Here is a 288,358-nt window from a genome sequence, read left to right on the forward strand (position 1 = left end):
TAGATGACGGGATGGATGGAAGACGTGAGGCAGCTGGCAGATCAATACACAGATCCACAATCTGCATCCACGGAGCAGGCATGTTTAAAATCTCTTTTAGGGATTCCCCGCTCCCCCAGCCCACCCCCTATTCTATGTTACACGTATTTTTGCTTTGGAAGTGGCAAGGAAGTGGTGGTTTGGAGGGACATAAACAAAATAGCATTGTTGCATTAATTGTGTGTTACTTTTCATGTATTACTTTTGGCATTTACGGTTAATTATTTGTAGTCCATCAAAGAAGTTAACGATAGCTGCTACATGGCACTCGCATATAAACATTATGTCTCACTGACTGTACATATTCTATGCATTAATCCACCATAGACTGTATACAAAATGGCAAATCGTTTATGTACAGCCTATGATACCAATCCAAGTCGGTTACTGGTATATGTTTCACGATAGCCTGCATGCAAGGAAGTGTTCGTGTTAGCAAGAACTTTTCTTTTTCCTGTGACTTTTGAACGCACCTGCAGCACCCAGGGAAAGAGCTCCGTTGTCAAGACAACAAGTAAACTTAGGCTTGAGTAGGCAGACCATGGCGCACCTGTTAAAAATAAAACGTGAATTGAACAGTTTCAAAGGGAATACTACTATAGAAAACAGGTATGTGTTCATTATATATATATATATATATATATATATATATATATATATATATATGGGTACTTTTAATTCCTGTATGAGTTCTTGTCGACATTTCGCTAACGTCACCCAGTACTATCTGGGTAACCTCGAGTAGCATGCTATTGAGCTTTTGAATGTTATTTTTTTACATTTATTTATTCATTTATTTTTGTCCTGTTTAAGCTTTATAATGTAAGTTTAGCTGACCCTAAAGATGGCACTGAAACTCAGAAGCTCTCCAGTAGGCAACAGATAGGGACTAAGGCAAAGTGTAGTACGTGTAACTGGCAAAGAGTGTTTTTTTTTTTGTTTTTTTTGTTTGTTTTGTTTTTTTGGGGGGGGGGGGGGGGGGGGGGGTAGGGGGGGGGGGGTTAGGTTTAGGAAGGAAGTGTTGTCGCCTCCAAAGAAGTTTTAGCTAAACCAAAGGACAGTCACCTTTAGCCTCCAAATGTTTAAATATATTGTAGCGATTCTCTTAGTTAGAGAGCGGGTTGATGTTGTGGGATTTCGGACTGTTCGGGAGGTTCGTGAAGGCACGCATGGAGAGAGAGAAAGAACCGAGAGCTTGCCTGTGGTGTGTTGCTGTTCCGTGTTGTAGTTTTGTTGGCGTGGCTGTGGCCTACAGCAGCCGTTTTTCTGCTAATAAAGACGACCTTTGTTGGAACATCGCCGACGGTGGAAGGTGTGTTTACAACGTTACAAGATTTTAACTAGTTTGATAACTGGTGTTATATTTATTGACGCATAATATACATTTTTTTTTTAAATCATCATAAAAAGAGAACATGCATAAATTCTGTCATATATGGCAACCAATGCATTGCCTTTACTGTAAAAGATGATCATACTTACTGCCATGCATAGTAAACTCCAACAGCCCATTTTTAAGCCCGGAGAAGAAGCCCCCATCTGTCTGCGATAGTTTTTGAATAGTAGTATTACAATGAGACAACGGAGGTAGTGTACAGTATAACTGATATTCTTTTGTGTTTATGTACTTAAGACAAGCTGAGGAGAACAGGCAGAACGAGAATCAGGCCGCCATCCGGATCCAGAGCTGGTTCAGAGGCTGTAAGGTGCGGGTTACCTCAGGTATGGTGTGTGTATGTGTTATCCGCTTTGTATTTGTAAACCATAAAAAGAGACTTTTGGTATCCCTTCAAAAACAAAACAGCTATCCATATTTTATTTATCGATGTAAGGTGTGGTTCCTTTGGTGTTGTAGATCATTCAGACAGGCTCTAAGAGTTAATATCAAGGGAAACCCTGATATTAGCTCACTCCCATAATTATCCCACTTCCAGAGGTTTGCAAATGGCCTTGAGGAATAAATGTCACTTGCACTCTATGCTCCGTTCTCACACAGAGAAATAAATGTCTCTATCTCCCTGCTTATTCCCATACTGTGACCCTAGCACCATTCTGCAGGGTCAGCAGACAAACTTCCAGACAGTAGGTTATTCAGATTACTTTAGTTAATTGATCAATGCGTTAAGTGGATAATTAGCAACAGTTTTAGCTGCCTAAGTGCAACTCCGGGGTTGTGCTATCCCACTATAAGCATTGATTTTCTGGCATATAAATGGCCTTTTGGAAATTGATGGCCTCATTGGAGGCACAGAATCGCAGTGGACTTGCATTAGAGTATGTTTGAAGATGAATACAAATGTGTGCCGCTGACTAAAGCAGGTGAAAGGCTCATCGGACATGATCGAAAAGCCTGGAAGAGCATGGATAGTCTGTGTGTGTGTGTGTGTGTGTGTGTGTGTGTGTGTGTGTGTGTGTGTGTGTGTGTGTGTGTGTGTGTGTGTGTGTGTCTTTGCCAAGAGCTTATATTTGTAAGCATAATGTTTCCCTGACCTTTCAGTTTCAGCCCTTTCACAATCTCAAATTTGTATGTGGAAAATTGCTGTCTTTTTATTGTTTTCCCGAAAAACTGAGTTTATTTTAATAATAGTGATTTTAAGGAATTTAATTTATTTTAATTTTAGTATGTTTGCTATTTATTACTCATATATAATTACTCAGAATTATAGAAGCTCCATTTTTTTTCCTTTGTTAGGTTTGCTCTTTTGTGTGTGTGTGTGTGTGGGGGGGGGGGGGGGGGGGGGGGGGGGGGGGGGGTTGTTACAGAATTGGTTAATTTCTTTGATAAACAAACCCCGCTATCAACCAAAGAAATCTGCCGTTTAGTTCTTCTCTGGAGTTTCTGAATAACTTTTTCCAGGGTTTCCCTTCAACTACTAAAAAAAAATCCATCCATTCCTGTCCCCAATTTGATTTTATACAGCCATCTGCACAAGAAGGCAAAATTATACAGAAGATATGGCGGGGCTTCACAGCAAGGGCACGTGTCAGACAAATGGTGAAGGTAAGGCAGTGCCTGGAACGACTATCGATATATTGATTATGTTATGATAGCACACATTAGAATTCAATTGCTATATTCCTAAGTCGCTGCGTCTGACCTTAAGGAAATATACTTCACCCATACACATTAGAAAATTAGCACTTTGGAAAAATGATGCAATATGATAAGGAATTCCATCTATTTCACAATTCTTGGGATGCATATAGAAAGAAGGAAAGAGTTGTGTGTATATGGTGTATATGTGTGTGCTTTAGTAAAACAAGGCCCCATTTTCAGCATATTGCCTCCAACTGCTTCTTAATTGAACAGATTGTTGATACCGGATCCAATACCCAGCGCTCTCACGTATAATTTTCCCCTGGATTGAGTTTTGTAAACGTATCACAACAAGCTATTATCATGCCTGTAAATTGACTGTTTGCTAAAGCATAACTGCCAGCCGCCGTTTGGGAGGCGTTCAAGAAATGGAAGGGTGGTGGTGGAGGGGGGGGGGGGCGTTGAAATAACAATGAAGGATGTGTCACAACACACATATGGGCTAAAAAGAGGCTGTTTGGTCTCATTTGGAAACAGACAAGCGCTAATTTGAATCACTCAAAATTGCCAAAGTGTACTGTTTTTGAAATTAGCCCTGAGAGATTCTACACTTCACTCCTTTATCTCTCTCTGTCTGTCTTTTTCTCTCTTGCGGACCTATCATGTGTAATGTGATGTGCACAAAGCCTCTTCTCAAAACATCAAGCTGAATTTACAACCTCCTTTCAAGTCTTTGTCTTCCATCTACTTCCTCTTTTTCCTCTCTTCCTTGTCATTATTAAAAAAGACCTGTTGAGATACGAATCCCTTTTATGGCCCCCGCTTCAGTTTGCTCCTGAAATGTGCCCCAGTGGTTGGCTGGCACATTTGGAGTGCGACGGCTCGTTGAGTATGTTGCTGAATATTCTCTGGCCTTTTGTTAGTCTGTTCTGTGGCAGTGCTGTCATTGATTATGAATCCAGAGGAGAGCGTTTGGCCGTCATACATCTCCATTAGTGCGCTGCTTGACTACCATAGATTTTCTTGGCCCTTGTCTGCGTTGGTGTATTAAGAGAGTACCGTCCTCCCCTTGATAGAAAGTCCCACTAACCACTCTCTCTCTCCTTTTTTTCTCTCTTCCTCTCTCCCTGTCTTCTGCTTTCTCTCCATCCCCCTGACTTTTTTCTCGTTCCTCTTGTCTCTCTTGCTTTCCCGCTCTCCTTTTCTGTCCCCTTCCCTCCTCCCTCCACTCTACAGTGCCCTATCTATGCTGCCTCTGTGCAATGTATTATGTATAAAGAGCTCTTATCTTTGACGCCTGCTGCGGACAGATCAGAGGGCTGGGAGACAAGATGTAACACCATCGTTTCCTTTGTGTTCACAGGCGGCATATTTTATCATGAAGATGAATTTCTACGAGGAGATGGCGGTCAGGGTAAATATCACCACACTGTCTTGTTTTAGCAAATGGAGTGTCGTGGTGGGGGGACACTGTTGCTCTGTGCATATGTGAGGCCCTGTGAAAAGCAGCCCATAAGCATCATACGTCTAAGTTTCTTTAATCTTTGTTGGCCATTGTTTCTCACTTTTAAAATGCGGCATCACGTGGGTAAATCTGTATAGTTTATTATTATTAAAATACCCTATAAAAATGGCCAGATTGCTATATCAAATGACTTATCATATTTATGTGTCAAAACACTGTCAGCTTTTCATATATAACACATACAACCTTAAAAGCTTGTAACTCTGTTTTAGAAACATTTATTTCTTTCACTTTTCTTAAGTGCTCATGGCCCTCAAATGCTGTCTTTATTCCCTGCGCACATACTACTGTTCAACTCATAAATCATAGCCCTGTGCCTATGAGTGATGCTTTGGCACTTTTACACAAGGATATTGCCCAGAAATATTATATTTTAACGGTTCCATATAGTCTTCTCTTTTGGTGAAGGGTTTCATGCCTAAACCATTAAAGCATTTTATAGACCAACAAAAAAATTCACAAGTGTTTGTTGAAGAGGGTGTGTCGCTGTCCAGCTGGAAAGAGATGTTTATAATATTTTCATATTGGTGGAAAAGCCCAGGAATTGAGGGCTTTAAGTTTTACACATAATAGGAACCCAAACAAATAAAGCTGACCACCTTGCTTTTTCAATAAATGTCACATTATCGGATAGACATAGATCCAAGAGTAATGCTTGACCCAGCTGTTTAGGTCACAGGGTGAAAGTTCAGAGGTGATGTCACCATGTAGACCAAAGCAGAAGCTACTGAAAAAAGAGGCCTCTATTACCTATTAAAATAACCACAGTTTTCTATAGGAAACAATAGGAATTTTAATGGGAAATTATATGAAAATGACTGGTGGCTTAGTGGTTAACAGTGTGAGAAAGTACTGGGTTTAAACCCCACAAGGGCCAAATCAGGCTTTTCTGTACAGTGTATTCTCTGTGTCTGTCTGGGATTTTTCTAGGTGCTCCAGTTTTCTCCCACTGTCCTTGACCAAGGCTTTAGCCTCGGAAGTGAAATTGGTCCCTTGGTGCTGGACTGTGAACTGCCCACAGCGCCTAAAGAGACATCATGGGGCAAATGCAGAGACAAAAATTCTCCAAACAGATCGATTACATGTAACTTAAGACTTTAGAAAGTTCAAAATAAATTAAAGGATAATGAGAAAATACACCTAGGATCTGGACTTGCCCTTTTTATGATGGCACCTGTTGAAAGTTTTTTTACTTTCTATATCAGACATACAGATGTAGTACTTGGCCTGCAATATAAGATCTCAGTCTAATGTCTTCTGATGCATACTTTCTTCATTTGAATGATGTTTGATCAGGTAAATGAACTTGAAAAGAGATACAAAAAATGTATGAGTGAAAGACATTTGTACCTTTTTTGACAAAGCACGCTATAGATTGTATAAACGAAGGAAAAGAGATACACAAAGGAAAAGCAATCATCTCAGATTCCCCTTGTGACATTTTGTTTGAATCAATTTTGACTCTTATTTCTTTTTCTTTCCCCTCCTGTTGTCTTTATCTTGGTGTGGTAGCTAACAGAGGATAATGTATTAAGGCCGTAATAGAAACCAGTGTTTACATGCTGCACCTCGTATTTGTATTAGATTCAACAGCATCGATTTCACTAGTCAACAAAGGTCAGCAAGAACTTGGGAGGCGGCAATTACTTTATTTAAAATTATCTATTGACTGGCAGATCAATGCTAATTCTCATTTTGCTCTTTGTTGTTTTTCCCCATCCTCCACTCCTCTCTTTTCTCTTCTTCCCTCTTCTCATAGTGTGATTATTCTTTTACCTGCCATTGTTTTAATCTCCTAATTAGTCTGAAGGACATCTGCCCCTTTGCTTTAAAATGGTCAGCTTGTGTGTGTGGGTGTGTACTAACTAATCTGTAGCCTCGTCAATCAGTGTGGGCTGATACAGTTAAATACATGGGGCTGTGACAGTTGTCTGTGGCATGCTAGGTTGTCCCTCTTTGACTGTAAAAGGAGGGATTCTGTCATGAATTATCCATGGTCTAAAAGTTTCCTGTCATTTATGTTAATGCTGTCACTTGTGTTATCTTTTTATGAGTTAAAAAATAATGTATATTTTGAACAGCAAAAAGAATTTTAAAAGGCCTAGGGCTGTTTAACTTACTGCTGTACTTGCATAGACTTTGAAAAAGGACAAAGTAACATTTCAATAATTTCTGCATTGGACGTGTTTTGTTTTTGTCAACAATGAAGATAGGCCTACTCAAACATTTCCCCATATTACATTTAAGCTTCTGAAAACCTCTGTAATCCCTTACAGATCCAGCGGAGATGGAGAGGATTCTTTGTGAGGAAATTTATCCATAACTTCTATGCACGAAAAAACTATATGGAAGGACTTGCAGTGAAAAATGAACTAGTCAGGTGAGAAAAAAAATTATTCTCTTTATGAGGTCTTAAAAGAACATAAATTAATTCCTTTTAACTTTGACTTACCAGTTTGTTTTTGGTTTCATTTTCCTGAAACTCCCTTTGTGTTGTGTTGTTTTTGTTGTGTTTCTCATATGGCCAGTACAGCACTCATCTAGATATAATATAAGTGACATTCGGCACAGTACAATACGTTCCTCAGTAACAGGAAGCAAACAGCCGGTACCTCTTTTATTCCATAAAAATGTGCAAATTTAAAAGGCAAAATTGCTGACTGTACCACTTAACCTTTGTATTTTCTCTTACAACATAGTGTATCTTTGTCCATGGACTATAGCAGGACTAGGGAGTTAGGCACCCTATCAGTCAAAATGAATTGATTTGATTAATGTAAACATAGTTGTCTGAAAGGTGTGTTGTGTATCCGTAACCTAAACACATTACCGGAGTAACAGGAAAGGAAAAGTGAGGGATTGAAAGAGACTGAGAGACAAAGAGAAGAGAACGACGAGAGAGAGAGAGAGAGAGAGAGAGAGAGTTAGAGAGAGAGAGAGATAGAGATAGAGAGAGATAGAGAGAGAGAGAGAGAGAGAGAGAGAGAGAGAGAGAGATAGAGATATATAGAGAGAGAGAGAGAGAGAAGTCCTCTAAAGTGCTTGAGGCTAAGAGAGAGAAGTGAACGATGTGAAGAAATTAAAAATTAGCCTCTGATTTGAACCGCAGCTCGTGCATTAATAAAACATCCTGCGCTTCAGGGCTTACTGCTAGAGATACACCATCTTTTATTTTTGACAAAAAAAACCATCACGTTTAGCTAATAGTCACATTTTTAATGTTGCTAATATATTTTACAGGAAAATATCTTTAGGCTTCTGCTAAAATTAAATGTAAATTTGTTAAAGTGCTCCTTGGATCACTGACTTCCCCCCTCACTTCCCCAGCAGCGTTCTACCTTTCCTCAACGCACTTTGCCCTTTTTAGAAATACGAGGGACTAGGCTGTTAAAGTCCATCATTAAAGAGTTGCTGCTATAGTATAAAACACAAAAATGGACACACAAACACATTAAATATGTCAAGTATTCTGACACTTCTGACCAGTAACTGGCATTATTGTGCCTGTACTGGCTCCCGCCGCTTTGCACCTTTTTGCATATTGAAAACACTTAACCAAAAATGATAAGAGTAAAAATTTAGAAACAAGGAACTGTGAGGATAAAGTGAACAGCTATGGGATGCCATTTCATTTTACGCTTGTGGTCTTATGCTTTTGTTATCAACTGTGTAACAATCAGAGTCTTTTTTACACATACAAAAACACACACACACACACACACACACACACACACACACACACACACACACACACACACACACCACACACACACACACACACACACACACACACACACACACACACAGCCCCTCCTCCACAGTGGTTTGGGGTGTTGAGGTCACTTTCACTTCACTTAATCACATGTTTATTTAGTACTGCTGGGGTCACGATCAATTAACGTTGCACTGGCATTTATTTAAAATATCCTTTCCCTGTTAGCTGCTAAGCCCCCAGATTGCACACTGCCTGATCACTAACCCTGCAAAGGTCTGCTTTTTAATCCATCAGCATGCTCCCTCCCTCCATAAGTCTGTCTGTCTGTCTATCCAACCACTGCATAAATTATTAAAAGTCAGATGAATGGTCTCCATTTATTGAAGGCTGATAAGCTGTGCATGGTAATGATATAGGAGTATTGCATACACTGCCACTATCTCTGTCCTTTTTCACTCTGAGTCTCCATTGCACTTTCTTTCTCATGACAGATCTCCCCAGTTTAAAATCATCTGTATCATTTCATTAGGTATGACTAATCCACGCCACTTACACATCCTCTTTTAGCCACCACCCTCTCTCCGCCTCCCTTTCTTAATCTCTGCCTCTTGCCTCTCTCTTTCTCCTTCTCTTTCTCAATCTATTTTGTTCGATATCTTTCTTTCCTGCTCTCCTTGCCACAGGTTCACTATGCTTTAGTGTCCATCCTCATTCATCCTTTCTCTCCTTCTGCATAGCCTAATGAAGTCAGGACCCCAGTGCAGTCCCCACTCTGCCACAGTTTTCCTTGATACCCCAACAATTTATCACTTTGTCAGGGAGACACTTAAAGTTCCTGGGCTTTAATAAGGGCATGCTGTGGGACGATGGGGGCAATTAGGAAAGCGGAGCAAGCCCGCTTTGCATATTTACTAAATGTGCTGGTGTCATCGTTGCTGCCACTAACACGGCCTGTTGACTGCATGAATTATTCCTCTATCTGCAATAAACAGCTGGGTAATTATTACTGCCATAATCAGATAAATAATTCTCCCTGTGATGTTGCAACAACATGGCAAAATCTTTTAAGTTATCCTAAAGACTGTTAAAACGGAGGCTCAGAGAGAATTTATGGACTGTCAGTAGACTGAACAGCACTTTTGTTTTTTCACTTCTTTTCTTTTGGTGCTGTGCTGTCTCTCTTTCTCTGTCTACTTCTTCCTGTCTCTCTTTACTCCTGCCTTCTTCATGCCTCGCTCTCTTGTGTTCCTTTCAAGGACATTCATGAAAGGAGAGCTGCGTTGGAGAGAGTGTGGGTCTGCCCTGCGATCACTATGCGTCAGTCTTTCTTTTGCTGCTCTTCCCTTCTGATCCAGTTTGGGTGCAGAAAAGTTCGCTTTTCAGTCAGATTGGATTTATATGTTCGGTATGTGTGTGTCTGTTGAAGTTTAATGTGAGTGCACCGCGCCTTGTCTCTTTAGAAAATTACTTTTGAGAGCGAACAATGGAGAAAAAAATCTGTAACATGTTTGAAATTGTGAATGTGGATTAGGGATATTATCAAAGCGGGAATTAATTGTTTGCTTCAACACCTTTGGGTAGCACTGGTTTTACTACTTCAGTGAATTAGTTATTCAATCAGTCAGTCACTTAAATGGAAAGGCTATGCTACGAGGGTGTTGAAGGCTCAATACATTGAGCTGGCCAGTGTCTAAATTGACTCTCTGACTACCCTATCATTGCCAGCTATTGAATCATTCAATTGGAGCAATTAAAACAGCCAATCAGGTCAAGCCTCCATTAAATATTTAGAACCTGGCCAATTAGCTGCTCTGGTGCTGGCCTTGACGACCAAAGGTGTGGCATGCTGTCCCACAATACCTCACTCTCTGATGTTCCATTACTCCTTGATGCCCTGTTTTGAACTAGGCAGTAAATTATTGAGGAAGAAGTGAGAAATGTGGCTGTATTATATTGGACATTTAAATAAGTTAAAATTCCAGGGTGAAAATGTCGGTAAGGGTTTCAGTCATTTTAAAGTACCTCAGGTATGCTTGATTAACTTGTCCAGCAGTTCAGCAGCTATCAAAAGTATTCTCTAGCCACAGTGCTTGCGGAATACAACTTGACAGGGTAAGCATGTAATTTATGCCTAATCTTCATAATTTGTCCACGATGATAAGATAATTGTATAATGCGCAAAGTCCTGTATTATATAGCATATAACTATTCTATTGTCACAAACCGAAAGCTGGTATGATTATGTTTCCAATAAAGTTGGAATCTGTCTAAACTCTAAGTAAAAGAATATCATAATTTTTCAATTCTAAATATATCGAGTTAATATATATATAGAATTTAATTAAAAATAGTATCAAGATAGCATATCAGATGTTTCAGCATTAATGAATGAATGAAAGAAGTATTGTTACTTCATTTTAATATTATTATTTTAAAGTATAAGTATATATTTGAGTTTGGCGCCATCAGTGGATTTCATTGTTATTACAGGGTTGTGTTTACCCCCGTGTTGCGCCTCCAACAAGGGGTGCACTACAGTTTAATGTTACCGGGATTAACGTAGCAATATCTATCTGGTAATTGTGTGACACGAAGTAATGCGTAGGTGCAGCTCTGCGCAAACAGCTGGGGAGAGACAGAGGGAGAGATACCAGCATGAAAAGATGTTGGCTTTATGGGAGACTACCAAATCAAGGGTCACATTTAGCAGTTAATAATTTAGCCTACTGCAATTAGGTATCCACTGTAAAGGTAAAATGGTTTAACACTTACCTGCTTTTTTGTTTCCTTATTAGTTTTATTTTTAGCTTTTTTTTCTTTTTAGTGTAAAATATTTAATATGTGTAAAATATACCATAGACAACATAACATAATGTATTGTTAACATAAACAGTAGGATAATAAGCTAATGCCTGGTGGTTAGGCCTGGCTAGGGGTCAGTTTAGGCCCTGAAAATTTGCTGGTGTCGTTTTTAAACAACACTCTAAAGACCCGAGGAGACCGATTGCTGCGGTTTTAAAAGTGAAATGTTTTCCCATTCTTGCTTCATATAGTATTTCAGCTGATCAACATTTGAGGCCTATTTTGTTTGTATTGTTTTAATTTCATAAAATGTCAGTGGTTATCAGGGCTGGAATGGCAGGTCGTTTTGATTTAAGATGATTTTTATGAAACCACCGAGGACTTGGCTAAAAAAAGACATCTGGATGGGATTTTACTTCAAAATCTGTTCATGATTTCAGCATTCAGTAATGCTGGCTTTTGACTGTATGCTGAGCAGGAGCAAGATGGTCCCTTTCCACTTTAGCCTCCATACTTTAAAAAAAAGTTTAAATATGATTTTTTTTTTTTTCTACATAGGTAATTTTTTTTTTGCTTGTATTTGTGGATGCTGCAAAGAACAGTGTTCAGTGACAGCAGCTTGGAAGTGTCCCCGAACGTCCCTGAACCCTGTGCAATGTCAAGTTTTTGGAACAACTCTATAGAATTGTCACTGTTTGAGTGCTGTGCTGCATCTCTGTTTTTGTCTGTGTGTGTATTTTTTTGTTTTTGTTTTTAATATAAGCTGTTATGCTACTAATTGAAGTCATTAATTGTGAGATTTTCCACCAGGTGATAGCTTTATTTTGACAAAATGTGAATAAGAGAGCAGTCAAAAGTGTCTTCTAGTGGCACTGTACTGTAGTGGTTTATACTTTTGCAAAAGATTCCCAGTTCAATCCTAGGAAGAGACAGAAATCCCGTTGGGCTTATGTCACTAAGAGCATCTGGTGTAAAACGTCTGCCAAGTCAAACATGCGGCGCTACCTACTGTATTGTGGCGACCTCTTGCAAATAAGGGAACAGCCAAAAGTAGCTTTTTAAATATTCGCAGCCAGAATCGTGTCAGTGCACCTTCACATTAGTTCTTCCAATCTCTGGAACACAACTAAAGGGGTGAAATTCTATTCTTATATAGATTATGGGGCCATTGTCACCCTGGAAAAGAGCACTCCTAACAGGAGAGTAATGTTTTATTAAAGGCTCAGCATGATCAATGTTCAACCAAACTTTTGTGGCTTTGTGGTGACCCGTCCCTCTAAACTGTGTTGGTCAAACATCCAGGCTTTTCCTTTATTCTGTCACCCTTGAACTTATTTATATTTAACCTAATACAATAAATCTATAAATCTGTATTCTAGGTGTATAATTATTGGTAAAATTATTAATTACATTTTTCTATCTTTTCTGTTTCAACCATTGGCTCACAGTATATACTACATGCTTCTTAAATTTAAAAAACAAAAAACTTTTTCTTATTTATGTTATGTCTGTTGTGGCGAATCCTTAAAAGGCATAAGCTTAGGTTGATAGATCAGCCATAACAGAGAGAAGTTACAGAGTTAAAGTATTTCTTTCTTTCTTTTCACTTTTACTCAGTCACTTGCACATACATTTATAGACACACACACAGTCACACACATACAAGAGGGCATGTGCCGCTTGCCGAACAGGGCTAATGAGGGTTGTATGTTGTGGCGGCTGGTTGGGTCGACACAGATCGAGGTGCCTTCAGCCGTTACAAATCTGTTTGGCTTTTGTCCACTACAGAGCAATTAATAACACTGGGGCTGGGGGTAGGGAAGCAAAGGTCACTCATTGAGTCTGACCCACACACACACACACACACACACACACACACACACACACACACACACACACACACACACACACACACGTATAGACATATAGATACACATGTGAGCAAAGTGTACGTACATGTACTATGAAAACTGATACACACATATTTCTGATAAATGCATAAACTGGTACATTCCCACTTAAGCTGTTTCAGCCCAGACACATATAGACATTTGCGCAAAGGTCCTGATCCCCCAAAACATTAATAGTAGGTTTTTAAGGTGCTATTAAGACATGAGGAAATGGAACTGCATATGTATATATATATATATATATACACACACAAACATATGGTTTGTGAGCCATCAATAAACCAAAACTTTATATTTTACATTAATAAGTAATATCCCTGTTAGCTAGGTGGACAAATAGAGGCCAAGCAACCTCAATATTTACTCCGACACACGTACACTGTATTAAATTACTGTGTTTAATATTATAGAAACACACATATTTAGATTCGCTCTTCTTCTTTACACACCTGCAAGCACGGTGCTCTGCATTTTTCATTTATTTTGTAATTGAATCTGGTGCTGAAGAATGAATGCGAATGCAAAGGCAATGGGAACGTGTTGTGATTTCTTTTTAAATGTCAGTAGCCACAGAATGTGTTAACCTCAGATTACTGACACACTTTGAATATCCTGATTCTTCTGTGGAGGATTGTAATTGAAAACAGAGGTTGGATGGGGAAAGAAACAGTGGAGAAGGAAGTAAGGGAAAAAAGGAGGGGAAACAGATGTAGGATTCTTGATGAGCTATGGTTAAATCCTTATTGGTATAGCACTCTTGGAATTAGATTGGTTTTACTCCTAGCTTTGTGTGTGGGCTTTCATATTATCATGGCATGCGTATTTAGTAATTGTTTCCAATTCCCCTTTTAAGTTATCACCACTTTGTAACAACATTGCTGTGTGATTGTGGAATTAAATTGCTGTGTGTATGGGGTTTTAATGCATCCCATTTAGCCAGCTTCGCTTAACAGATGTCATAGACAGACCTGTCCTGGCTGCCGTGATGAAATATATCAATCATCCTCCCACTTACAGCCTCTCACACTCTTACTTTGCCTTTTTTCTTCTATGCAGTGTCATTCTGTTGTTTTCGTCCCAGAGCTTCTCTGTCTTTCCATGTATGCCTCAGTGTGATTAAGCAGTTTTTTCCTTCATCTAAAGGACACTTCAGGGAATTGTCAGCTTTACGACCGACAACTGTTTCCCAAATACATAATAACACATGCACAGATGCACTTGTATGAGGTTTATACCGTTTACAAGTTCTTGATTTATATGGTGTTAGTACTAGTTAAGGTCAGCTGAATCTTCAGAAAATGTGTAACATAACATGTTGATTTAGTATTATAAAAACATTACACTCATAGAATTGTTAAACCAAGTCATTCAGCAAGCATACTGTACATGAGTAGAAAAGTATGATGAGCTATTGCTACTGCATGATTTATGATGGTTGACAACTTAGGAAGCAGAAGAATTATGTCTTAAATGTTATTGTGTGAAATTATTTTTATTTATGATACGGTGTATAACTAATGTATACCCATAGTCAAACCTAATGAAGTTGAAGTGTAAAATTTCAGCTGCAAAAATATTTGTGTGTGGTTTCTGTGCTCTGCAGGAGGGAGCTGGATCAGCTGGAGGATCTCCAGAAAAGAGAGCGAGACTGTCTGGAGATGGTGAAAGAGCACACAGCCAAAGTCTATCAAGCTCATCGGTTACATCACCTCCTCAGCACACAGCAGGTAGGCCAACGGGAACACAGAAGCATTCACTAATGCTTACATTTTACAACATTATTACTATGATTACACTAATAGTTGAAAAGAGGCAAATGTTACATTGCAATTTCTTGTTAACCAGCATTACATGAAAATGGTTCAGTTAAAAAGAAAATATTCTATTTAATAAACAGTTGGAGTACTGACAGTAACACGTGTTCACTTTGTAATTCCAAGGTGTGGAGTGACAGATGTAAAGTCACTTAAGATGACACATGACAAATGCAACCCTGTGGACTCAGTTTAAGTTTGTGGTTATCAGGTGGCACTATTTCCATGCACATATATGTGCACGCTCAGGTATACACATGGGTTTTATGATAAACATTACAGAGAGGGGGTTCCTCCAGAAACTGGCTACATAGAGAAATAATAAAAATCTTGTTCTTTCTTTTAGCCTACAGAAGTGGGCTGTGTGGAGCTGAGTTGTGTGTGTGCCAACGTGCGAGTCCTCATGGCTCTTCTGATGTGCTGAGTGTAGTACTTTAGTGCTTCCCTTGGCACAGGTGTGCATATGGGTAAATGGTAAATGGACTGGTACTTATATAGTGCTTTTCTACTCTATTAGAGTGCTCAAAGCACTTTCTTACTACAAGCCTCATTCACCCACATATTATGCATTTTTCTATGCTTAAGTATTTTTAACCTAACACTCACACACTTGTACTCCAATCGAGGCATTGGGTTCAACTTGGGGTACAATATTTTGCTAAAGTATACATCAACAGACTAGAGAATGAGGGGATCAAACCACCAACCTTTCGATTAGTAAGCGACCCACTCTTCCTTCTGAGCCACAGCCACCCCTGTGTGTGTATGTGTGTGACATCTACGCTCTTTGTGACGCCCCACTGGAGTAGTATCGAATATAAAGCACAGTAGTCACTGTTGATTCAGCACCACCACTCTTCTCGCTCTCTCTATCCCTTTTCTGTGTCTCTTTCTCTCTCTCTCTCTCTCTCTCTCTCCTTCATGCCTGTGCCATTACCCAGGTATCCCATGTTCACCTAAGCTGTATACATATAGAAAACATTTGCATGGAGTTGGTATAAGCTGGAGTATAATTAAGTTTGCAGTTTTTCACATCAGGCTTGAGTCTCCAAATACTTCAACTTGTACGTATCCCCATGTATGCATAATTTGTGTTATGTTTCTGTAACTTAATTATTATTATTTTTTATGTACATGCAAGAAAGAATGAAAGCAAGAAAGTTTATGCGCTCTTCTCCGCCCTCTGTCCATCTCTTCCTATATACCTCTCTCTCTTTCTCTGCATATGGCAGGGGACTCTTTCCTTTCGTAGCGCTGACCTTGTCAGCAGTGAATAGATGGCTCTCCCACACAGTTCATCCTTTCTCACTTCTCAGACCCCAGCCCACACACACTCACACACACACACACACACACACACACACACACACACACACACACACACACACACACACACACACACACACACACACACACACACACACACACACACACATCCAGCTTACCAAAAGGCCCCAAGTCCCTCTGACAGAGACAGAGATGCTGTGTTCCTGGGGTCAACATCATTGCTCTTCCCGTAGCTAGGTTGGTACTTTTTGGGCTTGTGTGTGTGTGTGTTTGTGTGTGTTTCTTTAGGGGTGGTGAGATTTACTTTTGTCTATGTGTGGTGTGTGTGTGCGGTGTGTATTTTGTTGGCCTTCTGTCACTTCCTATTTGACTTAGTTGTGTTCTGTCATCCCTAAAGCAGTGTGTTTCTCCTGTAGTTTCAAGCAATTCTCAAGAAACTCATTGCTGCTAATCATATAAACTATTCTGATGACTATTCAGTCCATACTTTTAATTGGTTCATTACACTCTTGTGGTGAAGAATAACATTTGCTCATATGTTTTTTTTTTAATATATGTTAAAACCTTATAAATATAAGTGAAGACATATTATTGGTTGCCCAAGTATATTTGCCAACTGACTTTAGATTTTTTTTTTTTTATTCAAGAGAGTGACCCTATGCAGGATCGATTACTGATATTGATTATTAGTGAACAATTGGCTGTCATTTTGAAAAGTTAGTCATTACTTAACAACTAGCCTGGGCCCTTCTTTTTTTCATTGTCCTACTAGCTGGCTTATTGGTCAAGTTGAGTTTGTGTATCAGTCAGCTGCTTGTCTTTTGTTGGTCACTCCTCTGTCGTTGACTGCAACTGGCAACAGTAGTACTTGTTCTGCTCTGAAGGTCCTCTGCAATCTGGATTGCCACTCTAATAAGAACCTGCAGCAGGCAGAGAACAGGTTTATGTACCTCTACATAGAGCTTACTGAGGCAGCAGAGTAGCACAAGCACTATTCTTAACAACCGAAATCCATGATGGTGGAGTTGGAGTCCTTTCTTGGGATGAGACTCACCGGAGATGCAAGTAATTATATTGCCTCATTATTTATTTTGTCACAGTGTATCTGGCAAGTCAAATATTTGTAGAAAACAACCTTATGAATGCAATTTTATTGTGTAAGAATTCATTTAAGAAAGCATATATGCATGCACACATACATGCATGCATATACGCATCTACGAATCTAAACCTACGGAAACCACTGAAGTTATATAAAAGCTACTTTTTGCTGCTCCCTTTATCACAAGGGGTTGCTGCAGCGGGTTTTTGATTTGGCAGATTTTTACACCAGATGTCCTTTCTGACAACCTCCTAGGGATTTGTGTCGCCTCCTGGGATCGAACTAGGGATCTCTCTTTTGCTTGTTAGCCAAATGTGTATATTATGTATTCCACAAAAAACTCCCATGTTTCAAAAACATTTGTTTGATATAATTTAAAATTTGCATTTTGATTTCTTTGCATTTTGCATTTACTTAAAAAAGGTAAATTTCTTAATACACTTAAAAAATATTATGTTTTTTTTATGTTGGAGAAGTATGTAGTGTACCTCTGCTATCTGGACTGCTTTGAGCGATGGTCCACCTGTTTAGCTGAATGAAGACATAAGCGTTAGCTTCACTGTTAGCTCCGCTGCTTTTTAAGATAGCTACCAATTAGAAATGTGCTATTATCAAGCAGTACCTACAACCGAGGGTTAAAGAAATTACAATCACTGAAGTTGAATTAATTGCTCTCTTCTCCTAATGTAACACTTGATATTTAGATCAAAAGCACTTATGAACTAATAATGAAACATTTACTGTTTTGCTAATTTGTCAATGTTAGAAGGAATGAGGTTTGGGCAGACAGAGTTGAAACTATTTCCCACTTATGCTCTGTGTTTCTCCTCTCCCTCTCTTGTCCCAGTCTTTTAGAGTGGCAAGCAGTGTTATTAGCATATAGAGCAGGGACAAAATGTTCCAACTCAAAGCTTTGGTCTAGTAATTAGCACATAGGCAAAAGAATAACTGTGATTTGAATAATTATCATTGAGGCTGTTTGGCGAATCTGTACCCCGGCACAGAACCAGAGAGGCAAAGATTTAAGTATGTGTACGTGTGTAAGTTTAGAATTTCCATCCATCCACTTCTGTGCCACAGAATTATGATCTCTATAGTTTGAATATGTTTGCTAATCTTGATGCATGTAATTCCATAAACCCTATCTTTTCTATGATATTTTCAGTTTTAGTATATTAATATTTAAAAAAAAAAAAAAAAAAAAAAAAAAAAAAAAAAAGCAAAAAAAAACCCCATAACCATCAACAAAAACTTGGTAGCTAATCAGAAATACATGTGCATCTAATTATTTAAATTTAAATTCCTCTGTAATATAACTCCTCTCTCTCTCCCCCCCCCCCCCCCCCCCCCCTTTTCTTCAGTGCCCAGGGGTCTTCAACTCTCCATTCAGGCCAGCCCCCCATGAGATGGAGCTGCTGCTGAGGCAGGTCAAGTACCAGATCCCCACCAGGCTGGCCTCAAGGGGCAAGGCTTGTCTCTTGGGCATCCCAAGCTCAACAAGCCCCAGTTTCCCTGGGACTCTTGGATCCCCATTGATCAAAACCTCTAGAACCTGCGGCTCCAGGCCGATACTTCCTCCCATTGCCAACAAGAAACAGCAGGTGATGATGGCCAAATGTGGCCTATGAAAAACATAAACAAGTGGAAAAAAGAGAAACAGCAGTATAAAAGCCAATATGCAAGATATGCAGATGTTGAGGAGAAAAAGTAGATTTGAGCATGCACAAGAGGTGAAACAGACTGTTAGTTTAACAAAGTATCGTACTAATTATTAAAGCCCCAACTCCCCCTTCTTGCCTCAAGGGGGATGGTTCTTGATGAAAGCAGAGATCCTTTAAAACTCTTTTTAAAGAAGAATGACATCATTAAAGCATGGCAGACAGCTCTCCTGGGGGCTACTGCAGAGAGTCGTTTAGTGCCTGTATTTCATTGAGTACTCTGTGTGACTGGAGTTATGTGCTATTGCTATATTTGTGTACCACAAAGATAGCGAGAGATATACAAGAGTCATTTTATTAAATTCCACAGTAACATGTGTTATAGCTCCATTAAGTAAATAAGTTATAACAGCTAAACAATTAACATGTATACATTCAGCAGATAGCAACATTGGTATCTTACTGAAGCCTTCTTATTTTTAGTGAATACTGAATATTTGAATGTTATATACCAACTGGATGTTCCATAGACTTGTTCAAAATGAATACTAATAAGAGTCCTTTTTCATCAAAGACTTTTAGACATGCCATAGTAAGAAATGCACAGATTTGAAAAAGGTCATGAAGGACCTTCATTGAATCCATTTAGATACTCCAGTTTCATGTGTTTTTAACCAATGGTGTCACTGTTTTGTCTTGGACCATTGTTCATTATGTGTAACAGTTGTGACAGTTACCAGTCAGAATGTCTACTATATTCATGTAGTGATTAATAATATACACCGTGCATTAGTCGTAGACCAAAAAAGATAAAACCTGAGCTGGCACTAATTAAATATTTCTTTTTGTTGTTAACTGAGAATTTGTGTAGCACTGTGGTGGACTATTTAGGAGCATTAGTGCGTCCCCTAGTATTAGTTTCTAGTAATGTAAAACATAAGTGACCAAAAATGAGGTGTATATTTGTCCCCTTTTATTAGCTGCAGTTCATACACATACATACACATACAGACATGTCTCCAGCTAGCTGGAGTGGGAATAGATGCATTACCGGTGTCCTAATAAAGTCTCTAGTGTTATATGCAGAATAATTCTTATTTTTATACATGTATGCCTCACAGTGTCTTTTTTGTATGTATTCAGTTGTGTCATTAGTGCAGGAAGTCCCCCTTTCTTTTGCACTCACCCCTACATCCTGCACCCCCTCCATCTGTGGTGTGATAACTATCTAGTGGTGATGGATAAGGTTGAGGTGCTGGCTGTGGAAGTGGTCAGGCCAGGCCACTGATCCCGTGGTGATAGGAGCAAGGACAGGGTTCCTGTCCCTCCCTTTACCGCTCCCCCTCATTCTCCCTCCTTTTTTAACACCAAACAACAACTGAAGGTCACATTAAGCAAAGCAGAAACATTTAACTTAATCTACATTCCCAAAAGTTTAGCCATCACTCTCACAAGTTGAGAAGTGCTGCACTCTTAGAGGATCAAGTTTGAGATTTTTTTCCTCACTGGACACACATATGTGCTATAAGTATTCACTTGTGTGCTTTTACACACATATGAACTTGAGTGACATCACATTCTTAATCCATCCATCCATTCTCTTCCGCTTATCTGTTCAGTGTCGTGGGGGGGGCCTGGAGCCTATCCCAGCTGACGTAGGGCAAGAGGCAGGGTACACCTTATACAGGTCGCCAGCCTGTCGCAGGGCCAACACAGAGAGACAGACAACCATTCACACTCAGGTTCACACCTATGGGCAATTTCGAGTGACCAATTAACCTAACCGCAGTAATTGCATGTCTTTGGACTGTGGGAGGAAACCGGAGTACCCGGAGGAAACCCACACAGACACGGGGAGAACATGCAAACTCCACACAGAGAGGCCCGGGTGGATTCAAACCCAAACCTTCTAGATGTCAGCTGTGAGGCAGCAGTGCTAACCACCATGCCACCTTGCTGCCCATTCTTAATCCATAGGGTTTAATATGATGTTGGCTTTCCACAAGAATTAGGATCATGTATGTTTGAATTTTTGACCATTCTTTCAGAAGCACATTTGTGAGGTCAGACACTGATGTTGGATGAGAAGACCTGGTGGGAAATCTGTGCTCTAATTCATTCCAAAGGTATTCTGTTGGTTTGAGGTTGACTCTGTGCAGGCCAATCCAGTTCTTCCACACCAAACTCTCTTATCCGTGTCTTTATGGACCTTACTTTGTGCACTGGGGCGCAGTCATGTTGGAACAGGAAGGGACCATCCTCAAACTGTTCCCACAAAGTTAGGAGCATGAAATTGTCCAAAATATCTTGGTATGCTGAAACAGTAAGAGTTCCTTTCACTGGAACTAAGGAGCCGAGCGAAGCTCCTGAAAAACAACCTCACACCATAATCCTTCCCTCCACCAAACTTTACACTTGGCACAATGCAGTCAGGCAAATACCATTCTCCTGGCAACTGCCAAACTGAGATTCATCCATGGGATTGCCAGACAGAGCAATATTTGTCACTCCAGAGAACACACTCTAGAGTTAATCCACTGCTCTAGAGTCCAGTGGCGGAATGCTTTACACCACTGCATCCGGTGCTTTGCATTGTGCTTGGTGATGTACACTATGTGCCTCAGCATCTGCTGACCCCAAAGTGACCTACCACTTTGTAGCTGAGTTGCTGTCCTTCCCAATCGCTTCCACTTTATTATTATACCACTAACAGGTGATTGAGGAATATTTACTAGTGAGTACATTTCATGACTGGACTTGTTGCACAGGTGGCATAATTTCATGGTACTACGCTGGAATTCACTGAGCTCCTTAGAACGTCTCATTCTTTCAACAATGTTTATAGAAGCAATCAGCATTCCTAGAATCTTGATCGAACACCTGAATTCAATGATTTGGATAAGTGAATGAATACTTTCTGCAATATAGTGTATTTAAGGACAAACAAAAATACCCCTCAGAGTAGTCTTTGTACTTGTCCAAGCTCAGGCCTGGGAGCTTGAGGGTCCTGCACAGTATCTTAGCAGTTCCCAGGACTGCGCTCTTCTAGACAGAGATCTTGGATTGTTTTCCTGGAATCTGCTGGAGCCACTCTCCCAGTTTGGGAGTCACTGCCACGAGTGTTCCGATTACCATGGGGACCACTGTTGCCATGGTAATAGGAACACTGCCACGAGTGTTCCGATTACCATGGGGACCACTGTTGCCTTCATCTTCCATATCCTCTTTAGCTCTTATCTCAGCACTTGGTATTTCTCGAACTTCAAGAATCAAGAAGACTTTATTGTCATATATATGTAAACATATAATGAAAACATATAATGAAATTTGCGTTCCAGAACACCCATCCAAGAGAAATACAAAAAATAGAAGCAAACAGGGGGGACAGGTGTCTGAGGTCGTGCAGCCGTTGCCGGCGCTACCTTTATCAGTCCCATAAAAGGAAACAACACACATCATGGGGTAGTTAGGTTAAAAAAAGAGTCATCTGGTACGGTGCTCGACATGAGCACCATACCAGGGTCCAAAAAAAAACACCTTAGCAAAGCATTTTTGCACATTTAAAGCTAGGATAGCAATATGGTCGGGGAAGGGAGGGGGCAGGAAGGGATGCAGACGGAGACGAAAGGGTCAGGGCATTGTGGAGCCAGATGCCAGCTCCTAGCCAAAACAGTTCGCTGATAGTGATGGAGTTCATCAGCGGCCGAGGTGCACCAGATCCAGCTTCACAAATCACAGAGAGGGCTGAGGGGGAGAGCGACCATCACACATAGCCCTGGAGAGATATGATTGCCAGCCCAAGGCCGGCTAGGGAGCTGAATTCCTGATAATGCAGATGTTGTTTTTGGAACAGGCTGCTTGTTTTTTCCAACAGCCTTCAGTCTCACTGGGGAACCCATTCAGTAATCCAATATTCCAAATTCATTAGCTACCGTCCTCACCGTGCAGAACCGAACTTTATCTCCAGATCGAACCCCTCTCGCCTGCAAGCACGTTCTCAGCTGGGCTACTCACCAGCTTTACGGCTCAGGTCCAACAGGCTTTGAGTCTAAGTTTGTACGGCCCTGGACAGCCCATCCACCTGGGTCGGCAGCCTCTGCAGATGTCAAACTGCCGCCCAGATTTTCTTGATTTCCCGGTAAATCAGGTATCCTCTGAGCCCAAACAGAAAAGATACCGCTACCAAATAGCCGAATATGTAGACGTCTTCCACGTCTTCAACCTCGAGGGCTGAGAAGCACACAGGTCTCCACGAGCTCCAAGAATCGATGACGTATCCAACTGGATCTGTTCCACTCGGACACGCAGGCTCCCCTTTCCCCAATCCCATAGTGGAAAAAATTCGATCAGTGGTGTTGAGGGCCCAGTTTGCCAGATCCATGTTGCTCTCAATCTTATTCTTTTTCGGACAGTGTGTAAGAGACGCTCTCACAGCAAAATTTCTTGTGTTTTTTCTTTCTGATGTTGCTGTCACTTGGTATTGCTATATCTATCACTACGGGCTTCTTCCTCTACTTGTCCACTACTATGTCCAGTTGGTTAGCCATCACCAGTTTGTCTGTATCTGGAAGTCCCACAGGACCTTAGTTCGGTCATTCTCAACCACCTTGGGGATGTATCCCAATTTGACTTTGGGACTTCCAGGCCGTATTCTGCACCAATGTTCCTATAAACTATACCAGCCACTTGGTTATGGCGTTACATGTATGCCATGGATTGCCTCAGGGACATCGCTGCACAACCTGCACATGGGGTCTTGCGTTGTGTGGTAGACCACAGCCTCTACTGATCTTGTGCTTGAAATTTGTTCCTGTGCTGCCATGATTAGTGCCTCTGTGCTGTCTTTCAGTCCAGCTTTGTCCAGCCATTGGTAGGATTTCTCAATATCAGCCACTTCTTCTATCTGCCAGTGGTACATGCTATGCAGGAGCTTGTCCTTCCATGATGGTTCCTGTGCTTGCTCGTCTTTTTTCTTGGGTTTCTGTTGGCTATGGTATTCACTAAGCACATGATCAGTTGTGGCCATCTTCCTGATGTACTCATGGATCTTTGTTGTTTCATCCTGGATAGTGGTTCTGACACTCACTAGCCCTCGTCCTCCTTCCTTCTGCTTAGCTCACAGTCCCAGGGTACTGGATTTGGGGTGAAACCTTCTATGCATGGTGAAGGAACTTTCTTGTCTTGATGTCAGTGGCTTCTGTCTCCTTCTTTGGCAAGCTTACTGGCAGGGATAGGTGTTGATCGCCCAGATCTCATTCTTCTCATTCAGCTGACTCTTCAGGACTTGCTTTACTCTGCAGGTATTTGGCAGTTGCAGTTTTCCTAGCGGCCTCTTCATGGTTCCCATTTGCCTGTGGGATTCCAAGGTACTTATAGCTGTCTTCAGTGTCTGCAATGTTGCTTTCTGGTAGTGCAGTCCCCTCAGTTCTGACTACCTTCCCTTTCTTTGTTGCCATCCGACTACACTTCTGATGTCATTGCTGTAGATCCTGGTGCTGTTGATGAGTGAAACGATTTCTCGATAAATAGTTTTTTACGCTTGCCACTTCTGTTTTTGTCCTCTACTTACAGCCCTCAAATATTTTAAGGACACAGTGCACACCATACTGCAATATGCCAAGTTTTTGACTAATAGTTTTTATGATTCGCCTTGTTGTTGCAGAAAATACAATTTTATGCCTGTCAAACTTTGTTGTGTTCAGCATTTGTAATCGATTAAACTAAAGAAATGGAAACAAATTATGTGGTTTTGCAACAGGCTGCTAGTAGCAAAGTGCCTAAAGATACAGTTTAAAATGGGTTCTTTGCTAAGTTGTCTGCTCTATGTAGACACAACACTGGTTCATCACCAAAGTTAGCCTTTTTTTATGCTTGAATGATTCATAGATTATTGGTAATTGGCTTAATGAAAAAAACAATCTCTGAAAGTGGTCATGTACACAGACTGGACTGACAATGAGTGAAAAAGCAGCCAATGTCCAAAGAACAAACTTTAAAAGTCCTCCAGAAAGTCTGGAGAACTATTGCTCAAGACCACTTGTAAAACAAATATGAGAAAGACTGACTCCATTGAATCAAAGTATAAAGAAACAAGACATGGTTCAAGACTTTTGAACTGTTTCTTCAGTATTTTCAGATATTATGTAAGCTGACTATTTAATAAGTCAGCTTACATAATATCTGAAAATACAATATTATTAAATTGATTTATTGTTTTTAGTGAGTTCAGTGTTATTTTTTGTCAATACAATATATTTTGTGTCGACCATGTTTCACATGCATTCAGTGTCCTCAGTAATAAATAGTGACAGATATGCTGAAATCTTAAAGGGGACATGAGGTCAGGCAGTGAGAAGCACAAAAAAACTAGTTGCTAAAAACAGCTTTTCATTCTTTGTTTTCTTCTTGTCCTTGCAAATTTTTTTGTATTAGTTGGCATCAGAAACCTATCACTCTAGGGAAGGAGACACAATGTCAAGAAGATGCACATGGAAGAAAATGACAGGCAGCTGTCTATATGTTAAGCTCTCTAAGAGTAAAAATTAAGACAGTTATGATATTCATTTAGATTTGTCAGTTTTTAATTAACAAATCACCATAAAGGACCCATTACAGGGACTGTCTATGTAGCCACAAAAGTGTCTTCTTTTTAATTAATACCCTTTTTGTTTACTCTTTGTGGCCCCCCCCCCCCCCATTCCACACTCAGATTTGTACTGGCATGTTTGGTTTTACTTGTCCTTTCACCTGATATATGATGTATTAGTCTTCAGTCTTTTTTCATTCTTTCTCATCTCTTAGCCCGACTCCTGTCACAAAAGATGACATACAGATGACCGACCTCTGGTTTTAGAAGAAGGATCAGAAAAAGAAAAGAGCAATTTAGTGATCAGTATTTAACTCATTCACTGTCTCTTTCTCTTTTTGCCTGTGTTTATTCCAGGGTCTTTTCAGAAAACCAGGAGAAGCTTGGGAGCAATGCTTGCATTGTCCTGATCTGATGACGTGTCTGCAGACCTCTTACATGCACCTAGAAGAGGCCCAGAATCAGCTACATCAACACACGCTCGTGAGATTCCCCAGTGTCACAACGTAAGAAATATACACAGTCACACACACAAACAGACATAAACATCCACACACAAAGTTACTACAATTTACAGTCAAATGTTTTCTTAAAAAGTTTTTCTTTTTGTTTTTTTTCTTTCATATCTCTATATGATACAAAAATTTAAAAAAAATTTGAGGCAACAAAGTAGCAAAGATGAACTCAGCATTAAGTAGCAAATGTGCATATCCCTTTTATGACTTGTTGACTAGGTATACGCCAAGAAATTCCTTTAAGAATGTTTCAAGCTGAATTTATTGAAAGCAATGTCACAGTCAGTTCTACTGCAAAGGTTGTGTGAATTTTAATTATGATTGCATGTGTAAGTTTGTCTTTACTAAAACACAGATTGACTGAGAGTGTGAAATGTTTTAATTAAACCTCTGTTTTATCTGTCTTACACAGTAATATCCTTGGTATTGACGACCCATTCTTTTGCTACTCTAGTCTTTTTATTTCTTTTGTCTCCTTTGTCTTGTATTGGTTTTCTCCTCCTCTTTGATGCTCTACCTTAAGTTCAATTCAGTTTTGTTGTGTTTCATCAAATATGAAATATGTGGAGCTCTACATTTGGGGTCAAGGTTCAGCAAAGCCGTACAGGACAAAAAACAAAGTTTGGCACCAATCTCACGCCTTTGTGTGGTCCATCTGCGCCAGTTATGCACTAATTCTGATAAAGTTGCTTCCTGGCATTTCAAATATAACAAAGCTTCCAGCCGCAGCTATTACAGCTACTCTGGTGCAAAATAAGACATGCTTTTATTTCATAGTTAAATCTGGCACTATTTGCAGTAAATTGCTTCATGCAAACCCAAGTAAATCAGTTGCACAACTAACCCTGGACCCTGAGTTAATCCTGACAGTAGTTTTATGCCCAAAAAGGGTTTAGCACCATTGAAGGCCTTTAGTCAGTCTGGCCCTATGAAGGCAAAAGACGTGCCTAGCCAACAGCTGTTTTAATAAAACTAACTGAAAAACCTGTGTGACAGAGAACTTTGCTGTTTCTTGCTGTTTGAAAACCAGAGGGACTGGAAGTATGCTCCACCATCTGAGCCATGGCAGCAATTCATTTGCTCATCCAGCCCATACCAGCAAGAGCTTCAGATGATATAATATACACTGGCTTTGAGAGGAGGTAGGATGAAAACTAAAGAGATATAAACATTATTTATTTATTTGCTTATTTAATTATTTAATTAATTATCCCATGCAGGCCATTTACTCTGCATGGGCCAAAAGCTGTGGTAATGGGTTTATGGGGTTGCTTTAGTTTGATCCTAAAGGTATAATTCTTCCTCTAAAAAAAGAGATGAAAAACAGAGCAGCACAGCCTAAACCTTTCAACTTGTGATGCACAAATTTGTCAAAAGTGACAGCAATTTAATAAATCGCCACTCTCCATCACACGCATATCTACACCCACCCACACACATACACGCAATTCCCAGCTATGCCCTCCACTGCCCCTTCTCCATGTATACGTAAATGAGGTGTGTGCATGTGTGTGTGTGTGTGTGTGTGTGTGTGTGTGTGTGTGTGTGTGTGTGTGTGTGTGTGTGTGTGTGTGTGTGTGTGTGTGTGTGTGAGAGTATGTTAGTGAGAGAATGTGAGTGTGGGCCCTGCGGTCTGGTCCAGGCATTAGGTAATTGACTGTGTCTTTGCTCAAGGCCTTTCATGGATCACCGTCCTTTATTAGCTCACTTCCCAGCACACACACTCGCATATGTGCACACACACACACACACACACACACACACACACACACACACACACACACACACACACACACACACAAAGTTCCCAGCAGCTCCACCCCAACCCCTTACTCCCCACCAGCAACCAGACCCAATTGCCCGGAAACAAGGAGTGAAACAAGAGAGAGAGAGGAGCAAGGGAAAAAGGAGAGAGCAGCGACAGGGGAATGAACTAACACGGCCCCAGGAAGTGGAGATAAATAAGTATGAGGAGAGAGTGAGCGGGTGAACCAGGTCTCCTCCAACTGACAAAAGAAGTTGGGGGAGTATGATCCATTTTTCACTGTATCATGTTTGTAAAATGCATTTTTAGGAAGGTTGTAGATCTGCACTTGTGGTAATATTTTGACTTTGCTTATTTCCCTTGCCCCTTTCTGGGTGAAAAGAGCTTATCAATAGCCAAAACAGGAGACATATGTGCCAATTATGCTGTTCCACTGATACAGGTTCACAACAGAGCTTCATGACAGTTTTATCTGTGTGGTGGCAGGCATACCCACTGATTATCATAATAAAGATGTAGGAAAGTATAGGTCTAAAGTAGTATGAATTAGTATGATAGATGGTAAGTGATCGGGTGGGATGAGGCAGTGTTCATTCATTAAGGTCACTCATTTATTAAGATTAAGATTAAGATTAAGATTAAGATAGTGTTTATTTGTCACATGCACAGTTATACACAGTACAATGCACAGTGAAATGTATTTTGTACCTGCAACCATATATACACACACATATAAATAAGAAGAATAAAAATAAAAAAAAGTAATTCACACTATACACTATATACTATACTCTATATACTATACACTATACACACTTTTATAAATTATAATATTTACACTGTGCAATAATGGTCCAGTTAGGGCTCAGAGTTGAGCAGACGGATGGCTTGTGGGTAAAAACTCTTCTTCAACCTTTCAGTCTTAGCCCTCAGGCAGCGGTAACGCCGGCCTGATGGGAGCAGGGAGAAGAGAGAGTGTCCGGGGTGGCTGGGCTGTTTTAGGATCTTCATGGCCCTCAGCCTGCACTGCTTGGTGTAAATGTCCTGCAGGTTGGGGAGGGTGGTTCTGATGGTCCGTTCAGCTGAACGAACCACCCTTTTTAGGGCCATGAAGTCCTGCTTGGTGCAGTTTCCCATCCAGGTGGTGATGCTCCCACGCACGATGCTCTCGATGGTGCAGGTGTAAAAGTTCCTGAGCACCTTGAGTGGGAGCTTGAAGTCTCTCAGCCGCCTGAGGAGGTAGAGACGCTGTCTGGCCTTCTTCACAGTGATGTTTATGTGATGAGTCCAGGACAGGTCCTGTGAGATGGTCACTCCCAGGTATTTGAAAGTGTCCACTCTTTCCACCTCAGCACCACTGATGACAAGTGGATGGTAGTCCCTCTGCTGCTTCCTGCTGAAGTCCACGATCAGTTCCTTCGTTTTGCTGACGTTAAGCAGGAGGTGGTTCTCCTGGCACCAGTTAAATGAGTGTGTGTGTGTTTGCTGGCAAATAGCTATTTTTACAATTTATTGTCTCTCATTTCTAATATAACATTGCCATGTAGGATGTTGTTGAGGAAGATGATAAAGACAGTAGCTCCCTGTCCTCAGCCCAGTCCTGTCATAATGCTGTCACTCAGAGCTCATCAAACCTTGCGTCTTTCTCTCTGAGGTTCCGTCTCTTTGTATCTCTCTACCTCTGTTTACTCTCGCTCTCCTCTCACTCTGTGATAATTAGTGCATTAGTCCTATCATTGGCATCACCCTGAGCTACAGAAGCAGCCAGCGGAGCTTCTTGTCACATCTCACAGGGCCAGTGGAGTGGACAGCTCAACCCTGGTACTCATCATCTTCATACCGTGCCTAGCCAGCCTCCCCCCAGCCATATTATTTAGCTGTGTTATCCAGCCATGCTCCTAATTATTTTCAAACCCTAGCCACAGCCCTCTCACCCAGTCTCTGCCACATTACCTAGCCTTGCTTGTAATCATCACCTTAAGCATTGCTTTAGCTTCTCCATGCAGCCTGAAGCCTCATCATTAACATACCCCAGATTTTTTTTCCTGTTTTCTTTGGCATGACCATCACAGCTCTTGGCAGTATGTACAAAGCATCCCCAGTCCAAACCAAGCCCTAGAAATAGCCTGTGACTCCTGGACCTTTATTTACCTTAGCCATCTGGGTCACAGTATGAAAGTCTGTCAGCACACACGCACACATCCACACACAATCACATAGATGCCAGTCCCTACCTCAAAGAGCTACGTGCCCTGTCTCAGGCCAAAGGGTGCCATGTAAAGGTTGCCCCTTTTCTTGCTCATATGTGTCCTTACCCTCACTGCCTATGTTACTGGTATCCCTGTCATACCAACATGACAATGATGGTTATCTTTTTAGAATGAAATGCCATTGCCACACTATAGTTCATCTGGCATTTGTCTAATTATTTATGGAGAAATAATGATAAAAAGAGAGCGACTTAGGTCATGGTTGAGCAAAACATGTCAGAGAGAAATATGTTTCAATTTGGTACTGTTTAGTTGCCTGTAAGTACTATAAGATAAAATGCTATAAAATATTCTGCACCAGACTAATTTCAAATGCATATATGGGAAAGCCCTCTCTGTTCATGCTAATTTTGTGGTTGTTATTAGCCATGTCACCAGCGGTTCTGCCTGTAACCATAGAAGATAGCTAATTAGGAGGCTACGTGCTAATAAAGTACACTACAGTGAGTGGTCACGTCTGTGTCGGCCTGTGCTCCAAGCCTTTCCATCTCTTTTCATTAGACTGACATCCATCATAACTTTCAGGAGCTAGCATCTGATCAGAACAAACACACTGATACAAACCAAAACACAAGCATTCTTCCCTAGGTCCAGATCTTGTTTTTTGGGGGCTAAATTGTTTATTGAAATAATGCCAGACATCATCTCCAGGCATGGAAGGAAACTTTACTTTTGGAACAGAAGTTAATCCTTAGAGATGGAAAAGGAAATGGCATAAATGAATGAAAACAATAACAAGTATATATATATATATATATATATATATATATATATATATATATATATATATATATATATATATATATATGTATGCATGCTGTGGACACACAGCAACACATCATACAACAACAAACAACCAGAACAGCAACTGAGACAACAAATGGTATGTGCTAATTTCATCCATAAAAGAAATAAAAATAAATGTATATATAAAGGACTAATAATAGCAAATACACTTCTTTTAGTAACAGTAAGTAATAACAAAGTGAAGACAAGCCCAAAGATTGTGTTAGTTATAGCTTTGGATCAGCCGACGACTGAGCCAGATTTGTTCTGGCAGTGCATCTTTCAAGTAAACAAACAACTGAAAAGAAGGTTACCCAAATTTTCTTTAGCTCAGTAGTGGTTTCTTAATTCTTAATAATATCTTTCATAGCAGCAGTTGCAGCAGCTAATATTAGAAATGGTAACAATATATTTGAATTGTGACCAGTATGACAACAATAGTTCAAAAAATAATATTGGCATGTTCCCAAAATAGTTTGATTTTTCTATCAGAATCATGATATTGAAATCAGTCATTGTTTAATAACTGAATTTTAAATCGACTCTCTGGCACAGAACGAAGAGAAAGGCTGGAAATCTTTTTTTCCAACCTTTTTTGATTTAGTTGTAGTAGTAGGCTTAGCTTAGCATGGTTTTTAGTTCAAAATGCAAACTTGTAATTACACATATAAACGGGTTAAAAGTCTATTCCTACAAAATCATTTATTTAAAAAAAAAAGTTGTTTTTTTTTAACACTGTAGTTGCCTTAACGCACCCAACGAAACAACACAACCACTAACAGAATGGCAGTATTAACATGAAAATAAAATGCTATGTCATCATACTTATTCTGAAATCAAGATGGAAGAGTTTTTAAGTCTATGTAGATGTTTTCCTCTCCATGTGTACATAGATGTCAGAGGAAGGAGGCAGACAAGCTGGATAGGGATGTCTGTACTTTAATGGACTGCCTGTCCCTGTACGGATATGCTCCACTGAACCATGCTGTATATAGTGTAGTATAATCACTGTCGATGTCTTTCTTCTTCCATCACTCCTTCTTTGCTCTTCTTTGCTATCTCCTTTATTTGCATATGTTCTCTTTTTCTGACTTCTTCATCTGCCCTACCTACCAGCAACTTTTTTCTACACCCCTTTCCCCCTTTTGGCAAAAGGTATCTGAGTGCACAGTACACACACATACAGCACCAGTCAAAAGTTTGGACACACCAAACTTTTGACTGGTGCCGTACATATACGTAAGGAACATAACATCCCTCTTATACAGTAGTGTGTTGGAGAGAGAAGTCAACCCCAGTTGTGAAATATAAACTTGTAATGGAGCTACAATGTAGATCAAAGGTCAAAGACTGCATATACAGATGAACTTATCCACCATGGCATCATTTAGTTCAGTTCAGGTTTATTTGTATAATGCCAAATCACAACAACAGTCACCTCAAGGCACTTTATACTGTAAAGTAAAGACCCTACAGGATTAGAGAGAAAACCCCAAGGATCAAATGATGCCCTATGAACAAGCACTTTGCAACAGCGGGAAAGAAGAACTCCCTTTTTAATAGGAAGAAACCTTCAGCAGAACCACACTCAGGGAGGGGTATCCATCTGCTGTGACAGGTCACCCATTGATCTGTGAAGCATTATCATTTTTGGTGTCACTATTTTAGTTTTTGGAGTCAGAAGTGATCATATTTAAATGAAAGGGTAGAATGCTGAGTTATCAGCTCACGCTAGCAAAGTTGCTTAACAAGCACCATCCATTGTCAGTGCATCACACACATACAATACCTGCTAATTAGTGTAAGTAATCTACAAAACAAAAAAACAGAAAAGACAAACAAACAAGAATTTGACCAAAACTTGCAAACAGTGAGCACAGATATACTGGATGGACTTGGATGGACGATCTACACTTAAACACGCTGCAGGCAATATTATTTGTCATATATTCCAAAACGCACCAAGACTATTTATACACTGTAAAGAGGTCCAGTTGTGTGACTAGGATTATTAGAGGTCACAAGGCTAGAGCCTCCCTCAAGTGCGCTACCATTTTTGGCACTTCCACATTGGCTTAATTTTTCTGGGCCTGGAGGTTGCCCATTTTGTATCTATTTGAGTTACAAGGTGTGTATATTTTGCCCTGTGTGTGAGTCCAATTTTTTCAGGGTATGTTGTTTTTTTGTGTATTTGCTTTTGTATCTTTCTAAGCAGATTAATGTCTGTTTGAAAGCCACCCTTTTATTAATAGTAAGTTTACCGTATGTGCCTATGTGTCCTGCACACGTATGTGTGTGTGTGTTATTAAAGGCTCATATGTTCCTTAGCCAGTGTGGGAATATGTGTTGGGGGTTGAGGGTGGTGATGGGACCTGGAAAGGGAAGCAATCACAAACACTTAAACCAGCAAATGGCCTTGATGTCCTGTGCAAAGCAGCCCGTGTTGACTGATGAGCCTGTTAACCCTGGTTGAAACAACTCCAGCACAGGGGATTAGACAGCAATGCTGGTCCCGGCTGTTCGTGGCCCATTTTGCATGGGAATTGTGCATATTTAATCTAAGGTGTGCCGAGGTCCAAAGACAAGCCTCCCTCTTCTCCGTTTCTCATTATAGATGTGTAATAGCACCCTGAGGCTGGGGCCCTTAATTCACCAGCCCCAGCCCAAGTCTTAATCTTACCCTCAGTCTCAGCCCCCACCTTCCCCCAATGCCTACTTTCAACCCAAATCAAAGTCCTAGTTGCAGCCCTCCTCCTAGGCTTTGTCTCTCCTAGTTCTTTCCTATTCTAAGCCTTAGGGTGCTAGTATACTTGTCAGATGGTCAAACAGTGTCTGTAACCCTCTTCTGACATTAGAATTGACCTGGAAAATTGGCAAAAACCTGATACTTTTTATTTTTATCAACTTTTGCACTGTGAATGTCTTTGGGAGATGACCAGAATTCTGCTGTTTTGCCCCATAGGGCATTTACAACAGCTAATAGAAAACTAGGACTACATATTTAGTTATTTCCTTCTTCAGAAAAGAAAAGCAGCCTAGCATAAGCTATGATTTCTTCCAAGTGCTGGACCTCTTTACCCTTTGAAAATCTGAGGAGTCTGCTTCAGCCTTCTCCTAAATGTGTGGAATGAAATGTAAACCAGCAAGTCCAGTCAAAGCTGATTAGTGAGTTGGGAGGCTTGCTAGATACCAAATCAATGTGCGTTTGTAATACTCATACACAGGATTTATAACTGCTATTTATGTGTTGTTAGAATCATGAAATAACCAGTAGCAATATGATGATAGAGAATAATGGATTGCATGAAGCTTGTCGTATTTGAACCATGGTGGCATGGAAAAGGTGAGGTCAATAAAGATGTTAAGTTATGCTAATTAATTCCCATTATAGCTGTATTTTTTATGGTAACCCTTTTTGTATAGGATTATTACCCTCATTGTTATTAATATTTTTGTCACCATGGCCAGACACTTGACAACTATAGGCACTCATTCTGGTAGCTGCATTTTGATAAGGAGTTGTTGCTGCTGCCTTTGTTTAAATGTTTTTTTTTGTTTGTTTCTTCTTGATGCATTAGTTTTGAGGTCTGCATTTGTTCCCAGATTAATGTGATTGAATGTCAATGACGAGTTCTCTGAAGCATGTATCTAATTTCATCTATCACTTCATCTCTCTCTCTCTACTCTCATCCCCTTCTAATCCAGCCTACTTGTTCACACTCTTTGCAAGACTGAACTATTAATATGTCTTCTCATTTAGTCACCGTCTTATTCTTTGCTCATTTCCTTTCCCCTTTTTCCTCCATATTCCTCTTAATACAGTATTTTTGTATGCATCTACTATGCATCATGTAACTACCGTATGAGAAGAAAGTGTGTGTCGAGTGTGTGTGGGTATGTGTGTTTGTGTTTGTAAGAGGGACCCCATACTGTGGGTGTAATTTCTTGTTTGTACATTGTTCCAAACATCTTTGGCTACTGCAGAGCAAGGGAGAGATATAGAGAGGGACAGAGAGGTTGAATCAGACAAAAAAGATTGAGAGAAAAGGAAAGAGAGAGGAGAGCAGGGAAAAACAGGATGATAACAAAAGCGGCTCAGATTTCACAGACGCATATTTCATCAATCATGTGAATAAGTCGTGGTGATTATGCATGGCGGGGGCAGGCCGAGGGGGGCTGATTACCATACACCATAAAGGCTGCTTTCTTATCTCACACACACTGATTAGTTTCTGTCTGCAGATAGCCTCTCACTCTTCGCTCTTTCTCACACACACACACACACACACACGCACACGCACACGCACACGCACACACACACACACACACACACACACACACGCATACAGATGGGCTGTGTACACCTCAAGCATACACATAGAGTGTATGCAAGCATGCAGACACAAGGTTACATGCACATACTCAATGCTGCTGGAATTCCAGAAAAATGCAATTTACCTGGTGGCATTAGGCCATCACTAAGTGCAAGATGAGAAAAGTTCTCTAAGCCTGTCTTTGCTGTTTTTTGTATTAATCAGGAGCTGGAATAATCTTTGCAATAAATGTGATAAAGCCATAGAAAATGCACCAAACACCTCTTTAAACTGTTTAAGGTAGACTTGAATTTCACAAAAGTTTTATTATACCACCATACATGTGGCTACCAACTAATGGGTTTTGAAGTACCTACTCTTTTAATTTGCGCTTGCATGCAGTAAAATTGCACATCCTTTTTTTCTCTTTATATTGTGACCCGAGTGTGTAAGAAATCCTGCAAATGTATAAATCCACAATACAAAGACCTTTGTGTTGTATCTTAGGATATCCCATAGGAGACGCATACTTTTAACATTTTCTGACGCTTATCCTTTTCAGGATCGCGCAGAGGCTGGAGCCTATCCCAGCTTCCATAGGGCAAGAGGCAGGGTACAACCTGGACAGGTCAAGCCTGTCGCAGGGCTAACACAGAAAGACACACTCACATTCACACCTATGGCCAATTTAGAATCACCAATTAACCTAACCCCACTAAGTGCGTGTCTTTGGACTGTGGGATGAAACCAGAATACCCGAAGAAAACCAAAGCAAACGTGGGGAAAACACACAACTCCACACAGAAAGGTCCCAGTGGTGGATTCATATCCAGGACCTTCTTGCTGTGCTAACACTGTGCTGCCCTATGCTTTCAACATGATTAGATAAATCAAAATTGTCATGTCTATTTGCTGTGGTCCTGTTTGGATACTTTAGGTCATTCTTTTCTGGGACTGTCGGGTTTACATGATGCAGAACAAGTGAAAAATAGCAAGATGGCAAAAGGGTGGAGAGGTGAAGCTGGGGCAAATAAACCATGTATGAAAGGCCTTGCTTTGTGTCTCAACCACAGAATTAGAAATGACTCTTTTCTCTTGGACTTCTCTCTCTCTCCCTCACTGATATATAATGTAAACTCATTTAGTAACCAGGCTGAAGCTGTGTCGTGCTGTCTGAGTGCCTGCATGTGAGAAGTGCGCCTGGGACGCATTAGGGCCTCCTGACAGGGGCCTGGGAGAAATAAGTGAAATTAATGGAGCTCCTTTCATGTCGGACAAGGCCGCGGCACCCCTTTCACGCCGCATACAGTCACAGAAAAGTCAATACTTTTTTATTACTCCTCGCTTGCCCTACATTCCCCGCTACAAGTGCTCTGCCCGCTAATTGGTTTCAGTTTCCAGAGAAAGAGAGAGCAAAATGGGAGAGAAAGTGTGGGAGAGGACTCCATCCCAAAGAACACTGAAGCAAATAAATCAATCTCATATTTTTCTCTCTGCTGTCTTCTTTCATAGTGCAACATCACAGCAAAGAGAAGGAGACATGAGAGAGGAGAGAGGGAGAGGGTAAATGGCTGGTTAGAGCACGCCTGGTCCCCTGGGAGCATAATAATATTTGCGAGCCTGTTAATGGAGACAAGTGGTTAAAGTGGTCTGGGGCCCTGGCCAGGTCACCCTTGGGGGTTTCTAACCAGCAACTTTACCTCTGCTGTTGACTGTTTCCACTCTGGTTTTAGAGGTACAGTGGAGTGTCCTACCAAAAGACTGCTGCCCACACATCTATGTGAATGTGCAGGTGTGTGGAGATGCTGGTGCACGTTTTCAAATTCATCAGTATAATATTATAATTGTTATTATCATTATTCACATGGTGGATTTATCTGGTATTATTGCATGAGATGCTGATTAAATGAGCATTTGAACATTATTTTTCAAAAAGAATAGTTTTGCAACTGCAATTCAAGACAGGTTCCAGATACAGCTTCAGAAACATTTAGAATTTGACTGTCAGGTCCTGTATAGCCCCATATAACTGTGTATGCTTGCAGTTCTGAGTAGGTCTGTAAGTGTAGGGTTAGGATAATTCCAAGTATATGTAACTGACGCATGTATGTGTCCTGTCTGCCGGTATGCTGTTCATTGATGTGCTAAGCTTAAGTGGCAGTGGGGTTAGCCTCTTTCAGAAACAGCACAGCCACAAATTGATGTGACACTTTGAACCCCAACCCACCACAAACACACACACACACACACACACCCACACACACACACACACACACACACACACACACACACACACGCACGCACTAATCAGCCTCCAGTTAAAGGGAGGTTCCACCAGTCTCGTTTTCTTTCTGCGTCCCAGCTTTCACAGCTCCATATTATGGGCAAGGGCAGGTTTGGGGGGCTAGAGCATGTGTGTACGTGTGTATGTGCAAGTGTGTGTGTATGTGAAGAAGCTGTCACACTGAGCTGGCATCACCATCCAGTTTGCCATCTCTTCCTCAGTTTGACAAGTCCCTGTTCCCTACCCTGTGGCCAACGCGCACACACATACGCACTGTCTCTCTGTCTCTGTCTCACTTGTCTGTCACACACACATATCATATGTGAACACACTAATCACACACTCACATGTGTTGTTTGAATGCTTAGGCTAAATAAATGTACAAGCACACATGCGACACGTACACCTGTCCAAATGCACAGATGACCACATGCTGCATATTATGCAATTAATGAATTTGACAACGTGTGCAGCATTCCCTGGAAAGGGTGACAGTAACATTTCAAATCACATCATAGTTACTGAAAAATAAACCTTTCATTATAAATCTACAGTGGAGTTTGCTTTATTTTTGTCTGTTTATGTGGCATCAATGCATGACAGTTGTCATGCTCATGTGTGTGTGTGTGTGTTCTCAACAGTTGTCGGCGTCAGATTGCGGAGGGCTTCTGTTTGTTACAAGGACAGGCTTGTCCCCGCCTCCAGGCGTTGGCATTATGATGATTGTCATGGCGATGGAGTGTGAGTGACAGGCGGGATCACATGTGCTAGCCGGGGAGCAGGAAGCCCAAACCGCCCAACTCCCTGACATTAGTTTGTCCTTCATCAAAACTTTACATTCGTTTGTAACTACTCACTCTCTGTGTTGCAAAATCTTTCTTGTTTACATCTTTTTTACCATCTGTCTCTCTCATGTGCTGATCTTTTTTTCCCCCTCTCTTATTTCTGTTTCTCTTTTTCTCTCATTTACATTTCATGTTACCACCACCTATCTTTCTTTTGTCTCCTCTGTCTGTCTCGCATTTACCTCTCAATCGTTCTCTTGCTGTTCCAGTTCCAGATTTAATATATCTGGACTTAATGCAACTTTTTAGATTATCTTAGCAATGGAAGTTAAATTATTTTATGCCTGCAAACACACATTTCCCAAGCAACCTGGCTATCCTTAAGCATTACCTATGGGGCAGTAAGTTGTGTTTGTGTGTGCAAACTAGCATTTTTTTTAATCAATGTTTGTTTGCCTTGGCAGTGTTTTTTGTTAAGATATATGTTTTGGTGTAATCGAATACCTGTGTGGGTGCACATGGATGTGAGTGTATGTGTGATTTTTTTTTTGATGAGGGAACTAGAGCTTTTTGTGCATCACAGCAGAAAAGGAGGTCAGGGTTTGCACAGAGTCTCGGGCATTCATCATTAGCCTGCTGCCGCTGCTGGTAATGTTGCCCGTTACAGCCGTGATTAAGAGCCCCGCTTAGTTCCAGCAGTCGGCTCAGATGCACAAACACGCACACGTGTGGTACCAACTACTGCTACGATGTGCTGTTTTTTTAATGAAAACTCTTTTACACCATCACCCAGTTCAGCATGTGTTCATGTGTGTGTTTGTTGTTTGGGGACTGAGCTGTACATGGTCTCTTAACTGCGAGGAGGCTTCAGGGCCTGATGAGAAACCTGTCACAGTCACTCATGAAAAGAGCAATTCATCGCTCCAAACACACTTGCTCTCTGTTTCACACACACACACACACACACACACACACACACAACACACACACACACACACACACACACACACACACACACACACACACACACACACACACAGAGGCATGCAGCAGGAAATTGCACACAGTCTTTCTGAGTGTGTTGGAATCTTAATTAATGTGTATACACCCTTTCCACATTTGTAACAGCCAGGAAATGGGAATAACATCCTAACATTCATCAGCCATATAAATAAGATACTAGTTTTTTTTTTTTGGTTTGTTTTATTTTTTGTGAGGATGTGCCTTCAAAACTATATGAAGTTTAAAATCACCATTACGCATTTCAGCTGTCAGGTCTAGTTGAAATCAACCTGTTAGATTTCTGGCACGATTCGATACAAAGCCACAGCAAAAAAACAAACAAAACTGAAATATGTTAATTAAAAAAAAAAAAAAACAGACTGGGACCTTTAAATTTTGATAACTTGCAAAAATGTTTATTAATTTCTCTGTTTTTTCCTGTTGTTTCTTTTCATGCTTTTCCTCTCTGTTTCCTACCTACCTGTTTCCTACCTTGTCTGTACTCTGAGGCCGGCAGCATTAGTTTACACCTCCTCCTGCCCAGAGAAAATGAATAGAAGTACAAATAAAGAAACATTTTTAATTGCATTAGTTGCACTGTGGTTATTATGGTGTTTGATGTCTTCATGTGTGCTTTATGTGCATTTCTTCCTTTGAGTATGAAAGTTCAAGTTGGGGCTCACCTCATGTGACTTTTTTATTTTTCTCCAGTAAATTAAGTCACTAAGTTTGGGGAAAAAAAGTCTAATCTAGTCACCTATTTAATGGTACCTGTCCACAGGATCCATGCAGGGTTACCAGCATGATTTGATGCCACTGGAAACTTGTGAAAAACTTTGAAACAAAACAGACTGACTGACACATTTTGCTGGATTGTTTTTGTCATATATTAGAAAGTTTGCAAGCAAGCCACCATACCGGTTTCAATTTAATCCTACATTAAGTGGGGAGATGCCTTTTGTGAAAAAAAATGCCCATCTGGACACATACACACATGCTGACACCACCAGCATGCATGTCAGCAGATAATGATAGGACCAGCATTGATTTCATATACATTATACCAAACACTGAAACACTTAGGGCTTATTCACTGAACCTGTGATGGCACATTTCTACATATATTTAGTTTAATATTACAGAAGATGGGGGAAAAAAAGCATTGGATAAGCTGGAGTCATTTTTTCCGATCGATTGTAGCTTATTCAGAGTTTAAATAATTTAGACCAGACTTTAAAACACTCTTTTCTGTGACTAAATTCTAATAACATTAGTTCAGAGCCCTCACTTTCTGTAATGACATGTTATAGCTTGACAATCTGACACCAATTTTATCATTAAATGTAGTTATTAAGCCTCTTAACAGAAACTTCCCATTGTCCTTATTGGTGTGGCACTGTTGTTTTCCTTCACCTGTTTTTTCCCCTTTCTTTCTGTCTCTCTTTCTCTTTTCCTCTCCTTCATGTTGCTGGCATTCCCCCGGGCCTGTGCTGTAAGGCGTGGAAGAGGAGCAGAGACAGAGCATTTAGTAATAGCTTCTTAATGGGCTTGTCGACAGCCATATTAGAACGCACAGGCAGTGGGTGAGGCCGGGCAACGATATGCCAAGCCAGATGCCGTGCCAGCTGTGGCACTCCGCTTTCTCACTCACGCTCTCATTTGTAATCACATTTCTCATACGGATGGACGCCATGTGTGTAAAGAACAGCAGACAGGCACATCTCGTCCCTGTTACTGTCACTGTGCTTTTCATCTGATCTGTTTTGGTTCTTTGTTTAAAAAAAAAAAACACAGCTTTAACATTTTTTAAAAGAAGCAGGAGGTAGCAGAAAGCAATGGAAATCCAAGCAGCATACAGATTTTAAACAGATGCCCGCTTGTTTTAGAAGATAAAACAATCAGTTCATGTTGTTGTTTTACAAACTGTCAAAAACATCTATCACAGCTTATGGTGCAGCTTACCTGGTTTAACTTTGACCTGATTGTGAATTTTTTTTTTTGTAAACTTTGCTTGTGTATAGTTGACTTTCTTTACTGTGAGATTTAGTCTGTCATCGGTTGGGAAATAAGCAGAGTCCAAGAAATCTAAAAGTTGATAATGGAATCATAATACAGGTAAGTTTGTTGATATATGCCATAGCCTCGTGAGAGGTTATACCATAAATTGTACAAGATGCACTTAGCTTCCAAGTCTGAAAAGTAATGTGGAATTGACTAAAATCACATTCTTTCTAATGGATAGAAGGGGGCAGCTAGTGTGGTTGCAAAAAATTGAGACTGTCAAGAGGTCTGTGGGAAAATGGCCCTTCAACTCTGCTGGTGTGACCTCAGTAAACACTTTCCTGAAGAGTTTCTGGTTTCAGTCATTCATTTCAGATCTAATTGACTATAACAGCTCATGCTGTAAATTATGATCCCCATTCAACACCAAAAGGAGGATTAAAAAGGGTTTTCTTTACTGTGTCATTGAGTCTCTAACCTATTAGCGTACGGTGTCCTTCCATTTTTCAGTCTGGTCTGCCCTTTGCTTATCCTGTTCGGTTTGAAAGCACCAAAATGGCGAAGGTGAAAACACTGTCCTGCTTTGCAATGGGTGACATCATGGTTGCGATTTCATTTTTTTATAGCAAGTCTCTGGTTATTACCCACATACTTCAATTCAGGTTTATTTATGTAGCACCAAATATCAACAAGAGTAGCCTCAAGGCACTTTATACTGTAAGGTAAAGACCCTATAACATTAGAGAGAAACCCCCAACAATCAGAGCGTCACCTGTGAGCAAGCATAGGAAAGTAAAGGAAAAACTCTCTTTTAATAGGAAGAAGCCTCCACGACCTCCTGCCACTGTTTGGTTGTGTGGAGAAGGATAAAAGAAAAAGGAGAGCATAGAGAGATGAAGACGAACACAAACTACAGGACAGACAAAATTTTATTACATGCAATAATGGTATATAAACACCTGGGGAGTGAAAAGAGGTGAGTGGAGAAAAAAAATGCCCAGTGTATCACAGGAATTCCCCCAGCAGCCTGAGCTAAGAGCAGCATAACTTGGGGACGTTTCAGGGTAACCTGATTGAGTCCTAACTGTAAGCTTTATTAAAAAGGAAAGTTTTGAGTCTAGTCTTAAAGGTAGAGAAGTTGTCTATCTCCAGAATCCAAACTGGGATCTGATTCCATAGAGGGGCCTCATAGCTGAAGGCCTCCCATCATCCATCCATCCATCCATTTTCTCCTAGGACCTTCTTGCTGTGAGGCAGCAGTGCTAACCACTCCGCCACCGTGCTGCCGGCCTCCCATTCTACTTTTGGAAACTCTAGGAACCTCAAGTAAGCCTGCAGCCTGAGAGTGAAGTGCTCTATTACAAGGTGGTACTACATACTACTACTACATGATGTGCTCACTTTACCTTCCATGAACGTTTTGGATTAATCTGGCTAAATAACTGTAGACTGCAACACGTCTTATTATCTGAATTTTTGTGCCTCCTGCCATATGTAACTTTGTTGTAATATTTTGACTGTCCCACCAAATATCAGCATTGAATGAGTACATTATCATAATAGATCAAAATGAAGCCAAACCAATGAACCAACCAGTAATCATCTGGAACTATACTCTGATGGTGTATATTAAAATTTAATGTGTTTAGTGCAGTACTCACATGCCTGACAAGGAGAATAAAAATGCACTTTGCACCTAAGGTGGAGCATGGAACAGAAAAGTAAAGATAGAAAAGGAGAGGTGGAAGGATACAAGCTTAGCAACTACGTGGAAAAAGTACTGGGGAACTGAAAGAAGGAAGAATATAATAAAGTGAGGGGAAAGGGATGGCAGAGAGAGGGAGGAGTGATTAAATGAATAGATGGATGATGGAATCAATTAATGAATGTTAATGTGCTACAGTGTAACCGGGGATTGGAATGTCATTGCCAAGGGTCTTATAGGTCTCCAGAAGGGGGAGCCATGTGTCAGTGACTCTAGTCTGTGTCAAAGACCTTTATCAGTGCAGTAATGTGTGTATGTATGTGTGTGTGCGGTGTGCGTGCTGCTAAACACTGAATAGTCAGAAGGTGGCTCTTTGTTTCCTCATCTGATCTGATCTCGTTACTACCAAACCAAATTTTCCTATGTCAGCGATGATCAAGTGAGATGAGGATGCAAAGAGAAAAAGGCGTGTGTATATGTGTGCGTGTCTTTGCACTCTTGTGCATGTCAAACTGTGCATGTGCATGTGTGAGTTTGTATTGGCAGCTGATAGCATTTTAGGAGCTGAAGCCTGTATACAGACTGGCGACCCTCTACACTATCGACAGCTGCCAATTGTCACTCTAGTGAGTGACAGTTCTCTATTGATGGACGGGATCTGCTGACAGAGAGATGAAGGACGAAACAATAGGAAACAGAGCTCCATTGGCGAGAGGGCCAGAGGAGACAGTTAAAAGAAAGGGGAAAAAGGTCTACGTTTGCAAGAGCTTTGAAACTTTCTGAAGGTCATGGTAAGGGTAGGAGGGAAAGTTTCAAGCCTGGGTCTGCTTCAGTTCACCTTTAGCTCTATCATGAGACATCATTTTCTTTAGCAGTCCAACAGTGAAACAGTCAATTCTCATTGGGATCAAGATCCTTTTTGCTGCAACCAGCAAATTAATTAACTCAGCCATCACACAAACACAACTGCTCAAGTAAAACAATTTTTTTTAAATCAGCTAGTAAACCGTTAATAACCTCCAGAAGGATCATTTTGGTAACTTTAAGCTGTGTTCCTTGCAGTTATAAGGTGCATAGTACCCAAGCACCAGTAGCACTACTAATAACCACAACGTCTGGCAAGTAGTTCTTTTAATTTGCTGTATAATGGGATGAGAAGTGATTGTTGTTGTGAATTTAATGGCAAATTCTTTCCACCATGATGGGGCAAAGACACAGAATGAATGAAAATGAGATGGTCCTGTGATTAATGGAGCAGCTACTTGGTCAGTGTAAGACGAGCACAATGTTTGAGTATAAGCTGACGATAGGAAGGAAATACATACTAATGGTCCTAAATACCATTGCCTCAGATTTGAGCTGCAGCAGGCACCAAATGTATTGTAATGAAATTGACAGTAATGTGAGTGTGAGCTACTAAATTAAACAACAGGTGTGGTAACTTAGGCAGTTCTGGCTCATTTGCTGGCTTTCTGTTTGCTGATTAATTCTCTGGTAGCTAGTCTTTGATGAGGAAAGGCCATAGAGGAACTTTCTTCCTCTTTGATGAGGAAGAAAGTTCTGAAAAATTGAGCTGAGTCTTTTGTGTCTTCTGTTTGACCTTTGCAGTTCATCTCCAGCATACTCAAACATATAACAAGCAAAAACATCTTGTATACAGATACAAATACAGTGCACACACTTGTGTCTATATGTCTTTGTGTCTGTGTGTGTTGCCTCACCTCAGGAAACTTGTGGCTAATTCCATTAGTGGGTGGAGAGAGCATGTAAATGAGGGGAGACATCTGTTAGTGAAGGGAGCTTGATGGAGTGAGCCGGGAGGGAGGGGAGAAGCACAGACACACACACACTTATAAACTCACATGCACATCACTACACTTCACCTATATACAGCTGTCTTTTTCTTAAAAATATAAGCCCCAATTGAACTTATTTTATGTGTATGCCTTGGAAATGCGCCAAATTGTTAGTCTTGAAGGCCATGCATTCACGGTTCCACAGAGTCATCATGGGTTCTTTTAGAGGGGTTGTGACATATTTGTCTTTATTTTACAGTCGAAAATATAATATAGTAGACAGTATGAAGGAGATTGTAGCAGTAGAAGGGATGATGTCTATATGTGAACAATTTACAGCTGTATTTTCTTCAACTTGCTATGTGCACTCATGCTTCTGCTTTATATTTTCTCCCAACACAGTCTGTCAGAGTAAAACCCTGTTATGTAAAATATATATATATATATATATATATATTTTTCAACTAAAACTGCATGCACAAAGGCAGAAATGTGCATATGCATTGCTTTTGTATGGATAAAAAATTGCTGAAAAGAATTGCTTGCACATAAAAAAAAAAAAAAAAGCCCTTTGCATCACAAATTATTAGACTTGTCAATGAAAACAGCACCAAAGAAGACTGATTTTGACTGTGTGGTCCTTTAATTGTTCCCTGGCTTTTCCAGCCTGCGGGTTGGAGTGCCATTGAAGTGTAGTCCACCACAATAAAAGCTACTGTGTGGAACAAAAGTAACACTAAGTTTAACAGACATGACAAAAAAAGAAATGGTTGGGTTAATAGTAGAAAGACCTCCAACAACCCAGGAGCAGCTGTCCTTACTCATGTCCATGACATGCAGCAGCTATTTAGATCAAAAATACAAAGAGGAGGCCTGATAAATATAGTACAAAATCATTTACACATAATGAAAATAAGAAATGCATGCTCTGCAAATCAGGCATTTCCATATAATATTTCTACAATATCAGACTTTTTAGGCTTTAAAAAAATGCTTGCTTGAAGTCTGTGTTACTTACACACAACGTATTCATAATACATCATGTACACATGTGAAGTTCTCTACATGTGTGTTTGTATATTAGTATGTATTGTTGCTGGGGGCTAATGGGTAGGGGGTGGGGGGTAGACTGAGGGTCCAGATGGTTGGAGAGATAGATATAGAGGTAGATAAAGACAAAGAAAGAGGGAACAAAGGCAAGGCAGAAGAACTCACTGTTTATCATTCAGGAGACTCTCCCCAATGGTCATTGCTCTGCTAACACACATACATACACGCAGGTATGTGTTGGTCTTAATCCTATTGTGTAGCAGTGACCACAGTGTGTGACTCTCATCACCTGTCCACACACACACACACACACACACACACACACACACACACACACACACAGACTGACAGAGTATAATCCTGTCAGTAACTGTGATGGAATTTAGAGAGGATTTAATTTTTATAATTCTACCAGCATACTGTGAATCATGGGAGCAAAAGTAAGGTCCAGAATATGTGTGTGTGTGTAAGCGCACACACTTCTCTATCTTTTTGTGCAGTGTATTTTTTACATCTCACTTTTTTACCTTTTATTCTGCTGTTGGAGTATATTTATCTTTTCAGCTCAGCTCACAAATTGACAACTCATATATTCACTGCATCCATTAGTTTTCAAAAAACAAAATTAAAAAAAACCCCAAAATAAAATAAACTTTTTATGAATTTTTTACTCCCTTGTGGCAGTTTTGCATAATGTAATCAAATTTAAGTGAACACCACCAATGTGCAGCTGGAAATGTCTGTGGGGAAATGGCTGCAGATGGGAGCCATGAGGGTAGAGACTACTAAATGAATGTTCATAGATATACATTAAACTGTTCCAAACAGGGGCAGCATGTATAAACTCTAGCGGTGTGGTTTCACTGTTTAATATAAGATATTGTTGGCTGAATGTGCTTGATTGACAGGAAATGGGAAAGAAGGCTGGGCAGTCTGTCATATTGTTAATATGATAGGTAATACCCCAAGGACATACACACAAACAAGAAAGAGACTCCCTTTCTATCAGTCTCTCTAAACACTCCTACATACACCTGAATTTCTTTACCTCTCTGTCTCTCATTTCCTTCCCACACACAAACAGCTTTCTAGCTTTTCCTTTCGCATACACTCTCCCTGTGACTTAATCTTTCACACACACCTATATATGCACTCTGAGTGTTATGGCTATGTGGCATTTTACTGCAGGTTAATAATGAGAGGAGAGGTCTGTGACCCTGTCAGAAGTGTGAGAAACTGACCCAAAGACATCAGACAGAGGCCGAGACCCGCAACCTTGAGGGCATTAAAGTCTGTGTGTGTGTGTGTGTGTGTGTGTGTGTGTGTGTGTGTGTGTGTGTGTGTGTGTGTGCCTGTGCGTGGGTGGGTGTCCATCCCCGTCTTCTCATGGATGACATATGTGGGGTCATTTACATACCATTACCTTTCTACTGGATATGAGGCATCACACACACACACACACACACACACACACACACACACACACACACACACACACACACACACACACACACACACACACACACGCCACACAGTGGTGGATTGGCCTGGTGTGATGTCCCTGTCAGATGTCAGGATGCAGATGGGATGAAATAGAGGGGGGTAGGTCACGTCTGTTTCCCTTTTTCTCTCACACAAGTGCATACACTCACAAACACACACACCTGTCTTGCCCCTAAGGTGCCCACTTACTAAGAGAGTTGTCAGCACGTCTGTGTGAAGCCTCAACTGTTTGACATCTGCCAGAAAACTCCCAAAACATGCATGCATGCATATATCCCCCACCACCTCATTTCAGAACAACAGAGCATTTCCCAGTGATCAACATTTAGATACAGTCATCACTTACTGGTCCCAGCTGCCAGACACACATACACACACAACACACACACTCCTCTGGAGAAAAAGTGTTAGAATTATGGGCTGTTAGAGAGAGATTGAATTGTAGAGCTGCAGACAAGTTGGTGATAAAAAAAAAAAAAGAAAAGAGAAACAAGCGTGTGTGTGTGTGTGTGTGTGTGTGTGTGTGTGTGTGTGTGTGTGTGTGTGTGTGTGTGTGTGTGTGTGTCAATGTGGGAATGTGTGTTAATGTTTTTATTTTCTCAGCTTTTCATACTTACACTCAGAGTGATAGAGAGACAAGCCTCAATTTGTCCCACTTTCATACAAGATAATGAAGCTGTCATTCTCAGACAACTTCACTGGATTGGTACAGGAGCCCAGACTGCTGCTCAGGGACACACACACATGTCTACCTAAGTGTGCAGTGCTGCAAGCGATCCCCCTGGCCCCTGTTAAGCATATGTCAAATATAACCATGTATAGAAAGTGAGATTGCGTGACATATGTACAGCTTGCTGAATGGCAGACACAAATCGTGGAGTAGCACATACACACGAACGATCAGCTCGTATCTTTAACATGCAAGCAGACAGACAGCCCTGATAGCAAATAAAATGAAATCAACCTTGAATAGCAAAATCCTCTGTGAATACTTGTCTCCTCTTTACAAGACAATTTCATATCCTGTAGCTCAAGACAAACCTAAAGAGATTTGAAATTGGTGTAGAAATAGACAGAAGATGGAGGGGAATAAAATGGGTTACAGAGAGAAAGTGAAGAAAAGAGGGAGAGAAGACCTCGGTGAGAGCTGGGATCATTGGGTTAAATTGGGGTTGAAAAATTATAACCGGTAACTCATAAGTACAATGAGCATGATGTGTTCAGCAGATTTGGTAGAACTGTTCTTGCAGACAGCTCAGTGAGTTAAGACACCTCCTGTAGACTAAAATATTTTAACTTGTGGTGTCATGTAATGGATTCATAGTCTTTGCTGGCACCATGGAAAGCAACATGCTTCCCCTCTATTGTCTTTTTTACTGTGGAGAGTCTTGGCTTTCTAAAATGGTCAGAGATTTTATGTGTACTTACGCACACATCTGCAAGTTGTGTGAGTAACTTGCAGTTGTCTTGAAATTGATTTTCTAGACATTTATATCTATCAAGCTCTAAAAACAAGGGATCCAACTTTTTGTTACACAGTTTTATAGGATTATATCTTAGTCTTGCATCAAGTCCATGTTTTCAGAAATCTGAAAAAAAAAGAGAAACTTCTCAACTTTCAACCAAAAATCACTCGTGATGATGTCACTTGGGCTCGTTTCTTCTGACTTTAAAGCCCCTCCAAAGCCACAAAGCAGATAGTGCAACCATTTCTATAGTCCAGGTAGCACTTTATCTTGATTAGTGAATTGAATAAATGTGTGAAATCATTACAGGTATCCTTTTATGGGTTTAAATAAACCAGAAACATTTCTTATCCAAATAGTCAATGCACTTGACAATGGAAAACTAAGACCCAAAGAGTAAAAAGCAGAATGAGTGTCTGTGTTGTTAGTGCATGTGAGCAAATGAGAGAAGAAGAGAAAAATCAGGACCACAGTTAACTTTCTTTCAATCCGATCATCCTCACACCCACTCATCTCTCTCCATTCAAAGAAAGACATAATTACAGCTTTGAGTCTTTAGCCTCATAATTTACTCGTTCTGTCACATTATTTACAATTCTCTCTTTCTCTCTTGCTCTCTTTCCCCCTCTCTCTCGGCAGGGGTTCACCCCTATAATCTAGCCTGTTAGGTCCAATCCATATTCCAAGTTATTATCACTCTCATTTGCTTATTAAGTGCTCCCTTGTTTTCTTCAAATAAAGTTATAATTAGAGATTTGGTGTCTGCAGCTTGAATTACTATCTCCTCTTTATGGAATCTTGGGTGGGATGAGAGAGAATCGTGTTTTATCATACTCATGGAGTTAATGAGGATGTGCACAGCTTGATATTGTGTTTGTATGTGTGTGAGAGTGTGTGCGTGTTTTCTAATTACGTCTCAGTGACAGCTTTCTGGCCTCCAAAGTATCCATATACTGTATACCCTCTGTTGTTTTGTTTTCCCACTGATTTATGTTAATGAAGTCAATCACAGAAGAGGAAATTCACTGCTTTGTATAGTGTTTAAGATTAAATTGCCACCATGCTTCAAAATAGTTGTTGATTTTCATTTGATAAGTATACTGATATATAGATAACAATATTTTGTACCACATGATCATCCCTGTAATTGCTTATTTATCATAAATCGAAACTGAGAAGACTTCGGTGTCATAATGTGGCCTTTACGGCTTTGAATACTAATCACCAATGTTTCCTGAGGATGATGCACTGATCCATTCTTACCTTCTCGTGACCCACCCTGTGGGCCCAGCCCTGTCTTTGAGAAACAGCAGAGTAGAGTACATTAAGACACGCCCCAGCAACACACTGATTACATATGCTAGCTATGGTAATGAGCTGAGCTGGACAGTGGAAGACTGCTGCTGTTTATGGCAACTCATTATCTGGCCCATTGACCAGAACTGTTCTACACATCATAGAGCCCCGTGTCCTCTACATCTATTCGACCATCACTCTCTTGTCTGGGTGGGGGTGTAATACATTTGTGCTTGCGTGTGTCAGTTGGTGGTTGGTTGAAGGTTTGTGTGTATATGAGTAGTAAGATGTGATTGCTGGATGGGTGGATATATGAAAGGATGAGTGAATGGATGTAAGTAGAAATCTGTGTGTTTGTGTGTGTGTGTGTGTGTGTGTGTGTATTTGCTTATAGGGTATTATGCATAATGAAAAGTTAGATGAGTCCTAAGCTAATGATTTCAACCACACATGCAGTGTTACACACTCGTTTCACTAATACTTTTTTGCTGGGAGTTTCATTTAAGTGTGTGTTTGTGCGTGTATGCATACCTGAGTCTCTTACTCGAGAGTGTGCTGGTGTGTGTCTGCATGTGTATGTTGCTGTGATCACCAGCCAAAGTAAAGTGTTTGCAGCTGAGAGAGACAGGGGCGCTAAGCTCAAGGGCACATTTGTTTCAAGCTAATGATAGAATGTAAATGGAGCAAATTTCCTCTGCAAGAACAGAAGCTCTCTCGCTCAGACACACAACCACACACACCTTCATACTTTCCCACACACACACACACACACGCACTCCTAAAGACACACGCTTTTTCACATGCACACACACATAGCGGCATCGTGTTGATGGAGTGCAGAATCTCATTACACATCTAATAGAATAAGTGTAGTGTGCGTATGGGGAGAGGAGAGGAGCAGCCAACCTGATTAGCCTTATCACTTTATTATGCCGCTCTGCACGCAGCACACAGGACAATTGCATTAGAGAGGAGCAGATGAGCTGAAGGCAAGGAGAACTCAGCAAACACAGCCTTAATTGATTCCTCACCAAATTAGCAGGGACAGGTGGGGGGCTCACTGCTGGGTGGCTGCTTGACTGACTGGATGCTTGGTTGGCTGCTTCACTGAGTGACTGACTTGTTGACTTGTTTGGCGGTCGATTGACTGAGTTGCGGCAAGACAAGTTGGCTGACTGGTTTACCAGCTGAATCAGAGGCCTTTTGGTGATGAGGAGAACTCAGCAAAAACTTGAATGTTTTAACTGATTCCTCAGTTGATGTACAGGGACAGGTGAGGTGACAGCCAAGTCATCTACTGCCTGACTGGCTTAGTGATTGTTAAATGGCTGACTGGGTCACTTGTTAGTCAGAGTTGATTAATAAATTTATTTAAAAAAAAACAAACAAATAACCACAACAGTCTGACTTACACTTGCATTTTAGGGGAACAGACAGTTAACCCGAACCACTGAAATTTGAATATAAAACTTTTGTTTCTTAAAAATAAAAAGTTATTTTGAGCAATCCTGTAAAACCAAAAACAAACCCAAGAAATATTTGCATCACAATCACAGACCTCATTAAATGAATTACAAGTTGTGTTGAAAATCACTCATTTGAGCTTTAAAATTGTCTGCATTTGTTGGTGCAAATGAACAACATAGCAATCACAAAACTCTTTAGTGGCAATAAACTCCTCAGAATGTTTTTTGATCTTTTTTTCATCGTAGTAAGAAGTCAGATCCTTATACTTTGTTAATTGTGCGGAATGTGAGGGAGGGTGGGACGACTGGATCGGTGTAATGGGGTGTAGGAGGAGGAAAGAGGGGGAGAAAGAGGGAGAACGCAGGACACAAGGGGGAGAGAGTTTGTCTTTGTCTCTGTAGGTCCCCCTGGGGGATTGTGGGATAGTGGAGGTTAATGAATCTGATTGGCTGGTGGGAGTTTTTCTGCTGGTGCTGCGGTTTGCACACTCGCAGAGCTTCACTTTTTTTATTTCGCCAAGTTTGGGTTTGACACAGTACAGCATGAAGGACAGTGTGGCAAACAAAAAGTGTGCTAAATTTTACTGAACCAGTGGAATAGGATGAAACTTCTATTCAACATTACTGAGACAGAATTAAAGATGCTAATATTTACGTTTTAAACTTTAAGCACACCTGGGAACTAAAGTCAAAATTACTGGACACATATGAGGCATGAAGCAAATATGACAGCATTTTTTGATCAGTGAAATATATATATACTGAACCATTATAGCTTTTCGAAGAGATATAATGGTTCAGTATAATTTTTCTTTTTGTGTAATTTTTGTTTGACTCACTCTGACTGTGGTCTGGTATTTTCATTGCATCTTTAAAGTGGATTAAATCTATTACAACCATTAAACACAGTAGTACAACTTAAAACACTCACACAGCTCATATGAAAGCATACTTTCAAATACTTGCTGTTTGCGTACTGCTGTGTTGCTGCAGCTTTTTAATTACACACTGAAGAACAGAAACACACTGCAAAATAATGGCAGGAACAAAAACCAGATGATAATTTTGATTTAAAAAAGGCTAATTTGACAATTTTTTTTGCATTCTGATTGACAATTTTGGTTTGTTTATGATGTATTCATAATTTTATTAGCTATTTAGATGAAATAAAAGTAGTTCATAAAGGCACTTGCTACACAAATCAGATATATTTTGATCATCTTTGAAAGATGACTGCCCTTCAGCTGTTGAATATCCATGCAGAATACTAATATTTAAGTACAACTCACAATTTGTTTTTTTCTAGAACTAAAAAAGTTCATGTTTTATAGTATAATAAGTTGATATTTTATGTTCCGCCTCAACATGCCTCTTCTGGTAACTAAAGAAAAAAAGCCTGTTGAGCTGAGTAATTGAGCTTTTGATTTTCCATGATGTTAAATAACTGCACAAAACTGCAGCAAAATCAGTGCAGACTCTTAAAGGTGTGACTAGCGTCCCTTTTGAAATGTCACAACGAAACTTGTAGTTCCCAACTGAAGACAGATCAAAGTTTGTGTTTCTTTCTAAATGCCTCTAGTTACACTTGATGTGTCTTCACATACATGTGCATACATTCATACATGTCTTCGAGTGAGTGTGTGGTTCTCTCTTTGTGTGTGTGTGTGTGTGTGTGTGTGTGTGTGTATGAAGCTGTATGTGTGTGCTAATGAGAGTTGGGGGGAGCGGGCTGTCGCAGCAGTGCGTCCTCTGCTCTCCCGGCAGGTCACTAGCGACAGATGTTCTCAGCATATGTGGCGAATTAATTAGCCGCTAGTAAACAGAGGGGGCTGCCGCCATGAGCTGCTGGTCTGTGCCGACGCTAAGCCGCAATGGGCCGCCTTTAGTCCAAATTCCTCTTTTCCCTCCATCCTCCTCTGGTAGATAGTTACAGGGAGCATCATTCTTTTTGATCAGTGGACCCATAATGAGTCGGGGCCATGTGTGAGTTTGAGTAGTGCATGTGTGCGCTTGGTGTTTACATGGGAGCGGTGTGTATGTAACTGTGTGCGCATGTGTTTATTCTGTGTATCGGTGTCTCCTGAGTTTAGAGACAGTTGAGAATGGTTTGTGTGTGCGGGCGTGCGTTTGTACGTCAGCACCCCATCATTTGGACATGGCAATGAGCCTGGTTTTGTGATGAGAGATCCCCTTGATGACCTAATTGGTTGATTGAGGTGCATCTCCGCATGTTTCTGTGTGTATGTGTGTGTGCGCGTGCCTGTGCCAGGGCCTCAGCATTCCCAGAGCTGGGAATGTTTTCACAGCTTTAGAACAACTTGGCAGAGGCTGAAAATACTTTGAGAGCTGCTTGGATAAACACACATAAGGACACCCTGCTGGTACACTTGGACTCTGTTTTAACCCTTTAAAGAAAATCCTTTAAAACAATTTTAAAATCATGTTTATATCACCAAACTGTTTAGGCATACGCAAATCACGCTAGCAGGTAGATACTGTTGTGGATATGTAGTAGTTCCTGACAGAAATGGTGGGTACATTTTGGCACATTCAAATTAAATAAATATGTAATACTCATGAGGTTGTTTCAAAATGAAAATTAAAACCACTGTAAAAACTTTCTCTAAAAACTAAGTCTACAGTCTATGATCAACAGTGTTTGTATTAAGGCATGGTGTGTGTGTGTGTGTGTGAGAGAGAGCTAGCGTGTGTGGCTGCAGTAATGAAGTTGTTAGTTAAAGTGGCCCCCACCCCATGGGACTGGCTTAAGCTGTGTGTGATTGCTTAGGGATCGGGCACATACACACACACTTATCATTATCCACACATACACATACACTCAGAGTCATTACTCCATTACGCACATGGACTATTGATTTTCTGCCATCTTTCCATCAGGTGAGAGCTTGCCAGGGAATATGGGAATGAACGCCAGGCTAGGAAAATCAAACTGTCACTCCTCCTTTCCTCTCTTCCTCCCTTCTCTCTTTCATTACAGACAGATGACAGGTCAAAGCTGCTACCGTTCACTCTGTTGTTTTTCCTCCACCCTTCATCACTCAATCGCTGCTTGCTTTGTAACATCGCTATCCAATAAATCTGTTTTTCTTGATGTCTTTCCTCATCTCTCTCAGTCTGATCTTTTTCTCTTAAAGTTGACTTTTTCATTCTGTAAGTCCAGCACATTTTATTGCCTATTCTTATGTCTCTTTTTCTTTTTCTATCTAAGCATGCCGGCACCTTCCTCTCTCTTCCTCTCGAAGTGATGGATTCAGTCCTCTCTTTTCTTTTCCCTTTCCACCTCTCGTCATCCCTCTTTTCTCAAGTCTCCAACACTCTGGACAATCAATCAGTTGGCCCCTCCTCCCTCAGTCTATCCATCCCTAAACCCCTTGGTCCCCTCTGTGGTGGTTCCTCTTTTCACAGATTTTCTCCACTTTTCTCGTTCCCTCCCTCTCTGTACTTTCCTATCTAGTTCCTCCTCTTCAAATCTGATACTTTGTGTATATTATTAAACTCTGGTTCATCACTTCTTTTACTTTTCTTTGTCTTCCTCTTCTCCCCTCATCTCTGCCATTTCTCAGTCTTCCTTTCTGTCTCATTCTCTGATCAAGTTAAACATTTATGATTCACTCTTAACAAGAAGTCCATAATCCTCTCTGGTCTTTCCTTTCCTTTCCTTTCCTTTCTGCCTATGCTCTCCTCTAACTCTCCTCCTCTCACGTAAACTCCTCTTTTCTTATTGTACCCTTTCTCTCTTCTGTCTTCGACACTGCGTTCTCCCCCTTCTTTCCATACTCACCCTTCCTCAGTTCTCAACCCTTTCTACCTTCCATTCTCTCCACATTTCATCGCCTCTATGCTCCCTCTCTTCTTTTCACTTTATCTCTCCCTTCCTTCACCTCCCACGACTCCTCCCTGCTCACCTCTTCTCCCTGAGAGGACAATACGGGATCAGTGGATGTAATTCACTGACAAGGGTATCTATATTTAATATTAATGGGCGCATAGGACCCTTCACTCTCACAGTCACACACACAAATGGACACACATGCTCAGTGCCAAATAAAGAGTGATCAGAGGCTGTGTAAGGTTCTACGTTGTAGCCCCCAGGATAGACGCCTTGTGGACACACGCAGCACACACACTCCTAATCGCGTAGCACTTGGCGCTGCAGGATGGATGTGGCATCATTAGGCAGAGGAGTGTGGCCGTTCTCAGCAGAAATGGCCACGCCGGCGGTACGCATCAATCTAGCACCGCACGCTCCCTCAGATACTGTCTCTTTCACGCACACACACACATACACAAACAGAGAGAGAGGAAGGAGCAGCACAGAGCAGTGAGGGTTTTTGTACAAGTACAAACATATACCCACATACACCACAGGCCTCGTAATGTATCTGCCGCTATCTCCCTCACTGTGTGTTTCCCTCTCTGTCACTCTCATGTGCACATGCACATACAAATACACACACACACACTTTGTCTAATTTATTTACTGTTGAAAAGTGCTGCCAAGGAGAAAGGGACAGAGAAGGAGAAAAATTATGGTCATCCTTTTCATCCTCATTGTTCTTGTCTGCTTTGTTTTTTATTTTTCTATTATCAGCTTCTCTTCTCTTCTCTTCTCTTCTCTTCTCTTCTCTTCTCTTCTCTTTCCTCTCTTCGTCTTCTCTTCTCTTCTCTTCTCTTCTCTTCTCTCTCTTCTCTCTTCTCTTCTTCTCTTCTCTTCTCTTCTCTTCTCTTCTCTCTCTTCCCTAATGAAGTTTTAATTCCTCGAATCCAACTTCTGTATGTGTCTATGCAAATGTACACCACAATTGTTAAATATTCAGTCTAAACCATTAATACAATTTTTACAGATGCACACTACCATGATTGGTTGTGTCTGTGCATTGCATTTTTTTTTTCCAGTTTATATCTTTGACATCACACAAGAGGGAATTAATTTTGCCGCACGACAGCCAAAAAACAATAAATGAAAAAAATGTTTTAACAATTTGACTCAAACTTATTAAGCATCTTTGCAGTCATAAAAATAAAGTTTATTAGCAGTTATGGAAAATTCTTAAAACTCCTTTTACAAGGGCACTTCCTCAGCTGGTTCCTGCTCTGTAGTGATCCTTCATTTTGAAAGGCATATAGTACACTGTAGCTATAAATTATTATTCCCTGTTTTAATTCATATTCATATTTTTTTTGTATAACAGATTAGGTGCTGTTTATATTTTGAGCCACGTTTCATACTTTCCTAATAATCTCCATATCTTTTTAGCTGTGGTATGACTATTCAGTGATTTAACAGCAGTGTATTAAAGACATAAACTACACACATTGCTGCTTTAATATGGTGATCTGAAAAGAAAAAAGTTTTATCTTGTGTACAGCTTCAGGTGTTTCAGTGTATTTTAGTGTTTTGCTTGTGCTAATGATGTCCATATCAGAGTTGTTGAGAATAACAAGCGTCTACTGCAGATACCATCTGCCTGCAGGCTACACACAGCCCATGTGTGTGTGTGTGTGTGTGTGTGTGTGTGTGTGTGTGTGTGGGTGTGTGTGTGTGTGTGTGTACACAAGTGTGTGTGGTGTCTCCTTGGCTTCCATTGATCTGTGGGTATCGCACTGTATCAAGTAACAGAATGCATTGGGACAGGAGCAATATTTAAATGAAAGTGGGTGGGTGTGCACATGCATAGATGTAAACATCCACCTGTGCTTGTGTGTGTGTGTGTGTGTGTGTGTGTGTGTGTGTGTGTGTGCGCGCGCACGCGTACTGGTATATGAAAAAAAAAAACGGTCATGATACAAGTGCAGAACAGAGTTTCTCTCCGTTCTTCCTGTCGACAGATGAATAGACGGCCCTATTGGGAATCAATGGTAAAACTCGAGCCATTGAACAACTGTCCGCCTTTTCAATTGTGTCCTGTTTGAGAAACAATTTGACAATAATGTCAGCTTGAGAAAAAAGACACACAGTCAATATACAGGGAGAGCTGTGTGAAGGACAATTTAGAGAGCGCCATCATCTATATGGGAACGTGTGTGTGTGTGTGTGTGTGTGTGTGTGTGTGTGCGTGCGTGCGTGCGTGTGTGTGTGTGCATACACTACATCTGTTTTAATGATTCTGGAAGCTGTTTATCAGTGAAGAGTATACAATGCTCTATTGTCAGTACTGTCCAAAAAACACACTAGGACAAAGAACACACACACACATGCACACACACACACACACACACGTGTGTGCACACACACACACATCTAGCCACTGAGGCACAGTGAGGTGAAACTACATGAGACCAAAGACAAATGTTTCAAATGCAACATTAATCACACCTTTATGTACAGCTGAAATTCAATTTTTATATCAAGTTAAATTGAGGGATAGATTTACACAGATTGTAAAGTGATGGTGAAATAATGAATATACTAACTGTATATTATTAAATACTTTATGTTTGTGAATGGTTATGAAATGCGGTTCTCAGTTTTAAGAGTCTTTATTTTAAGAGAAATAATCTCACACATTTTTGCTTAACTAACTTTTAAACTGTTACATTATTTACCAGTAATGCTGCATCTAATTTGATGTAAAATAAATATTTAAAATTATGTTGCTGATACAGCAAAAAGTAGTTTAAAAAAAAAAAAAAAAAAAAAAAAATATATATATATATATATATATATATATATATATATATATATATATATATATATATATATATATATATATATATATATAATCATATATTTTAAATATATAATTTAGACTGACAGCACTTGCAAAAAAACATACACAGTATGTTTGATGTGTATATAAGTCTCAAATCCACACAGAGTTCTATGACCATTACTCAAGTTTTTGGTTTTAATTACGCAAGTAAACGTGTGTGTATCAGTGCAATATTATATCTTAAGTTGTTAGTGCTTATATTGGTGAAGGGTGTCAGTGTGTGCTTGTGTAAAAGTGATTAAGATACCCCCCCCCCCCCCCCCCCCCCCCCCCCCCCATACACACACACACACACACACACACACACACCCAACACCCTAGTCCATCAATTTGATAAGTCCCGGAACAGACAACATATTGCCGGGGACACAGAGAACCAGCCAAGGATATCAATTTTCAACTGTCTCACGCAACTACTGTGCTATTGTCAGGTCCACATAGTAGGTGACCCATGCAGAGTTTAACACGTACTATAACAGGCAGATTTCAGCGCACACACCATTAAGACTCAAATCTGAAATATGGAGAAAGATCTGTGTGTGTGTGTGTGTGTGTGTGTGTGTGTGTGTGTGTGTGTGTGTGTGTGTGTGTGTGTGTGTGTGTGTGTGTACACTTGTAAATATTTTCAGTGGTGTTTGATCAATGACAGATTAAAAAGTTGTTTTATTATTTTTTTAATTTGTACTTTTTTTTTTGTTTTATATTTTCATCTATATTTTGATCTTCACTTTTGTGTCCATACAGCATAAATGCATTTGTCTAGTTTTCCTTCTGCTAAATGTCATTCTTGTTCTTTACACATATTTTTTTCAGGCTGTGAACAAAAATTTAATAAATTCAATCTTGCGGTTCCCTTAGGCATTGTAAGTTTATTTATAGGTCCTCACACTGTAACCCATCCACACCTAGACTGGCCGTGCCTGTCTCATTAACCATGAACACAGCAGCCAGGTCTTTGTGCGAGTCTGAGTGTGTGTGGATCAATAACCATCCTAGAGGTTTGGATACAGAGGGGCAAGGTGAGGGTCAGGGTTAGCCGCCCAGTGGTAGGGAAATAAGTGGATAAACAGATGAGAGAGCAAGCAACAGAGATGGTAGTACATTAATATTAGGAGCGATATTGAGAGAAAAAGAAAGACTCCAGTTAAGACTGGATTATTAAATGTGATAACACAAATCAAAAAGAAAAAGTTGAGGATTTTTGTATAGCAATTTTGAGAGGATGAGATGGGTGCGCAGTGGTTGAAATATAATGGAAAAACATACTGCTGTACACATTTAAAACATGGACTTTTTAGACATATATTTTAATTTTCCTGCCCAGTTTAATAATGCAACAATTTTAAAATGATCAAACTGATATTGTAGTTTCATATAAAGCTTTATATTGCAAAGTGTTAAGGCAAGAGGACAAAGATCATTCTTTTTTACAACCAAGCTTTTTGCAGAGCAGTATTCAGGTTGTCACACCTGATACACAAATAAACCTACACATGCGCTCCAGCACATATGGAGGCTAACCGGTTCTGCTCACTATGTAATTCAATCAAATTTTCCAGCAGTCTAAAAAAAAAAAGCGCTAACATCAGCATCTTGTCTTTCATTTGCATGGCCACTGATTGTCCTTCTTCCTCTACTCTATTAACTATAATGGTACAAATTATTCTACGGCACAGAACCAACTGACCAAACCTTAAGTCTCAAAAAGGCAGAAATTTCTTTCTTTTCATTTTATTTTCCAGTCTGATCCTTTCCATACACGCTAACTTTGTGCTTCCACACAGCATAATCATGTCAAACAGAGTCTACAGTCACACACACACTCACAAATGTGCACACGCAGTCCTATTGTCATGATAATGGATTCTGTGTTGTTGGCTTTAGGGTCAGGAGGTCAACATAAGCTTCTTAATGGACTGTGAAATAACCCTAACTGCATTAACCTGCCAGATCTCAAATCTCACACACACATAGTCCCGCACACACACGCCCCCGCATCCATTCTCATACATATGTGTATACATGCAGACACATATACCCACACTGCTGCCTCACACGCAAACGCACACAGAAGCTCAGATGTGATTGGATTGGTCTTTAATTGGCAGGGCGATCACACCTTGAGGATGGATAGACGATCTTTCAATCAGATGGAGTGATGGAGCGAGGGATGGGCAGGAGCAAGGAAGGGAGTAATGGATGGGCAGAAAAGCAAATGAGTGAACCTAAAAAGAGGACAACGCTGTGTCAAACTATGCCGCAAAGCTTGTCCTGCGCCTGGACTATGGCAAAGCACACACACATACACACATATTGTCAGGCTTACATTAAGATAATGTGCTGTGCAAATACTGCTTTGCCTTTTAGAGTGTATTAGAAAGTGGAAGATGTTCAAGTACACGCTCAGTTGGTATATAGGGAGTCAGTGCGAGGCTGCCGCTGGCTAAATTTGACCTCAGCCCACTGTCATTCTCCATATGCTTTCCAATAATACAATTATTCCACCGAGCCCACTGAATCTATCTCTCTATCTATCTGCATATTTTTTCTTGTTTTATTTTAAATAAGTTTCAAGGGTCATAGTCAAGCACAACAAGCTCACTTTAGTCTTGCATCAAATGAAAAAAAATGAAGAGATCCTCATATATTATCATGAAATGTAATAGTGACTAGCTTTCAAGACTAAATGAATTTCAGATTTTGCGTTAATATCCTCTCCTCTTCCTTCCTCTCCTCTCTGTCTGTGCCAAATGGGTGTCTCCCTGAGTGGGGATCACAGAGGATTTTGGGGGGATTTAGCTCCGTGTCTTAAATCAGTCTTAATTTTTGCTCTCTGCTATTAAAGAGCCGCCATTAAGCTCTTCTCTTCTCGCCTCATTTCCCTCTTCCTCTTGTTTCACTTTTTCAATTTGTGTGAGAGGGGGAGTTCACTCCTCATAAAATTTCACTTTGGCCAGCCTATCATTTGCATCTGAGCCAATAAATAGCAATTAGCATTAACAATTAAACCAGCCAGTGGAACTGCGGGCAGCTCCCTGAGATGGCCTGATGGATGGGAAGGTGGATAGGGAGGAGGAGACAGAGGAAAGGTTCAGTGTGTGTATGTGTGTGTGTGTGTCTACTTACTACATGAACTCTCACAGGGCAATCCAGTATATCTTCCACTTTCATTTTCTACCCAAAGCTAATTTATCTACTGTCTCCTTGGCCTAATCATAACACACACATATGCAGTGTGGGCAGAAATGCCAGGCTGGCTCACCATTTGGTACTCATATATTGCACAAATTTTACTTGTTAATTATGCTCATTAAATAACAACAGTTTTGGGTGCTTCATCTTAGCTGTTTTTCAGCACTACAGGTAGAGATCTAGGTAGTGATCTATATATTCTTATGCAATGATGCAACCTTCGCCTGAAAATTTCTGCTACTATAGCCTAGTGCCAAACTGTGATGCTATTAACACAAGCAATGTTAGAGGCTTAATGTTATTTCTTTTGATTCTCAGAGAAGTTTTTGGAATATGTTGGAAGTGCATAATGTTTTAAGTTGGCGTCTTGCTTCCAACAGGATGCATGCAAACAAATCAAAACTATACAGACAAGTTTTTCAGCATTGAAGCAACTGGTCGACTCAACTGCTGTAATGCTGAAAGCAACTCACAGCTGAACACTCAGTGAACCAAACTGATTGATCTCTTTGGATATAATTGCATTAAATTGACCAAAAATTAAGAACAAGAGACATGTTAACCGCTCTCTGTGTGATTTTCAATCTCTTAACTTGAAAAGGATGTCATAGTCATCGGTTAAAGCCTTTTACAATTATAAAACATATAAGCCTTAAAAAGATAGTGTGAGTAAAAATTGAGATTTTAGTTTAAAATGCTCAATCAATAATCAACATAGTCATTTATTTAAATCTAATTAATCACTTTAGTGTATAAATTTAAAAATGTTTTATTATTATTAGCCAAAAAAAAAGTCTTATTACAATGTCTTAAAAAGTCTTCGCTGTATGCAGTGCACCGTCCTATATAGTTGCGCCGCAGTCTCTTACGTGTCCAAATATAACAAGCATTTATGATTCACTGCTACTGACACCCATGTGCAGGCTGTCTCTATGTCCCCTACCCCCTGTGTGCACCTCCACTGTGCCGGCGGTGAGAATATTGTTGGTGGCTGGTGACGATCAGTCCATCTCCATACATTAATCACCACCAATAGAAAGCCCTGACACAGCAGCTACAGCAGTACCACTGCCCTGCCTAACAAAGCATAGAGCAAGGACACAGAGCGCCAACAGTGGAAAGACAGAAAAAAAAGAAGAGAAGGAAAGTGCCGCTGTGTTGGGTGGAGGGTACAGGGAAATATAGAGAGAGGGAGAGCTAAATGGGAAAATATGGAAATGTGGAAAGAAAACACTCGTACTTTATGTTTTCCGCTCTGTCCTAACCTCTGTCTTCTTCCCTTTCTTTTGCTGCCTCTCGTTTTCTCTTGTTCTCCTGGTTTTTATTGTTATTACCATGGCAGCACCATTAGAGAGCTCTAGGTTCTTCTCCACTGGAGCAATAAATGAAGAGGGCCTTACTCCTTTTTCCTCCTCATCCTCTCCTTTCTCATCCCTTCTTCAGATCCCCGGTCGTCTACTTTCTCACCTCCCACCACATTCTTCTCCGGTTCTCTTTTCCTCACCCTTATCCTCCTTCCTTATCTCCAGGCTTTTGCTCATTGTTTCTCCTTTCTGACCATGTTGTCAATTTTTGACCTCATTTTGATATTTTATAGTATATAAATCTCATGTTTCAGTTCTTTTTTTTTGTCTTGCATTTTGTTTTCTCTTTTCCTGCCATCTCTTTTTAGCAAACTATGATCTGTCCATAATGCAAACCTACTGACCCTACCCCACTTTGCAAATGACACACACACACAGAGGATGCAGAGTACAGTAATACTTGTAAAGGGCAGATGTTGCAGTCATGACAAATCACTCTTAGTGATTAAATGCTAGTTTGCTCCCATTACAATGGAAATACTTTGGACCATTAATTAGTGGTTCAAATACAGCAGTTAGATACCAACTGATTACATTTCATTGTCAGTGCTATAACCAGCTCACCAATTGGGTGTTTTAAAGAGGATTCAAACCACAGCATGCTTGATTTTATTGCAAATACTTCACTCCAAACTCTAAATCTTTCTTTTTTTTTTTTTTTTGTTCTTTTTTTAAAGCAATCTAACACCAGTGACAACTGTGTTTTTCAGTCCAAGGCAGAAGTAAGGCATTTCTATTTGGACTTCAACTTCACCAAACATGCTATATTATAGTAAAAGATCTATGAAACTACAAAGATCCCAGTGTTGAAAGTAGAGATAGATGCAGGCAGTTGCAGGACTGAGAAAAGTTAAAAGAGAGGGTTACAGACAGAGAGGGATCCCATGCTGTGAGACGAAAATGCAATGATGGGCTCCAACACTAAAAGTGCCACAATCAATTCCCAGCCAACAACGCAAAAAGATCCATGAGGAGTGAGCTGCCCTATCAGGTACGCCACATGGTATGAGACGAGACAGAGACACAGCATGTAGACAGAGAATAGAAAAAGGAGAAGGACAGAGATGAAAGCTGAGTAAAAGGATATATGGAGTTGTCTTGGGTAGGACAAGGTAGGAACACATGTGGGAAGTAAGCAAGGAGCAGATGCCAAGAACGTATGACAGCGAGTGTCAAACAAGAAGCGGGTGAGGGTGGAGGGAGCAGTAGGTGGCTGCAAGGAAAGGTTAGAGAGAGGAGACTATGGGAAGTGTGTACTAAGTAAGATAGAAGGGCAATGTTCTAATGAGAAGGTCTAAGGCACTGCTTTGTATTCATAGTACTGTATGCTGAATTTGATTCTGATCTTAAAGGATCATCGCAGATGCTGATATTGTTTTGCACAAAATTTTTTAGCTTCCTAAGTAGTAGTATAAAAGGTAGCTACTGTGATGTCACCCATCCTGATTTGAAGCCTCAAAATGAGCATTTCCACCGCTGCCATCTTGGTTGCAAGAAACTAGATGTGAAGAGGAGTAGTGGATCTGACTGTGAAACCCCGTGCTCACTGCCTAATGAATTGTGATTGACAAGTCATTAGCCAATGTGTGAGCAGAACATACTACAGCTAATCTTCTTTTTCAAAACATGGTATGACCATGATTTTCAACATAGATTAGTTTTTTATTCAGTATGACCCAAAATAAGTGACTAAGACAATGAACTCAGCAGCAGTGCTGTTAACAGAGGTCATGAAAGAAAACCTTTTTCCCATAGACTTCTATAGGACTGGAAGACTTTTTGCAACCTCAGCTGTCGCCATCTAGTGGCCTTCAGACAGAATGCAGGTTTTAGGAACTTCTGCATTGACTTAATTTTTCTGACCAGGAAGCTACAGCTATCTTTTTTACTGTCTGTGTTCCTAAGTTGTTGTCCTAAGTAGTGAGCCTTTCTGTCATATGCATCTCTGACATCGCACCCTGTGAGAAATAAATCCTGATTATGACCACTGCTGCTTTGATTTTAACTCCTCAACCCTAAGGAAGTGCACCACTAAAACATTTTTCAAAAATAACTAACAGGATAGTATGTTAAAGCAGTTGTGTAAAACTTTACAAAAGTAGCCACCTTTAAAATCTGAAAGACCTTAAGTGGTGATGGAAGATGGACAAAAAGGAGGTGATGGCAGGCTCAAGAGGTGAGAAAGAGAATAATATGTGGATAATATTGGCGAGTCCACGAAATAATAATTAAAAAAAGTTTTAAAAGTCCCTCCAGTAAAAGTAACAGTTTGGTGAGACTGTGGAAAATGTTCTGTATGTGTTGGCAACTGCCTTATGAAAATATATTAGCCTTGCAGACAAAATCTAAATAGCAGAAAGCAGTGGGGGCAAGATTAACAAGTCTATACCTGCTCTTGAAGACAACGACAATGTGCTAACATTTTACTGACACATCAGGCAGACAAATGGGAAGGAGGGAGAGAAAGAGTGATGATATCAAGGTCAAGGTCAATAACCACATGGGAAACGTCTGGGAGACCTATAATATGCAAAGATATACATTTCCGGCCTTGTCACAAGCTTCTGCAGTGACAGTGTTTTTGACATGGCATCAGAGGTGGCAAATACAAATACTTTGTTACTGTACTTAAGTAGAATTTTCAGGTATCGGTGCTTTACCTGAGTATTTATTTTTCTAACAATGATTTACCTTTACATTTTAATACAAATATCTCTACTCTGTACTCCTTGAATTTTCAAATAGGCTTGTTACTTTAGGTTTAACACATCTGAGGGGAGTAATTTTCTATCACTGTCATCATTAAACCAATTTGAACCTAAATGAAGGGAACAATAACACATAAAAAAAACAGTCATATATATATATATATATATATATATATATATATATATATATATATATATATATATATATATATATATATATATATGCAGTTCTGTATTGTTTCAAATCATTTTATTTTATATATATATATATATATATATTTTTTTTTTAATATCCTGACAAACAAAATGAAATATACTTTGTGCAATTCAAAGATTGCTTGGAAACACTGGGCATAATACTGGAAATAACTGTTTAGTGCAAGCTAAACAGGTTGGTTTGTGGTACTGTTGTACATTTACACTGTGCATTGCACTGTGTTGAACTGGTGCAGAGCAGCTGTGGTGTTCATGGTCACTGTTAGGTTACATCAAGGGTGGCAAAACACCAAAATAAATTTAAGGTGATGATGCTAATTAGATCCACTCACTGAATTACAGCTATTTACTAGCTTTATACTGTCTAGAGGTTGGAAATAAGCCATGACAGCTCATGTAAAAATTTCCTTATATCTTGATGAACTGAGTTGTGTAAATCCACAAAGAGCAGTAAACCTCAGAGCTACAGCACAGCTCAGTTATTGTTTTTCCCTGCATGCTGCACCACTACAACTGATCTTTGGGTTTCCACACTCTCTTTAGAATTATCATAGGTTGAAATAAAGATTGTATTCCCATGCATTAATATTATTATTTTAATATGGTGCAAGGTTCAGTTTCATTTGCACAAAAATAGCTGATAGAAATGCCCTCCAAACAGCTACTTTTTACTTTTATACTTTAATTACATTTCAAAGCCTGTACTGAAGTGAAAAAAGGTGTGTACTTTTGCCACCTCTGCTTGGCGTTCTCTCAGGGCTGAAAGAACACTCACTTATCTGTCACTCTACAGGTACACAGTTTCACTGTCTGTATGCCTGTCTGTTCATCTGTCTGTCTGCTCTCTCTTTCAAACACTTGAACACTTGGTTATTTTGGGTTCACCATAGGAAGTGCTGCTTCTCACCTGACGTCCCCGAGACATGGATTCATTACTGAGCCCGACGCCACTGGGATGCTTTGGTGTATGTGTGTGTGTGTGTGTGTGCGTGCGCGCGCGTGTGTGTGTGTCTCATGTAACTCATCTCAGGGCAATTAAGTTGTTTGGGAAATTGCTGAGAGAAGTGTAATATACTCCCTCACTCTAATTTTTCCTCCTATTCCTACTGTTCCTGTTTTTTGTATGTCATGCTTTTTTCCCCCTTCATTCAAATTGTAGAATCAGTGAAATACAGCTTGTTTCATGCAGCAGCCAATTTTGGATACCTACCTGATGTCTTCTGAATTCATTGAAGGGCATTCAATGGTAGTAACCCCCAATTTGCTGACATAGCTAATGTTTTTGTCATTTTTAGTCAGCAGAGGTACACATTATTTGAATGTTTGGGGTTGAGTTTGACAGACGACAATGATGGAAAGAGAACTTATTATAAGAAAGTTACACAAGCAAAAAAAAGAAAAAGGATAGCTGAAGAAAATTTGACAATGAGCAGAAAATGAGGGTCTTATCCATTCAGCAGTATTTCTGCATGTTTTCTAAATACAATGTAAAATGCTTGTTCTGTTAAGATGTAGTCCATTGAGTTCTATGACCATCCATCTATACATACATACATACATCCATTCATCCACCCATCCATGTTCGTAGATGCTTCTCCAATTCAGGGTCATGGGGATGCTGGAGCCTATCCCAGCTGTCAAAAGTGAAAAACCCTAACAGGTCATCAGTCCTCTTGCAGGGTTAACACTGAGTCAGACAACCATTCATGCTCACATTCACACCTATGGCCAATTTAGCTTCACCAGTAAACCAACACACATGCCTTTGGACTGTAAGAGGATGCCGGAGTATCCAGAGGAAACCCACGCACACACAGGGAAAGCATGGAAACACCACACCAAAGTGTCCCAACTGGGTCAAGCGCAGGACCTTCTTGTTGTGATGTGTCAGTACTAACCACAGCACCAGTGTGCTGCCCTGAGAACTCGTAGGCTCATGTCATGGAGCTCATACCTCTGAGATATGAGGGACTAGGATCAGAAAACTGAATTCAGTTATAGTAGTTTAGCAGCAGGAAACACACAAATGTATACAAAGTGTTGTTTCAAGCAGCTACTTATTTTTTTTTTTTAGCAGATCTTATCACATTTGATCAGGATGAGCAACACTTCCCCCTTTGTTGCTCATTTGGACAAAGTTGAGCCTGTGGCTGCAGTAACTTGTCTTATTGAGGTTCTTTTGCTTTTCTCTCAAACCTACATGCCTTTTCCCTCCTAATCCTTTCCACCGAATATTTGTATCTTTCTTCTAGCTCGCCTCTCTGTCTCCATCTCTTGTCCCTCTCTCCTTTTTCTCCTCCCTCTCTCCCTCTCAGTCTCCAGCGTCTCCCAGCAGTGCCCCCAGTGAGAGCAGCTAAAATTAAGTGGTGCCACTTCTCAATGACACTTTAATGATAGCACCGCTGCTCAGCACACAGAGAGACGGGAGAGGTATGAGCATCTGCTAAAGATAGGCCCCTCAGACACAAACACACAATATACACACACACACACACAGGCAGAAGCAGACACACTCACACGTCCAAACGAGTGAACCTCCCTTTGTCTGGCCTGCCACAGGGACCGTGGGGGACGGGTGGAGTCTAATTAAGAACGTCTGTAGGGAGACGTTTGTGTATACTTGTGTATGTGTGTCATTCCAGCTTGGCATCACCATCACCTACCTGGCACTGCCATTATGGCTGGCATCTATGAGAGAGAGCGCGAAAGAGAAGAAGGAGACTGATAACAGAGAGATGCAACACTTTTAACATGAAAGCGAAAGAGGAAAGTTTGGAGATGTGCAGAGTCTAACCAAAACATGTTCTCTGTATCAGAGTCTTGAAAGCTGCTATTGCTTGGTGGAATTCTTTTGTGTCATTAATGGTAATTTAATTTTATTTTTGTCAGTTTTTGTTAAATTCCTGTTAGAGTGGTTCTGTTCAGATCACATTAAAAACAGATGCATTTAAAAACTGCATCTGGGGGGGAGGGGGGGTCTCTGCAGTGACAATAAAATTTAGGTAACATATGACATTTTTTGCTTTGGGTAGGCCCTTGTGTGTGTGTTTGTATGTATGCATGTGTTTGCTGTCAGCCTCTTGAAGTGTTCCAACATGTTCTTAATGTTGTCAGCATTAAGCAAGTGGTTGATCAATTAGGCCACTACTACCCTTACAACATCAATACCCTGCCTTTAAACCAGTATCAATAATGTAACATTAACTGTGAAAACACTGGCTTATTACTTACTGCTTACTCTTTACACAACACTATACTATACTCTTTTCAGTGTTATTTATTTTTCCATTTGCTACCATTTAGAATATACTGCTAAAACAGGAACTTTAGGATGAATGTGTGTTTGAGTGCATGTGCTGAGGTCACTGTCAAGTCAACAATGTAGCTGTAGGCAAGAGTGCCAAGTGACATTTTAAGATTCCCTCTCAACCCCGACCCCCCCACAACCACATACTCGCAGGGGTCTGACTGGACTAGACAGATCATCAGCAGTGTGATTCAGGGCTTCATCTTAACGTGCACACACACACACAGACACACACATAGATGGACATGTCACTTTTGTGGCAGTTGAGATCAGATGTTCTCTTTTCAGCAGACCTCATGTAGTGAGCTACATCTGCCTCCCGCAACACACGCACGCACGCAGACACACGCACACACAAACTACTCTTGCCAGTCCAAGCTAATCTCATTCCTTATGTCACATCTTTTCTCTCCCATAATTAACAACTGAGTGTTGAGTGTTTGTCTTATTTAGTTATTTGCTAAATTTTGGTTGATGGTTGAGAGCACATGCTCCACTTACATGGAAAGAGATCTGTGCAGCATTACTGTGCAAATGAGAAAAAGAAAGGCAAAAAACTTTTGATGGGAAAAAGTGTTTATTTTTTTGTAGTTAGGAGCTTTGCTGGAATAACGTCAGATCGCATCAAATAAATATGTAAATTACCCCGTGTAGATATAACAAATCATAAAACAAGCACAGGACAGTGTATGGCCTTTACAATTCTATACACATTTACTACAAAACTGCACGTAGTTTCTGCTATGTTCTGGTATATTACTATACTTAAAGGGAATGTAACACTGGAATTTGAATTATTCATGTCATCTGTGGACAGCTTTAAATGCACTTTAAACATTTTACCCCTGATGGTGGCTAAGCACTGTACCAAAACCAGTATATCAGTGACGTAGTGGCTCAGTAGTTCATAATCCATCATAATTCACTGGTTATTTCTCATAAAATGACAACTGCGACCTTGAACTTGAGCACAGTTTAGGTGAAGCCCCATTAGATGATCATTGTGCGAAAGTTCCACTAAAATATGACCAATACTCAAGGAGGTGTAGTGATTCTTGGGATGGATGGATGGATGGATGGATGGATGGATGGATATTTCAAACAAATTAATTTATTCCTAAAGACCTTTCATTGCCTGACTGTATTATCTTTATGACCCACCAGGTGGCCACTGTCCACACTTTGGTGTAATGTATGGTGGTAATTTTAGCTACACTTAACTACACCAAAAAAAAATAATGCCAACTCTAGATTTGCATGGGATTTTTAATTAGTATGACACTTCACCTGTAAAAGATACACGACAGCTTTTCTAAAACCTGTCATGAATAGTTCACAGACCTTGCAATTTTGTCGAATTCCCAGTAGCCTACATGCAAACAAATGCCCTGTTTGCATGACAAGGAGTTATAGGCCTTTATCACAACTTATCTTGAGCCTTCTAATCACAATTTCATTCATATTAGTTCTGTTCTGACCTGCTAATGCTTGATTTATAATCCTGCATTAAATCTACAGGCTAGGCTACGATGTCGCTCTGTGATTTATGCAGTCTATGGCATAGCCTGAAGTGCAGACCCCAACAACTGAGATAAGTCTTTTTTTTCTGTTAAAATGCAATGTAGAAAAAATATATTGATTAGCAGAAAGATAATAAAATATAATAAGCTGGAATTGTATCTTGCATGCTTGTTATGCCAATGCAACAGCATATATTCCACCAGTTTAGACGTATGCTATTTTTCTCACTTTCATAGCTCTGAGAATGTGTGTAGACTCAACGTCCTCTGTCCTTGCTATGTTTCAGTAAAAATGTTGTTAAAGATTTATTAGCTCCAAGTTCAACATGAACTTAGAGCAATGCAGATGTGACACAATTATAAATGAAAACAAAGACATCATCCACTACAGTGGGGATTCAAGGGAGCACTATAACTTAACTTAAGTTGTGATATTGTTTCAGTAAACCATTATGTACAATACCTGTATAAACCAGATAAATACAGTTTAGTGTTAACATGTGGAAACTGAGCTCCTAGCTCATCAGCACAAGTGTCATATTGCTCTCATCACGTTATATGTCATCAAAGGGAAAAGGGAAACCACTGTCATGGCTGAGAACTAAGGTCGACATGGTGTAAGGAAGCAGCCACCTGAAGCTAGGTGAGTGTATCTTTGTGTGTGTGTGTGTGTGTGTGTGTGTGTGTGTGTGTGTGTGTGTGTGTGTGTGTGTGTGTGTGTGTGTGTGTGTGTGTGTGTGTGTGTGTGTGATCATGGACACGAGTGCTATACTGTCAGCACAGCTTTCCAGTGAACTTAGTTCTATGACACCTTTGCTCCAGGTGTACTGCATATCTGTGTGTCTGAGAGAGAGAGAGAAAGGCATTAAGGTTGAAGCACATCAATACCATCATGTCATGAGACCTTCCCTTTCCGGACACACGTGCATACACGCACACAATCACACACACACACACACACACACACACACACACACACACACACACACACACACACACACACACACACACACACACACACACACACACACAATGAATACTTGCAAGGATGTAGCCTGTAAAGAAAAGCAGATGCATACAATGTGCACATAGGCAAACCACAAAGTAAATGTATTAGTAAACTGTACTTGGTATGTCATCTTTTGCCAATTCCCTTCATTTATATTTTTTCATGTCCTTTATATCGATTAACTATCTGTCTACTATTATATCATCTCCATTAAATGGGTTGTAGCACAAAACTCTGGGTGCTATACCAAGTGACACTGGTCCTCCCATGCAGTCCTGCCATTTTCTGTCTTGTCTCTGTGTGTATGTGTTATTGTGTCTACCTGTTTCAGGGTTGATCCTCCTTGGTGCAGCATTTGAATTCTGCATGAGAAAGGAAAAGGCTCCCCTCACCCCCCATCCAGTCCGGTAATTTTCAAGAGTCTTTTTTTTAAAGATCTGTTGAAGATCAAATTTTCCATGTATTTATAAAACAAATAATATCAATGAAAATCCACCAGTGACAAAAACAACAATGAACAAATGTATGTAAGGTGATAAATATCTTTTAAATGTTCTAATCTGTTTTTAATAGTCCATAAGTTTAAGTGGAATATATTGGTATTTCTGATACAAAAAAATAACAATCTAAAAGTGAAAAATAGAACCAAAGTTTGTATTTAAAGAAAAGTTACCAAGGCAAACTTTTCAGGCTTTTAGGGACCGTCTCCTGTTTGGGGCTCTGTGTAGTATCAGATTCCACCTTCCCTTGCTAGACTGCCACATCTTTTTTTTTTGCTTCTTCTTTATTCTTTGCCCTCCTTGCCTCTTCTTGTCATCTACCTCTTTCTCCATATCTGCATTTTTCTCGTGTTGATTAATCTCAGTCTGTATTTTTGCCTGTTGAAGTGAGATGTTCACACCAAGTGAACCTGTGTGCTTTGTGTGTGTGAGTGATGTGGCATATTACCAGCTCCACTTGCAGTCATTGTTAGCATTTATCTTCACGGGCAGTCTTGTAAAGAGAGTCAAATCGCATTTGCCTGCCTTGTCATATTCTTATCAAAGACATTGTCGTGACTGTGTGTTTATATATATATAAACACACAGAAACCAAAGCACAACATAGACAGAATATATATGGCTCCTACAGTATTCTTACATTTTAAAAAAGGTTATGATGATAATACTACATACTGTAATGGAGCAGACATGTTGCTCTTTGAAAGAGTTACTTGATTCTTTTCCACTATAAATGAACTTTTTTTTCTCACAGCACAGTAAATCTTAGTCCTAAATAACTGGGCTGATTTGAAATGGTGCTTGTGGGGTTTTTTTTGCTCTTTTCACTCATTTGTTTATAGACCATTGTCAGAAATGATTATATCTTCAGCAGTAGGAGAAAGGGAATACGTGAACATTAAAAGAAAAAAATGTGGTAGTCGGGTTTCTTTCTTTCTTTCTTTCATTCTTTCTTTCTTTCCCAGCAATTTCATAGCAAGCCACATCTTCTCAAGGACAGGTTAAGGTCATACACATACATGCATGAACGTGCACAAGCATAGATTAAAATGCACAGAGAAGGCAGTGTAGTATGAATTCTGGGGGTCTGTGGGAAAAGCCTGTGGGTGTGACCAGAGGGAAAAAATTGAGTAGCTACACTGTGCTACTCAACTCACATGTACTACCCCGCCCCACACACACACACACACACACACACACACACACACACACACACACACACACACACACACACACACACACACATACACATATATGCACTATTTCTCCTTCTGTGTCTTTATTTTGGTTTCATTTTACTGTGAACTTTGTTTGAAATAAGAGATGTGGGAACAAACGTAGGATGTCAGTGAACAACCTGGGTGAAAGGAAGACTGAGCATATGGCAGAAATGTACAGAGAAGAAATGTTAGTTATAAAACAGTCACCATCCATTTTTTCCTGTTTCCTTTCATGAAGTCTTCTCTCTATCAGAGATTACTTGTGTGTATGTGCGTGCGTGCATGCGTTCGTGCGTGTGTGCGTGCGCATATGTGTGTATGTGTATGTCTGATACGATACAGATTTCACAACTTTAAGTTTGTCAGTATTCAGAGAAATTCAACTGATCTAAACTGTTGTGTTGTGTCTTGAAATCTAGGACATTAAGATATTTGCCAGATATTAGCCAGAACCAGATTTTGTTTTTTAGTTTCTTGCATGTGGCAGTTTATCAGAAAGCTGGAAGGTAGGACGGTAATTTGGACATTTTGAGTTCAGCCCCATCAGTATTAAAACTCTGAATAATTATTTGTAAATATTTTCAGAACACTTAACAAAGCTTGCTTTAAAAAAAGACGTCTTAAAAAGTTTGTCAGTGTAAATTTCCACATCCTGAAGCTGCTGGAAGAAATGTATCCACTAAAACTTGATAATGTTTAGAATTTTGAGACATGGCATCGTTAGAAGATTTTATTTCAATTAAAATATTATTTTAATCACTTAAAATGGACTAGGTTCATCATAAGCTATGTGTAGATCTATGAATGTGCAAATTAGGCTGCTCCTAATCCCTCAGCTAAATGCCTGGAGCCTGCTCCCATGCTCGGTGTGGCCCTGCGAACAAGCCAGCCCCAATTACTCTCAAGTTCTCACTTGGAGGGACACAAAGTGAGTCCATAGTGCTGAAGTGTATGTTTTGTTAAGCAGAAGACAAAAAACTTTTTAAATTAGGAGGTCCATCAATACTTGTTGTCATGAAGAGTTTTCAACTTCTCTTCTCCCCCAGACTGTGATAGAAGAACCTGTTTTATGACACCCACCTGTCTGCCACCCCTCTGAATCTCCTATTCTGAAATCCAACCAACAGTCCTGCTCCATTCATGTAGTAATCACTCCCTCCTTGATTATTCATTCCACCTTTATAATAAACCATGTCATCAGTTGTCTGAGTTTGCTTCTTAGTTCCAGGTTGCAATTGAATATGGCCGACACTCTCCACTACAGTCTCTTAACTGCTAATGTAGTCTTTTTTTTTAATGATGCAAGAACAACTCATTGAGAGTCGCTGGTCAATAAAGCACACAATAGAACTCAATGCAATGAGTGTAGGTGCAAAGTCGATGGCTAGTAATAGCTACTGAGGAAAAAAAGTGGCTGTTTATCTTGACTCCAAGCTTCTTAGTCAAAGTTTCAGCAGGAGTCCTGCAGGACATGAGCACTTGCTATGCAGCCTCTGGGGGACAGAGCATTGCTTCATCCAATAACTTCATGAGGCAGCTCGCATAAGCACTGCAGCATTGATGTTAGATTCAGCCAACAGTTTACATTTAGATCTGTGTGTTTAAGTGAGAAGAGGATGTGGAGATGACTGCCGGGTGCCGGGCCCTTTTATCAGTGTGATTGTATCACCCAGGTCATCTGTGTGACTTTCTTGGTATTATGTGTTGACCCTCTCCACATGTGTGATGCATAAGCAGGTATTACATACCATCTCTGGTGGTGAGGTTTTTGTGCGACCTTCACCATTATAAACTATGATTAATCAGTGTGTTATCATAGCAAGGAGAACTGTGTCTATGGGTTTATGTGCTATGTATATGGTAGTCTTTATTTGATTTGCATAGTCTATATGTTGTCAACATCCTGAATATTGAACTGTCAGAAAAGCCAGACTAAACTGTGACTACTACAACAGTTATTAAATATTTTATACACCGAAGATGTTTTTCATATGTACCTGATGTTTTCTTCTACACTGCTAAAAAAAAATTAAAGGAACATTTTGAAAACACATCAGATCTCAATGGGAAAAAATCATGGTGGATATCTGCACTGGCATGGACTGGGTAATGTGTTAGGAATGAAAGTATTCCACATTGTTTGATGAAATTGAAATTTGTCAAACTACAGAGGGCTGAATTCAAAGACACCCCAAAAATCAAAGTGAAAAAATGATGCTGCGGGCTAGTCTAGTTTGCCAAAATTTCATTGCAGCAACTCAAAATGATACTCAGTAGTTTGTATGACCGCCACGTGCTTGTATGGATGCCTGACAGCATCAGGGCATGCTAATAATGAGACAACAGATGATGTCCTGGGGAATCTTCTCCCACATCTGGACCAGGTCATCACTGAGCTCCTGGACAGTCTGAGATGCAACCTTGTGGCGTTGGATGGACTGAAACCTAATGTTCCAGAGGTGTTCTTTAGGATTGAGGGCAGGTGAGCATGGGGGCCAGTCAATGGTATAAGTTCCTTCATCCTCCAGGAACTGTCTGCATACCCTCACCACTTGAGGCCTTATCGTGCACCAGGAGAAACCCATGACCCACTGCAACAGCATAGGGTCTGACAATGGGTCCAAGGATCTCATCCCAATACCTAATGACAGTCAGGGAACCAGTGGTGGACCTGCAAATTCTGGTGTGCAGTGAGCACAGGGCCCACTAGAGGATGTCAGGCTCTTAGGCCACGCTCATGAAGTCTGTTTCTGATTGTTTGGTCAGAGACCTTCACATCAGTGGCCTGCTGGAGGTCATTTTGTAGTGCTCATCCTCTTCTTCCTTGCACAAAAGAGCAGATACCACTCCTGCTGATGGGTTGAGGAGCTTTTACGGCCCTGTCCAGCTCTCCTAGAGTAATTGCCTGTCTCCTGGAATCTCCTCCATGCTCTTGAGACTGTGCTGGCAGACACAGCACACCTTCTGGCAATGGCAAGTGTTGATTTGCCATCCTGGAGGAGTTGTACTACCTGTGCAACCTCTGTAGGGTCCAGATATTGCCTCATGCTACCAGAAGTGACACTTGACCCTAGCCAAATGCAAAACTAGTGAAAAGATGAGGAGGGGGAAAGATGTCAGTGGCCTCCACCTGTAAAACTATTCCTGTTTTGGGGGTTGTCTCATTGTTGCCCCTCTAGTGCACCTGTTGTTATTTTCATTAATATCAAAGCACCTGAGACTGATTAACAACCCTCTCTGCTACTTAACTGACCAGATCAATATCCCAGATGTTTAACTGAGTTGATTTTATACTTTTCAGTTAATGTTTTTGAGCAGTGTGCATTTGGAATTAATGAATGTGCAGATCTTTTTTTAGGCATTTTTTTCTGAACCATCTGAGTTTCCACTTTATGAACTCGCAGTACAATGACTGGGTCTCACTCAAAGAAAAAATGTAGGTTGACCCAGGAAATGTGTGTTTGTGTGTGTGTATTTTCTACTTACAATAGATATACTCACAGCAAGATTTATCAGAGGTAGCAAAGGAACATTTGCAGTAGTGTGTGTAGGATTGTACATGTGTGATTGAAACAGGGGAGTTCATGCTGAAACAGGCCGTCTGTTCTGAAAACAGAGTGTGTGTTTGTGTCTGTGTGTATGGGCTTATGTGTGTGCTGTAGCCATGCGTTCTACTTTCTGAGAGCACGGGACGGAGGGAGCAAAGCAGAGCGGGGCGTAATTAGGCCACGATTTGAACTCTCTTAGTTCCTCCCTGAGAGGGGGCACGTGGTCATGCCAACTATTATAAATCGAGCTAGGTTGTATACAGTATGTGTTCATGTGGGTGTAGTAGTGTGTTCCGCTGTAATTCTGTATGTGTATGCATGGGAGGTATAGAAGGAAGAAGGGAGACGGCTTCTGATTGGTTTAAAGTATGTTAAATATAGCTTCACCAGGGCAGCCTAATTTGTCACTGGTTTCAGGTGCATGGCTTTTTGATGTACTGTACATTCAGCTCCTAACTAATGTGTGATGTCAACCCACACGAATCAGTAAAGCCTCAAAGCCTTTACTGTGTGCTCATAACAAAACTTTCTTCAACAGTCTTCTTAAAAGCAGGTTACCATACGTTTTGTCATGTCTTACAGGTGCATTTTTCTATAACCACTTTTAATGATTTTATTAATCAGTTTGTACCTTATGACTTCATCGCTTTTATTAGTGCTTTATAACAATATAAATCTGATGGGGTCCTGGAGCAGAGTCATCAACATTCATTTGTGCTTGCACAATTTTAATATAAAGAACTACTGAATAAGTTTGTATTTGCTTTGGGTCTTACTTTAAAACATCATATGCATCTGGAGTTTGCAGTTTTATGGAAACATCACTCATCACTTTACATTATGTACAAATTGAAAAGTGCTGGTTTCATTGATATTAGTATCACATATGATGTATTTTTAACAAACACTTTCAGGTGTACAGTTACTCATATGCTAACAAGTTTATGTAAACTAAATACTTCTGGACCATCTTTATGTGTGTTTAATTTTATGTGTTTTGTCAAGACAAAATATTTTATGTTCTTCATTTTCACATGTTGTGTAATATATTTACCAGGTGACCACTTCACCTGAAGGAGGATGTTGCACGCCTCCCCTTGTGTTTGCTTCCTTTTTACTTCTTTCGTCTTTTTTGCTCCACTCTCTCTTCCCTCGCTCATGTCTTCTATCATCTCGTCACCCGTCCCATGAACTCCAAACTTGACAATGAAGAAGACACAAAGGTGATTGGTAACACTAAACAAACTGCTATCTATTATGTACTGACCACCCCCTGTACCACTTACTAGGCAGGCAGTGGAGCACCTTCAGATATAGAAAATCTTTCATATCACGTGCAATAACTGTCTATAATACATTATTAATAATCTTATTTTAACTGCAATAACAAAAGAATTTCCCAAATATGGCATAAGTAAAGTATTTCTTATCTTAAATGTTACAATGCACAGGTATAACTGAGTGATGATGATACAATATTATTTTTTTTTTTTTTTTTTACAATTGCACTCTTAGCACCATCTAAATACACTAAAGCTACTTTGGGTTGTTCCCTTGCCACAAGGGGTCACTCTGCATGTTCAATACACATATTAAACAAATACATAGCACTGCTTTTTTGATTTTGCGCAATACTTATAAAATTGGAAACATCCTGTCTCAGAGTGATGCTGAAAATCTAATTCATGCATTTATTACTTCTATGCTGGACTATTGTAATTCATTATTATCAGGCTGTCCTAAAAGCTCCCTGAAAAGCCTTCAACTGATCCAAAATGCTGCAGCTAGAGTACTGATACAACAAAAAAGAGAGAACATATTTCTCCCATATTGGCTTCTCTTCATTGGCTCCCTGTTAAATCTAGAATAGAATTTAAAATTCTTCTTCTCACATACAAGGTATTGAAAAATCAGGCCCCATCTTATCTTAAAGACCTTATAGTACCGTATCACCCCAATAGAGCACTTTGCTCTCAGACTGCTGGCTTACTTGTGATTCCTAGGATACTTAAGAGTAGAATGGGAGGCAGAGCCTTCAGCTTTCGGGCCCCTCTTCTGTCGAACCAGCTCCCAGTTTGGATTTGGGAGACAGGCACCCTCTCTATTTTTAAGATTAGGCTTAAAACTTTCCTTTTTGATCAAGCTTATAGTTAGGGCTGGATCAGGTGAACCTGAACCACCCCTTAGTTATGCTGCATTAGGCCTAGGCTGTTCCTATGATGCACTGAGTGTTTCTTTTTATTCACCTCTTTTTACTCTGATTAACATCTCTCTCTATTTAATCATTTGTTATTATTAATCTCTGGCTCTCTTCCACAGTGTGCCTTTTGTTCTGTCTCTCTCCCCTCAGCCCAGTCAGTTGCGTCAGATTACTGCCCCTCCCTGAGCCTGGTTCTGCCAGAGGTTTCTTCCTGTTAAAGGGGAGTTTTTCCTTCTCATTGTTGCCAAGCTCATAGGGGGTCATTTAGACTCTTGGGTTTTCTCTGTAATTATTTTAGGGTCTTTACCTCACAATATAAAGTGCCTTGAGATGACTGTTTGTTGTGATTTGGAGGTATATAAATAAAATTGAATTGAATGGTTGATTTTGCATAGTTTTACACCAGATGCCCTTCCTGACACAACCCCAAAGGGGATTTGCGTCTCTTCGCTTGTCAAGTGAATGTGTAAACCACAACACTGTGGAGCCACCACCATCTAAGCACTGAAATAAAGTTTGAATATAGTATTTAGCAGTATGTCAAAGTCAAAGCCTCGGCTCTTCAAAGAAGATTTAAGCTATAAAATCACTTTCCTCAAACCACTTCTAAGTGCAGAACATTAGCCAATCAAACAGGAAAACATTGTCAACATTGTGTTGATCCTTGATTTAACCTTCACTTAGTTTTAATAAAGATTAGTACAGAATAAAGCATTAGTATTTATCATACTTGCAGTATGATATTGTAAAGTGGTCATTTGATAAAATGAAGCCTTTAACCAAGTAAAAGCTGTACTCTTTTGGTTTCATAATTAGTTGGTGTTGAAAAAAATCTGACACCTTTTTATAAATTATTTTTCAGTCTCCAACTTGATGATAGCTCATTCTGGGGTCACTGATCAATTAAAGTCCTTTTGTAACCTCCCCCCGAACCCACACGCACAAATACACTCAACCCATTAATGTATGGATGGCTAATTAAGACTCAAAAAAGCGAGGGAGTCACTTCTTTTTGATTGATAGCACCCACTGTCTTCTCTTCCTGCTATTTTGCATTTTAATGTTCATTAATAAACTTTTATTGTTTTGTTAATTATAATATCACCCTCCCCTGTTGAGATAATAACTGAACAGAGCAATTTGTTCAGAAAGATTTTCTGCTACATGAAGAAAGACGACAGATGAACGGGTAGGACAAAGAGAGGAAACTAGAAGGAATGACCAAAATGAACAGAAAAAAAATAATACTGGAGGGTGAATTGGCTGTTAGAATTTAAAATGCCCCTTTTTTAATACTCAAACAAACCAAACAATATGATGCATTTCATGACTGGAGTTTAATTGAGTTTTTAATAGCAGTGCCTTTTGAAGCAGCAAGTGTCTGATTGAAATCTATAACCTCTTGAAATGTTTGCCCTTTCCTGATGCAAATGCGGTTTTTGCAGTGGCTTTGTGTGAGGAACTGCAAAGCAAAAAAACCAACAAACTTTGTGTAAAACAGTCGTGATACAATTTCACAATGTTCTCATTTAACAGCAGACTTGAAAGGAGTCTTGATTTGAGAGAAACGGTGTAGTCAGTATTTTTTACAATTTAGCTGTTTGTCTCCAAGGGGGAAAGATTCACAGCATCTGAATGGTTTGTTAAATGTTTCCATGCTTAAGTACATCTGCTTGTTTTGTGTGCGTGCGTGCGTGCGTGCGTGCGTGTGTGTATGCTCATCATTTGAATCTGAGTGTGTGGACATGTGCATGTGTGCTGTGGCCCTAAAGGTGCTAGGCCAGGGACGTGCATGATGGATCGTGGAGGCCAGTTGATAGAGCCATTACTCACTGACACACACACACACACACACACACACACACACACACACACACACACACACACACACACACACACACACACACACACACACACAATCTAAAACTTGCGCACACATACTGTACACATCTGCCTGACACCTGTACCCCGTGGGGGCCTGCCTGCCCCTGAGGCCATTGCCCTGGAGACAAGCAAAGCCCAAAATTATTCTGCATGCCAGCAAATGCATGTAAAGTTTAAAAAAAGGAAAGAACTTCAAAACTTTGTAGGACATGCCCAAACATTTCTTTCCTGTTTCTCTCTCTCTCATCTTATAGATATGTTGTTATACTATGATAGTGCTATGCTGAAAATGGCATTCTTTACAAGATCCAGTGACTTTATTTTATCTTGGATTAAAAAATATGGCTATGCAGAATATTAGAGAGCCTTCATAAGCAATTATTATTGTCAAGAAACTGTGTAGAACTGATCCGAGGGAAAATATTAGCTGACAGTCTTACATGTCTAAAGTGTAAGCATCAGCAAATACAAACAACACATTTAGCACAGTGACTGTACTTTCATGTATTTGCTTATAGTTCTAGTGCATAGTGGGTGGACATTTCAGACTCAGCATTTAATAGACTGTGAATACTGGTAAAGCGTTAAGCTTGAATTCGAGTGTTTACATGTTTTTACAGCATTAAAATGTAGTAAAGGATCCTTGTAATGTTTTAAACGACTCGTGCAACAAACCTCTACACAGCTTTCAAGCATATTCTCAAGTGTGAAGTGTTGCTGTAAACTTTATAATGTGGAGCCGATGTATTTAGGTTTAGCAGAATTTACAGTGATGAGCAGAGGAAAGATAGTAATTCTCCTGTGTTGACTTATATTATGAGAAGAAAGAAAAACTCAAAAGAATAAATAACGCTCCAAATTGAGGTTCAGTGGCCAATTAGCATTAAATGGGGCACTTAATTGGCATCGAGCGCGGTGAGAAAACACTCATATCTCACTTCATCTTCATTAGCAAAACTGATGTGATTTGTGTGTGTGTGTGTGTGTGCGCGTGCGTGTGTGTGTGTGTGTGTGTGTGTGTGCGTGCACTTCAAAAGGAACAGTAACCAGTAGGCAATGATAAAAAAAAAAAAACAATATTACTGGGTCAAATGCATATGACCCATTGATTTTCAATCAGTTGCTTTGTTTTGAAAATTTGAGATATAAGATAAAAAAAATATATATATATATAAATTCCACATATTTCTACAAGTCACAACAGTGAAACATTGGTGAATAAAAAATATTTAGGTTTTCTGTGTAAATGTTTTAGTTTCAGAGGCATTCGACATTTTGCCGTTCAATCATCTGGGAGTTTTAAACCTGTCAATTCTCACATGGAAGTGCTGAAAAGGTCTGTTCTATACTAATATATATAAAATGTATGTATATATAATACTTCTTAAATCAATCGTGTTTCTACCTAAAATAAACCATAAACATATATTAACACCTTGTCTAAAACTGTGTGAGGGCTCACCAGCCACAACTCCTGTTGTTACATTCAACCGATGATCACTCACCAGTAGTTACTACAGTTGTTACTACAGTAACATATATTCACAGCTTAAACCACACCCATCTTTAGCCTTGATTCTTACAGTTGGGGCCTCATTGTTCCAGCTGGTGAGTAACTTTTGGTTTTGAAGTTATATGAGAAGATCTTTTCATTTGCCTGGTCAGGATGATGGATTTTCCCTTCAATTCTATAACATTTTAAAAGCCAAGCCAAAGAAGTTCCTTAAATAGACTTTTCTTTTTCAGAGAGCTGATATTGAACTTCGCAGAGATGACGCCCTTAAAATCTGAGGCCTGCTTACCTTAAAGCAACAAAATCAAAAACAAAAGTTTTTGGTTAATCAAAAAAACTGGTTAAAATTTGTGTTTCCAACGATACAATCAATGACTCGCGAAAAAAAAAAAGGTTTGTCAGATTCAGGGCTGTGTTACGTAGCACGGCCTGTAGAAATAACAAGGCTGGCGGGCCCAATGCTGCCATCTTCTCCTTTTTCTGAGAACCTGTACATTGCATCATTTAGAGTAGTAATTTGATTGCTTCCACTTTTAATTTAAAGCAACTTATGTGCTTGAGTGTTTCTCAGCAGCAGTCAGGAGCGTGTCTATTGAGTTCATTCTCTGTATTAGAGGCCTACTTGCTTCAGAGCTCTTAAAGACTAAAGGAAAAGGAGGTAGGCAGTAGGAGACTTTGAAAGTGAGCTATATGCAGACCATCAGATTACATGTTAATAACACTGCTTGTACTCTCTGTGCTGATTTTCCACTGGTTGAACAAAAAATATCAGTCATTTTAAATTTATGTAGTATTCTAGCATCTGTGCAACTGACTTTAATTTGTGATTGCATTCAGTGTATGATACACGTAATGTAACTGGTGCAGACAGGTATTGAATATGAGCCATGAGTCAGTTTGACATACCGAATATTCAGCCACAAAAGTAAAATGCAGAATAGACTTTATGTAAGAGTTGGTTGTTTCTGATATCAATCATTCTGCACTATGACAGATTACATGTAAAAACACAGGCCCAAAGCTTCACTATGGTGAATTGTTTAACAGTATATAGAGGATTTTTGCTCAATGTAGTTGTATAATTTGAAGTGTTGATTTGTGGTTCATTAGTTTTAAGTTAAATTAATAAATATCAGTTATGCATCTTGGACAGACAGTGAGAACTTTCTAGGCAGACAAACACTCTGAAACAGACAGACAGAAAGGGTACTAGTCTGGTAGACATACAGGTAGCTAATGTTATATATAAGGACTCCCAGGGACTTGCTACAGCACACAGCAGAGCACCTGGGGACACTGCAGCCATATGTTTAAGCTTTGTCTCGTCCTACAAAACTCAGTCTGCCCTTCATGTGATTTGTCAAAGGGCCGTGCACAGTGACAGGTACAGGGTACAGGAGGACCTGAGATACTGAAACACACAAACCAAAGGAGAGAAGTGGATGGAGGGAGAACAGCCAGAAGAGGGGAGGGTGGGTGGTTGAGGAAGGTGAGGAGAAAGTAGAGGCTCAAGATGCACGGAGAACAGCGCAAGTGTGGGTAGCCAGAGAGACTGACTCTGGCTACCTACACTTGTGCTGAAGTGTGTTAGGCAACAAAACGGGTGTGTCTGGGGGGTGTTTGAAGGAATTTAGGACACAAGTAAGCATGGAAGGGAAAAAAGAGGGGGGGGGGGGGGGGGGGGGGGGGGGGGGGGGGGGGGGGGGGGGGGGGGGGGGTTGAGAGAAACATGCAGGCTGAACACAGGAGGACCAGAGAGAGTTTAGAGATGGGGGGGTATAGGTTAAGAAGAGGAGTGCCTCAGGGCTCCTTTTCCTTTCATTCTCTCCTGCTGCTCCCTCCACCCACTCTTCTCTTGTCCTGTCTTTTAGTCCCCCTACCTCCCACCAACCTACACCTCAGTCACCCCCACCTCCCTCACTCCGTCTCTGTCCTTCTGTGCAGGGGGTTGAGGCGCTGAACAGATTATAGCGTAATTAAGGCGCTAAAGCAGCACATTATCCACCTGGTGGCTTATCCGGGGTGGCTAGCACTAGGGCTAGGCTAATCAGCCTATCTGTGTGTATTTGAAGGTGTGTGTGTTTGTTCCTGTTTATGTGCTGTATGTATGTGCAGCTGACACACTTTGCATGTCTGTGAATGTGTATTTGACGTTTATGCATGTGCGTATGTACGGTCAGCAGCATCGTGCCCCATCTCACATGATTAAAGCCTCTTATAGGGATGTGTTAAAAGCATTAGGTAAGGACAGGAGTGTAATTTGTCGTGTTTAAAAGGTAGGTGCCAAATGAACACAGATGCACATACTCGACTGTCTTTCTCTCCGCCTCTTTTTTTGTCATTGTCTCTCTTCATTGATCGTTTTATACTCTGTTATTCTCCATTTCCCTCTAATTTCTGTTTTTCCATCTCTCATATCCCTAACCCTCCAACACTCTGGAGTTGTTTCTGAGGTTAAATCTAGACAACAAATCTCCCCACACACTTCTTCTCCCATCTCTGTCCTCTAAGTGGTTAAATTGAAAATAATTGTGCAGACAGACCCCCAGAATGCAATCAAAGACCACGACAATGTACTTGAAAGAGAATCTGATATTATTAGGTTGGAGAGAGTACTAAGTGTATAGTGAAATACCTCAGAGAGTAATTTTATACCTTCAGACTTTATTAAAGCTAATAGGTTTATATATACCTCCCCGAGGCTGGTCAATTCATTAGTTGTAACCGTTAGGAACTATTACGCACAAAACAAAGTCAGAGCACTGAGACAGACAGGAAGAGAGAGAGTGTCTCCGTCACCTACCCTCATGTGTTTGAGACATGTCAGAAAAAGCAAAGCCAATCAAATTAGACATTATGTATAACATTGATTATGAGAATTCTGTAATAAAACAGCGAAGAATCAGAAACCATAAGTAAAATTGCCATTAATGGTAAAATAAGTTATATGTATTAATTAAAACAGGAATTAAAAGACAAATAAATATGACATAAAAGATGGTGTTAGGCAATTGTACAAATAGTTGTCTCATTTCCTTTACTTTTTAATTTTGAAATTATATGTCAGCATTTAAAAGTGCTTAAGAGCTGATTAACACCAGATAATAATAATAATAATATGGATATTTCTGAATATTTTTTAATATTTGAATAAAAACAATATAGTTTTAAAAATGTAGGCTTTATCAGTTGTCATGACTTATTTGACAAGTCCTCATGGAACAGCAAAGAATCCAATGAGGAAACTTAAAAGAAAAAAGAAGGCTGACTCACGATGCTGGTGTGTCTTTGGCAAGGGCGCCGTCTTTATTTTCATACACTGCTGAATGGGGCATGCGGAAAAGTGAAATAGTGAGTGCTAAGTAGTGTGTGTGTGTGTGTATGCATGTCCTTATATGTGAGAGACACCTTGAGGGTGTATAAAGGTGATGATGGCTAAGTCAAAGCCTGTCTGAACTATAAAAAATGATTAAAGAAATTACAGCACATTTTTGTTGGCATGTCTAAATCTAATGCTTTATTAATGAATGACATGAACACCTCTGTGACCTTTTCATTGCACTGCATCAAGCCATCACAGTTTGGTGGATATAAAGTATGTATGTTTATGGAAACACTGTTTAGGAAAAATGATTAAAGGCGAAATGATAGCATATGCAGTATACTGGACGCTGAGTGGTTCCCATGCATGTCAGTATATAGTTATCCTTTCTCTCTGACCTCCCCTGTGGCAGCGAATGAATGAAGTTACTCTACAAGAGTGAGAGATTAAAATGCAAAATTTCCTTGATTCCTTTTAAAGGTATATGTGTGTCCAGTTGCCACACACATCATCACATGATTAAATCCAGCTGTGTGTGCTGTTACCCACATTGTATAAATAGATATATTAATAAAGATCTGGGTGGTTTAAAGAAAAACTGGAATATTGCCCTACTTTTACTCAACACCTTAGGAGAAGCTGCAATGGAAAACAAGAGTCTGACGTTTACCTCTCTCCATATTTGAAACCTCACCTGTTTTTGGTTTAGCACAAAAATACATCTTAGAAAAGTTCAGTTACTTAATGATAGAAAGCATCAATACAGAGGCCCCAAGTCACTGTCAAGGACACCTTTTTATATTCAGAGCAGGATACGACATAAACGTGCATCTACAGTTTGTATTAAATCACAGCATATGGGCCAAAAATGTTCTGCAATTTTTAATCAGTGACTAAATGCTGAAAAGGCAAAAATATCTGACATTGATAATTTCCTGTATATGTTCTTGAAACCAAATTCTGAGGAATACTTTAAGTCAGTTGATTTAGATTTAGTCTAGCATCTCATTATTTTTTTCCCCTGCAATTTACACATGGATTAGTAGCCTAACATCTGAGCTTTCAAATCATTTGAATAAGATTTACTGAAGAAAAATGCAAGGTAAAAAAAAAAAAAAAGTTTAAACAAACAAAAAATACAGCAGATTTAAAAAATACAAAACCCAAGAACTAGGCAAACTTATTTACAATTCACTTGAATATTGTTGATTATTAAATACTTTTCCAGTTGATAATAAAAATGTGGATTTATCAAAAAAAAATTAAAAATCTGGTTGCTGCATGTCTTTGTCACTTTGTTGTAAATCATCACTTTTCATTTGGCTATACATGTGAGCTTTTGCAACATGCAGTGAAGACCGCAGCACTGAATATGTCATTTGGTCACATCTGTGTTTCTATTTTTAGACTGGAATCCCTGTCAGATTAATGTCATTGCCACTAACACCAAATAAACAGATTTTACCCTGAAACACCTTCAACCAAGAGGTGGATAGAAACAATATGACATTTGTGTCATTCAATGGATCATAAATTCAGGCAGTTCTGGAATTATTCGAGTGCTTATTCACAATGTACATGTTATTACCAAGAGGAACTAGCTTATGATATGGAATTTTTGCAGTTGTTCTGGAAAAAAATAAATGCTTACAGCTTGTGTTTCAACATGAAAAAGAATTAAAATCACTCTATCCACCATATTTCTTACTGCTTTTGTTTCTATAATTACAGTGTAATTACAATGTAATTATATGTAACAAAACTGACAGCTGCTGGTCACCACTGGGTCAGTTATTCACCTGACCTTGAATTAATTTTTCTCCTCACATAGATGTGATGATAATATAACAAATATACACAATCTATTCTATATTTCTTCCTTACAGCAACATGTGACTAATCATTTTATTACTAATTACACTGTAATTACTGAGAGGAAGAATTTCCATCATGTTGTGGTTTCAATAAAATAATTCATTCTTATTGTTAGGAAAATAACTACTAGAAATATAAAAACCCTAATTAGAGCTATTTAACCCTCAGTTATAATTTACTTGTGTGTTGGCATGTATGATTTTTTCTTTTCTTTTCTTTTCTCTTTTGCTTTTATCTGGAAGACTTTTTTGTGTAATTTAATGTGCAATTTGATGTAAACCTGTTCAAGCATTAAATAATCAGTGTGTTCCATTTACTTAATAGAAGTTTAGGAGCAAAACAATAGCTTTCATAACTAATTGAACCCAGAGGAGTTTCCAGTCGCGGCATGCGGGTGATTCTGTGAATTATGTGAGAGGATGCAGTTATCAGAAGGAAATGTCATCCTGGCCCTGTCTCTCTCGATGATCTAGTGTGCTCTTTTTTGTTTATAACTTCACTTTATGCGTGGTTGTTCTGTAGCTATTCTGGTGCTGAATGTGCTGGATGACTCTGTCTGCCGGCTCAAAGACAAAGAAGGACGGTCATTAGACTATTCTGTAACATCAGGTGCCGTACACCTCTCTCTCTCTCTATTCCCCTCTTCTTCTTTTTATAACACACACACCCCACATACATACACACTTTCCATCTTTCTTGTTCTATTTTCATTTTTCCCCCACTCTCTCTCTCTCTCGCTCGCACATACACACACACAGATATCTTTATTCTGCGCTTTGGTACACATTCCAGCACAGCACCGCATCATTTCCTGGTGTAGAGCTCCATCTACAGGTCCAACAATGGACACCTCAGTCACCCATTTTTTTTTTTAGAGACAAACATTTTTTTAGACTCAGCAACATGCTCAAGAGGATTATCCACTGAGAAATGACAGTCAGTATTATTAGTAATATTTTTTTTAATTAATACATTAAAAGGACCATTTTCTTCAGAGAATTATACTTAGATAAAACATAAAGTTTCCCAGTGGTTCCCAAGTTGGGTTGCAAGAAGAATAAAATGTTGAGAGTACATTTTATGAGAAAGCGCTGAATAAAGTCCCAGGTCTAGGTGCAGTTAAAGCATTTACAGTAGCGGTAAATCAGGTACATTTATATGCATTTTAAAGTTGTTCAGTTGAATTATAACCTAAATTTAGGTTTAAGTTTCAATGAAAAGTCACACAATTTAAATTTTTCTAAATGTACTGAAGTGCATGTTCATGTGTACCTTTGTGTGTGCAAATGTGTCCTTAGTGGGTGGGCAATGTGTCTGAATAAAGTGCAACTGTTTTGGCTTTTGTCTTCTGTTTTGCAAGCTCTTACAATAGGCGGTTATATTTGCGAAAGTGATGAATGAGTTTGCCCATTCCATTCTTCATTTTGTGTGTGTGCATGTCTGTGTGTGTGAGAGAGCGCGCACATGTGTGTTCCAGCATTTTCAAAGTCATTGTTTCCCTAGAGAGAGGTCAGTGTGCTGGTCAAAGCTTTCTGCTGCCACACTCACCTCCCAACCACTGACCAAAGAGGGAGCGAGGGAGATCTACTCACTTTTACCTGCAGTGTAGGGAAATTAAAATCTCTCTTTTTTTTTTGGTCATTTGTGTTCTAAATTTTAAAGAAATTTAACTCAACAAGATTGTGAAAATTATTGGTAAAAAAAGAAGATGAAAATAATGAGAGGTATTCTTCCATTAAACAGGTTGACAACTAAATAAAAACTGTTATATAGTCAGCAGAATAGATTTTCCTGTGTCTACAAATTGATTCTGGAGTTAAGGAATAAATCTAATGCTATGTTTCAGAATTTTGAAGCTTTTGTTGACAGATTTAAGATGCACAATGGAAGTGTGGCTTGGAATAAAGGGAAATACAGTTTGGTCATAGGCTAACTTACACACATACACACACACACACACACACACACACACACACACACACACACACACACACACACACACACCATTATTAAACAGTCTATCGAGGGGGTTGAGTGTGTCCCCTCTCTCCCTTCTTCGCTCACTGCCCCTAGAACAATTTCAATCTTAATAGCTTTTACTATGTATTTGAAACACTGGAGACACAGAAAGAAAGGGCAACCCACATGCACAGAGTGAGGGAGCGAGAGCTAGTCCCCCCGTGTTGGAAATAGAGCCATCAAAAATGAAGGCCAGCCCAATAGAGCCAACAGACAGACAGACCCCAGGAGCATCTTGTAATTATCCCTATGGACGAGTTGCCTCTAGCTGGGCTCAGCTACCCACCCCAGAACCCCCACCCCTCCCCCTCCCTATCATCCCTCCATCCTGCCGCTAACCCCTCCACTGCTAATTTCATCTCAGGGATTAGCCCCTGCTTGCTTGTCTATCTTGTAATATTTCTGGAGGGTGAAATGGTGAAATACCGCGTTCTTCTACTTATAATAGGACTTACCGGGCTGGGGCGGGGCATGCTTATGACTCCCTCTCTCCTTCCTCCTCTCTCTACTGCTATTCAGAGATGGGGAAAAAGTGTTTTTTTTTTTAACTGATAAAGAGAGAGAGAGAGAGAGAACACCCCAGGAAGTGCCGCTGCTGCAGCGCCAGCTCTACCGGGAAGTGACCGCAGAGAAGGAGTGAAGGTGAAAGTGAAAGCAGCGCGCGGCGGCGCAGCGCTCTGGTACTACCTGCAGGGCAATGCAAGCTGTTTTCTTTATGCATAAATGAGAAGGAGGGAGGGAGAGAGGGAGTGAGGCGAGACTGAGACAGAAGTGCCACACGCTGCATAGCCACCACCCAGCCTTTTGTCTAAATATCGGTCTGATGTGTAAAGACTCTCTCTCTCTCTCTCTCTCTCTGCCTGACTTTTGTCATAGCCTGTTTTAATTGGTCATTTTATTTGTTTGTCTGAAATTTGCTCAAAAGTCACTTTTAACCTTGTTTCCATGGATGCCAAGGCAAATGTCAAAGATGCCAAATATCAAGCATAATGATCACATAGTGATCGCATCCTGATCATCTCCAGTGATCAGGATGCTGCACTGCAACACCAGACTAGTCATCAAAAGGTAATAAGTTGTGCTGCATACTGATTTTGATTATAAGTCCTCAAAATATAATTCATAGGAATGGGAATAGGAATAGGAAGTTATTAAAATGGCATTTTGAGTCTGTTTCCGTGTATATTTTGTCAGATTTGTGTCGTTCCATGTATGACCAAGAGGATACCTGTTTATCTATGAGTGTTTAAAGCCATGTGGGAGTGTGTTTGTGTCTATACATTTATATACCTTGCTGGTCTGTCCATCTGTGTGTTTCTGCATGCATGTTTGTCTGCTCATACACTAAATGACCTATAGCCCTCTGTCTCTCCCACACTCCTCTCCATCACTCCAGCCTCTCATTACAGCTGCAGAACCCCAGCCTGTCACATAATTAAAGGCAAAGTTATAAATGACCAGCAGGCCAAAAGCCATATTTCACAGGTGGCCGCATATTTATTTATAATTTTTCACCTTTAAATGTGTTTCTTATGCAAATGAGAGCCAGGACACTTTTCAATTAACTTTGGGGGCCAGTCCCTCTAAGTATCACAGAAGCGTGTTATTGAAAAAAGAGTATTTTTGTTATCAGCCATAAATTATTCCTGCATGTCAAATAAATTGGAAGATGTAATGTATGGACCTATATTTGCTTCTTCCAGAGGTGGCTGGTGTGTTTCCCCTCCCTTAAAAACTTGGTGGTGATTGCTTTTTGTTAAAAAAAAAAAAAAAAAAAAAAAAAGTAAGATTCTTGAACAGCTACATTTACTGAATGATGTACCCCTCCCTATTTTGCTGTCCTTCCATACTCTCACTGTCTCTTTAACATACTCTCTTGCAAGTGGACATGCACACAAAGCCACAATTTACACTGCACCATAGGTTAACAGTATTTTATATGAACAACTGGCAAGCAGGTAAATAGGTATGATTCTTTTATGGTGATAGACAGTGAGTGTCCCCCTCTGCTTCATTTTCTCCTTAACTGACCCACTCAGGGATAAGACGGGGGGAATAGAAGACTCAACAGAGCGAACTCTGTACACGCAGAGAGAAGAAGATAAAAAGTTAAGAAAGTAGAAGTGACGAGGTAAGAGACGCTCCAAAGAAAGATTGCGACTGTTAACTGGACAAAGAACATGCATTTCTCCTGCTCTCCTGTCCCATCAGTAACCCCTCACTTTGCGGGACATGTAGGATATGCTTGGCGATATGTGTATGTGCATTCACAAGTGTGTTACCTTTCTTACAATGCGTGTGCATCACACATTAAGGTGTGTGTGCAGCTGTGCCCTCTCCCTGGTGCGTAAAAAACGTCCATTAATTGAATTCCCCCTAATTTCCCGTCAGCCTTGCCTTGCAGAGCGAGACGCCTGCCTGCCAGCCACGCAAAGCCACACTTCAGGTATGGTGGATAATGGAGGATGACATTTCTGTCCCACCATGCCTGGGGGCAGCATGTGATACATGGCTTCCTCTATGAAGGTTAAACTCAGCTAACCTGCCTTTGGCGTTTCATTACCCACTTGTTAAATACTCTTTTGGTAATAAAATGATTAAAAATTTTATTGCTTCTCTCAAATGAGGCCTCTTTTCAAAGGGATTTAATGACTTTAGAGATGGATATGAGTGTGTGTGTGTGTGTGTGTGTGTTTGTGAGGGTGCACTCCCTGTGTGCATGCAAGCATGTGTGTGTGTATCCAGACAAGTGCATTTCCAGTTAGGTACGACCAGTGTGTAAAAACCTAATGAGAGTGATATGCTTTACAGCGAAACCACCATTATTCTCAACCAAACGACCTGGGCCGTCATTATGTGTAAAGTAGCAATACCTTTTCCCTCTGCTAGGGCACATTCAAATAGACATGTTTTACATACAGCTCAGTCTGTGAAGCGAAGTGAAGTATTTATACTAAAATGAATGGGCCTGACTATTTTTACATCACAAGTTAAGCACCGTGGCTATAGCAACGGGACATAAAATATTATATTCAACCCATTAACAGGAACTACAAGCCTTGCCTAGGCCAATATGGCTCCACAGCGACTTAGCAAATCATCATACCCAGTGTCATTTTGGCTGTAAAATTAGCAGTAAAGGGACTTGAGAAACTGATCTCAAAAATGTAATAAACCAGTTTCTTAAGGTCTGAGTCAAGAAATAGAAATTGGTGGGGAGCCTGTTTTAAGGCCACCCAAATTTTAAAAAACAAATAAAAATTTCCAAACAAATTTGGACGTTGTATTTAATGGAATTAATGTTAAAGCTTTTTATTTTTTATTTTTGCAGTATGTAAATAGTTTTTGTGTCTGTATCTGTCAGACCAAGTCTGCAGCCTTTTAATCTGATTTCTCCTTTTTTACGACCATTAAAATGACAAAACAGGAGCTCTTTTTTGTCTTATAAAATTATTAATTGCTTCAGGTAAGCCTTTATGGTTTTTGTTAAGGGCTTTCCCAGCTCCCTGTTGCAGCTTTGGGTCCCAATCATTTTTGTTCAGATTCATTGTTGTACTGCTGCTGCCCTCACAGGACCTCTACATACACACACACACACACATACACACACACACACTTAATAAATGGCTGGGTCCCCCTCCCTGGGGCCAGAGGAGTCGGTGCTGGTCGGTTCATCTGATATATCATGGCAGCCCACTTCGCTCTGCTCCACTGGACCCTGTCCAACACCTGTTCTCCCATCAGGGGATGTTGTGTTGGCGTGGCATGGCTATGCCACTGTACAGATTGGCACTGCCCAGTTGGGGCAGTGGAAAGTATGAAGTATGAGAATCCATGTGACAAAATATAAGCTGTAATCAGGAGGGAGGATCCCAGTGGTAAATAGTTTATTAAAATAAAATGTTTCATAAAAATCTTCTGCATTTTCTGCTTTTAGGTATCCCTGGACATTATTTTAGTAAATGGACCATGCTGTTAAATTTGATTTTAAAGGTTGTCGTGTAATATGGTATCTATTTCATCTGTTGTCACACCAAATGATAAATTGATATTTCCCAAAAGTCTTCTCAAAAACTGATTGTGATATGATATGATCTAAATTTATTTGTCACATGAAGAAAGCATAATAATAATAATAATAATAATAAATAATGATGCCAATATCAGTAAATATTCTACATAGTTCAAATACTTTTCCTTGATGTTTTTAGAAATGTCTACAATTTGTGGTTTTGGTTGACTGCTCACATTGATTGTCCTAATAAATTAAGAGCCACCTCTAAGCTGTTACTGATAGAAATTCTGTGCCAAGCTTAGAAAAAAAGGTCACTCCCATATACTGTAGCACCCTAAGCACTGATTTTTGCTATTATCTACAGTACAACACAGACATAAATGCATTTGCTGCCACTGCACTCCTTAAACTGTGTTCTATGGCACTAACAAAATTAACCTTATGAGATGAATAAAAATATTACTTTTGCTGCATAAAGTATTGCTTCTTAGCACCAAGTCTTGATGTGGCAGAAGGGAATATGGTAGGGGAACATGGGAAGAATGATTAATGAGTAATGTGCCGTTGTGTTGCTGTGTAGGTGGGGTTTCTCTAGTGGCTCTCTCTAGTTTGGCATGCTCTTTTTCCATATGGATACTACTGCACGTGTTGACAATGAAAGTGGTCATGCCATTGACAAGCAGAGGTGGCAAAAGTACTGACATTCTATACTTAAGTAGAAGTACAAGTACTTGTGTTAAAAAATACTTTGGTAAAAGTTGAAGTACTGGTTCAACTTCTTTACTTAAGTAAAAGTAAAAAAGTACAGGCTCTGAAATGTACTCAAAGTAAGAAAGTAAAAGTAGCTTATTGGAGGACGTTTCTACCTGCTATTTTTCTGTTAGCTAACTGAACCTCATTATATTGTTTATTATTGTAATAATATAAAAGGTATTAGGTACTAAACTGCAGTATTTTCATACAATCTTTGAATAACACAAAGTCGGCATACTTCAGTTTGTTTTGCAGTCCTTCCCTTTAAATCTAACCTCTCTTCTTCCTCTCCTGTCCTCTTTCTCCATCTCTGAGTGAACTTCTCTCTCTTTGCTCTCCCTGAAATACAGCAGCTCTTCTTTTAGCTAGCAGACACACTGTGTGACAAACTGCACACACTTTGTGTGTTTGCAGATATTTGTTGAGCATTTAGAAACGTTGCATTTACCTGCCACACGTTACTCCCTTTATGCTCGCTCCTCTTCAGTACCGCGCTAAGCTGTTTATGTCCCGCGAGCGCAACTTACGGACTCGGTCCGGCCCGCTGTAACTCCTGATTATAGCGCTATAAATGATAAATGATTAAATGGGCTTGTGTATTTATTCCCATTGTACTCAGATCGTTTGATGCTTGACGGAAATGCAAACTTTTCTCAAACGTGTTAAACCTAAAGTAATGAGTCTGTTTTCAAAATGTAAGAAGTAGAAAGTACAGATACTTGTGTAAAAATGCAGGGAGTAAAAGTAAAAAGTACTCAGAAAAATAAATACTCAAGTAAAGTACAGATACCTGAAAAATGTAGTTAAGTACAGTAACGAAGTATTTGTACTTCGTTACTTCCCACCTCTGTTGACAGGCTTCTTTACTCTCGCTAGAGTTTTTTCCCCCTTCACATCATACTGCATGTATCACTTAAACGCCACTTGTTTAACACCACTTGTTTAAAGATGATTAGTATATAAATATATGCAGGAAATTTGAAAGCTGCCATATTTGTTTAATTCACTGGCTAAATTTTTATCAGCTGACCATATATGTTGTTACTGTGAGATAAACAAAAGTATATTTGAAAAGGTTCCAATTATGTATCTTTCATTATCATGCAATATTTTAAAGCAGTATTACCAGCATTATCTCTCCTCTCATGCTTTACACTGTAAGTCCACTTTTAGTCCACTAAGGGGAGACAGAGATCTATCAAATCACTGCAGTGTATGCTTCAAACATTACAATTTACATAACTTAATTGTAACTAAACTAAGTTACAGATAAGTGGTACACCTTTGCATTTGCACATATTTTCATGCATTAATGCAACGTTATTTATTGGGGAGTTTTTTTGTATGGTTGGTTGATTGTTTTTTTGTTTTGTTTGGGGTTTTTTGCTGTGGCTCAGGAGTTGCACCACTAATCAGAAAGTCAGTGGTTCGATTCCTGGTTCCTCATGCCAGCACATTGAAATTTTGATGTGCAAGATACAGAATCCCCGAAATATAGGCCTATTGGATTGGTGCGTTGGATTCAACCGACTGGGACATGTTTCGCAGCAGCGCGGGCGGAGACATCGAGGAGTTTACGGAAACGGTTGTGGGATTTATTGGGAAAGTTGTTGATGACACTTCACTTAGGAGGACCATCAGGACTTTTCCCAACCAGAAGCCGTGGGTGGATAAATCTGTCCGCGACGCTCTGAGGTCCCGCACCGCCGCCTACAACTCCGGCCTCGCCTCTGGGAACATGGAGCATACAACGTCCGCTGAGCGGTGAAAGAGGCCAAACATCGCTACGGCCGCAGACTGGAACAGCAACTACAACAGTCTGACTCCAGGGGACTGTGGCAGCGACTACGCACCATCACGGACTACAAAGCACCACACACACCCCCGGTGAGTGCCGACGCTTCTCTGGCTGATGAACTCAACAACTTCTTTGCGCGCTTCGAGTCGGGAAGCCGACAGCCCGCTGCGCTCCCGGCCGGAGGGGCGGAGACACTCACTGTTACGGAGCGTGACGTGAGGAGGGTGTTTAGAAGTGTAAACACCAGGAAAGCGGCTGGACCAGACGGTATTAGTGGACGTATCCTTAAGACCTGCGCTGACCAGCTGGCACCTGTGTTTACACTGATATTCAACCTCTCACTGAAACTGTGTGTGATTCCCACCTGCTTTAAAAAGTCCATCATAGTCCCTGTCCCAAAGAAACCACACCCCAGCAGCCCCAATGACTTCAGGCCCATAGCACTCACCTCTGTGGTGATGAAATGCTTTGAGAGACTCATCAAGACATTCATCACCTCCTCACTGCCCACCACCCTCGACCCACTACAGTTTGCATACCGGCCAGACAGATCCACAGATGACGCCATATCCTTCCTCCTCCACAAACCATTTCACACATAGACACTGGTAAGGGGAACTATGTGAGAGTGCTGTTTGTAGATTACAGCTCAGCATTCAACACCATAGTTCCCTCCAGGCTGGTCTCTAAGCTGCTGGACCTGGGCCTGGGCCCATCCCTGTGCAGGTGGGTTCACAGCTTCCTGACCAGCAGACCACAGGTGGTACGAGTGGGTCACCTCACCTCATCCTCCCTCACCCTCAACACTGGATCCCCCCAAGGCTGTGTGCTCAGCCCTCTGCTGTACTCACTGTACACCCATGACTGCGTGGCCACGTCAGAGTCCAATGTCATCATCAAGTTTTGCTGAGGACACTGCTGTTGTGGGACTAATCTCTCACAATGAGGAGACAGCCTACAGGAGAGAGGTCTCCCGCCTGGAGAACTGGTGCCGGAAGAACCACCTTCTGCTCAACGTCAGCAAAACAAAGGAACTGATCGTGGACTTCAGCAGGAAGCAGCAGAGGAACTACCATCCACTTGTCATCAGTGGTGCTGAGGTGGAAAGAGTGGACACTTTCAAATACCTGGGAGTGACCATCTCACAGGACCTGTCCTGGACTCATCACATAAACATCACCGTGAAGAAGGCCTTATTTTTATTTTTATTCTTCTTATTTATATGTGTGTGTATATATGGTTGCAGGTACAAAATACATTTCACTGTGCATTGTACTGTGTATAACTGTGCATGTGACAAATAAACACTATCTTAATCTTATCTATTTTTGTGAATTTGTGTGAGATGCAATTAAATGCTGTGCAAAGTGCTTAGTGTAAAATTCTGAGTGAATAACAGCTCTCAAAAAACAGTATAGATGCATTTTTTTGGTATTATTTGTTCCACAGGCTCATTTTAATTTAATTTTGGACTATGTCATTAGTATCCCAGTGACCAAATATACTTCAATACAGAGGGATCATTAGGAAAAGGTGATTATTTATTAATATACCGAATTCAATTAATCTCTTTGGCGATTAGACTCCAATGACCCACTGAAGCAGAACGGAACCCCAGCAAGAATCTAGACACTAGTGTTAGTGGTGATAAAGATAAAATGGAGGCTTGGATGGTGCACTGAGTGATTTGGATGAGGTGGAGATGGGGAGGAGGTGAGTTGCATGAACGAGAATGACAGGTAAGCAGTGAGATTTAAAGTATGCAAAGTGGAGACTGATTGGCTTGAAGTATGCAGGCAGAAAGAAGATTGGACTAGAGCAATGATGTCAGCTTTGAGTTTGACATGGAAAAGCACAAGTGATGTGAAGAATAAACTGGCAGCCAAATAACCAGGAAAGCAGACAGAGGAGTGAATTCAGATCTTCCTTATTGAACTTATGCCTAAGCTTCATTTTAACTGATATTTCATGAAAAGCACAGCGCTTTTAATTTAATGAAATTCTGATGTTAATTAGTTTTCAGTCATTGATATTATTGGTGATTTAAAGCATCTTGAAGCATCAAATACACTATATTGCCAAAGGTATTCACTCACCCATCCAGATCATTGAACCACAAGTGTATAAAATTAAGCACCCTGGCACGCAGACTGCTTCTAGGATGCCATCTGTGTAACAAGTCCAGCCGTGAAATTTCCTCGCAACTAAGTATTCCACAGTCAAATGCTAGTGGTATTATAATGAAGTGGAAGCAATTGGGAACAACAGTAACTCTGCCACAAAGTGGTAGACTAAGTAAAATGGCAGAGTGAGGTCAGCGGATACTGAGGTGCATAGTGCACAGAGGTCACCAACTTTCTGCAGAGTTTATCACTACAGACTTCCAAACTTCATGTGGCATTCAGATTAGCTCAAGAACAGTGCTTAGAGAGCTTCATGGAATCAGTTGTGTGTAAATCACACCACCATTGCACTCTAGAGCAGTGGAAACGTGTTCTCTGGAATCACGAGTCATGCTTCTCTGTCTGGCAATCTGATAGAAGAGTCTGGGTTTGGCAGATGCCAGGAAAACAGTACTTGTCTGTCTGCACTGTGCCAAGTGTAAAGTTTGGTGGGGGGATTATAGTATGTGTGTTTTTCAGGAGTTGGGCTTGGCCCTTAGTTCCAGTGAAAGCAACTCTTAATGCTTCAGCATACCAAGACATTTTGGACAATTTCATGCTCTCAACTTTGCGTTCCAACATGATTGCTCACCAATGAGGACCATAAAAACATGGATGAGCGACTCGGGTGTGGAAGAACTTGACTGTCCTGCACAGAATCCTGACCTCAACCCAACAGAGCACTTTTGGGATTAAAGGGAGTGCAAACCACGAGCCAGGACTTATCGTCCAGCATCAGTGTCTGACCTCACAAATGTCTTTGTGGAAGAATGGTCAAAAATTCCCATGAACACGCACCTAAACCTTGTGGAAAGCCTTTCCAGAAGAGTTGAAGCTATTATAGCTGCAAAGGGTGGGCTGACATCATATTAAACCCTATGGATTAAGAATGGGATGTCACTCAAGTTCATGTGTGTGAGGCAGACAACAAATACTTTTGGCAATAATATGTAAATCACAGTTCTGAATATGCACCCACTTGCTGCTTGTGTTCTTCTTGGCAATATTTTATTCATTAGTCTACTATCTTGCCTTAATAAATAACTAAAGGAATAAAACAACTAAGCGGCGTGAATTAAATTCTTTCTACACTAGCAGAAACTTCCATCCACTTCCGCATATCCGACTGGGGGGGTCAGCTGCCATAAAGCAAGAGGTAGGGTACACCCTGCACAGGTCGCCAGTCTGTTAAAGGGAATTATTTATTTATTTTATTAATTTCCCTTAAGACTATTTTGTCAGTCTCCTTGCGTGGCTTTACCACAAGATATGCTTATGTTCATTTGACGATTTTCTTCACCAAATGAGCATCAGCATCTCCTCCGACGATCTTTTTTTTTTCTCGATTCAGTGCTTTCTTTTCAAAGGACAGCAAAATAAATAAATAGAAATTCAAGGCAACATTTCTCTTTCTCTTCCCCATCCTAAAGCAGTGTTGTCAGACTGATCGTTTTATTTAACCAGAAATCTATCAGCAGCCCACCCGCCCTTCCTCTACCTCGAAATATTCAAGTTACCGAAATATGACAGAGCACTACATGCTAATATCTGAGAATCAAAAACCAGTGAATATTAAGCACTTTTTTTTTTTTGCTTAAACCTCAGAGGATTCATCGGTTGTCGAAATTTTTGCAAGCTTGACTAATTATTTAATCCGCTGATCCTTGTTGCTTTAGTGCTTTAGTCTAGTTAACTACTGCAAGTCATCCTCATGCCTTGTAGACACAGGAGAAAGAGAACGAGAAAAAAGTATCTCATCTCATTTGCGCCATTTATTTATTTTCAGGGGAGCTTATTAGTTTAAATATGACAGATAACGTTTGCTGCTCTCAAGAATGTTTCTTTCCGCAGTTTAACTGTTGTCCGCTCCTCATAATAAATAATACAATAGTAGAGCAATGATGTCATATGGCTTTTGAAACAAACAAAAAAACAAAAACAAAAAAAAAAAGCGAAAGAGGGTAAAAAGAATCAAGCGCTCGGACCGTACCATTGTTGACGAGGCAGGGGGGAGGGGGACCTTCCCAATGCGGAGGATCAGAGGTGATGACACGCGCGAGCCCCAGTCCCGCTGTAGGTCTCGCGTCGGCGACATGGTGGCAGCGTACCGGATCATCTTGCAGGCTTTTCGTGAAGAGTAGTTGTTCGTTCTTTCCTGCTGAATCGTAGAGGTAAGTGCGCGCAGTATTTGTTTTTAAGCTTTGCGGTATTAATTCTGCATGGCACATTACCTTCTCGGGCTTCTTGCTGATGTTAATATTCTCTGTCTGCTCGGTTGTTGCTGATGCTGTAATGATCACCACGAACAGTGTTCAAAAGGGGTACGAGCTTGGAGCTTGTCTTTTAACTTTAAAAGAAAAAAAAAAAAAGCCCGTTTTGCCTGAAAATCTGGAGTCTTTGTTCCTTTAAGCTTTTACATTCGTGATTATTTTTGTTGTAATGAGGAACAGCTGTCTGTGTAATAAGAGGGTAATATAGGGTTTAGGTTGGGAGCTTAACTGCGAGTACAATTAATCTATTCATCCATATCCATATTATCCATATCCCCTTTACTTTCGTTTTCATGGCAGCATCCTAACTTTTTAAACTTTTGATGTTTACTTGTACGTGCTAGTAAAAATAGTTTGCCCTATGTCCTACTGTACCAGGTCTGCTACATTGTAATCAAAGTGTTTCACTTAAGGTCTGACCTCATTTTCCAAACTCATCTCTTAATTTAATTTCATGTCTTCCAGATGTCAACTTACTTCATCAAATAAAATTTTGTTTGGGCTGCAGCTTGCTAGATGAACAAAAAATAATGTCTATTTATTGGCATTCTTCTGTTCATTTATTTATCTATTTATCTATTCACAGAGCAAGTGTTGTCTTGAAAACTGTTTACTGTTTACCTTCTGTTAGGTCCTTAAACACAGTGGTTGCTGCCTTTACATAACTATTTTTTGTGTCCTTTTTTTTATGTTGGTGAATGGTGAATGGGATCTTTTTGCTTAGCTTGTAAGGCATCTTGCAGCTAAACTGTTATAAACCAGAAGGTGCAATTCCATACAGATTTTGCATTCATGTAGACAACACAAGTTCCCCTGGAGTCATGCAAGATAGAGAGAAAAGAAGAAACAAAAACTGCTGAAGGACACTGAGTGAGATAGCAGACACTGAAAATTCAGGGAGTTGGAGCTGTGTAGTCCCTTCCAGCTATTTTTTTTATGTACCCTAACTCCAGCAGATGTGTTGTGTACTGTATGTAGTCAGACACAATGTCCTATAGCAGATATTCAGCATGTATGTTTGCTTGTATTATTGTGTTGTAATATACTGGGCAAATAGATATTGTAAGGGGAGTAAGTCTATGTAGGCATGCTTAGAAGGAGACATCAGTGAAATTTTTTTTTTAGAAGGTTTCAGTGACTGCATATCTTTGTGCTGGCAGAGGTGAATGGTTAGCTGAGTGCAGTGTATGGATGGGTGTATGAATGGCTGGCTGAAGGGTTGCCTGACCAGTTAGCCAGTTGGCTTCCTCACCATCGATCTAGTGTCTGTTGAGCCCACTGAATGAAAGCATTTGCTGTGGGTCATCGGTCAGTTATGGACCCATCTGAAGGTCCACTTGTGTTTTTGTGTGTGTATAATTGGCTTCCCTTTACATGTGTGTCAGGCTTTGGCTCAGTGCTCACAGAGCATCTGCAAAGCTGGAGGTTTTTTCTTTTCTAATTCTGCTGTCCGCTGCCGAAAGACATGCTGTACTGGCCAGCTGACTGCTCGACATTCCTTTGGCTTATCATTGGATCTCTCTCACACACAGTGACATGCACAATTAACTGAATATATCCACACTAATACGACCACCAGTGTTAACAGGATCATTAACAAGAACTGTTCTTAAATTATGTTGTGTGTGTGTGTGGTTCAGGTATTCCGTGAATTTCATGTAGGGATCTAAATCTCTGACATAGCCTATGTCTTCCTGTTAGCATAGGGAAAATAAACCATGAAATAAATCATTAAATATAGAGGTGAGGACATGTTTTAAGGTAAGATTACAGTTAGGCAATTAAAAATAAAGGCTAGAGTTAGTCTTCCGAAAGTTAGTGTAAGTTAATGTAATGTCCATCATGGATTGATGGCTGTATCTGTGTGTGTCCATGGAGACTGCAACCCCTCGTGTCTGACTGAACATAAAGAAAGAAAAGCAGGACTACTGTGTGTTTGTGTGTGACTGGTATGTGCGCCTGGCGAACAGAGAAAGAGCCTGGGGTTCTTATCTGACCTCTCCCAGGATGACCTTTCACCCCTCAAGACAAGCCTTTTGTGTCGACCGAGCCAGAGCCTATGAGAGAGCGTGCGTGGGTGCCTATTTATGTGTGTGTGTGTGAGACCATTCATGTTTGTGCACATGTGTATAAGAAGTATAAGCCACATCAAAGCCTTAGCTAAACATTGTTATCTGAACTCCCCTTTGACCCCAATCATTTCACTCAGTCAGATTCTTCCCTGCTCTCGAATGTCAGTTTGTGTATGAGAGTCTGCGTATATTAGCAAGGAAGTGTGCAGATTACCTAAAATTCTCAGATTTGATTAAAGAATAATGTTAGAGCTCATCATCTTCATTTGTTATTTAAAGCCAGCTACATCCAAATATTTAAAAGTGTTAAAATATTTAATATAAAAGTATTGGTGGCAAAGTATGGGATGTGGATTGCATGGTGCTCAGGGCTTTGAGGGATGCTAACTACAGGTTTGTATGTGTGAGGTGCTGTGTTTGAAGCCAGCGGTGGGAACAGGGTCCAAGAGGTCATAAACCACCACAATAGTGCCTCTCTCCCCAGGGTGAAACAGAGGCAGAAAGAGAAGAAGAGGGGGGGGGGGGGCATGAAAGGATCTCTCACTTCCATGCCAAGGAGAGAGGAAGGAGGGGGAGATGGGAAGAGAAAAGATCAAGAAAGCTTCCTTAAAAGTTTAGAGATAATTTCTGTCATCTTGGCTGCATGTCTTTCTTTATGTGTGACTTGTCTCTGGGTTTTTCTAAGAACATGTAGTAACAATAATAAATTCAGGACCTGTAATACAGTAAGAGTACATGCATAGAAGTAATAGATTGTAACAAAATCAATAGTACTAGACTATTTGTTCTTTACCTAGGTATTTTAATTGCAACTCTATATTTATGCTCCGGTACATTTCAGAGGGAAATGTTGCATTTTTTTACTCCTATATTTGTCTGACAGCTTCATTTAAGTTACTTGTCAGATTGCAACATTTCATACCATTCCTGTCCATGTATCTTGAATGTTATAATAAACCACAAGATGAGGTTTTTATTTCCCATGGTTGAGAACATTCTTTTTACTTTTTAAAATTATGTAAAAGCTACGTTAAACCCCTTTTTTGCATTAGCTGCAATAGGGCAGTGTTTCTGAACTCACAAAAAAGGGACTTTTTAGAGATACTTTGTTCTCACAAAAAAAAAAACATCTGCAGCAGTAAAATGTGATATACACATTAATGCTGCAGTAATGCTGTTGCTAATACTTAGCAGGATTTTGAATGTTGGACTGTCATAGAATTGTGTTGGTGCTTTGCTTAAGTCAAGAATCTGATCCATGGATGTGCAGCTAGAGATTAAAGATGGAGTTAGGTATTTCATTGGACAATACAATTCCCAGGAGAAGATTTCTTTGACTGCTTCGTGTTCTTTGAGCCTTTTTAAATCACAATATCCCATAACAATATGTGAAGAAAATCTCTCTTTGAAGTAGTACCATAAGGAACCACTTGAAACTTTCATTGAAATTCTCTTTTTATTAACAAGTAGCTACAAAACCAGACCACACAGCTCGAGCCAGTTCTGTTTTTTAGACTGATAGGACTTGCCTATTTGAAGTTTAGGATATTGGTTAAGATTCAGTAAAAGGTGGAGTGCACCTCTCTGCTTTAATCTGCTTTCCCTTCCATTTCTCTCCTTGTTGTGTCTTTCTGTGGTTGTAAAAAAGATCAGACTGCACTTTAGCAGAAGGTGTGATTACTTCCTCTCAGTCCCAACTGTGTTATGACAGGGCTTTTTGTCTTCAACGCTCTACAAGATGGTGCAAGGCATTAAAAGCCTGCTCTGCTTCTTTACATATGAAAGTGTGGAAGCAGAAGGTTGGCTGGTAAGGTGTGTGTATGTGTGTGTGTGTGTGTGTGTGTGTGTGAGAGAGAGAGAGAGAGAGAGAGAGAGAGAGAGAGAGAGAGAGAGAGAGAGAGAGAAAGAGGATGTGTGTTTTATTTCTAGCCTGTTCCAAGATGAGAAAATAAGTCTGAAAGCAAGATGAGATGTATCATGTGGAACTTCATTTTGTAATACATGTTTAGAAAAAAGTTTAACCAGGTTTAATTTTTTCAGCAGAGATTAGGGCAAAAGTAACCTCTTTAAAGGTCAGTTAAGTAAATAAAAATCCACATCTATTAATAGTAGTGTATGTCAGTTTGAGTTACAAAAAAGAAAAAAAAAGATTTGTTTAAGCTGAATTTTTTATTTATTTTTTTATTTTGGGGGCATTTGATTGAGATTTCTTTCAGTTCAAATGCACTTTGCTATAGTGTCTCTCTCTAGGAAGCCTTCTATAGCAGTTTTTAATCTTGGAAATCCTGCATAGGACTTTTTGATACTTTTCAGTCCCTTATTCAGAAGCTGCCATCTGCAGCAACTTGGGTTTCAGGGCCATAGATTTGCAGAAGCAATTGAACCAACCAAGCCAGAGCTCCCCCTTTTTGTCTACATCTCTTATCAATTCTTATCAATACTATAAGATGTGTTTGAGTGTCACATAGTTTTAAAACAATTTAGGATTATCCCATTCATAAATGAATACATAAACAGTAGGAATAACTCTAGCTATTCCATTAGGCAGTGGGATGTGGAATATAACTTGACTTCATCATACAAATAATTGTTATTATAGAAAACCTATAATAATGATTTCTGTTGTTGAAAGAGCAAATGTAAGGATTTCTTCAGCTCTACTGGCTACTGCTTAGATTTTTCCTCCTGAAGAATGGCACAATGGACCACAAAGTAGTTTGATGTTTACATTTCAAATGATATGTGTTAATGATATGTGTTTATTTAAATGTATAAAATGTTTATGAGATGCAGTGCATGGATTATATGCCTGATAAATCAGCAGAGAGACAGAAAACTTTGTTTTTCATTCATTCATATACCTTGATATTTAAAATTGGATGTCATATTTTGACTTAAAATCATTTTCTACATAAGCATCATGGTTTAGAGAACCACAGTATAATATACTTACAGAGCTTTAAGGCTGTAATCTGACAGGCTTGTCTTTTTGTATTAAACTACCCTTCAGGTTGCTGACTGTTTTGCTGGCTCACAAACCCAGGTTTGTCAATCAGTAATGTGCAGCTTTTCTGTGTGTGTGTGTGTGTGTGTGTGTGTGTGTGTGTGTGTGTGTGTGTGTGTGTGTATGTGTGTGTGTGTGTGTGTGTATGTGTGTGTGTGTGTGTGTGTGTGTGTGTGTGTGTATGTGTGTGTGTGTGTGTGTGTGTGGGGCAGCTAGTATACAGTATGAGCAGTCAGAGGTTCAGAGAAGGGGGATTAAGTTGGTGTTTGCAATTCAGTCTTGGTTTTTTTTCCCCCTCAGCTTTGAACCAGTTTGCTCTCTGTACAGCACATTTGGTTCTGACAGAAGTCTTCTTTGAAAATACTTAATGTTTTTTACATTTTGTATTATTATGTAATTGACATTAAAAATTAATGAAAAACAGTCTCATCTGTTTTAGAGTAGAGAGGTAAAGTGAAGCAGAGGGAGAGCCAAGAGAGAGAGATGCACTCGAACAGAAAGGAGAAAAACAGAGAGAGGGAGTAGCGTCTAGGTCAGAGTGCCCTGACTCTGTCAGTGCAGCTGATTTTATATCATGCTGTCTGGACAGATTCCATCCACCAGTAACCACTGTTTAGACGTGTGTAGACATGTGTGTGTTTCTCCGTGGGTTTCTTTGTGACTAGATGTGTTTCTGATTTTTTTTATTTTGTGCGTACATCCATGCATAAGTGTGGATGTGTCTGTGAGTGTGTATGACTCAACAGAATTAGCCAGTGCATTTAAGCACGATGTCATAGGGCTTCAGAATCAATTATATGTTAACAGGAGATCTCAACTCTATTCTGTGGTTTATAATACATAATGTGGCTTACAGTTACAGATTAACACAAGGTAAGGTCGCCTTGTTTTTACAGGACACCAATGGGGAACTCTTATGCAGGCCAGCTACGGACCACACGCTTTGAGGAGGTTCTCCATAACTCCATTGAGGCATCGCTGAGGTCGAACACTGTAGTACCCCGACCTGTCTTCTCACAGTTATACCTTGAGACGGAGCAGCCACTGGCACGTGACGGTGGGTTTTATGGACGGACCGGAAAAATTACATTTTGTTTGCCAAAAGGGTTTGATTGTTTTCTAATGTCCAGTTTGAATTGGAATTTCTTTAGCTTTCTTTAAAAATTATTTTCCTGTCACATTTGTTTATGCTGAAAATGTGAAGATTTTGTTTGTGCCCCAAACATGCCAAATAGATGAAGATGATGAAGATGGCTCAGAGTCTAATAGTCCTCCAATACCGTACCAGATGAAGCCGCCTCCTGAAGGATGCTGCACCACTGATGGTTTGTACACATACACATAAACATCATATTAAAACCAATAACACTCTGGATCACATCTACAAGATAGTGACATTGAATAAAACTTGGAGCAGGCACACCAGGAGGTGTACTTTTAAGGGTTCACCTCCTCTGTGAATGTGTCATAAATGATGGGTGGAGAAATGGAGGGAAAAAAAATCTGAATTTTGTATCTGCTCTTGAGGTGAGCTGTCTGTTTCATGTGTCTCAGTTCTTATTTACTCTTTAATAATCAGGTCATGTTTGTAAATGAGAAGTGGCTTTGAAACATTTCACCTGGTAAAATAAATGTTTAAAAAAAAGAAAAGTCAATCACTGGACATACTACCTGATCATTTGGTGAAAATAACTTTTCTGTCCCTGATTTTCCACTCCACAGGCTTTTGTCAGGCAGGCAGGGACCTCCGTTTGTCCTCCCTTGCATCCGATCCCATAGATGTGCCCCCTGGGTTCATGTTGGTTGGGGTAAAGTCTCCTTCTCTTCCTGAGAACCTGCTGGTGTGTGCTGTGGACCGCCGTTTCCTCCCAGACGAACGGGGTCGTTACGCTCTGCTGGGTGAGGCAGTAAACTTAAACAGGAAATCATTGCTGTAAAGTGAAAAAGATTTCTCCAGTGAAAGATGAAAAAAAACACCCTTGGTTTTGTATTTCAGTGCCTTTATGACGTTCAGCCTGTGTGAATGTAGGGACGTGTGAAACACATCCTCGATAGCACTCTTTCTTTTGAGGCTCATGTCAGAAACCTCACTCGGTCTGCTTATTTTCACTTATGCAACACTAATCGTCTCCGTCCCTCTCTTACACCTGCCAGTACTGCAACTCTTGTCCACGCTCTTGTCACTTCTCGTTTGGATTACTGCAATTCACTTCTTGCTGGTCTACCACTCAAACTTCTCCGTAAACTCCAGATGGTTCAAAACTCTGCTGCACGTATCATTACCCGAACCTCCTCTACTCAACACATTACTCCCATCCTTCAGACCTACACTGGCTTCCAATAGACTACCGAATCAAATACAAGATTCTTCTTCTCACCTTCAAATCTCTCCATAACCTTGCTCCCCCCTACATTGCTGCTCTAATCCATTCCTATACTCTCTCAAGCCCACTTCGTTTTTCTTCGTCCGCTTAGCAACTATGGGGTCTAGAGCCTTTTGTCATACAGCACCCCATCTCTGGAATGCTCTACCGCAACCTCTAAAGGTCATAAATAGCTTACCTCTTTTTAAATCCCATTTAAAAACCCATCTGTTCAAACAAGCTTTTGGCCTGTAACTGTGTGGGTTCAGGATTTTACCTTGGTCTTAACTAATTTGTTTTTTGTTTTGTTTTGTTTATTGTGTAATTGTGCTTTCTCTTTTGCTGTTTCCTCTTTGATTGTTTTTTACCTGTAAGGCGACCTTGAGTGCCCTGAAAGGCGCCCATAAATAAAATGTATTATTATTATTATTATTTTCTGTTTTAATCACGCATTTTCTCTTTGGTGCCACCAACAGGGTTCTCAGGAAATTGCACGGGCTGTGGAGAGAAAGGTTTCCGCTATTTCACGGAGTTCTCCAATCACATTAACCTGAAGCTCAGCACCCAGCCCAAGAAACAGAAACACTTGAAGTACTATCTATACCGAAACAGCCAGGGCATCCTCATCAAAGGGGCTCCTATCTGCTGGAGGGGAAATGGTAAGAGGTGCACATGTGTTGTAATGTAGCTGAACAGTTGACTTTCTGATTGTAGCACAACAGTGATATTATTGATTGTAGTGGCCATACACTATAGGTCACAGGTGCTGCTTGCATGAACTTGGTGACTTTTAAGACAAGTTTGTCCTTGATCAGATTCTGATTTAGTGCAGGAGTTACTGATGTTCATCCTTTGCATTCATTCTAGTCTCTGCATAACAATATGATTCCCAAAAAGAAAGACATTAAACAACCATGCATAAAAAAGAACACGGTGGAACATGGAGCATGGGGCATGTAGCTGTGTACACAGACTGTGTACTGTGTAGCACAGTCAAAAAACTTTAAGCCTTCTATCTGCCTTGACTTCCTTAAATATAGCTTACAATTCTACTTAAGAGATAACTGCTATCTCCCTTAATAGCAAAAAAGTGGAGACTGTTAAATAGCATTCTAATGCAGTAAATATAAAAACATGTTTTAAGGGTGCTCTTTACTGTTTCAATGTGTGGTTAAGAAGTTAGTCTTTTGTATTTATTTTTAAACAGGTGGTAATTGATTGAATAACTTCTGTTGATCTGTGGTGTGTTACTGCTCTAATTAGTGACAGCAAATGAAAAACATTGCCAGAGAAAGATTATTTAATTGACAAATTAATTAACTGCAAGAGTAGGTTGGATTTTATTTAGAAAATCTCTCATTGAAAGTGGTGATCTATGCTGCATTGATGGATATTTTAACGAGCATTGTTAGGACAATGCTTATTGCTTGTTTTAGTGTAACAAATGAGCATTGTCTTGACTGTGTCACAACCAATCATGCTTTAACTTAGTCATGTAGAATTGCAAACTTTATGCAGCACAGTTTTTTGTGTTTTGGGGTTTTTTTTTAATGACTAAAAGCTAGTCATATACTATAAGATCATTGGCTTGCCTATCTTCAAACCAAGTGCATAGTTACTATAGCCATAAGGATGAGTGAAAGGTGATATTAGAGAGTGTACAATGTAGACAGAGGCCATAGGCTGTGGGTTAATCTTAAACTATTACGGAGTGAAAGGGCTTGTGTTATAGGCTCTAACTGTCTAAATGTGTTGTTTTCATGTTTTTTCTTGATTTATTAATCCTGTAGTTTCAGAGTGAAAGAGTGAGACTTAGTTTAAAAGAAATCAGACCTTGAGATATGTATTGCTACAATATTACCAGTCAAGTAATCACTTAATCCTCTTTTTTAAAGCACAAAGAAGTGTTGATATGAAAGAGTGTGGAGTATATAGCATGCTCATGGATTAAGCCCTTTTCCTAGAGACAATGTGTTGCTTATTCTTCAGTCTGTAGGGTTCACGTGTGGCTGCCTGAAATGGTGTTCATTGAATACATGCAGTCAGTTGTAAATGCCTTCTGTACCAATCTTTCATTTTCATTATTTTATCTTTTCTGCCTATTGATATTACTTCTTCCCTAAGCCCAGTTTTAAGAAGGAGTCTTATTATGTTATTTGGATAACTGTTGAACTTTCCAAGCATGACTGGAACACTTTTTTTTTCCTGTGATGCTCACACACCTGCACACAGATTCATACATGCAGTCACAGCTGGCTGTTACAGCACCTTGCTGCTGCATTTCTGTCTCAGTATTAAACATCTTTTTTTTTGTATCAGATGGGAGGATGAGACATTTGGGACACACTCTCTCAGAAGGCACATCGGCATCAGATGAACAACCGCCAAACCCAGCATTGGGTCACCCATCACACACACCTGGCAACCACTCAGGTAGCAGACACTACAGAGATCAAATCAAGGAATGAAATGAGTACTTGTGTTCCTCCTGAATTTATTTGTTATCTTTTATGTGTTGTCCTTAATAAGGATCTAATTCCATTATCAACAGTTTTGTTTAAACATAAGTCTACTCAGTTATTGGCAAACATTTGTAGACAATCTATATTTTGCTTAAACTAACTAAAATAACTAGTAAATGCAATGAATAACTACAAAAAAAAGTTTTAATGAAACATTACAGTTATTACTGTTGATCATTTTGATTGATGCATCTTCCTTGTATGTATATGGTAATGACAGCTTCACAAGTGGAACCGCAAGTAGCTGATGTTTCCCACACGCTGATAAATGACAACCATGTTGTTCCCGCCATCGCTCATCCACCTTTAAATCAATCAGGCCCTGGAAGACCCTCAGCTACAGGTACAGACTGTGCATTCTGGTGACTTCTGCCATTTCTTCCAGTGTATATATGACATGCTGTTTTAAAGGATGACAGATGATAATTTTCTTCACAGAATGTTTATTCCTGTTACAAAGTAACAGGAATAAACAGGAGTGAGGAGATGTTTACATGATTGATACCTGACTTATTTTACTTATTACGTTACGTTACGTTATTTATAACTTAGCCATGTGACATGTACATGATTTCAGTGTACTTGGAGTTTATGGGTTATTTACATAAGAAAAATTAAATAAGAAAAAGATTTGCCAGCCCTGATGCCTTTAAATATCTCCCACATTTCAAACCTTTAGCAAGCAGAAACTATACCTAGTTCAACTAATGCACAAATAGATGTTAGAAATCTGATCTCTCTCAAAGGAAATGCATTATGTAATGTGTTGCTAAATTTTCAGATTTCCTGTTTTAATCTGATCTCTTGCTGTTATCTTGCTTCTTGTGTACATGTAAACATGGCCGGTTTTGTGTCTATTGTCATTACGCCCCTCCCCAGGGTTTTTTCTCACCTTTGAAAAGGAGGGCTCCTGCCTCCCTGAGCCTAAACAGTGTGTGTGTGAGTGAGTGTGCTATAACACCCCTGCTATACACAAGCCAGCCAGCTGCATTGTCTGCAGAGGGCTGTCTTTTGTTTTTCCCTGCTTTCATTTGCCAACACTTTAGGCACTAAACTTCTACCTCCCCTTTTTCTTCTGTCTTTCTCCCTCCCTCTGCTTCAGTCTGTCACCTCTATAAACCAAGGTTGTAAAATACCCCATCTCATCTTTTTTCCTGCTTTCTGTCTTATTGAAAAGCTTCCTTCCTGTCAGTGTTGTTTTTTCACGGTCCTTTTAACAACTGGGCCTTTTATGTGTTGCCCATATTACTGTATTACAACAGAACCTTGAGAGGAAAAAGACAGATTGATGCATGACTAAAATACAACTCTTTTTCATTGTTGAAAAGGTCGCCTGGTGTATGTTCTGTTTTTTTTTTTTTAATGTCAGACTGACCAAAATTACGCTCATATTTTGCATGGGTAAAATTTTAAGATTAAAAAACATTTGTACATCAAGCTCAGTCTGCTTTTTTGGTTTTTATATACATTTTCCAGGGGTACATGCAAATGCTGGGCCTCCCAAAAAGAGGCATAAGGGCTGGTCACCTGAATCATCTGCCAACAATCTGCCAGAGAGCACCTTGAAGACCCCACCATCTTCATTAGCCTCATCAACATTGTCAGTGTCCTCTGTCATTACAAATGGATCCAGAGCAGGTACAAATAGGAAGAAAGACTGTATGAAAGATTGGTGTGGTGACAGATATTCCTTTTACTTTAAATGTATCAACAAGATAGCTCTGTGCTGTGCTTGTGTGTTTTGCATGTAAATAAAAGTATTTTTCTTGTTTTCCTTACGTATCCAGAGACTACAGTCCTACAGAGTTCATCGCAGTGGTCCTCAACACCACTTTCTCCCCCAGAGGTGCCAGTAACAGTTCCAGATCAGTTGCTGCAAACCTGCAGACTGCAACCTATCATTTTCAAAGGTTAGAATTTCAATTGGGAACTTTACTACTTTGCTAGGATTTTGGATTTGCTAGGAAGGCTGGGATTATGCTCACACTTGGACACTGTGGATGCCACAAATGTGTAGCTCTTCCTATATTATTTCTTTAAGTCCACCAGGAGGAAACAAGCAGCTGGTGTCCTTGTGGTGTAAGTAGCATAGTGTCAGAATAAACTGGAGGGCATGCAGTTGTTCACGTGGAGCCTTGCATTTACCCTCTGATGATGAAATTGATGTCACTGAGACCCAAGTGAGCCCTTGGTCCTAGTTTCCTTCCTGACTGTATTTTCATGTATTTTATCTGCACGCATTTCATGTATGCAGGTCACGGCCCTCTTCCTCAGCTGACTGGCAATGTAAGTGATGTTCTTGTCAGTTCTCTACTTCAGAGCTGTTATCTGAGCTCGCAAACACTCCCCAGAGTCTACCAGCACTATGGGCCATCACCCATTCAACCACTGTCCACTGAGATGCAGATTCTGCTCACTGTCTATTACCTTGTTCAGTTAGGTAAGTGTAAAAATATTCTTCCAGACACACACTGTTGTGGTAAATAATTCATCAAAACTGTGGCTTTTTTAGCTGCTAAACTAAAAATGTTATACTACTGTAATGTTTTGAATGAATAAATGTCACAGTTTTATTCACCTCTCCAGTTGTTTTATGTTTGTTTTTCACCTCTGTTTCCAAGGGTCTGACCAGGTGCCTCTGATTGAGGACTTGGAGCAGATATTCATGAGATCCTGGAGGGAGTCCCACCTCAGTGAGATAAGACAGTACCAGCAACCTCAAACAACAGGAGCCCAAGGGAGGCACTATGGCATAGAGGTCAGATGTTATAAGAAAAAAAATAAATGAACAAATAATTGATGTTTCTAGAATTTGGGAGACTTTAAAGTACATATCTATGTGATATTTTTAACACTTTGTAACACCACACCTTTCCTTGCAGCTGTTTAGCACAGTAAAGCAAATATTAATATCCTTTTCATGCAAAATATTTGAGAATCAGTATCAGAGAACATAATGACTTCATAAATTAACAAAGTACTCTCTTTACTGTCTCCAGATCCCCTCTGTCCTGCCTGGGCTTCCTCAGTATCTAGCTTTACCCCCCCAGAGCCCACAACTCTTGACACCCAGCCAGCTTCCCTGGCTTGCCCAGCTGGCTGCATCATCTTACGGAGATGGCGTAGTAGTGTTAGGGAAGGATGTAGGCTCTTTGGCTCAAGGCCTCCAGCTAACTTTCAGCAGGTTAATGGAAGAACGGCTTGAAAACACCAACTATGTGGTTATCATTGTCACTGCACCAGGACAGGAAACACAGTCCTGTGTGGTAGTTACAGGTGGGATCTGTATTTTTAGTATATGTATATATACTGCATGTGTGATTGTGGTCAAGTTGTCCTTAGAATTTTGAAAAAAAGCAGCAAAACAGATTTTATTCAGTGTTTTTGTGTGCTTGTACTTCAGGTAAGCACCAATGTCGTGCCTTGGCTGAGAGTATGTTTTCTCCCAGTGAGGGCCTTAAAGAAATTGCCCATCAGCTCTCCACTGGCGTTGCCCAGGAACTCATCCACTACTGCAATTCCCTCGGTCAAGGTGTGTCTATGTATCTGTGGCATGTTAATGTAACCTTTTAATGTGTTTTAGTCACTGTTCCCTAACTTGTTGTGTGGCTTTATGTTTTGCAGATGGTGATATAGATTCCCTTTTGGACAGTAGCATTCTGGACAGCAATGAGCCATCTCCCTTATCCAGCAGCCAGGAATCACCTGAAGAAAAGAGTAATAAACACACACAAAGTCCCAGAGTCACACACAGTCCAAAGGACTCACACACACACCTTTCAAAAGACAGCCCAAAAGACACAGCTTCAAGTCCCAAAGACACCTGTTCAGGTAAAGCACACATGGCTTAAAGTGGATACATTATATGGATGCATTAGAGTCAAGTAAAAGGGCCTAAAATTTGGTTTTGTATGTGTGTAGAATACTCTGTAGATTGGCGAGAGGTTCGTCCCATCCAGCTGGCGGTGGCTAGAAAGCTGTTGTCCCATGTTTGTGCTATAGCAGACTCTAGCACACAGAACCTGGACCTTGGCTCCTTTGATAGGGTCAGCTTCCTTATCCTTGTCCCACCCTCTGAGGTCACGTTTCAACAGACCATTCTCCACCTCTGGAGCTCTGGTTAGTCACATAGGTCTTTTCATAGTAATTATGGTTCTGGTTCATGTTGTATAAAAAAATAAATAAAGTCAAAAGGATGTGTTTGAATGCATTTCTGCCTCTACATAATATTTCCGTATACTTGTCAGGTGTTCTGCAGGAGCTTGGGAGTTTAGACCAGGCATGTGTGTCTCACCGAGAGGCTGAACGTTATGTGGTCAAGATGGACCACAGCGCTCAGGCACGAATTGACAGCCTGATCCGGGAAGCACATAGTAACTCCTATACACTCTACATCCTGGTCCATGACCATGCCCACTGGGATATTACCAGGTGTGTGTATGAAGTAAAAAAGAAAAATTGAATGGTTATTATATTGTTTTCTTTGTTTTATCAGTACTGGTACATACAACAAGAGCAAATTGAGTGTATTTACTCAGTCTCTTTGGATCTCTCCCTTTCTGTCTCTCTTCATCACTCTCTCAGTGCAACCTACAGCAGCTCAGATAGTGGTCTGGGTCTTGTGGACCAACTGTTAAACTCCCGACAAGTCAAAGATGCTACAAACATCTTGATTCTACACGTCACGTCGTTTCCCTTTGCTCTTCAGACACAATGCACCCGCATCAGTCCCTACAATGAGATCCACTGGCCATCTGCATTCAGTAATGTAAGATTAAACTCTCTGTGTTATTGGTACTCTCTTTTTAGTGTAACAGACTAGCATCATGTATCTGTTGACACAAATGGTTAAATCTATTTCCTGTGTGTGTGTGCAGGATGTGGACCTGTATCATGAGAGGACACGGTACTTTGGTGTGTCAGAGCTTTTGGAGTCGACTCATTCAGGGAGCCGCCTGCCACTGATGCGTTATGATTCCTCATTTGAAAGCATGGCATCTACCTTGGAAGAGAGGTGGCACACTGACATATGTTGAATCTACATAAACATCCTATAAATAAAAAAAAAGAGCTTTAAAATGATACCAAGAAGGCTTTACAATCTTTCTTTCTCTCATTTCCAGGTTTCCAAAGCTGCACAGTGCTGTGATCCGGACTACAGTTTTGATCCAACACTACTGTGTTGCTCTGATGGCTGTATCAGGCAGATTCAACCGTTATCACAATCTTCAAAAACACACTTCAGTGGAGACCATGGAAATTGTACAATCGCTGGTCACTGCTGCACAACAGTGTCCAGCCCATCATGGTCACATGGTACTTGTGCGGATTCCCTCTTTGGCTCTGGCAACGTGGGCCCATCAGAGGCTATCCAGAATGAGGAGGCAGCTGGGTCTGGAGGAGAATTTTGAAATCATACTAGGGAATCCCAAGCAAGCTCTGAATATTGGACAGTCCTTTACTGATCAGATCAAGGTGGGTAGTAATTCATAATATCAGAAATGCGTGATAGATGGGCTCAAGTAGAGAAATAAAAAAAATAATCTCACATTGTGTCTGCACTTGATCCCCAACACACTTCAGAGACACGATATGTAGTGCACCAATCCACGCTTTATTTTTCCTTTTGAACCTTTTGGTCTTCCTGCGGTTACAGACAGGGTTTCGCGGCTAACTCGCATACCATGTCCTCTTCCATCCTCACCGTCCCACTACTGCATGAAAAAAGAGAAAACATCTCATCACGCTCATGCCAGCCAGCTGCGCCGCCATCCTCTCCTGATGCCACCCCCTGAACCTGCTGCCCCACCCCTCCCCTGCAACCGAGCTCTCAACCACACCCCACCGCCACACTGTGAAAATTGCATGTAGGCTTATTTTATATTTGTGTTTGTGTCATGTAGAGATGGTTGAAGATCCAGGATGCTGACTGGGTTCCTCGTACCTACCTGGAGCTGGAGGCCCTTCCTTGCATCCTGATCCTTTCAGGGACTGAGCCTCTGGGAGAGTCACTGCCCAGGTGTGCAAACTTGAATTTTAATCACATTTCCCTGATTTTTGGCCTGACAGTATTTACCTTTGTTCTATTCTCTGGGCTACAATTTTCCCACGCAGTTACCTTACACATTGATTTGAGCATTACCAGATTGAAAAACATGTAACCCCACAGTTTCTTGCGTGGCAGCCAAAGAAGTTGTCATAGTTGTCAGCTTAAGCAGAAAGGTCATTCTTTCAACAGGTCACTAAAGTACTGTGACCTTCGAGTGATAAGCTGCTCATACCTGCAGCGTACCACACTTGAACAAGAGCTGGGACTGGCTGCTTATCTAGTGAAGGAAGAGTCACGACCACCACAAAACCTCGGATCAGGAAGTGACCTGCTCGAAAGCGATGCTGAAAAACTTAGTAGCACTGACAATGAAGAGGAGGAGGGACAGGATAATGGTAAGAGTTCACCAAATATAAGTCTTTATATCTAAATAGATAGATGGATTAATTTTGTTTGAGGAAATGATAAATGCTTTCTCTTTGAATATATGTTTCTTTTCTTCTGCCTGGTAGTTCCAGGGGACACCAGCCAGCTGCTCCAGGCATGCCCAGACACTGGAACTCTAGATCTCAAGCCTGCTCATAGCAACACCCCTCCAAATGTTCAGAAAGGGACATTGGATGTCATACAATCTTCCTCACAATCACAGACTCAGCTTCAGCCTCATTTCTCATCTCAGTCTTCTCCCTATCCTCAAACTGCACCAGAACTCCAAACGCAACCCTGTGTTGCAAGTTATTCACAGTCCCAGCAGATCTCCCAGCTGCAATCTCAGAGTCAAGTTCAGCTGTTATCGCAACCTTACACTCAAATGCCCCCTCAACAGCAGTTACTTCCCCAGATGCAAATGCACTCCAAATCCACATCCTCAGGCTCATCCTCCCCACGAGCCTCCTCTCCTCATCCAAGCTGCTCCTGGGCGCGAGGAGTGAGCCGTCCACCTTCTGTGCTTCTGCCTCGTGCCCTGTACGATATTATTACAGCAAGTGACAGCAGTGGACTTCCACGATGTACTTCATTCCTGCCACACATGTCTGTTGCATGGGCAAGCAGCTTCAGGTAGAGGAAGTACACACCAGTTCATTTATTTTCCTTTTAAATAAACAGAAGCCTTAAGGATAAGTATTTCTTTATTTAGCAGGCCACGTTTAGAAGTGATTTTGATTGAAAGTTTCTTTAATTATTAGTAGAAGGACAAAAATAACAGTGGCTCAGTGGGTAGTAACGGCATAGTGGTGACATTTTTTGGGACTGTTTTTGCATTACTAGGCAATACATTTTTGTTTTGTCTTAGACTACCTCTGTGTTATCCCACAGTACACTTTGTGTTACCATGTGAAAATGCAAATACAATTCTTTCTGCCACAGAGAAAGACTGAAATATGTGTAATGGCTGTTACTACAGAAAGATGTACCTTCAGTTGTGTAGCATTTATAAAGATAACTCTGCCAAGACAGAGAGTAGATCTAATTGTGATTGCAGATTTGAAATTGCTAATTTTTTAATGTATGTAACACTGACAACAGTGATGCTTGTGCAGGCTGGAGTATAGTGTTCTAACAACTGTATTTCTCAAAAGCTGGGATGTATTGTTAACACATCTGTCCCAGAAGCATTGCAGATTCAAATAGTAGTATAGCTGGACATCCATAGAAACATAGACACAGTAATAGAATGCTAAACAATAAACATATGCAGCCACAAATTCCCCATCACATCCAAGCAGAGCAGCTGTGCTCACAGCCAATGGCTGTATATACTTTGAAGATCTTCAAAGGAGTAAAAAACAGTAAATGCATCATGATAAGTATCCATCATCTCATTTTTCTGTAACAGCTGCAGAGTGCTTCTATTAACTGGCAAAGTATAATAACTGGATTGGATGAACAACTTGCAAATGGAAAAGAAAAAATCCCACAATGACCTCTTGGGGGCCAAATGTAATGACCAATCTTGTTTTCTGTGCTCAGGCCTTTACTGAGTAAAATGATGACATGTACAGAACAGTCACTTTATTATCGTCAGTGGACGGTCCCTCGCTCTTACCACATGGACAGCAGCAATCGCACCGAAGGCCGAAGTGACAACTTTCACCCTCGCAGGTTGCTGCTTAGTGGCCCCCCACAGGTAATTTCTGTCTGTCTTTCTTTGTTTTATTCAGATTCAAGCACTCTGTACAAAATATTTATATTATTTTTCCCTTCGTTGTTTTCCGATATCAGGTGGGTAAGACAGGAGCATACCTGCATTTCTTGGGTATTCTGTCACGCATGCTGATCAGGCTGATGGAGGTGGATATCTACGATGAAGAAGACATCAACTACAGTCAGTGCATTTGCTATTAGGAGACACCAGTTCTTAGTTACATCATGTATTTAAGTTATGGGATCTAGATGCTGCTCCACTCAGTTTTTCTGTATTTTCTACAGTTTCTCCAAACCTTTTTGATTTTTGATGTCACTGTTTTTGCTGGTGTTTGGATCATAAAATCATATCTGTCAGTATTCATTCAGTATTCTGTATTCATTGTGTTTAAAATTATTTTTAATGCATACATTTGTAAATGTGTGGGGTGTTCAGGTTCCCAGACAGAGGGGGTGCAATACCACGCACCCAGTGCTTCTTGGCCCAACCCAGAGATTGTGAGGATGATACCCTTTGACTACATCATCCACGACCCCAAATATGATGACATCAGCACCATCTATTGCCCTGGGTGTAAACCCAATTATGAGGGTAATTACAGCCAGTCTCAGGATACAAAACAATAGATGAACACAAAGCCACAACTGTATCTGCATAACATGAGTGTTACTTGTAACTATGTTGCCTGTTACCTTTGTATTTTTTTTTTTTTTTGTTCTTATCTGCGCTTGGTTGTTGTCCTCTCAAGGAAATCCTGTACGACAGGAAGATGTGTACCTACGCCGACGGACATCTAGGATAAAACTGTCTAAATATGCAGCCTACAACACCTACCATCACTGTGAACAGTGTCATCAATACCTGGGCTTCAACCCCAGATACCAGGTCAGGACAATACATGCAAGCAGATAAAGTGTGAAATGGCCCTCAAACTGCCTTTGAAATGTAAACGTGACACTTGTCTTTAATCATAATTCAGATGTGCGAATCAACACTGCATGCTTTCACATTCACCCATTTACTGCTTGGGGAAGAGATCCAGCTTTACTTCATCATCCCAAAGTCTAAAGAGCACTATTTCAGCTTCAGCCAACCCGGAGGCCAACTGGAGAGCATGCGACTGCCTCTCACTTCTGACTGGGTATGTCCTTGATGATTTAAACTTGATTTGCTGAAGTGAAGATAAATGTTACCATTTCTGTTTGTGTCACATAAAAAAAAAAAAGTGGAACTAATCAAACAGAAAAAGTAGAATTCAGTAGAAACTATGTGTGTCAAGTCATTCTTTACCACGTCTGCTTCTTTTAATATTTTCATCCAATTTCAAGATCATTTCAAACCAGAAAGCAATCCCATCACTGATAACTGGAAATTTAATTAAGAGTTAATATATGTAATTGCACGCTGTGTTTTTGTTGACCATTTCTGTGAGCAGACATAACAATGTTATCTCTTCATTAAAGTATTTGTGAGATTCACCACCGTGCAACACCCAGACGGCTCCACTAGGTGGTGTAATTAGCTTAATGGTGGCTAAAATTCTGCCAACAGCTCAGCAGTTCTTATTGTTTTCACAAAAATATGTAAACAGATTCTAGTTTGAGAACATATTATTTGAAATGACCTGAACATTTTTGCTCATATCAGTGAGAAATGCTCTGACGATATTTTACCTGCAGTTCACATTCAGTATAATGATTTTTTTTTTAATTCCTGCAATATCCTGCTGAAGCTGTTAATCTAGGCTAGTTTTAATTTTCTTTTCAGCATAGTAATACATAATTTTCTTCATAAAATTAATATTAATTTTCCTTTATTATTTTCATATAACTAATAAATATTTATAAATATTTTTTTAAAAATTTTCCCCTACTTTCACAGAGCCCAGACTCCATCAAGAGTCCCATCTTCACGCCAACCACAGGCCGTCATGAGCACGGTCTGTTTAACCTGTACCATGCCATGGATGGAGCCTCTCATCTACATATCCTGGTGGTCAAAGAGTATGAGATGGCCGTCTACAAGAAGTACTGGCCCAACCACATCATGCTGGTGCTTCCAAATGTCTTCAATGGAGCTGGAATAGGTATGTTACTAATGTTAGTAATAAGTAAGTAAAGTAGTTAATGCATTCACCTTACACACAAAAGATTCTGTGAGAAGACACAAACTTGTAATAAACTACTTTTAGTGCCAGTCCTAAGCCCAGATAAATGGAAGGGTTTTATCCTGGATCAGGAAGGGCATTCTGTGTAAAATTGTACCAAATTAAAAACATGTGGCTCCACCCACTGTGGTGGCCCCTTGGGAAATAAGGGAGTAGCTGAAAGTTCCTTCTTCATCACCTTTTTAAACAAACTCTCAATGCTCATACAGGTGCAGCTCACTTCCTGATTAAAGAGCTTTCATATCACAACTTGGAGTTGGAACGCAGCCGGCGTTTGGAGGGAGGCGGCCCAGCGGGTGACGTCTGGCCCTTCATCATCCTGGCTGACGACTCATGTGTTATGTGGAACGCAGTAGACCTAGAAGCACGCAAGTACATACTGACAAATTATTTACACCAATATTCATTATATGAGTGAAGAGTTAAGAATGTGTTCCTTTATTTTCTGAGTTTGATTTAACACAGTGTTTGATTTTTGTTGTCCTTAGTGGCCCAGTAGAGCACGCTGTGTCACTGAAACAGGTCACACAGCACATGGAGGCCTGTCCAGACCTATCCCACTATGGGCTTTGTGGCATCAGGAAGTGGAGCAGCCGTGGTCTCACAGGTCAGCAGAAACAATGTCAGTCATTGGCCGATTCCATTTCTTTTTTCTATGACCTGTTGATACAGATTTTTGCCAATTCCAGTTTTCATTCTCAGAGCTATAACTGACATAATTTATAATCAAAAATGAAATTTTCTTCATTTATTTTTGTACTAAAAAGCTGCACATATGAAAATGTGTTGTTTTACACCCAACCTTACCTGATGCATTTTACCTTTTAAAACAAAAGCAGCTGAAACAGATTTATGTAACAAAACAAATGTCAGTTACATCATTTTCCAGTATGTTTATAATTTCGTCACACAATAGGACAGCAACCCTTTTCAGTTCTTCACTAACCCCCTTAATTTTCTTCATAACATACCAAGGCTGCTGGCTGGCTCTGAGCTCTGGATGGCTATAGCTTTAGCCACTTGTCCTTTGTTAGCTTCTATAAAATGTCCAGGTTCAAGTGGGTGAGGGTGATTTCCGTGTACTATCTGCTGGTTACCAAACAGAGCTGAAAACACTGGAAATCAGCTGATTCCGGTCACTTTTCAGTCAGTGGGTGCATTTCTAAATGTCAGAAAGCATAAAAAACATTTCCACAGCATTGATTTGTTTATAAATAGCTTTGGGTGCCATTAGATTTAGTGAAATGTAACTTCCACATTAACCTCTTAAGTAAGGCTACACAGAGTATTTAAAATAATTAACAGTTTCAATGCATCATAAAGTTGGCAGTTATATATAGTTATATATTTGGAGATGCTTTGGATCAAAGCTTGTGTTTTCATTGCCTTCAGATGTTACATACAATTGAATTAAGGCTTCAGACTACTATGTATTTCAGATGTTTTATCCCCAATCGTGGATTTTTCCTGAGCAGTTATGATTTAAAAAAATAAATAAATAGTTTGCATTTGATATTCTATGAATTACCAGCTATTTGCATAAAAATAGTGTGATGTAAGCAAACTCTTATGGCTTCTGAGTAAAATAATGTTGAGGCTGACTTTTTTTTTTCCCCTTTCTATTGAACCAGGCAATAAACAGTGGGAACCCTTCTCTAGAGGTCATCTTCATGACTTCCTCCTCCTGAATGTCGACCGGAGTCAGAATGTCCAGTACGACCAGAACCGCTTCACCTGTCATGATGTTGACTTCACTCTGAGGCTACACAGTGCTGGGTTGCTTGTGTGCAGGTTCAACAACTTCAGTGCCATGAAGAAGCAGATTGCCATTGGAGGATATAGAACATTTATTATTAAGACAAAGGTATCTTCCATAATTAGAGAAATCAAAACATTAAATTGCAATCTACATAACTGGGCAATAGATAGTGATATTTTTTTACTCATCATAACCATTCCATAGTTGTGAACACATTCCATAAATATATATTTATATTCTTCAATTGAGCTACAAAGTGTTTAGTCTTCTTCCTACATTTGCTCTTTTCCACTTGGATGCCATATAAATTAGGGTGTTGTTCGTGTGACCTGTTCGTGTCACTGGCTCTTGTTATTAATCAGAAATTTTCATTTCTCCAGATGACAGATGTTCCCACCTCAGTGAGCCCCTCACAGTACATCTGCGCTCCAGACAGCAAACACCTTTTCTTGGCTACACCAGCACAGCTCCTTCTGGAAAAATATCTCCAGCACAACAGCCATAAACTGTTTCCACTCAGCACCAAGAACTACACACACCCTGTGCTGTCTGTGGACTGTTACCTTAACCTGGGACCCGAGGTACACACACACACACACCCACACACAAACAAGCATCTCCACAGACATATAGAATGCTTTCAAGAGAAAGCACACGAACACAGAGTCAGAAATTCTCAATCTCAACACAAGTTTATCATATTTCAACATACTTCATAAAGACCATAATTCTTCTTGCTTCCTATAGGTGACTGTGTGTTTTGTGAGTTCCAGACCGCATTCTGTGAACGTCAGCACAGCAGGGTTGCTGTTCAGTGGCCTCCTCCTTTGTTTTGCAGACTCCTTTGTGACCCCTGGGTTCCTCAAGAAGTTCACCTTCCTTAAAGGTGCAGCAGCAGACCAAATATAGACAATAAGCATGTGTCTGTTACAGGTGACTCATTTAAAAAGAAGTGAAAGCAATGAACAGAGTAGCTTTTAAAGTAGATTATCAATATCATTCTGAATATCTAAGTTAAGTGGCAGTGGTGCAGTGGGTAGGTGCTTCCCTTACAGCTGGAAGGTTGCAGGTTTGAGCCCCTGTCCCTGCGCTACATTGTGTCCTTGGGCAAGACACTTAAACCACATTGCCTAACGGTAGCGCCGGTCTCTGGCTGCATGACCGCAGATGCTCGTCTCTGGATGAGTGATCTGGAACCATCATTTTGTTGTGTGCCTTGTGTGCACAATGACAATGAGTTGAATCTAACATCTATCTAATATAGCGTTTTAGTGACCAAAAGAAAAGTAAAATTCATGTTTGTGCTGTGGCTGAGTGGTTACAGGGAAGGGGAATTTAAATGCAACGTCACCAGTTTCAGTCCCACAACCTTCTCCATGTGTAACTTCTTTCCTTGTATTCCCTGCCTGGATCTTTACATCTACTTAACAAAATGAACAAATACTGATAAAGCAGCATTACTTTTAGAATGAAAAGTAATTGAATGAATTTACAGAACAATTAAAAATTGCATTAATTATCACAAAAAACAACAAAATAGTCAAATACAGAAATCGTTTTCATTAGCTCTCACTTTATTTTGATCACAGAAAAAAAAAAAAATCAAGATCAGACGAGTACTGAAAAAAGATGAATCCATAATCTCATTGTTTTATGTGATAATGTCCTTGTCATTGTTAAAGAGAGTGCCCCTCTCCCTCCTGTCTGCTCGCTTTAGGTGCCACTCTGTGTGTCATCAGTGCAGATCGTAGCTCGCTGAGGCAGACAGTGGGCAGGCTGGAGCTGGAAGAAGAGTGGAGATTTAGGCTCAGCGACGAGTTCCAAACTGCCAATGCCAAAGAGGACCGACCGCTCTTCTTCCTGACCGGAAAACACATATGACTGAAGCAGGTGTGCACTTTGGGCTTGTCGCAGACAGGACTGAAAATCCTAATTGCCAAAGAGAACAAAAGTGGTAAAGGCACTTTTTGTTTTGTTACAGTTTGCACAAATGCAAATTATAAAAAAAGACACTAACTATGTTATCTAAACCTATGAAACCTGCTGGAAGGATAATGGAATAGCGATCATTACCTGTCACACCACACAAGCAAATAGGAATAAAGGATGTTCTTCAGTGACTCTGACATGAAACTATCCTTTAAACAAGTGACATATCTGCAAGCTTGTGTGCTGCTCCATGAAACTGTTTAATCCTCACATGTTGGAAAGAAATGCATTTCCAAAGTAATATTCATTGCCTGATATTTTTGATGTATGGGGCTCATACGCTGACATTAAATATGATATCCGCTTGATGATTGCAGTTAGCGCAGATATAAGCAAAACTATAACAAAATCAATACGTTTTTAGCCTCCAAAGTTGCTAGACTCAGTTACTTCAGGTACTGCTTTTGAATTTTGTGATATCTGTTTATAGATTTAATTGTTTGGAGTTACTCAGTTTTCAGACTTCTTTGCCGGTGCAGACACCATGGGGAGCTTTACAGAATGGTGGACACAATCATTTGTGTGCAATGGTAGCTGGCTTCTGGCAATATCTTTTATAGGGTTACTTTTATAGATGCATGTATGTTTTTACATTTTAAATATTTAGGGCCCGAGCACGAACTGTGCGAAGGCCCTATTGTAATTGCTTCGTTTATTATTATTTTTTTTTTTATTATTAGGGCCCGAGCACGAACTGTGCGAAGGCCCTATTGTAATTGCTTCGTTTATTATTATTATTATTATTATTATTATTATTTTTTTTTTTTTATTATTATTCAGGCAAATGAATTGGCTTTTTGGGGGCTTTATCATATTCAAAAACTCATGAAACTTTGCACATGCGTCACACCTGGTGAAAATTTAAGTATTTTAATGGGCTCGGGCAAGGGCGCGCCCAAATGGCTCGCTAGCGCCCCCTAAACTGGAGCCCCACCGCTGTGTTTCACGTACATGAATGAAACTTCATACACATGTATATCATGTCCAGGCGCACAAAAAATCCTCTTGGAGCCATGCCCTAAACCCAACAGGAAGTCCGCCATTTTGAATTAATTATGCAAATTTGGCGATTTGCAGCCCTCACACTTTCTCTAATAACTCAGAGGTTTTAGATGTTATCATCTTCATATTTGGTTTGTCTAACCTACACCCCCAGGGGAATCTAAATCTCGAAAATGGTGAGTTTTTGCCAAGGGGGAGGGGTCCTTATGCCCCTTTGAACTTTGATCATTCGCCATGAAATTTGGATTGCCTCTCATTCATACCTACATGATCCAATGTGCATCAAACTTCTCCAGTAGGATGAGGGTGCCCCCCTGAACACATACATATGACAATATTTAATATCAGTCGCAGCGCCACCTAGTGGGAACAGGAAATGTCATATTTTACACTTGGAGGTCCAGCTCCAAGGTGGTTTAGCAGAACCATCTCAAATTTCACCTGGAAAGCCTTAAGAAGTTGGACTTACTGTGTTTTCAAAACTGTGAGTTTTTGACAAAAGGGCGTGACCCTTATGGGACGGCAAAGTTCGATGATTCGCCATGAACACAAAAATGGCTGTAACTCAAAGCCAACTTGCCCAATCTGGCTCAAACTTCAGTGGTGTGATAAGCACCCTGCCCTGAACACACTCATATGCATAAAGTCCATAAACGGTAGAGCGCCGCCTAGTGGCAGCTCGGAATATCTTAAAATAGCAAGTTTTTTGAGTAGCCCCGGAGCTACGTTTTATCTACATGTATGAAAATGTACAGGCTCATGTAACATACTAAGACGTACAAAAAAGTCTCTTGGACCCATACCCCAAACCCTACAGGAAGTCGGCCATCTTCAATTGAAGGTGTCAATTTTTGCCATTTCCACGCCTGCTATTTGAACGAACTTGTCCTAGGGCATTTGACCCAGTGAGACCAAATTTGCTCCACATCATCTAGACAAGTAGCCCATCAAATATTGTGGAAATCTTTAAAAAATATTAAAAGGGCCTTATCACACCAGGCCATTGAAGTTGGCCTTCGTTTTTCTCCCTCACCACCAAAATTGTTTGTGCACTTGTTCGCACATGCTTTGTCTGATCAGGCTGAAAATTTAATCACTCATGTACACACCCAGGCTGAATCCATAACTACAGATTCAAGACTGTAGGCGCAATAGCGCCCCCTACAGAAGCAAATGAAAATTTGTATGACGTCCACATAATTAGTTTTGCTCTGAAATGCATGAAACTATCTTTCACCATTCCTTACGAAATCCTCATCAATTTGATAAGCCTCCTGCCCTGAACACATTGATATGCATAAAGTCCATAAATGTTACAGCGCCCCCTACTGGCAGCTTTAAATATCATAATATACCATGTTTTTTAGCTAGCCCCAGAGCTACATTATATCTACAGCTCTGAAATTCTGCACACTCATGTAACATCCTAAGACGTACAAAAAAGTCTCTTGGAGCCATACTGGAAACCCTACAGGAAGTCCAGCATCTTCAATTGAAAGTGTCAGTTTTTGTCAATTTTTGCCATTTTCAGGCCTGCTATTTGAATGAACTCCTCCTAGGGCATTTCAGCCAGTGAGACCAAATTGGCTCCAGATCATCTAGACAAACAGCCCATCAAATATTGTGGAAATCTTGACAAAATATTAAATGGTGTTGTCACACCAAGCCATTGCAGTTGGCTTTCATTTTTCTCAATGGCGACCAAAATTGTTTGGGCACGTGTTCGTACATGCTTTGCCCGATCTGCCTGAAAATGTAATCACTCATGTACACAGCCACTCTGAACCCATAACTATGGATTCAAGGCTATACGTAGCTGCAAGAGCGCCCCCTACAGAAGCAAATGAAATTTTGTATAGCATCCACAAACTTAGTTTCTCGGAAATGTATGAAAATGTGTTTCAACATTCTTGACATCATCCTGATCAAAACAGTCTATCAGACCCATGCCCTATTTTGCATGCTGGAGCCGTGACCCCACCCCCAAATATTCCATTGCGTCTATGCCGAGAGCAAAAGATATCTTTTCCTAAAAAAGAATTCAACTTTCTACAGACCTTCTGTACACCATCACGATCACAAGACCTCCGAGTGCGGCACGGGTCGACGAGCGCCACGGGTCGACGCGCAGGGAGTGCGAGGGCCCGATATCACCGCTTGCGGTTTTAATTATTAGGGCCCGAGCACGAACTGTGCGAAGGCCCTATTGTAATTGCTTCGTTTATTATTATTTTTTTTTTTTTTTTTTTTTTTTTTTATTATTATTATTATTCAGGCAAATGAATTGGCTTTTTGGGGGCTTTATCATATTCAAAAACTCATGAAACTTTGCACATGCGTCACACCTGGTGAAAATTTAAGTATTTTAATGGGCTCGGGCAAGGGCGCGCCCAAATGGCTCGCTAGCGCCCCCTAAACTGGAGCCCCACCGCTGTGTTTCACGTACATGAATGAAACTTCATACACATGTATATCATGTCCAGGCGCACAAAAAATCCTCTTGGAGCCATGCCCTAAACCCAACAGGAAGTCCGCCATTTTTAATTAATTATGCAAATTTGGCGATTTGCAGCCCTCACACTTTTTCTAATAACTCAGAGGTTTTAGACGTTATCATCTTCATATTTGGTTTGTCTAACCTACACCCCCAGGGGAATCTAAATCTCGAAAATGGTGAGTTTTTGCCAAGGGGGAGGGGTCCTTATGCCCCTTTGAACTTTGATCATTCGCCATGAAATTTTGATTGCCTCTCATTCATACCTACATGATCCAATGTGCATCAAACTTCTCCAGTAGGATGAGGGTGCCCCCCTGAACACATACATATGACAATATTTAATATCAGTCGCAGCGCCACCTAGTGGGAACAGGAAATGTCATATTTTACACTTGGAGGTCCAGCTCCAAGGTGGTTTAGCAGAACCATCTCAAATTTCACCTGGAAAGCCTTAAGAAGTTGGACTTACTGTGTTTTCAAAACTGTGAGTTTTTGACAAAAGGGCGTGACCCTTATCGGACGGCAAAGTTCGATGATTCGCCATGAACACAAAAATGGCTGTAACTCAAACCCAACTTGCCCAATCTGGCTCAAACTTCAGTGGTGTGATAAGCACCCTGTCCTGAACACACTCATATGCAAAAAGTCCATAAACGGTAGAGCGCCGCCTAGTGGCAGCTCGGAATATCTTAAAATAGCAAGTTTTTTGAGTAGCCCCGGAGCAACGTTTTATCTACATGTATGAAAATGTACAGGCTCATGTAACATCCTAAGACGTACAAAAAAGTCTCTTGGACCCATACCCCAAACCCTACAGGAAGTCGGCCATCTTCAATTGAAGGTGTCAATTTTTGCCATTTCCACGCCTGCTATTTGAACGAACTTGTCCTAGGGCATTTGACCCAGTGAGACCAAATTTGCTCCACATCATCTACACAAGTAGCCCATCAAATATTGTGGAAATCTTTACAAAATATTAAATGGCCTTATCACACCAGGCCATTGAATTTGGCCTTCGTTTTTCTCCCTCACCACCAAAATTGTTTGTGCACTTGTTCGCACATGCTTTGTCTGATCAGGCTGAAAATTTAATCACTCATGTACACACCCAGGCTGAATCCATAACTACAGATTCAAGACTGTAGGCGCAATAGCGCCCCCTACAGAAGCAAATGAAAATTTGTATGACCGTCCACAGAATTAGTTTTGCTCTGAAATACATGAAATATCTTTCACCATTCCTTACAAAATCCTCATCTATTTGATAAGCCTCCTGCCCTGAACACATTGATATGCATAAAGTCCATAAACGTTAGAGCGCCCCCTACTGGCAGCTTTAAATATCATAATATACCATGTTTTTTAGCTAGCCCCTGAGTTACATTTTATCTACAGCTCTGAAATTTTGCACACTCATGTAACATCCTAAGACATACAAAAAAGTCTCTTGGAGCCATACTCCAAACCCTACAGGAAGTCCAGCATCTTCAATTGAAAGTGTCAATTTTTGCCATTTTCAGGCCTGCTATTTGAATGAACTCCTCCTAGGGCATTTCAGCCAGTGAGACCAAATTGGCTCCAGATCATCTAGACAAGCAGCCCATCAAATATTGTGGAAATCTTGACAAAATATTAAATGGTGTTGTCACACCAGGCCATTGAAGTTGGCTTTCATTTTTCTCAATGGCGACCAAAATTGTTTGGGCACGTGTTCGTACATGCTTTGCCCGATCTGCCTGAAAATGTAATCACTCATGTACACAGCCACTCTGAACCCATAACTATGGATTCAAGGCTATACGTAGCTGCAAGAGCGCCCCCTACAGAAGCAAATGAAATTTTGTATAGCATCCACAAACTTAGTTTCTCGGAAATGTATGAAAATGTGTTTCAACATTCTTGACATCATCCTGATCAAAACAGTCTATCAGACCCATGCCCTATTTTGCATGCTGGAGCCGTGACCCCACCCCCAAATATTCCATTGCGTCTATGCCGAGAGCAAAAGATATCTTTTCCTAAAAAAGAATTCAACTTTCTACAGACCTTCTGTACACCATCACGATCACAAGACCTCCGAGTGCGGCACGGGTCGACGAGCGCCACGGGTCGACGCGCAGGGAGTGCGAGGGCCCGATATCACCGCTTGCGGTTTTAATTATTATTATTATTCAGGCAAATGAATTGGCTTTTTGGGGGCTTTATCATATTCAAAAACTCATGAAACTTGGCACATGCGTCACACCTGGTGAAAATTTAAGTATTTTAATGGGCTCGGGCAAGGGCGCGCCCAAATGGCTCGCTAGCGCCCCCTAAACTGGAGCCCCACCGCTGTGTTTCACGTACATGAATGAAACTTCATACACATGTATATCATGTCCAGGCGCACAAAAAATCCTCTTGGAGCCATGCCCTAAACCCAACAGGAAGTCCGCCATTTTGAATTAATTATGCAAATTTGGCGATTTGCAGCCCTCACACTTTTTCTAATAACTCAGAGGTTTTAGACGTTATCATCTTCATATTTGGTTTGTCTAACCTACACCCCCAGGGGAATCTAAATCTCGAAAATGGTGAGTTTTTGCCAAGGGGGAGGGGTCCTTATGCCCCTTTGAACTTTGATCATTCGCCATGAAATTTTGATTGCCTCTCATTCATACCTACATGATCCAATGTGCATCAAACTTCTCCAGTAGGATGAGGGTGCCCCCCTGAACACATACATATGACAATATTTAATATCAGTCGCAGCGCCACCTAGTGGGAACAGGAAATGTCATATTTTACACTTGGAGGTCCAGCTCCAAGGTGGTTTAGCAGAACCATCTCAAATTTCACCTGGAAAGCCTTAAGAAGTTGGACTTACTGTGTTTTCAAAACTGTGAGTTTTTGACAAAAGGGCGTGACCCTTATGGGACGGCAAAGTTCGATGATTCGCCATGAACACAAAAATGGCTGTAACTCAAAGCCAACTTGCCCAATCTGGCTCAAACTTCAGTGGTGTGATAAGCATGCTGCCCTGAACACACTCATATGCATAAAGTCCATAAACGTTAGAGCGCCGCCTAGTGGCAGCTCGGAATATCTTAAAATAGCAAGTTTTTTGAGTAGCCCCGGAGCTACGTTTTATCTACATGTATGAAAATGTACATGCTCATGTAACATACTAAGACGTACAAAAAAGTCTCTTGGACCCATACCCTAAACCCTACAGGAAGTCGGCCATCTTCAATTGAAGGTGTCAATTTTTGCGATTTCCACGCCTGCTATTTGAACGAACTTGTCCTAGGGCATTTCACCCAGTGACACCAAATTGGCTCCAGATCATCTACACAAGTAGCCCATCAAATATTGTGGAAATCTTTACAAAATATTAAACGGCCTTGTCACACCAGGCCATTAAATTTGGCCTTTGTTTTTCTCCCTCACCACCAAAATTGTTTGTGCACTTGTTCGCACATGCTTTGTCTGATCAGGCTGAAAATTTAATCACTCATGTACACACCCAGGCTGAATCCATAACTACAGATTCAAGACTGTAGGCGCAATAGCGCCCCCTACAGAAGCAAATGAAAATTTGTATGACCGTCCACAGAATTAGTTTTGCTCTGAAATACATGAAATATCTTTCACCATTCCTTACAAAATCCTCATCTATTTGATAAGCCTCCTGCCCTGAACACATTGATATGCATAAAGTCCATAAACGTTAGAGCGCCCCCTACTGGCAGCTTTAAATATCATAATATACCATGTTTTTTAGCTAGCCCCTGAGTTACATTTTATCTACAGCTCTGAAATTTTGCACACTCATGTAACATCCTAAGACATACAAAAAAGTCTCTTGGAGCCATACTCCAAACCCTACAGGAAGTCCAGCATCTTCAATTGAAAGTGTAAATTTTTGCCATTTTCAGGCCTGCTATTTGAATGAACTCCTCCTAGGGCATTTCACCCAGTGAGACCAAATTGGCTCCACATCATCTAGACAAACAGCCCATCAAAAAAGTCAATCAGACCCATGCCCTATTTTGCATGCTGGAGCCGTGACCCCACCCCCAAATATTCCATTGCGTCTATGCCGAGAGCAAAAGATACCTTTTCCTATAAAAGAATTCAACTTTCTAGAGACCCATCACGATCACAAAACCTCCGAGTGCGGCACGGGTCGACGAGCGCCACAGGTCGACGCGCGCGGAGTGCGAGGGCCCGATATCACCGCTTGCGGTTTTAATTTGAATTATATTTTGACAGATTGGTGTCATGTAAAAAAAAAATCTTATTGTCAACATGTACAAGAATAATAATTCTGAGCTGTTCATATTGGTTGCAGAGCGTTTTTTGTGCTCCAGAAGGCTGTGTGATTATTTTGTTTGTATCTGTACGAGAAACATAAATTGCCTGTATACTGTATGTACAGTTTTGTATACTTTTAGCTGTATAAATGTACAGACATTTTAAATATCTCGTGCTCGTGTGTTTGAATGTAAATATCACAAAGGCTCTCTGTTTACAAGAGGACAAAAATTATTTTTCTCATCAGGCAGACTGCAAAGTGGATACTGATCCTTCACAGTCCAGCTATTTATCACAAGGGTAGGGAATCAAGTGGCAAACTTTAATAAGAGGCCACACTGCTGACTGCAGATGCTCTTTCTGTCCTCACGTGGAAGTTCTGTCTGTTTTTTGTTTTTTAAGCAAGATGATTTCGTGACTTTTTAAAATTATAGCTACGTTCTATTTTTATGTCTGGTCCTGTACATGCTTCAAACATAGTTGAAAAAGACAGATACTATAGCCTACATTGGTGACATTCAAGTCCTATATAATCCTGCTGTCATGTGGTATCAGATCAGCACCTGAAGCAGCAGGATAGTGCAGCAGTACTGGACCCTCTCAGATTTCCTCCAAGTACTCCATTCCCAGAAAACAGAAACTCGTCTGTATAATTTTAGTCCAAAACACTTGCTGTATGTAGCACAAGCACTGCTCACTCAAAACAACACCACAGATTACAGTCTAAGGACTCATCCAGAAACACAGAACAGCTTTTGCACCATTTTGAAGGTATTTTTCATAACAGAAGACAAAGCTTCCATCAGAGTGTGTGTTCGAAAATAGTCAATAACTACTATACAGCTTTTTTGACATATCAAACATCTAAGAAGACTGAACTGTATTGATTTTTTTTTTTTAATTTGTGCTCACACTTACAAGGAATATTTCAGGTTTCCTGCCAGATTTTCTGCAACTCTTTGAGCTACATTTCTATGAGGAGCAGTATTTTATGACATGGAGCCATGGCCCACATGGAAGAGCAAGACTTCAGCAGACACAGTGTGGATGAAAGCCCCAATGGCAGCTGGTCCTGGGTAACAAAACTAAATATGTACTGCACAGATATATGAGGAAGGGAGAATTATATAAGCAAAAGAGAAAAAGAAACCAACAATATTGTGATGAGGCTTGTACTAAAGATTTAATTGATATTAATTTAATTGATATTAAATCAGTAAGAACCCAAAAAACTACATCCAGTGAGGAAATAGGCCTGGATGGTCCATATATGGGATAGAAGTTGCTAATATAGAAAGATTTTAGGGGACCTAAAGAAGATAATTTCTAAAGGGGAGTACTGTGTCACGATGGAGGGAGTGTAGGATGTGTATACTTGACACAGTGTTCTCTGCATGTCTGTTGGTTCTGTATATATTTTTTAAGTTTGTAAACTTTCGTCTGTGTGTGCAGTCAAACCATGTTCCAGAACAACAGCTCATATATCTACACATGACCACAAGTCCATATTGGTACTTAAGGCATATTACACCACAGTCAGTTAAGCCGTTACACAACACCACTTTGCTGGGACCTTGTGATGGGTCTGTGGGCTCAGACAGCACTTCCTCATTTTTCTTTTGCACCTTTGACATCTGCCTGAAGTTATTCTCTAGGTTTTGTGTCCCTCTGGCCTTTTTAAGATTTCTTTGAAAGGAAAGATTAAGATGGTGTGGGAGGAGTTCAGTGAGGCCATGGAAAAAGACTTTCAGATGGCCTTAAAGCGATTCAGGTGACCCAGGAGGGGAAAGTGGTTCTCTACTCACACGGTTTATAGTGCGGGTGGGGCGCTGCTGACTTCAACTGAGGTAACATATAGTCAGGTGGTGGAAGGAATACTCCAAGGAGCTCTTTAATCTCACTGACACGGCTTCTGTAGTGGAAGCAGAGTCTAGGGACGAGGGGGATGACTCGCCATCACCAGAGGTGGCAAAAGTACTGACATTCTGTACTTAAGTAGAAGTACAAGTACTTATGTTAAAAAATACTTTAGTAAAAGTCGAAGTACTGGTTCAACTTCTCTACTTAAGTAAAAGTAAAAAAGTACAGGCTCTGAAATGTACTCAAAGTAAGAAAGTAAAAGTAGTTCTTTGGAGGATGTTTCTACCTGCTATTTTTGTGTAAAACTAACCGAACCTTATTATACATTATTGTAATAATATAAAATAATATATACTGAGAATACAAATGTTATTCCAATCTAAATTTTAATCCTAATGAGTGCACTCAGCTTGAATCTGTTATGTAGGACACAAACTGTGAAAGGGAATTTAAACACAGCTCTGTTCTCTGTGTCCTCCATAGTAGAGGGTGACTGTGCCTCCACCTAAACACAAACATGAGGATACTCAGGGGTTACAGTGGGATTCAGAAGCTGGAGGAACCCTAAGATCAGCTGTAGTGGCTCTGCATGGGGAGAAGAATCACAACTTTCTATTGTGAGCTCCAGTAAATGATGTTGGTGTGCAGGCTGTGATCAGCTGACCTGCTGCTGCTGCTCTGAGGTTTACTGCTCTGTGTGGATGAAGTGAACTCACAAAGATGTAACCCAGTATTTCACAGCTATCTGAGCTGATCTCCATCCCCTACACTGACAGCATACAGGCTGTAGAAATGTTGGATTCAGTGAATGAATCTCAGCATCAGCAGCTTTGATTCAAACTCATCTCTGCTGCACTGATGTAACCTGTAACTGACCATGAACACAAACACTGTGCTCCAGTCCAACACAGAGCTTTACTGTAAATACAGTACAACAAGCTAACCTAAACTGCAGTATTTTCATACAATCTTTGAATTACACAAAGTCAGCATACTTCAGTTTATTTTCCAGTCCTTCCCTTTAAATCTAACCTCTCTTCTTCCTCTCCTGTCCTCTTTCTCCATCTCTGAGTGAACTTCTCTCTCTTTGCTCTCCCTGAAATACAGCAGCTCTTCTTCTAGCTAGCTGTGTAACAAACTGCACACACTTTGTGTGTTTGCTGATATTTGTTGAGCATTTAGAAACGTTGCATTTACCTGCCACACGTTACTCCCTTTATGCTCGCTCCTCTTCAGTAGCGCTAGCTAAGCTGTTTATAGTATGTCCCGCAGCGCAACTTACGGACTCGGTCCGGCCCGCTGTAACCCCTGATTATAGTGCTATAAATGAGACATTAATTATATGGGTTTGTGTATTTAATCCCTTTGTACGAGATAAGCCCCGATGATGGAGGATACGCCAGTACGATTGTCTCTTATGTGTTATTATTCCTCCATTTAGGCTCAGATCGTTTGATGTTTGACGGCGCACTGACCGGAAATGCAAACTTCTCCCTGACGTGTTAAAAAGTAACGAGTCTGTTTGAAAATGTAAGAAGTAGAAAGTACAGATACTTGTGTAAAAATGTAGGGAGTAAAAGTAAAAAGTACTCAGAAAAATAAATACTTAAGTAAAGTACAGATACCTGAAAAATCTACTTAAGTACAGTAACGAAGTATTTGTACTTCGTTACTTCCCACCTCTGGCCATCACTGGGGGTGAGGTCACTTAGGCAGTTAAACAACTCCTTGGTGGCAGGGCCCCTGGGGTGGACGAGATTCGCCCCGAGTTCCTGAAGGCTCTGGATGTTGTAGGGCTGTCTTGGTTGACGCGCCTCTGCAGTATTGTGTGGACATCTGGGTTGGTGCCACTGGATTTGCAGACTGAGGTGGTTGTACCCATCTTTAAGAAGGGGGACCAGAGGGTGTGCTCCAACTATTGGGAGATCACTATCCTCAGCCTCCCTGGTAAGGTCTATGCCAGGGTGCTGGAAAGGAGGGTCCGTTAGTTGAACCTCATATTCAAGAGGAACAATGCGGTTTCTGTCCTGGTCGCAGAACACTGGACTAGCTCTTCATCCTCTCGAGGATATTTGAGTGTGTGTGGGAGTTTGCCCATCCAGCCTACATATGTTTTGTGGACTTGGAGAAGGCATTCAACCGTGTCCCTTGGGGTATCCCATGGGGGGTGCTGTAGGTGTATGGGGTGTCTGGCTATTCAGTCCCTGTACAACCACAGCAAGAGCTTGGTCCGTATTGCCATCAGTAAGTCAGACTCGTTCCCTGTGGTTGTTGGACTCCGGCAGGGCTGCCCTTTGTCACCAATTCTGTTCATAATTTTTATGGACAGAATTTCTTGGTGTAGCCAAGTGGCGGAAGGCTTCTGCCTTGGTAGCCTTAGAATCTCATCTCTGCTTTTTGAGGATGCGGTCCTGTTGACTTTATCAGGTGGTGGCCTCCAGCTCACAGTGGAACAGTTCGCAGAGTGTGAAGCAGCTGGCATGAGAATCAGCACCTCTAAGTTTGAGGCCATGGTCCTCAGACTTAGGGTGGAGGGTGGAGTACACATTCTGGCTCAGGGACAAGTTGCTTCCTCAGCTGGAGGAGTTTAAGTATCTCGGGGTCTTTCTCACGAGTGATGGGAGAAGGGAGCGGTAGATTGACAGATGGATCGGTGCAGCGTCCGCAGTGATGTGGGTGCTGCACCGGTCTGTCGTGGTAAAGAGGGAGCTAAGCGTAAGAGCGAACCTGTTGATTTACCAGTCAATCTACGGCCCTACCTTCACCTGTGGTCATGAGCTTTGGGTAGTGACCAAAAGAATAAGATCGTGAATACAAGCGGCAGAAATGAGCTTCCTCCGAAGGGTGGCTGGCCTCTCCCTTAAAGATAGGGTGAGGAGTGCAGCCATTCGGGAGGGGCTCAAAGTAGAGCTGCTGCTCCTCCACATCGAAAGGAGCCAGTTGAGGTGGTTCAGATTTAACAAAAGCTTTTGATACTATTGATCATAGACAGTTAGTGGAAAAATTTGATAGGTTTGGGATCAGAGGAATTATTTATTCCTGGGTAAAAAGTTATTTGGAAAATTGCCAACTGTGTATTCAACTAAATAATATAGTTTCTGCATTTAAGATTATAACATGTGGAATACCACAAGGTTCTGTCATTGGTCCAAAACTCTTTATTATCTTGGTGATATTTGTAATATTTCTAATTTATTTGAGTTTATTATGTTGGCAGATAACACAACAATAGTTTCTTCTGGTAAAAAGTTTATGAATTTTTGGCAATAATAGAGGAGTTAAAACTACTGAAAATTTGGTTTGATGTTAACAAATTGTTTCTTAATGCAAAAACTAAATTTATGGTATTTGGAAATAAAAAAGAGGTACTTAAAGAGATAAAACTTAAAATCAATGGTGTTGAAACTGCAAGAGTTTTAAATATAAAGTTCTCAGGGGTGGTAATTGACAGCAGGGTAGGAAGAACCATATTAATTATATAAAGGTAAAAATCTCAAAGACACTTGGTATTTTGTATAAAATTAAAGATTTGCTTACTCATATCTTATTTATAATATACTGCACACGGATACATCCATATATGACTTATTGTGCAGAACTGTGGGGGTCCACTTTCAAAACCTTAGTCAGTGATATAGATTTATTGCAAAAACGAGTTATACGCCTGATAAATAAGGCAAGCTATTACGAACACACAAATTCATTATTTCTAAAATCTAATCTTATGAAATCTAAAGATGCAGTTTAGTATAAAATAATTCAAATAATGTTTAATGCTAAATCAAAGACCCTGCCAGACTGTGTACAAAAATGTTGTGTACTTCAGGAAACTAAATACAATCTAAGAAATGAATGTAGCTTTGTTGTACTTAAGGCCAGAAAGAGGTTAAAACAGAAATGCTTGCCTGTTCTTGGAGCTCAGTTGTGGAAGAATGCTATCCCAGACATGAAAACATGTAATTCATGATTTCTTTTGAAAAAGAAAATCCTAAAATATATTTTATATAGTTATATGATTGAATTCATATGTTTTTTGATGGAGGTTGCATTTTTTTTATATAATAATTGTAACTTGTAAATGGATTCAAATTTTGCAGAAGCTTTTGCTTCTGCCTGTTTTGGTCTCGCTTACAGATTGTCAGATGTGCATTTATGAGGGATCATTTGTTTTTTGTGTGACTGAAACAAAAAGTAAACTGAACTGAACTCTATATAGCTCTCTATATTAGCTTCATAAACAATCAATCAATCACTTGCAGTTACAGCCTCACACTGTTTTAATTGTCAGGACAGGTGGGTTATATAGGGCAATAATGTGTACATTAAATACTTGGTTTGGGAATTTTTTAAATATCTGACAGTGCATTAAGATGTTTCTCAAGTATGTAGAAAAAATATTCCAGTAAATGAAACACACATAAATGTCAATTATTCAGACTGGATATTTCCATTGTTCTTTTACTAAGAAATGACCATGAAATATTCGCTTCAATGTACTGGATTTTAGTGTTGTTTAGACAGGATTAGCAGCAGTGGTTTTACTCTCCATGTCTGGCCCTGGAATCTGAACTAATCAGATTTTTTTTAAAGCCCTGTAGCATGCACAGTAATACTCCAGTGGGGACAGGTTCAGCAGCTCTGTGGTGTGTGGCCCAGGCAGCTTTGTCATTGGCTCAAGCAGCCCAACCCCCCAGACAACACCCCCCATCTCAGTGGTGATGAAAAGATTGCATTGTGAAACTCAGAGAGAGTGCCTGTGAGAGACCAGGCAACCCCTGTCTCAGCAAACCACTTTCCTCCCTCCAGTCACTTGCTGTACTTCTCACGTGTCTGGAGCAATTGAGAGCTTATCAGTCAGGACCCACACAAACACATATATGCTGTAAACACATTGAGATGAAACAGAAAGCACGCACATGCACGCACAGTCACATACAGTTTGTGCATGAACAAGGCAAATATTAACCTACACACATAAACAAGGAAACCACATGGCCACACTGTAATTAATGAAATTCCTGAGATCACACTAATGTTTGTTTCTCTTTTGCATTTTCATCTCCCTCACATCTAAAAATGCAAATATTTATCTGTAACAGCAGATATTATTATTATTTTTGAATTTTTTATTGAAAATCCTCATTATTACACATAAACCCTGACCCACTGAGGACCCTGCACACTGCAGTGAATAAACCAGTTTGTCTCCTCTTGCCACCTCTACAACTTTTTCTGTCTGTCATATATCCACACAAGCAATAACAAGCATTAGCATTCTGCAAATTGTCTTTCCAGCCTGCTCCTTATCTCCATATTCTTCCTGTCTCCTTCTCTCCCCTCCCTCTCCCATTCTAGTTGGCTACTTTTTCCTGCCTGTTGAATGGTCCAGTTCTTAGAAAACCTAACGCGTTGCTTCCCCTGCCTGGTGCTGATATGTATGAGTGTGTGTTCATCGGCCACCATGATAAAGTGTTCCAGAGTAAGGCGGTGCAAAGTGTGTTTGTAATGACAGCAGAATTTGATCCATAGAACCATGAACTGTATCACGTGGGACTGCGCACCACATACACACACAAACACACAAAGGTCTGGAACAACAAGGAGTGGGGGTAGCTGGACGAGAGTTGGGCTGGTTCTTAGAAACACTGAGTAACAAGAAAAGGCCATGAGACCCAGGCAGGGGAGACTTTGTGATGAAACCATCTTTTGTGTCTGTTTCTCCAAACTGAGAACTCACTCTGAGGCACCATACATAAATATATCTTAATCTGATTATAGATTGTAGGAACAGCTGACAGAGGAGAAAAACTGAAATAGTTTTCTGCCAGTATAGACAAAATTCACTTGTTCCACATGTCTGTGGTGCAGTAGTGTCTGTAGCTTAACCTTGCTGTTTATGCAAATTTGAATGGCAGTCTTCCATCCACTTCCTTAATTGCTTATCTGGAGCCTATCCCAGCTGTCAAAGGGTGAGTGGCAGGGTATACACCAATTTAGAACTAAACTACGCTAGTATGTAATTCTGGATAATGGGAAGAACATGCAAACTTCACACAGAAAAACCAGGATCTCCTTGCTGTGTGGGGACAGTGCTAACTACTGCCCTGCATCACACATATGAATCACAAAGCAATTATTTGAAACATGAAATTTAATATTGATGGATGAAAATCTAATTTGAAATATTAGGAAAAGTTCAATAGAAATAAATTACTATATTAAAATTACTTTTCACAGTATGCATTAGTTGTTGCGTCAAAGGTATTAAATGTGTATGAAAATTTGATGATCTCCACATGTCTCAGGGTACTTGCAATTCTCTGGCTTGCAGCTGAGGTCATTAGCTTGGTTAGTACTGATTTCAGCAATGGAAGAAGATGTATGTGTCTCTGGAAGAGACACATACTGCACAACTGACCAATTTCACAAGCATCCAATGCCAGTTTGACAGTTTTGCTGAATTTTTTCCCCTCCCCTAGTCTTTAGCAAGAGTCAGTTCTTCTTATATCTGTCTGCTGATGTCAGCAGCTATTTTGCTAGACTGATTGCTTGGCAACCTCACTGTAAAGTATCTTCACACAGAGGTAAGCAAGCAGTTTTATCCTGTTTCCAATCTTTATGCAACTCTAAGCTCCTGATTTTATCCTCATATTTTCCATACAGACATGGGAGTTATCAATCTTCTCATCTAAGTCAAAAGAATGAATAAGAGCTTGTTGCCAAAATGATGAAATAAAAATTTTAAAAATTGAACATCACAAGGATTCAGTTGCAATTTAGAATCTGCTGCTTTAGATTGTTGGAATAAAGGATCTGTCTCAAGCATATATGCTTGTGGTTGCAGTTTTAAACTATATATTAACTACATAAACAATCAGTCACTTGCAGTTACAGCCTTGCACTGTATTAAGTTGTCAGGACAGGTGGGTAGATTTAGATTTTGACCCCTGAGACACAGTCAGTACATTGCGCAATGCTGATGCCTTCAAGCTGCCTGAATGTCAGTGCTATTCTTGTCTCCTTGGCTGCTCATACCAGACTTGCATGTCTTCAGAATTAGAATGAGGTTCTTTTACTTTTCTCTTCAGTCCATGAAAATCACACTGTATTCATTAATGACAGCAGAATCTCAAATATGTAATTTAAGATTTCCCCAAGATGTTATATTCATGAACTCTGCTATATATTGTGTTGTATAGAGTGATGCATGACACTATTTAACCCCTATGTAGCCTCAGATGATCTCTCTCTGAAATGATTCATCCCTGTTTCCAAAGAAAGGTGATGTATACAATGTAAATTTTAAGAAAAATGAATGATTTGCAAATTACTGAAACTATATTTTATTGAAAATAATACAGTGACAACTGGAAACTAAAGAGACCAGCTGCTGTAGTTTTGGAAGCAAAATACTTTGAAGAAGAAGAAAGGGGTCTGCACACCTGCAAAGCTCCTGAATAATAATATTTATTACAGATAAACCTTAAAGGAGAGTGACGTTTTGGGCTATAGGCTGCCCTTCCTCAGACTAGACCAGTCTGAGGAAGGGCTTACACACCCAATTCAGCTGTGTATTTGTAAAGGTTAGTAATAAATCTTTTTTGTGCAAATGATGTCTAATTAATTCCCCTTTTAGAAGTGCTTATGATAAGATATAAAATTAAAGTCATTAGTTACTTGTAAATTCAAAGTCTTTACAATACAAGCCGTATTAAAATTTAATGTAAAAACCGTGAACAGCAAACACAAACAGAGATAAAATAATTTGACATGATTATAATTGATTTTTCGAGGGAACTGTTCGGTAAACATTGTGTGGCGTCATCGCCGCTCAGCCAACCGGATCCCTCTGTGGTTGCAGCTCTGTGGTGGAGGGAGGAATATTTAATCTACGATTTAAAAAGCGTAGCAGCCTCGAGCAGAGAAGGCACGATCAGATGTCAACAAAGCTGAATGAGGGTGAATGTTACCGATGATGTTTGAATTGAGGATTGACGCGTAGCGCCGTAAAACTGTAGAAGACTGTTGGGGGTAAAATTTGGATGGAGAAAATATTCTGGAGCGAAGAGCGACGTCCATAAATAATGTAAGCAGCGATAACATTGCTACTATAACATGCTGACAGGGACATATCACGAGATTCAAATATTCTTGAAGCACATGTATTCATTGCTTTGGCTGTTTGAATACAAGCAGAGCACCGATGCAGACTGCAGAGCCTCACCCCGTGTGCAGATGTTTACATGTCGCCACAGAGGCCGTACGGGATACTACGACGTAATTAAAAACCCCGTGTTGATGCAGCTTGGGCTGTTCACAGGCTGTACAAAAAATATCCACAATATTTGTATATGTGTATAATTTATGTGTATTTTGTGGTGCTCGTTTTCAGTTTAAGTATAGATGGCAACATTTGTAGAAGTAAATCAAGAAAATGTATTTACTTCTATTTGTGTTGCCTAATATAGAGAGAGCCACAAAATAAACATGTTTAATGCGTATATAAACCCCTTTTTGTTTAGTTTTAGCAGTTAAATGTTACAGACAATAATCCTGGAGTGTTCGACTGCTCCAGTCATATCAAATTGATTTAATTGGATAATCTTTCGCATTAACAACTGTCTGTAAGTCCCTTAATCTCTCTGTTACCTCTCAGCCACCCTGTCTGTCTGTATTTGGTGGTCCTACTGTCTTTCCTGTAGCGAGAGGACACTAAAGTTTTGTATTTACTACAATAAATAAGCCTCTGTAGACTTTATGTCACACACTGTGAATGCAGCTCTGACTCAGTGTTGCTGCTGACCTATCTGAAAAAGAACAGCAGTTATTGAGAACATGTTCTGCTAGCCTAATAGTTTTGTGTCTTGCACAGCATGTCCATTTAATGACATAAAATGACCCCTTGAGTTGACTCGTGATAGGTTATTACGTAATTGAGGCGCATTGTGATTGGCTCTTTAACAAAAACGTCCTGGAGGACTGGGCATGGCTTTGGCTGTGTGTGTGTGTGTGTGTGTGTGTGTGTGTGTGTGTGTGTGTGTGTGTGTGTGTGTGTGTGTGTGTGTGTGTGTGTGTGTGTGTGCGTGTGTGTGTGTGTGAGAGAGAGAGAGGAAAGATTTCTGTGGCATGAACATTGATGGGCACATTAATGGACAAGGGAGTCAGAGTTAGGCCAAGGGAATATTGTCAAACAGTCCCCCTTGTAATTCTTGAAATACTATAGAGACTGGCAAGTTTAACCAAACTACCAAAGGTATATGCAAGGTATATATACCTGTGGTATATGCAGATTTGGTGATTTGCAAAGGATGTTAGATGACCATCACTACAGTTTCTGTTCCACCCTAACATTTTCTTTCTGTGTTCATAGCATCAAGTAAAACATTTAGAAAACGTAAGAGTAATTTCTCGTTCCATAATCAGCATCATGGTAACTCTGGATAATCCACTGAACTCACTGATGATGAACTACTTTCTACTACCCTCCCCAGGAAAAGTGCAAAATTTAGAAAAGGCACAAGAGTGTAATCATCCTAATAACAGTGTCGTAATGTGTTGTGTTGTTATTGTGGTCCGGTCAGACCAAGAGTGTGATGATTGACTCATGTGGCTTTGGTGTACAACACAATAAAGCTAGGCCATTAGAACAGAAGATCCCCAATCTGTGATGTTCAATAATTGATGCGTGTTAATGAATCATCCTCATCATCAGTGTTCTTACACATTTTGCTGAAACATGAAGCCATCTGTTCACTGGGGTGCTGTAATGTGTGTGTATGTGACACTGTCTTAGTCAGCACGAGCAGGTGGCAGGTGGTTATAATTTTATTGTGTGTGTGTGTGTGTGTGTGTGTGTGTGTGTGTGTGTGTGTGTGTGTGTGTGTGTGTGTGTGTGTGTGTGTGTGTGTGTGTGTTTATACCCTCCTTCATCACCCTTTCATGAACACTTTTCCTCTCTTACTCTTGTTTTTGTATGTCTCCCCCACAAAGTAGATTTCTATATATTTTTAAACACTCTCTCTAAAAATATCTGGTTATGCATATTCATTATGAGATAGTTGCTCCTGTGAATAAGCTATCATAGCTGTAGGGTCATTAGGTCAGCAGACATACAGCAGAAATAAGACAAAGCCTAAAAGAAGCCTTATGAAATATCAACTTATTTGTTGATAAAATATTAATAAGGCTGTTCAGTTCTTCTGGATACTAGGTGGGTATTGTTGCTCCTTTCTCACTCTCTCTCCGTCCTTCTGAATCAGCAACCACAAATCTTGCAGGCACTGAAGGAGTTTCCCTGTTTGTGTCTCTCTCACAAGAACATGTTTGGCATTCTAGTAATAAAACATTAATCTCATCCCTAATGGACTGTATATTTACACTAGAGAGAAGAAAATACACGTCAGAGTTTATAATTATGCTTTTTGAACCCCCCCTTTTTTTGAAAAGCAGAATGTTTCCATACACCAATGTCAGTCACACCCACAAACATACCCCACACTCAGTCGCACTGCAACAGTAGAGAAAATGTGGAAACTGTCTTTGTTTAAGGTTTCAGCAACCTGTCAGCAGCCATTTGAGATTATTCAGTTAGCTGGCATGTGTGGGCAGTAACTGGACTCAGTACATCAATAATGTGTCTTAATGTAAAAGAATGACAATATGGCCTTGCATTATGTTCTTATGTTAAAGACGTGAAATGCCAACAAGATAGAAGAATAATCTTCTGTTTCTCTCTCTCTCTCTCTGTCTCCAGTTGGAAACCATGAATTATGTGGGTCAGCTGGCAGGTCAGGTGTTTGTGCAGGTCAAGGAGCTGTACAGAGGACTCAACCCTGCTACACTGTCTGGGTGTATAGATGTCATTGTGGTCCGGCAGCCAGATGGCTCCTTACAGTGCTCCCCTTTCCACGTGCGCTTTGGCAAGATGGGTGTGCTGCGGTCACGTGAGAAAGTGGTGCGATCAGAGTTCTCTCTAACCTGCACAAATGACTTTCATTTTTCACGACAATTAAATGAAAATTCAATCGGCGTAAATTGAATCTGCATTCATTTGTGTAATGCTGTAGCATATTTTTTGAAAATAAAATAACTTACTCATTACATTAATGTAAATTAAAAAAAAGAAAAAGACAACAATCACAAAAACTCCTATGTCAGTGTCTTAATGGATAACAGGATACAACACGTTTCTTTGTATAGCCTAAAGGTACTGTATTTGTCTTGAAGTTTAACATACGAACCTTAAATGATTCTTTTTTCTGTTCTGTTCTGCAGGTGGACATAGAGATTAATGGAGAGCCAGTGAGTTTGCACATGAAGCTGGGAGAAAATGGAGAGGCTTTCTTTGTTAAAGAGACTGAAAACAAACTGGTGAGCAGTGATTGACATAACCATTACTCCTGAATCAGTAAACACACACAAGAATAGCACAGAGCATTGCTTGCAGACATGAAGGTCATAAAACCTGAACTAATATATAAGCAGTGCTTGATTTAGTCTTGTACTCTTATGGAGCATAATTATTTCTTGTAGTCATAGGCAGTAGCAGCTTTCTTTGGTTTTACCGCTCACTGATTAATCTACAACTACGTGTTGTTGTTATTTTAAATGCCAAGCTTACATTTCTACCCTTCCTGCCCTGACAAGCCTAGAATAAGAAAAAAATGTACCTCTGCTCTCTTGTGGTGTTAATTCTGCCAAGCAGCTTTAAAGAACAGAAACCAGTGTTTTAAAATCATGAGATGAGTCAAAAAAGAACATGCTAGCAATTATCTATGAATTTAGTAAATGTTTTATTTAAATGTTATTTAAACTGTATGAGATTTGAACTATCCAAATGTGATCATAAAGGGGGATAAATCCAAACATAGACCTTACCAGATTGTTTGTTCATAAGCAGATAAAGGTTTTAGCATAACAACTGAAAAAAATGGGCTCAATAACAAGGCACAACAAGTGCTTGTGTCCTCTTGTGGCATCCTCTTGGCAAGCACGGGTTTAGCTTCCTGGAAATAAACCATCACGACAAGCAGAAAGCAGAGACAAACACTGGTCAGTCAGACTGACTGCAAACACTAAACACACAGTCAGCGTCTAATTTTGATATGCAAGCGTGGACAAAGAAATCTTTCCATTCTTTTCAGTTTTATTTATATAGTGTCAATTCACAGCAACAGTTGCCTCAAGGTATTTTGTATTGTCTTGCATTGTACATAGTATAGGCTGTCTTCTTCTTATCAACAATCAGCCAGGAGCAGGCAGGATTTTGTTATTTTCCACCCATTTCTGCCAGGAAAACAAAGAAATCTTGTTTCAAAGTCATAAAGTGATATGCCAGGACAGACAGACATCAACCCATGCAGATACCATCTTATTTGACGGTAGACAGATGGCAACAGATAGTGTTCAGCTGATAAATTGGTGCATGTGTAGTAGAAACAGCTCCCGTTTGTAAAAATTTGTTGTAAACATAAAGTTCACATCATAGACTTTAACCACTGGTTTGCCTCAATCTCCCAAAGCAGATGTTATCTATCAGGCTTTTATTATATGGAATCCAGAAGACTACCGACTATCCTAATGTGTTTTCATATATCCATAGTAGACCATATTTCATAGAAATATTTGCAGCACACGTGCAGTTATGCTTCACAGGAAATAGCCTAATCTGGGAACATTCCCTTCTGTTTTGAAAACTGATTCTGTGAAGTGATAGGTAATGATTCGTGGGCGGCATGAGAGAGTTTGGGGGTGGGGGGTAATTTGGGGTTGAGGGGTGTTTTTTCTTCAAAAGGAAACAAGGAAGCTCTTTTCCACAGCTGTGGTAAACAACGTCTGTCAGCAGTTGCAATGTTATTTGCTTTTGTGTTATTTGTGTTATTTGAGCTTGCTGTGTCTCCTGGTCAAGAATTAAAAGGAAAATGTTGCAATCCAAGAGAATCAAATTCCTTTTCTGAAGGATTGCATTGGTCTAATGCCGCATCCATTACTTACTGTCTGTCTTAAAGAAGAAGCTATTAATAAATCAATAGATGCAATAGGAGCACTATAGAATGGGTCCTGCTGCAATACTGTAATGCCTCCGTCCGTAACACTCAAGAAAATAATGGCTTTCAAGTTCAGTCCCAGACAGTTATTTACAAATTCCTTTTGACCGTGTTTGTCTTATAGTTTTGGTTTAGATTCAAATCCTTTTCCTTAACATAACTCTCCCTCCAGAGAGTGGAAAACCACCAGAGACCTATTTATAGATCTGCCCAGTTCACACTCTGTGTAGTCTGTTACACACAGACTGCTCTCAGAAATTGCTCAGACATACTGTACATGTTATGAAACAGGAGCAGAACAAGAACATAAAACCTCTAGCTGCTTATAGCACCACGGTAGTACAGCACAGTGTGCTTTCTACTCACATGAAGAGGTAAAAGGGGGCAGAAACTATGTCATGGGAGCTTGCAGATTGTGCCAGTCTAAGTTATCACATCACTGGCCCGAATGGAAAAAGTTCAGCAACTTCTCAATGAGCCAGTCCTCCTCCCCAGTGCCAAGGGACTCTCCTCATCTCTATTTCAAGAGTTGTAAAGTTAAACTTGAGGATTTGCTAGGGCTTTCACATTATGAAATACATGCTCCACTGAAATTTTAACCAAAAGTTCTCGTCTTCAGGCTACAACATCAGTAATGTTTAAATACACTAGTATTTGAAAAAAAGAAGCTTTAATGTTTCGTAATGCTGCTTAGTTATGTTTTTATGCCCCAAAGGGCAAAACATAAAAAGAATTATTACTGTCTTTATCTTTATGGCATCTATATACCCTTTAACCAACTTTTAATGCAAATATCAGATTTCAGATTTAAATGTTGGAAATGCCGGTTGGTATTAGTTCAGTGAGAAATTGAAATATTCACAGACTAGAAAGTTAAAAACCCATTTAAATAAGCAAACTAAAACTGCTTTAAGGTTGATATTCCACCCAAGGATAGAGCTCACAGCAGAGCTACGGTGACCTTGTGTAGTGCACATTCTAAGTACTATCCCTTTTCCTCTCAAATCTAAATGAATTGAGCTGTGTTGGATTGTGTGACAACACGTGCACTGCAAGGCATGTGTCAGTCTGCTGTGGTTGGATCATCCCTTTATCTCGCCTCTGCCTCTGCCTCTGCCTCTGCGTCTCTCTCTCTCTCTGTTTATTATTCTGGCAGCCTGTTGGCAGTGTAACCCTGATGAGCAAATCTGTGTGATTTTGCTAATCTGAGTTCAAATTCTCACCAGATTATGTAGCTGGCTGTTTGGCTGTAGGGATGACCGTATCTGTTGGGACACTATTTCATTTTCCTCTAGAATGAAAAATCTTGTTAACTGCAGTATTGATCGTCATGACATTTTGAAAAGACATCCATGATTGTCAGAGGACAGATGTATTTGGCTTGGTCATTACCTGCTATATTCAAGCTATATACATCACCCTCACCTGTACTTAGTGTTTAGAACTGTGGGAATGCTATGTTGCTATGTGATCGTCATAGTCTTTATGTTAAAGGTTCACCCCACAAGACTTAGGGCATGTCTGCAGACTGTAGCTACTGTTCCGCTTCATTCTTGCACCCTGTCCTATTTGACTACATTCTGGATTTATTTTAACCCTGTCTTGCACCAGCTGTTTTGAGGCCTATTTCCACCTGATGTTGTGTATTAATATTTAATAACTCCAGATGTAAACATCTCAGAACCATAGTAAATGGCTTAAACCAAAGAAGACAATCGCACCATTAAATGTATGAACAAAATTTTTTAAAATTTATATATTTAATCAATGTGGGAAATACAGGTTTTTGAATACTGTAGAAAAGGCTCAAATCAATTATTGTAATTTCAGGTAATCATGATTTTTGATCGAATTAAAGATGTCATCTCACTTTCCCTGATAACAGGAAGTGGTTCCGTCCTACCTGGTAACGTCACCCATTGTGTCAAAGGGGGAGGAGTTAATGGAGTCCCAGCTGGGCAGGGGCAACTCTCGCCATCATGGTAGGCTCTGTTGATAACAGCACTGATAGAATATGTGAAAATGTGCTTCTTTTTCTTAAACAGTTTTTTTTATGCTTCTCTTTCTCAACACATAGACACTATCCCATGCAGCTCACTTCCTGTCCAGAACCTGGGACAAAGTGATGGAGTGATGACCAAGAAGAGGAGGAAAAGGAGGAGGAAGGCACGGCCGGAGGGAGGTGGAGGGGGAGCAGGAGGGAGGAGAGAGGAGAGTGGAGAAGAGTTCTCAGAGGATGAAGACATGTTCACTATTGACCTGAGCTCGGATGAGGAGAGGGAGGGGGACAGCAGTAGGTGTGTGCGTGCAAGAGAGCATTTTAAGTGTTTGTTTGAACTCTCTGGGGGTGCTGGGGGTGTATTTGTGCCAAATGAATCACAGGATCAGAAATACAAAGAAAAAATGAATGTCCCATAAACTGAGGATATTCTGTAATGCCTCCTGGCATATACCTTATGAATATTTAGCCACTGTGGCTCTGTGTCAAAGAAGACCATTTCAAGCCTGAAATATCTGAGTGTGCAGCTATTGGATAGACAAGTGTGCTTAAATTAGTATTTATCCCAAAACCACACAACTCCCAAGTTTCACAGTGTTATTAGAATGGCTTGACTACTAGTCTTTTGAGGATTTGTGCTTTAATTGTAACAAAAAGGTAATTAGACTTGATCGTATGACAATCAAATGTGAGCTTGTCTCTCCGTAATTACATATTCATGTGTAATTTGCTGTTTAATTTGATTTGAAAGGCAATAACAAACAGTCTGATTCAAACTTTGCTAAATCCTTATTTTTGCAATTACCTGACATCTTTTTCCTCTAACTGAGCCCTGCACAACCCCAAACTGTAAGAAGAGATTAGGGAACTTGATGGCGGTGTGTGCTTATGTTGAAAACCAGGACCAGTTTTTCTTTAAACCACTGCTACATGGAATTGAGATTAGTTTTTTGTTTAAGTTCAGCTAAATCATTTCAATGGAATTAATAATTTAATGAGCAAGCATTTAAGGAAAGGCGATTAAATGTGAGAGTGCAGGTTTGTGCATGTTTGTGTTTGTGTGTGAAGCTCTTTGGAAACCAGCTCTGCTTGTTGGACTTGCTCCAAGGATTTGTCCGTTTCCCACAGCACTCACTGTCTCTTTGAAAGAATGGCCCACGGGGTCATCCTTACTGCAGGCATTCCAAGCCTTTTTTAGGAGGTTTACCACACGATGAGCCTGAAAAATCCTGAAAGATGTGCTTCAAGTCATTCTTTATACTGTACTTGTATTTATACTGCATTTAATGTATTTCCTTGGTTGGTTTGTGATGTGCAGTTACAGCCAAACAGGCTATCAAACAGACCATAACACGGTTTCTTGGATGTGATAGGACTTGTATTGACACACTGTTTACATAGGAAATACCATTGTCTGCACTGGTTGTGAAATTATATGTCTGTGTATATGACTAACATGTCCGTGGATGTGTGTGTTTGTGATCAGACCTGTGTACAGTGATCAGGGATCTACAGTCAACAACCACATTCACCCCAGCACTGATTGGACTCACTCACAGAGGTATTCAGACACAAATCACACTGACAGATGTGATTTGGACTCTTTGATAAACTCTTCTTATTGAATCTGTATTTATTCTGTTCATAGCAGATTGCACATTATAATACATTTTCTGCCCTCATTATAATGATGTAATAATCTCAGTTCATTGTCTCTAATCGTCTCTTTTTTCTGTTTTTCTTTGTGTCTTTTTATTCTTTCTGTAGTAGACTGATTAAAGAGACACTCTCCATCCATCAGCCCGGTGGTCTATCCATCTCTTGTCCTCAACAGACCTCTCATTTCTCTCCCCTTATTAGGTATGACCTTAAATTTCACCCTCTCTGAACACTACATATGAAATAATGCACAAATTTTCAAAAATATTGGCATAGAGAATAATGCTTCATTTTTTAAAATTTTGGCAGAGCTGCTTTATCGGGGAAACTGTGCAATACCCAACAATCTAAACAAAGTGTTTGACTTTAACTTTCCCAGCAGCCCAGATGATTCACAGTCATCAACACCGAAGAGCGACTCAGAGCTAACAAATCAGTCTAAGGAGAACCCTGAGATCCTGTGGACCTGGGGAGAGCTACCACAGGCTGCCCAGGTACACACACAGTATCATCTGGGGAATTACATGTATATGATCACTTCTGTTGGGTATGCCTCTTGAGTATGGCAGCATTAAATTAACTACATGGTCATGACATACAGTGTAAAACACTTTATTAGTCTTACAAGCAATAAGGTCTGTCAGACTCAGAATGCAATACTCAGTGCAGGGGAATTTTATTTCAATTTACATATCTATTTTTATAAGTAGTGTTCAGCCTCTAACACGTATGAATGGAGCAAAGGAAACATGAATAAGGGATGGCATAAGAAAAATACATGTGAGCAAGAAAACAGGTATTGTGTGAACAGACAGTCTCTTTTTCTTTTACAGCCATCTTTCCTGACTTCCCACCAGAAGGATTCTGCAGCTGCTGTCTCCATTCCGGTGTCTGCTAGCACTCACTTCAGAGCCATCAATGACACAGGAACTCCACGCGGTCCGGTGCCGCCGCTGGACAAAGACACTGAGGAAAACAGAAATGGACACATAGTCAGAGAGCAAGGTCGAATAAAAATTTGCATTGAATGTACAAACCTCTAAAAGTTAGATAAAATTGCACAAAGAAGTGTTGTTGTTGGGTTTTTTTTTAAATAAATTGCCAAATAACAGGAAACATATTTAAATTTATAGTTGTTACCTCATGTTGCATCATCTGCTTTTGGCCTGTATCTGTGAAAAATATCAAACGCCTGAGTGAGTCATTTCAGGATAAAACCCCGTGAGCCACGGTTGTAGTTGCTTGCAAGTTGTAAACATAGCAGATATTTTCCATGGCAGAACCTGCCCTTTAGTGACCCCCAGTGATGGTTTTGTGAAAATTCTTGTTTTACACACGACTGCTGAATGACTGAGATTCAGCATCTTTTATGTCAACATAACAGCTTGACTGAAGCAATAAGTATATCACATTCTAAAGTTAACATTACCCATCTGCTTTTTTTTTCTTCTTTAGGGAGAGAGGTGGAAAGTGTTGGGCCATCATGTGTACAGATGGAGAGTTTAACAACATGCTCAGTGTCTCAGAGAATTCTTCCTGATCATTTGGAAGAAAGCAGGAATAGAGGAAGTTCCATAAGAAGGACTGATTCACCATCCAAGAGGAAAGGTACTGTGTGAGTTTTCTGTATGTAAAGAAAGTATTCATTGAACTCAGTGTGTCTTTATTCCTCATTATCCTCTTTTATGTAATGACAAAATGTGATGATGTCCCCTCTAGAAAAGAGAAGTCAACACCTGGGTGCTGATGGTATATACCTGGATGACATTACAGCCCTGGAGCCTGAAGTTGCTGCTCTCTACTTTCCTAAAAAGTATGTACATCCATGTAGTGTAGAGTGTAGAGATGGATAAAGATAAAGATTTATCCACTCTTATACAGAACAATAGTGGGAGCAGAGCAGCTATCTAAACTCTTGCTTCTCTTGAGAATTGAAGAAGCTTTTTGGATGAGAGGTGAAATGTCTTCAAGAAACTTAAAGAAGTCCAGTCGCATTTTTTTAGGCTCCAAAGACTACTACTAAGAACTGACACAGACATGTTTTTGGCTGTAGTTAACCATTATTGCCTTATTGTAATATTTACAGTCACAGATTATTCAAATTAGGAAGATTGAGGAAGATTAGTTAGGTAACATTTTTGGTCAGTTTTATTAACTTGGTCATGATTTCTAGAGGGAGGCATTTTTCCAGATGTATTTTTGGCACCACAACATGATTCCCATTGAGCTTCTTTGTAATCAAGAGAAGGCAGATATTCCTCCTCTCAGTAGCTTGCAAAACTCTGGATAAACAGCAGTACCAGAGGAAAAAATATGTAAATATGTTAATGGGGTGAACTTAACATAGAAGAACTTATAGTGTTCTACATTTTAGGCCATTATTGACTGAAGCACAACTGTATGCTGGCACCTTTTAGAAATTCATGTGTGAGAACGTGTGTCTGTGTTTCTCTCTCCACAGTGACGGAGGCAGTAGCTCGATGAAGGGGGACTCTGAGATGATGATGGTGGGTGTGCGGAGTGCTAATCAATCCCCACAGTCAGTGGGCAGCAGTGGGGCTGACAGTGGTGTGGACAGTTTGTCGGATCAAATGTGTGACCTTCCTCATGTCGCCATCTCTTTGTGCGGAGGACTCACTGATAACAGGGAGATCACAAAAGGTAGGACAGGCAACTTTCAAGAAGATGATTTGGATGATGTACATGAGACACATCAGTGTAGTTGTCAAGATAAAGCTGTTATATTAAGGAAGTTAAAAAGAATATTTTATATATTTTAATATTTAAATTTAAGGTGCAGATATTACAAAGTTGCTGCAGTTCTGTTCGTGTGTTACACATTTTAAACAGAACGAAATTGATTTTAACATCTACAGTTACAAAAAATGAATTTTCTATCTACAAAAACACTCTTTATTCTATATGTTGTTTTCATATGTTCTTGCCTCTGTGTGTGTGTGTCCGTGTGCTTCATGCTACAGAGCAGTTTCTGGAGAAGGCTATTTCCTACCAGCAGTTCTCTGAAAACCCTTCTATCATTGATGATCCTAACCTTGTGGTCAAAATAGGAAGCAAGTATGTGCTACTTCATATTTAGACTGAGTGTGTAACATACATGCTTTGTTTATTTTGTGTTAATATGTAAGCCATCTTTTGCCAAAAGATGTCTGAGGAGTAAATGGGTGTAAATTAGCTTCCTCTGTCATCTGTTGTAGGTACTACAACTGGAACACAGCTGCTCCTGTCATGTTGGCCATGCAGGTCTACCAGAAACCACTGCCACAGGTAAGACCACCGCAGTGATGCAGGAGTACTTTTTTTTTTCTCCATTTGGCTGCATGTATTAAGTTTAAATAGCCTGTTTTGTTGGCAAAATGTAAAGCTGTGCATCACGCAACCGAATGGGTCTTTATGCTTTTCATGTTTTTTTTAGAAAAACAAAATCTGAATCTATAAATGAACCAGTAAGTGCAGCTGCTAATGCAGTGGATTAAAATGTAAAACCATTAAGTTTCATAGTATAAAACAGAAATGATCACAATAAGTGGTAATAAATATGCCTTAAAATTGTACCTGATAATTAGCAAGAAGAAAAACAAATTTCAGCGTATGTTTGATGCACGAGGAAAACTATGGTATGCTGAGTTTATTATTGTTGATTTTTTTTTTAATCAGTGTAAATGTGTAAATGAAGACTTTGAGTTTTGCTTTTGGTCTGAAACTGTCTGAAGTCACGTTTTTGTTTTAAATATTTCTACTCACCTTTTGCAAGTTTTAGCTACTAAGCACTATGTAGTCATCATTATTATTATTGTTATTAGTGTTGGTTCACCGTTGTTGTTTGCCAGCATCCTCTCCTTATTACAACACAATAACACCAACTAATACGTGTTCACACTCATTCCTTGTTCCCATAATCAATATTTCCAAAATAAGTCATGATTTAAAATTTGTCACATTAAGTGAACCAAATTTATGGCACCAATCAAAATGACCTGACACAAGCTTGTAGCATAGTTGTCAGTCCTATATCACAGTGAAATGTTCTTTTAAATTTGTTGACCTAACACTTGATTAATGTCATGTCTTTGTCCCCCTTCTTATTTTTCCCTTTTATTCAAACACATTCTTTCTCTCACCATCCATCTGATATTTATGTTTACCAAGTGTTGGTGTTTGAGTTATGTGTTTTCTGCTTTTGGCTTCTTCTCATACTGCCTCCCTGGTCTGTTTGGCTCCGGTCCTTCCCAGCCTGTATGATGTTTTCTGGCTTTGCTTATGTGTTGGTCAGGGCATGACTTTATCAGCCTGCTTTGTTTGTTTGTTTGTTTTTTCATTGTTGCCCTCTCTGTAAGCCTCTCGCTTTCCCCATCTTTTCACTTGTGTCCAAGCACAAACTCCTTTCTTTACATTTGATTTAGCATCTTCTGTTGTTTTATTTGCATGGCGTCTTGTTTTCAACTGTGTCTTTATTCGGGCGAGTCAGCTGGAGTTTAGTGTGGTTTGAAATGTGGTGTTTGTCATGTTTTACTTTGCCTTTTAGATTTTTTTTTGTTTTTTTTGTGCTTTCTGGTGCTCTCTTTTTTTGTCAGTTTTAAGTTACATTTTCAGTCAGTTTTGAGTTGTATGTGCATAATTGTCTCCAGGCATCAGTGGAGAACATTATGAAGGACAAGATGCCAAAGAAAGGAGGACGCTGGTGGTTCTCGTGGAGAGGCAGGAACAGTGACTATAAGTCAGTAAGTGCACAGATAGACATCCTGCTGGTGCATTTTTCTGTCTGTGATTGATTGTAACATTTACTGAAGATTAGAAAGAAGTGGGAAAGGATTGAAAACAAATTGTGAGAGTCAAATTTCATCCATGGCTTATGACCTTTTTGTTCCTCAGGAATCAGTAACAGAAGCAGCTGAAGATCAAGCAGAGAATTCAATCACTATGGCCCCAGTAAACAGGTGACCTTACACTTTGAATCACTGCATTTTTCTCTCCACTCCTATCGGCAACCCTATTCCTGGGTGTTTCATCTTGTACCAGATTTTTTTTGCCTTGGATTTTTCAGGTTGAAGGATGAATCATCCTCAAGTGATGAAGACCACAGATCATCCGATCAGGTGTCAGGAGCCAGTCAGTCAGATCCCCTCGAGAGTTCTGGTGGCATTTGTTACAAGAAGACTCTTCGGCTCACCTCTGAGCAACTGGTACATTGTGTTTTCTTACAGTTGCTTTTGTTGCACTTAATAGGAATAGATGTTACTTTATTTAACACTTATTGATAATGTGTTTCACTACAGTACAAAAGAAATGTGGACAGTAACAAACAAGAGTACATTGTCTGCACTAAGACCATCTCAGGCTTTTTTGACCATCTCAAGTTTACTGAAACTCTTTTTTTGGCCATGCCATAAGTGTATTTACTCAGGAAGGATATCATACAAGCTTCTCATAGTGATGGCTTAGCTGCATCTACTGACAATCTCTGACAACCTTGATACAATTTATGATTTTTTTTATTTTGAAGGTTTCTCAATGGTGCAGCAATAACATGCAGCTATACCAGCACATTCAAAGCTTTTCCCAGTTTGCATTCAGTTCATTTTAATAATGATAATCCTTCTGCTGTCAGATTGCTGTAACTGTATGGATTTTCAGAACAGGGCACAGTTTGACAGCAGAAGTGTTAAAAGATGTCCCACACTTATTATTTCTTTTTCATTTATTTGCCTTTTATGTAAATGTGGCCTGGAATGTTCTGCCAATATTGCTGCAGTTTGTAGTAAAAATGATGATGAGGTTCAAAGGGCTGACTCAAATGGTGCATAGATTTAAGTGTTTCATTTTTTAATTATTTATTACCAATAAGGCGAATTGATGTGTTTAAATGGGCCTTTGACTCAAAACAGTATAATCACTGTTTGGTCATATATACTGTCATGACAATCCAGGTAAAAATACATTGTGATTAAGAAAGCATTCATACATTGAGGCATAAGAAATTGTGTTTGCTTCTGGTGACACAGGTGACCCGAAAAGCTTGGAATTTTATTTATTTATTTTTTTTAACATTGATGAGCATTTGTGGCTGTCGTAACATGTAAAATTTGGGTTTTAAAGTGATTGTAAAGGTTATTTAGTTTTGCCAAGAAAAAGATTATGACCAGGGTGTCTGAAAGTCCCCTGGCAGGGTCACCGGAAGCAAAGTTTGTTTTTTTTAGGCCTAGTAACTCAGCATTCAGTGTTGTTTCAATGTTATTTCCATGGCATATAACATTTAAAGCTAAGGTGTTATTGATTTGAGTATAATATTAGTCAAAAACCCCTATGGTCATAGGGAAATGTCCAGCTATTGTTCTTATCATAATAATGTCAATCACAGAAAGTGATTTTAGCATTTCTTACTCCTGGTGCTTACTTAGTCATTTGCTTTTGAATTGATGTGGTGAATAAAGCATGAAGGCTCATATGCACCCCATAAAGATCCACTGAGACCTGGTAATTATGTGCCCCTAGATACACTCCTGATCAAAATCTTAAGACCAGTTAAAAAATTGCTAGAATTTGCATTTTGCATTATTGGATCTTAAGAAGGTTCTAAGTAGAGCTTCACAATGATAAAAGATGAAATCAGCGCAAGAGACAAAAACTTCTGAGCAGGGAATTTATTGAAAACTGCATTTACACTCAAACATGATTTTTTTCAGCTGATCAAAAGTTTAAGACCATAGCTCAAAAAAACCCGAAAACCCCTCAAAACAGAAATCAAAGTGTCAAAAAAGGACTCAGTAATGAGTAGCTCCACCATTCTTGGTGATCACTTCAAACAATCGTTTAGGCATGCTTGATGCCAGTGTTTCCAGGAGGCTAGTGGGAACATTGTTCCAAGTGTTGAAGATGGCTTCACGAAGGGCATCCACTGTCTGGAACTGATGTCTATTTTTGTCAGCTTCCCTTGCCATCCATCCCTAAATGTTCTCAATCGGATTTAGATCAGGGGAACATGCAGGATGGTCCAAAAGAGTGATGTTATTCTCCTGGAAGAAGTCATTTGTCAGGCGGGCATTGTGAACTGCAGCATTGTCCTGTTGAAAAACCCAGTCATTACCACACAGACGAGGGCCCTCAGTCATTATGGATGCCCGCTGCAACATCTCCACATAGCCAGCTGTTGTTTGACGCCCCTGCACAACCTGATGCTCCATTGTTCCACTGAAGGTAAATGCACCCCAAATCATGATGTCCTCACTGTGCCGTGTAGAAAACATCTCAGGTGGGATCTCCTTGTCTTGCCAGTAACGTTGGAACCCATCAGGACCATCAAGGTAAAATTTTTTCTCATCAGAGAAGACAACTTTCTTCCAACTTTCAATGTCCCATGTTTGGTGCACCCTTGCAAAGTCCAACCGGGCAATTTTGTGGCGTTGAAAAAGACGTGGCCTTTGAAGACGTTTTTTTGTTTCTGAAGCCCTTCCCTCGCAGATGCTGTCTGATGGTTATTGGGCTGCAGTCAGCACCAGTAATGGCCTTAATTTGGGTAGAGGATTAAGATTTTGATCAGGAGTGTATTCTACTACCAGGATGCGGAGGGGTAGCACTGGTGGCTGCCAGTATTTTTAAATGTCACTCTCACACTCTGACTATGAACCAAGACAGTATTTTTTTACTGTTTCTTAATGAAATTCTATGTTTGGCTCCATTAGAATGTGATGAATAGCTCATACTGTTATGTTATTACATGTGTTTCTTATGTGGCGTAGATAACAAGCCAAGCACTGAATAGAAAACCTCAAGGAAACTTCTTAACCTTTCTTATTTACAGGCTAGCCTGCAGCTAAAGGAGGGTCCTAATGATGTGGTGTTCAGTGTGACAACTCAGTATCAAGGCACCTGCCGCTGTCATGGCACAATCTATCTTTGGAGTTGGGATGACAAGATAGTCATCTCAGATATAGATGGAACCATTACCAGGTGTGAAATAGCAACTTGGTCACCTATAGCCTGTTCAGTTCTATCGTATTTCCAGCAGATGTCAGACTTTACACAGTTTTTGGGTTAAAACCCAACGCATGCATCTGAAATGAACTCTAAACATGTTGCCTGTCTGATGTTACACTGTAGATCTGACACTCTGGGCCACATTCTCCCCACACTGGGTAAAGACTGGACCCACCAGGGTATCGCACGGCTCTATCACAGAGTCAGCCTGTGAGTTCTGTCTTATTCATTCTTATTTTCCTTCAGCTGAAACATAGTGTGTTGTGTCGAAGCACAATGCTATATTTCTGCCTCTCATAGTTTCTCTCTTTGTCACAGGAATGGATATAAATTCATGTACTGCTCTGCAAGGGCCATTGGCATGGCTGATATGACACGAGGTTATCTACACTGGGTCAACGAAAGGGGAACCATGCTGCCGATGGGCCCTGTGCTGCTCAGCCCCAGCAGTCTTTTTTCTGCTTTGCACAGGTCAGACATACACCGAGGGTACTAAAATTCCACACTGGAGTAAAAGTTAAAGTGGCAATTAAAGCAAAACTCATATTACTTAGCCGTACCCTTTAAAAAAAAGAAAAAAAACAAGAAAACATTTAATTGAAGCAGATGTACAATGAAGATAGGCCATAAAGACAAAAAGCAAAGAATATTCAATGTGATGTTTTGTGTAGGGAGGTGATTGAGAAGAAACCTGAGAAGTTTAAGATCGAGTGTCTCACAGACATCAAGCACCTTTTCTACCCAAACACTGAACCATTCTACGCTGCTTTTGGCAACAGAGCTACGGTGAGAATACTGCCCTGCCATCTGCACTGAACACACTTTTAATGTTTTGAGTGAAGTACATACTTCTGAAATGAATTATGATTTAAGTGAAAGAAGATGGATGACTTTCTTTTAATCAGATTGACCTCAATGCTTTTTAAAAAAAAAATGCTGGTTGTTTATGTCATTTCAGGATGTCTATTCCTATAAGGAGGTGGGTGTTCCCCTGAACAGGATTTTCACTGTCAATCCTAAGGGGGAGCTGGTTCAGGAGCACGCCAAAACCAATATCTCCTCGTAAGCCATATGCTCTTTTGCTTTTTCATGTAGACAGCACGTGCTGATGTTTGAATGTCTGAATTCTGTCTTCATACAGTACAAACAACAGAAGACTTTTTGTGTTTCTCTCTCAGCTATGGCCTTCTGTGTGATACAGTGGACCATGTCTTCCCAGTCCTCATTCAAGATGAGGAAGCAGACTTCGCTCACTCTGACCCTTTTGACCAGTGCAGCTACTGGAACAATGAACTTCCTGAAGGCATCAGTCAGGGAGAAGAAGACCTGCAGCCAATTGAGACAAGCTGAAGAAACTGCAAAATCTAGTATGAAGTTTGCAGCTTAACACGAATGTGAAGATAAAGCCATCAAACTTTTTCTAATATGATAAATGAAAATGGCTCCTTAACTCGCAGACAATACTTACAAAAAAAAAAACTGTGACTGCTGATTTTTCTGCAGAAGACCCACAGAAACAAGCTGTGCCAAAATTTAGCAGTGAAAATAAAAGTAGTCATGGAAACTGAGATAAAAACAGAGTACTGAAACTAACAGAAAACCTTAGGGTCGATCGCTAAGAAGACTGAGTGAAAAATGAAAGCAAGAAAAGGGAATTTTAGATAGAAGAATAAACCCAAAAACAAAACTGTGATGAAATTCAGCAGCTGCTTGGAAATTAAATTAACTCACATTTGCAAGTGTACTGATTCAGAATTTGCAAGTAAACTTTGCAAAGGCATTCCATAAATGATATAACACCCCTTTAGGATAATATCCTTATAGCTTTTAGCTTTTTTGTTACACTACATAATGTTTCTCAGAACATGTTGTCACTTTTTGCTGCTTCTCTAAAGGCACCAAAGCAGAACTGGTTCCTTTGAACGGTCATCATTCTTGCCTTCATCCCACACCACATCATTCTTACTCTGATGGTTATTAAATTAAAGTAAAAATAAAATATTACTCACAAATCCAGTTCAGCATTTTGAATCCCAGATGGGCCCTTTGGTGCAGTTTATTGTTTTTGAAATAAAATTTTTTTTAACCCACAGCATGCAGTATATTCAAACAGTAATACAGTAGTACAGTAGTAGTAGTACAGGCTTGGAATCCTGGTTGTACTTTAACTAGTTATGTGGCTAGGGGTTTTTTTTTCTGACTTAAGTAGAGTGGACATTTTGCAGCAGAAAATGGAGATTATGTATGGTAAAACCATCCAGAGCATGCAAAAATAGCACAGATAGGGTAGGCAGACATCTCTTGTGCCAAACTCCTTTGCAGGTAAAGTTAAATGTGTGGTCTTTGACCGTGTGACTGTGAAACATGTGGCCATGACACATAGTGTTCAGTGACTATATTCAAAACAAATGCAGGACAATGCAATGAAAATTCAGCCTATTTTTTAACTGTACAAAAAAGGAACTTCTGTGATATCCTAGAATGTAAAATACAAATGCCTCCTTATTTTAATGACTAATGCTCATCAATGCAATTACTTTATAAGCTCATTTAAGACTACAGTAAGTATATATTTTCAGTTTTGTAATGTAATATAACATAATGCACAGGTCAGTATACTTCATGTAAAGCAGTGTCCTGTAGTGGAAATAAAGTAAAGGAAGTGTATTCAGATTCTGTAAGAAGTTTTTTGTATGGAACAGTCCTAGTTTGTACATATTTTTGTGTGTGCGTGTGTTATCATACGTTTGTGTTTTCATCCACTGATCAAATAGCATCTACTATACACTTTTATGCCTAATAGAAGCCTCTCTTTATTTATATTACTAAAATGGGACAAACCACTGTAAATGATGATTACAATTTTTTTATGACCATATGAACTGAACTGCTGCTCATTCTCAAATACTTACATCCATTTTATTGCTTCAAGGCAAATCTCTTTTTAAGCCAACTAAAAGGTGACATTTTCATCATGTGACCACTGAAGCAATAAATTAACACACAGTATTACAGGAATCCTGTCTCCTCATTTAATGTCAGCTGTTTTAGTGCAGCCTCTGGTTTGAGGCATTAATGGCAACCCACATAAAACCTCATCTGTTCACAAAAACAAAAATATTTTCACTGCCTGGCTGGTTTTATATCACATACGGATTTATTCTCAAAGTATTTAATTCGATTTTTGGTTTGAAATGAACACGTGTAATTTTTTGTGATTTTAATGTGTCCTGTACTGAAAAAAAAGAAAAGTGCCAGAAACAAATCTGACTGATTGTAATTCAGCCGTTTATACCTTCACTGTTTGTACATAGAAAAAGGTACTCTGTGTACTTTTGTGTACTTTCACTAACTTTGTCTGAAAAAAATAAGAGAAATCATTTATTAACTTTTTATTTAACTGAACACTGTCTTTGAGAAGTCCACTGTAATTTGTGTAAGACAAAAAGATGTAAAGAATGCATGCTGTTAAGGTTATGTGGATGTGATGACTGTTGTCACCTGATCATTTGCAGAGGTACATTGCTTTTTAAAAGAAAAAAAGGAGATCAGATCATTGTGTTATAATTTATAATAATAATAATGTTGCTTCCAACATTATTAAAGAAAATCATCTTTGATGATTGTTAGCTTTTTTCTGTGAAAGAATCATTAAAACTAGTTTTCATTCTGACCCTGCGTTGATTTAAATAATTACTTTGCTGCCTCCCATGTAAATGTTTTTGTCTCTAAGCAACAGCATTGTAGTTTAATCTGTACAATGGACACATTTTAAAAATAAAGTTAATATTGACTTTGTGTTATACTTTTTTGGACTTGGGAAATCCAGTGCTGGATCTTTCTTTTGAAGTTCTTATTTCTTCTTTTAGAAGGTTCAGCTTTAGCTAAACAAGAGAAAAAAATTGCCTCATAAATGTTCCTCATAAAACTTTGTTTAAATTTGGTAGTTTTGGTTCTATGTTATGTAATAGTAATGTTGAGAAGCAGAGATAATCTGTCTGCTAAAATAGAAGTTATTCTACTACAGACAGGAAATCTTTACTCTTTCTAGGCTTGTTATAAAACAGCATCTGTTTCATATTTAAAAATTAGGCCCAACCCTTTGAGCCCCTTTCCTCCCTTTCCAATTTTATCGCTTTAACAGTTTCTGAATCTGAGTTCTTCTGTCTCATGACTGGGAATACACCAAACAGCACACAGCTGTTTCAGGAAAAACAGGAAATCCTGCCTGTCTTTCTTTCCCTCTCTTAAACTGTTTCACCATCCACCACTCCATTTCAGCCAAGTCCCACTGTAACAAACACGAACAGTTTATCCCTCCCCTCTGCTGCTTTGGCTGGAGTGAAGAAAAGTTTGACTCTTTTTAAGGAGTCGATCATTTCTGACTCTCTGGCTGTTAAAGTGACCCACAGTCAATTCAGGAAATCTCACAGAGTGAAATGTGTTTCTAATTAGGTGATAAAGATTTTTGTTGGCTCGAGGATGTATGGCTCTTTGCGTTTATGTGCACCTTTTTACAGAACTGAATATCATTGTGCTTGCTTAGAATAATTAAATAATAATAATAAAAAAAAAAACTACCTGATCATTCACTTCATAAGACTGACCAGCAAGTAAACACCTTAATATAAACATTTAGCAAGAACTGGGAGGAGGGAAAAAAACAACAACAAAAAATCTTGGTGTCCAAAATGATCTGATCGTCCAGAGATCACCCATCAGCCGCTACAGATGTGAACCTGATTTGGGAGAGGAGCTTCAACACTGAACTACAGCTTCGACTACACAACTGCACAAGGTCTGCTTGTTTTTGCTCTTGTTTCCTAACTTTGTAAAAAGTTTCTTTAATAGACAGTCACTTCAATATATGGTACAGCATTAGCTTAAACGTTTGTCGGTATAAAGTAAACGGAATTTGTTAAACGTGTTGGAGTTGCTTAGTTTACTTACAGACTTGGAGCTGCCAGGCTGTATTGGTGGTCTATTGCTAGTAGTTATTGCAGAGTCCATGGTATTTCACCATCATCTGTAGCTTGGATCACTGACCTTTAGGGCTTTTCAACGAGAGTAAACGTGCTCCTGGAGTTTTTATGCCCTAACATAAAACTAATATCGACTGCTGTAGTGGACTGTTAAGGTTAAAAATGCACAATATTGAGAAGAAATCCCATGAGTCACTGGCATGTTGCCAGAGCTTCATGGGAAATGTAGTTTACTTTTTCTCTGTGTGTGATAATTGCAAGTTAAAAACAAGTACTATACTGAATAGTAGCTCAATTAAAATATGAAAAGTGTATACAAAATAAATGTAATTATGTAGGGAAGAAATACAGCGTTGCCTATGAAAAATTGTTATATTAAACAAACCCCAGTGGTGGCCCCATCTGTGTAAAAGAGTAAATAAATTTAGTGTGTGTTTCTTTTTTGTGTTGGATACAGTTTTGTTCACTGCAGTCTAGATCTGTTTAGTGTAGGGCTGCAACTAAAGATTATTTTGGTAGTCAAATAATCTGTCATTTTTGTTATTGATTAGTCGATTAGTCAACGATTATTTCAATCTTAACTTACCTGTTCAAGCCTGCCACCTGTTAACATCACCTTGTTCTCTTCTCACAATTAAAATAATGACCCATAAAAATACGAGTTTGAAACTAATCAAATGTATTTTTAACATTAATGTGACCATCAAAATAAATATCAAATAAAAAATGCATATTAAAGTAAATACAATTTTTATTTTTAAATAAAAATATAATGTGCAAATAAATGAAAATGGCCTTTGTCCAAAAGTTCAAATAAGGTTTCAAATTAAATCAAAAAGATTTTCCCGTCCAAAACAACTGAAATGTTTACAAACGATTCAGTTCATACAGAGGTTTACTATTCAGAATGAACGCTGATATTAATATGAGGGAAAAAAAATAGGAGCCAAAGTAGCTGCTCCTATTGTCCTTCACTCGTTAGCTAACATAACTGAAATGGTGGAGGAGGGGAGGTGAAGGAGCACAGGGGTGCCTAATCAGTGCCGTGCCTCTGTTATTGATCATATCATACGCACAGCTGTTAAATACAGAAAATGCCGACTAGAGAAATAATTTCGCTGCATCGTTTTAGCGCCCCCCTCTTGTGAGGCGCCCCTATGCATTGTATATAGTGCATACCCACTTTTTGCGCCACTGTCTCCCATCCGAGCTTGGATCCATTCTTTAAGTGCGCTCTCTTTCTCCCACTCTTTATTATATTTTTTCTATATTTTCCCCACTTACTGGAGCTCATTCTTGCGCTGCCTCCTCACTCTGGGCTGTTATGAGTGTTTGTTTGGGTGTGCGCTAGTGATGGGTCGGTCGCGAATGATACGGCTGTAAGAGCCGGCTCTTTGAAGTGAACGACGGGAGCCGGCTTCCGATAGTGAGCCGTTTCTTTTTTCTTTTCGTTCGTTTCCTTTTCTTTCTTTTTTTTTTGTGGAAGCCGCACGTGATTGGTTAAGATGAATGGTAGCATATGATCGTCCACTGAGCGGGAGGAGAGGGCCCACAGACACACTGCGCATTGAGTAAACAAACACCAGAGAGGGAGGGGCTCCTGCAAAATGCCTCAGAGACAGGAAAGTTGCGCGTTACATAGCGGCTACACGCCGAAACAGTGAGGAAAATGAGTGACGGAAAGCGGAGCAAAGACTGGACACATTTTAACCTTATACTTCCAAACATGTCGAATGAGACGCAGCGTACTTCAAAAGTGCCGGCGTTTGCGGACTTCCGGTCAAAAATACCATAATACCACTACATGACTGTGAAGTGTAATTTCTGAGCTTTCAGGAACCATTTGAATTTTTTCGATGGTTGCGGAGTTAGGGTGAAAAGCCAGCTGATCAAGTTCCTTTGACCAGCTGACTCTGTGGTGAGATGCTATGTCTTAATCAGCTGTTTGCGGCTTCTAAGGTCAGGAAACCTGCGATTCAGCAGCGATCGCCTGGCCTTATAGGATTATTCTGATAGACAGAGTGTAGACTGCAAATTTAAAATCGAGCAGGCTGCACAAACAACCTACATAGGTATACTGTATACGAATTGTTCATCCCTCAGTGTAATTAAAAGGACCAAACAGGGCAGGTCAGAAGAAACAGGATCAACTCCTCAAAGGCCCTTGTTTTTTCTGATTTCCAATCTTTTGTTTTATAATTTGTATTTGGAGCACTCTATTATATGTTGAGTATATAAAGAAATGTTTGATATAGGCCTAATGTATGTTTTTACATTAGTAATTCATTTTACACTTTTTTTTTTTTTTAATTGAAAGCCATTTGGGAGCCGAAAGAGCCGGTGTTGTGCCAAAGTAGTTATCCCCAACATAAATTGTATCCCCGCCCTGGAGAGCGCTCAGAGGAGGAGGACGAGGTGGCGGAGCCACTTGCCATGCCTTAGGCTTCCTTCCAAAATGTGGGGAATTTTGACGATTATTCTTTTTGCCTACCGAAAACTACAGGGGATACACATTTTATCAGGCTGTTTCTCCATCTGCCAAAATCTGTGCCCCCTGCTATAATGCACAGTTATTGTCCTACCTCATAAAAAATGTGTATCCCCTGTAGTTTTTGGTAGGAAAAAACAATAATCGCCAAAATTCCCCACATTTTGGAAGGAAGCGTAAAGCATGGCAAGTGGCTCCGCCTCCTCGTCCTCCTCCTCTGCGCGCTCTCCAGGGCGGGGATACAATTTATGTCGGGGATAACTACTTTGGCACGACACCGGCTCTTCTTTGGGAGCCGAACATAAAGAGCCGGCTCTCTGAAAAGAGCCGGAATTCCCATCACTAATGTGCGCCCGGTCAACTTGGGCGGGAGCGATAAACAGGAAACGGGGGGCTCGGAAGGGACAAACTACCTACCACTCGTTTTTTGCTTTATTATAGGGCAAAAAACGATATATCAAGGAGTTTCACTCGGAAAGAAAGTCAAGCCCAAATAAGCAACTTGACGTTCAAAAACAAGCCCAAAAAACCGCAACCCGCGACTCACGAGAAGCCCAAAGTCGTTTATAATAAGCGGACTTGGCAACACTGTCTGTTCCACTAGAGTTACGCTGTTCTGTTACTTTCTTCTTCGTTGGTATTGTTGTTGCTGGCAGACAATGGAGGCAATACTGCCCCCATATCTTCCTGTAGTGTATTGCAATTACAAAATCACACAATAAGCGGAACAAAATAGATGGATGGGTTTAAAAGTACGACGCTTCGACGATGAAATTCCAAGTCGACAAATTTTTGTAGTTGACGTCATCGATTACGTCGATGAATCGTTGCAGCCCTAGTTTAGTGTATTGTTCATTTACTAATGAATGATAATGAAACCAAGATCTGATAAAAGCATTTGATAAGAATTGATTGAGAAAAAACATGTGAACTAGACCTTATTTGACTCTTATAGGTTACATGATCATAGCAAATGAATGCCTCCATTGACATTGTCAGTCTGTTTGTGTTCACTGTGTGTTCATATGTTAGATGTCTGCTGAGCTCCTCTCTGTGAGTCAACCACGTGGGAATAATGGAAGTCTTCAAGGCACCACTGTGGGGGCCGGAAAACCTATACACCGCTTCTTGAAAGGGCAACCCAAAATTCTTGGCGTGAGACATGGACATAAATACACACACTCACACTTATGTGTAAATGATTGGTTATGATTTTGGTTCATTTCAGTAAGTTCACACATTTGAGAAAAACTTGGAGTCACAAATGATGCTAAAGATGTCACAAAGAATAAAACATAGCTGACAAGGTTGTGATATAAGTTGTTTATATTTTCTCCTAGACCATTGTGTTGATCTTGGGTGCATCCTTTTTTATTTTCTCCATTGTGATCACGGCAGACTCCCACAGGAGATACATGTGGACAGTCATCCCTCCTATCTTCCTGATGGGATCGCTGGTTCGTAGTTCAACAAAAGAATTATGATTCGTGACTTATGACTTATGATGACATCACTCATTTACTTTTCTAGTACAACGTAACAAGTATTAAATAATCAAAATTCATATCTCACTTTAGTTTGTGTCGATAGTAGACTGTATGCTTGCTTGCGGTGCTATGTGAACACAATATCTGATCGGCTATATAATAAAACCGCATTTCTCCCTGTTTTCTCATAGTTAATCATATGTGGGATTATGTATGTTTTGACAGAACACAACCCCACCAAGAAAACAGTAAGTTCGACTGAAATGTCATGAAGCAGTATTATACTAAAACTAGATATTTAAGGAACAAGAGAGCTCTGCAAACAAAACTGTTTTAGCCTAATAAAAATACTTGAGACAGTAACTTGTGCTGATATGTTTTTCCCCCAATAAAGAGTTAAAAATTCCCACTTAAGAGTTCTTAAAATGACATCTATTAGGATTTCACATTTTGTTAGGATAAACATAGATTTATGGTTTCGTTTGCAGGGCTGTCCGGATTATCAATATTACCTACAGGACTCTATGCAGTCCTATGAATAAGAAGTACACCCTTGTGGCCAGTGGCGGTCCTAGCCTGTTTGGCGCCCTGGGCGAGCATCCCCGCCGGCGCAACCCCCCCCCCCCCCCTTCGCAATAGCGATTGCCTCAGCAGCACCTACTGCACTACTCCACTTGGGGGGTAATGAGCGCCCTCTGCCTGCTGTCTGGTGAATTCTGCCATGGTCTGACAGTTTTTAACAGAAGGTCCCCCCCATCACAGGCACACTCAGAATTTTTAAATTTTTATTTGAAAAAACATGGAAGAAACTGAAATATTACACAGCTTCTGCTTACATTTATCTTTTGCTTCTTTCTTTTCTTCTTCTTTTCTCTTTTCCTAAACTGCGCGCCTGATGGCTTTGACCTTTTCCTTTCCATCTGCCGTAATTGGTACTGAAGCGGAATAGGTTATCACCGCCACCCATCCCCAGGGTTGTCAGATCTGATTGACAGTAGCCAGCCCAACACAACAAAACCTCCATTGAAACTCATGTTAATAGCACCAAGTGTGATATATATTTAAATATACACAGCTTTGGGTAAGTTGTTAAAGTTTTGGCTGCTTTTCACCATATTTGGTAGGTTCATAGGAAGTTTTTAATTGTAAAATTATATATCTATATGATTTTATAATTATATAGATATATCTATATAATTTTCCAGCCCAATGTGTTCACAAGCTGCCCAATCTGGCCATCTGGCAACACTGCGCCATCCACCAACATTTGTCTGAACCGTCTAGATTCGTATTTGTGTTATTTTTTCATCAGGATTCAGGTTCACACAAATACTGTGAATTAATGACCATATTTCCAGTATTATAAATGAAATGTGCTTTGTGTTCTATCAGTTTATTATTATCAGTTTATTAGTGCATCTAATTTTATTAGATGCACAGATTCATTCTATACGGAATCCAAGGGACATGGGGAAAAAACATGGGAGGAAAAAAAAAAAGAGGCAGTTCTGCGAGATCTCGCAAAACTTTTCAATATTAGTACATACGTTTCGCGTTAATCTTGATATGGCAGTGTCAGTGAGGACGAAAGGTTTGGCGAGAGACTGCCAGCAAAAGTCGCCTTTATTTATAATTCAGTTTTGTTACTGTTGGCCGTAACCACGCCAAAACTGTACAGGCATGAATGAATGAACCCGGCTGACTGTCTCGCTCTCTTTCATTCATTCATGCCTGTACAGTTTTGGCGTGGTGGCCTTCGGGAGGTTTCCCGAACAGGTCAGAATATTTTTTGCCCGTTGTACGATCGGATAAAAGGCCTCTCCAAACCAAGCTCCCGGGCTGAATTTCAGCCCACCAACAGTAACCGCTGAATTATAAATTAAAGGCGACTTTTGCTGGCAACCTCTTGCCGATCCTTTCAACGTCCTCAGGGACGCTGCCGTATCAAAATTAACACGGAAAAGCATTCGAGATCTCGCAAAAGTTTTTAATATAAGGGCATTCGCTTCCGCGTTAATCTTGTTACAAACACATACAGCGCTGCCCCGCCCCTTCTCCTCTCCGCTGTCTGTCAGACCATGGCAGAAAACATGCACCACACAGCAGGCAGAAGGCGCCCATTACCCCACAAGTGGAGTAGTGCGGTAGGCGCTGCTGCGGCGATCGCAATGCGTTGGGGGGAGGGGGGCGGTCATGCCGCCCTAGATGAAAAGCCGCCCTGGGCGGCTGCCCATATCAGAAACCGCCACTGCTTGTGGCTTCCATAGGAATTAAGAGGGTAAGTAGTAGCCAAGTGCTGCTAATCAAATATAGTTGATTAACTGATCATCAGCAAGTGTGACCACCTCTATATCTAAAAGCTACTGAAACACAGGGTGTACTCAGTTTTTCACAGAACTGCATAGACTCCTGTGAAAAATTTGTTTTTCACATGACTGTATATCACCTCCATCTTTCTCTGTTGGTGTCTACAGGTAACTATCTCGTTATCGCTGAGCATTGTTTCCATACTGGTAACATGTTGGACTTTGATGCAAATCCTGCCTGACATAGCACTGTACCACTACCACGAAATGTATTTTTTTCATGAAAACTATACAGAGGCTGAAACAACATGGTCAGTAAATTACATGGTAATTACTGTTTTATTATATTTCTATTTTCTTGCTGATGGTGCCATCCATTAAATATATTGACTGCAAATCTAAAGAGAGGTCTAGTTTCTTTTACTCTAGTTGTTGTAGTATTTACCTTCGTCAAGGAGGTTATGTTTTTGGTAGTGGCTGCGTGTGCGTGTGTGTGTGTGTGTGTGTCTCATTGTGTCTGTGACCACAATAGCTCGAAAGGTTTTTAATGAATTCTGGTAAAACTTTGTAGGGTTGTCGAGTGGGATCATGTTTACAATCATTAAAATCCATTAAAATGGTCTTTAAAGTCAACTTAATAATTACTCACAACAAAGCTTATAACTTAGGAAGTATGAATCTGTGTATTGTGTGGTGTGTTTTGTCAACATATAGAAAATACCGTATAAAGATTTAAAATATTGTGTCATGTTTGACCTCTGACCTTTTCTTCAGGGTCAATAGATTAATCTGAAGGTCAAAGAGATAGTAATGCTATACAGAATTAATTAAACTGGTTTCTTACTGCCATTGTTTGTATTGACAACATATAGGAATATAGGGAATGTTATATGAGGATTCTAAATATTACATTACTTTTGACCTCTGACCTCTTCTACAGTCAAACTTTCATTAGGCCAGATTTTCATAAAATGTCTTTTTTCCCTTTAAAATTATACTTTAAATTCTAGTATCTTTGTTTGTTGTCATGATCCTGGGCCAGTGGCCCTGCGTTTTGACTTCTTTTAGTGATGTTCTGTTTTGTTGTATCTTCTGGTTGTGTTCTTAATTTTTCTTACAGTCTAGTTTCTCAGTTGTTGTAGTTTTGTATTGTTCTGTTTTTTTTTTTGTTAATTATAGGTTATTCTGATTTTCCTGGGTTCCCATCTTCCTGTGTCTTTATGCTCCTGTGTCTGTGCTCCTCTGTGTATATGTCTCCCCGTGTTCTTGGGTGCTGGTGTTTGTCTTCATTGTTTGTGTCCCAGGTGTCTGTGTCTTCCCTGTTCAGTTGTTCCCTGTCTGGTGTCAACTTAGGTGTTGTTGGATTCTGTTTAGTCATGTTTAGATTCCCTCTGTGTGCCAGTCTCCTTATGTGTCAAGTCTGTGTGTATCATGTTGAGTTACTTCCTGTTTTATTTTGACAGTTCCTTGTCCTGTGTGCTTGTGTTTTGCTTTACCTCCCTGAGTCTGATTAGTGTTATTCTGTTCACCTGTTACCCCAGCTGTTTCCACTCACCCCTCGTTTCCTCTTTGTATTTATTGTCTGAGTTTTGCCCTGGTCAGATGTCAGAGTCTTGTTGTCTTGGGGCTGGGTCCTTGTGCTCTCCAGCTCTTCAGACTGCCTTAGTTATTTTCCAGTATAGGTTTCCTTTGTTTGTTTCGCTGCTTTAGTTTATTTTGCCATTCCCCTTGTTCTGTTGCCGTAATAAAGGCTCGTTTTGGTTCATCTTTTAACACCATCTTCTGCGTTCTGCTTTTGGGTCCTCACCACCTTTCCACGCCACGTGGCCTGCACCCCCAAACCGTGACATTTGTATTGGCAACATAAAGGAAATGATTCTGGTATATAAGGATTCTAAATATCACATTATAGTTTGCATCCAAATATCATGTCACCTTTGACCTCTGATCTCACTTTTACATTTCACACCTGCCTTTATTTTCAAGTGAACCTCAAAATGCATTATATCTTTAAGGAAAATATTGTATACTGTAGTATAATATTATAAAATAAGCTCAAGTTATTCATGCCCAGTTATTTACAAATCAATACATATTATCCATTACCTATTACATAATGTTTGTGCAATCAAAGTAAACTTCTGTCATGATTAGATTAGATTAGATTAGATTCAACTTTATTATCATTGTACACAAGTATACAACGAAAAGTACGTTCCAGAACACCCATCCAAGAAAAATACAAACAACAGCACAAACAGGGGAGACAGGTCTTTGCGGTCATGCAGCGATTATACAAGCGCTACCATCATGCTCCCCTCATCTAATTTTTACTGCCCTAAAAACTTCCTAAAGTACGTTTAAATAGAACAAAGAAAGCAAAATTAATTCATAATAAAAATATAATACTATTTCCTTAAAAGTAAACACTGCCCAGAGAGTGCGCTTCCTTGGTGAAGGTTTGGATTCTCAGAGTGTTTCTTGTTGATTACCGTATTTTTCGGACTATAAGCCGCTACTTTTTTCCCACGTTTTGAACCATGCGGCTTATAGCCCGGTGCGGCGTTTCTGTGGATTTTTCTTTAACCACCAGGGGGCTCTTTAGCAGGATATGAATCATGGGACGTCAAAGTTGGAAATCAAAGAAGAAAGCGCCAACAAGTGCTAGCAGCAGGCACAAAAGAGATTTTTTTCAAACTCCCTCATCATGGAAACCACAAAAAGAACTTCCTATGATGCCGCTTTTAAGTTGAGGGCTATCGCCCTGGCACTACAGGAGGGAAATAGAGCCGCTGCACGTAAGCTCGGCGTGAACGAATCAATGGTGAATTGACTTGTTATAACTCAAATTTGGGGTTGTCTGTCCCCCTCTGCTGAGTGCCGAGTAATTGTGGAAAACCGAGAGCGGCGGAGATACCAGCGGCTTATAGCCCGGTGCGGCTTATATATGTACGTTTCCAGTTTTTTCCAAAAAATTTGTAGGTGCGGCTTATAGTATGGTGCGCTCTATAGTCCGGAAAATACGGTATATACTATTATACAGTTTACAAGCACCCAGCTTCCAGCTCAGGGTAATTCATTCCTACTTAGCCTCATTTTTTCTGTCTCTATTAATTTGTGCAATTATTAATGGAAACCCAAAGTGTTCAGTTTTGCCCATTGCTGTTGCACTTTGACGGACTTTGTGATGAAACAATCCGTTTGGAAAATAGTTAAATAAATTGGAAATGAATAGGAAAATCAAGTGAAACAAAAAAATCATAAAGGGAAAAAAATGCAGTATTATAGATGTATGGAATTGTTTAACAATTTTTTGACTTACATTACATTTGACTTACTTTTTTCCAGCACATGGGATTGGCTTTGGAAGCAGTCTTTGTGTTCTACACTTTGGTTGGAGCTGTTATTTTAATTGTAATGTCAGTTTTGGCTGGGGCCGCCCTGCGTTCCACAAAAACTCAAGTAAGAGGACACATCGCAGTCTGTGCTTAGTGTTGTGAATGTTCAACTAGAAGGTTATTTCACAATATTTGCTAAGCTTAAACAAAGTTGCAAGATTAAGTCAAGTTAAGTTAAAGCATTTTTTCTCCTCTCTTTAGGCTGTTGTAATGATGACTACTGCATCGACTGAAACACCAACTGAATAAGAAGTACAAGAGGTCTGCCTGTACTACAAAAAAAATCAAGAGAAGAAATATGAAGCATACAAAGACACAGAATCATCTCTTTGTGAACATAACAGGATATTAGACACTAAATAATAATCACTTCTCATTAACATGTTGTTGTCATTGTTTATGATGCAATGCAGTAATATGTATGTATACAATATAATCTCATGCAGTCATATTACTTTCTCCATAATAGTGTTTGCACTGTATCCAAGTGATGGAGGAAACAAAACTTGCTCCATGTTGTTTTAAATTCATCGAAACAACCAAAATAGTCAAGGGCAGTGTTAAAGTGAGGTGAAATTGCTAATGCTCCTTTTTCTTTTTTTTTTTTACAAGAAACAATAACCAGAATTCAAAACCCTATACTAAGGCAAAAATCTTTGCTAGGGGGCGATGGAGCAATACTAACATAAGCATGATCAATAAGAAACCAATGTATATCAAAAGGTAATGGTTCATATTCCATGTCATGATGACCTCTGTAAGATAAAATGTTGATATTTTACTGAATAAACCAAATTTTATGAAAAGCATTTTAAGTTATCAGTCCAGTTTACCTTAATGTATCAGACATTGTCATTTATGTCCTAACCCTAACCCCTAATCTACCAGCTTATTAGTTGATATGATGATCTCCTTAAATTAAATCTCACATTGAGCAGACACAGTTTTTTAGTCTATTATGCTGTTTGGTTTCTAATAAAGCCTTGAAAATAAATATCTGTCTATTTAATACTAAATAGTCCACTGTGAGCACCAGCTGGTGATTAAGTGTGTCTGTCTGCCGTTTGGTGCTGGTAGTTTACAGTGATCTTTTAGTGTTTTATACTGATAAAGGGAGGGAACCTGCAGAATGGTATTTTCTATAGATTCAGCCATTATTTACACATTGTTATTATGAAATCTCAATTATACACACGTAAAGCATTCATTTGGTCTACACTTCAATTTGTTCTCAAGGTTGCTTCTGTGCCCTTCCGCTAATTGCTGATTTATTAATACTTAGAGTATATTTACATTTAAGTTATATATTTAACTTAAAATAGTACAAATGCAAGATAGCAGTTGTTAAAACTGAGACACTTGTTGTTTTGCTGTCATTTTAAATAACTGCCAGCAAAAGTTGGAATGGGGCAATTTAAAAAAAATGATGGAACATGAAGGAGGACAAGGAGAAGGTTGGTGTACAGTAAGTAAGTTTACTGAAACTCTTTTTTTGGCCATGCCATAAGTGTATTTACTCAAGAAGGATATCATACAAGCTTCTCATACTGATGGCATAGCTGCATCTACTGACAATCTCTGACACTTTGGAATTTGGCAACCTTGATACAATTTATGATTTTTTTATTTTGAAGGTTTCTCAGTGTGGCCTGGAATGTTCTGCCAATATTGCTGCAGTTTGTAGTGAAAATGATGATGAGGTTCAAAGGACTGACTCAAATGGTGCATAGATTTAAGCGTTTCATTTTTTAAATTATTTATTACCAATAAGAATTGATGTGTTTAAATAGGTCTTTGACTCAAAACAGTATAATCACTGTTTGGTCATGTATACTGTCATGACAATGCAGGTAAAAATACATTGTGATTAACAAAGCATTCATACATTGAGGCTTAATAAATTGTGTTCGCTTCTGGTGACATAGGTGCTTCAGGAGTGACCCGACAAGCTTGTAATTTTTTATTTTATGTTTTTTTTTTTTTAACATTGATGAGTGTTTGTGGCTGTTGTGACACATAAAATCTGGTTTAAGTGATTTTGAAGGTTATTTAGTTTTGCCAATTAAAAAAATATGACCAGAGTGTCTGAAGGTCACCTGGCAGGATCACTGGAAGCAAAGGTTTTTTAGGCCTAGTAATTCAGCTTTCAGTGTTACTGTTATTTCCATGGCATATAACATATAAAAGCTAAGATGTTATTGAGTTGAGTATAATATTAGTCAAAAAACCCCTATGGTCATAGGGAAATGGCCAACTATTGTTCTTATTATAATAATGTCAATCACAGAAAGTGACAGTATTCTCAGTGGCTTATATTTATTATGATTTTAGAATTTCTTATTCCTGGTGCTTACTTAGTCATTTGCTTTTGAATTGATATGGTGAATAAAAGCATGAAGGCTCATATGCACCCCATTAAGATTCACTGAGACCTGGTAATTATGTGCCCCAAAATATTCTACTACCAGGATACTCAGGGGTAGCACTGGTGGCTGCCAGTATTTTTAAATGTTACTCTCACACTCTGACTATGAACCAAGACAGTATTTTTTTTTTTACTGTTTCTTAATGAAATTCTGTGTTTGGCTCCATTAGAATGTGATGAATAGAATATATGTGTTTCTTATGTGGCGTAGAAAAAAAGAAAACCTCAAGGAAACTTCTTAACCTTTCTTATTTGTGTTCACAGGGTAGCCTGCAGCTAAAGGAGGGTCCTAATGATGTGGTGTTCAGCGTGACCACTCAGTATCAAGGCACCTGCCGCTATCATTGCACGATCTATCTTTGAAGTTGGGATGGCAAGAGCGTCATCTCAGATATAGATGGAACCATTACTTGGTGTGAAATAGCTACTCGGTCACCTATAGCCTGTTCAGTTCCATCATATTACCAGCAGATGTCAAACTTTACACAGTTTTTGGCTTAAAAGCCAACGCATGCATCTGAAATGAACTCTAAACATGTTGCCTGTCTGATGTTAGTTACACTGTAGATCTGACACTCTGGATCGCATTCTCCCCACACTGGGTAAAGACTGGACCCACCAGGGTATCGCACGGCTCTATCACAGAGTCAGCCAATGCTATATTTCTGTCTCTCATAGTTTCTCTCTTTGTCACAGGAATGGATATAAATTCATGTAATGCTCTGCAAGGGCCATTGGCATGGCTGATATGACATGAGGTTACCTACACTGGGTCAACGAAAGGGGAACCATGCTGCCGATGGGCCCCGTGCTGCTCAGCCCCAGCAGTCTTTTTTCTGCTTTGCACAGGTCAGACATACACTGAGGGTACTAAAATTCCACACTGGAGTAGAAGTTAATGTGGCAATTAAAGCAAAATTCATATTTGCTCTTCTGCATCAATGATTATTACTTAGCCATACAGTTTAAAAAACAAACATTTAATTGAAGCAGATGTACAATTGTCATGGCTTGTGTGTGGCAAGAGCAGGAAAACCCCCAAATGCAGGATTCAGAAGTGATGAACTTAGTGTAATTTATTGAAATGAAGATAAAAAACAATTAAACTGGGCTGGAGCCAGGACTAAACCACAGGATACATGGGACAGAGAATACACACAAACAGATGCATAGACGACAACACGACAAAAAACAGAAGAAAACTGGGGGCTTAAATAGACATTAGGTAATCAGGGCAAGAGGAAACACCAGGGCACAGCAGGTGAAGCAAATGAAACTAATAACGGAGGAAGCAAAACTAAACACAAAGTACGGGGAACAAAAGACTGTCAAAATAAAACAGGAAGTGACTAGACAAGGTACACGTAGACTTGACACAGGGAAACAAGGGACTAGAAATAAACAGGAATACAAAAGAGAAGTAAACATAATCCGAGAATATAACTGAAATAGCACCAAAAGAACACAAAGCACTGGGCCATGACAACAGTGAAGATAGGCCATAAAAAGCAAAGAATATTCAATGTGATGTTTTGTGTAAGGAGGTGATTGAGAAGAAACCTGAGAAGTTTAAGATCGAGTGTCTTACAGACATCAAGCACCTTTTCTACACAAATACTGAACCAGTCTACGCTGCTTTTGGCTATAGTGAGAATACTGCCCTGCCATCTGCACTGAGCAAACTTTTAATGTTTTGAGTGAAGTACATACTTCTGAAATGAATTATGATTGAGTGAAAGAAGGATGGATTTCTTTTTTTTGTTTGTTTGCTTTTTTTAAGCCTGTCATGTCTGGCAGTTTTTTCAAACGAATCATGATCCAAAGGAATTATTGCTCTGTATGCTACTGTTGTTAACAATTGTCATTTCTTTTATCCACTCTTTTTGTTTATTGTTGCTTGATACTGGAGCTAATGAAAGGCAGATCAGAGATTTTTACTTTCCCACAGAGTGCTTTTTTTATGTCCAACCATGGGCTGTCTAGTGAACTTGATTTGATCCATTTTGAAACATATTGCAACCTACTGGCTAAGAAGTAGTGATAAAAAATTGGTAGCTCTAGACCACCACTGTGTTTTGGCTTTTGTAAAGTTTTTAAACTTATTCGTGATGGTTTTTTTTCCATAGAAATTTTGGCGTGTTTCAGTCTAGTGTCTTAAACCAAGCAACAGAAGGTTTATTAGGGATCTGTGAGAACAAGTAGATGATTTTTGGCAAAGCCATCATTTTAATGGTGGAAACTCTCCCCATGAGTGATATAGGTAAACTATTCAACATGTGAGATCATCACAGGTGGTGGTGCTGTTCTCAAAGTTACAATTTAGAGGCAAAGCTGTTGATTTACTCCAATTGATGGAGTAATCAGATATAGATGAGAACTTATCTATCAATTCAATTCAATTCAATTCAATTCAATTTTATTTATATAGTCCCAAATTAGATAAGATAAGATAAGATAGTGTTTATTTGTCACATGCACAGTTATACACAGTACAATGCACAGTGAAATGTATTTTGTACCTGCAACCTAATAAACACACACATATAAATAAGAAGAATAAAAATTAAAAAAAAAGTAATTCACACTATACACTATACTCTATATACTATACACTATACACACTTTTTAAATTATAATATTTACACTGTGCAATAATGGTCCAGTTAGGGCTCAGAGTTGAGCAGACGGATGGCTTGTGGGTAAAAACTCTTCTTCAACCTTCAGTCTTAGCCCTCAGGCAGCGGTAACGCCGGCCTGATGGGAGCAGGGGAGAAGAGAGAGTGTCCGGGGTGGCTGGGCTTGTTTAGGATCTTCATGGCCCTCAGCCTGCACTGCTTGGTGTAAATGTCCTGCAGGTTGGGGAGGGTGGTTCTGACGGTCCGTTCAGCTGAACGAACCACCCTTTTTAGGGCCATGAAGTCCTGCTTGGTGCAGTTTCCCATCCAGGTGGTGATGCTCCCACGCATGATGCTCTCGATGGTGCAGGTGTAAAAGTTCCTGAGCACCTTGAGTGGGAGCTTGAAGTCTCTCAGCCGCCTGAGGAGGTAGAGACGCTGTCTGGCCTTCTTCACAGTGATGTTTATGTGATGAGTCCAGGACAGGTCCTGTGAGATGGTCACTCCCAGGTATTTGAAGGTGTCCACTCTTTCCACCTCAGCACCACTGATGACAAGTGGATGGTAGTCCCTCTGCTGCTTCCTGCTGAAGTCCACGATCAGTTCCTTTGTTTTGCTGACGTTGAGCAGGAGGTGGTTCTCCTGGCACCAGTTCTCCAGGCGGGAGACCTCTCTCCTGTAGGCTGTCTCCTCATTGTGAGAGATTAGTCCCACAACAGCAGTGTCGTCAGCAAACTTGATGATGACACAACAAACAGTTGCCTCAAGGCACTTTGTACTGTGGGTAAAGACCTTACAATAATACAGAGAAGACCCAACAGTCAAAACGACCCACTATGAGCAGCACTTGGCAACAGTGGGAAGGAAAAACTCCCTTTTAACAGGAAGAAACCTCCAGCAGAACCAGGCTCAGGGAGGGGCAGTCATCTGCTGAGACTGGTTGGGGTGAGGGGAGAGAAAAAAAACATGCTGTGGAAGAGAGCCAGAGATTAATAATAATAATGATTAAATGCAGAGTAGAGTATAAACAAAGTAAATAAGGTGAATGAAAAGAAACAGTGCATTATGGGAACCCCCCCCAGAAGACTAGGCCTATAGCAGCATAACTAAGGGATGGTTCAGGGTCACCTGATCCAGCCCTAACTATAAGCTTGAAGAAAAAGGAAAGTTTTAAGCCTAATCTTAAAAATAGAGAGGGTGTCTGTCTCCCAAATCCAAGCTGGGAGCTGGTTCCACAGAAGAGGGGCCTGAAAGCTGAAGGCTCTGCCTCCCATTCTACTCTTAAGTATCCTAGGAACCACAAGTAAGCCAGCAGTCTGAGAGCGAAGTGCTCTGTTGGGGTGATATGGTACTATGAGGTCTTTGAGATAAGATGGGGCCCGATTATTCAAGACCTTGTATGTGAGGAGAAGGATTTTAAATTCTATTCTAGATTTAACAGGGAGCCAATGAAGAGAAGCCAATATGGGAGAAATATGCTCTCTTTCTAGTCCCTGTCAGTACTCTAGCTGCAGCATTTTGGATCAGCTGAAGGCTTTTCAGGGAGCTTTTAGGACAGCCTGAAAATAATGAATTACAATAGTCCAGACTAGAAGTAATAAATGCATGAATGAGCTTTTCAGCATCACTCTGAGAAAGGATGTTTCTAATTTAGAAATATTGCGCAAATGCAAAAAAAGCAGTCCAACATATTTGTTAATATGTGCATTGAAGGACATATCCTGGTCAAAAATGACTCCAAGATTTCTCACAGTGTTACTGGAGGCCAAAGTAATGCCATCCAGAGTAAGTATCTGGTTTGACACCATGTTTCTAAGATTTGGTGGGGCCAAGTACAAGAATTTCAGTTTTATCTGAATTTAGAAGCAGGAAATTAGAGGTCATCCAGGCCTTAATGTCTTTAAGACATTCCTGCAGTTTAACTAATTGATGTGTGTCATCTGGCTTCATTGATAGGTAAAGCTGAGTATTATCTGCTTTAAGCTGTGCGCTTGCGAATTATACCACGGAGTCGGGCACTTCTGATTTAAAGCTTTCCTTTTCAGAGGAGCCACAGTATCCAAAGTCGTACGCAGTGAGGATGTAAAACTATTGATGAGATAATCGACCTCACTGGGAGCAGAGTTAGGAAGCTGCTCTGCACTGTGTTGGCACATGGCACTGGAATAATAATAATGAAGGAATTAGATCCTTAAACTTAGTTTACAGCACTTTCAGAAAGACTTCTACTGTAATAAAACTTATTCCCCACAGCTGTGTAATCTACTAAAGTAAATGTAAATGTTACTAAGAAATGATCAGACAGGAGGGGGCTTTCAGGGAATACTGTTAAGTCTTCAGTTTCTATGCCATATGTCAGGACAAGCTTTACTTCCGGCGCCGCGCGAGCAGGCAGCCAGTTTCAGCAGCTCCGCACTAATTCCGTGTTTTTTTCTCATTTTGTTTTAGTATTAGATGTGTTTTTGTGTTTCTGTATCTTCTGCTCTTTTTCCTCATGATGGAGCGGACTTTTTTCTGGAAAACTTTGTTTTTATGTACCCTTTTTATGATGTTTATGTTTGGAGACTGCAAGAGTGGCCACGCTCCTATTGTTTACTCTCGGGACCAGCTGATCTCCATCGGGAGCTCCGCTGTGCCTACTCCTGCAGAACGACTCGATATTCCCCGCGAACTGAGAAGGAAGAGACGCGGGAGACGTGCGGGCATAGGTCGTCGTTGCCAGGGGAGAAGGTACAGGCCCGTCATCCCGTCCATCATCATGGGAAACGTGAGATCTCTTCCCAACAAAGTGGACGAGCTGGCGGCGCTAACGCGACATCAAAGGAGCTACCGGGAGAGCAGCCTCATGTGCCTGACGGAGACGTGGCTAACCGAGCTAACCCCGGACTCACACATAAACATGGACGGCTTTCATTTGATCCGTGCCGACAGAACCAAGGAGAGTGGTAAGAAGAGGGGCGGGGGTCTGGCTGTGTTTGTGAACGATAGATGGTGCAACTCCAGACATCTAACCATCAAAGAGACGCTCTGCAGTAAGGACATTGAACTGCTCGCTGTTAGTATGAGACCGTACTATCTTCCTCGGGAGTTTTCACATGTTATTGTGATAACTGTGTATGTGCCGCCCTCTGCTAACGCTGCTGCAGCCTGCGATGTCCTCCATGCTACTACCAGCAGACTCCAAACACAGCACCCACAGGCCCTCTTTCTGATCTCAGGGGACTTTAACCACGTCTCCCTGTCCTCCACTCTCCCCACCTTCACCCAGTATGTCACCTGCCACACCAGGAATACCAACACACTGGATCTACTGTATGCCAACATCAAGGAGGCATACAGCTCATCACCTCTGCCTCCCCTGGGGGGCTCAGATCACAACCTGGTTCATCTCCAGCCTGTGTACAAACCCTTGGTACACAGAGAACCAGTTGTGACACACACAGTGAAGAAATGGTCTGAGGAGACTGAAGAAGCTCTGAGAGACTGCTTTAGCTCCACTGTGTGGGAAGAGCTTTGTGCCCCTCATGGGGAGGACATCGACAGCATCACGGACTGCATCACTGATTACATCAATTTCTGCGTGGAAAACACTGTGCCCACCAGGAGGGTACGGTGTTTTTCAAACAACAAACCCTGGATCAACTCTGAAATAAAGGCTCTCCTGAAGGAGAAGAAGAGAGCCTTTAGATCAGGAAATAAGGAGGAGCTGAGAGCCGTGCAGAAGGATCTGAGAAGGAGAATCATGGATGGAAAAAACATCTACAGGAAGAAGATGGAGGACCAGCTACAGCAGAGCAACATCAGTGGGGTTTGGAGGAGTTTGAACTCAATTTCAGGCCACAAACCAAGCCCTAGGGTTGTGGGAGACTTAGAGTGGGTGAACAACCTGAACCAGTTCTTTAACAGGTTTGACCAGCCACCCACCCCTCCCCCAGCCCAGTCCCCCCTGCTGTCAGCCCCACCATCTTTAATGACTGCCAACCTTTCTTCTTCTTGGGACCTCACACCTCTCAGCTCTCAGCCATCACCCACCCCTTCACTTCTGAGGACTCCATCTCACAACCCCCATCCCCCACCTCCATCTTGTCCCTCTCAACTCATCATGTGAGGAAGGAGCTACGTAAGATCAAGGTGCGAAAGGCTGCTGGTCCAGACGGCATCAGCTCCAGGCTCCTGAGGTGCTGCGCAGATCAGCTGTGTGGCATCATGGGATACATGTTCAACCTGAGCTTGAAGCTGGGGAAAGTACCACAACTGTGGAAGACCTCCTGTGTGGTACCGGTACCAAAGACCAAACATCCAAAGGATCTTAGCAGCTACAGGCCGGTAGCCCTGACATCGCATCTAATGAAGACCCTCGAGAGGCTGGTCCTCAACCATCTACGCCTCATGGTGTCGTCTTCGTTGGACCCGCTGCAGTTCGCCTACCGGCCTGGCATCGGGGTGGATGACGCCATCATCTACCTCCTGCACCGAGCTCTGACCCACCTGGAGAAGCCTGGAAGCACTGTGAGGATCATGTTCTTTGATTTCTCCAGTGCTTTCAACACCATCCAGCCAGGACTTCTGAGAGACAAGCTGGAACTGTCAGGAGTGGACCACCACATCTCCGAGTGGATACTGGACTACCTCACTGACCGCCCACAGTACGTGAGGACACAGGGCTGTGTCTCTGACAGGCTGGTCTGCAGTACGGGGGCCCCACAGGGAACTGTGCTGGCACCGTTCCTCTTCACCCTCTACACTGCAGACTTCTCCATCAACTCCCCACGCTGCCATCTGCAGAAGTTCTCTGACGACTCTGCCATAGTTGGCCTCATCACAGGTGAGGATGACTCAGAGTACAGACAGTGGACTCAGGACTTTGTGGACTGGTGCCAGCGGAACCACCTCCTGATCAACGCCACTAAAACCAAGGAGCTGGTGGTGGATTTCCGCAGGCGCAGACCCACCACACGGACACCGGTGAACATCCAGGGAGTGGACATTGAGATAGTGGACTCTTATAAGTACCTGGGTGTTCACCTAAACAATAAACTGGACTGGACTCATAACACTGATGTGCTCTACAGGAAGGGTCAGAGCAGACTCTACCTGCTGAGAAGGCTGAGGTCTTTTGAAGTGCAGGGGACACTCCTGAAGACCTTCTATGACTCTGTGGTGGCATCAGCCATCTTCTATGCAGCAGTATGTTGGAGCAGCAGCTTGTCTACAGCTGAGAGGAAGAGGATAGACAAGCTCATCAGGAAAGCCAGCTCTGTCCTAGGATGTCCTCTCGACTCAGTGCAGGTGGTGGGAGACAGAAGGACTCTGACCAAAATAACATCACTGATGGACAAGGTCTCCCATCCCATGCATGAAACTGTTGCTGAGCTGGAGAGCTCCTTCAGTGACAGACTGCTGCATCCTAAATGCACAAAGGAGCGTTACCGCAGATCCTTCCTCCCAGCAGCTGTAAGATTTATAAACCATCACTGCTCCCAACAAAAACCACAATAACCTACACAATGTAGGATAATATATAATATACTGTAAATAGTCCGGCCTGTTAAGGTTCAACACACAGGCACATCATGTACATTGTATATAGTGTTATTATTAGTAGTATTAAGGTTAATCTTGTTTGTTGATTTTATATATATTCTTTTCTTAATAGTGTAAATTATTATATCTTTATTTATATTTATAATAACTGCGGCTACTGTTACACCCAAATTTCCCCTCTGTGGGACAATAAAGGCTGTTTCTTCTTCTTCTTCTTAAAAGATCCAGAGTATGATTAAAGTGGTGGGTGGGCTCCAATCAGTGTAATTGTCTTCAAGAGAGAAGCTTGTGCATTCCCAAGGAAAAGTCATATATCATCAGTATAAAGGCTTATCTTATGGTCTGTATTTTTTGTTTGAATTCCTTTAGTATTTGCATTTTGTCTAATTGCTGCTGCCAGTGGCTCAATAAAGATGACAAAAAGTGAGGGAGAGAGTGGACAGCCGTGCCTGGTGCCCCTCTGCAGACTGAAGCTTTAGGAAATAAGATCATTTGTCTTAACAGCTTGATTTGGAGAGCTGTATAGTGTTCTGATCCAGTTAATGAAGGATGAACCAAATCCAAATTTGTGTAGAACTGCTAATAGATGAACTGCTAATGGTGTCCCGGAATGCAGGACTCAGCAGACAAAAACTCGAACTTAATGTTGGTTTATTGAAAATAAACAAGACAAGAAAACAATAAGCTACTACTCTTGGCTGGACATGCGCCAAAAATAAAACTAAAGATAAGCCAGGCAGAAGACATACAGCAAGGGGGATCATTGAGAACGGCACAACACAGAACAGGGAAAAACTGAGGGCTTAAGTACACACACTAGGTCAGGGGTATTCAACTGGCGGCCCAAGGGCTAGAACTGGCCCATCAGTCATTTTGGACTGGCCCACTGCCCATTTACTTCTATTATTAAATAAAAAATTTAACTGTAAAAAAAAAATTAAACTGTAAGCACAGCATATAGTTCACACTCCTTACAGGTGGTGGCGGTAACGCACCATAGATTACCAACCACCATTAAACTCAAGAAGAAAAAGAAGAAGAAGAACGGCATTTATGACATGCAGCACTGCCGTTTACACTGTTGGCGGGAGGCCAGACAGGAGTTTCTGATGAAAACATGTCGCATTCAAAAGAGAAGAAATGTAAGGTGGACAGCAAAAATAGAAAATTAACGACAACTGGACCGATAAGTATGCACAAGAGTAGGAGTCCCGAGAAATGTGTGGCCCACTGGCAAATCGCCTCATGACAGTTTGGCCCATAGAAAAATGTAGTTGAATACCCCTGCACTAGGTAATCAGGGCAAGTGGAAACAGCAGGGAACAACAGGTGCAACAGATGAAACTGATCACACAGGGGAAGCAAAACTAAATATAAAGTACAGGGAACACAAGACTGTCAAAATAAAACAGGAAACAAATAGACGAAGACAGAAATGCAGATTTGACACACTGCAGAGGAAGTAAACACCACAACACACATAAGACCAGAGACATAACAAAGTGAAAGAACAGACAGGGGTACCACACAGTTCATAGGAAGGAAAACACAAAATGCTGAGCAAAAGACCCCGGACAATGACAATGATGGATTTCTTTTAATCAGATTGACCTCAATGCTTTTTTTTTTATTCTTTTTTTAAATGCTGGTTGTTTATGTCATTTCAGGATGTCTATTCCTATAAGGAGGTGGGTGTTCCTCTGAACAGGATTTTCACTGTCAATCCTAAGGGGGAGCTGGTTCAGGAGCACGCCAAAACCAATATCTCCTCGTAAGCCATATGCTCTTTTGCTTTTTCATGTGGACAGCGCATGCTGATGTTTGTTTTGTGTTTCTCTCTCAGCTATGGCCTTCTGTGTGATACAGTGGACCATGTCTTCCCAGTCCTCATTCAAGATGAGGAAGCAGACTTCGCTCACTCTGACCCTTTTGACCAGTGCAGCTACTGGAACAATGAACTTCCTGAAGGCATCAGTCAGGGAGAAGAAGACCTGCAGCCAATTGAGACAAGCTGAAGAAACTGCTAAATCTAGTATGAAGTTTGCAGCTTAACACGAATGTGAAGATAAAGCCATCAAACTTTTTCTAATATGATAAATGAAGATGGCTCCTTAACTCGCAGAAAATACTTACAAAAAAAAACTGTGACTGCTGATTTTTCTGCAGAAGACCCACAGAAACAAGCTGTGCCAAAATTTAGCAGTGAAAATAAAAGTAGTCATGTAAACTGAGATAAAAACAGAGTACTGAAACTAACAGAAAACCTTAGGGTCGATCGCTAAGAAGACTGAGTAAAAAAGAAAGCAAGAAAAGGGAATTTTAGATAGAAAATAAACCCAAAAACAAAACTGTGATGAAATTCAGCAGCTGCTTGGAAATTAAATTAACTCACATTTGCAAGTGTACTGACTCAGAATTTGCAAGTAAACTTTGCAAAGGCTTTTAGCTTTTTTGTTACACTACATAATGTTTCTCAGAACATGTTGTCACTTTTTGCTCCTTCTCTAAAGGCACCAAAGCAGAACTGGTTCCTTTGAACAGTCATCATTCTTGCCTTCATCCCACACCACATCATTCTTACTCTGATGGTTATTAAATTAAAGTAAAAAAAAAAATATTACTCACAAATCCAGTTCAGCATTTTGAATCCCAGATGGGCCCTTTGGTGCAGTTTATTGTTTTTGAAATAAAATGTTTTTTAACCCACAGCATGCAGTATATTCAAACAGTAATACAGTAGTACAGTAGTAGAAGTACAGGCTTGGAATCCTGGTTGTACTTTATCTAGTTATGTGGCTAGGGGTTTTTTTTCTGACTTAAGTAGAGTGGACATTTGCAGCAGAAAATGGAGATTATGTATGGTAAAACCATCCAGAGCATGCAAAAATAGCACAGATAGGGTAGGCAGACATCTCTTGTGCCAAACTCCTTTGCAGGTAAAGTTAAATGTGTGGTCTTTGACCGTGTGACTGTGAAACATGTGGCCATGACACATAGTGTTCAGTGACTATATTCAAAACAAATGCAGGACAATGCAATGAAAATTCAGCCTATTTTTTAACTGTACAAAAAAGGAACTTCTGTGATATCCTAGAATGTAAAATACAAATGCCTCCTTATTTTAATGACTAATGCTCATCAATGCAATTACTTTATAAGCTCATTTAAGACTACAGTAAGTATATATTTTCAGTTTTGTAATGTAATATAACATAATGCACAGGTCAGTATACTTCATGTAAAGCACTGTAGTGGGAAAGTAAAGGAAGCGTATGCAGATTCTGTAAGAAGTCTGAAGTGTTATCAGACGTTTGTGTTTTCATCCACTGATCAAATAGCATCTACTATACACTTTTATGCCTAATAGAAGCCTCTCTTTATTTATATTACTAAAATGGGACAAACCACTGTAAATGATGATTACAATTTTTTTATGACCATATGAACTGAACTGCTGCTCATTCTCAAATACTTACATCCATTTTCTTGCTTCATAGCAAATCTCTTTTTAAGCCAACTAAAAGGTGACATTTTCATCATGTGACCACGGAAGCAATAAATCAACACACAGTATTACAGGAATCCTGTCTCCTCATTTAATGTCAGCTGTTTTAGTGCAGCCTCTGGTTTGAAGCATTAATGGCAACCCACATAAAACCTCATCCGTTCACAAAAACAAAAATGTTTCCACTGCCCGGCTGGTTTTATATCACATATGGATTTATTCTCAAAGTATTTAATCCGATTTTTGGTTTGAAATGAACACGTGTAATTTTTTGTGATTTTAATGTGTCCTGTACTGAAAAAAAAGAAAAGTGCCAGAAACAAATCTGACTGATTGTAATTCAGCCGTTTATACCTTCATTGTTTGTACATAGAAAAAGGTACTCTGTGTACTTTCACTAACTTTGCCTCATAAATGTTCCTCATAAAACTTTGTTTAAATTTGTAGTTCTGGTTTTATTTAACTGTTTTGGTTCTATGTTGTGTAATAGTAATGTTGAGAAGCAGAGATTATCTGTCTGCTAAAACAGAAACTATTCTTATACAGACAGGAAATCTTTACTCTTTCTAGGCTTGTTATAAAACAGCATTTGTTTCATATTTAAAAATTAGGCCCAACCCTTCGAGCCCCCTTTCCCCCTTTCCAATTTTGTCAATTTAACAGTTTCTGAATCTGAGTTCTTCTGTCTCATGACTGGGAATACACCAAACAGCTGTTTCGGGAAAAACAGGAAATCCTGTCATCTAACTAACGCCAGGCTAGCTAAAATATTTCCGAGTCGCTCCGATGCCTGTGCCAGATGTGGTCACTCACCAGGAGATCATTTACACATGTTCAGGTCATGTCCTAAACTATCAGCCTTTTGGTCGGATATTTTCATTACACTTAGTCGGGCATTGGGAATTACTTTAGATTTGGATCCCTCTCTAGCATAGGCGTAGGAACCGTGGGGGGGGGACGGGGGGGACGTGTCCCCCCAATATTGAAGACAGGCGCATTTGTCCCACCCAAAAATTACACCACGGAGAAAAATTTTTTAATTCGCGTGCTTTTGCGCCTTGAGGCGACAGTTTGTTGTGATTTGGCGCTATATAAATAAAATTGAATTGAATTGAATTGAATTGAACTTTTATTTTGAAGGCGCAACATAGCGTCATGCCACTGCGCTCCCCCCGCCCCCCTCTAAACAGCTCGAGTGTTTGGGAGCCGGAGACAGCGGCAGGAGTCAGACACTCTTTGAATAAGGTAAAACGGTCTTTCGGGAATGTTACCATGAATATGGCTTTCAAATGAGAGGCGGAAAAATCATTTTGGCTCTTCTGCTTAGCCAATGTTTTTAACCTTTTGTTTGGCTAAATGCAGAGCTGTAAAGAGGCACGCAGCTTGTCTATTAAATGTGTGAGGTATCACTTTTATTTCTTTCTTTTGGCTATTATTATTTTATTGATATTTATTTTGATTATTAGATTAGAGTTTCACACTGAATAGGCATATTTTAATAGCTGTTTTTTTAACTTAAGGCTGATATTAAAAAGTGAATAATCTGTTCATTACATTATCTGTAAGGATTCTTTCATGTCTGAACTTTGTTTAATTAAAGAACCAGTTCTGTTGCCAGTCAACCTACATAAATGCATTTTTGACCATTATTAAATGTTTTCGACCAATAAAACATATCAAACTTTGCACTTCTGTGCGTTACTAAATTATTTTTCTGCTACTGAGATAGTTAGCTTGCTAGTATATGAAGGAGTGTGAGAGCCACACTGAGAAAAAAAAAATCATTTTATGCATTTTGAGAATAAAGTCAAAATCGTCACCCCCTCTGTACTGTACGAAGGTGCAGCCATCCTTGAATCTAACCTTTGCCAGTTTGTGTGGTTTTTCCTTCTGAGCAGATGCAGCTTTCCGCACTCTCTCTTTAACGTCCTCATACTTATCACTACATCATGTTTATGTACTGAAAGAGAAATAATTTCCTTGTTACTAAAACCGATTCTAAAGTATAGTTTCACTAACTCATAACACAAGACATTCTGGAGGGTATAACAGACGTGTCATGGCAGTTGTTTCACTTAAAACAACTTTAATCTGCACGTTTCGACTTTTTTCTCAAAATTTTAAATTTATTCTCAAAATGCACAATTTCTTTCTCAATGTGGCTCTAATACTCCTTTGTACTAGTACCAGTGCGGCCAGCTGTTAAAGTAAGCCTGGAATGACATGGTCATTATGCCTCATAAAAGACTCAAGCCATTTTGTTTGGTGGTTTGTCCACGTCTTATGATTATAAAACATATATATATGTAAATTATACATGCAATAATATAGGTGTACACAACACTATTTTTCCAAGAAACATTTGAAAAAGAAGAAAGTAAAAGATCAAATGGCATTTTTTATGCTTTGCTCCGAGTATTTACGGATCTGTCAGGTTTCCCATATGTGTCCCCCCCAATAATAAACTCCTTCTACGCCCTTGCTCTCTAGCTATTTTTCGGAGTTTCCTTCGGCCCCCCGATCCCACCTTCAAAGCAGCGCGTAGTGGCCTTTTGCACCCTACTGGCCAGGCGTGCAATTCTTCTAAAATGGAAATGCCCCCCCCCCCCCCCCCCCCCCCCCCCCCACCCACACACACTGGTGGCTTCGTGAGATACTGAATTGCATTAAGCTAGAGAAGCTGCGTGCACTCAGGACAGGCTCTCTAAAGACATTTAACCAAACATGGCTGCATGTTCTCAGGCACATAGGGGAGTACAATATAATTCCAGACTAGTTGGAGGAGGTGAATGGGCGAGATTACTCTGTAGAGCCGAGTATTCCTTTCACGTTAACTAGTAGTGACTTCATGGATTTCTTTACAAATAAAATTTTAGACATTTGAGAAAAAATTATTCATAACCATCTCAAAGATTATTCTTCATGTTCGGCTGCTTTCAGCACTGCTGGTATTTGTTTTGACTCTTTTGCTCCAGTTGATCTTTCAGAGTTAACTTCAATAGTTACTTCCTCCAAACCAGCAACATGTTTGTTAGATCCCATTCCTACTAGACTGTTCAAAGAAGTCTTTCCAATTACTGATGCTTCAATCTTAAAAATGATCAATCAGTCTTTATTAGTTGGCTATGTACCACAGACCTTCAAGGTGGCTGTAATTAAACCTCTGCTTAAAAAGCCATCACTTGACCCAGCTGTCTTAGCTAATTATAGGCCAATCTCCAACCTTCCTTTTCTCTCAAAGATTCTTGAAAGAGTAGTTGTAAAACAGCTAACTGATCATCTGCAGAGGAACGGTTTATTTGAAGAGTTTCAGTCAGGTTTCAGAATTCATCACAGTACAGAAACAGCATTAGTGAAGGTTACAAATGATCTTCTTAGAGCCTCTGACAGTGGACTCATCTCTGTTCTTGTCCTGTTGGACCTCAGTGCAGCTTTTGATACTGTTGACCATAACATTTTATTATAGAGATTAGAGCTTGCTATAGGTATTAAAGGTACTGCACTGCAGTGGTTTGAATCATATTTATCTCATAGACTCCAATTTGTTCATGTAAATGGGGAGTCTTCTTCACACACTAAGGTTAATTATGGAGTTCCACAGGGTTCTGTGCTAGGACCAATTTTATTTACACTATACATGCTTCCCTTAGGCAGTATTATTAGAAAGCACTGCATCAATTTTCATTGTTATGCAGATGATACTCAGCTTTACCTATCAATGAAGCCAGATGACACACATCAATTAATTAAACTGCAGGAATGTCTTAAAGACATTAAGGCCTGGATGACCTCTAATTTCCTGCTTCTAAATTCAGATAAAACTGAAATTCTTGTACTCGGCCCCACAAATCTTAGAAACATGGTGTCTAACCAGATACTTACTCTGGATGGCATTACTTTGGCCTCCAGTAACACTGTGAGAAATCTTGGAGTCATTTTTGACCAGGATATGTCCTTCAATGCACATATTAAACAAATATGTAGGACCGCTTTTTGCATTTGCGCAATATTTCTAAAATTAGAAACATCCTTTCTCAGAGTGATGCTGAAAAGCTCATTCATGCATTTATTACTTCTAGGCTGGATTATTGTAATTCATTATTATCAGGCTGTCCTAAAAGCTCCCTGAAAAGCCTTCAGCTGATCCAAAATGCTGCAGCTAGAGTACTGACAGGGACTAGAAAGAGAGAGCAGATTTCTCCCATATTGGCTTCTCTTCATTGGCTCCCTGTTAAATCTAGAATAGAATTTAAAATTCTTCTCCTCACATACAAGGTCTTGAATAATCAGGCACCATCTTATCTCAAAGACCTCATAGTACCATATCACCCCAATAGAGCACTTCGCTCTCAGACTGATGGCTTACTTGTGGTTCCTAGGATACTTAAGAGTAGAATGGGAGGCAGAGCCTTCAGCTTTCAGGCCCCTCTTCTGTGGAACCAGCTCCCAGCTTGGATTCGGGAGACAGACACCCTCTCTATTTTTAAGATTAGGCTTAAAACTTTCCTTTATGATAAAGCTTATAGTTAGGGCTGGATCAGGTGACCCTGAACCATCCCTTAGTTATGCTGCTATAGGCCTAGTCTGCTGGGGGGTTCACATAATGCACTGTTTCTCATTCACCTTATTTACTTTGTTTATACTCCACTCTGCATTTAATCATTAATTGATATTAATCTCTTGCTCTCTTCCACAGCATGTCTTTCTCTCCCCTCAGCCCAACCGGTCGCGGCAGATGACTGCCCCTCCCTGAGCCTGGTTCTGCTGGAGGTTTCTTCCTGTTAAAAGGGAGTTTTTCCTTTCCACTGTCGCCAAGTGCTTGCTCATAGGGGGTCGTTTTGACTGTTGGGTTTTCTCTGTATTATTGTAGGGTCTTTACCCACAATACAAAGCGCCTTGAGGCGACAGTTTGTTGTGATTTGGCGCTATATAAATAAAATTGAATTGAATTGAATTGAATTGAATTGAATTGAATTATCTCTATTTATATTGTCTATGTAATGTTTATTTATTTGAGATCGATCTATCTAACCTGGGTTATCCTTCGTATTTTATTTTATTTTGATTTTAACTTATTTATTTACTTTAACCCCCCCCCCCTCTTTTTTTAAATTGTATGTATGTGCACTTATGTGCACATACAAATACATATGTACGTATGTGTGTGCGTTCCACATACACACACACATACATATGTGTGGAATGCAGGAGGGATGTGTAGAACATTCTTGCGTTGTTTCTTATATTAATATGTTCCATAGGTTTCATTCATGTTTAATAATTCTCCTCACAATATAGGGGTATAGGGGGTGGGGGGTAACTAGTGCCTTATTTGCTTGTTTTTTTCAGTCTACCTGCATATGGCTACGATGACTAGTTGCCAAATGTTGTTTATCTGTTCAATGTTGTTTATCTGTTCACTGTTCTTTGTCTTTTTGGTGTCTTTTTTCCTTTCCCTCTTTATCTATTTTCGTAACTTTGCTATATTGGAAAACTTTAATAAAGAAATTGAGAAAAAAATCCTGCCTGTCTTTCTTTCCCTCTCTTAAACTGTTTCGTCACCATCCATTTCATCCAGTCCCACTGTAACATACACGAACAGTTTATCCCTCCCCTCTGCTGCTTTGGCTGGAGTGAAGAAAAGTTTGACTCTTTTTAAGGAGTCGATCATTTCTGACTCTCTAATTGTTAAAGCGACCCACAGTCGATTCAGCAAATCTCACAGAGTGAAATGTGTTTCTAATTAGGTGATAAAGATTTTTGTTGGCTCGAGGATATATGGCTCCTTGCCTATATGTGCACCTTTTTACAGAACTTAATATCATTGTGCTTGCTTAGAATAATTGAATAATATATATTTTTTTAATTCTACCTGATCATTCACTTCATAAGACTGACCAGCGTCTAAACACCTTAATGAATAACTCAAAGCAAGTTATCTCAGATAAAAACCCATCAGCAACGCAGAGATGAGTAAACACTTAGCAAGAAAAAAACCCCAAAAAAGCCTTGGTGTCCAAAATGATCTGATCGTCCAGAGATCACCCATCAGCCGCTACAGATGTGAACCTGATTTGGGAGAGGAGCTTCAACACTGAACTACAGCTTCGACTACACAACTGCACAAGGTCTGCTTGTTTTTGCTCTTGTTTCCTAACTTTGTAAAAAGTTTCTTTAATAGACAGTCACTTCAATATATGGTACAGCATTAGCTTAAACGTTTGTCGGTACAAAGTAAACGGAATTTGTTAAACGTGTTGGAGTTGCTTAGTTTACTTACAGACTTGGAGCTGCCAGGCTGTATTGGTGGTCTATTGCTAGTAGTTATTGCAGAGTCCATGGTATTTCACCATCATCTGTAGCTTGGATCACTGACCTTTAGGGCTTTTCAACGAGAGTAAACGTGCTCCTGGAGTTTTTATGCCCTAACATAAAACTAATATCGACTGCTGTAGTGGACTGTTAAGGTTAAAAATGCAAAATATTGGGCTTGCATTCAACTATAAGAAGAAATCCCATGAGCCACTGGCATGTTGCCAGAACTTCATGGGAAATGTAGTTTACTTTGTGATCATTGCAAGATAAATTAATTCAGGAGAGAAATGCAGCTTTGCCTATTAAAAATTGTTATATTAAACAAATCCCAGTGGTGGCCCCGTCTGTGTAAAACACTAAATAAATTTAGTGTGTGTTTCTTTTTTGTGTTAGATACAGTTTTGTTCACTGCAATCTAATTCTAGATCTGTTTATTCTATTATTCTTCTAATGAACGATAATGAAACCCAGATTTGATAAAAGCATTTGATAAGAATTGATTGAGAATAAACATGTGAACCAGACCTTATTTGACTCTTATAGGCACACGATCAGTCTATTTGTGTCCACTGTGTGTTGTTAGATGTCTGCTGAGCTCCTCTCTGTGAGTCAACAATGTGGGAATAATGGAAATCTTCAAGGCACCACAGTGGGAGGTGCAAAACCTATACACCGCTTCTTGAAAGGGCAACCCAAAATTCTTGGCGTGAGACATGGACATAAATACACACACTCACACTTATGTGTAAATGATTGGTTATGATTTTGGTTCATTTCAGTAAGTTCACACATTTGAGAAAAACTTGGAGTCACAAATGATGCTAATGTTGTCACAGAGAATAAAACATTGCTGACAAGGTTGTGATATAAGTTGTTTATATTTTCTCCTAGACCATTGTGTTGATCTTGGGTGCATCCTTTTTTATTTTCTCCATTGTGATCACGGCAGACTCCCACTTGGCATACACACGGACAGTCATCCCTCCTGGCTTCCTGATGGGATCGCTGGTTCGTAGTTCAACAAAAGAATTATGATCGTGACTTATGAAGTCGGACATCACTCAATTACTTTTCTAGTACAACAACAAGTATTAAATAATCAAAATTCATATCTAACTTTAGACTGTATGCTTGCTTGCACAAATATCTGATCGGCTATATAATAAAACCGCATTTCTCCCTGTTTTCTCATAGGTAATTATATGTGGGATTATGTATGTTTTGACAGAACACAACCCCACCAAGAAAACAGTAAGTTCGACTGAAATGAAGCAATATTATAATAAAACTAGATATTTAAGGAACAAGAGAGCTCTGCACACAAAACTGTTTTAGCCTAATAGAAATACTTGAGACAATAACTCATGCTGATATGTTTTCCCCCAATAAAGAGTTAAAAATTCCCACTTAAGAGTTCTTAAAATGACATCTATTAGGATTTCACATTTTGTTAGGATAAACATAGATTTATGGTTTCGTTTGCAGGGCTGTCCGGATTATCAATATTACCTACAGGACTCTATGCAGTCCTATGAATAAAAATTACACCCTTGTGGCTTCCATAGGAATTAAGAGGGTAGCCAAGTGCTGCTAATCAAATATAGCTGATTAACTGATCATCAGCAAGTGTGACCACCTCTGTAAAAGCAGATGTTTTGTAGTTTGTGTTAACACAATGCCACCTGAATTGAACTGAACTGAAGCAACGTTGTAAAAAACCAGCAGGCCAAAATTCCTCCACAACAATGTGAGACGCTGGTAAACTCATATAGAGAACAGTTATTTAAAATGACTGCTGCTAACGGTGGCTCTAAAAGCTACTGAATCACAGGGTGTACTCAGTTTTTCACAGAACTGCATAAACTCCTGTGAAAACTTTGTTTTTCACATGACTGTATATCACCTCCATCTTTCTCTGTTGGCGTCCACAGGTAACTATCTCGTTATCGCTGAGCATTGTTTCCATACTGGTAACATGTTGGGCTTTGCTGCAAATCCTGCCTGAGATGGAACAGCACCACTACGAAGCAACGTTTTTTTATGATTATGAAAACTATACAGAGTCTGAAGAAGAATGGTCGGCAAATCATAAGGTAATTCTTGTGTAATTATATTCCTATTTTCTTGCAGATGGTGCCATCCATTAAAAACATTGATCTTCAGAACCAGTGTCTTCATGGTCAACCTAATAATTATTGATAAAAAGGCTTATAACTTAGAAAGTATGATTCTGTGTATTGTGTGGTGTGTTTTGTCAACATATAGAAAGTACTGTATAAAGATTTAAAATATGTCACGTTTGACCTCTGACCTCTTCTTCAGGGTCAACAGAGTAATCTGATAGTAATGCTATAGAATTGTTTAAAAACTGTTTCTTACTGCCATTGTTTATATTGACAACATACAGGCATATAGTGAATGTTATATGGGGATTTAAATATTACATAACTTTTGGCCTTTGACCTCTTTTACAAACTTTCATTAGGCCAGACTTTCATCAAATGTCTTTTTCCCTTTAAAAATATGCATTAAATTCTACTATCTTTGTTTGTATTGGCAACATAAAGGAAATGATGCTGGTATATGGGGATTCTAAATATCACATTATAGTTTGTATTGAAATATCATGTCACGTTTGACCTCTGATGTCACTTTTACATTTCACACCTGTCTTTCTTTTCAAGTGGACCCCAAAATGCCTAGTTAGTTAGAAATATACTATAGAATAATATTATATAATAAGCTCAAGTTATTCATGTCCAGTTATTTACAAATCAATACCCATTATCCATTACCTATTACATGATGTTTGTGCAATCAAAGTAAACTTCTGCCATGCTGCCCTTATCTGATTTTTGCTGCCCTACAAACTTCCTAAAGTATGTTTAAATAGACCAAAGAAAACAAAATAAATTTATAAAAATACAGTACTACTCCCTTAAAAGTAAACACCGCCCAGAGAGTGCACTGCCTTGGCCAAGGTTTGCATTCCTTGTGTGTTTCTTGTTCATTATGTACTATTATACAATTTACATTCGGCTTCCAGCACAAGGTAATTCATTCCTACTTAGCCTTATGTCTTTATTAATTTGTGCAATTATTAATGGAGACCCAAAGTGTTCAGTTTTGTCCACTGCTGTTGCACTTTGCCCTCTTTATTCTGATTGACTGACTTTGTGATGAAACAATACATTTGTGTAAAATTGTTAAATAAATTGGAATAAGAATATGAAGTGAAACAAAGAATCAAAAAGGAAAAAAACAGTATTAAAAATCTATTAAATTGTTTACCGATTTTTTTGGCTTACATTATGTATTTTGAGTGGCATTTTTAATGTTATTTGCTATTTAACAGTGTTTCTTTATTTAATGTCAACCTTTTTTCCAGCACATGGGATTGGCTTTGGAAGCAGTCTTTGTGTTCTACACTTTGGTTGGAGCTGTTATTTTAATTGTGATGTCAGCTTTGGCTGGGGCCGCCCTGCGTTCCACAAAAACTCAAGTAAGAGGACACATCGCAGTCTGTGCTTAGTGTTGTGAATGTCCAACTAGAAGGTTATTTAACAATATTTTCTAAGCTTAAACAAAGTTGCAACATTAAGTCAAGTTAGGTTAAAGCATTTTTCTCCTCTCTTTAGGCCGTTGTAATGATGACTACTGCATCGACTGAAACACCAACTGAATAAGAAGTACAAGAGGTCTGCCTGTACTACAAAAAATTGAGAGAAGAAATATGAAGCATACAAAGACACAGAATCATCTCTCTGTGAACACAAGATATTAGACACTAAATAATAATCACTTCTCATTAGCATGTTGTTGTCATTGTTTATGATGCAATGCAGTAATATGTATGTATACAATATAATCTCATGCAGTCATACTATTTTCTCCATAATGCAAGAACTACACTTACCTGTCAGCAGAAGAGTGACACCTCACTTTCCTTACAGCACAAGTGATTAATTGCTACTCACACTGTAGTTTTCCAGTCCATGACCTGTTTATGTATTATGTTTGCACTGTATCCGAGTGATGGAGGAAACAAAACTTGCTCCATGTTGTTTTAAATTCATCGAAACAACCAAAATAGTCAAGGGCAGTGTTAAAGTGAGGTGAAATTGCTAATGCTCTTTTTTTTTTTTTTTTTTACAAGAAACAGTAACCAGAATTCAAAACCCTATACTAAAGCAAAATGATGGAGCGATGGGGCGATGGAGCAATACTAACATAAGCATGATCAATAAGAAACCAGTGTATATCAAAAGGTAATGGATCATAGTCCATGTCATGATGACCTCTGTAAGATAAAATGTTGATATTTTAATGAATAAACCAAATTTTATGAAAAGCATTTTTAGTAACCAGTCCAGTTTATCTTAATGTATCAGACACTCATTTATTTCAGTTTAAATGGGTCACCTTCTCAGTTGAGTTTCAGACCTTCTCAGTTGATTTCTGATGGTTCGTCTTATTAAAAATTATTTATATTTATTAATATATTTAATCACTACATATGTTACACGCAGTTGTTACATACCCACCATCCATCCATTCGCCTCTGCTCATCCTGGTCAGGGTCGCGAGGGGGCTGGATTCTATCCTAGCTGTCATAGGGCGAGAGGCAGGGTACACCCTGAACAGGTCGCCAGCCTGTCGCAGGGCCAAGAGAGACAAACGACCTTTCACACTCACATTCACACCTATGGGCAATTTAGAGTAGCCAATTAACCTAACCTCAGTATGCGCATGTCTTTGGACTGTGGGAAGAAACCGGAGTTGTTACATACCTTTTTCATAATTCCCTAAGTTTGTTTGTGTGTGATGTGCGCTGATATGTGCTTGGCTATGTGCGTACAAGCTAGTATCATATGCACAAACAGATACACAAACTATCACTAAAATGCACACATGACCATAGCTGAGCTTACAATCATTGAAAAGAGAAATGGTGATAGAAGTGATAGATGTTGAAGTAATTAGCATGTTAAAAAGGAAGGAACAGAGAGGACAGGAGAAGGTCAGAAAGGAGATAGAAAGGATGTCTGCAAGAAGGAAAGGATGTCTACACACACACAAGTTTCTAAGGTATTGTTAGATTTTTCATGAAACTGATGTCTTAATGCAATTTAAATGTAGTATTACCTTGTATTAATAAATTAATCCAATCCACTTTAAAACACAACAAAGTTGAACAAAGTGTTTTCTAGATAAATGACAGCAATACAATACAACACAAAAAATAAACACATAAAAAATAATAATAATTTAAAAGGATTAACCACAAAAGGAATACTAAAAATATAAAATCAGTTCCCAAAATGACTCAAACTAACTAGAGACTAGCATTTTGAAATGCCTTAGAGAAAAGGTGTGTTTTTAAGCGAGATTTAAAGACCTCTAGTGTTAGGGCCATCCTAACATAGAGGGACAACTCATTCCATAGTTTGGGCGCCACCACAGCAAATGCAGTCTCGACTTGGGGACAGCAAGAAGTAGCCGGTCAGCCGACCTTAGGGACCTTTGCAAAATGTATATGTGTAAGAGGTCTGCTTGGTATGTGAGAGCCAGGCCACTCAAAACTTTAAAATCAAACAATAAAATTTTTAAAATTAATTCTAAAATAGACAGGCAACCAGTGTAGAGAAGCAAGAACAGGGGTGATGTTCTCACATTTATGTGTCCCTATTAGTAGATGAGCAGCAGCATTCTGGACCATTTGTAAGCGCGACAGTGAAGCCTGGTCAGTACCTACATAAAGTGCATTGCAATAATCAAGGCGGGTGGTCACAAATGCATGCAAAACCCTCTCTAAATCTCGAAAAGATATAAAAGACTTAATTTTGGAAAGCTGTCTCAGCGGAAAAAAGCCATTTCTCACCACTGTGTTTATCTGCTTGTCCATTTTAAAAGCTTGTCCATTTTTACCCCAATATTGGTCACAACTGTTTTGACACAGGATGTAAGCGGACCCAGGTCAGATGGTGGAACACCTGGGGCACTTGCCCCAATTATAATGACCTCTGTTTTCTTTTCATTACAATCCAAGAAGTTCAGAGCCAGCCTAGCTTTGATATCTTTAAGACATTCTAACAAAGGTCTAAAGAAGTTAAGGTCTTTGCGTTTCAGTGGTAAGTAGATCTGTCAATCATCTGCATAAAAATTAAATGACACATAATGTTTTCTGATAATGGAGCCAAGGGGAAGTAAATAAATACTAAAAAGAAGGGGCCCAAGGATGGAACCTTGGGGAACACCACATGGCAGGGCAGCAGATGATGAACAAAATTTACCGACAACGACTGAAAAATTTCTGTCAGTCAAATATGACATGAACCACTCCAGGGCAGTATCTGTAATACCAACATAATGTTTTAGGCACAAGATTAAAATATTATGAGCTACTATGTCAAAAGCAACTGTTAGATCTAAAAGCACGAGTATGACGGCGTCTCCTGAGTCAGCAGTTATCAAAATATCATTAAAAACTCTCAGGAGTACAGATTCTGTACTACGAAATGCTTTAAAACCTGACTGAAATGTTTCAAAAATAGTGTTAGTATTTAAGAAAAGTATTTAAAATTGCAACTGTGAGGCCACTACTTTTTCCAAAATTTTTGACACAGCGGGAAGCTTTGAAATCAGTCTAAAATTGGACAACAAGGAAGCCAGGTCTTTTCAGTAAAGGCTGTACCACTGCATGTTTAAAAGATACAGGTACTTCACCCATGGTCAGACTGCTATTTATAACCCTTTGAATTTAAGGTCCAATAGTGTCCCAAACCTCTTTGAAAAACTGAGGGGTGAGAATATCACTAGGAGAGCCTGATTTAATTTGTGTAGCAATTTTCCCCAGATAAGATAGAGACACAGGTTCAAAATGGCTAAAAACTGCAGGTGGAGTGGGGACAATGGAAGGCTCATAGGAAGGGAGTGAAATACATGTTTTGTCAAACTCTTGTCAATGAAAAAGTTTAAAACAGTTTCACACTTTTCATCCGAAGCTTCCAAGCAGCTAGATTGTGGAGGGTTAATAACAGAGTTTAAACCTTTAACAATACTAGGGCCCATATTCAGGCCCAAAAGAATTTACCAAAAAAATCCAGGCTTAATAAAGGGTTAAAATACTAAGTAAGACACAGGGCTTGTGACTGTTGTTATTGACTACACTTGATGTTAAAATTAATTACACGTGTTTTATCACAAATGTCTCACTTTAGTTCACTTTGCAGTTTGGCCCATTTTACCTGAACACTGCTCATCGTGCAGCTTGCGTCTCAAAAGCTGTAGGACCTGAGTAATCAGGTCAACACAAAAACATTAAAAAGAGTCCTTATTAATCATAAGAGCACAGTTAAATGTCATACATGGTTTTTTTTTTCCCTGTAAATTCATGCCCGCATCTCTAGATATTCAGGAACTCAAAGAGTAAATTCAAAGGATGGTTGTAGCAGTGTTTCATTACTTTCCCTTATGAAAAGTAACTCAGGGCATGTGGACCTGATTTTATTTAGGAACAACCTGTGGTGTAACAGGTTCAGTGTAATAAAACCATAAATGGTTTATTCTTAATGACTTTAATGAATTTTTTCAGGACACTTCCCCAACATATATAGCTGCATTATTACCAAATAAAAACACAGTCATGTTAATTTTGAAACATTTATGATGTAAGTGATGAAACAGTTTTTTTATTCAAACAGGTGGAAACTTGCTAGGAACTTAAAGCATCTTGCCCTGTTTTTTTTGTTGTTTTTTTTTTCTATCTGAGTTCATACAAAGTGTTACATCCTTAATGTCCCTCACAGAAAAAAAAAGTTTGGAATAAGCAATACAGAACATGCACAGAACCTCATAGCTGCCCTTGACTCATGTTTCACAGCACCACTGGCACAAACACTCTGACACCCAGCAAACTGTCCTCTCTCACAGGGAACACTTTGTGAGATGTAAAACTAATCCATATATCAACAAGAAAGAGAGGGTGAGAGAAAAACATAAGACTAGTGGATGGAATGAAGTCAACATTATGACAAAGACTTAGCTAATTACACTGGGTTAACATGCAAAGGTAATAAGAGCATAGAAATCATGTGTGTGTGTCTCTCTGCATTAGACTAGATACCCCTGGTACCTCTGGAGGTGACAGGCTGTGAATGCAACATTGAAATCTTATCTACCAGCCTATTAGTTGATATGATGATCTCCTTAAATTAAATCTCACATCGAGCAGACACGGTTCATTTTTTAGTCTATTTGGTTTCTAATAAAACCTTGAAAATAAATATCTATTTATTTAATACTAAATAGTCCACTGTGAGCACCAGCTGGTGATTAAGGGTCTGCCGTTTGGTGCTGGTAGTTTACAGTGATCTTTTAGTGTTTTATACTGATAAAGGGAGGGAACCTGCAGAATGGTATTTTCTGAAAATTCAGCCATTATTTTCACATTGTTATTATGAAATATCAGTTATACGCACGTAAAGCATTCATTTGGTCTACACTTCACTTTGTTCTCAAGGTTGCTTCTGTGCCCGTCTGCCAATTGCTGATTTGTAAATCATTAATACTATATATGTTTAACTTAAAATAGTACAAATCAAACATAGCAGTTGTTAAAACTGAGAAACTTGCTGTCATTTTAAATAACTGCCAGCAAAAGTTGGAATGGGGCAATTTAAAAATAAAAATGATGGAACATGAAGGAGGACAAGGAGAAGGTTGGTGTACAGTAACAGAAGAGCATGCTAAGAATAGAGGAAGAAGTAACATGAGTGGGTATAAAATGAGCATCAAATAGAGGATGCATCTTTCAGATGAATGGAGAGATTCAGAACTCTGACAATTTATGAACATTGCTCAGTTCATTTAACACAGCTATCACTAAGAGATACAGAAAACTTGGAGAAATTTTTGTATGCAAAAGACAATCACAAAAATCTGTAGTTACTTGGACCTGATTTTCAGGGCCAAACGCAGAACTGCATTTAAAACAGACATGGTTCTGTAGTGGAAATGTGGCTTATTAGATAATGCTAAAATCACATTCCAGTATCTAAAAAGTGAAATATAAATATAAATGAAATATAAATCTACAATAAAGGAAGTGTTAAAATCCTGCATCGAGTAAGAATGAAAAATATTTTCGTTTCAAAACTACACCAGTTGTTGTTAGGGTTGTTGATAAAAGAAGGGCTGTGTCAATGTGGTGAACATGACCCTCTCTTTCTTGCTCTCTCTCTCTCTTTAATGTGTTGTTGGCATCAAATTCAAAAATATATTTCATTCATGTATTTTCAAAACAACAAAATGTCTCTGTTTCAGCAGCTGATAGGGTGCCTTTGTACTATATTCAGTTAATAGGATATCTTTTTCGATGCCTGTAGGAAAATTCATTTTCGACATTAAACCCATCATGGGAACAACTCCTGCCAGTACCATTACCTTGGTCAAGGGCACAATAAAATTTGTTTTGATGGTGAGAGAAACCAGAGATCTCAGAGGTCTGATGAAATGCACAGACTCCACACAGGAGGGCCCTGCCCTGGCTTGAATCCAGGACTCTCTTGCTCTGAATCAACAGGGCTTCCCACCTCAGGATTTGCAAATCACATATAGACACACACAAAAAAAAAATCACAAAATAACATTTGTTTGTCTTTACATTCTTGGCTTCCTCCTTATCTTCTTATTTAGAAGAGTCTATAAGTTCTGACTTTAAAAAACTGAATTTTATCTCAAAAATGCCCTGTCTTACCAATATTTGCAAGAAACTGAAAATAAACTAACACACTTAAATAACATTATATTATATTATATTTCAGTGACAAATAAACTTCAGTTTTGTGGGTTTCCTCCAGGTCTCAAGTTGATGAGGCAGGGGGCTTCTGAAAGTCATTCCCAGGGGCACATCGCTGATGGACACGCATGTGCTCTGTGACACGGTACTGGCGTGAAAAAGTCATAGGGCAGCGGGGGCAGGGGAAGGGCCGTACACCAAGGTGGCTCCGCACATGTCTATTCAGAGAACCTCGCTGGCTAAAGGAACGGTCGCATAGAGAACACTGGAAAGGGTGGTGAACAGGAGTTGACAGATGAGCTGATCTATCTGTTGGCATGCTGCTTGAAAGGGCAGAAGGCATGCAAACAGACATAGATGCTTGCACAGAGTTTGACACACTAGGAGGTGAACAGTGTGTTGAGGTACTGGTTTGGTTCTCACCTTCTTTAAGGCTGGAAACGTCCCACACAGCCCCAAGATTTTGTATAGTCTCAACACCTGGCCTATTTTGAACAGATTTTCTTTCTTCATCGTGTGTCTTCGCAGCCCAGTGTGCACCAACCATATCAAATCTCTCAGTCCCAAATTTAGCCCTAGCTGTAACTGTTTTCATTTCAACAGAAGCTACAGATGTTTCTTCTTTCCTTTGCGCTCCATCCTGTGCCCAAATCCCAGTTTCAAATTTCTCTTCTGTGCAAGATCGGTGTTTGTGTGACACTAACAGTTCTGCAGGTCTGGTGCTGATATCCAGAAGGAGAAACTGGTCTGTAGTGTCTGTCGAGCTGTAGTGCTGCTTCATGGGACTCTCAAAGGCACCAAAGGCCTCGTCATCACTCGAGTCATCTGAATCATCAAAGTAGTTCACGCTTGAGTGTTTGTGATGAGAACCTCCATGTGATAAGTGGATATCATCCTGCTGTAGGCAATGATAATGAAGATGTCCATGATATGAGTGACCCACAACACTGTCAACACTGGTGTCGGACATGTTTCTGTCCAAAGGCATTGTGAAAGTTGAACGTGACTCTGTGATGTCAGTGCCTGAGAGTTTTTCACTTTCCAGAGATGTAGGGAAGAAATCAACATTGTCTTCTTTGTTTTCCACAGTTGTAGGTCTGTAGTTTGAATCATGGCTAGAAGCAGCATCAGTTGCACTTGTGTCAGCTCTGTGTATGATTGAGTACCTGTTTTTCTTTGGTTCATAGAGGTTACAGTGGCTGTCCTGTATATTGGTTTCAGCTGGATTTCTACTCGAGTAACTGTGCTCTTCTTTCACTTCTCCCTCTGGACCTAAATTTGCTGTGTTTGAGTCTTCCACAGAATGAGCGGTAAGTGGAACTTCAGCTCTCAGATGTCCTGGTTCCTCTGTTGCTGTTGCCAAGGGGACATTGAAGAATTCAAAGAAATCTAATCGCTTTTGTTTAGCTGGGCAGTCATCAAACCTGAAATCAGTTTTATACTTTAATTCTCGGCTCTGGTCCTTATTCTGTGACACTGAATCTTCTTTAAAATTTTGTATATTATTCTGAAAGGAATCACAATGAGCATGTTGATCATTATGGTCTGTAATGTGAGATGATCCACTATCCGCACATTCATTATGCATTATACAATTATGTGTATCGCTGCTGTTGTAATCTTGTTTCAACATGTTAGATCTATCTGGACCGGATTTGTAAGCTAAATCTTGCAAGGCACATTGATTTAAACTATCCTTGTTATCCAGACTTTGTGTAACAGTGTGTTTTTTACTGTGCCCACATTCCTGGATTTGTGCTTGATACTGACATTTGTATTCAGATGAAATACCTTCAACAATGCTGCCATTGTCTGTGCTTGCTGATCGTGAGACAGGAGACCTGCTGGAGCTGCCTGAAGCCTGGGGGGATAAATGGTCAGGAGGCACAGCAGAGAAATTTACCAGCTGGGGGATAGGTGCTCTGCTGCTGTGACAGATGACAGGTACTGCTCCACAATATGGATGTGGGGATGAGGATGAGCTCTTCCTATTTTCAGCTGCCCTGACCAGAGTGTTGTCTGTGTACCTTTGCCAGATGCCAGCTGGATTAAACTGATCATTTTCCACCTCTTTGTCCACTTCAGACAGGTCATGCACTTCAGCAATGCTAGGGACATTTAGAGTGAAGTGCTGTGGTTTTAGGTAAGTTTCTTGTCTGTCATGCCCTGCATTTAGGCTACTTTCGGTTCTTTCAAGTATACCACAAGGGGTACTTGGATTGCTTAAAGTCCTTGCATGCCTTCCACTATTGTGGTCCCTCCTATTTCTTGCTGTATCCATTTCTACTTCATCAGTACTGCAATCCATAGCAGCAGAGTGCATCTGTGTTTCATTAAATGATTCCATATTGTCTGAATACTGATGACTCCCTCTCTCTGGGGAAGTTGTCATACTTTGCACACTGTAGTTGTCTGTTTCTTCAGGTCCTCTGAAGGTAAGAATACTGGATATTGATGGTATATCAGGGGAGGTGTTCACAGTTGTCCTGTAAGTATTCTTTTCAGCTTCAGCAGAAGCATCTGCACTGTCCATGGCGCAGACCTCAGTCTGCTGTCGAGCCCTCAGAGCCTTCTGCAGTTCATCCATCTGCAGATAGCAGGCAGCTGTGAGCAGACTGTAATACTGTTGCTGGCTGTAAGTGTATGGCAAATCCCCTGTGTAAACATAGTCCAAAAGAGGTGCTAATACAGAGTCAGAGAGACACGGGGCCTGCAGTTCCACCAGAGCACCAGCAGAGGACAAGACAGATGCCAACACAGGACTAGAGGCTGCCAGAACACATCTGGGGGAGCAAAGAGCAGCTTTGTGGTGAGGTATAAAATCATGAACATCATCTAAGGCATACACTGTTATGATAGACATGATATTTGTGAACATTTTGCTAATATGTGAATATTGGAGTGTTTGTTTGTTGCTTACAAGTGATAAAAACTAACTTCTTTTTCTCACCTGTGTGCAGGATAAAGTTGACCTGGGTTCTGTCTCTGTCTGAGTACAAGGTCACAAAACTGACCTTGTTTTCTCTGGAGGTTCAGATAAGCCAACAGTAATGCTGCATGTCTCCTAACTTCCTGGGCACAAGGTGCCACCTAAAGTATAGAGTAGTCAGTAAAAATAGATTCTTACATTGTAATAGTACTTTCATAGTTAAAGGTTATGCTACTGGCATTCATCTGAAAAATCCTTCTTCTCATATACAAGGTCTCGAATAATCAGGCCCCATCTTATCTTAAGACTTCATACTACTGCATCACCCCAATAGAGCACTTCACTCTCAGATTGCTGGCATGCTTGTGGTTCCTAGGATACTTAAGAGTAGAATGGGAGGCAGAGCCTTCACCTTTCAGGCCCCTCTTCTGTGGAACCAGTTAGGATTTGGGAAACAGACAGCTCTCAACTTTGAAGATTAGGTTTAAAACCTTCCCTTTTGATCAAGCTTATAGTTAGGACTGGATCAGGTGACCCTGAACCCTCCCTTAGTTATGCTGCTATAGACCTAGGCTGCTGGGGGGTTCCCACAATGTACTGAGTATTTCTTTTCATTCGCCTCTTTTACTCTGTTCATACATCACTCCGCAATTTAATCATTAGTTATTATTAATTGCTGACTCCCTTCCACAGCGTGTCTTTTGTCCTGTCTCTCTCCTCTCAGGCCCAACCAGTCTGCCCCTCCCTGAGCCTGGTTCTGCCGGAGGTTTCTTCCTTTTAAAAGGGAGTTTTTCCTTCCCACTGTTGCCAAGTGCTTGCTCATAGGGGGCTGGTTTGACTGTTGGGTCTTCTCTATAATTACTGTAGGGTCTTTATCTTACAATATACACCTTATGGTGACTGTTGTGATTTGACACTATATAAATAAAACTGAATTGAACTGAATTGAATCTGCATCATACTGACACTTAAGGGGTCTCTTCGTATGCTCTTTTAATTAGGCGACAAAATCAACTGAGTGCATTTGGACTAATACAAGGCTTTCAGTGGCCAAATTTGATAAATTAGGGCAGCAAATTTCAATATTACAGTGCTTTTATTACCAAATGTTGTCAGATTATAACCATTTTGTTTCACTGCATCAGATAATTTTTCTCAAACAACTGAAGCATCACACAAGCTTCAGATAAACTGGGCTACATTTCTGTGGAGTAAGAGGTGTGGATTGCATCTCCAACAATGGGGAGGTCAGGCCACTTTGAACAGAAGGACTGAATAAGGTGATCAGAAACAGACTTGTTTCTGTTGTGAACTGATACCTAAAGCTTTCACTGCCACAAACATATTTTATATAGTTAGGTTTGAAGATTTTGTCCTAGCAAACACCATCAGTTTCCAAGCTTCAAGAGATGCTAAGAATTAGTGAGGACATGCACTCTAGTACTGGTTAAATGTCCCCATTTCTGCTAAATAAAAATAATGTGGATACATGGAGTGTAAAAGCACACCGTCTTCTCTTTAATTCTACAAACTGTTAAACTCATATAATGACATTCCTTTACATGGTTTACCAGATTTTTAGAACCACTTAAAGCACATCAATAAAAGAAAGCATGCTTTAAATACACACAACTGTCAATAAATGTGCTTGTCTGTTGTAAATATAAAACAAAAAAATTAAAAAATCTACAACTCCAAACTCATACTTGACTATTAAACTTATCAAAATATATAGCAGAGTATAACAGACTATTTCAAGATGTACATCAGGGAAAACTAATCTCTTACCTCCATATTATGTTGGAAGAAAAACACCAACAAACCCTTGCTATCTTGCTTGCAGTTAAATGAAGAAAAGACCCTCCATGGAGGATATATAGTGCCACTTTACTATCTACGCACACTGTCTCATTCGGAAAACAATCACACGCTTTTCATATTGGGAGCATGGCATGACGTGGAAGGACAGGTGCTTATAAGGAGTGCTAGCGTCTAACGTCAGAATCTCCATGGCCTCTTATGGAGGGAGGACTGGGACCAGCCCACAGACAGCCAACAGGAGACCACAGAACTGAAGCAATCAGAACCAGTGTTTCTGCTGCACATCAGACAAAGTGCAACCTTCTGTTAGAAATCATTCCAACCTATAACAGAACAGGAACCTAACTGTTTTAAGCAGCTTTTATTTTTCTTGAGAGGTCAGAGGTCATGGTCAGTTACAGTCTGTACTCTTCAATGAGCTTAAACTGTGGACGTTCAGAGTGAACAGCTGTTTTTAATTTACTATCAAAGCATTCATTATTGTTAGCTTTAATTCTACACTTGAGTATTCAGATGCATAAAAGTTAGACACAAGTGTGATGATTAGAGCTAAAGAGGAAATGTGTGATGTATGTGAACATTTCTATCTACTTTGATTCTACAGAGAGAAGCTTCTCCAGTGTCAGGACTACGAGCTAGTCCGCCTCAGCTGACGTTTTGTTGACAACTCCATACTAAGCCATTTCCCCACCCTTCTACACCATGTGCCTGTCACGCCTTTCTAATCTCGTTGGCTCTCTGTTATAGTCACACCTCTGTCCACAAGGCAGTAATACATTTAACCTAAATACTGTGCAGTAGCACTTCTACTGCATTACAAAGTGAATCATATAAATAAGTCTAGTGACACTAAAATGAGGGTCACAACCATAAATGTCTCAGGAAATGCTGACGAAGGTCAAGGGCTGTAACCCGTCTCTTTTCTTTTTTAGCTGTTATGCAACATTAATCAAAGTATTAATAATTAGGGAAAAAATTATTGCATGTAATAACAATAACTTTTAAGTTTTTCAAAGTATATCATGCTTATAAAAGAACCTTTTTTTACTGTTAGTTTTGTTTTTGCGGTAAAGTTAATTAACATCAGTTTCAGTAGTAACATTTTTATAAAAGTACAAGAGAATGTAAAATATTGTGTTGAAAAGTGTCACAGTGCAATTAAGGTACAATGAAAAGGCAAAGTATCACAAAATTGTACATCCTAGTTGTTAAGGTGCATGACATCTTTGCATGATTAATGGTGTAACTCCAGCCAGGTGACCCTTTATGCATGACTGTCTGTGTAGCAAAATTTTGATAGATAACTGATTTGCCCTATATAATTATCAACTGAATTATGTAACAGTACCCACCTCACCCCCACCCCCCACTTTCTCACTCACACACAGAGTACCACACGTACTTTAAGCTTGGCACACCGTGGCTTTGAATGTTTCCATTCACTGGGTGCTTGGTGACATACCTCACGTACTGTACTGCTGCATGCAAAAGACAGTGTCTCCCTTGCTCGCAGGCACAGCTGCAAGTTTTGGAACAATATCACATTATGGGGCTTTACTCTTAAAGCCTCAAAAGGCTAAGCACCAATTTAAATGGAAACAAAAACAATCCCATTTACATCACCTATATTTTAGGTCAACAAGTAGCAACTGATGTCAGTGTGACCTAACCCCAGAACAGGAACCAAAGAAACATTTCAGAGAGAATTTGTCAAGTACTCTCAAGGCTCTCAACACCAAGTACAGGGTCTTCTTTTTTAATATGCAAAGTGATTTAACATAATCTAACCAGCATGGCTTCCGGAGGAAATCAGAGCAATGTGTCAAACACATTGTTTGGAAAGGTTAACAGGAGAGAAACAATAATCAAACTCAAGCTAATATGATGGATATTTTTCCATTTTGATCTGAAAATGGCCTTAGATGATCATTACAAACACCAAGAATGTCTGCATGCACAACTGCATGGAGGAATATAAAAAAAAAAAAAAACCTTGTCTTTTTCACTGGATAATATTGTCGTTCTGCTCATGGTGTTACTGAAAAAAAAATCTGGTTAATTTTTTGCTCCCTTAGATTTTTGTACAAAAAATTTCTGCCAATCCATCAAGTAGATTACCATAACCACAATCCCTAGTGGGATAATGGGTAACTTCACATGCCCATTAACGTCATAGTGGGGATTTGGAGATATTTCAGTCTCAACCACCTGCCTGGCAGACCAACACTATTCATGCTGCCAGTGTAGTAAGTCTCAAAAGAAAAATGTGCCTAACACATTTCTATTTCCTTTCTGACACACCCACACGTCAACACTTTTCATATGGACCTTACCACTAGAACACTAACGTGAGTTCTGTAACACTATCACTCACTTTCACGTGGTTGAAAATCACCCGACGTTAGTGTTCTAGAGTATTTCAAAATCATGGAGAATTTTCACATGTACACTTAAAAAGTGTACATGTGAAAAAAAAATATGTACCACCCAAAGAGGCGTGTGCACTTACACACAGACACAATGATGCCATACCCAGCTGACTACATGCCAACCCTTTTTTCTACAACACATGCAGTACAAGGCTCCAGCTGTTCACTCGTTCCACTTCCAGTTTTACCCATGTAACATCGTCTCCATCTCCCTCTCTCTATTTTAATCACACACCCAGAACATTGTAGTCATTGCTGCTATTCTTGGCTCTTTGGCATGACATCTTACACACTCATCCCAACATAAACACCCCTGGAAAGGCACAACCGCAGTGTGAACCCAGGAGGACAGCAGGTCTGTGATTCAAATTAGGACTGGAGAGCTTTCAAGATGAGACACTGTTGTTGGCCTTGGTGGTCTGAAGACCTTAAACTAGCTGGGGACCTTTGTTCCATATATACACCATCTTTTCTAACAGTATTTAACCAGTCTCCATTATCAAACAAAATGCATGTAGACATAAATAAATGAACACATAAATATGGATTTTAATACTTTCAAAAGTTAATTACATATTAAACTTACAGAATTGTAAATGGTGACAATGTTTCATAGACAGTATTGTTCAAATACCAACAAGGTGGAATGATAAAAAGTTCATCTGAGGTCAAGCTTTAGAAAAAAAGCCTTAATGGTTTCAAAGACAGTGTTGCTTTCAGAAATATGTATTTATATATGCAGACATGCAAACACTATATGTGCTTCAAAAACCATATTTCTTAACAAGGACTTGCCCCACCTTAACTGCTGCTAAGCTGGGATTTTGGAACCCAGCTGCAGGTCCTTATGAGATCAGGCACTGAAGTTGGGCACTGTAATATTTTTGCATATTCCATTCAACTTAAAGTGCTTCCCAAACAATGCATAAAATCAAACATGCAATTATATTAGACTACACATTTAAATAAGGGAGGTGAACAGACATCCAGGTGCAAACGGGAGAAGAGAGGGCAAGACAGCATCTCTCTCCTATGTAGTGTTTAATGCACGAGCCCCTTTTATCTGTTTCATACAGAGTAATGCGGCAACAGTAATGGTAACAGCAGTAGTACTATTCCAACACAATAGAGCACAGTTTCTTGGCAGAATTTCTTAAAGCCAATCTGCAACAGAACCTCTCAGAAAGAGTCAGAGAACAGATCTTTAGACCAGTCACACGTCTGGTTCTCATGATGAAAACTCCTCTCACTAACTGTTTCACTGTCACAATTTTCTGTTTGTGCCAGACCTCTGTTTGATGATGTGAGAGTCTGATCCAACAAAGTTGTGTTGCAGTTAATTTCATCTCTCTGCTGCGCTTCCCAAGTAGAACCCAAATTGTTGCTATTGTCAGTCAGCTTTCTTCTTCTGAGTGGCACACTGAACTGCATGTTACCAGTAGGTGTAGGAGGAACAATTATGGCACTGTCCTCACAATCAGAATCTATCACATCATTAATTTTTGACTCATATTTGTAGTTCATTGACATGTTTAGAGCCTTTCCCTGTATCTTTAGGTGCTGCTGAGAATGCAGGTGGCTTTTATGCTTGACTGGTTTCAAGACCCTCTTTTTTAGGGTGAGTCTGTGGCTGTGCATGCTGGATGTTGTGCTCCACACATTTTCTTTGGTAGATTCTTTCCCACCCTGCAAGGCCTGGGTAGCACCAGTGTTCAATTTATAAACAGAATTGGTTTTACTGTCCATTTCATGTGACTTCACATAAAAAACTCCTAAATCCTGATCATTAGGTTGTGAACTGAATTCACTTGTGCTTTTGTATAAGGCAGCAGATGAATGTGATGCAACACCCACTTTTATTATAGGTGTGGACTGAGAGGGAGGGACAAAGTCAAAATCTTTTGTGTCTTGTGGAATTAAACTCTCCCTGTACTTACTTTTTAATTCCTGTTTGTCTGGTGTTGACTGCATCACATTCACATTTTCATAGCAAGCTTCCGTGGTAGTCCTGATGGCTTTTGCGTGCATGCTAAGCCTCTGTGGGTCCATAGTGATCACGAGTGAGCTACTGAACAGATCTGCTGAACAGTTGTAGGTGTCCCCTTCAAGCTGCTGTTCTTCCTCCTTTTGAAAAGACAGAGAACTAGCTGCCTCGTCCACCTGATTACGCTCATGGGAAAAAATGTTTATAGCTTGACTCCTGTTGACAGACTTATTGGGGTGTTTGCATTCTTGGCTGGATGAATCATGTCTGCCAGCTCCATTTGCTGCAGGTGTATCTGTGACATCCAGTAACATCTGCAAATGACTGCCTGGTATTTGTGCATTTCTTTGACAAGTATTAGTTGTTTCACTTATTAAACTGGTGTTTCCCAAATGATTTCTTGCATTTTCTTCCTTCCTGTGTACATTCTGAATTGGCTTTGTATCACTATCAATGATAAAATCTTTATTTTCTTCACATAAAAACTCTGTCAGACTTTCAGAAAAAGGCAAATCATCCCAAGCCAATGAGCTTGACAAAAATGTTCTGGTGAGTTGCCCAGTGGAAAACTCCTTTGCCTTGGGGCTGCACCTTTTCTGGCCAGCCTGGGAAGAACTAAACCAAGAGTTCAGGCTAGGGCTGTTTCCAGCTCCCTTTGCAATAGATGAGTTTGGATATTTTTCAAATGATGGACCACCATAAACACTGTGCTCCAACAAGAGAAGAGGAGCTAATTCCTCTGCGACTTTGTGGTTTTCCTTGCAGCCTCTCTGTGCAGGATGTGGCGCCTTGCTTTTGTTTGTCTGACTGCTGTTTTCTCCACTTTCCTGAGTACAGTCTTCCTCTTGCTCTGCTGATGAAGTAACCAGCCCCAGTGATTGCTGCCATGGAGGGGTGGGAGTAAGCATATAGTCTTTGTACTGTGATCTAAGATGGAAACAAAAGCAATAATCATAAAATGTCAAAAAAGGACACAAAATACAGAGGATGACCAGACAGAAAGCTATATATAATTTCTCAATGTCATTACCTTTGTAGTGACTGGGACAGAAACCCAGAGGCAGATAGTGTGGCATCGCTAAAGCTGCTAGTTGAAGAACGAGCATGAATGAGCAGCGGGATTGTTGCTTGAAATCTGGGGGTTTTGCAGGTATCAGCAGATATGAGTTCAGATTCAGCAGCTTTCTGAAGAAGAATCTGATAATAACTGACTACTGTGCAGCCTCCCAGTCCTGTAGCTTTGGGAAGAATCATCTGAGTGGCAACAAACTGGGCTCCATTTTTACTGCTGGAGCCACTCGCAACAGGCCCTCCAAACCAAAGTCCACTTTCTGCTTCCATTACCTAAACAACACAGATGTTACCAGGGACAGTTAAGTTCAAACAACCAAAAAAATAAATTAAGCTTAATTAGAACACATTTTGGACATGTTAATGCTTGTGCCATTTTTTTCATTGATAGGAAGGAATAAAATTGTAAAATGTGGAAAGCAATTTATTAGTTCATTATTGGAGATTATAGATTGTTTTTCATACTCTCAAAGCAACAGTAGGAAATGAAAAATTGGGCCTGGGGCCTATTTTGAATTTGACATTAAATCACGTGGTCTGTATGACCCAGAAGTCACTGATTTCTCAGCAACACTCTCAAATTGTACAAAACAAAAATAACAGTACTACTGACTAAAATGCTGAATGCTTATCTTTAAGCCTTCATATATATTTGCTTGACCCTAACAGAAATTTTGTACATGCTTAGCATAACCATTAGTCTAACACCTGCAAATTTACCTTTATACCAAAGATAAAATGTCTGCCAATGAAACAGTCCTCGACTGCCTTCACTAGCAATGTGAATCTTGTTGATGGTTCCATAGGTCCGTCCAAGTTTCCCACCAATCTACAAAAGAGGCACAATTAAAGTCCACACAGCTGTTCACTTAACCAGCAGGAAGACACTGATCAGAAGGTAACATTTTTAAACGGGTCTTACTCAGCACATACCAATAATTCTGTATTTAAAAACAGAAGAGGTATTATTTCACAAAAGAATGTATATACAGTCACCACTTTATTAGATACACATGTTAAAATCTAATACAGAAGCTCTGCTATATTTTTTTATACAAACTTGTCAGCTTCTGATCACAAAATTCTTAAATTCTGTTGTGTTATTACTGATTGTTGTTGTTGGTGGTGTATTGGGCTGCATGGTTTTTAAAAGTGTTTTCTCCACCATATTACCCTTAGAGGGGGGCTTTAATAAAAGAAACACCAACCAGTACACCAACTCCACCACACACACTGTGACCTCAGTTCATCTGTGTACATGGTCTTGGCTTTAACTCAATATATACTGCTTCTAAACCTGGGGATACATTTTAATAGTAAGTCAGTTTTTATAGCGAGAACCTGCATTTGGCTGGTCATTTTCTGTACTCACCTTTGTAATTCAGTTGCATGAATGCCAAAGAATGGGTTCAAGCTGTTTCCAAATACTGTTATCCCAAATATACATCTGTCCCGGGCCACCCTCAGTGAGAGACGGTACCTGTAATCCACCTGTTCTCTCAGACACCTGTAGCCACACTTGTGGCATCTGCATCTGTGGTGGATACACACACGTTAAGTGGCCACATGAATGAAGGGACTGTGTGGAGTTAACGTGCACTGTATGGAAAGTGTTTGAATTCTTAATAAGAAATCTTTTCATTTTTAATTTGGAGCTCATCCAGATACAGCCCTCTCAGCACAGACTCACACACTCGTAATTGGTCACTGTCAGAATTCCTAAAGTGATTTCCACAGAGACGCCGCTTCTCCGTTACAACAGAAACTTATTTACCTCGTAGTGTCCTGCTGGTCAACATCAATCCTGGAGAAACAGCCTCTGCAACACGGATAAAGCACACAGCCATCTTGCAGCGACAACACCGCACAATCCACCAGTGCCCGTCTAAAAGACATTTTAGTCAACTAAGACACCCAGCTGCACACAGCAGGCTAGCCTCTGGCTAACCTTAGGCTAACTAAGACATGACTGCTTTTTTTTTTAATGTTTTTGTAACCGAAGAAACTTCAGCACATACAGAAAAAAAAACTGTTACAAACAATGCTAAAAACAACAAAACCGGTCAACCCGTTTCCCACAATTATGTCCCCAAAGCTGTTAGGAAATGTCCGTACACAAAATGCTACTTTGTGTTTTCATTTACAAGCTGTGCGTAGCTCAGCTGCAAAATGCACCGCCACCTACTGGAGACTATGACGATCACACACACCGGTTCATGGTAAATAGAACTAAATTTCTTGATTAATCTACAGTAATTTTAATATAATAGTGTTGTCAAAGATTTTATTGACATCTATTTCATGTAATTATAGAGATACTAGAAAAAAGTCCAGTATATTTCTATTCAACCAAATATTCCTGTCCTTTTGACTCTTATTTTTGTCTATAACTGCAAAATCTGTCAAGCAGCAGAAAGTACCAATATCATTTTCTTTTTCCAAATACAGTAATTCAAGACTTGTGTGGATGATGTTATATAACATATGATTTTATAAAACAGTAGTATCCAGAAGTATGATGATTTAGCACTGTCTGAAAACATTACTGCTTACTTTTAATATCCAAATGTCCAATACACAGTGCCTAATAGATGAACGAGGGAGCAGTTTCACAGCAGCACTATCTATGTGTGCTGTGATGAATAAGTTGTTTTGACAAATACAGTTTTCCATAAAATCACATGATGTCACCACAGCCTTTGCATATTATCAAAGATAAGGCAAGAAAAACAATATGCCATATTGCTTTTGGCTCTTCTGCCTTTACTACGCCCTGTGACTTGTAGCAGTCCTTTTTTGGCCACAAATACAGTGCCATAGTCCCCTTCACCAGAGAAATACCTAAACTGTGTGTGACAGACCTGACTGGTTTCAGTGTTTGCATAAGGTTTTACAAAGGCAGGAAATGGCCCAACATTTGCAGCAGTCAACTGTTTCATAACCACTGAGAGAAACCAAAAACAAAGATACTGAACTGTAGAATTCCAACACGAATATATAAAATAAATAATGAAGTGTTTATTGTTTTCTGCATATCACAGCCAGTTATTAAGATAAAGGATTGTTTCTGTTTCTTTCAATGAATTAATTTATTTCATGGTACAAATAATATGCAGTCAAATCTGGCCCGTCATCATTCACCAGTCAAAATGAGTTTGCTACTTATTTACTACAATATGGCAATATGCTACAATATGGCTACAACAGTAAACTCTAATAAGTGAAAGTAGATATTGCTCCTGTACTTGTTTAACAGTATTTTTTTCACTATATTTCAGGGTCGAAAAGCAGGAAACTTAAGAACTATCAGCTCTAACCTGGAAGATTTAAACATGAGTGTGTGATCTATATGTTTAAAGCCCTTTTGTCCAGACTGTGACCAGACTGATCACTACAGGTGTTTGAAATCATAATATAAATAATATATATAGTTGGACACACTGTAACAAAGGGCACCCAAACCATAACCTTGCTGCACATAGTAATATGATGCACCATGAATGACAACTGTAACCACTGCATGCCCCCCCCCCCCATCCAGCTGAATTGTGGCTCTTGGTTTACCACAAAGGGGCTCTGGTCAACATTCCTTTCCATGTGTGAGAATTTGCTACCTGCAACAAATCAGAGCAGACTGGACATGAAGCATAATAACATAAACAATGCTGCAGATATGCGGTCAATGACATCATAAATCGACAAATACTAGTTAGTTACATTGTCAACAATTCTGTTGACCTACTTGCATTCTTTGATGAAGAAATCTCAACTTCTGGTTGAGACTTTCAATCTCCTGACACAGACAAAGATATTAAGGTCAGGTGTTTGATTATTACATAGATTTTGCCTTTTACATTTTAAAAAAGTTTGTTATACTGTAATAAGTACTGTGATGAAGAGGCCTAAAGTCTTAAACATGGCTGTGTTATGTTTATCATTGGGTTCACTGCTGGAAGAAAGTTTAAATACCTGGGTTAGTTTTTCATTATGCCTGAGTTTGATTTGAGGTAGAAGGTCTTCCAGTCTCTGAATCTATAATTAAAAAAATGCAATCTAAATTCATTTTTTAACAGAAGATAAAACAAAACCTCACGAGCTAGACAAAAGGAAACAGAATAAGGAAATAGGTTGCTGTCATTGCACCATGATACATTAATATGAGTTATTCAGTAGACTACTGCCAAACCACTATTTGCATAGTATTTTCTTTTTATAATCAGGCTTACTTACTCTTCTTTCTATAGTCTGTAGTCTTGTTTTCATGGTCTTGTTGATCACAGTCATGGGGATTGTTCTGAGCTTGGGACACACTGTAGCAATATCAGGCAGAACAGAAGTCAAATGTGCATTTTCTTGAGTCCCGTGTATTGTCAAAGTATTGTCTAAGAAGTGGATATGCCTGATTTAAGTGATGTAAGCACAAGTGTTACATAGATGTGGAAAATAAAACATTTATTACACTAAAATTACACTAATTTCTTTTGCTGGTTGGTTCTCAAACAGCACCAAGGTAGTACCATCAGTGCCATGCTAGTGCAAAAGAGATATATTAGTGTGGCTGTAGAATGAGGATTAAACTCATTTTGCTTTAATTTTGTAAGTTGTATGAAGAAATGAGTGTTTTTAGGTCTATATGTTGAATGAATTGGTGCTAATATATGGATTGTGTTGTAATATGTTTTCACCTTATGTACCATCTAGAATGAAGGAAGACTCCATACACTGCTTTCACTTAACATTACAACATTTCAGTCGTATTAAAGTTGTGGTTCCAGTCATATGATCATTAAGTTTGGATGCTGAGCAAGAGCAGTATATAGGACCTTTGTCATATCTTCTTATACCTTGTCATACCTGCATGTTGTTAAAAACAAAAAAACTTCCCCTTGATGAGAAAATTGTGTTTTAGTATATGTTTATTATGTATTCTGATATATTTTACTTTTATGGAATAGAAACATTTAAAAAGAAATTTCAAGAGGTGCTTGAAGGTGACTTTGATCACATACAGTCAATACCAGGCTTGTTCATACTCCTGTTTCCTTTGTCTGTCCCATAAGATAAGCTAAGCTGACTGGCTGCAGTTTCTTGTCGTGAAAATTAATAAGTGTATTTCCAAAAATTGTCAAGCTATTCTGTTAAGAGGACTGTGAAATGTAGACACCTTTACCGAGGAAAACACTGTTAAAGATAAACAGAAGGTGATTACCATGCTGAAAGAGCTTTGCTACCTCAAGCACATAAGGCCTGTGAAGAAAAATATATAATTACTTGATTATATTTTGAGTACGCAGTGAATAGATGTAAGGACTTTTACATCATCTGACAACATACACGTGCTTGCTGTTAGCAGGAATGGAGCTGTTCAGAGGGATAAGACGGCCACGATGATTCCTTATCTACACACAAAGGAAACTTCTCAGTTTGTTGTGTTTTCAGGAATTACAATGAATTTCATTTTTTTTCATTAATAATTTTGGTGCTTATAGCCATTTTCTTTAAACATTGAGAGAAATGTCTGCATTTTACACATGTACCTTGAACACAACATTGGAACAGTTCAGCCCAAAGGCACTCCTGATAATCTGAAAAGCAGTAGAATATAAAAAGATTAAAAACAATCTCTTACTTTCTTTTTGTGAATGTTTATGCTCATTTGTGACAGTAAAATGTATAAGTCTTAAGGTTTTAATGATGGATGGATGGATACCTGTATGATGATGGTAACATCAGCAGCTGAAGGAACAGACACTTCTCGAAGAACGGACACTTTTTCATCTGCAGCAAAGTAAATGGAAGATTGTACCACTTGCCAGAAGCTGAATATTTTCAAATAGCACATAGGATCTGAAAAGCAGTGCATTTAATATAATCCCTGTTAACACAAAAATGTGTATTGCTCTTCTGCTCTTCATAGTATAGAACACTGAATTTCGAGACTCTATGTTTGAATGGATGATAGCACACATCACACAAAGGAAATTCGAATTTGCAGCGCAAGTGAATGGGCTTTATAGTGAACTGAATATATTTTGTGTTTAATATTTAAAATTAATATTTGTTTAGTCACTGATTTCAGATTGCTAGACAGGAAGTGTAAGTGTGATGTAAAAAATAGGCACACGTTTTTATTCAAAGCAGATTTCTTAAAATGGGACATACATTTTAAACACTGGCATCTGAACACTTGTTTTATTGTTACATTATTTATCCATCTTCTTTTAAAACTAACAGTTGCATATTTGCTGATTAGCTAAACGCATCAGGTTTACAGTAAGCATATTCATTTTCGTTCCTTCTTTGGCTCATTTTGTATAATGTCAGATGTGCGCTCAGGGTCTAATATATGCTAATAACAGAGTAACCAGTCAAATGCAGCTGCTGCTGTCCGCTTTGTCTATTTGTAGATATGTGCGTGTTACTACAGCTGATCACGTTGTAAATGAAAAGTTAATGTGTGGATAAAATTTGTTTGCTGAATTTAACTACATTTATCTGGAAAAAAATATATAAGCACATAATCCTTATTTAGACTTTAATGGGTTAAAGAGGCTGGTTGCCATGGACACAGACGCACAGACGGACATCGGTGACTGATAAATTAACCTGACCGCAGGCTGAGTGTCGAAAAACTCACACAAACTTACGAACCTCTTTTGTCAAGCCGCCTCAGAGCGATCCAGACCTTTGATGCCTGAGGTGATTTATCAAAACTGAGCACAGACATTTTAGTCTAAAGACGGCAGAAGCAGCAGCAGCCAGCGGGCATAATAATACCACCTGACACATCCGGAAAGAGACCTTCAAAATAAGGCCTGAATGTCAGTGTGTTAATAATACTGAAAAAAAGAAAAAAAAAAAAGGTCTACATCTAACTTCACACAGCACAACTTTTGCTCTTGAGGTACAGCTATTATTTGACAAATAGAACTACTTCAATTTGTCAGGAAAAATGAACTACTTTTTTTTTTTTTAAGCCTGGCAGATCTTACAAGCAGAACTGTGATCTGAATGCATTGTTGTGGCAAACATATTTGCTCTTTCAAGATGAGCTCTATAGGTTCTCTATAGGCTCCCCTTGTTAGTGTTTGACCCTTTATTTTATTTATTTGAGTTATTTTTAACATATTGTGTAACAAACTGTGCCAGAGCTGACAGGCTGAGGAAAAAGAACAGAGAAAAGAAAGAAAAGAAAAAGGGAGAGAGAAAGAGGGAAAAAAATGGGAATAGAGAGAAAATAGAAAAAAGGAGAACGAGCACATGCAAATAAACAAAACAGTTTATCACTTGTTGAACAAAAAAATGCTAACTATACTTGCAAAAATAAATTTGTGTGGGGAAAAACAAAACAAACGAAGTATGGTTACACAAACAAACAATTTCGTTGTGTTGTGATTGTGTGGGTATTTGTGTCTACGTCATGAAATGTACTTACCAATGAGGGCAGAACGCTGCAGCTCTGCCCAGCAGAAGCTAGAGCAGGGGTGGGCAACTCCAGGCCTCGAGGGCCGGTGTCCTGCAGGTTTTAGATGTGTCCCTGATCCAACACACCTGAATCAAATGGCTGAATTACCTCCTCAGCATGCAGTCAAGTTCTCCAGAGTCCTGCTAATGACTTCTATGTGTGATTCAGGTGTGTTGAATCAGGGACACATCTAAAACCTGCAGGACACCGGCCCTCGAGGCCTGGATTTGCCCACCCCTGAGCTAGAGGCAGGTAGAAAAAGCCCCAGGAAACCCAGGCCACCAACAGCCCATCAAGAGCCATGAAGACCCTGAAAGACAACCACATGCCCACCCCAGCAGACGGAAGAGGGAGGTCCCAGACGGAGCCCCCCCCCCCCCCCCCCCCAGTCGACGAGCAAGGGCCCTAGAGAACCCGAGGCAACGAGAAACCAGCCATATATACAAACACGCATGCACACACACATACACATATATGCACAGATACGCACAAACACTCACCCACACACAGATATATGCACAGATGCACACATACTTACATACTCACCCACCCAAATACACTCACAACTACTTTTTAAATAAATGTCATATTAATTTAATATTGCTATACTCTTTCCAAAGTACAAGTTTTAGTGGGTTTCATAGAAGGTTAAATAAAATGTTTAGGCTGCCACTACAGCTACAATTAGTAAAATAATAATAATAACAATAATAATGAGAGATCGACAGACAGACAGACAGACAGACTTCAGTCTTAAAGTGCAAATAAATAGCATGGTAGTTATCAAGGTTGGCATTGCAAACAAAAGAAAGAATGCTGTTCTTTAAGTAGTCTCTATTCTACATTATTGCAGAGGGCACAACGATGGGTGTGAAACCTGTCACCAGTAATTTATTTACATCGACACAGTCAAGGCTTCAAGAATATTCTGCCTTGTGCTAAAAGAGAGGCACTGCTCCTGTTTAAAAATAAATTAATATATATAAATAATAATGTAAAACAACTTATTCAAAAGGAAGGCAAAAAATAAGCTTTCCAATAATCCTCTAAAGAAAATATTAACATGCTACTGACTCGTGATTCAGACTTATAAGCAGACTGATAATGGCACTGTTGTTGGTAAGATGACATGCAGCATGACAGAATGAAAGTAAACTACAAGAACAAAGTGCAGCCGGGTTCATTTAAATTTTTCTCTGGGTTTTATTTGAACACTTCTTTATTTTTTGTCATCCTTACATGTATCTGAAGTGGAGTGGGAATTTGCAAGCTATACTTGACTCTTTTTTGGTTACTTCCAAGCAGTATATGCTTTATAAAGTTCAAAATCAAGAAAAACAATACAAAGTGGGCATAAAGTACAGCACTTATATTTTTAAATATGAGGATTACCAAAGAAAATACTTATCAAGTACTTACTGATAGGCATCAGGGAAAAAGTATAAGGATTATGAATGTCCTTTAAAAAAACACTACTTTTTTGTTTCACTATAAACTACAATATAAACACAACCTAAACACAAAGAAGTAAACCAGTTACTCAGTTAGCAAAGGACTTGTGATTTATGAGCTGTCTGTTGTTCATGTTAACCAGCGTGTCTGGTTTCTTCTTCTTTTTCAACCTGCGGCTTTATTTCTTGTGCCAAGAGACATCAGTGGTGCAATGCGGAACACTCAGCTTATGTATGTTTAGAGGTGGCAGCACAACTGAGTCTCGTGAGCTTGTGTTCATAAACCTAAAGTTTCAGTTGATGCAGGATTGGAGAGCAGTGATGGAGTGGTCAGTATTCTGAAAAAGATAAATGGCAAAACTGAAGAGGTTGTTATTTGAAAACTTCTCCTATGCCAGCAGGGCCAGATGGATTTTCAGCAATGCTTCTTAAGCTCAGTGTGTACTCGTTTATGATGAATCAGTAATTTATGCTCAACACAAATTTACAAACTGACTGTTTTAAAGATATCCATACAGATCTGCATCTTATGATCAATAAACTTGGCTTATTTATTCCTTCAGCAGATCAGGCCTTTGGCACCAAGCCATTCTGTCTATGTCTAACTTCGTGTCAAAGGAGAAAATGCTTCAAGGTATGAAGCAAAACAAAACTGTCAGTCCTAGAAGCACAACTGGTTTTTGTTGTTTCTTAATCACATGCTAACACTAAGCTATTAGCCTTTGGTTCTCAGCAAGCATGCAAAACTATTTTCTTTAAACTACTAACAAAAACTTAATTTTTATAGTAAAGAAGGGGAACAAAATCATAGATAAGTTAAGAAAACCTGTTCAGGACTTCAGGACTATTGTATACATCACTCACCACAAAAAAAAGCTGTTACATAATGTAAAGACTGCATGTGAAATGAGCCTGTTCTGTATTTGTGAAGTCCGTCACTGCTAAGAGGAAGATTGCTTAAAGAGATGTTTTTGAGTAATTGAATAAATAGGGTTTTTCTTTTTTCACCCTTATGAACTTTAAAAGTAAAGACAACTGCAGCGTGTGCAGTTGTCTTTACGCACCCTGGCAATCTGAAATGAATATAAACGCTCACCTTTTCCAGAGATGCAAAACAAAGTCTGTTTACATCTCACACAGTTTTAAACAAATATATTTTATTTCATCTCATATGAAATATTTAAATTTATATTAAAATAATGTATATTTATATTTATTTGATGACATCTTAAATTTGTTTCTGTATACTTTAAGTAACTGACTATCATTGCAAGCACACGTGGACATGCACACGTTTTACCCATTGTTTTCTGTACTGAATTCACATTTTCAGGGATACGTCACAACCTGGCTCACGAGGCCATGACACAAAAAAAAAACAAAAAAACGAGGGCACCCTGTTTTTGTCAGTCAAAAAAAAAAAAAAAAAAAAATTGATAAACAAAGTTAACGCCAAAAATAACATATAAAACTTATGGGGTATGGAAACCAGTAAAGGATGGAGTGCCAGTACAGCTTTCTAGTCAGAGAATATAGGGCCAAGGACCTCCCCTGCTAACCTGAACCTGAAACACGTGCAGAGGAAAAGTCAGTGTCCCATGTTATGTTTTAAACCTGAAATATCAACCCGGTCAAAGACTTTCAGAATAAACACTTTCAATTTGATGTAAAACATGGGATGAAAGCCGGTGATCATTAGTGAATAGAACCCACCCAACACAGTACAAAGGGAAATGTTAAATATCAATAATGTGCACCGGGAAAAAAGGCGTTCCTTCATTTGAAAGATTCCGCCGCTTTAATTCCACAATTTTCCAAAATTCACACTCTGTTACCAGACTTTGCGTAACTGTTTTTAGTCTACTGTGTTGAAGGGCTTACGTGCACAGCGCTCTCTTTCTAAAGAAATGTGAGTGGGCTGACTTCCCCTAATGTGGCGCAATGATCCAGCAGCAGCTTCCATAACAGGAAGAGTGTGAGACTCCGACATAAGCGGCGCTCCCAGGATATAGGCTGCAGCTGAGTACATTTGATAGGGAAAAGAAACGGACTAAATCGTCACATAATGGATTTAAACAGGTAACCTGGTTAACTTGAAGTTGCTTTTCTTACTGAATCCATCAGGTTTGCTGAAAGCAAAGATCTCTTGTGTTTTTCCTTCGTTTTTGTTTGTTTTTCAGACGAGTTTGCGACAGGCTCTCTTTTATGGTGCTTCTTTTAGGACACACTGCGGCTGCAACAGTTCTGCCTGGTATGTAAATTACAGTGAACAAATGCTGTAATTAGTTTATGTGAGAACTCAAATTCATTGTTTTCGTATAATTTGTGTTTCGTTCAGGCATTAATCAGAAAAATGGCTTCAATTTTGATTGTACCAATGACTTTGACAAGCTGATGCTGTGTCAGCTGGAGCTACAAAACTGCACTGAGTACAGTATGACTCTCTCGAATAAAGACAGGTATGGCTGAGATGTTTTTATCTGTGATTTTAATATTACAGCGATCAGCCATTACATTAAAATCCACTGCCCTACTTTAAATAGTCCCTCTTTTTGCCACTAACACGGCTCCGACCTGTCGGGACATGGACGGGATCTCTGAGGGTATTTTACTGTGTCCAGATCAAAGACTGTAGTACCGGGGCCTTTGGGCGGGTTGCTTCTGTGGATCGGAGTTATTTTGTCACATGGAGTGGATGCTCAGTTCGATTGGGATAAGGAGATTTTTGTTCTGTTCTGTTTTTGGGGTGGGGATGATCCCAGTGGAAATCCCAACAACCTGACGGACAAGGTACTAATGTCAAGAGGTAGACTATACCAAAACGTGAATGTATCAAACTTAAATAAATACATAAATAACAGGGTATGGAGGTTAAAGGTTTGGCACATTCTTGTGAAGAAGAAAAAAAAGTACTTTATTTTAATGCAGTTTTCCAAACTTCTTATAAATTGATTCTTGAGTATTTGTTTGTTCAATTTGTTGATAACAGTTAACTCTCATTTCTGCTGTTCCTCTGTCTGGTAATCACCTTTGGGTTTGGGGAAATGCATTAATGGAACAGCACTATTATTTTTGAGCCATGTTTTTGTGAGACTCAAACACTGGCTTTTGTAAACTAAACAAATCAAAATGTGGGACATTGTCTCAGTATGTGGGACACAGGGGAGAGGGATGAAAATGTTGTCTAGTTCAACATAAAGTGGGACATCTGGCCACCCTCTAGTTGTGAAAGCTGGAGGTTAGCATGATTCAAAGATTAGGTGGGTGTAACAGGAATTCCAGGAATTTCCCATCAGAAAACTGCATTTAATGTGATGAGCATTACTCACTTTACCTAACAGTGGTTTTAATGCCGTGGCTGACAGCGTAAATATGCTGTCATAAAATGAGCTTAATCAGCTTAAAAAGTCTGAAGAATTAATGTTTAATTAAAGCATATTTCATTATTGTCTTTTGCTCCACAGTGAGAAGAATTGCACTTTACAGCAGTGTGGCACTGGAAAGTGTTGCTGCGATTTCCAAATGACATTTACGATTGGAACGACTTACACAGCAAAAGTCTTGAAAGATGGCAAAACCATGGAGTCCAAAGTCATCAAGGTCACAGAGAGCTGTATGTTGACTTATGTTAAATTACAGCCCACACTGCATCTGCCAGAAATGGACTCATTAGATACGAACAAACATTCACTTTCCTGTTCTTGTTTCTGTACAGTAAAACCAAAGACTCCAACAATCAAATTAGTGAAAGAATCCAATGGGAATATTGGAGTCAGCTGGAACTCAACCATGATGGGATTTATAAATAATCAGCTGACTGCTGAGGTGACTTACTATAAAAAAGGAGAGACAACAAAGGTAGGATCAATGCCACAGCAGCTATTTGTACTGCAGATGTAAACATGGGTATAACTATGTCAGGTTCACAGAGAACTAAGACTGTTAAACACATTTTTATACCTCTCATTTCTCCATAGCAGATATCTAAATCTATTATACCAGCTATTGTTGATGGACTGAATTACTATGAAATAAATGGTCAAGAACTGGATCCAAATTCAACATATATAGTCAGTGTGAGAAGCTTCATAAAGCTGAGTGGCAGGTTCAGTGACAGTAGCACAGAGTGGGAATTCAAAACCCGTAAGTATTGTATTTTTTCCATTTTAAGACAGTAAATTCTGTATTTTTTTTAATCATGTTAAGAGCTCCCAAATATATTTATATTACACATTCAGCTGTAAAATAATGTCAGAATTAATGTTAATATTAAGAGAAATCAGAGAAATTTTCATAGATGACGATAATGTGAATCCTGTGTGACATGAGTCCTTTTTCAGAAGTAATCTTGAGAGAAAAATTGCATCTCAGATTCTTATATTAAAGTGAAAAAAGGCCCATTATATGAACTTTTTAAGGGTCCTCAATATACAGGACCCTGAAGAAGTTCAAAAATATATATTTTTTTATTTAGTATTTAGCAATATTAAAGTTTTTAAAAAATGATTGACCAGACTGTACTGTCTCAATAGTCTGCTCTTCTTTTTTGTTTTATCTCTTAAACAACAAAAGAACAATAAATCAATAAATTGTTATGAGGGTATATCCTTTAATATTTAGGAATATAAATTACATTGTAATGACCAGTGCCAACAAAGTGTACTCATATCTCTTGTTTGCATTGGAATTTACATTTGTTGTTAGTATTTCCAGATTTGCAGTGGGTGCTATGTTACACTGAATATTCTGAACATTCATATGTCATATACTCTGAAGTACAGTATGAAGATATTTTTAAAAAATATATATTTTATCCTTGTAACTTAAATCGTGAAGAGTGCATATAAACAAATGCAATTAGACATGATCACTAAATAATGAAAAAACATGAATTTCAAAGCAATTTGAAGAAGCGTATCAGGAAATGTATCATGTCAAGTAGTGACATAAGGTGTCATCGTGGACACTGATTTTATATATATATATATAAGACAAGTCTGTTGGCAGATTTATAGGCATATTTTATGCACTTTATGCTGCTATATTTCCCTTCTGTGTAACTTCCATACAGACGGAGTGATTGTTAAACTTATTTTACAGCTTTTGCCACAGCTTCCTCCCGTAACTTCCAGCTCTTGGTTATCGTCATCAGCCTCAGTATTGTTGCAGTTATCTTCAGCGTTGCTATATATGGCTTACATGTAAAGTAAGTCATGAAGCTAAACCAGTTTTGCTTGTGCCTCTGACAGTATGTATTTCCCCTAATACTGAAACTTGTGTATCATTTTGCTGATTTTTTTTTTTTGTATACTTCCTTTAGGTTAAAAACAATGTTGTGGGATGAAGTTCCCAAACCTCCAAATAAAATCTTGAATACTGATCCAAGTGAGCAACGGGTGAGCCACCTTTCACGCTAATCAAAAATGATCTTCAAATGTTGCATCCATTTGTTTTATTAGTAATAATTTGGGAGGATTTTCATGAGATTATTATATTTACATGACTTTTTTTATAAGTTGCCATTAGTTGGATTTATGTTCTGTCTATAAATAGCAGTTCTGTCAGCACTGCAACAGTCAAAAGAACAATGTTATTTCCATCTACAGTAATTTGTAGAGTATTTGGTAATATGGCACAGATCAGAGCATGGATCAAACATGACAATGATTAAGCTAAACACACACACACACACAAAAAAGAGGAGCTGGGGCAAAGGTGGGTTACAAAGAGGTTTGCAGGCTGTACCAGGAGTAACTATAGATAGGCTAAACATAACCTAAACAGTGCACCCTATATAACATTTGCTGATGGCTAAGCAGCTGGCACTGAAATCAGCTGATCTGCTGGGATTACATATGAGCTTGAATTTGTGGCTTGTCGGAAAATGTCTGTCAATTCAATTTTATTTGTATAACGCCAAATCACAATAAACAGTCGCCTCAAGGCGACTTGAGGCGCCTTGTATTGTAGGTAACAACCCTACAATAATACAGAAAAAACCCAACAGTCAAAACGACCCACTATGAGCAAGCACTTGGCAACAGTGGGAAGGAAAAACTCCCTTTTAACAGAAAGAAACCTCCGGCAGAACCAGGCTCAGGGAGGGGCAGTCATCTGCTGTGACTGGCTGGGCTGAGGGGAGAGAGACAGGACAAAAAACATGGTGTGGAAGAGAGACAGAGATTAGTAATAACTAATGATTAAACACAGTGAAGTATTACCACAGTAAAAAAAAAGGTGAGTAAAAAGAAAAAGTGCATTATGGGAACCTCCCAGCAGCCTAGGCTTATAGCAGGATAACTAAGGGATGGTTCAGGGTCACCTGATCCAGCCCTAACTATAAGCTTTATCAAAAAGGAAAGTTTTAAGCCTAATCTTAAAAATAGAGAGGGTGTCTGTCTCTTTTTGTTTGTTTGTTTGTTTGTTTTTGAAGACGTTTCTTCTCTTATCCAAGAGCCTTCTTCAGTTCTAACAACCAAAAGCTGGAGAGTCCCAGGTATTTAAACCCTATCGGGGCTCCCCTTTAGCTTATCACATGAGCCATGATGTGATAAACGGTGTGATCATTACCACCAGGTGTTTTGGTTGAAACCACTATGAGACCTTGCCCCACCCTATCATGTGACCTATTGAGGTCACCTGAAGTAAGGTGTGAGTGGGGGTTGAGGTGCCTGGGAAGGGATCTAATGATTGCAATGTAGGAGGCTGACCGCTGGTGTCATAAGTATGTGGTACAGTGGAGTGAGGAGTGCTTGGACCTCTACTGTGGAGAAACCAAACAGCCACTCTGCAAACCCATGGCACAACATAGAAAAGCCACCTCGACAGGACAAGACTCAGCTGTAAACCTGCACCTAAATGATAAAGGACACTCTTTTGAGGATGCCAGTGTTCACATTTTGGACTGGGAAGACAGATGGTTTGAAAGAGAAATAAAAAAGGCCATCATTAAACAGAGGCGGTGACTTACAACACCAGCTGCCAACCGCCTCTGCTGCAGTCTTCAGATCCCTTCCCAGGCACCTCAGCCCCTACTCACACCTTACTTCAAGTGACCTCAAAAGGCCACATCATAGGGTGGGGCAAGGTCTCAGGGTGGTTTCACCCAAAACCAGTGATGGTAATAACTCACGCCTTTTTTTCACACTTTGGCTCATGTGATGGTGCACATGATTAATAGTAGGTCAACGAGCACTTCAAAAGGGGACCCCCACTAGGGTTTAAGTACCCTGGTTTTTAGAACTGAAGAAGCCTCTTGGATGGGAGGTATAATGTCTTCAAAAAATGTACACAAGTCCAATTGGCTGTTTTTCAAGCTATTGACAGTGCCCTCTCTGAAGTAACACTTGTCAGCCAATTGCAAGTGTTTCTCCTCTTTGCATCTTCTCTGAAGAGTGGCAACATGGGCGCCTCAAAACAACTCTCAAATGACGTGAAAACAAAGATTGTTCAACATCATGGTTTAGGGGAAGGATCCAAAAAGCTTTCTCAGAGATTAAAGGTTTTCACTGTGAGGAACATAGTAAGGAAATGGAAGACCACAGGCACAGTTCTAGTTTAAGCCTGAAGTGGCAGGCCAAGAAAAATCTCAGATAGGCAGAGGCAAAGGATGATGAGAATAGTCACAGTCAATCCACAGACCAGCTCCAAAGACCTACAACATCATCTTGCTGCAGATGGTGTCACTGTGCATCGTTTAACTATTCAGCGCACTTTGTGCAAGGAGAGGATGTATGGGAGAGTAATGCAGAAGAAGCCTTTTCTGTGCACATGCCACAAACAGAGTCGCTTGAGGTATGCTAAAGCACATTTGGACAAGCCAGTTTCATTTTGGAATAAGGTGCTGTGGACTGATGAAACTGAACTTGAGTTATTTGGACATAACAAGGGGCGGTATGCATGGTGGAAAAAGAACACAGCATTCCAAGACAAACACTTCCTACCCACAGTAAAATTTGGTGGCGGTTCCCTCATGTTTGTGGGGCTCTGTGGCCAGTGCAGGTACTGGGAATCTTGTTAAAGTTGAGGGTCGCATGGATTCCAGTCAATATCAGCAGATTCTTGAGAACAATGTTCAAGAATCAGTGACAAAATTGAAGTTGCTCTGGGGCTGGATACTTCAACAAGACAACGACCCTAAACACTCTTCAAAATCTACTACTGCAGAGGAACAAGTACAATGTTCTGGAATGGCCATCTCAGTCCCCAGACCTGAATATTATTGAAAATCTGTTATTTGATTTAAAGCGAGGTGTCCATGCTCGGAAACCATCAAACCTGAGTGAACTGGAGATGTTTTGTAAAGAAGAACGGTCCAAAATACCTTCAACCAGAATCCAGACTCTCATCGGAAGCTATAGGAAGTGTTTAGAGCAGGGATCCTCAACTCCAGGTCTCGAGGTCCGGTGTCCTGCAGGTTTTAGATGTGTCTCTGCTTCAACACACCTGAGTCAAATATAAAAGTCATTAGCAGGACTCTGGAGAACTTGACTGCATACTGAGGAGGCAATTCATTTGATTTAGGTGTGTTGGATCAGGGACACATCTAAAACCTACAGGACAACGAACATCGAGGCCTGGAGTTGAGGATCCCTGATTTAGAGGCTGTTATTTCTGCAAAAGGAGGATCTACTAAATATTGATGTAATTTTTCTGTTGGGGTGCCCAAACTTATGCACCTGCCTAATTTTGTTTAAATAATTAATGCACACTTTATGTAAATCCTATAAACCTTTTTTCACTTCTCAAATATCACTGTGTTTGCCTGCTATAGGATATACAGTATGTAATTAAAATTGCTGATCTGAACAACCAATGATTTATAAAGGAAAATCATGAAAATTACTTTTTGCATACCACTGTATGTTTACATTTTTATTGTCTGTGACAGATTCAGCCCTGGATTCAAATGGCCTACCCAAACATGAGGGATTGACAGAAAATAAGGCACAATGTAATTGGAAAACTACATGTACTGTGTGCAGCATGAAATCAGACTCCAACTCTGTTCTTAAAAAAATAGCTGGACAGTTTTTGACAGCTCTGTAAACAGAAAAACCAGTTGTACCTATGTAGACAAAGCAGCAGCTTAACAGGTTTTCGAGATCGTAAAACCCTTCACTTAATATTATTGCTCTAATAACAGGTGACACCAAATCAATCAGTATTGATATCTTAAAATGTACAAGACACTTTTGTTGGTTTGAAAAGACTTCCCCCTTTTAAATGAAATGTTTGCGATTGTTTATCCCTCTTGTTTAGGTCTTGAAACTTGAGCCACCCATCACCTACTCTGTCTGCATTGAGCCCCTTATTCCAGATGACAGCAAACTGGGGTTAGTATTGACTGCACTGATGCATCAACATTAGACATTTCCATAAGGATTAGTATCTGGGAGCTTAAGTTCACGTTTTTCTGTATTCAGGTCAAAGACGTCACTGACAGACACCAGCAGTGGGACTCTTCAGCAAAGCAGTGGGGTCAGCACAGGCTCCTCCGCTCTCAGTTATACAAATACTGGATGTCCTGCTGCTGTGAATGGAGACCCTCCTATTGCTAAAGCTGCTCACGATGCGCTTTCGAAAATCTTCCCGAATATTTGCCCAATATCACCACCCACCGCCACACAATCAAACAATACACAAGAAAGTGGTTTATTCTCTGCTCCTTGCCATCCATGTGGTATCCAAACAAAGGACCCGAATTTTGGATCATCCGTGTTTGAAAATAAAACCTATTCCTTCCTCATTCCTGGCTTTCCACATCAGACTCTGACAAACAACTTGGAGGTCCAGGTGAAGGCTGAAATGCCTTGTGACTCTGAATACCAACCCACTAAGAGCAACATGGTGAACTGTCCTTTTCAACAGGAACCAGCTTGTCAAGTTCCTGCACAACAGGGTGCTATTTTACCACAAGTGGTTTCACCTATGGTGTCAACAGACATATCCTATCAAGAGGTCCCTATAAGTGTACCTAAAGGGTCACACAGCTTCCTTGCAGTGGATGATGACTACCAGGCATTCCCAAGTCAGGTGAGGCAGCCTGATGTTTTCCTTTTAGAGCAGAGGAATAGAGAGCACAAGGAACATTTGGACAAGTGGGAGGAGAAGTCATTCACAAAGAGCCCTCAAAGTACCTTAAGCCCAGTCGTTCCAGTCCAGGATGGGCAGCATGTCTCTGAACTCCAAATACCCTTTTTCTCTCTGGTATCATCTAATCCAATAATCACAGACGATGGCTATCAAAGTGTGTAGTACTGTGATTACAACTTGGGTTGTAATCACCCAATGGAAGCAGGAAAATGATTTCATGTTTGTAACTTCCTGATGTTCACGTGATCCTTATAGAATAAGGTCCTGCTGTCACATATAAATGTATAAATTACTGTATACAGATAGTCACATGTACATTGTCAAATGTTAGTGTTAACATTTAAAATTGTATAAACTGAACACATTCTTTAAGCATCATTACATATTATTTGTAATCTGAATCCTCATGATCCCGTTTAGAGGGCTGAACTTCAAATCAAATTCATGAATAAATCAGAACACAATACCAGTGGCAAAAGAAGAATACTGACCCATTAATGACGTTTGTGGAAACAGTTTAATCCAAATGTTTGATGCTGGTTTTGGACTGGAGCTTGGACTATTACCAATGAGCTTTTGTCTCCATCTTGTGGTCTTACCATGAACAGACACTGCCTTGCTTCAGCACTGTGAATTTAAATGAAATCACATGACTAAAATATTCTGGCAATGACTTGCCTGCAGTGTGTAAGCATACCAGATGACAAACAACATGCATTATATAGTTAAGTCTGCAAGTCTGGGGTTGCAGGCACAGAATGTAAATTCTCAGTGTGCTACTGTATGCCTATTTGCACAGTGTACATATGTAAAACCGCTGAGCGGCTGCCAACGCTTGACTGCTTTGAGGTCGTAACAGAGATGGAGGGGTGGGTCAAAGTGCTGTTATAATAAAGTCAGTGAAGAAATGTGTGAAGTTTGATGGGCCTAGCTTCAACAGTAAGCATCTGTGGTGTGAACTTGAACATCGTAGATCCCATTTTTTTCTCAAATTATGGCCAATGTTAAAGTTTGTGTGGAACAGACGCCAATGCCAAAGCTATGACAATATCAATTTTTTCTTCAAAACATCTGAGTTTTATGGTGGTTAATCAGGCCAACTCATAAATCACATGTAAGAACAAGCCAGAACAGCCTTTTATGTTGCCATGCTGTGAAAGTATGTCAGTAGCTACACAGCTGGTTAGTCTTTTTTAGCTCTTTAGTTCATCATGTTTTTAAGTACTACATTTTTCAATGTTACAATTTTCAGTGTTTCACACAAGGCTGAATTATTAAAAGAAAATGTAATGCTGTTACTATTACTACTAATAATACAACTGAAATTAATCATTTTAAAGGATGAATGAGATAAAAACAAAGTTTGTCCAAGCATCAAAGGGCCGCTCTTTAATTTATTCAAACATGCTGACTCACATATTCTGTTTTACATTAAAAAGATGATTTTGAAAGAAAGAATTGTATGAAACTGTAACCTAAGAGTGTGACAAGCCCTGCAGGGCAAGGCTTCATGCATCAGTTTAGTTTCTTGAGCTTGTTGGTGCACATACAGATCCATACATGTTTGTGGTCATGCACACCCTACAACACTGATATGATTGATTTGTACAACTCATTCCTTTTGTATTGAAGTTATCTATTAAAGTTACCTTGTTATTTTATACATAAAGAGTACCAACAAAAAAAACACCTACTGAGTACATACTGACAGCCAAGATGGAAGAATTTTTTAAAAAATTACTACAATATAAACACTTGACTTAGGTCACCCATTTTTCCTTAAAAACACAGGTCTCACTATAATTACTTTGAAAGTTGTTTTTTTTAATGAATTCCCCTTATATAGTGCATGCACTAAGTACATTTGCATTACGATTGCACACTGTAATCTTTCTACTTCTGCAACCAATGTCCAAAACCTTTAAGCTGGACAAGGAACCCAGTGGTGTAAACTGCTTAGTGAATATCTTCCCACATTGACAGTAAACAAAGCAATAGACAGTGCCCAAGAGAGGAGAAGAAGAGAGTGCAGGCAGGGTGGTGGAGGACGCGCTGGGGGTTGGTGTGAAAGAGGAAGATGCTGAGGACAGGGTGAAATGGAGGCAGATGATCTGCTGTGAGTAGCTCTAACAGATTAACAATCACTGACATATTTATGTGAAACAATTAAATCAGGAGTAATAATTTGCCATTATTCCTCAAAACTTCTTAAGCCCAGTCAGGTTTTCCAGGTTTAATTAACCACGCCCAGAGTAGACCCTGGCCTCACAAGCCAGGGTGTGACACAGGTCAATGCTACTAATCACACAATGGGAATCAATGTATCTGGTGCTTACTCATTCTTGATTAATCCCGGCTTTACGCTGAATGCAATATGATCATTTAAAAAAAAATTTACACAGAGGAGCATATCAAAAACAGATTTGTACATTATGATCAGTGAATTTGACTTTTTTTTTTTTATTCCTTGGGCATATCAAACATTTAGCACTAAGCTGTTCTGTCTGAGACATTAGAAAAAATATTTGAAGTGATTCAGATATGACTGATATGACTATGAAAGGATCAAATGATTCACGGTGTGGAGTAAAGTCAACGTTCAATCTTGTTAATGTGGAGCTGCTACAGTATGACCCAGTCTGACAAAAGAGTGTTGGAAAATTAAGCAGCAAGCATCTGATTTTATTTGAAATAAACAACAGCCACTTCCAAAGATATCAATGTTTATGGCAAATACAGTAAGATTACACTAATACCTATTTTCTTTTTCATAAACATACAGTTTAATTCAGTATCACATACTCTGAATCCTTAAATTCTCTAGTAAAAGAGATTGAAGTGTAAAGTGTATTTCTACATAACTCACCTTATGCAAAAATGTTCTTAGTATTATCTTTTTGTGGAAATGACCGCTTCTGCATTTAACAAGACATTCTTGTGTAATTACCAAAGTAATGCAATATGTAAGGGATGTTCTTCTGTCACAATGCTGTATATTCAAGACTCAAGATTCAAGAAGTTTATTGTCATGTACACTGCAAAACACTGTGGTTATGCTGAGCAATGAAATACTTACTTGCGACTGCTTTACACACAATTGAAATAAGTAACTAAGTTAAAATAAAATTTAAGAACAAGTATATAGAAAAAGTAAAAATATATAAATAATAAAGCAAGTGCAATATATACAGATTTACAGATATATATATATAGTATATAAAGATGAAAAAAAAAAAAGGCAGGTAATCACAGTTTGATAATCAGTCAGTGGTTCAGTAGCCTGATGGCCTGTGGATAGAAACTGTTTTTTAGTCTGGTTGTTCTTGCTTTTACACTCCTGTAACGTCTGCCAGACGGCAGGAGTGTGAACAGTGTGTTCTGTGGATGGGTACGATCCTTGATGATGTTGTGTGCTCTATTACCCGGGTATTGTAAGTGTCCTGTAGTGATGGGAAGGCAGCTCCACAGATGAATTGTGCTGTTTTGATGACACGCTGGAGAGCCTTCCTGTCCTGAGTGGTGCAGTTCCCATACCACACTGTGATGGAGTTTGTATATCTGCTTCTACTTTGTATCCTGAGATAAAGGCAAACTCACACTGTTTCCAGAGTTGTTTAATGAAGTGCATTGCTTATAGACAGTTACAAATGTGTATCTTTTTTTTTTTTTACATCTTATATAACATTTCAATTTTTTTTTTTTTTTTTTTTGCATTTTTGACCACAGCGGCTTTTATCCTCAGTAGAGGGAGACAGGAAATGGGGGAAAGATACGGGGGAAGACACGCGGGCAAATTGGCGATAGGCCGGGACTCGTACCCGCGCCACCCGCACCGAAACGCGGCATATGTATGTGGCACCCCGGGTGGCTGTAAACTGACTGATATGTCTTTGCAAACAGACACAATGAACTTGTAGACTGTGTGACGACCCCTGTAAGCCGAACGCGCACAGCCAATGTTAAGAGGAACAAAAACAGTTGTGGAAGAAGAAAGAACGCACACCGGAGCGCTCCGGTGTGCGGACTTATAAACATATGTTTATAAAGATCTCCATACAGATGCACCCACCACACCACTGAGCCTACTGATTTCTACACCTCATCTGTCTATATTTTTCAGTTGTTTAAGTTTTTTAATGAATCATTTTAAATTGGCAAATGGTGCGTCCACCCTTTTTTGTCATGGCCTCACGAGCGAGGTTGTGACAAATTGGGAGCTTGTCCTGGATTGATTTAGTTGGTGTATTTGAGACTAGGCTTATTAGTGAATTTGTGGTCAGGCAGTGGGAAAACTGCTGGTCTGGTTTGGCTTCATGTGCTGGCTTTATATTGGCTCTATTGGTCTAGTTCTTATACTCTGTGCATATAGGATCCTGTGCTATGGCTTCAGTTGCTGCTTTTGTTGACTGTCCTTTCTGGAGCCTATTAGAGAAGTGTACTAAAGAGCAGCTGTTGAAAATAGCTGAACACTACAGTATTGATGTGGTGGCCATGGCTGTAAGGCTGACATTAAAGCTGTCTTGGCAACAGAATTGGTTATTAAGGAAGTGTTGGTGGAGGAACCTAGCTCAGGCTCTGAACCAGTATCAGTGTTTCCCCTTTATGGGGCCACTGGGTTTACTTTTGAGCAGCAGAAGGAGTTGCTGTTGTTGTAGTTAGAAAGTGAGAGAGCTAAACAAATTGCTTTGGAAATGCTAAAACAAGAACATAAAAAAGGAGAGGGAGAAACTGAGACAAGGATTAGAAAAAATAAAATTGGAGTTTTAGCAGCCAAAGTTGAACTCTTGCAAAAGAAGGGGTATTTGTGGAAAATGTTTCACCTGGGGATGAGGTCCTCTTCACAAAGACAATGTGGCCAGGAGATTCATCTCAGTAGTTTGTCTCATTCCTGTGTTTAATGAGAAGGATGTAGATACCTTTTTTTCCTTGTTTGAACAAGTGGCTGATTAAGAGGTTGGATGGATGCAGAGTGGACCTTGTTACTTCAATGTGTGTTAACTTGGAAAGCCCAGGTATCCTACTGTGTGCTGATTGCAGCAGAGAGTTTGAGTTATGAAAAGGTAAAAAATGCTGCTCTAAAAGCTTATGAGTCACATTACACATAAAAGCACGCAGACACATCAGGATCACTTTATGGTAGACGATCACGTTTTGACACAAGACCGGCAGCTGTTGAAAGTAACTAATAAAGTAACTTAGTTATTTCTAAAATTAAGTAATCAGTGAAGTAACTAAGTTACTTTTTAAAGGAGTAATCAGTAGTTGGACTACTTTTTCAAGGTAACTGTACATCACTGTTAGTTCCAGAGGCCTATCACCAGAGATTTTGATCATGGAAATGTGCCAAGAAGCAAGCTAATGTGGAATTTGCTCGAAATTTGACTCATTTTAACCACTGGTGCTCTCCAGCAGGTGTGGATACTTTTGAGGGCCTTTGTGATCTGATTGTCTTAGAGCAATTTAAGAGCTCAATACCACATTGCAACCTGAGTGAATGCAAAGTTACTAATGTTTTGGAAGCAGCCATTTTGGCTGATTATGTATTGACACACAGGAGTAATGCTGGTGGTGTGTACCCCCCATTTGACAGAAGGAACTTATGGGGTTGGAAGTCTAAGACACCAGTTTCCACAATAGTTAGAGGTCTGTGGGCTGTGTCTGATCCAGCACGGTCTTGCTGTTATTGCCATGGGTTAGGCCATAGGGAGGACTTTTAGATCATAATCTAGGCATTCAAACAGTGGCATGCCGGGCTGACAAGGTAAAAGTACTGCTGCTCCGGTTTTGTTCTGCTCTAGTGTTTCCCAGTCTGGGGGGCTAACTATGACTCAGGGGAAATGGGCAGGTTTGATCATTTTAGACTTGTCATCTCTGAGGGCTGGGTGTCCATGTCTAACAGCTATGTAAAGGTGCAAGTTAAGATCTTGCAGGACACAGGTTCAAAGCATTCTTTTATATTGCAGTCTGTGCGTAGCATGCATGGGGATATGACCTGCACTGCCTGTTAAAGGTGCATCTGTAATCCTTAGCACTGATTTGGCTGGCAATCGAATTTGGCCTGATGAGCTACTGGGGATATTTTAATACAATGTCCTCTGTACAGCTTGGTGGTAACACTGAACACCAGTCTTTCCTCGAGGAAGAGTGCCCACACAGTCTACCATCAGATGAGCGAATGGCTTGCCAATTACTGCTATTGGTTTGAGGGGGGACAGTTTAATGTTCTGATTTGGCTTACCTGTAAGTTGACACAGTGGTGCAAAAAGTTGGTATGCACTATATGCAATGCATAGGGGCGCCATGTGTCCGCATACACCTCAGAAAGTGTATAGCTGCAACCCTGAGTTGAAAAATATGGCACATTTTAATAGGCAGCAACATCACGTTTTAGCTTGGGCCAGAAGAAATCCCCCAAAATACAATCATACATCTTCCGCACCCCAAGATGGCCTGCTTGGTCATGAGCAACCTTCAAAACCAAAGCACGTTTGGTTTGGCGTGGTTACGGCCAACAGTAACAAAACTGAATTATAAATAAAGGCGACTTCTGCTGGCAGTCTCTCGCCAAACCTTTCATCCTCACTGACACTGCCATATCAAGATTAACACGAAACGTATGTACTAATATTGAAAAGTTTTGCGAGATCTCGCAAAACTGCCTCTTTTTTTTTTCGTCCCATGTTTTTTTCCCCATGTCCCTTGGATTCCGTATAGAATGAATCTGTGCATCTAATAAAATTAGATGCACTAATAAACTGATAATAATAAACTGATAGGACACAAAGCACATTTAATTTATAATACTGGAAATATGAAAAAGAGAAAAGAAGAAGAAAAAGAAGCAAAAGATAAAGGTAAGCAGAAGCTGTGTAATTTTTCAGTTTCTTCCATGTTTTTTCAAATAAAAATTTTAAAGAAATTCTGAGTGTGCCTGTAATGGGGGGGGGGGCCTTCTGTTAAAAACATGGCAGAATTCACCACACAGCAGGCAGAGGGCGCTCATTACCCCCCAAGTGCTATTTTATCGTGGGGGGGGGCACCGGCGGGGATGCTCGCCCAGGGCCCCAAACAGGCTAGGACCGCCACTGCAGGTAGCATTATATGCTTATTGTTTGTTTTTGTTTTTTTCCAAAAATAGATTCCATTAAAACTAAATGTTACATTCTGTCCCATTTTATGATAGTTTTGCATGGCCCAATTAAGAGTACAAAATAATGCAGTTGTCATGTATCGTCTGTGTGGCAGGCAGGAAGGAGGACCCCAATGCAGGACACGCCAGGCACAGGTAAAAGGTAATTCAACTTTATTATCAGGTGCACAACAAAAGGCCGGACTAGGCAGAGCTAGTGGCAAAACACCGAGCAAAATATGAAGGCCGAACAGGATACACAGCAGGAGACATAGACGACGACGCGACAACAGGCACTGAAAACACTGGACTTAAATACACAAGAGGCCTGATGAGGGAAGAGGAAACAGGTGGGAACACAGGTGACACTGATAACACTGACGAGACCAGGGGAAGCAAAACTAAACACAAGAGACCAGAACTGGATGACTATCAAAATAAAACAGGAAGTAACACGATGGAACAGAAACGCAGACCTGACACAGAATACAGAGAGAACACCAGGGACTAGAAATAACAATTAAACCTCACAACCAAAAGAAATCCCAAAACAGAACAGACAAAATGAAGCAAAACAAAAACACACGGGGTCCTTTGGACCCCGGACCACGACAGTACCCCCCCCTCAAGGGACGGCCCCAGACGTCCCAACCGAAACAAAACACAAAACAAAACAAAACCAGACCAGGGCGGGAGGAGGGGGAACCGGACGGAGGGACCGAAACAAACCAAACCCGGGAGACAAAACAGAAATCAAAAACAGTTCAGGGGGTCTGCCAGGGAAGGGACAAAGTCCAAAACAAAACAAAAACACAGAGCGAGAACAACAGGCGGCAGCCCAAGGCCGGATAAAGCAGTCCAAAACAAAGTCCAGGCGATGAAGGTGGAGACAGATGAAGCAGTTCAGGAGAGTCAAGGAACCAAAACAAAAAACAGCACAAGGCCAGAAAACAGTCCATAATGTTCAGGGGGCCGCCCCGCCCAAGGGGCAGAATTCACAGGCCAGGAAAAAGAAGGGTCCTCAGGAGGCCGACCGCGCTCCCAGCGGCGGCGAAGAGACAGGACTGGAGGCCGACCGCGCTCCCAGCGGCGGCGAAGAGACAGGACTGGAGGCCGACCGCGCTCCCAGCGGCGGCGAAGAGACAGGACTGGAGGCCGACCGCGCTCCCAGCGGCGGCGGCGGCGAAGAGACAGGACTAGAGGCCGGCCGCGGGACAGGACAGGAGGCCGGCTGTGCTTCCAATGGCGGCGGCGACAAACAGACGAGACAGGAGGCTCGGACTGAGCGGGACCCTCCAGTGTGGGCTCTGGATGCGCAGGCTGGGGCTGCTTTGCAGGGCGCGCAGTCGTCTCCTCCGACGGCTGGGGCTGCTTAGGGCATTGTTTGGGTGAGTCCGATGGTGAGGTTGATGGTGACAGGGGAGCTGACTGGGACTCTGACTGGGAGACTAGAGACTCTAGGGGAGCTGACTGGGACTCTGACTGGGAGACTAGAGACTCTAGGGGAGCTGACTGGGACTCTGACTGGGAGACTAGAGACTCTAGGGGAGCTGACTGGGACTCTGACTGGGAGACTAGAGACTCTACAGCAGCTGACGGGAGAGACTGGGGCTGAGACAGGGAAGCTACTGAGACTGACACCAGAGGTGCTGGCCGAAGCTGAGGGGTAGCTGCAGCTGACCGAGACTGAGGGGAGACTGCTACAGCTAACATTGAAGACTGTGAGGTACCTGGTAGTGCTGACACTGGGGAAGCTGACGTGACCGGAGGTACAGAAGGAGCAGGAGCTGACTGAGTGCGAGGCAGAGCGACTGGAGCAGGAGCTGACTGAGTGCCTGGGCGAGGGACTGGACCAGGGGGCAGAGCGACTGGACCAGGGGCTGACTGAGTGCGGGGCAGAGCGACTGGACCAGGGGCTGACTGAGTGCGGGGCAGAGCGACTGGACCAGGGGCTGACTGAGTGCGGGGCAGAGCGACTGGACCAGGGGCTGACTGAGTGCGGGGCAGAGCGACTGGACCAGGGGCTGACTGAGTGCGGGGCAGAGCGACTGGACCAGGGGCTGACTGAGTGCGGGGCAGAGCGACTGGACCAGGGGCTGACTGAGTGCGGGGCAGAGCGACTGGACCAGGGGCTGACTGAGTGCGGGGCAGAGCGACTGGACCAGGGGCTGACTGAGTGCGGGGCAGAGCGACTGGACCAGGGGCTGACTGAGTGCGGGGCAGAGCGACTGGACCAGGGGCTGACTGAGTGCGGGGCAGAGCGACTGGACCAGGGGCTGACTGAGTGCGGGGCAGAGCGACTGGACCAGGGGCTGACTGAGTGCGGGGCAGAGCGACTGGACCAGGGGCTGACTGAGTGCGGGGCAGAGCGACTGGACCAGGGGCTGACTGAGTGCGGGGCAGAGCGACTGGACCAGGGGCTGACTGAGTGCGGGGCAGAGCGACTGGACCAGGGGCTGACTGAGTGCGGGGAGGCTGGAGCTACAGCTGACAGAGAGTGCGGGGAGGCTGGAGCTACAGCTGACAGAGAGTGCGGGGAGGCTGGAGCTACAGCTGACAGAGACTGCGGGGAGGCTGGAGCTACAGCTGACAGAGACTGCGGGGAGGCTGGAGCTACAGCTGACAGAGACTGCGGGGAGGCTGGAGCTACAGCTGACAGAGACTGGAGGGAGGCTGGAGCTACAGCTGACAGAGACTGGAGGGAGGCTGGAGCTACAGCTGACAGAGACTGGAGGGAGGCTGGAGCTACAGCTGACAGAGACTGGAGGGAGGCTGGAGCTACAGCTGACAGAGACTGGAGGGAGGCTGGAGCTACAGCTGACAGAGACTGGAGGGAGGCTGGAGCTACAGCTGACAGAGACTGGAGGGAGGCTGGAGCTACAGCTGACAGAGACTGGAGGGAGGCTGGAGCTACAGCTGACAGAGACTGGAGGGAGGCTGGAGCTACAGCTGACAGAGACTGGAGGGAGGCTGGAGCTACAGCTGACAGAGACTGGAGGGAGGCTGGAGCTACAGCTGACAGAGACTGGAGGGAGGCTGGAGCTACAGCTGACAGAGACTGGAGGGAGGCTGGAGCTACAGCTGACAGAGACTGGAGGGAGGCTGGAGCTACAGCTGACAGAGACTGGAGGGAGGCTGGAGCTACAGCTGACAGAGACTGGAGGGAGGCTGGAGCTACAGCTGACAGAGACTGGAGGGAGGCTGGAGCTACAGCTGACAGAGACTGGAGGGAGGCTGGAGCTACAGCTGACAGAGACTGGAGGGAGGCTGGAGCTACAGCTGACAGAGACTGGAGGGAGGCTGGAGCTACAGCTGACAGAGACTGGAGGGAGGCTGGAGCTACAGCTGACAGAGACTGGAGGGAGGCTGGAGCTACAGCTGACAGAGACTGGAGGGAGGCTGGAGCTACAGCTGACAGAGACTGGAGGGAGGCTGGAGCTACAGCTGACAGAGACTGGAGGGGAGCTGGAGCTACAGCTGACTGAGACTGGAGGGGAGCTGGAGCTACAGCTGACTGAGACTGGAGGGGAGCTGGAGCTACAGCTGACTGAGACTGGAGGGGAGCTGAAGCTACAGCTGACTGAGACTGGAGGGGAGCTGAAGCTACAGCTGACTGAGACAGAGGAAGAGCTGAAGCTACAGCTGACTGAGACAGAGGAAGAGCTGCAGCTGCTGCTGCAGGCGGCTTGGTGCGTGGCTGTGGCTTGGGGCCTGCTGCTGCAGGCGGCTTGGTGCGTGGCTGTGGCAGCGGGGGCTCTGCTGATGCAGGCTGTGGCAGCGGGGGCTCTGCTGATGCAGGCTGTGGCAGCGGGGGCTCTGCTGATGCAGGCTGTGGCAGCGGGGGCTCTGCTGATGCAGGCGACGGAGACTGAAGCTGGGGCAGATGCTCTGCTGCTGCAGGTGTGGACGGCTGAAGGCGAAGGGTGGTGACCAGAAAGTCCTTTACTAACCCGTGTAAGGAATCCAGAAGCCAAGGAGAGTTATCAACCAGCCCTTGAAGCTTGGCTGCAATGGCTTTCTGTTCTTCCTCACACGGGTCAGACAACAGTTCAAAACACAGAGTGTCCACTCTCCGAATGATTATTGTTTTCTTTTCCTCAAATAGGGCAAGAGCCGCTGAGTCCATAGCTTCACGGTATGATATGGTTTCAGGTTTGTCCATGTGAGCCTTGCTAACAGTTTGTGGTTTAATAGTTCCTTTTGAACCCAAAACAGACTGACTCACTGTGTTGGTGGGCTGAGATACTGGTGGTGCAGACGGCGGGGAAACCTGCGGCAGCGATGGTGGCGATGAAATCCGCGGCTTTATACCGCACGGCGCCGGAGGGGATCCTCTCCACCGCTGCTGGGAGTCTAGCTGCCTGCCCTCCGGAACAGGCTGAGGCGGCAGTGAAGAGAGTGAACTGGGTGGCCAGGGACCTTTATATCCCAGGTACCGGGAAAACGCTTCCTCTGGCGTCATCCCACTTGGCTCCGGAGAAAACTCCCTCCGCTGCCGCCGAGAATTCCTCTTCCTCCGTTGTTGCTCTGACTGCGAGAGGGAAGAGGGGCGAGTGAGCGGAGAGGCAGGTGCGGGAGCGGCTGGAGCCAAAAACAGTCCGTCCCCACGATAAACCTGCGGCTTAGGCTGTAGAGGTGAGCGGCGTTGTCGGGGACCCTTCCAATATTCGGGTCCCCCCAGAGCCAGGCGAGAGCCGCTGTACACCTCCATATCCGCGGGGTCCATTCTGGTCGCGTCGTTCTGTCATGTATCGTCTGTGTGGCAGGCAGGAAGGAGGACCCCAATGCAGGACACGCCAGGCACAGGTAAAAGGTAATTCAACTTTATTATCAGGTGCACAACAAAAGGCCGGACTAGGCAGAGCTAGTGGCAAAACACCGAGCAAAATATGAAGGCCGAACAGGATACACAGCAGGAGACATAGACGACGACGCGACAACAGGCACTGAAAACACTGGACTTAAATACACAAGAGGCCTGATGAGGGAAGAGGAAACAGGTGGGAACACAGGTGACACTGATAACACTGACGAGACCAGGGGAAGCAAAACTAAACACAAGAGACCAGAACTGGATGACTATCAAAATAAAACAGGAAGTAACACGATGGAACAGAAACGCAGACCTGACACAGAATACAGAGAGAACACCAGGGACTAGAAATAACAATTAAACCTCACAACCAAAAGAAATCCCAAAACAGAACAGACAAAATGAAGCAAAACAAAAACACACGGGGTCCTTTGGACCCCGGACCACGACAGCAGTAGTGCAAAATAACTGTACAATTTTAGATATTGTACTTGAGCTGTAGCAGTCAAAAACTATTGTCCTTTGCACGTGATCACGTGAATTCTTATCAACATCACACCTAATGGCCTCTTAAAATAATCAGAAAAGTCTTCTGTCTGATCCATCCTGGCATTATTCTGCAGCATATTTAAGTGAGTGGCAAGTGTCAAAATGGTATAAATGCAAAAAGAGCCAAGGTTTCCGTTTTATTTCCGCACCCACTCCAGCATAACAGTTTAGCTCCGCTTTCAGACTCCGTCTTTCAGAATCCGTCCTGACAATGTGGCGTAAAACAGCCGAGGAAAGCAAGGGGTCAACAGTACAAGAGGAAACGTTAATGCAAACTAGGATTTCAGTGGCTGTTTTTAGTCTATTCTCCTTATTGTCTGCTGTCGGGTTTATGCACACGGCGCTCTCTTTCTAAAGAAACGCGAGTGGGTCTGACTTCCCCCTAATGTGGCACAATTATCCAGCAACAGCTTCCATAACAGGAAGACAGTGAGTCATACTGTAAGCAGCGCTCCCGGGATATAGACTGCAGCGGAGTACTTTTCTTAGCGGAAAAAAATGATCTAAATCGTCTATCGTCTTAATGGATTTAAACAGGTAACCTGGATTCGCCTACTTGAAGTTGCCGCTCTTACTGAATCCGTCAGATTTGCTGAAAGAAAAGATCTCTTGTGTTTGTTTTTTCCAGACGAGTCTGCGACGGGGTCTCTTTTATCGTGCTTCTTTTAGGACACATTGCATTTGCGTCAGTTCCCTCTGGTATGTAGATTACAGTGAATAAAAGCTGCAAATAAATAGTTTACATGTTAATTCGTAATGTGTCACTGTTTATAATTTGTGTTTCGTGCAGGGAATAATCAGACAAATGGGTTCAATCTTGATTGTACCAATGACTTCGACGAGCTGATGATGTGTCAGCTGGAGCTAAAAAACTGCACTGAATACAGTATGATTCTCCGGAATAGATACCGGTATGGCTGAGATGTTTTTATTTGTGATTTTAATATTACAGCGATCAGCCATGACATTAAAACCCACTGTTTTGCTTTGAGTAGGTCCTCCTTTTGCCATTAACACGGCTCCGACTAGTCGAGGCATGGACACGGGATCTCTAGAGGGTGTCTTATGAGTGGACGCTCCATTGGATCGATACGTGGGGATTTGTTTTGTTTTGTATTTCTGCTCTCTGTCTTAGTTGTACGGAGCGAGTGATCTACACCCCCAACATGGAACATGTTACCAATAATGAAAAGTATACAGAAATTTCCCGTGTTAAAAAATATATGTATGTATGGCGGTTAACATTTATGTGAAGAACAAAAATATTATACTTTATTTTAATATAATTTCCCAAATTATTATTAAATGTCTTCTGGAGCTTGCTTTTGTACACTTCTGCAAGCTCCTCTCGGCCGCTCCCTTTTTCATGTGAGGTCGCTGCCGCGGGTAACTCCGCATGTTTTCCTTGGGAGTTTTTTTTTTTTTTTTTTTTCACCAGATACGTTCAAGGAAGGGTATCCGGTTTTGGTGAGATTCAAACAATGACTTTTGTAAACTAACATCCAAAGATGATTAGGTGGGTGTAACAGGAACGCAAGGACCTAAGGTCATTTAATGTGATGATCATTAGGCACTTTACTTGTCTGGGGTTTTAATGCTGTGGCTGACAGAGTAAATAGGTTGTCATTAATATTATTTTTTATTTCAAACATTTTGCATTATTATCCTCCACAGTGAGAAGAATTGCACTTTACAGCAGTGTGGCACTGATCAGTGTTGTTGCTCCTTCCAACTGATACTTGTGCTCGGAGAGACTCATACAGCAAAAGTCTTGAAAGATGGCAAAACCATAGAGTCCAAAGTCATCAAGGTCACAGAGAGCTGTATGTTGACTTATGTTAAATTACAGCCCATGACTGCATCTGCCAGAAATAGACTCACGAACAAACATTCACTTTACTGTTCTTGTTTCTGTACAGTAAAACCAAAGACTCCAACAATCAAATTAGTGAAAGAATCCAATGGGAATTTTGAAGTCAGCTGGAACTCAAACATGATGGGATTTATAAATAATCAGCTGACTGCTGAGGTGACTTACTATAAAAAAGGAGAGACAACAAAGGTAGGATCAATGCCACAGCAACTACTTGTACTGCAGATGTAAACATGGGTGAAACTATGTCAGGTTCTCATGGAACTAAGACTGTTAAACATATTCTTATACCTCTCATTTCTCCATACCAGATATCTAAATCTCTTACACCAGCTATAGTCAATGGACTGAATTACTATGAAATAAATGGTCAAGACCTGGATCCAAGTTCAACATATGTAGTCAGTGTGAGAAGCTTCATAAAGCTGAGTGGCAGGTTCAGTGACAGTAGCACAGAGTGGGAATTCAAAACCCGTAAGTATTGTATTTTTTCCATTTTAATACAGTTAATTCTGTATTTCTTAAACATATTAAGCACTCCCAAATATATTTATATCACACATTCAGCTTCAAAATAATGTCACTGTTAGTATGACCTCTCAAACCAACTTTCATGGAAGTCCTACTTCAGAAATAATCTCCAGAGAAAGAGCAGAGATTCTAATATTAAAGCTAAACAAGCAGGCCCCTTGAATATAAAGATTGTTTAGTATAATTATTTAGTATAGTCCTTGGGGTTATAGTTCTTATACAGCACTTTGGTCAACGTCGTTGTTTTAAATGTGCTTTATAAATAAACTTGACTTGACTTGACCCCTTTTAAAAGCTCAAAATGAAAGCATTAAATGGTTAGCGAGAGCTATTTATTAGTACTGTACAGTCTCAGTTTGTTCATTTGAAGTTTGTTTTTCTGAAACAACAAATGTGAAGTTATGATGCCGCGTCTTGTATTTAAGTTCCAGAAAGTGCATTCACGTCTGTTATTTGCATCAGTGTTAACATTTGTTCTCTCCAACACTTTGACTAATGTAGTTGTTTGTTACGCACTGCCTGACTCATGCCAGAATAAAGTTTGAAGATGGTTTTAAAAATGTTTGTTTTTTGTAACATAAATTGAGGAGGGTGCTCGAGTTGGTGTTTTAGACACAGAAATGTAAGAAAATAAGTAAACAAATTTCAGGAGTGTATTGGACATGTTAGGAAAAATGTTCTAATTTATTTCATGTCATTTCACAGCTTTCCCCCCTCGCTTCCTGCTCTTGGCTATCATCTTCAGCTTCAGTATTACTGCAGTTATCTTCAGCATAGCTATATACGGATGTTACGCAAAGTAAGTCATGTAGATAAGTTTTGTGTTCCTCTGACAGTGCATATTTCCCCTAAATACTGGAGCTTGTGTCTTATTTATTTATTTTGTATATTTCACTTTAGGTTAAAAACAAAGTTGTGGGATGCAGTTACCAAACCTCCGATTCTTAATATTTATCCAAGCAAGCAGCAGGTGAGATAGCTTTCACACTGATCACCAATCAGAATCTTCTGACTTCAAATTGTTGTACCAATATAGACAAAATAGTAGCTTCACAGGTTTTTACTATAGATATCTATCGCTGTACAAAATACGCTTTCAGAAACACGCCAAAATTGATTCAAAATGATTTCCCCCCTTAACTGAAATGTTGATTGTTCATCCCTCTTTTTTTAGGTCTTGAAACCTGAGCCACCCATCACCTCCTCTGTCTGCGTTGAGCCCCTTATTCCAGATGACAGCAAACTGGGGTTAGTATTGACTGCACTGATGCATCAAGATTAGACATTTCCTTAAGGATTTATAGCTGGCAGCTTAAGTTAGTGTTTCTCCATATTCAGGTCAAAGATGTCACTGACAGACACCAGCAGTGGGAGTCTTCAGCAAAGCAGTGGGATCAGCACAGGCTCCTCCGCTCTCAGTTATGCAAATGCTGAACCCCCCGACCATATGAATGATGAACCTCCTACCACTAAAGCTGTCCATGATGTGCTTGCTAAAATCTTTCCGAATATTCAGCTGATATCACCATTGACCACCACCACCACCAGTCCCCTTACACAATTTATGAATATGCAGAACAATGATTTATGCTCAGCTCCCTACAGTCCATGTGGTGTCCAAGCTAATGACACGAGTTCAGGATCATCGATATTTGAAAATAAAACCTATTCCCTCCTCATTCCCGGCTGTGCTCATCAGGCTATGACAAACAACTCAGAGTTCAAGGTGAAGGCTGAAATGCCTTGTGACTCTGATTATCATCCCAGTAGGAGCGACATGGAGAGACGTCCTGATCAAAAGGTACCAGCTTGTCAAGTTCCTGCACAACAAGATTCTGTTTCATCGCTAATGCAAGCAGACATGTCATATCAACCCTGCAATGGAGATTCTGGGAGATTTTCATGTGCAGAAGACTCCAGCTTGTCCTCCATCTCTAGTGGGACCAACACATCTGATTCTTGTGATCTTACATCCAGAGCTGAGGTTGAGTTTGAGAGCTCCGATGAGATAGTCAGTGGTAAAGCGAAACTGTGTGAAGAGGTCACTATATGTGATGAATGTCCCTGTTATGGCTTTGTGCCCAGAGGGTCACACAGCTTTCTTGCAATGGATGAAGACTACCAAGCAGTCCCGGGTCTGCTTTTAGAGCAGGGAAGTGGTGGGCACAAAGAAATTTTGGACAGGTATAAAGAGGAATCATTTAAAAAGGCTCCTCAAAGCATCTTAAGCCAAGTTTTTCCAGATTTCATTAACAGTGTTCAGGATGGGCAGCATCTCTCTCAGCTCCAAATACCTTTTTCCTCTTTGATGCTTGCTGACCACTCTTTGCCAGTAATCACAGACAGTGGCTATCAAAGTGTGTAGTACTCTTGACTGTGACTCAGATTTCATTCTTGATTTTGAAAATAGCTTCAAAATGATCAAATGATCTCATCTTAAGAACCAGTTAGTAGCTGTTCTTGGTGTTTAATGTGAATAAGTAGTGTTTCCATGTGTAAATGTAGAGCGCACACAGCTTTATATGCTGAGAACATTTCAATTATAAATGCCTTTCTGAACATGTCAAAAACATACAGTTTTTGATAACATGGTTGTTTTAATGTGACGCATCCATAAAATTTCCACTTAAAATAACTGATGTCCGATATCACCCAGAATGCACCTGTAGTGTTAATGTTTTTATTGTTTAGGTAAAACGGCTGCGGTCACTTTATACATCTCCATTTCACATCTAATATTGAATACATTTCATTTGCTTTTGTTGTTTGTTTGTTTTTAAACTTAATTGTACATATTTTTATGAAAATGCATTCCTTAAATACATAAATGATGAGTGGATTAAACTGCATAAAATCTGTTTAAAATTTCTACTAATCTTCTGTAAGAGTTGAGTTATGTTAGGGACTTAAGAGCAATTTAAATCTCCTTAAGCTTAATCTGACCAGTTAATTCCTAACAAAAGAACAGAAAATATAACCAATTTGCCCATGAGCATTTTAAGTAGGAATTATATGATTGCATTCTGACTGAAACAAGCCACAACACTTAGCTGACATGCAGAGCTGCTGTTCAGAGTTATGAAATTACTTCCTCATTGTTCTTCTCTGGAACGGTTGATACATTTCCCGAGAAACACGCGTCACTGTCTTCAGTATGTTATGGGTGTCACAATAAAACAGCTGCATTCTGTATATAAGTGATATGAATGTTACTATTCCATTTTTCCTGTATGTAAAATAGTTCAAATAAACATGAAACATTTTGAGTTGTGTTTGCTTCAAAGAGACATGGTTTTAATGATCCATTAAAAACTTTGCCTGTTTACTTTAAATGAACTGACTCCAGAAAATTTGGTGGATATCCTGTGACATAATTCGGAGTGAATATTTCCTTTTAATCAATGAAACAGAGCATGATTAATAATTTTGACATAAATTTTAAAATGTCAGTACATATTAAATTTATATAACAAAGGTTAGATTACAACCTATATGTGCAGAACTGAACAAAATTCAATATACAATTTAATATATAGCATGATTACATAGTATTTGTAATTTGGATCCCCATACAGCAGATATCTGTACTTTAAACATGACTTAAAATAAAGGCAGCAAGCAATTATGGTGAATCACATACATATTTCAACACACCTTTGATGTCACTCCTGTCTATGGATAAAACAGCGTGTGTGTGTGTGTGTGTGTGTGTGTGTGTGTCATACGAATAAAACTGATTAACACTGATCAGTGTTAATGGGGGGGGACAAATTTCAAAGAAATGCTCCTGTTTAACTGACGTTACCTGAGCTGAGCTTGTGTTTTCATGTACACTAAATGTGTCGAGGCAGTGTTGCAACATGTAAAAACATGTAAAGGAGCTTCACTGTTACCACACCATTACTTGTGCTTCCATCTTGTGGTCTCACCGTGAACAGACGCTATTTCACATCTGCACTATACTTAATAGAAAACCACAATAAAATATTTTGACACTGAGTTTCTTGCAGCAGGTGACACATGCAAAAAGACATGCACCACACAAACATATTATATATTCACATATAGCAGTTGTTTAAAGTTTCTTTTTATATTAACTTTAAACAACTGGTTACAGTAAAGCAGCATTTCGGTGTATATCTAACTACTGGAGTAGCAGGAAAGTTATTAAAAGCCTGTATAATTGCCCTCCCTGTTAAAAGTGCACATCACATTCCACTTTAGCTCCACTCAAAGAGAACAGTATGCAGTATACATTTGTTTCTGTAACAGGAAGAGAATATGTGGAAGACTATTGGAGGAGGAAAGGGATCATGTTAAATGTGAGCTCTCTGATTGGAAGAATGCAGTGAGGTAGGAAGGGTGTTCCACAGTAACCTCTGATTTAATCTGAGCTCCTAAGAATTTTTCTGTTATTGCCGAAACTCCTGGCTTAAGCAGCATGCAACAACAACAACAAGGCCGACTCAGGCTGAGGCCGTGGCTGGAGGAACAGATTCAGTCTGGGAGATATCCAGGAGTCAGCTGGCTGGACCAGGTAGACCTCCTCCTTCTCACCACCATATAGGAGTACAGCTAAACACACACCTGCATACAACTGGAGTTTAAAAAGTTTCTGGTAGATAAAATCACACTCTGGGCTACATAAACATAATAAACATCATCAAAATTTTATTTTATTTCATTCAACAGTCCGAACGAATCTTCCAAATCCCATGGAAACATGCTGCTCGTCATGGTTGGAGTATTGAGCGAGATGCTACCCTTTTCAGGAGCTGGGCTATGCACACTGGTAAGAGCCAAACACAGACATGTTTTCTTTCATCTCATTGTTTCCCAGATCAACTCAGACTATTTTATATCCATCTGTTGCACTGACTGCTCAAGTTGCTAAATGGACCATTGCTTATATAGCTCTTTTCTACTCGAGCATTCAAAGCGCTGCATACAACACGGTTACGTTCACCTTACTTACAGCTAAGCTTTCTATCTAACATTCGCACATATTCACACTCCGATTAATACATTGGGAGCAACTTGGGGTTCAGCATCTTATCCAAGGATACTTTGGCATGCAGGCTGGAGCAGCCAGGGATTGAACCACCAACCTTCCGATTAGTAGATGTACTGCTCTACCTCCTCAGCCACAGCCACCAGAAATTCATCAGAATAAAGTTCTTGTACTCCACTGTTACACTGCATGCTCGTGTTCTGATACAGAGCACCACAAACTACAAATATAACCAGAGTACCATCCTACAAATAATTAATCATATTGGAATGCTTCTATAAAAAAATCTATATTTTAACAGTAAACAGTAATAAAAACGATAATACATGAGTGCTGAAGGGGGATTTTTGACGCACACGTTAAAGTGACATGATATAAAGAACAGCAAGTTTTATGTTGTTAATATACCAAACACAGAGTTGGGCAAAAGTCTCATTTCTGTTGACATGTAACAGGTAGTAAAAATATTTTCATTTAATTGTAGCTGCCTTGATTAAGAAAAATTTCCTTGGTGGTCCATTGTGTTCTGGTAGGTTGAAAGTTTATGTTGCGAACCGTGTCTATGTAACATCTCTGGTACAAGTTTGGCCAGGGATCTGTCAGAGGAGGTTAAATGCTCCTCTAAAATATATATATCTAAAACAAAAAAGATTGTGCTTGATTAGATAATTCACACAAAATCAACAAATTTAGAAGAATCTTCAACAAGCTGTGTAATTTCCCAGGGTCACATACAAAGTTTCTTAATGCTACTTAAAACTAAGTTCAAATCTGCCTGCCCTGTTGTTGTTGGAATTTTTTTATTTTTATTTTTTGCCAAACAGAATATGGACACTGTGCATTGTGATCATTGTTTAAACGACCCTAATAAGTTTTGCCTGCAGACCGGTTTCCTCCATGCTGCATTTCCAGTGAAGAGCTCCACAGTTGTGTAGTTCAGTCTTTCTAGATCTACCACATTCCTGTATGCTTTCCAACTAAGTGATGAGAGGTTCATGGCAACTTCAAATAGTTGTCATCCAATCAAACATAAAGATGCTCTCTGGAAGGTTGGCACTACAAGCCTCTGCAAAGGCTCTTTCAGTTCATGTATGTCCCTGCTATCACTCTTCAGTTCCTAACCGAAGCTCACTCTAGTACACATAATCCTCCCAGATCATTTAACTGACATCTTCTCATAAGTAATTTGATAACCTTCTCATAGTAATTAAATGCATAACACCAAGTAATTTTGCTCACTTCTTCTTGTAGATCACACAGTTCTCATAATTCAGAGAATATGAAGCATATATGCTTCATAGTCTTCTGTCCAAGCATTATTGCTATGGTCAATACACAAAGAAGCACAAGTGCATGCGCACATATGTGTTAAACTCAGTACATATTTCTGTCTTGGGAAAGTCATGATTCATGACTGTGCCTGCATCATATTATGGGAAAGCTCCAGTTCACTTACTGTGAATGTTCAGAGCGATCGAATTGCTGTCAAAGTACAACATTAATGCTTAAAAAAAAACAAGCGCTAAAAAAAGACAGAACATACTCGTGAACTTAATATGTAAAAACAGACATTGTGTAAAATGAATATGTTCTAAAAGTGTAACATTTTACCATGAACAAAAAGCTATGAAGTACATAGAATAAATATCTTAAATAAAACCCAGTACTTGTGTTTTTGACACAAGACTTGTGAAAACCTTAATGAACGGGAGGTTTCAGTGGCTGCTGCTTGTGCCCCTTTAATTCTTGTTAGTCCTTGTCGGCTGTAAGTGATCCACAGTGGATCTTAAAGCTCCGGTGATTTCATTACTAAAGTTTTAACAGTTCTTTTCAGAGGACTGGCTGAGAGCCAAGATAAACTGTTGTGCTAAATTTGAGAACGAACACCACAGACTGGATGAAGTCACCTGACAGCAGGGTTAATGATGAATGGTCTGGCAGCTGGTGATAGATAATAATACAATTTGGCATACCAAAAATAAGGAGTAAGTTAAAAGTTGCAGATGCAGATGCAGTAGTTCTGATTTGGTTGTGTACCTTATTGTATTTTTATTGACAATTGTTAATAGTGGTGTTACAAATAGTTGAAACCAAAGGGCAATAGTTTTCAAACCACTTGGTTAACCACAAATTAAGTGGTGATTAAGATTAATTGTGTGTTCTCAGATGCACTAGAGAACTATGACAAGGCAGTACTTTCTGGAAGGATGTAGGAAGTTTGCAGAACGTACACTGATATGTGTTTTGCATTAGTTTTTGTTCCCTGATTCACTTCAGTGAGAGGAAGACAAAAAGAGGCACAATGGCAAAAACACGTCACGCTAACGGAATCAGAAATTCCCTTTAACCCCCCCCCCCCTTTTTTTTTTTTACCAATAGAAAAGCACTATATTCAGTAATGACTTATTACACAGACATTATAACAGTACATATAAAGTCCACAATCTATGGGCTAAACAGTAACTAAACAGGTTCAGGCAGAAGCAGTGCTTATGTCCACCTTGCATTTGTTTCAGTTAAGCTGAAAAAGGAAAAGAAAACATGATCATCATTCAACCTTGTAAATGCTTGAAAACAAAAAACAAATCGCACATTTTTACATTTACGCCACCATTATTTTATATTTTCACTGCAACAACAGAAATGTAACTTTAAATCTGTTTTTTGGCTTTTCGTTCAGTGAAATTGCAAACACTTCTCAAACATTTGCTCTCATACACTGAAAAAAATTTGCACAGTCTGGGAAGGGACTTTTGTTTTGTTTTGAACATCATGTGCAATTTTTTTTTTTTTTAAAGAAAGCTAAATCATTAAAGCCCATAATGTGAAATTTTAAAAACAGTGGATCAGTGGGATCATAGCAACCAGCCTTGTTAATAATCCGTATTGCTCTTTTTTTGTAATAAAACTATTCAGTGTATAATACAGTTAAAGGCTGATCCCCACAGTTCCACACAGTAAGAAATTTATGCAAATATAAAGCACGAATAACTTATATGCTGGGCCTCAGAGTTCAATACATCCCTGGTTTTATATGAAATTACTGATGACTTTGAATTTTTTCCCCCCCTTTATTATAGTTAATTTGTAATTTCCATGTTCTTTTGTGATAAATCAGAAACCCAGAAATTTTGCTGCATGAACTCCTTCAATTTTTTTTTTTTTTATTTTCAGTTCAGTATTTTCTTCAGCTCCCGATTGAGTTGCAAAAATTATAAATTTAGTTTTCTTAAAAATAAAAGACAGTTGACAGTTTGTTGATATTAGACTGTGTTTTAAAGACTGACAACACCTTTTCAAAAGTCAAGTCTGGTCAGATTTATTCATATGAAATATTTAATAAGTGCAGTAAAGCTAAAAGAATAAAGTAACATAAAGGAATAAGGCATTTTAAAAGAAAACATAAACTGAGAAAACATGAGTAAAACAACACAAATAAAGAGCAATCAGATTTCAGTTTCATCTAAAAGCCTAAGAATAAAAATGGTTTTAAAGGTGTCCAATGTTAAGCAGTTTGTTCCTCGGTTTAGGAGCAGCTACTGCAAAGGCCACATCTCTTATCTGTTAATCTGGACGTTAGGACAGTTAGGAGCATGTGCTCAGCAGACTTCAGGAACGTCGTGGGAGAGTGAAGGGTTAAAAGATTAATCAGTAACATGCAAAAGACAATTTCCAATTTTCCCAGAAGAAGATAAATTTGTATCATCTGCAAAAATGACCTATTTTAAAAATGACTACATATACATATTATGAATTAAAAAGAATAAAAAATGTAGGACTAATCATGGATGTTTGGGTACCTTCACATCTCACATTGCACAATGCACAGGTGTATTCCAGGACACTGATATTACTGTTAGGTGTAGTTATAGGTACAACAGCACCTGTAAATCATACAAAGTTTGATTGTAGATGCCACCCATTGTTTGTATGTTTTTTTAGCCTCTATAACTATGCTCACTAATGAGTATGAGTATCCATAGTAAATTACAAGGAAGCCGTGCCCTAAATCATACCTTGCATTGTTGTCTAATTTACTCTAATGGGGACCATGATTTTTAAACTAAACATTATGCTGTAATGAAGAAGATATGAAACTTGTAACTGAGACCATAACCTAGTTAGGAGGATGTTTACAGAAGTCACTCATGAAGTAAGCAGAGTCAGTCTCTTATAGATTTCTGTTCAATCTGGCTACTTCCAATCAGTGGAGTTGCCCCCTGCTGGCCATTAGAAAGAATGCAGGTTTAAGGTTCTTCAATTTCTATGTCCAGCTTTTAAATAAAGTCTATGGGTAAAACTATGCACATATCAGATCTCCCCAACTCCCCACACCTAAACAGGGTCAGTCCTGGTAAGTGGACAATGATTTGTGTTTTTGTCTTATCCTTGGCAATAAGTATTCAGAATTTACAACTGTTTCTGTGCTTCTTAACTTCAGGACGGTACCGTCCAGGCAAAGACAAGCCAGATCCAAAGACATGGAAAGCAAATTTCCGCTGTGCTTTGAATTCTCTGCCTGACATCTGTGAGCTGCGTGAACACAGCAGGAAGAGAGGCAGTAATGCCTATAGAGTGTACAGGATGCTGCCCAATTCCCAAACACAGAAACGCAGAAGAGGTAAGAAACCGACTTAAAATGTATTCCCCACTTTATGAGAAAAGACTGCTTTACACAGGCCTCATGTGACAGTTCTACTCTGTCCTCTCTCAGGGCTGCGGTTATTCGACAGACCCAGAGAAGGACAGGCCAGTTTAGGAGAATGCATGCCTGATGGTACACACAACACACAAATTTGGCAAGTCACAACAATGAGACCCATTTCAGAAACACAGCAGGAGGTGGAGCCTGTTGCAGAAGACACATTTACCAACGTTCAAAGACAGGGTGAGATGTTTTGGCTTTAAAGTGCTCTGTTGGTGTTTTGGTTTTGATGTAAAAGAGATTTTGAAAAGACTGATTGTTGCTGGTCTGCAGGGATGTGGGATGCCAAATCAACGGACCAGGAACAGAGTGAAGCTGTCTTTAAGGTATCACATCTTAAATATACTAACTAATCAAATTCAAAGAGTCTTGGTTTTCTCAAAACGCTGTGGTTTCTGTTATCATAGAGGCTCTTTTACTAAATGCCTGGCCCCTTAAAACAAAGGAAAAGCAACTGCTACATAATTTAGCTGCATCATCGACTTAACTGAGATCAGTGTGCTGGGATTTTCTTTTCACTGCAGTTTGGGTTCTGTATGTGGTGCTTTGCGTATCTGTTTAATTGACTTTCAGTGTTTCGTCTCCTGCAGCTGATGGACCACTTAAGCAACACTGACCTCTGGAACCAGGCCGCGGAACAGAGAGGGTGGAGAACGCACAGTCTATGGAACCACTGGCACTGTATGACACCTTATTTATGTAAAATGGTTTAATGATTCCTTCAAATGTTGGATTATTAGAGTTCAGAAATTAAATCATATCTCAAATATGAAAAAGTATTGCTATTCTATGCTGCTCTCTGCTTCACAGAATTAAACTGCAGGATAGAATTTTACTGTTTCTCAGTTTGTTGATTTTTAGTATAACAGAAAACTTTGAATAAATTTGCGGGAGAGACTCAAAAAGACAAATCAAACACAAACACGCATCTATTAGATAGATTAGTGTTAGTGCCTGCCAGATAAAATTAAATACTTTTTTGTATGCTTATAACAATCTGTAAAAATTAGATAAAATGAAATGCACTAATGTTTAGCTAATAGTCATGATTGTGTGTTTATATGCTGTTTTGTGCTCCTCAGGTCCTGGTGATGATAATCCATATCCTCTGCACACGGAGAACTGCAGCGATCTATTTGGTCCAAACTACATCAAGGAACTCTCTGACTGGTCCACACATCAGCAACCACTGATGCCGTAGCCATGCACCCACTAACAACTCCATCCACCTTCTCTTTGTGTTTACCAAATATCTGATCAAAGAGTGATTTTCTCTGAAGCTTTCTTCAGATATTTCCCTCTTATTGTCTATCTGATAAGCTGACTGCTAATTGCCAGAAAAAGGAGACGGGAGACAGGGCAGGGAATATTGCTCTGTCAGTTAGCTGATCAGTCACCCTCTCTGCTGAGCATGCTGAAATGAAGATCCAGTTCCAAGCCAAGCTTTACCTCTGTCAACATCACTCGTGTTTAGATTTAGTGCCTAAAACTCACTAAAATGACACCAAGCTCACAGATCTCGTTTCACCGCAGTGCATGATCAGTTTCTGTTCTCCTGTTTCTTTGAGCTTGACTGGATGTTTAGCCAATAAATGAAGTGCAGAACAAACAGGCACAGTTTGTAGGTTTGTGTTTGTGTGAGTGGAGTTCAAAACTTGCTTCATTCACAGAACGCTGACCTAAGCTGCAATACACTGTATATTCCATCCTTCTCCATTATCCAATATGTGTGTGACTCTTCTACCTTGGTGCATTTAACTTTGCTACATTTGAAAAAAAAAAAAAAATTTCCAACATGAGCAACGTGATTTTATATTTTTATTTTTGAGGCAACATATTGTGTAGTGTGTTTTGTGTTATACTATATTTCCTATTTTGTTTTTGTTTATATTTTAAATAATCTTGCATTTATAAAATGCAGAAGCTACAAAAGACCATGACCTTGTGTATATATTAAAAAATAAATACATAATGATTGAGTTTCAGTGTGTGATGAAAAACCTGCCAGACTTTTCTGGATATTATTTTCAGTCGCAAATTTATTCCACAGTTTTTTAATATACTGAAATATGTGTGAAGTATGACAATTCATTATGTTTGACAGTCATCCACTGTCAGTCCTGCTGTGATGAATAAAAAAGAAGCCAAATGTTACATTTCTTATGCTTTTTTAAAAATTACCCCACCACACTGCTTACTGTGACAGTGAGAAAATATTAACTACTGTGCGTTATTTGAAAGTAAGCGCAGCAATTTCTGAAAATATATTTATTTTACTGTTTAAAAACCAGTAAACCTGAAATATATACTTTTAACAAATACATTGCTGCTTGTAATTTACAGCTCTTTTTCACAGCAGGCATTCAGATCTGCCATTGCAGGAGAAGCATAGTCCAAATAATACTTCACAAAAGTGCAGTAAAAAGACAAGATTACGGTATAATGTTTAATTATTTAAATTTCTTATCACTTGTTACCCCCATTACACTATATCTCAAAGGGAAATGTTCCAAGTCTTTTTCCTCTACAATTTAATTATAATTAAAAAGAATTATATGCTCATAAAATGCCACACATTAAAGATTAAACTATGGGCTCCTATTTTATTTGGCATTTCTCCTCTTACAAAAAAAAAAAATGTTTTGTCAACTCTGAGCCCTTATCTTATTACAGATATCAAAATTCCATCCATCCATTTTCTTTCCCCTCCTCCAGTTCAGGGTTGTAGAGGACTGGAGCCTATCCTAGCAATCATGGGGCCAAAGGTGGCATATGCTCTGGACAGGCTACCTGTCTTTCACAGGACTAACATATAGAGACAGACAATCACTCACTCTCACATTCATACCAAGGGCCAAATTACCCAGTTACCCTAACAAGCATGTCTTTGGACTGCAGGGGAAGGTCAAAGTACCTGGTGAGAACCTACACAGGTGCAACATGCAAACTCTACACAGAAAGTCCTTAAATGGCCAGCAGGTTTGGACCCAGGATGTTCTAGCTGTGAGGTAAATGTGCTAACCACTGCACCACTGTGCCACACATATCTAACTTGATCATTGTTTTGAAATATCTACCTATAAAAATATATTAGTTGTGGCACAAGTGGTAGAGCAGGTCGTCTACCAGTCTAAAGGTTGGTGGACAAAGCACTTGGGCATAGATAAAAGACAGCAACAAGAAGGTCCTTAACCCATCAGCAGGACCCGTATCTGTTCCTTTGTGCAAGAAAGAACAGGATGAGCACCGCCAGAGCCCTGCAAAATGACAACCAGACAGACTCCTTGATGATGGCCTGAGGGCTTGACATGGGCCCTCTGCTCACTGCCTGGCACTGTGGAGCCCAATTGGCATTTGCCACAGAATACCAGAATTGGCAGATCCACTATAGGTCATTAGGTATCGGGAAGAAGTCTTTGGACCCACTGTCAGACCCTACGCTAGTGCAGTGGGTCATAGGTTCCTCCTGGTGCATAACAATGCCCGGCCTCATATGGCGACAGTTTGCAGGCAGTTCCTTGAGGATGAAGGAATTATATTAAATCCAGAAGAACATCTCTTGGACATTATGTTTTGGGTCATCTGACATCACCAGGTTACACCTCAGACAGTCCAGAAGCTCAGCAATGCCCTGGTCAAAATCTGTCATCTCGTTAGGTGCATGCCCTGATGCTGTCAGGCATGCGACTATGTGGGGGCCATACAAACTACTGAGTATTACACAATGTACACAATGAATAGTATGTACACAATGAGTAGTACATTTTGAATTGCTGCAGTTAAATTTCAGCAAAATGGACTAGCCTGCTGCATCTTTTTTTTTTACTTTGATTTATGGGGTTTGAAATCAGCCCACTGTAACTGATAATTTTCATTTCCATCAAACGATGTGCCATCCTCTTGTTTCTAACACATTACCCAGCCCAATATCAGTGCAGATACCCAGCATGATTTTTTTTCCCCCCTTGAGATCTGATTTGTTTTCAGAGTGTTTAATTCTTTGAGCAGTGTATATAAAGATTCAGCAATGTCATGACCTCTGACTTTTAGCTTAACCCTAGGGCCCTTATACGGGCCCAAATACATGTGAAAATGAACCCCAGGAGTGTGGAGCCTCAGCCACTAGATGCCTAACTTATCATAATGAGCTTCATCCCTGCAAGCCCTCAGCCCTCTAACAATCCAAAAGTACGTCCAAGTATGCTTCACAGACAGCATTTATCTCTAGGCTGAGTACTTTTACTTTGCTTAAATCAAGTTTTTTTTTTACCTATGGTAAAATTCTGAATTTAGGACTTATAGTGGATTCAAAAGTGTGTAGTCATTGTTACATTGATGCTGTCAGTGCTTTCCTCCTAAAGTAAAAAACATGAAACACACAACTGGTCAAACATCAACAGATAACATTTATTGGTTGATTCTGAAAATGCAGTAAAGGAAAGATGAATTTCCCTAGTGGGAACAACATATTAGGCAGATCCTGAGGGGGAAAAATAAACTTCCCTGTAATGTTATACAGAAAAGTCACATGTATGAATCTGAGAAAGCATGGCTCCACCACTTTTATACATCATGTAATTACAATGTCATCAGAAAATAAGCCCTGTGACAGAAATCCAAAAACAAAACTATTTAAGTCACATTCAACCTGTCCACTAGCACAGCCTGCTGGTCACATAATGACCGATCTACGTATGACTGCACAGTCTACAGCATTTATCCCAGAGCTGGAAAAAACAAAGAACATTAAACAAAAAACATGTACATGTGTGTGAATCTTCATACAGGAATAAGGACAGAAACGCTGAAACAGATCTTTGTCACAATATTTAAACATGATGAATCTTAAATCTGTCCAGGATTATGGGGAAAGTAATTCCAAAAAGCCTTAAGGCTGCGAATGATAAAACCAAATTGACAACATCAATTAAGAGTATTTTATGATCTGAAGTACCAACAACAGTCTCTTTTTTTTGTACCATAAAATGTTTGACAACAGCACTCATTTAACACCAATTTACATGCTCGACTTAATACATTCAGCACATTTTGTCGCTGTAATAGTCAATCATGATGTATGAGGAGGACAATTACATGTATTAGAAGGTCCAGGCCTGCTGGTTTGCTCACTTTTGATCTAATTATATATATATATATTTTTTTTTTTAAATAAATGGACCCTAGTTCACAAATGTGGACAACACATTAAAAACTCCAAGGGGAAAACAAAATTGAACATTGTAGTCGAATCACTGACATAACTGACAACCAGAATAACTGGGCAATAAGAGCTGCATTTATTGAATTTTCTCCCCAAGTAAGGAGAAATTATATGTGCTTTAAGGTTAAAAACACTGGCAAACTGTGAATAATGTAATGTCCAAGATGGTTAAAAGGTGTCTTAATACTTTTAGTAATTTTTACAAAATAAAGTCATATGTAACAATGATTTAAAACAGAAACAACTTAAGCTCAAACACTGCTTCAAAGGTGGGTCACATGAAGCTGGAAGCCATTTAGCTGCATTTGTCAGCTTTAACAGTCATGGCAGAATGACAAAGACCTCCAGAGGACAACAAAGAGCTTAAAAATTACAGAAAAAAAATACAAACTGCCAGACAAATCTAAAATCTTTTACAAACAAACAAAAAAAAAACAAAAAAGAAAAAAGATGGAAATATGATGGACATATTAAAGGTGAACTAGATAGAATACTGCCAACTGTATCAAAACCCACATTTGCTGCAGTGTTTGTTAATGATCTGATTACTTCCACATTAAGGTCTTAGTCTGTTGGTACACAAGCCTTAAAAAAAAAAAAAAAAATTTTAAAATATGAAATTGCAAAAATAAATAAAAGCTCAAACCAAAGCTTTAAAGCTGAGGCAGACACCATTTTTGGATACCTGGGTAAAAACGCCATAGTATTCATTCTCGTGTTGTAGTTGGTGCTCTCTAAGAAAATCTAGCCTACTGCACCTCCTCTGAGCTCTTCTTTCAACTTTAAAATTTAGCCCATGATGGGAGACAATCACAGGTTTTTCAAGGTGTTCCTATTGGCTGAGCTACAAATCCAGGTGTATGTGCCTTCAGATGGTAGATTTGACGACAGAAAAACCCACTGGCAAGTGAAGGCAACATGTAGCTACATAAAAAGCAAAGTCACATGGCAAACTTTGTCAAGCCTATTGATCAAGCTTGTGTTGTGGTAGCATATACAGTCCTCACATATGCCCATGTTCATCTGGCATAAGGTGCTTTTATGACAGACAGTGGAGAGCTTCAGAAGGAGAGTGATCCTTTAAAATGCTGCCTTTTACAGATTTGTGCCTACTTCAACTTTAACACACTAACAAAACAAATAACATGACTTCAGAAGGCAGATTAGGAAGTTCATAGTTTATTAAAATCCTATATGATTCAATCTAAATGAGTATATAAAAAAAAAACAAACAAAAAAAAAAAACAAAACAGTTTAAATCATTGCTGAACTCCTAAGCAAGTGTGAGTGTACAACTTATGGTCCAGTGTACTCTACTCATTTCAAGTTTATTACAAAAACAGCAATCTTCAACCCTGAAAGCAACTCAGAATTATATTTCTCAGAATAAAACTATGAACATATCGCTTTTTTGCCTTGCTACCGCTACCTGTCCTTTGATAAACCTCTGAGAATAAAGAAGTTGGATGTTTCAAATGCTCTCCAGCGTGGCCCAGCCACCATGAGGTCCGTTTTCAAATCAAGATAATAAATACAGGCATCCAAATGGGCTATAACAGCAAGTATCTTTGAAAATATTTTTCTCATGCATACACACAAGCATACATCTAACTGAGATTATGAGCTTTCTAAACCCTCTTCCCTACTCTTAAACAGTTATTCTTTACAGTGCAACAGTATGGCAGCAAATGGATAGCAGTGCTTTCATTAAAAAAAAAAAAAAAAAAAAAAAAAAAAAGGAATGGAAAAATAAAATATATACACATGTTTATCATTATGTTTAAAGCAGTAGTTTCATCTTTTGGTCCTGTGTCCTTTATGGACAGAACTGCTTATTGAAAATTCTTCCTCATAGCAACAACAGTAGTTTCCACAAGACTGAAGAGCTGTGGGAGGAACAGGTGGAACAAATGTTAGGATTTCAGCTGCTACTCACTGGAGAGGTGCCTTTGTGTGTATGTGTGTGTCTGTCAAGCTCAAATGACAAAATACTACACTTAGGGTTTTTTTTTTTGGGGGGGGGGGGGGGGGGTCCAATTTACTTTCACCTGCATTTTTTTCCCCAAAGATGTTTGATACTGTTGGGGTGAATCTGTCTAAGCACCTATGACAAAAAGCAACACGGTGCGGTGCAATGTCAGCAGTTAGCCAGTTAGCTTTGTCTTTGCCAATGTAACGACAGCCACACACATTAAAAAAAAAAAAAAAAAAAAAGATGTCAAATGAAAATGACTCATTATACTGACAGCTGTTCACAATGACAATTGGAGAGATTATACACAAAACAATACCATGCTGGTATACTATAAATATGCGCTTCACAGCATTTCTCCCATTTCCTCTCAAAAACCACACAAGGCAGGCCCTGCTGCTGTATGCAGGCTTGATTTGCCATCATTTGTTTTGACACTGCATGGGTGGAGTCAAGATGGGGACTTTTGATGTTTACAAGATAGTGTTAAAATTCTACCACTCGTGTGGGTTATAGCTCGAGCCCTGAGTCTAGAATTTCACACATCCTACCCCAAACTCTAATTATAATCTTTAAGTGAAAAATTGTTTTAAATAATAGACAAACGTAATTTTTTTAAACCAGTTTTAAACAGCTCCTTGCATGAAAACAAGCTTTGGGGTAGTGAAAAATTTGTGGCTAATGTCAGTTTCACTAAGAGACAACAAGGCATCCCTCACCTCGTTATAACTGAGAACCTTCAGAACTTGTATGCGCGTATCCTCCTTTTGATTTCATCTGGGCCTGAACTAAGTCCACCTATGGAAACACAGAAATGTTAACTGGCTCAAAACATGTTTATTTGAACATTCTGGGGAAAAAAAAAAAAAAAAAAAAAAAACCTTACTGATGCCAATCCCAGGCCCATGTCCCCTGAGCCTACATGTGTGGTATGAACAAAGTTTGTTGGTTCCCCAATCATGGAGCGATCGATCCGTCGCCGCCGTTTCTGAAAAGTAGCATAAAACTTTATTTAAACCTTGATATCACAAGTAGCCGTACCACAGTAGATATTTTTAAAGCAATTATTACTAATCACTGATGATGGAGAAGTGCACGTGTGAGTCAGAACCTAAATGTTTATCTATTTCCTTTCTAAACATTTGTTGCAGTGGATCGGCACTGAGGCAAAAGTAAAAAATGGATCATTTGTAATGTCTCTTTACAGACAATTCACTGCCACAGTAATAAGCTTTATTGAATATGCATCATCAATCCAGTGTTACTAAACTTACAACACACACAAAAAAGTTATTTCTATATTAGTCACACTGAGTAATCACTTTAAGCGCAAGCTGGAAAAAATAAACCTCTGTGTGAATACACCTCCAAATATTCTCAAGCTGTTCTCTGGGCAAATGAGACAAGTGGAATTTTTTTGAGAAAAAAAAAACAAAAACAAAAAAACCCCTACAGCACTATGTTTAGAGTGAAAAACAAGAGGGGGGGGGGGGGGGGGGGGGGGGGTACCAAATCTCATGCTATGGTTTGATGTTCAATCAAGACATCCCAGATATACTGATGAACTCAGACAGTTTTGTAAAGAGGAATGATCCAAATTCCCTCCTGATCACTGTGCACATCTGATGAGCAGCAACAAGAAATTTCTGATGGAGGTTTTTACTAATAAAGTAGCATTTATGAGTACTCAGGAGTTCATTTACAGTTTAAAGCCTTCCGTGTGAGTAATTACTTAGTGAGTTTAATAAAGACAAGAAAAGTACAAAGGTCTGTAGTCTGAATGCTTTTGTCTTTAGCAGTCATTAGTAATCGTTACAGACACCGTGGTCATTCCAAAGGGCTCAACAACTTAGGCGTACAGTGACAAAATTGATAAGGGTTATTATTGTGACAAACAGTTCCCTATTATAGTCAGTCTGCCTGCCAATCATTTGCAATTATGTGTTTAGCTGGATGAGTACTACTGTTTATTAAACTATATTCCGACTAGAAACCTTTAAAACAAGGCACCTTATATTAAGTAAATCAGTTCTTTCAAATTTGTTCATCTCATACTCACAGGCTGTGGCTGCTCTGCAATGCAGCAACTGAAACAAACCCAGAACTCAGTCATTCTGAGGCCAACGAAGAAGCCGCAGCAGTTTCCTCTCTCTGCTCAGACGTCTCTCTGCGCCTGTCTTCCTGTTCTGTGTTACCAGAGCCACAAACACACGCCGGAAACTGATGACAGGCACAGGCCAGTGGCTTCTTGGGGGTAAACCGTTGGCACGAAAACTCCTCTCCCAACTCAGGGCAGCACACACCTGCTGACATGTTAACAAATGAGAGAGGAAAAAAAATCTTAATCAAATGCCATTCAATTAACATATGTATCAGCAGCTTGTTTAGATCACTAGCTTTACTTCTATAGGAAGCAAATTCTGATGAAAAACTATTATTTGAAACGGCCTTTCTTGGAAGACTCCCACTCCTTGTATGTGGATGCCATCTTGCAGCTAATGACGTATTCTAAGGTTATTTTTGTTTTAAGAGTGAACTACAGACATGTACTGTATTTGAAATATGTTGGCTTCCTCAAAAAAAAAAAAAAGTCAGAAGTTTAAAAACTAAAAGCTAAGCAAATACGTTAGACATATTCAAATTTTAACTCTTCTTGCAACAAGTCTTATGACAAAGAAATTGGGTCTGAGCGTGCCATGTATTTCAACAGGCTGTACAGTGGCTCACTGTCACTTTTGTGGTTAATCTCTGGTTGTAACTCACTACCTGAATATAACCTTGGGCTGTGAGGTTAAATGAACAGCCCATGTTTCAGTTTTCAGCAGGTTGTTATTAGCACTGCCGCCTTGATAAGCTTTCCATTTTAATTAACGTCCCCCTGGACCTGAAATCGTCTAGTGGCTTATTTCGCTAATAGGACAGAGACAGAAAATGTGGAGCATCATTTGGGAAATAAATAAATAATGAAAATACCTCCACTGTTACTTGTTCAAAACGCTACTTTTTATTCTACAATGAAGTAAACATTTGCTTTTAGAAACACAAGGTGGTCTTGAAAGACAACTTTCAGTTTAAAGCTGTATGTATACATGTTAGGATGGTGAATGTTGCTGTGTAGACAGAAATGTCACTGTTTTCAGGACAAGTGGATTAATTAACTTGTGGTATTAGCCATAATATAGTAGTTTGTTTACAAGGTTCAAAGAAAATGCAGTTAAACATATATGATTCGCACAGTTGTTATAGTTAAATATACATCGAATTTTAGTTAAGTAAAAAAACAACAACTTAATATTGTGTACTTAAATTACCTAAAATAGTCTTAAAGTCAGCATCAGTCTTTGCCAATTTTCTCAAACGTGTCAACACAACTAGGGTGGGGAGGCGTCGGTGTACATCTGTTTTGGATGACTATATCAATGCGTGTCAACTCCCTTTATAAAGTGTAACTCCTATCCAAATATCACCCATATTAAAAGCCTAAACTAATACTCTAATTAATACCAAACATATTTTAAACATTAAAATGTAAACTGAAACGAGAAAACAACCCGAATAAACCTAATTAAAACATAAGACGTTTGTGTGTGGATGCAATTACACAGTACGATCAGATATTTCGAAATGTCATCTGTGAATGCCTTTTTTTTTCGGCAGCTCAGAAAGAAACAGTATAGGGCCTTCTGCCTGTCAAATAGGAGGTGACAGGAGGATCAAATGATCTGCCAAAAGCAAAGTGCTCACTTTGCTTCCCAGTCTAAAACACTGACTATGCAGCTGACGCCACACACCGCTGACACTCAGTGTAACTGAATCCTATTATCAAGAGTCGTAAAATGAGGGCAGAGGTGTTTAATGGTGATTCTAAACACATCCGGCATCCTTTAAGGATTACTAACTCCGCCTGTGATCTTGGATTACTCGAACCTAATAGGTATTTACAAACAAATCACCGTTATGTAACTTCGCCACGCTGCGGCAAAGACGCTTTACATGACCAGTCTGAGCACAGCTCCCATCTGGGTGCAGTTCAGCGCGACTACTACTGCTATTCCAGGGCTTCGGCATTGATCAGAACTGAACTGCTTTAGTCAATCGGGCGTAAGCGCTATCACATGCTAATACGGTTAGCTCTTAAGCTAAGGCTCCCTGGCTGCCGATAGCCGCGGGTTTGTGTTTTTTTCCACTGACAGCTAGCTGGCGGAGCTAACTCAGCCCGTTTTCGGAAACTGTGACTTCGTTGTTAAATTAAAGCAAAAGCTGAAACAAATGCAGGTTTGCGTAATTATTCCCAACCACTCTGTCAAGCTTTCTTTGTAAACTGTAAGTATTTTAAGTGAGAAAACTTACCAGCTACTGGCCGGGTTACCGGAGAAAACACCTCCCTCCGACTGAATGCTAAAGAAGGTAAAAAACCAGGAACTGTGGTCACTGTTTACGTCATGCGACTTCCGTTTTTACAGCGTGACGGCTTCCGTGTTGACCCCACGTTTTCTACTCATGTGAGATACGCTTATCCGCTGCTAATAATACGGATTATATAGTAAATATGAGGCCGCTGACAGAAGAAGAGACCAAAACGATGTTTGAGAAATTATCAAAATAGTGAGTGAACGGTTGCTGCGCCTTTTTTTGTCTTTAAAGGTTCAAGTTATACCAACATGTTTAGCCTGCCTGTTAGCTTATGCTGTGTATGAGTTATCCACGTGTTTTTTCTTGTAACAGCATTGGTGAAAACATAAAACTTCTAGTGGACCGACCAGACGGTGTTTACTGTTTTAGGCTGCACCATGACAGAGTCTACTATATGAGGTAATTGTGGATAAATAAACACGCATTTTTTGGGTAGCTGTCAGTACACGGAGGAATTAAGGCGTTTGGTTTTCTGTCCACAGTGAGAAAATCCTAAAGCTGGGCACCAACTTTTCCCGGGACAAACTCATATCAGTGGGTACGTGTTTTGGGAAGTTTACAAAGACCAAGAAGTTCCGTCTGCACATCACAGCCCTGGATTTCCTCGCTCCATATGCAAAGGTAACTACAATACACAGCCAAGTCCCTCCTACAAATATATCAACAGGGGTTGAAGTAAGATGGAGGAAATGAAGAAATGCGGGTATTACCTAAGTCCTCTCCAGTATTTGCTCAAATCTCAATAATGTGAGATAATACCTGCACCACTAGATCATCTTCCAGAAGGGCTCTGGAAAGGTTACAAGAAAATCAGTGTTGAGGGTTGGAATGAACCACGTGTTTAGATTAGTGACATATGACATGCAGAAATTGTTTTTCACCGGTAAAGACAGCTATACAGGTGGGGAATCAGAATATTCAATCAGAAATAAAAACAGTATTGAAGATTGGCAAACACTGGCCATGATTTTCAGGATCATCTGCGGCCCTGTGTCTTATTACAGATTTATTGGTTGAAAAGTGGTGCTACACAAGCGTTTAAACATAGCTTTATGTTTAAACATATATTTCAAAGTGTAAAGTGTTCATGATTCATAGTTATTGATACATATATCACTTGAATGCTGCAATTGTTAATTATTTTAATTATAATATGCTGAGGAGCTTGTCTTATAATAATGCAATTTATTCGCAAAAAAATTAAAACTGAAGTTTTAAAACAAATGGTATCAAGCAGAAAGAACAATATTTCCAAAAATATTGTAGAACCCGAAAGTAGTATAACCCACCCTTGTGGTAGAGGTTTTATTACTGTGCTGGCAAAGTGTATCACCTACATAATTCATGATTTCTTTTGTTTGTTTTAACGTCTGGTCCATTTACTACTAACCAGATAAATTAAATCTTTATTATGAGACAGCTCATTGATGTTTACACCTACATACAGTCTCAAGTGAGTTCATTTGGACATGCTTCTTGAGGCATTTCACTGTGGGTTTGTACTTGTAAACAGGAAATGGCTGTTAAATTCTTTCTTTTCTTTTTTTTCCATCTCCATCTCATTACACCAGGTTGACTTGCACCAAGAGGGGGAAAAAAATGTTTGCATTTGACTCTGAAGTATTTGTGAGCGCCACACATTCTCACTACTCCATTTTTTTTTTTTTTTTTTTTTACAAATAGCAGTTTATATGTGGGAAGAGTTGTATCTGTTCACAAGTCTGCCTCCTGATTCACATCTTATTTATATGGATATTTTGTTTTTCTTTTTTGTTATTTGGAGATCCTAAGACTGCAAGAAATTATATTAACCCACTTATAAAGCTACCCTGTATGCTACAATGCATTTGCACCAGTTATTTGGTGGAACTGGTAAACATTTGATATTATGACAGTCCTGCTTCAGTTGTAGATTACTGTGTGCGCTTTTCAGTCTCTCCTGGGGTCTACCTTCAGTAATGAACTGTGTTCAGAATAAGTGGGAAGTAGCAATGTTTGTGCTTAAAAATTCAAGACTTTCTTTCCCCTGATTGTTCAAACTCAAGAACCCACTGTGACACAGGTGTCAGTTTAACATGTTCTGGAAAATTTCTATAATAAATTTTAAATTAAATATATTAGAAATTCTGAATAAATTTTCCTTCAATGAGAAATGGGTGTGGGCTCTTACATTAATCTGAGTTACTGTCATATTAGACACATTGATTCATGTATGAATAACATTGTTATTATTCTTGAATTTCTTGCATCTTCAGTTTAAGGTGTGGGTGAAACCTGGAGCCGAGCAGTCTTTCCTGTATGGGAACCACGTGCTAAAATCTGGCCTTGGTAGAATCACTGAAAACACTATGCAGTATCAAGGAGTTGTGGTTTACTCCATGGCAGATGTACCCCTGGTAAGTCCTTTAAAGTTTGCTCTTTTTTTGTCACTCTGTTGCACTGTGCTCACAGTACACTAAAGACATGTATTTCTGCTGGAGAGCTCCTTCAGTGACAGACTGCTGCATCCCAAATGCACAAAGGAGCGTTACCGCAGATCCTTCCTCCCAGCAGCTGTAAGACTTTATAACCATCACTGCTCCCAACAAAAACCACAATAGCCTACACAATGTAGGATAATATATAATATACTGTAAATAGTCCGGCACATCATGCACATTGTATATAGTGTTATTATTATTAGTAGTATTAAGGTTAATATTGTTTGTTGATTTTATATATATATTCTTTTCTTAATAGTGTGAATTATTATATCTTTATTTATATTTATAATAACTGCGGCTGCTGTTACACCCAAATTTCCCCTCTGTGGGACAATAAAGGCTGTTTCTTCTTCTTCTCATGCTGGAAAACAGAGCACATATTGTGTGCAGCCATGTTAGTCACTCGTGTACTAAAAAGAGACTAACTTAAGGTTATATATGAACTGGTTGTGTTTTTATCTTCAGGGTTTTGGTGTGGCGGCAAAGTCTACGCAGGAGTGTCGTCGAGTGGACCCCATGTCCATTGTTGTGTTCCACCAGGCTGATGTGGGAGAGTTCATAAGGAATGAGGACACATTAACATAAAGATGCAGAAACAAGTGGACAGTTAAACATTTTATTTTCAACCGTAAGATTTACTGAATTCACACAGCTTCATAATTTACCTGCTTGGTTTGAATAAAACATTTTATGTTGACGAGACCTGATCAAAGTGCCTACTTGAACAGTTACACCTGGAACACTTTTCCCTACAATCCAGGGACTAAAACAAACCACCTGTCTTGACTCACTTCTGCCATTTGCAGGATTTCCTGGTATGCCCCCTCCCCCGTTGTATTAATGAAAGGGTTTTGTTTTTGTATGCATGTCTTTTGTAACTTGGATCTTCAAATAAATCCTTTATCATTTTCAGTCTGAGTGAGCTTGCTCTATAGGACTAGAGTGAAGATGCATTAATCAGTACTGCTGCAGTTTGGTTGTTTCTTTATGAAAAAGGGAAATAATCTTTGAGTCATGAACACTGAACTTGTAAAGTGTCTTTTAAAAGGATTAACGGGTCATTTAAGAAACCAAAATAAAGGAAAGCAGATGGGATAAAATGATCTAAGCTTTGGTGAGTCAGACCATATTTAACTTTTTCATCGTTCTCCATCTGTCCTTCAGGTTGATGTTCGTTCGATCCTTGAAGCCGTAATATGCCTTTATTTTAGTCCAGTTGCCCTCTCCGAATATTCTGACCCCATCTTTTAACTTCTGTGTTTCACTCTCCGTCCACTTCTGCAACAAGACCGTAAGATGACAGTTACAGCGTGACAGCATTTTAGTCCAAGTTGTTCATTCTAATGCAAGTAAATGACTAAACCGAGTAGCGTGTTCATTGCAGGAACTCAAACTGGTAGGCAGGTTCAAAAGCAGCTTTTCTTGTGTGCAAAAGCAGCATGCAAATATATCCATTTAATGGAGATGCCTGTATTGAAGAAGGAGTTCAGCATAATCTGGTACTTTTGAAATCACTTTGGTTTACAGCACTTAATATTGGTTGTCCTGGATGTTCAGTTAAAACAACAAACAAACAAACAAAACACTAGTCATCTGTCTCTTTTTTTCCCAGTTGAATAATTCACACATTTATGTGACAAAGGCAGTTAAATACAAATATCACATCCACACGAAATCACAGTGACCTGTTTTTGCTGTGCTTACCTTTTTCTGATGGCCTGAATTTGAAGCTGTGCTCATGTTTGAGTCTTGGAGGGAGGAAAAAAAAAATAGATAAAATTGTTATTAACATTAACACCATGAACTCAACTTGCATATTTGATGAAATACTACATACTGCTCTTTGTAGAGGTAAAATACAACTCTTCATTGCTCCACACGTCCTTGCTTTCTTTTGCATTATTGTACAGCTGCTTCCTGTGAACAAGTGCCAGATTTTATTTAGGTTTGCCAAAATGATTAAGCATAACTACATAAGATCAAATTTTAAAATGATTAGAGCCATTAATCAAATCTGGTGGGTGTGTTTTTGTAATAATCACATTTAAAAATCAGTCGTTTAAGTAAAATACTAATTAATCTAAAAAAAACCTGGAGCATCATTAAGCATTAATAATTCAAAAATAGTAAAATTTAATATATTCCATATTTATTGCACATGAAGTGAAACATTTCAAGGCTTTTTTAAAAATTATGGCTTATAACTGATGAATATCAGAAATCCAGTATCTCAAATTATTAAAATATTTTCTAAGATCAATCAGAAAAGGATTTACAAAACTGAAATGTAAAGTATGTTAATTTATATACTCAACACTTGTTTGGGACTCAAAAATTATGAATTACTACATCAGTGCGGTGTGGCATGGAGGTGATCAGTTTGTGCAACTGCTGAGGTGTTGTCAAAGCCCAGGCTGCTTTTGGGTCAGGCAAGTTGGCTGGTCGATTGATCCCAGCAATAACATCAGAAAATCATTTGCTAGTAGTTTTTGGCACTGAGGGCAGGTGCTAAGTCCTGCTGGAAAAGGAAACCACCATTTCCAGATGGAAGCAGGAAGGGGTCTAAAAATCTTCTGGTGGGGGGCTGCGTTAACTTTGGGCTTGATAGAAGGGAACCAACTGCCACCTGCACTAGTTTCTCATAGTTCCTGGTGTTACTAACCATTTAGAAGAGGAAACGGTTTGAGCAGAGTCCTTGTGAGGAGTGGAGCTCGTTTGTGGGACGGGATGAGAAGGGACCGGCGAGCTCTCCATCGAAGAGTCTGTAATATGAAAGTCATCCACAACATCTGGATTCCTGCATTATTAAATAAAACTGGTCAAATATCAATCATTAAACACTTATCTAGAATAATAATATCAAATTAATGATTCTGGTGTTACACTTGGTTGTTCGCAGAATCACTGCACAGTTGCTCATGAGGCTTTTGCACCGGAGTTTTACTGAGGGTCACAGGCTCCTGTGGGTCTTCCTCGCTGTCTGATGGTAACTGTTTTGACGTTTTAGATTTTCTGTGTGATGAGCAAAAACTCAGTGATTATCTATCAAAGGAGATTGAGTCATTGTTGATTAAAATTATGTTTTACTCTTTATTTCTGGAGATTAATAGCCATGTTTCCAACTGTAAAAGGAACTGCACAATAACTGTAGAAAAATAAAAATGAGTGAAAAACTTTGATTGCAAAATGCTAAATCAATACTGATGCTTTAAGTTATCTGGTTTAAATCTTGTACATTGTGGTATTAAGTAAGAAGTGCCTGGTTTTCTCCATAGGCTACCAATGATGTTCCCAGCTTTAAACAAAGCACACAAAATAAACTTTTGAATAGACAACCTCTTCATACATACAGAGCAAAATAGGTGTGAGAAGAATACACTATTTGTTGTACACTATTTGATCAGGCCTCGAAGCATGATGCAGATACAGAGACCTAAAAGCACCAAGAATTAGGGGAAAGATGAGAAAAGCTGAAATTTTTGTCTTCTGATGCAATCAGAGTGACAACCAGGTGGGAGCCAATCACACTCAGCTGAGTGCCCTTAAAGGCAGAAGCACAGATATTTACAACTCTGTGCTACAAAAGAATCACAGTGAAGCAACACAACCCAGATGCTGATCAGCCACCCGCACCAGATACAATATCAAAATGCAAGAACAGATGAATACTGCAGAAAATGATTAATCTGACGCTTTAGTGTACAGAGCGGTAAAATAAATATTTTAATTCCAGGTAATAATTTTTTTTGCTGGGAGCACTCTCAGTGCTGCTGTTTATTTCTAAGGTGATTGCTGCATATTAGAGCTTTGAAACTTTAAACTGGATCCATTTAAACATTTAAAGTTACTGTCCCACAGCCTAATAAAGGAGATGTGGAAATTGGTGGTCAAAATTAAATTATATGACTGACTGAACGGGTACTATTGGTGTTTGCTCTGTGTTTCCAGCAGTGTCAAAGAGACTCAGCAGCAGATTAGAATCAGGTACAACAAAATTTTATACATTTCCTAATCACCAAATTAATACACGTACATTCCCGTGACAGTGCAACACACAGTTGCACTTCATTCAGTGGCTTTAGTAAGGTACGGCTAAACAAACTGCACATATAAAGTGTATTTCCCCAGCAGAGAAGCTACATTGTGCTTAAAACATGCTGTAAATAAAACTTTTCAGCTGCAGATTCAGTGCTCTTTAAGGGTTTGAGAGTAAAGATTAAATATAAAAACAAAATTTAAGCATTGGCTTAGTCTACGTACAAATCTGATATGAGGTCTGCAGGTACTGTGTAGTTGTCCTGTTTCAGGATCATGAATGCTTACAGAACAATAAAACTACTTTCCCCACAGAGTTCCTGGAAGTTCCAGGAATAGTGATGCTATTTTCTGGAGAACTGATTAGTCAGCACTCAGCGATGTCATACCTGTTGATCTCTAATCTGGAACTGGTTCACGGCATAAGTTACCATTGCAATTTACCCCCAGTAAGAAGTGAGCCACCTTCAGTGGTGCAGACGCTGCCCCGATCCATCTGTCATGGTGACGAGGGAGCTGAGCGTAAAAGGGAAGCTGTCAATTTACTGGTCGATCTACGTCTCTACCCTCACTTATGGCCACAAGCTTTGGGTAGTGACCATAAGAATAAGATCGCAAATGCAAGCGGCAGAAATGAGCTTCCTCTGAAGGGTGGCTGGCCTCTCCCTTAGAAATAGGGTGAGGAGTGCAGCCATTCAGGAGGGGCTCAGAGTAGAGGAGCCAGTTGAGGTGACTCGGCCATCTGACTAGGATGTCTCCTGGGTGAGGTTTTCTGGGCATGTCCTACCTGTAGGAGGCCCGGGGTAGACCCAGCACATGCTAGATTGATTATATCTCGGCTGGCATGTGAACGCCTTGGGGTCCCTCTGGATGAGCTGGAGGAGGTGGCTGGGGAGAGGGAAGCCTGGGCTTCTCTGCTTAGGCTGCTGCCCCCACGACCCAGCCCCGAATAAGTGGAAGAAAATGGATGGATGGACTCTTGAGTCTATTCAGTTTAATTTTATTTATATAGCGCCAAATCACAACAGTCGCCTCAAGGGGCATATATACATTACTATTAATTATTCCCAACAGTATGTTAAGCTATATATATTAAGATAATTGTTTGTGGGCCCTATACATTTTTGATAATGAGAATAAGAAAAGTACATTTTGAAATCTAAAAATATATAACTGTTTTTCATTTGTAAGAATATTTTCAATTTTTGTGTTTGAACAACCCACAGCAAACATGAGAAAAAGAAGTTACTGTTAAAATCCTTTAAAGTCCATATAGTGCATTTTTTACAACATGCCATGTTGATATATGGATGTTGTTGCATATACAGACTTACCTGCTGGATGAAGTATTTGACAGGTCATGGAGTTCCTCATCAGTAATTTCACTCTTGACATCTTTGGGACTTTGAAAAAATGCACTAATCAAAACAAAAACAAAGAGAGTAAGTTGATTATCTTAGATCCAAGATAACTGGGTGTTTTTTTTTTCTATTTGTTACATTTTTATTTTCCTGGACATATTCAGTCTATCTATTCATAACCCAAGATTCTGGTGTCATGTCTACTCACCATTTTGAATGGGAATGGCTGTTGAGTTGAGTAGAATCCTTGTGAGGAGTGGAGCTTGTTTGAGGGACAGGGTGAAGAGGGGACAGATTGGGGAAGATGATCATTGAAGGGTTGGAGAGCCTCTGTGGTTCTTCTTCACTGTCTGATAATAACTGTTTTGACTTGTAGTTTCTGTTAGACAAGAGTAATGTAAATGACTAGCCTGATAACTAATGCTATTTATCTGTGATTTTAGACATCAAAGTAATATAACAAAATGTAATTGTAATAAAAAATAAAGCGAACCACAACTAACAAAGCAACACTACTGATGCTTTACCTTAGCTGGTTGAGATCTACAGTAGTTTTAAAGAAAGTGGCAGTCTTTGCCTTCCCCATTGACTTCTCATTGCTAGTGTGTTCCCAGCTTAAAATTGAGAACTTAAATTTGCCTATTTTAAACAGAAATTTCTGACTGCTGTCTTCAAATATCCAAGACCTTGATTTGAATTCTCCTAGTCTTTGAAGCTGAGACCACTAACACAGCCTCCGCTTCACCAGCACTGAGTCTCTACATTAGGGAGAAGAAGGGGGAGGACATAAGAGAGGGTGGATTACATGGGGCTGTTAGGGACATCTTTTGGTTTTTTATGTCTGGGAGTTTGCTACAGTCTGCTTGGTTCTGAGTGACATAAATTACATCATCAGCCAGTGAGCATGAGGCTCTGTGCAGACGTCCATATGCCTGCCAATTTTTTGTGACTGTGTGATCTTGTCAGTAGAAACAATACATTACAGACCATTAACTACGCACACGGCCTTCAGCCAGACTTCAAAGAATTAAAACAGGATTGACTATTCATCCTTTGTGTCTGCGGTTGAGTCAACATCTGCAACAGAGTATAATGGCTGCCTTAACCAGCTCATTGTTAAAGGTATGTTGAACTGAGTAACTTTATATTATCAACAACAACAACAACAAATCTTTTCCTGGGAAAACAAAATAACAACAAGTACCTGCTGTCAGTTCTGTTGGTTCGTCTGCGGCGTTGTGGAATTGGTATGGCAACTTCTTGGTCAGTGACTGGGCACTGCACATCTCTTTTATTTGATAGAGCCAGTGTCTGTGATTCCTCTTCTAATCTGGCCTCAGTATCCAGTTCCTCTGAAACTTTTGAGAACTGTGAATTTGCCTGACTATCTGGTTCCATCACCAGCCGTGACACAGTGTAAAGCTGCCTGCTCCACGGCACAGAGGTTGTCTTTGAAAGTGAACTTCCCTGAGTTTGAGGAACATCTGTTTGTGGTGGTTGGTCTGCTGGTGAAACTTCCATGGGGCTGCCCGAGTCTCTCTGAAATAATATTTCCTGCTCTAAGTCCAGATTGGTGTCCATTTTAGGATCAGATGAGAGGTGCAGGTAAAGATCCTCCCTTTCCTGGTCCTCTGTCTCCACTTCTTCCTCCAGCTGAGAAAATGTTCTTTCATTTAAAACTGCAGCTAAGGCTCTGTAGGCCACTTCTAGCCTGGTTCTCTGGATAGTTGAATGTTTGCTGGAAATTAAGATACAGCCAAGAATAAAAGGGCTGAAAAGGGATAGCTGTTCACGTATACAACATATTCACACTCATTGGCCACTTTAATCGGAACACCTGTTAAGCTGCTTGTTAATGCAAATATCTAGTCAGCCAATCACAAGGCAGAAAGTCAGTACAATTAGACATTTTGACATGTCAAGAAAACCTGCTAAAGTTCAAACTGAGCATCAGAACGGTTAAAACCTGTGATTTTTAATTACATCATAGTCATTACGGCTCATGACACATCGCAATATACATAGGGCCTTGGAGGGCAGGTGGTGTCACCCAGTGGTTAGTGGGTGACACCACTCGCCTCTTCGCTGCTGCCTGCTCCTCAATTTTATTTACACCTTAGACACTGAGTGCTTTGCACACACACACACACACACACACACACACACACACACACACACACACACACACACACACCCAACCAGGTTGTTTTTCATTTTTCCCACTCTTTCAGGTGCTTTGTGTGTGTGCGCATATATCATTCTTAAAAATGATTTTAACAGGCACAGCAGCTGGTAAACGACTGTATGTCTCTACCTGTGCTCTGTCCCCTTATTTCTCCAATTTACTCCCCTTTTCCTTTTTTCCATTCTTGCTCTTTTCTTCCTGCCTGTCCAACCTGTCAATATCATATTACACTTGCACTTGTGTAAATAATAATAGAAATGATTAAATAAACAAAAGAAAAAAGAGCCTATAGAGAATTTATAGAGTTCTTCTTCTAAAAGCAAATATGTTTAGCACAACATTCAGATCATGATTCTGATTGCAAAAGAGGCCAGACAGGACAGGCTTTCATTTAGAAATTAAAAATGACCTACCCACAACAACAACAACAACAACAACAACAACAACAAAAGCCACTATGTTTGAGCAGGGTGAGCAAAGTAATAATAACAATTTAGGATTATATTGGAGTGCTTTGTGTAGCTGGTAACTGCATTAAAGGTAATAATTAAGGGACCTAATTGCTTCCAGTCATTAGATGATTTGATGATTCTGGTACTCCTTCAAACATCATAAAACTAACAACAAAGACCAATAATGGACATTTGTGTTAGATTTCCGAGGTGCAACCATCCTTTTACCACTGCTACCCAGTGATGACAGGGGGTAGATACAGAGTGTGCTACATGTCAATGGGACAAGTATGAAATCCCAGCATTAAAACAGCTCTAGGATAAAGTAATTAAAGGTAGTACTATAGAACAGCTCCAGTTTCACTGGCTCTGCCCTGAGTAACCCTGCCTCTCGCCCTATGACAGCTGAGATAGGCTCCAGCACCCCCTTTTCCCATTTAAAAAAAAATTTTTTTACTTAGCTTTTTTTCCAAATCAACTGAGGGAGAGACCCTTACCATGGCACAGACTGGACTGCGTTTACTTGTGGACTTGAGGAGGGGAGTGGTTGGGCTTGCTCATTAGCTCTACCTCCACTGTTGTGTTGCTCCTTAGTTTTCTCTTCAATAAGTTGCTTTGCAGCCTGGTAGACATACACAAAAATGATTTTAAAAAAAGGCTTTCGTGTCACATCCATGGTATTGTATTCATTTCATTTCGTGGACTAAACAAAATCACAAGCAAGTATTTCCTACTGATACCAAAGCAGATTTTGAAACTAAGGACATATCAGTAGTAAATAATTAAATATATTTCTTGTGCCAGTGACATGAAATTGAATAGCAATTATTATTTGTCAAAAATTTTAAATTTCATAATTCATTCAATATACACTAGAAAAAGTCTTAATCTATAGCATCATACCTTCTCGAGAAAAGGGCTGCTTACAGGGCAGAGGCTCTCGCAAAAAACCAGCATCTCGTTCTTGAACTGTCTAAAGTTGATTTGCTCGATTACTTCATGCTGTTTATTCTTCTTACTGATGAGACCCATAAAAAGCATCCTCTACACAGAACACAAAATGTTCAGCAATGTAAGATATGACATGCACCATAAATAATTTAGAATAACCAAAGACATTTTGCACAACTTGAAGTTGCTAAATACAAGTAAAATAGTCTGTTGATTTTCATTGTTAAAACTTTTAAACTGTCAAAAGTACAAGTCCATTTCTATGTCAGAAATGCATTATCTTCCACAAAAATTATTTAAGCAAGTACCCCTGCTCTTGTTGCTTTGTACGCAGCATTTTATACTATACATTCATTTTAACAGTGTAAATAGGGTAAAAATGACAATGTGAATAAAGTTACTGAGATGAAAGTTTAATGAAAACATAAATCACAGAAATTTTAATGTAATTTAGGGAAAATTGTGTTTCAATTTAGTAAACCCACCTTGCCATCCATCCTCTTGGTAAAGTGCTTGTTCAGAGCCTCTTCTGCTTTGTCAAATTTGCCGTTTTTAATAAAAAGCATTAAAATCTAAAGACAGAAACAAATTACCTCATTCATCTTTGTGAAAACAGTTTAACTTAAGGTGGAGTGAGCACATGTATTCATCTGCCACACACAAAGAGCTAGAGCCATGTGCGTGCGCACACGTACAGAGACTGGTTAGCAACATCATGTCATCCATAGATTTTGATTTAACAAAATAGGCTATCTGTATGCTTTTGTAAAAGGGACTGCAAAAGCTGATTACATGCATAAATTGAATATATGATGAAATGCTTACCATTTCTTTAATTGAAGTGCATACATTCTTGTAATCCTGTTGTGGGATACTGAACTTCTGGATCATATTTTCCAGCAATATTAGGGCTGATTCCAGAGGAGTTACTGACTGAGAAGAGAGGTCTGCAGGCAGAGAAAAACAAACAAACAAAAGAAAAATCATTCTTCTTAGTGCTTATTCGCAATGTAAAAAAAGGACTACATCAGTGCACATGTAACTACTATTTTGGAGAAAGCTGCCATTTGTTTCTGGTTATTCTTAGTATTTCTGTATGCTAAGAATAACCAGCATATTCTTAGCAATGTGCCATGTGCAATGTTCCAATGTGCATTGGAAATTGCACATTGGAACACTGCAATTTCCAATGTGTGAACTTGTTCACCCACATGGCAATAAACTTCATTCATTCATTCATTCATTCATTCATTATGCTAAATATGGCAAAACTCAGTTTCATTCTGAATTTTGATAAATTATCATGCAATCTTCATTCACACTGGACTGAAATGTGTTTAATTGTGACACTACATGGCACCATGAGTCAGACTGACAAGAGATGTGTGATGATGAATGGATTAATGTTGATCTTACCAAGCTTTTCACCCTCATTTATCCGGGAAAGAAACTGCCACACTTGAATCTTTTGTGACATGAGATCAGTGCGCTCATAAGGACGTGCCAAGACACCTGTAACAAAGCAATGAAAAGGCTTCAAAAATGAATATTTACGGGGGGGAAAAAAATCACGAATAAAAGAGAAGTATATCTGGTTAAACACTGTTATTTATATCAACTGATTAATCTAAAGTCACCTGAAAGGGAAGGGAGGAATGGAGGGGTGAATGGATGGATAGATAGATACTTTATTGATCCCACAAGGGAAATTAGCGTTACCACAGCAGCAATTCTAGCAGCTAAAGAATTCTAGCACTGAAAGAACAAAAATAGTATAATCGACAATAAAAACAACATAATTAAAAGTATCACAATGCTGCCATAAATCAGTCAACATATGGGAAATGTAGGACAAATACTGCCATAAACAAACACATTACAATTAATCCAACATATGACTAAAAATCAAATGCAAACTACATTTGGATTAAGTTACTTGGTGGTTCAGTAGTCGTGCATTTCACTTTCTAGTTCAGTCAACTTTTTGCTGTTAACAAACGACCCTTGGAGTTCTGTCAGCTTGGTTTAAATGTTTCCCCAAACTGTAACGCTAAGGCCTGCTAAGTTCAAGAGCTTGATACTTTGACATATATAGCACACAACTGATGTGGATCTGTGAGACAGTTTTATACTGTCTATCGTGGTAGTAAGTTAGAAAAATAAATGCAGTTCTGATAACCGCAGAGTCAAAACACAGTGAGCCGGTTGTTACTTACTGTCGAGTACCTTTGTAATGGCACAGCAATCCTCGTATTGTTCCTTTCGAAAGAACTCTAGCGCCAAAAACAAATAATAATCTAACAGCCAGCGGTTCACGACGGACTCAGTTTGGAGACTGTTAACAATTTCTTTTGCCGCCATATCCATTGAAGGCAGCGGGGTTATTGATCTCCGAGTTTAGCTTGTCAGGCAGCGCTTCATTACGATTATTCAGTGCCAAAACTCAGCAAAGGCGTAAGAAAATACACACAAAATGTTCATAGAGGCCAAAACTAAGCTCACGCAATTCAAGAAAACAATAGATGATAAAATGTTACGGACTGCACTCCTTGAAATGAGTCAATTTAGAGTAAGAAACGTATCACTGTCGCATTTCATCTTATTCTCTGAGCTCACTGTCAGATCGTAGACTCGCAAAACATCGTGCTGCCACACACTGGCATGGAGGGAGCATTGCTCTTTAAAAGTTTAATTTTAACTGAAGCTTTAGCTTTGACTTTCAGTTTTAGCTTAACCCTTTACTACTCCACCAAGAAAAAAGATGCCAAAAAATGTTTTTTAGAGGTGTGTTTTGTTTTTGGATTTCTTACTCATTTGAGTCCATTATTACCCCATAATTTTTTAACAAATATCCCTCAATCAAATGGTAGACCAGGCAGTCAAAGGGTTAAACAGTTTTATTACACATATCTGATTGCAGCGTTTAAACTGAAATAAGTTTGCTTTACCTCTGTTAACTCACCAGACCGTCATATGCTGTGGTGCTGTACACAGTTTTGACTTGCTGAAAATGTTGAACTTTGCTCAGTTTTCTTGCTTGTGACATTTGAGTACATACATTACTGGGGAGCTCGACCTATAATAATGTAATTTATTCTCAAGATAATACTCAATAAGGCTTTAAAATGAATGGTACTGAGTAGAAAAGAATATATGCATTCAAAAACATAGTACAGCCGGTGAAGACATTTTTACTGTGCTGGCAGAATGTATAGCTTGCTTTTTTTTTTTTGTCATCATTTTTACATACATACAGTCTCAAATGGGTTCAACTGAACACACTCTGTGGACCAAATGCATAAAATTGTGTAGATTCCCAAAAGTGTAAGTGCACAAAAACAGAAATGTACATATTTTTTGTCCTTTTTATTCAGCCAAGCACATGCACAGTCCTCTCAATCTAACCACGAAAGGACATGCCCCTGTCCAATAAATAGCAAGTAATGATTATAAACGATTTATTTGCGGTTTGATATTTAAGATGTTTGACATGGCAATGAAAATGAGAGCCAAGAAGCACAGTTTCACAGAATGTGAAACTGAGACATTCACTGGAGAAGTGGAGAAAAGGAAATGTGTTTATTTTGCAGTGTCACTTCTGGATTCTCAAATTTTATTCAAGATAAAAGCAATGGAGGTTATTAACACTGAAAGTGAAGACTAAAGAACACTAAACAACAGAGAGGCAAAGAAAACATGTTGGTTCACACAAGTCGACCATTTTGCACAGGCACACCTGTTTTTAACCAGAATTACCAATAATATAAAGAAGCCTGAGATTTAGTACACCATTATTTGCAGTTGCAAGTTTGAATAATAAATTGTACATTTTAAAATAGGTTTGTACTTGTAAACAGAAAGAGGGCTCTCGCTTGCCTTATTTTTCATCTCCATCTCATTGCACCAGGCTTGACTTATGCTTTAAAAAAAAAAAAAAAGTCAGTTTTACTGTCTGAAGCATTCATGATCTCCACATATTCTCACCATTCTTTTTCTACAAATAGTTTATGTGTGGGAGGTGTATTTGTTAAAATTACAAGAACATACATTAATTCAACGAAGCTCTTATTACTAAAGATACTCTGTATATGCTAAATTGCATTTGCACCAGTTAGATGGTGGAATTGATAAATATTTGTGCAGTGTGTTGTTGGGGATACTCTTAAGTCATGATAGATGTGATGTTTTCATCCTGAATGGATCCGCTCATACAAAAAAGCAGATTAATAGCAGTTTAACTAGTTACATGACAACAGACTTTGAGCTTTGTCCTTTTTACTAAAGGGACTTATTTGTGTTAGGTGCTACTTAGTTGTGTATCATACTTCTCAGGGTTTTGGAGTGTTGGCAAGTGGACTTAACATTCATTGTTGTGTTCCACCCAGTTGCTGTAGGAGCGTTCATAAGGATTGAGAACACATCAACAAAGATGCAGAAACAAGTGGACTGTCAAAAATTTTATTTTCAACAGTAACATTCACTGAAATTCACAGCTTCATAATTTAGCTGCTTGCTTTCAATAAACATTTTGTGTTGACATGACCAATCAAAGTGCCTACAGGAGTAGCTTTTACACCAGGGACTAAAAACAAACCACCTGTCTTGACTCACTTCTGCCATTTGCAGGATTTCCTGGTATGCACCCCCCCCCCGCCCGCATTGTATTAATGAAAGGGTTTTGTTTTTGTGTGCATGTCTTTTGTAACTTGGATCGTCAAATAAATACACATCTTTGTATCATTTCAGTCTGAGTGCGCTTGCTCTATAGGACTACAGTGATAAGTGACATCAATCACTACCACTGCAGTTTATTTCCTTTTTCACAAAGAAACAACTAATCTTTGAGCCATGAACACTGAACTTTTACTGAACTTGTAAAGTGTCTTTTAAAAGGATTAACAGGTTATTTAAGAAACCAAAATAAAGGAAAGCAGGGAGGGATAAAATGATCTAAGATTTAGTGAGTCAGACCATATTTAACTTTTTCATCGTTCTCCATCTGTCCTTCAGGTTGACGTTTGTTCGATCTTTGAAGCCATAATATGCCTTTATTTTAGTCCAGTTGCCCTCTCCGAATATTCTGACCCCATCTTTTAACTTCTGTGTTTCACTCTCCGTCCACATCTGCAACACAACAGTAAGATAACAGTTACAGCATGACAGCATTTTAGTCTAAGTTGTTCATTCTAATGCAAGTGACTAAACTGAGTAGCGTATTCATTGATGGAACTCAAATTTGTAGGCAGGTTACAAAGCAGCTAGTTTTTATGCAGAAGAAGCATGCAAATGTAATTTGAATTTAACTGAAATGCATGTACTGAAAAAGGAGTTCAGCTTAATCTGGGACTTTTGGAATCACTCTGCTTACTGCGCTGAACATCGGTTGTCCTGATGATCAGTTTTATAGAAACTAATCACATCTTAACTTTTTTGCTAATGAGTAATTCCCACATTCTTTTGAAAAACAAATTAAAATACAAATAATATCCACAGAAAAGCAGAGTGGCCAGCTAGCTTTGCAGCAAGTCTTGCTACGCTTACCCTTTTCCTCTGGCCTGAATCCGTAATGGTGCTCACATCTGGGCCTTTGAGGGAGGAAAAAATAATATATATAAAATTCTTATTAAAACAAGAATTTCTAAATTCCATTAACTCAACTATCACATTTGATGAAATATTACATTACATACTGCTCTTTTTGGAGGTAAAATATGACTCTTCATCACTCCACACGTCCTTGGTTTCTTTTGCGTTATTGTACAGCTGCTTCCTGTGAACAAGACCCAGAGTTTCTGTTGGTATGCCAAAATGATTAAATACAACTACAAAAGATCAATTTTTTTTAAAAAGGGACTTACATAATCTTAGAATTATTAATTAAACATGGTGGGTGGAATACTGGTGTAATTTTGCAATTATCACACATTTAAATATCTGTCTTTTCAGTAAATTATTGGTGCATCTCAAAAAACTGGAACACCATTAAAAGTTTTTCATCAATAATTCAAAAATAGTAAGCTTTCATATATTCTACAGTAAAAAGTACTGTTATGGAGTATTCTAAAAAGTATCTTCATTTATTTACTCCATGTTTGACCGGGGCTTCTTGACGTGGAATGGAGGTGTTATTAAAAGCCCAGGTCGCTTTGACAGCAGCCTTCAGCTTGTCTGTATTTTTTTCCTGGTAGGGTGTTTCTCATCTTCCCCTTGACAATAACCTGTGGATCCTCTGTGGGGTTCAGATCAGGTGAGTTGGCAAGCTGATCATTCACAGTAATATGATCAGAAAACAATTTGTTGGTAGTTTTGGCACTGTGGGCAGGTGGATGCTGCATTGACTTTGGACTTGATAAAATACTGTGGACCAACCATCACCTGCACCCCACATCATCACAGACTGCACAAACTCCACATGCCTTGGATTCTGTGCCTCCACTCTTCCTCCAAACTTCCAGCTGCAGTCCACTCTGGGTGAAGCTCTCCCAAGTTCTTCAACTGACTTTTTTTGGACATTCCTCTCAAGGCTGCAGTCACCCCTGCTGCTTATGGACCTTCCTAACACATTTCTTCCTTTCAGTCAACTTTCCATTAGCATGCTTCAATACAGCACTCTGAACAGTCAGTGTGACCCTCTGTGGCTGTCCACCCGGCAGTGGACAACTGCCAAGTCAGCAGTGTTCCTCGTGATTGTGGTTACATATGCACTGAACTAGACTGAGAGATGCACGGTATTTATACTGGCTGAATAATAGTTTACTCAAATTTAAGTAAGAATTTTTGAATATTTGAGAAATTGGATTTCTGATTTTCACAAGCTGTAAGCCATAATCAACACAATTAAATTAAAAAAAAAAAAGGCACAAAATACTTCACTTTACATGTAATGAATACTGAATATATGAAAGTTTACCCTTATGAATTAAATTACAAAAAAAAAAAAAAAAAACTTTTTCCACATTTCTGAACTGCGTTAGTATTTTTATAGTCAAGTCATTAAAAAGTTGAACTTTTGTGACTTTTCAGATCTTTTCAAATGCAAGTAGAACAGGTAACACAAATGCATGTCAAACAGTGATACTGAAAACGTGCACCAATCACAATGACAAAATATTCCAAATATTACAATTTAACAAGGTGCCGTCCATTTTTAGTTTCTCATAGTTCCTGGTGTTACTAACCATTTTGAAAGGTTTGTTTGTTTGTTTTGAGCAGAGTCCTTGTGACGAGTGGAGCTCGTTTGTGGGACGGGATGAGACGGGACCTGACTCGGCAAGCTCTCCATCGAAGAGTCTGTCATACGAATGTCATCCAGAATATCTGGATTCCTGCATTATTAAATTAAATGGGTCAAATATCAATCATTAAACACTTATTTAGAATAAATGATATAAAAATGCATGATTCTGTAGTTACGCTTGGTTGTTCCCTGGATCACTGGACAGTTGCTCATGAGGCTTTTGCACCGGAGTTTTACTGAGGGTCACAGGCTCCTGTGGGTCTTCCTCGCTGTCTGATGGTAACCGTTTTGACTTTTTA

At 39.8% G+C, this 288,358-nt stretch overlaps 14 protein-coding genes and 1 pseudogene across 21 annotated transcripts in view; 9 read left to right on the plus strand and 6 right to left on the minus strand.

The window, feature by feature from the left end:
• The first annotated feature begins 2,986 nt into the window (after positions 1-2,986).
• greb1 (growth regulating estrogen receptor binding 1) lies at positions 2,987-125,258 on the plus strand. The gene is made up of 39 exons (XM_030726426.1): positions 2,987-3,040; positions 4,440-4,490; positions 6,878-6,981; positions 14,632-14,755; positions 18,593-18,832; positions 25,833-25,981; positions 106,580-106,740; positions 106,919-107,008; positions 107,406-107,582; positions 108,523-108,705; positions 110,366-110,479; positions 110,789-110,911; positions 112,045-112,206; positions 112,356-112,478; positions 112,823-113,008; positions 113,190-113,326; positions 113,568-113,844; positions 113,972-114,100; positions 114,193-114,399; positions 114,490-114,687; positions 114,816-114,999; positions 115,153-115,336; positions 115,446-115,582; positions 115,692-116,043; positions 116,472-116,587; positions 116,807-117,012; positions 117,130-117,676; positions 118,589-118,745; positions 118,841-118,943; positions 119,199-119,354; positions 119,512-119,648; positions 119,743-119,904; positions 120,645-120,849; positions 121,140-121,302; positions 121,419-121,537; positions 122,562-122,794; positions 123,070-123,270; positions 123,437-123,575; positions 124,407-125,258. Exons 1-39 carry the CDS (start codon positions 3,032-3,034, stop codon positions 124,568-124,570), a joined length of 6,609 nt encoding a protein of 2,202 aa, XP_030582286.1. The 5' UTR covers positions 2,987-3,031; the 3' UTR covers positions 124,571-125,258.
• An 8,203-nt stretch (positions 125,259-133,461) lies between these two features.
• On the plus strand, positions 133,462-161,702 carry LOC115773313 (phosphatidate phosphatase LPIN1-like). 3 transcript variants are annotated; one of them, XM_030719957.1, is made up of 23 exons: positions 133,462-133,549; positions 145,087-145,287; positions 145,608-145,703; positions 149,265-149,361; positions 149,457-149,676; positions 150,865-150,939; positions 151,146-151,238; positions 151,417-151,531; positions 151,871-152,042; positions 152,493-152,645; positions 152,757-152,850; positions 153,499-153,698; positions 154,019-154,112; positions 154,253-154,322; positions 155,684-155,776; positions 155,928-155,992; positions 156,100-156,238; positions 158,854-159,002; positions 159,153-159,239; positions 159,348-159,500; positions 159,701-159,815; positions 159,988-160,091; positions 160,208-161,702. In XM_030719957.1, the coding sequence occupies exons 1-23, from the start codon at positions 133,478-133,480 to the stop codon at positions 160,377-160,379; spliced, it is 2,829 nt and encodes a 942-aa protein (XP_030575817.1). In that variant the 5' UTR covers positions 133,462-133,477; the 3' UTR covers positions 160,380-161,702. The 3 variants fall into 3 exon arrangements, with proteins under 3 accessions (XP_030575817.1, XP_030575835.1, XP_030575826.1); XM_030719966.1 differs by lacking the exon at positions 133,462-133,549 and adding an exon at positions 142,236-142,419; XM_030719975.1 differs by lacking the exons at positions 153,499-153,698; positions 154,019-154,112; positions 154,253-154,322; positions 155,684-155,776 and having other exon boundaries at positions 133,463-133,549; positions 152,757-152,825; positions 155,953-155,992.
• Positions 161,703-163,761: 2,059 nt separating this feature from the next.
• Positions 163,762-174,651, plus strand: LOC115773325 (uncharacterized). 2 transcript variants are annotated; one of them, XM_030719988.1, is made up of 7 exons: positions 163,762-163,827; positions 167,532-167,654; positions 167,840-167,956; positions 168,178-168,234; positions 170,461-170,619; positions 173,641-173,754; positions 173,892-174,651. In XM_030719988.1, the coding sequence occupies exons 2-7, from the start codon at positions 167,532-167,534 to the stop codon at positions 173,937-173,939; spliced, it is 618 nt and encodes a 205-aa protein (XP_030575848.1). In that variant the 5' UTR covers positions 163,762-163,827; the 3' UTR covers positions 173,940-174,651. The 2 variants fall into 2 exon arrangements, with proteins under 2 accessions (XP_030575848.1, XP_030575857.1); XM_030719997.1 differs by lacking the exon at positions 173,892-174,651 and having other exon boundaries at positions 170,461-170,603.
• Positions 174,652-175,123: 472 nt separating this feature from the next.
• Positions 175,124-186,390, plus strand: LOC115778219 (phosphatidate phosphatase LPIN1-like; annotated as a pseudogene).
• A 7,447-nt stretch (positions 186,391-193,837) lies between these two features.
• LOC115778125 (uncharacterized) lies at positions 193,838-198,441 on the plus strand. Of its 2 annotated transcripts, none has more exons than XM_030726166.1 (7): positions 193,838-193,907; positions 194,678-194,839; positions 194,986-195,102; positions 195,289-195,345; positions 196,026-196,187; positions 197,483-197,596; positions 197,733-198,441. In XM_030726166.1, exons 2-7 carry the CDS (start codon positions 194,678-194,680, stop codon positions 197,778-197,780), a joined length of 660 nt encoding a protein of 219 aa, XP_030582026.1. In that variant the 5' UTR covers positions 193,838-193,907; the 3' UTR covers positions 197,781-198,441. The 2 variants fall into 2 exon arrangements, with proteins under 2 accessions (XP_030582026.1, XP_030582027.1); XM_030726167.1 differs by having other exon boundaries at positions 194,678-194,800.
• A 5,516-nt stretch (positions 198,442-203,957) lies between these two features.
• On the minus strand, positions 203,958-208,616 carry LOC115778221 (hypermethylated in cancer 2 protein-like). Its single transcript, XM_030726283.1, has 6 exons — positions 208,611-208,616; positions 206,844-206,983; positions 206,288-206,676; positions 205,797-205,972; positions 204,598-204,791; positions 203,958-204,273 (listed from the first exon to the last, which is right to left on the minus strand). The coding sequence occupies exons 1-6, from the start codon at positions 208,614-208,616 to the stop codon at positions 203,958-203,960; spliced, it is 1,221 nt and encodes a 406-aa protein (XP_030582143.1).
• A 3,059-nt stretch (positions 208,617-211,675) lies between these two features.
• On the minus strand, positions 211,676-216,394 carry ddias (DNA damage-induced apoptosis suppressor). Its single transcript, XM_030758669.1, has 5 exons — positions 215,902-216,394; positions 215,500-215,661; positions 214,848-214,956; positions 214,087-214,400; positions 211,676-213,983 (listed from the first exon to the last, which is right to left on the minus strand). The coding sequence occupies exons 1-5, from the start codon at positions 216,021-216,023 to the stop codon at positions 212,252-212,254; spliced, it is 2,439 nt and encodes an 812-aa protein (XP_030614529.1). The 5' UTR covers positions 216,024-216,394; the 3' UTR covers positions 211,676-212,251.
• A 757-nt stretch (positions 216,395-217,151) lies between these two features.
• On the minus strand, positions 217,152-220,912 carry LOC115800999 (uncharacterized). Of its 2 annotated transcripts, none has more exons than XM_030758689.1 (9): positions 220,779-220,912; positions 219,838-219,905; positions 219,665-219,712; positions 219,462-219,526; positions 219,337-219,374; positions 218,358-218,437; positions 218,097-218,159; positions 217,870-217,920; positions 217,152-217,741 (listed from the first exon to the last, which is right to left on the minus strand). In XM_030758689.1, exons 1-9 carry the CDS (start codon positions 220,852-220,854, stop codon positions 217,688-217,690), a joined length of 543 nt encoding a protein of 180 aa, XP_030614549.1. In that variant the 5' UTR covers positions 220,855-220,912; the 3' UTR covers positions 217,152-217,687. The 2 variants fall into 2 exon arrangements, with proteins under 2 accessions (XP_030614549.1, XP_030614542.1); XM_030758682.1 differs by having other exon boundaries at positions 219,838-219,974; positions 220,779-220,869.
• A 4,104-nt stretch (positions 220,913-225,016) lies between these two features.
• On the plus strand, positions 225,017-234,489 carry LOC115776475 (uncharacterized). Of its 2 annotated transcripts, none has more exons than XM_030724197.1 (10): positions 225,017-225,122; positions 225,224-225,294; positions 225,382-225,502; positions 226,508-226,656; positions 226,759-226,901; positions 227,021-227,186; positions 228,144-228,249; positions 228,364-228,439; positions 232,305-232,378; positions 232,469-234,489. In XM_030724197.1, exons 1-10 carry the CDS (start codon positions 225,109-225,111, stop codon positions 233,298-233,300), a joined length of 1,752 nt encoding a protein of 583 aa, XP_030580057.1. In that variant the 5' UTR covers positions 225,017-225,108; the 3' UTR covers positions 233,301-234,489. The 2 variants fall into 2 exon arrangements, with proteins under 2 accessions (XP_030580057.1, XP_030580066.1); XM_030724206.1 differs by having other exon boundaries at positions 227,024-227,186.
• An 11,316-nt stretch (positions 234,490-245,805) lies between these two features.
• Positions 245,806-251,296, plus strand: LOC115776103 (uncharacterized). Its single transcript, XM_030723733.1, has 10 exons — positions 245,806-246,166; positions 246,258-246,328; positions 246,420-246,540; positions 247,304-247,452; positions 247,549-247,691; positions 247,814-247,976; positions 248,739-248,832; positions 248,934-249,003; positions 249,208-249,281; positions 249,372-251,296. Exons 1-10 carry the CDS (start codon positions 246,153-246,155, stop codon positions 250,396-250,398), a joined length of 1,926 nt encoding a protein of 641 aa, XP_030579593.1. The 5' UTR covers positions 245,806-246,152; the 3' UTR covers positions 250,399-251,296.
• Positions 251,297-252,346: 1,050 nt separating this feature from the next.
• LOC115778223 (uncharacterized) lies at positions 252,347-259,287 on the plus strand. Its single transcript, XM_030726287.1, has 8 exons — positions 252,347-252,355; positions 252,436-252,570; positions 252,726-252,825; positions 257,486-257,665; positions 257,759-257,932; positions 258,023-258,075; positions 258,340-258,430; positions 258,832-259,287. Exons 1-8 carry the CDS (start codon positions 252,347-252,349, stop codon positions 258,948-258,950), a joined length of 861 nt encoding a protein of 286 aa, XP_030582147.1. The 3' UTR covers positions 258,951-259,287.
• A 5,402-nt stretch (positions 259,288-264,689) lies between these two features.
• On the minus strand, positions 264,690-269,383 carry cdc42se2 (CDC42 small effector 2). 2 transcript variants are annotated; one of them, XM_030723743.1, is made up of 5 exons: positions 269,293-269,383; positions 267,002-267,248; positions 265,829-265,930; positions 265,662-265,740; positions 264,690-264,856 (listed from the first exon to the last, which is right to left on the minus strand). In XM_030723743.1, the coding sequence occupies exons 2-4, from the start codon at positions 267,053-267,055 to the stop codon at positions 265,666-265,668; spliced, it is 231 nt and encodes a 76-aa protein (XP_030579603.1). In that variant the 5' UTR covers positions 267,056-267,248; positions 269,293-269,383; the 3' UTR covers positions 264,690-264,856; positions 265,662-265,665. The 2 variants fall into 2 exon arrangements, with proteins under 2 accessions (XP_030579603.1, XP_030579612.1); XM_030723752.1 differs by having other exon boundaries at positions 267,002-267,245; positions 269,293-269,380.
• A 22-nt stretch (positions 269,384-269,405) lies between these two features.
• On the plus strand, positions 269,406-272,538 carry LOC115776135 (60S ribosome subunit biogenesis protein NIP7 homolog). The gene is made up of 5 exons (XM_030723737.1): positions 269,406-269,547; positions 269,668-269,754; positions 269,838-269,976; positions 271,611-271,751; positions 272,304-272,538. Exons 1-5 carry the CDS (start codon positions 269,492-269,494, stop codon positions 272,421-272,423), a joined length of 543 nt encoding a protein of 180 aa, XP_030579597.1. The 5' UTR covers positions 269,406-269,491; the 3' UTR covers positions 272,424-272,538.
• Positions 272,539-272,887: 349 nt separating this feature from the next.
• Positions 272,888-283,378, minus strand: LOC115776095 (telomeric repeat-binding factor 2-like). Its single transcript, XM_030723725.1, has 14 exons — positions 283,039-283,378; positions 282,239-282,334; positions 281,648-281,769; positions 281,308-281,394; positions 280,775-280,915; positions 280,369-280,493; positions 278,439-278,972; positions 277,443-277,613; positions 277,208-277,291; positions 274,722-274,850; positions 274,501-274,635; positions 273,676-273,755; positions 273,543-273,586; positions 272,888-273,116 (listed from the first exon to the last, which is right to left on the minus strand). Exons 1-14 carry the CDS (start codon positions 283,187-283,189, stop codon positions 272,958-272,960), a joined length of 2,058 nt encoding a protein of 685 aa, XP_030579585.1. The 5' UTR covers positions 283,190-283,378; the 3' UTR covers positions 272,888-272,957.
• Positions 283,379-285,264: 1,886 nt separating this feature from the next.
• Positions 285,265-288,358, minus strand: part of LOC115778224 (telomeric repeat-binding factor 2-like) — a 14,340-nt gene continuing 11,246 nt past the window's right edge. The window contains 5 exon segments of the mRNA XM_030726288.1: positions 285,265-285,946; positions 286,364-286,407; positions 286,513-286,592; positions 288,001-288,147; positions 288,236-288,358. The exon segment at positions 288,236-288,358 is cut by the window's right edge and continues 6 nt beyond it. Of these exon segments, the coding sequence (XP_030582148.1) occupies positions 285,788-285,946; positions 286,364-286,407; positions 286,513-286,592; positions 288,001-288,147; positions 288,236-288,358 (553 nt within the window). The 3' untranslated portion in view covers positions 285,265-285,787.

Source organism: Archocentrus centrarchus, chromosome 3 (genome assembly GCF_007364275.1).
Source record: "Archocentrus centrarchus isolate MPI-CPG fArcCen1 chromosome 3, fArcCen1, whole genome shotgun sequence".
Classification (NCBI taxonomy): Eukaryota; Metazoa; Chordata; class Actinopteri; order Cichliformes; family Cichlidae; genus Archocentrus; species Archocentrus centrarchus.

Coding starts and splice junctions, on each gene's coding strand:
- LOC115778221 (XM_030726283.1), bottom strand. Junction 205,973..206,287: donor AGACAACTACAGTGTGCAAA/GTATGACAACTT, acceptor ACCTGTCTGAAG/TGGACAAAGAGGTGGAAAAT. Junction 204,274..204,597: donor AGCACCAGACCTGCAGAACT/GTTAGTGTCACA, acceptor TTCACCTCCTAG/TGTGTCAAACTCTGTGCAAG.
- LOC115776475 (XM_030724197.1), top strand. Junction 227,187..228,143: donor AGAGTGGGAATTCAAAACCC/GTAAGTATTGTA, acceptor CTTATTTTACAG/CTTTTGCCACAGCTTCCTCC. Junction 228,250..228,363: donor ATATATGGCTTACATGTAAA/GTAAGTCATGAA, acceptor TACTTCCTTTAG/GTTAAAAACAATGTTGTGGG.
- LOC115778223 (XM_030726287.1), top strand. Junction 252,571..252,725: donor GAGTCAGCTGGCTGGACCAG/GTAGACCTCCTC, acceptor TTCATTCAACAG/TCCGAACGAATCTTCCAAAT. Junction 257,933..258,022: donor TACCAACGTTCAAAGACAGG/GTGAGATGTTTT, acceptor GCTGGTCTGCAG/GGATGTGGGATGCCAAATCA.
- LOC115778125 (XM_030726166.1), top strand. CDS start 194,678: ATGTCTGCTGAGCTCCTCTCTGTGAGTCAACAATGTGGGAATAATGGA. Junction 195,103..195,288: donor GCTTCCTGATGGGATCGCTG/GTTCGTAGTTCA, acceptor GTTTTCTCATAG/GTAATTATATGTGGGATTAT. Junction 196,188..197,482: donor AATGGTCGGCAAATCATAAG/GTAATTCTTGTG, acceptor CCTTTTTTCCAG/CACATGGGATTGGCTTTGGA.
- cdc42se2 (XM_030723743.1), bottom strand. CDS start 267,055: ATGACTGAGTTCTGGGTTTGTTTCAGTTGCTGCATTGCAGAGCAGCCA. Junction 265,931..267,001: donor TTGCAGAGCAGCCACAGCCT/GTGAGTATGAGA, acceptor GCTACTTTTCAG/AAACGGCGGCGACGGATCGA. Junction 265,741..265,828: donor TGGGCCTGGGATTGGCATCA/GTAAGGTTTTTT, acceptor GTGTTTCCATAG/GTGGACTTAGTTCAGGCCCA.
- LOC115776095 (XM_030723725.1), bottom strand. CDS start 283,189: ATGGATATGGCGGCAAAAGAAATTGTTAACAGTCTCCAAACTGAGTCC. Junction 281,770..282,238: donor AAATGAGGGTGAAAAGCTTG/GTAAGATCAACA, acceptor CTCTGCCTGCAG/ACCTCTCTTCTCAGTCAGTA. Junction 273,587..273,675: donor TTTTACCTCTACAAAGAGCA/GTATGTAGTATT, acceptor CCTCCCTCCAAG/ACTCAAACATGAGCACAGCT.
- LOC115773325 (XM_030719988.1), top strand. CDS start 167,532: ATGTCTGCTGAGCTCCTCTCTGTGAGTCAACCACGTGGGAATAATGGA. Junction 168,235..170,460: donor ACAACCCCACCAAGAAAACA/GTAAGTTCGACT, acceptor TGGTGTCTACAG/GTAACTATCTCGTTATCGCT. Junction 170,620..173,640: donor CATGGTCAGTAAATTACATG/GTAATTACTGTT, acceptor ACTTTTTTCCAG/CACATGGGATTGGCTTTGGA.
- LOC115776103 (XM_030723733.1), top strand. Junction 247,977..248,738: donor AGAGTGGGAATTCAAAACCC/GTAAGTATTGTA, acceptor GTCATTTCACAG/CTTTCCCCCCTCGCTTCCTG. Junction 248,833..248,933: donor ATATACGGATGTTACGCAAA/GTAAGTCATGTA, acceptor ATTTCACTTTAG/GTTAAAAACAAAGTTGTGGG.
- LOC115800999 (XM_030758682.1), bottom strand. CDS start 220,854: ATGTCTGTGCTCAGTTTTGATAAATCACCTCAGGCATCAAAGGTCTGG. Junction 219,527..219,664: donor GTTCCAATGTTGTGTTCAAG/GTACATGTGTAA, acceptor CTTTGTGTGTAG/ATAAGGAATCATCGTGGCCG. Junction 219,375..219,461: donor CCTGCTAACAGCAAGCACGT/GTATGTTGTCAG, acceptor TTTTCTTCACAG/GCCTTATGTGCTTGAGGTAG.
- ddias (XM_030758669.1), bottom strand. CDS start 216,023: ATGTCTTTTAGACGGGCACTGGTGGATTGTGCGGTGTTGTCGCTGCAA. Junction 215,662..215,901: donor GACCAGCAGGACACTACGAG/GTAAATAAGTTT, acceptor TATCCACCACAG/ATGCAGATGCCACAAGTGTG. Junction 214,401..214,847: donor ATTTTATCTTTGGTATAAAG/GTAAATTTGCAG, acceptor TGTGTTGTTTAG/GTAATGGAAGCAGAAAGTGG.
- LOC115773313 (XM_030719957.1), top strand. CDS start 133,478: ATGGCCCACATGGAAGAGCAAGACTTCAGCAGACACAGTGTGGATGAA. Junction 133,550..145,086: donor CCAATGGCAGCTGGTCCTGG/GTAACAAAACTA, acceptor CTCTGTCTCCAG/TTGGAAACCATGAATTATGT. Junction 149,362..149,456: donor GGGCAACTCTCGCCATCATG/GTAGGCTCTGTT, acceptor CTCAACACATAG/ACACTATCCCATGCAGCTCA.
- LOC115776135 (XM_030723737.1), top strand. CDS start 269,492: ATGAGGCCGCTGACAGAAGAAGAGACCAAAACGATGTTTGAGAAATTA. Junction 269,755..269,837: donor GACAGAGTCTACTATATGAG/GTAATTGTGGAT, acceptor TTCTGTCCACAG/TGAGAAAATCCTAAAGCTGG. Junction 269,977..271,610: donor TCCTCGCTCCATATGCAAAG/GTAACTACAATA, acceptor TTGCATCTTCAG/TTTAAGGTGTGGGTGAAACC.
- greb1 (XM_030726426.1), top strand. Junction 113,009..113,189: donor CTATTACCTTGTTCAGTTAG/GTAAGTGTAAAA, acceptor TCTGTTTCCAAG/GGTCTGACCAGGTGCCTCTG. Junction 119,355..119,511: donor GTGTAAACCCAATTATGAGG/GTAATTACAGCC, acceptor TGTCCTCTCAAG/GAAATCCTGTACGACAGGAA.